Source organism: Anabrus simplex, chromosome 14 (genome assembly GCF_040414725.1).
Source record: "Anabrus simplex isolate iqAnaSimp1 chromosome 14, ASM4041472v1, whole genome shotgun sequence".
In the NCBI taxonomy this organism is placed as follows: domain Eukaryota; kingdom Metazoa; phylum Arthropoda; class Insecta; order Orthoptera; family Tettigoniidae; genus Anabrus; species Anabrus simplex.
In genome coordinates, this window is record NC_090278.1 from 55,620,780 (window position 1) to 55,887,144 (window position 266,365).

The following is a 266,365-nucleotide window of genomic DNA, read 5'->3' on the forward strand; positions in this document are numbered from 1 at the left end:
ACAGCTGACAATTTCAAACAAGCATGCAGTAGACTCGGACTGCCTCAGGTAGCTGTCCGTTATTACACGTCTTATTCGCCAGGAGGGACAACCCGAGAATTAAAAATAAAATACAATCAGTTTTTAAAATCTACAAACTCATGACAGATAAAGAAAGCAAGGAGTGAAGAAATCTATCCTCTTTGAAAGAAACAAGAAAAGCTCTTGGTACTTATCAGAAGTGGAAACACTGGCATATTTCTCCTGAGGTTCAAAATATGGGACAATTGCCATCCTGGATAGGAACTGTCCAGAACGTGGGACATTTAACACGAATACAGTACTGTCTCGTAAATTCCAGGACACCTGGCAACCCTGCTCACATCTGATGAGGATATGGTAAAGAAGAATGAGAAGAAGAAGAAGAAGAACTTTCAGCTCTCTGCTCAAGGGACTGTCAACATGTTACCCCTTCATCTACCCATACATTCACACTGAGAAGATTTACATACTGTTCGCATAGAGCAATTAAATACTATTGTTTGAAATTTATCTAAAACTGGAAGGAATTCCACTGGTGCAAAGCCGTGAGTACATGCTAGCATGAAATAGAATGTTTATGTAAAATTACTTTTTATTTTTCCTCTCTTATGAATACATACACAAATATATTTACAAAATATATTACAGAAGAATGTTTACAAGATGGCGAGGTTTGGCAGGTGAATACTTGAAGCTTTGGCAGCACAACACATGGAGGAGATTCTACATGCAGCCCTGCAGGTATCAGCTGTGGAGATTTCTGTAGCTCTGAAAGCAGAAGCACAGGAAATAATCATTAATGAAACAAGATCTCATCTGGGAACTAACTTTTGTGACTATGTTTGGGGTATGCATAAGTATCAAGAGTGATACCATTCAGTGTTAAGGCTTTTCAAACTTAAGGGGGGACCAACACCTCTGACTGACCAAAAATGCAATTTTTTGATTTATTTTTTTTAAATTTTAAATTTGACTTCTCTCTTTATAACAGTGCAACCTTTTTAATATCTCCAATACTTCTGGAGTTATGACAAAAAATGTGAAGCCCTGTAACCCAAGCAAGCCCTTAATCAGTAAGTTTGTTGTTCGTTACCAGTGACTTTTGTTTTTCAGAACCGTTTCCCTGAAAACTCTGAAAGTTTTTAAGATATTAAGATGAAATTTTGCATGCATGTATATTTCATAGAGAAGAAGAAGGTACATTAGAATTATTGAGCTACCTGCATTGATTAAGTTTAAAACAAATATTTTCAAATGAAAATTAATGAGAAAATTGACGACTTGAAAATAACTTCATGAAAAAAATATTTATACCTGATGAACTCCACATTCTAGTACATGTTGTAGCTATAACATTAATAATCATAATTTTAAAAAATCATGGAAAAATATTCATGTGTTTGGAAATTATCAGGGAAACGGCAAAATAGTGGCCTGGATTCACCGCCTTTTTGAATAATTAATTATAGTGACACAGGTTTATATGATTTCGAAATATGTAGGCATATTGTTAAGGAATATTGTGTTTGTCATACTAAATTTCCTTTTAGTATTCATTTCCAATGCTGTGGGAAAAATGTTTTATATACCCCATTTTTCTATGTTCAAAGGTGTAGGTGCCTCCTTAAAAATAAAGATGGCAATAAAGGTGTGGGCATTCCAATTACTATAATGAGCTACTCCCACACTTAGGTGAAATGCTGACTTTTAAGACTGACTGACTGACTGACTGACTGACTGACTGACTGACTGACTGACTGATTGATTGATTCATTAATGATTTACTTATCCTGACAAGATTAAGGCCAAGTGCTCTTCTCTTAAGGCTGATTTACATGGGTAGACTAATGGGGCTAGTACTTGATAAAGTAACTACAGGGTCTCCCATATAAACCCAGACTGAACGTACAGTGTTTGTACTCTGCGCTCCGGCAGCTGCAGTATGGGAGGCGCGCGCATAGTTCTTGACCTTGCAAGCATGAGTCGCCAGTCTGAATTTCAGCTATTAACATGGTGAGACAGTATTCATTGTAACACCATATTTTCGTGTGTAGAAGTTCAGGTTTCATCTTAATGGTCGTGTGAACAGTCATAACTCTCCCTATTTTTTTTTTTTTGTTAGTTGTTTTACGTCGCACCGACACAGATAGGTCTTCACAATTAAGTATTTAATTTATTTTCTACTTAGTCGATACAATGATTGCTTAAGGCAATTTTTAATGGTCAAAAGTGGTACATGTTTCGTATATTATCAACATCTTCAGCCACATAACACTGTTTAGATGAAAAATATATAAAATTGACAAAGTAATGCTTTAGAGGAAGTGTCCTTAAAATTAACATAAGATTGACAAGATTAAAACAAACAAATAACTCAAGAGAAAATATATAAATTATTTCTACAATAGAAAGCAGTCGTCAAGGAAACACTTGTACAATATTCCATAGAGAAATTGTCCTAATAAATATTCTTTTCTTAATAATTCATGAAAAAAGATCAATTTATAAATTAAAAATTATACAATTTATAAGTAATTATCGAAACGAAGAAATCCTGATATCACAGTGCGGCTCTTATTATTAATGTAGATGAAAATATAACTAATTCCTAGTTGTCAAATCTTATTAAGCCTGCTTTCCTTTGGAACAGTAACTCCTGTCATTCTTTCACAGTTTTGCACCGGGTGTAATATTGATGATGCAATCTTCCTTGCTCTTGCACCTGAGGAGGTGGAGGAGCGGGGGATATAGGTGTGTCAAGAACTTCCTTGCTGTCACCTATAGCTTCAACTGAGGAGGAACAAGTTGTAGGGCTATCTGTAGGTGGAGAAATTCCAATTCTTTTTTCGTGATCCTTCTCAAGCATTTTCAAATATACTAGAATTTGATAATATAATGGATTCTTATATTCTACAGCCTCATTAAGGTTATCATTTTTCTTTACAAGTTGGTCTAGATGAATGTACAGGTCTTCATATGTGTTCATTAAGCTGCCCTTTTTTAACTTTTTTATGATGGTCAGGTCTTGTTCTATGTTGGTAAATTTATGACCTGTGGCAGTCATGTGTGATCCCATTGCTGAGAATCTTCTATGTTTTTCAGCATTCACATGTTCCAAATATCACGAAAAAAGAATTGGAATTTCTCCACCTACAGATAGCCCTACAACTTGTTCCTCCTCAGTTGAAGCTATAGGTGACAGCAAGGAAGTTCTTGACACACCTATATCCCCCACTCCTCCACCTCCTCAGGTGCAAGAGCAAGGAAGATTGCATCATCAATATTACACCCGGCGCAAAACTGTGAAAGAATGACAGGAGTTACTGTTCCAAAGGAAAGCAGGCTTAATAAGATTTGACAACTAGGAATTAGTTATATTTTCATCTACATTAATAATAAGAGCCGCACTGTGATATCAGGATTTCTTCGTTTCGATAATTACTTATAAATTGTATAATTTTTAATTTATAAATTGATCTTTTTTCATGAATTATTAAGAAAAGAATATTTATTAGGACAATTTCTCTATGGAATATTGTACAAGTGTTTCCTTGACGACTGCTTTCTATTGTAGAAATAATTTATATATTTTCTCTTGAGTTATTTGTTTGTTTTAATCTTGTCAATCTTATGTTAATTTTAAGGACACTTCCTCTAAAGCATTACTTTGTCAATTTTATATATTTTTCATCTAAACAGTGTTATGTGGCTGAAGATGTTGATAATATACGAAACATGTACCACTTTTGACCATTAAAAATTGCCTTAAGCAATCATTGTATCGACTAGGTGGAAAATAAATTAAATACTTAATTGTGAATCTATTGAAGTGCGATACGGACCATGAAGCTGATTTTATGTAAACAGATAGGTCTTACGGCGACGATGGGACGGGAAAGGGCTAGGAGTGGGAAGGAAGCGGCCGTGGCCTTAATTAAGGTACAGCCCCAGCATTTGCCTGGTGTGAAAATGGGAAACCACGGAAAACCATTTTCAGGGCTGCCGACAGTGGGGTTTGAACCTACTGCCTCCCGAATACTGGATACTGGCCGCACTTAAGCGACTGCAACTATCGAGCTCGGTACTCTCACTATTGATGTGCAGAAAATCCTAATGGTGTTTATGAAGTCGCTCATTCTTATGTTTGGTGTGCTGTTAGGGCAAGACAAATAATTGGGCCTATTTTTTTTTTCGAGATAGCAGTAAATGCAGAGAGGTACCAAAATTATATTTGATGCCGTTCTTCCATCAGATAACAGAAGAAGAAATATCGCATGGGTGGTTTCAACACAATTCAGCCCCTGCTCATACAGCAGTAGATTACCTTCTTACAATCTCGGAAGTGTTTGCAGACAGAGTGATCAGTGGTACTCTATTTCCCCTCGTTCTCCAGATCTAACAGTGTGTGGTTTTCACTTGTGGGGTAAACTGAAAGAAAAAGTGCATCAAAGAAATCCTCACACATTGGAGGAACTGAAAGAAAACATTATGAATGGGAACTGAAAGAAAATATTACGAATGAAATCGGAAACATTACAGTGGCAGAACTCACTCGAGTCGGCCAGAATGTGGTTACCAGCTACAATGCCTGTATAACCCAGGAAGCACGATACTTCCAGCATCTTCTATAATGTAAGGTTTCATATAAGATTGTAATGTATCCGCGCTTAAAGTAGGGCGGCCACGCATGACTTAAGTATAAACCCGAAAAAATACCAAGTAGAGAAGAGTATCAAGTAGATTGGACAGTAGCTAATAGAGTGGAGTCACTAGCAACATATGGCAAATTAGCCCTACTTTACTACTAGCACCCCTCACGTCAAATTCTCACTCACCTATGAACTCTACCTGTGTAAACAGGCTCGCTGGTCCGCTCTTTCATTAGAGTAGAGTAGGATGCTGTTTATAGTCTTAGATTAAGACATTCTGTCGTGTGCTGATTTATTTCCTTTTTGGAACTTCAAAATGAAGTTCAAGGAAGAGGAAACATTCTATCAATCAATATTTTCATTCCACACCCTGAAGGGGTGGGGCAGGCCACCTACAAGGCTATACCCTCTCTCTGGCCAGGAGATATGATGGAAGAAGGAGGTGGGTAAAGCATGTGAAGAAGAGGAAACGGGAGAGGGTCTGGCCTCTTAGCTAAGGGGTTGGCAACTTAATTTTATTTCATTATTAGTTACAAAGGTCTTTTTTTTTCTTCATGTACATTTATATAACTTTTAGTTTAACAGAACATCAATTAAATACAGTAAAACCTTGTTAAGACATTTCTGCAGGGGGCAAGGAAAAATAACATGTTAAGCGAGAGAACGTACTATTGAATACATGAATAAAAACTATTCAACAGGGATATGGAAACACGAGATATGATTTTTTCCTCTGACATAATGGGATTTTACATCGTATATTCGCGGATAGGCCTACAGTGAAAACTCTATGAGAAGAGAATATTAAAAGGTGTGAAAAACACGAGAGAACAAATATGAAAACTTATTCCGCTGGAGCTCATAAAATAATCGTGCACTGAAAAGTGTTAAAACACCAAACAACAAATATGAAAACATTTGAAAGGGGCCCATAAAAATATCAAAGTATTATTGCAGATCACACTCTATCTAAAACAAATGTTAGTAGAAGCCTTTTATTTCGGACCAGTTGGTTATTAACCTGCGAGTGGTCGTTATATGAGATTTTCTCTCACATTATTTTGTATTGTGAGTTTACTTCTCAGTGATGCAAGGGAGTTGATAACTGTCGTGAGTAAGGCGATTGACATTTGAAAGGTAAGCATCCTCTCCTCTAGTCGGAACAAAGATTCGTATGAGTTCGTGCGCCCTGTGTGAGAGGTTCTCTCATCACGCGACCAGTAGCGTTGGTGTTATATTGAAGTCGAGAGGGAAACGTTCTTCTGTTGTAGACGTTAGTAATTTGACTTAAGTCGCGTGCGAAACGTTTTCCATTTGCAATTACTGATAAATTAGACTTCAAAAACTGAGTAATAATAATAATAATAACTTAAATGTTTCCACCTTTTCAATACAATATATTCACAAGATTACAAAATTATACGGTACTAGTTTCGACCCATCTAGGGGTCATCATCAGCCGTATTGGAGCAAAGATCATTTGTGGCGAAATCCTAAGACAATATTTCGCCACAAATGATCTTTGCTCCAATACGGCTGATGATGACCCCTAGATGGGTCGAAACTAGTACCGTATAATTTTGTAATCTTGTGAATATATTGTATTGAAAAGGTGGAAACATTTAAGTTATTATTATTATTATTACTTATATATTGTTCAATACGGACCAAAAACATGAAATTCATAACCTTCAAAAACTGAGTCGAGGAAGAATGTTGGATAATAAGTGCTGTTACAAAATTCAGCTAACTCAAATGTCAGAGAGAAGATCTATTGTACTTTATTATTGCATTAGTATTGCGTCTGTCAGAAAGTTCTATATCAATAACAATGTTATTGGTTTTAGGTCCCAATAATTTACTTTTACAGTTTCTGCAGATGACGAGGTGCAGTAATTTTGTCCCCCAGGAGTTCTTTTACATACCAGTAAATCTATGGCTGACATATCTGAGTACCTTCAAATACCACCGGACTGAGCCAGGGTCGAACCTCTCACAACATACGGAAAATGTCAAGAGTGTTAGCACGACCAGGGATAAAATAAGTAAAGGACTACTTACGATTATCCCAATCAAAAGGCCGTCGCACACTGTGGAAGCTCTGGACACAAGAGGTCTAGCGAATCATCTTAAAATAAGTTTACTTAATTAATTGGCTGAAATAATAACTCAAAATAAATTGATCAAACCAAATTTAATTAGGAAAATAATTTTAAAAAAATTTTCGACCTCAAACAAAATAACAAATGAATTACCACCGCACAATGAACGTGCACACCATTCAGAAAAATTAATTAAGGATATTAATTGAAAATAAATTATTTTAACACTGACTCAAATTGTCAGGATGCAGTAAATGTTTTGAAAATAAACAAACGTAGGGCAATTGAAGATTTAAAATCTTAAGACAACTATTTTGAAAGAAGCTTGAAAACTTTCCTAATGAAATTCTCGGTCACTCCAGGCCTGCATTTAAAATTAATCAAATCGAAGAAAAGGCATGACTTCATTTAATACCAAGAAATTATTCGAAACATGGGCATAAATCCAAAATTAGGATTAATAACCCAAATACTCTCCAATGAACGGTAGCTTAAACCAAATGAATTAGTCAAACTCAACGAAAAACATTCCACACGCACAAGGATCTACACCAAAAATCAGCTGAAAAAATAAGTTACCAATAATACGACGATCCTCAAATGTCAATGTCAACACGGCATGGCCACGGTAAGTTTGCATTCTGTTACACAGATGTAACAGATGACGAGCACCGAAATCAAAGCAAGCACTTGAAGTACCGAGGAAGTCATTAGAAGTCCTACATTAAAGTCCCACAGATTCTCTTTTAGTAGCCCGACATTCGCTTGAAAATATGATAATTAAAAAAATAACTCGTTTTGGTGCACCAAACTAAAATTAATTGAAGTCAAGAAGGTAAACAAATGCCAACATGATTATTACAACACTGAAGCCTAAAACAAATATTATCTTGTTACAAGATTTTTGTGAAGACCTGTTTTAGGAAGTTAATTTCTTTTAAAAACACATGCCCAATTTCACATACGAATTTAAATATCTCCGCGTATTAACACAATTATCTAATCCATTCCTTGGTCGCTTAGTTCACTACAAGGATGGATGCACCTTACTTAGGAGGTCGAAGAAAACAAATATACAACTAAAAAATTCAGAAGGATAACCAAATATTCAGGCCTATCGCCCAGATGGACAATCCATCACCCATGGTCTAGTTTCTCCACCATCTCCTCTTCTTGCATCTTGATTTACTACTCTTCTTAAAGCACAATCAGTAGAGAATAGGTTCCTCCGTCTTCAAACTACAAATCCATAATCGGAACAACTGCTATCTGCATTGTCGACAGACGACAGAGAAAGCTTCACATCTAGCGCCCAGATAGCACCACAACTAGCTACCTCGCAGCTTAAATTCCAAGTCGACCGCTAGATAGCACACCATCATCAATTATAGAAGTCCATGGAATTCTGAAGTTTGAATACACGGTGGGCCAGACAAGAAAATAGACACATAACCAAATGCATCGTACCATCGCGAAGAATAATTTTAAATCCATTACAGCCTCCCCCCCGAAACCATCAACTTGGGGTGGGGTATAACAAGCAGTCATAGATAAAAACCATCTGTTGTCTCAAGAATATATGTAAGAAAAGTTCCATCTAGAATAATTTAACATAAACACTTCTCCAGGAGAGCAGAGGTATACTTGGGTGAGGTATAACAGGGATACATACCACACGCAGTTGTTTAGTGTTCAATTAAGTCCAGTTTTCACGCGCAATATCATCAGCACGCCAGTTTTCCTTGAAATGTGCAGATAATACCGAGGTTTCTAAGGTAATCGAACTTCGCATAATCACAATAAATTTTCAGAGGTACAACCTACACAATAAGACAGGTCTTACAATGTTTTAAACATAACAAAATTCTCTTTTGAAATTGATTCCGGGCTACAATAATAGGGGAAGACAAGACTTCATGAGTGATAACCAAATTACCACATAAATACCTCCCAAAAGAAAACACAAGAAGAAGAAAGAAAATAGAAAAATAATTAGGAAAACATAAGCCTCCACGAGAAGCAAGTCAGTGCAACAAACATTAGATAATTCTTTAAGTAACTTATCGCACTAATCACTTTATCATCAGTTTCCTCCAATCAGTACAGAATACAACTGCAAGAGGCATAAACAGAGTATCAAATCACTCACGCTAAATTACCACATCAAGCTAATAGTAGCGAATAAATCAATACATGAATAAAGATAAAATTTTAACAGTCATATCTGTGAAATCATAACCCCCAAATCAATAGATGATAAAGCCTTTCTTTTTAAATTTTCAAATCATCTCTTGGCTTAAATTAATATTCCATTCTCACAGCTTCAACTTCCATAGGCTTACTACACATATACTCGTTCCAAGCAGAAGGTGAAACAAGAAACAATAAATAGAAGAATCTGAATAACACTTTTGGAACAATAAGCAAAGCTAGCGTAGAAGATATGAATGTTTAGGGCCAAGGGTAAAAGGTTAATTACAGTTGGAGACATATGTACAATTCAGATGTAGGGTACGCGTAAGGTGGGTCATCAACAACCGAACTATCAGCAATTACCAGGCAATCACACACAATATCAACACTTACACCGGGATAGAAAATGACCAGGAGAAACACCGGAGACCAACTAGCCTGAAATCACATAGTCCTACTACAAGCTCCCATATGCAGGTAGAGGATCGATGACTGCAATACCGACTGTACAAGGAGAATAATCCCATACTTATTCTTCTACATCACAGAACGATAAGTTACGATACCAACGACACTAATTCAGGAAAGGCTCCATTTTAAAAAAAATGCGCTAGACAGGCAGGTTAATCGAAATGAAAGTTAAGATCGTAGGATTAACAAGATGACTTCAGAAGAACGGGTTATGGCAGAGAATATAAGAAGATGAACCAAGAACCAGACGACAATCACCAAGGTACCAATTAGCTAATAATCATTCCCAAAAGAGTTGTAGATGCATAGATTAGTTCTATTTAAATCCCACTCGACACCAAGAAATCACCTCAAAGGTCATGTCCAACCTTCTCTTGATGTCCATCGAAAACTCCTCCAAACTAGATTACCACAACAACAATTCAACACCACTCTAATGATTACCAGTGCCGATGTATCAGCCACAAGGGTAAAGGACATACAAATCCTCGACAGCATCCCACCAATCACAGAGTGCCCACCCAATATCATCACAACAACCGCAATGACACCATCATGACTTCAGAGGAACACAGTCACCTCTCAATGAAACCATAATGCCACCCCAACATAATTCCCAAAATCAAACCCATAAATCCAAACTTCTCCGATACACAAGGATCAGAAACCATACCATAAGGTCATAAATCCTATATTACCCAAACCAAAATCTCACAATAATCCATAAGCCGACGAATGCCAAACCACTAACATGACTCTACAACTCTACACCGAATCAGTACAGCAAAATAGGTTTAAATTTCCCTAAAACCCTCAGCAGAAAGAAAACAGTGATGTACAGACAGGATACTCGACTGCAATTCAAAATAAGACCTCCCGATTACAACTTGCATAGGCTCAGAAATAACGCTACAAGATTTAACGGACCACCTACCTTAGTAATTCACATGCCAAACCAAATTAAAGAACAGCAACAAGAGTTTCATGAAATAAACGCGATGTATACAGAGAACCAAATTACTTCAAAGATAAACATGAAGTTCAATACCCCCAAAAAAAAAAATCCATATTTTTTTTTCCAGAAACCAAGAATTAAGATACCGTAAGAGCACAAGGCTCATGCACACAGCAACCAGTAACTCTTCTCCAGCTCCGGACGACAGGATTTCACCCAATTAACTTCACTCGGATAAAGGCAGAGTACCCAATATCCTCAACACCTTTCCTCAAGTTCTCATAACGAAACCTTTAAGACTCATAGCTCCAGAGAAACACCTTTTTCTTATTATCACCCCAAGTAAGTACCCAGACAAGAAAAAAAAACTCGAGATTACAAGATACATCACAATTTTTACTGTACTACATTATTGAACGCAAACACTCAACATAGGTAATTAAAATCATAGAATTTTTTTAATAGACACTATATCAATACCAATATCACCCCAAAAAAAAATTTTTTTAAACACAAAGGTTCTCTTATAGACATCCATCCTGCACACCGCTGAATCATACTACCAAGGCCACATTACCAAAACAGGGAACCACCTCAATTCTCAAATTTCAATCTCCCACCACAACAGGTTCCAATTAAATTCACTCGATAATACTTAACAATGATAATAATAACATTATTTTAAACTTCCATCCATTGATCACTGAGTATAAATTTCACAGATACTCCCTACTTAAACATGATGAAACATCAAATACAGTCTTTCTTACATTTGTCCATATGGACAGCACAATTTCCGCACTTCCATTACCCATTTTAATCAAACAATAACCCGATCGATTATTACCAACCACAAATAAGATTTTGAACTCAACCAACCCCCCATCATATATCAAGTCGCTTTCACTTGGGATAAATGAACTCTCCGAATCCTTTTTGCCACAGGATCACTGACAAGCATAGATACAGGACTCAAAAACTGCAATATCGTACAAGGTCCCTGAAATCTAGGAGCTAATTTTGAAGTAAATTTATTTATAGCCTTGCTGACAGGATAACATTTTACGAAGACTTGGTCTCCAACACTTAGCTTGGTGGGTTTTCGGCCTTTGTCATAGTTCTTACGTACCTTTTCATACGACACAGCCAACCTAGTTTTGGCCTCATCCCACACCTTTCGCACATCGCGAGGAGTAGAGACTTCAGGAAGCAGTTCCTCAATTCGAAGGAGATTAGATAGCGGAGAAAATGGAACAAAACTCAACATTAATTCCATAGGAGTTTTGCCATGAGACTCATGAACGGCAGTATTAAATGCATATGACAACCAATGAAGACAGGTGTCCCACTTGGTATGATTCGAGTGGTGGTAAGCTATGAGAGCAGATTTTAAATTTCTATTCATTCTCTCGGAATATGAGGGATTGGGATAATATGGAGTAGTGGTCACATGGGAGATGCACAAGTCAAACAAGTACTTCCTGAATAAATGACTAGTAAACCCAGCAGCATTGTCAGATACAAGAAACTTAGGGGTTCCAAAGGAGGCAAAAATAGAATTTAAACAAGAAATAGTGGACTGTGAATTGGTCGATCTAGTCGGAAAGATCCAGCAAAACCTGGTAAACCCATCAATGCACACCAATGCATGAGTATTTCCTCGACTGGAACGTGGAAAGGGTCCAACATGATCGATAAACAATCGCTCCATAGCTCTGGAAGCTTGAGTCGACGACAACAACCCCGTACGTTTGTTTAGATTAGGTTTACTAATGGCGCAACTTTTACAAGACTTAACCATGGATGTGATATCCCGATCCATGCTTTTCCAAATAAAGAACTCCCTTATTTTTGACCTAGTTTTGAAGTTTCCCAAGTGTCCGCCAACAGGACTATCATGGTAATACTGAAATATGACTGGAATTAAAACCTTGGGGACAACAATCTTTATCCTTTTATCATAACGAGATTGACAACAGAGTACCCCTTTCACCAAGGAATAGGGTTTCATAATTTTACCAGAATTAATCTTCCCCAGAATTTCCTTTAACTGAGGATCATCGTTTTGATGCAGAGCAATATCTTGATACAACATTGGAAGATTAGTCAAGATAGAATTCACATTTACCGAACCAATTTGAGGTACACTCTTCGCTTCCAAGTTTCAAAACCATCCTCCTCATCAAACATACGACTAAGCCCATCAGCGATTACATTTTCCGTTCCACGAATGTGCCGAACATTAAATTTAAAAGCAGAAATTCTCAGCGCCCACCTAGTTAGTCTTCCAGTTCTTTTGGGTCTTTTCAGAACCCAGGAAAGAGCTTCATTGTCTGTCTCTAAATCAAAATTAACGTGCTCCACATAAACACGGAATTTCTCCAACGAAAATAGTACCGCTAAACACTCTAATTCATAAACAGAATATTTACTTTCCAGAGGGGAGAGAGCTCTAGATGCGTAAGCGATAGGACGTCTACCCATTTCTGACTCTTGCAATAAGACTCCAGCAATAGCCTTGCCTGAGGCATCAGTCTGGATAATGAATCTTTTATTAAAATCAGGAATAGCAAGTATAGGGGCATTACTGAGAGCTCTCTTCAAGGTTTCAAAGGCTTTTTGTTGAGGGTCTTCCCAGACAAATTTGACATTCTTTCTACGTAAGGAATTCAAAGGGGCAGCAATTTCAGCATAATTCGGAACGAATTTTCTAAAGAAATTAGTCATACCAATGAATCTGGCAATCCCTTTCACATCTTTAGGTGGTTTAAAATCGTGAATAGCTTGAGTACGGGCATGATCAATTGAAATACCCTGTGACGATACTATATGTCCCAAGAAGGAGATCTGAGATTTGGCAAAATTGGTCTTGGAAAGTTTGACAGTTAAACCTGCTTTCTTCAATCTTTCAACTACCTCCTGTACATGCTTGAGATGATCTTCAAAATTTGCAGAATACACAACAAGATCATCCAAATAATGAATAACGTACTTAAATTTCACATCCCCAAACACAGAATCCAGTAATCGAGTTAACACAGCCGCTCCCGTCGATAGCCCAAAAGGTATAACCGTGTATTCATACAGATTCCAGTCAGTGGCAAAAGCAGTGAGAGGAATAGATTCCTCATCAAGAGGTATTTGGTTGTATGCCTGATTCAAATCAAAGGTCGAAAAATAATTAGCACCGTGGAACCAGGAGAAGCACGTATGCAAATCCGGTAGAGGCACAGACTGCATGACAATCTTACGATTTAACTCTCTATAATCCGTCACTGGCCTGAAACCTCCAGATGACTTGGGCACCAGAAACATCGGAGACGAGTACGGAGAAATAGAAGGTCGAATAACACCATCCTGAAGCATCTTATCGATGATTTTCTTTAATTCAACCATCTTAGGTGGTGATAACCTATAGGGCGGAGATCTAACAGGAATCTTGTCCGTAATATCGATGTGGTATTTAAGCACATTAGTCAATCCCAATTTATCAGTGAAAACTTCAGGATACCTAGCACAAAGATCACGAATTTTACGAGCTTGATCGAGAGGCAGGTGATCAAGATCTAATTTATTACCTTCGCTTTCCTCAACATCCTCATCCAATGCACAGGTAGAATACCTTTGAAACACTACATCTTCATGAAATTTGAAAACTCTATTAGGACAAAATTTGAAACTAAGGTTCCTATCTTGTAAATTCAAAATCATTCCAACCTTGCCCATAAAATCCGTCCCTAAAATTACTTGATAAGATAAATCAGAAGCCACCAAACAATCTGTTTTCCAAGTAAACTCGGCAATTCTAATTTTGACAGATATACAACCTAGAATTCTTAATCTGCCTCCATTAGCAGTCACACAATTAAGTTTCGAAGTCCTAATTTCAGGTAATTTGCAACAAACCTTCATCCTCGAATACCAAGTCTCACTCATAAGTGACACAGTACTACCGGAATCTATCAATCCCAATGCAGGTTCGTTATTCACTTCAATACAAATGGTCGAGGTTTTAGAAACAACATTACTAGAAATACCTAACATTCCCGGAAAAGAACACTCATTCACATGACCTTCAACCGACCAGCTCTCATTATCTGCATTGGGCATACCACACGGTCATTGAAAATTACTATTGTTTACCTTAGGGCACTGCCTTTTCATATGTGACTTAGATCCGCAAACATAACAACTACCATTTTGTTTACGACTCAATGTATCTTTTCTTCTCTCAGAAGGGCAATTATTCCTCAGGTGATCTCTAGATCCACAAGCGTAACATTTTTTGAAGGAAGAAGAAGGCACAGCATGAGCGGAGACATTGTTAGAGCGAAATGAAACACAGGGAGGGGAATACCTAGTGTGCCGGGACTCATCTCCATGTTTTACATCCTCGGCAAATGTACAAGCTTCCTCGAGCTCTGCAAAACTACTCGGGCACTTAGTCAAGGATAAAAAGGACCGATATTGAGGAGTAATGCCTTTGATTATACGACCTACCATCTCTTCTTCCGGTACCATGATTTTAAAAACCTCGCAATAAAATTTCAAATCCAAGACATAGGCCAATAGATTTTCATGCAAGAACTGCGTCCTATAACAATGTTTTGGAACCAGACTTTGCAACGCAAGGGACGGAATAAATCTTGCCAAGATCAACTCGTGAAATTCATTTACACTTAAATTACTGCTAATAGCCTTAGAAATTTCTCTTTTAAGAACACCTTGACAGTTGGGAAATAACACTCTAAAAATTCCCAGGGCATCCATGCAATACACATTAGCCGACTCAGATAACTCTACTAGAAACCGCAGGAATCTGATGGTTTCGTCAATGGAATCTACAGAAAAGGTCATTACATTTTTGAAAAGATCCTTAATAGAATTAGGAGCCGAACATGACCTAATCAACAAATTCTCAACCGCAGGACTAAGTCCGCAGCAATGAGATAAGGATGGATTATTGACGGTCTGAGAAGTAATTAACTCATTAGTGGCACCAAGGTTGTTACCTTCATTAGTTTCAATCTCATCACTTAATGATAACTGACCAACCTTCTTCATATTAATCATAAAATCGAGTTCAACCGAAACATTAATTACTGAAGTTAATAACGAAGTACATTGAGACATCAATTCACCTTCAGGTCCAAGAGAAATCAAATCTTGCACCCTGTTAATAAAGTGATTGGTACGAGCTTTTAATCTTCTCAATTGGTAATCTGATGGATTACACTCTTTTAACTGTTTTACAAACACTAATAATTCGTTAATAGAACTGGACATTGCCTGCACTGACTTACCCAAGTCGATGCTCATGTTACCTGGATCTACAGGGGAATCAAGGCAGGCCAGAAGCAAGTTAACATCGCCTTCCATAGAACCAGTGGACACCAAACCCCGAATATCGAGCTCGTACAACAGCTCACCCTTCCTCAGCATTCTTGGCAACAACACGGCACGTGCACTCATTTTGATATGAAACAGAAAACGCCAAGGTTAGCACTCCACACAAGCCTGTCTTTCCCTTCACAAGTTTAGTTAACTAGTCTCAATTGATTTATTATTTCAGCCAAGGTGATATCAACGGCCTGACAACATAGCCAACGGTTACAATAAACAAGAAAGAAAAATATGCTTCCACAAGATATCAGAACGTAGCTGTACAGAAAACTACACAATCTGATACCAACACAAATAATGAGAATAACAGAACGTAGTTGCAAAGGCAACCACGCTCTGCTACCAAACACACTCTCACAACATAAGGAAAATGTCAAGAGTGTTAGCACGACCAGGGATAAAATAAGTAAAGGACTACTTACGATTATCCCAATCAAAAGGCCGTCGCACACTGTGGAAGCTCTGGACACAAGAGGTCTAGCGAATCATCTTAAAATAAGTTTACTTAATTAATTGGCTGAAATAATAACTCAAAATAAATTGATCAAACCAAATTTAATTAGGAAAATAATTTAAAAAAAATTTTCGACCTCAAACAAAATAACAAATGAATTACCACCGCACAATGAACGTGCACACCATTCAGAAAAATTAATTAAGGATATTAATTGAAAATAAATTATTTTAACACTGACTCAAATTGTCAGGATGCAGTAAATGTTTTGAAAATAAACAAACGTAGGGCAATTGAAGATTTAAAATCTTAAGACAACTATTTTGAAAGAAGCTTGAAAACTTTCCTAATGAAATTCTCGGTCACTCCAGGCCTGCATTTAAAATTAATCAAATCGAAGAAAAGGCATGACTTCATTTAATACCAAGAAATTATTCGAAACATGGGCATAAATCCAAAATTAGGATTAATAACCCAAATACTCTCCAATGAACGGTAGCTTAAACCAAATGAATTAATCAAACTCAACGAAAAACATTCCACACGCACAAGGATCTACACCAAAAATCAGCTGAAAAAATAAGTTACCAATAATACGACGATCCTCAAATGTCAATGTCAACACGGCATGGCCACGGTAAGTTTGCATTCTGTTACACAGATGTAACAGATGACGAGCACCGAAATCAAAGCAAGCACTTGAAGTACCGAGGAAGTCATTAGAAGTCCTACATTAAAGTCCCACAGATTCTCTTTTAGTAGCCCGACATTCGCTTGAAAATATGATAATTAAAAAAATAACTCGTTTTGGTGCACCAAACTAAAATTAATTGAAGTCAAGAAGGTAAACAAATGCCAACATGATTATTACAACACTGAAGCCTAAAACAAATATTATCTTGTTACAAGATTTTTGTGAAGACCTGTTTTAGGAAGTTAATTTCTTTTAAAAACACATGCCCAATTTCACATACGAATTTAAATATCTCCGCGTATTAACACAATTATCTAATCCATTCCTTGGTCGCTTAGTTCACTACAAGGATGGATGCACCTTACTTAGGAGGTCGAAGAAAACAAATATACAACTAAAAAATTCAGAAGGATAACCAAATATTCAGGCCTATCGCCCAGATGGACAATCCATCACCCATGGTCTAGTTTCTCCACCATCTCCTCTTCTTGCATCTTGATTTACTACTCTTCTTAAAGCACAATCAGTAGAGAATAGGTTCCTCCGTCTTCAAACTACAAATCCATAATCGGAACAACTGCTATCTGCATTGTCGACAGACTACGACAGAGAAAGCTTCACATCTAGCGCCCAGATAGCACCACAACTAGCTACCTCGCAGCTTAAATTCCAAGTCGACCGCTAGATAGCACACCATCATCAATTATAGAAGTCCATGGAAATCTGAAGTTTGAATACACGGTGGGCCAGACAAGAAAATAGACACATAACCAAATGCATCGTACCATCGCGAAGAATAATTTTAAATCCATTACAGAACCTGCCAACTTCGGCTCAGAGAACCAATGCCTTAACCGTTTGAGACATTCAGCCCGGCACTCTTGTGAATATTATGTACTGACAAGTGACTGCACTAATGACTAATTTCCATTAAGTGGTAATTTTTTTCTGTAATATACAGCTAATCATTTAAATATTTTTAAAAATCTGTATAACGCTGATTTTTGCATCTTATTTCAGTAATTAATTTTTTCACTCTTACTCCCTGCAAAACTGAGGAGGATACATTTATTTTCAATGAAGTTTAATGTGAGAGAAAGTCTCACGTGCGACCACTTGTGTTACAATTCTCCTAGCAACCACTCGTGGGTTAAATATTATTTTTCCGCTCACACACTTCGACAATGAATTGGATGTTATACACAGCCATGTATGACTGCAACAGAATGACGTTGGCAGTCGTTTTGAATGAAACGAAACTTCAACCGACCAAGAACGATTCGAGTGATCAAGTTGAAGCTGGAAGGTGGGAGTTTCAATATTCATGCCAATTCTGAGCACTTGAAGATGTGGATGCCAGTCAACAGACTTTAATTTTGTCTTCATTTGTAAGAAATTTCACGACTTTTCCTGTATCCATAATTAGGCTATCATGCGACAAATATTCACAACCCTTCACTGTATAACTAAACATGAAATACATTTCTAACTTCAGAATGGAATGTGAAATAGAAGCACAAACAAGCTCATTGTGGTGTTCTGTAGTTTCACTGCTAACCTGCAAGCAGAACTGAGCATTTCTGAGACTAATGGTTTGCTCCCTGAAGGTGCAATTTATCTCGTGAAATTCAAGAATTCAAGGCCTTTTCCAGTTATCAGACAACTGCAGCGAGGGCTCTTACCCGAGTTGGAAATCAAGTTCCTTCCACAATGAACGACAAATAACATTTTCAGGGCTAGGAAAAATGTGATCGTATTAAGCGGTAATAGAGAAAATTCATGACGGGATAAGTGAGGAATTTTTATATAGATTTAATACGATGAGAATCGGGACTTCAAATTTACGACATGCTAAGCGGGAAAATGAGTTAATGAGGAAGGCACGAACAAGGTTTCACTGTATATATATTTCACATTTGTTCCTTTGCCGAGGTGCTCTATTTTGAAGACAGGGTAGCATATATGTGAAGAATGGCATTTCATTTCTCTAGTTCACTCACAAGCCTATGGTGAATAGAATGTAAGTTCAGTCATGCGATTCTATGGCGTAGTTGCTTGGGCTGATCGGGCTGTGAATATATTCAAACAAGGGTTTCCGATAGTGTAAAGCTGAAGTGCAAAATTAGGCTGGAAGGGTGGTTAGAAATTGAAGATAATATGTGTAATTGCTGCAGCTTGTGAGTGAGAACTAAGGGTGTGCTGTAGGGCTGTAGGGGGGGGGGGGGGGATATTTAGCAAATAAATGGTGACAAAGCAAATTAGATCCTCGACTGTACGGGATGGTAAAAAGGCAACAGCTAGGCGATGTAGGTGGATTGATGGTTCTGATAGGGGCTATAAGTTCAAGTTGATTTTGAAGAGGTGCAGGACGGCGACGGCAGTGGCGAGAATACACTGCGTGATTACCTCCACAGATATGAGCAAACATTGTGATTAAATTCTGGCACCTTGGAGTCTCCTAAAATCGTAAAAGTAGTTAGAGGGATGTAAAGTAAATATTATTATTATTATTATTATTATTATTATTATTATTATTATTATTATTATTATTTTAAATCACCATAACATTGATTTATTATTAAACAGTGTCCTCCTTACTCAATACATTATAGCATAATGTGAATTTTAAAAACTTCAATTTCACATTTGTCACATCTATAATGTTTTGATCCTAATTGGATAATCTTCAATAGATTGCAAAAAATTGACATATACCTACCCTAGATAAAAACATTTAAAATGTAAACAAGAATGATGTTATGAATGTTTGAAAATGAAAATGAAAATCCGCAGCCTGTTTCCAGTCATTTGACCGGGTCAAGAATGGAATGAAAGAAGCCCCCTTATAGCGGCGAGGATGGGAATTGTGCCGGCTGCCGAGGCCTGTCGCACTCCTCTGGGGCAATGATTAATGAATGATCAATGAAATGAAATGAGATTGGAGAGTGTTGCTGGAATGAAAGATGACAAGGAAAACCGGAGTGCCCGGATAAAAACCTGCCCTGCCTTTGCTTTGTCCAGCACAAATCTCACATGGTGACCGGGTTTTGAACAACGGAACCTAGCGCTAAGAGGCTGGCGTGCTGCCACCTGAGCTATGGAGGCTTCGTTGTGAATGTTTAAATGTACTTATTAAGAAAATGTCATGTTAAAATCTTCAGTGCGCGCTGTTATCCACTTGTCGTAAAATCCTCTTGATGTTTCATTAGTTAAAAGTCTGCTAATTGGACTAGGCGATATCTGATTATTAATTGATGTTTCGTGATTTAGTTTGCTGCCAATAACGATTAACATAATAGCATATGTCTTGGTGGTATAATTGCCTGTAATTAGAAAGTTAAAGTTAATTGAATGCCACAGAAACACAAAAAGTGTAGTCTGATGTGTTTGTGAGTAATAAAGTTGTGACTAACCTCCTTTTCCCAGTTGAACGATATATTTACGTGCATGGTTTTGTGACGCTAACCCTGTTTATCATATGCTGTACTCTCAAGGTCTTGAGGAGGAATGGCAGGAGGGGAGGGGACTGAACTTAACATGATTGGTAAAGGAACTGTAGGAGGAGCAGGTGAAGTTACCATTGGTTGAGGATGGGACCTATCATTATCTACAAAGCAGCGCAATAAAAGTTTCAGATAGAGAATCTAATTTTTCATTAATTTAATTTAAATTGTATTCAGGGTTAATATATTGATCACTGTGAATATATATAGTATGTTCTCTAAGATATCAAGTAAGGAACCTCTTTGTGCCAAATTAATAACCATTAAATCTCCTTAATTCTCTACTAGCATAACTAATCTACCTGTGTAAACCAGCCTTTACAGTTTAACACAGAATTTATAAGAAGTTCTTCAAGAATTAATAATTTCTCTGTTAATGCGTTGTTGTAGTTGACACACTATAATAGGTCTACATGATACAGGTTTGGCTTGCCATACCGTAGTCCTTAAAAAAGGAACTTATTCACGTTTACTGTATATCCTACCTGGTAATGCACGGGGCTTCAATATATAACGCAACACATTTTATTTCTCGGCCAATTTCGGTTTTAAAAAATTGAAATTTTGTTTGGGACATCTTTGAATATTCTCACTTTGTCTCACAGAGTTTCATTAATTCCCAATAGGTGGCAGCGCTAGCCTTCAAAATGACGTCTGTAACGGAGGTGCGTACCAAACGGAGAGCAGTTATTGAGTTTCTTTTGGCAGAAAACCAGGGCATCACAGATAATCATAGGCACTTGCAGAATGTCTATGGAGACCTGGCAGTGGACAACCGCACGGTGAGCCTAATCCACAACAACGTAAGACCTCACACAAGTCTGCGCACCGGACAGGAGCTCACAAAACTTCAGTGGATTGTTCTTCCTCATCCATCCTACAGCCCAGATCTCACACCTTCTGACTTCCATCTGTTTGGCCCAAGGAAGGATGCACTTTGCGGGAAGCACTGCACGGATAATGGGGAAGTAATTCTATGTACCCGATTCTCAACCAACAACGTTTGAAGATTTATTTTTCGATATCTTAATTAATCCAGCATTGTTTTCCCTAGACTAGATTTTTATGACTTATCTTGTATTAAAGCATGTATTATACTTTAATGAGTAACCCAGTTCAGGGCCCTGACTTACAGTAGCTTTAGATTAAGTATGGCTGAAGATGCTTACAAAGCCTAAGTGAAACATGTCCCATGTTGACATATATGTAATATTTGTATCTTAAAGATTGTAAAGTATAGGAATGGTGGTTTTTTAATAAATTTGTTTGAAACTTTTACATTCTGTACTCCAATACGGCTATCATAATGAGACTCATAACATGTAATAATGGGGAAGTTAGCGATGCAGCGTGACGTTGGCTCCGACATCGACCAGTTGAGTGGTATTATGCAGACATACAGGCCCTCACATCGCAGTGGCGTAAGGCCGTAACATTGAAAAATAGGGTATTGTAGCAAAAGGATTTGGGAATAACATGGTGTATTTGAATTCTCAATAAAACCAACCTGCTTTTAGAAAAAAAGTTACATTATATATTGAACCCCCTTCATATTTAAGATTTCACTTACCTCCTCAGCAATCTTTGCCAACTGTTCAGCCATGGCCTTCCCTGTCTGCTGAACCATCCCATAGAAATACCCATTACTGTCCTTCAGTAAGATATGAGGATGATCAAACTCCTGCAAGACAGACAAAAATACACTTCAGATATTCAATCAATCACCACTGATCCGCATGTAGAATCATCAGCCAAGTTGGAGATTCCGTATCACTCTTTTAACCAGTTCCTTACTAAGTGATTTCAAAGAACTTTGAAATTTATTGAACATTACTCTTGATAACTTATCCCAACCCCTAATTTCTCTACCCATAAACAAGGAAAATTAGAGAAGGAAAAAAATGAAAGTGATGATGTTTGCAGATGACCTGTTAGTCTGGGGGGAAAAAAAGGAAGAGGATATCCAGGAAAGTTACATGCATGGGAAAAGGAGCTGAAACAATATGGAATGAAATTTAATGCCAAAAAGAGAGAGAGAGTGATCACAACTAGAAAGAAGGAGAGACCTACAAGAGGGATAATGCTTGGAGGAAGCTTAGGAAGGTAGAGAGTTTCAAGTACCTGGGAAGTACAAGAGAGGAAAGTGGAAGAAATGATAAGAAAATAATCGAGCCTGGAAGACGAGCAGGAGCATTCCTGGAAAGTGTCAGAAGCCTGGTTTGGAGCAAGGATAACCCTCAGAGAAGCAAAAGAGTGATATGCAGGACTTACTATGTACTTATTCTGATGTCATCATCATCATCATCCTAAACCATCTCCAGTTTCCCGGGTGTGGTATATGAGCCTCCTCCATCTCATCCTGTCCTTGTACCATTCTTCCTCCACCAACTTGTCCCAATCATCACCTCTCAGCAGTACATCGCTCTTAACTAAATCTATCCATTTCCTTCGTGGCCTTCCCACGGGTCGTCTTCCTTCTACCTTTCTGTCAAATTCCTTCCTTGCAGTTCTGTTTACTGGCATCCTCTTCATGTGACCAAACCACTTCAGTCTTGATATCTGAATCTTATTGAGGAGAGAATCATCTATTCCTACTTCTTCTCTAATTTTCTCATTCCTAATCTTGTCTTTCCTGGTTTTCTGGATCATAGTGCGTAGGAATTTCATTTCAGCTGCCTGAAGTTTGGAATTATCTCTATTGGTCAGTGTTGTGGTTTCGAGACTGTATGTAAGAATTGGTGTATAATAGGACTTGTACAATGTCATTTTTGTTTTCATGGGTATTTGCTCATCCCACAGCAGGTGTCTTACCTGGTGGTAAAATTGTGTTGCCTTATTGATTCGATTGTTCACCTCATGTTTTGCTAGGTTGTCATTTGATATAACGCTACCCAAGTATTTGAAAACTGGAACGCTGTCCAGTTGAGCTTCATTTAACATGACTATTGGTTCTGCTCCTTCCCCATACACTTTCATCACCACCGTCTTGGTCTTGCTGATGTTTAAACCATATTTCTTAAACTCCTCATTCCAGCTTTGCATTCTCTCTCCCAATTCCTCTTCTGAGTCATTCCAGATTGCAACATCTGCAAATGTGAAGGCTTTGATATCTCCATGTTCTTTCCTTTTAACAGATTTCATTACTACATCCATTACAATAATAAATAGAAGTGGTGACAATGAGCTGCCCTGCTGCACTCCTCTCTTTGTTTCAAACCAGTCTGACAAACCACATCCTACTTGAATACAGCTTCTGTTTCCACTATACAACATTTTCACTTTGTCTATAAGGCTGTCTCGCACTTGAAGTTCTTTCTGATGTATGGAGCAGAAACTTGGGTAATGAGGCAGAGAGCCATAACCAGGATACAGGCAAGTGAAATGAAATTTCTGAGAAACAGGATAGGAGAGACAAGAATGGATAAGATGAAAAATGAGAAGATTAGAGATATAGTAAAATATAGTACAACAGGAACCGTGCAATACATCATTTGTGGTTTGTGAGGAACAGTTAACAAGTAAAGAAAGGGTTACAGTGATATTAGGAACTAATATGACGGGAACCAAAAATCTAAAACTTCTATTGGTCAGAAAATCGGTGAAGCCTCGCTGTTTCTTGGGTGTAAATTAATTACTGGTCACTTCGAAATCAACCCCTATAGTCGCGGATGACAAGCTCCATTTATGATTCTCGGCTGCATGGTATTGACAAGAAGTTTCAGTGTGAAGGAAGGAAAATCCTCTTTTTTGTAGACAACTGTCCTGCTCATCCTAAGGTGTTCATTCAGGAGTTAAAGGCAGTGTGCATGGTCTTCTTGCCACCAAACTTAACATCTAAACTAGAGCCCATGGACCAAGCTTGAAGCATTTCAATGGGAAGAAGGCTGTTCAGAGAATACTGAGAGAAATTGAATCCGAGGAGTCGTTAACCAACATTTATCTACTACAGCCAATAACAATGCCAAGTAAAGGAGGAAATAATTGTAGACTGCTTCCGCAAAGCAGGATTCTTTTGAAAGGTGACTCAAGAGCATTAGAACACAAAGAGGAAGAGGTCACTCTTGTTCATTAAGAAAAGGGGGGTGTATCAGCAGCTTGCTAACTGCGAAGCTGATTTTGAGGCTTACATAAATCTGGACTCTGACATTATAGTGGTCGAGCCTTCTATAGATACCATCAACGCTGCTGCCGAGCAAGAAGAAGGAGGAGAAGAAGAAGACCATTCCCAAAAAGAAGAGTTGGAGCTGCCTTCTCTTGTACCATACAGAGTCAGGCGAATGTAAATTACAGTGTTTTCACAGCAATAAATGTTGTTGAAAAGTATGTGGAAGAAAAGAAGGTTAACAGTAAAAAACAAAAGAGACTAAAAAATTCTTTTCAAAGGTGTTAACGGAGGTATGTTTCTTGTTTCACTACTGTTTGTACTGTATCCTGTCCTCTAAAAAGTTACTATAATAAGTGTTATAATTAAAGTGATGCCATAAAATAAAGTTTGTCTGTATAATTTTAAATACTGTTAAAATTAATATATTCATTATAAGACAACAGATACATATGATACAATTATGTGATATACATTCTCAAAAAATTTCAATACCTCAAAATAAAAATTTAGCTCCCGAGGTGATTTGAGATATCGAGGTTCCACTGTATTTCCTTGATGTTATTTGAAAGTCACAATAAACAAAGTAGAAGGACAGTTAATTTAAAAATTAAACACATGGACAGGTTTAAAACATCTTTAAACATTTCTTGCTTAATAGTGTCTAAGAAGAGAATAAAAATTAATGCCCATGGTGTTCAAATCAGTCAAAACAGAGGTGAAGAGATTGAAGCTAAAATGTTCCTTTGTTATGGCTAGATGTAACCGTCATTATGTAAAACTCTTGCTGGTTCTTCAATATGGAACATTTGAGATGATCGTTGTTTGAAATCCAATGTTTACGTCAACAACACTTGAGTGTTGTGTTCAGGCAGGAGGAAAATTCAAATGCTTTTGTAAATGTGTTGTAACCTATGGCTTTATTGGGAAGTAACTCCAATACAAAATTGATATCTCTAGACAACAATAATATACAAATAACATTAATAAAGTACAGATGTATTAGGGTGGGGTCTTGTTTCATCTTGTTCCTGGCTGTCCAGTATAGGGCTGGTAAATTGCCTTATTTTCTAAGGTTGGGTTGAGTTCTGTGCACTGAAGTAGTAGGTGTTTTGCGTCCATCACTGATCCAGTAATTTTGCAGATGGTACACTTTTCCATCAGGCATATTTTGATTCTAGCTAGATGTGCAGCTAAGCAGTCATGTCCTGTTTCCAATCTGAAGATCTTCACTCTTATCTTTCCTTGGCTTGCCTTTATTTTTGTCCTGTAGGTCATTTATTTTTTTCCATTTCTTCATTGTAGTAAGTTGGGTAGTTTCTTTCTTCCATTTTTCAGGGTTTATATTTGTGATTATCTTCTTGAAAGAGTTAGCTGCCAGAGGTTTGGTTCTCATGTAGGTACTAGTGCTTTTTTTGCTAGTTTATCTGCCAGTTCGTTGCCTCCTACTCCTACATGTGCAGGGATCCATTGTAAAGTGATGTTTCCCTCTAAGTTTTTAATTTTGTTAGTAGATGTGTAATGTCATGAATTCTTGATGAATGGGGCTTGGTGTTTGAGAGTACTGCTTGTATGGCAGCTAGTGAATCTGTGAGCAGGACTGCTTTTTCAAATGAACTGACTCTACAAACTAGATTTTGTAGGGCAAGATAGATCGCTTCTATTTCTCCACCAAATTTATTATGTACCTACTGGAGCATACTGTGAGAATAATTGGCAGAAAACTCCAGCGCCTGCTCCTCTCATGTATTTCTGAGCCGTCTGTGAAGACTCTTAACCAATGATCTACAGGATATTCTTCGTTTAGTATACTAAGCGCTGACCTTCTCAGCATTACTGGGAAACCATCCCTTTTGTTCGAGATTATCTGGGAGTGATACGTTGGTTTGTACTGAGGGGTAGTCCAATGGGCTTACTGGTTCAGGGGTGTTTTAATTTTGGATGGTATACTTAGCGCTTTTAAAATATTTTTACTAGCGGTTATAGTTTTTCTTGGGTTTTTAGTCGTTCAATATTATTATTATTATTATTATTATTATTATTATTATTATTATTATTATTATTATTATAGTACTTACAACCATCCTTCCTCTCTCCATGACGAGGACCTTGTCAGAATCCATGATGGTGTTCAATCTATGAGCCACTGTCAGCACCGTGCAGTCTTTGAATTTCCTCCTTATGGTGCTTTGAATCAGTCCATCCGTCCTGCAATTGAATTATGATACCTTTTAATATTGTCATAGGAAAAAGGTAAAGGAAACACAGATATGTGACAGTTTCTAAGGTAAAACATTATTATCATGACATTAAACCATATACAGTTAGTGTGGAAGACAATCATGGGAACTAGTGAAAGCGATATACAGTGGAACCTTGATTCTCCGTTTTTGGAGGGACCACCGAAAAAAAACGTACAACACGGGAAAACGGACAATCCAGGAATGAATGATCCATGAACAATTTGGCTAAACATCACAAAAAAGAAATATGTATACTTAAAATCTTACAAACACCCCTAAACCGAACCAAACTACAGACCCAATGGGCCTTCTGCCTAACAAGCGACCGCTGCTCGGTCTGAACGCTTGCAGATTACGAGGTAATTACGAGGTCAGTGTGACGAATTCTATCGGCCGTTATTCCTGGCTCTCTAGACCGGGGTCGCCATCTCACCATTAAATAGCGCCTCAATTAAAGGTAATCGTATAATGAGTGAACCTGGAACCAGCCCTCATAACCAGGTAAAAATGCCTGACCTGGCCAGGAATCGAACCTGGGTCCTATGGGTGAGAGGCAGGCAAGTTCGATCGCGGGGCCGGCTTCAAACATTAATTACTGGTACGCGACTTAAGAGTCTCGAAACTTTACATTCAGTTTTACCGGGGAAACTTCGTCGGTTTCCGCTGAAAACTTCTTTCAGTTCAGCAAGTTTGATCGGTCAAACTTTTCGAAAAACCTAATAACATCAAGCCAAACAAAATTCTCTAATCTAATAAAATAAAGCACATTGGATACAAAAGCGCCCAACATGATGGCGAAATCCCTTTTTCTTTAAATCTTCCATTGTAATTTGGTCACCTGTATACTGTTCATAGTCAGTTTGTGGAAATCTTGTACCGCGCAAATTAGGCCTACGGCCTACATTGAATTTTAAAGGTTATGTTGAACTCGAGAATATTGTTGCGAATGTAAGTATCGATTCCTCAAGTTTTCGAATGCATTATATTCAATTATGTCCGTCACTAATCACGATTAAATTGGAAAGAGAAAAAATATCATCAAAACGTCCGAATTTACGGTTATTCGCGACCTTGACCTCAGCTGGAAATCATGCTCGCTGTCTAATTACATAAAATCAGCTTCATGGTCCGTATCGCACTTCAATAGATTCACAATTAAGTATTTATTTTCCCATCTAGTCGATACAATGATTGCTTAAGGCAATTTTTAATGGTTAAAAGTGGTACATGTTTCGTATATTATCAACATCTTCAGCCACATAACACTGTTTAGATGAAAAATATATAAATTGACAAAGTAATGCTTTAGAGGAAGTGTCCTTAAAATTAACATAAGATTGACAACATTAAAACAAACAAATAACTCTAGAGAAATGATGCAAAGGTTTTTACATGTAACGTGCACAAATAAAACGACTGCGGTTTTAAAATTTTAACACAATAACGTGAAATTCCTAGTCTTACATTAGGACCAAAACAGTAATAGGCAATCCCAAAACCTCCCATGGCTTTACGTATGTAAGAAGGTGCAACATCTGTTCTGGTCTCGATAACGTAATCGTATGCGATAATATTAAAATACTAAATTTGTGTTACTTAAGGAGCAGTTTACATTCCTGCCTGAAAGCTCAGTGACTATACAGTGCTCTGAGGGAAGTGCTGAAAACCTGTTCGGCTATACACTCGCAAAAAAAAGAAAAAGAACAAAGTAAACATCTAACCCTGGACATAATGTAGACGCTTTGCAAGTACAAACATTTGACGAAACTCGTTCCGTCTTCAAGTAGAGCTTTCGAAATGTGCTCTGTTCCCTTCCAATTGTTGTGGACACTCTCTGCTTTGTGGTTTCGATTCTCTAAACAATGCCACCCGAATGCGATGCTAAGATGGTCCCTTATGCAAGTTCACCGTCGATCGCTTTTCCGCTTCCTCAAATTACCGCAATGACTGGACGTTCACACCAAGATCTGCAAGTATGCGTTGCCGTCCTTTCGTGGGATACAGTTTCTTGAAAACCGCGTGATCGAGGATTTAGCGTTGATGGGACTGAAATTTTTGAACGCTTGATACGGGAAATCGTTTCTTTGATGAACGGATAATGCAGGATTTTTACAACATGATTTAATTAGGATGCTCGCGGGACCATGTAATTTGAATGGATAATACGGGAAAATGTAGCTTCCGGGAACGTATAATCGAGGTTCTACTGTATAAGAATTGTTTCAGTTGTGTCCAGATTCCAGTGGGGAGAACAGATAGGTTTAGACAGGGGAATGTATTGTCTCCACTTGTGTTTAGAATGGTTATAGATGAAATTATAAAGGAAACAAAAGCAACACATGGAGGGGATATGAAAATATTGTAGTCTGCAGATGACATACAGTGATCTGGGGAGTCAACAATACAGAGGTGCAAATCCAACTAGAGGCTTTAAATGACAATATTGAGAAATATGGTATGAAAATCAGTGTCGAGAAGAGCAAAACAGTGATGAAGATAAAAGGAGAAAGAGAAGGAAAAGGAATCGTTAGTATCAGGGGACAAAACCTTGAGATTACTGAATACTTCAAATATTTGGGAAGTGAAATAATGCAAGACAAAAGGCTGGGTAAGGAGATCCGCAGAAGGGTACAAGCGGGAAATATGTTCTACAGTAGAACCTCGATTATACGTTCCCGGAAACTACGTTTTCCCGCATTCTTAGTTCAAATTACATGGTCCCGCAAGCATCCTAATTAAATCACATTGTAAAAATCCCGTATTATCCGTTCCTCGAAGAAACGATTTCATAGATCAACTGTCCAGAAATTTCAGTCCCATCAACGCTAAATCCTCGATCATGTTTTTCAAGAAACTGTATCTAACAAAAGGACGGCTATGGCATACTTACGGATCTTGGTGTTAACGTCCAGTCATTGCGATAATTAGAGGAAGTACTGTACTGGAAAAGCGATTGGCGGTGAACTTGCATAAGGGACCATCTTAGCATCGCATTCAGGTGGTATTGTTTAGAGAATCCTCAGCAATCATAAAGCAGAGAGTGGCCAACACAATTGGAAGAAGACAGAGCGCATTTCGACAGCTCTACTTGAAGACGGAATGAGTTTTGTCAAATGTTCGACTTGCAAAACGTCTACATTATGTCCAAGGTTAGATGTTTATATTTTTTACTTTTTTCAATTTTATCGCGGGACAGGTTTCCGATATTTCCCTCAGGGCATTGTATAGTCACTGGGCTTTCAGGCAGAAATCAAAACTGCTCCTTCTTAACACAAATTTATTTAATATCATCGTATATGATTATGTTTTCAAGACCAGACCAGATGTTGCACCTTATATACATACAGCCATGGCAGGTTTTGGGATTGCCTATTACTGTTCAGGTCCTAATATAAGACTGGGAATTTCACGTTTGTGTGTTAAAATGTCATCAAATCCACAGTCGTTTTATTTGCGCATGTTACATTTAAAAAGTTTGTAGCATTTCGAACTCGTACCGATTTGTACAGCGAGCGCACTTTCTAGCTGAGCTGAAGGTCATGAATAACCGTAATTTCTGAAGTTTTGATGATATTTTTTCTCTTTCCAATTTGACTGTGATTAGTGACGGGCGGAAATGAATATAATGCACTCGAGAACTTTCGAGAATCAATATTTACATTCGAAACCATATTCTTGAAACCATATTACGCGATACACGATTTCATCAACTGAATACAAACTGTATACTGGTGACCAAATTAAACTGGAAGATTAAAAAGAGGGATTTTGCCATCATGTTGAGCGCTTTTGTATCTAATGTGCTTTATTTTATTAGATTAGAGAATTGAAAATTACTTGCGGTCGATTGTTGTTTGACTTGGCACTACTGGTATTAGATTTTTCGAAGTTTGGCTGATCAAAGCTGCTGAACTAAAAGAAGTTTTCACGGGAAACTTACGAAGTTTCCCAAGTTTCCCTGGTAGAACTGAATGTTAAGTTTCGAGATTTTTAAGTCACGTACCGGTAATTAATGTTTGAAGCTGGCCCCGCGATCTAACTTGTCTGCCTCTCACCCGGAGGGCACGGGTTCGATTCCCGGCCAGGTCACGCATTTTTACCTGTATATGAGGGCTGACTCCAGGCTCACTCATTCTACGATTACCTTTCATTGAGGAACTATCGATTGGTAGCTGGGGACCTCGGTCTAGAGAGCCAGGAATAACGGCCGAGAGGATTAGTCACACTGACCATGGGTAACCTTGTAATCTGCAGGCTTTCAGGATAAGCAACGGTCGCTTGGTAGGCGGAAGGTCCACTGGAACTGTAGTTTGGTTTGGTTTGGTTTAGGAGTGTTTATAAGATTATAATAATACATATTTCATTTTTGTGACATTTCGTCAAATTCTTGATGGTTCATTTGTTCCCGGATTTTCCATTTTCCCATGTTTTACGTCCCCCCAAAAATGGAGAATCGAGGTTCCACTGTACCAGATTGTAAGGAACCTGGTGTGGAACAGAGAAGTTCCTATGAAATTTAAAAAGATAACGTACAAGATGTACTATACCCCTATACTAACGTATGCATCAGAGACTTAGATTTTGACAGCAAGAAATGAGAGTAAAATTCAGGCCAGTGAGACGAAGTTCCTGAGGAGTGTGGTAGGGAAAACTAGGAGAGACAGAGTAAGAAATGTCGAGGTCAGAAAAGAGATAGGGGTAGAAAAATTTTTTTTTTTGCTAGTTGCTTTACGTCGCACCGACACAGATAGGTCTTATGGCGACGATGGGACAGGAAAGGTCTAGGAGTGGAAAGGAAGCGGCCATGGCCTTAATTAAGGTACAGCCCCAGCATTTGCCTGGTGCAAAAATGGGAAACCATGGAAAACCATTTTCAGGGCTGCCGACAGTGGGGTTCGAACCTACTACAGTGAAACCTCGATTCTCCATTTTTTGAGGGACCATGAGAATAAAACGTACAATACGGGAAAATGGAAAATCCAGGAATGAATGAAAACCATCAACAATTTGGCTAAACATCACAAAAATGAAATATGTATAATTATAATCTTACAAAACTCCTAAACCAAACCAAACTACAGCCCCAGTGGGACTTTGCTTGCCAAGCGACCGCTGCTCAGCCCGAAGGACTCCAGATTACGAGGTGCGCATGGTCAGTGCGACGAATCCTCTCGGCCGATATTCCTGGCTCTGTAGATCGGGGTCGCCATCTCACCATTAGATAGCTCCACAATTAAAGGTAATCACGTAGGCTGAGTGGACCTGGAATCAGACTTATATCCAGGTAAAATTGTCTGACCTGGTCGCAATCGAACCCGGGCCTCTGGATGAGAGGCGGGCATGTTAGACCACGAAACCGCATTAATTACCGGTATGCGAGTTCAAAATCTCGATACTTTATATTCAGTTTTACAGGGGAATCTTCGTCAGTTTCCCGTGGAAATTTCTTTCAGTTCAGCGACTTTGATTAAGCTAGCCAAACTCTTTGAAAAATCTAATAACGCCAAGCCAAACGACAATCGACCACAAGTAGTTTTTAATTCTCTCATCTAATAAAATAAAGCACATTAGATACGAAAGCACCCAAAATGAATGCGAAATCCGTTCATTTCTTAATCTTTCATTGAAATTTGGTCTCCGGTATACTGTTCGTAGTCAGTTTCTGGAAATCTCGTACCGCGTAAATTAGGCCTACGTCGACTTTTAAAGGTTATGTTGAACTCGAAAACATGGTTTTGAATGTAAGTATCGATTCTTAAAAGTTCTCGAATGCATTATATTCAATTCTGCGCATCACAAATCCAATCAAATTGGAAAGATAAAAGAAATATCAAAACTTCAGAAACTACGGTTATTCGTGACCTTGAGGTCATCTGGAAAGCGCGCTCGCTGCACATGTCAGTACGAGTTTGAAATTATGCCAACCATTTAAAATGTAACGTGCGCAAATAAAAGGACTGCAGTTTTTGGTATTTTAACACGAAAACGTAAAATTCCCAGTCTTACATTAGGACCTAAACAGTAATAGGCAATTCCAAGACCTCACATGGCTTTCTTTCTTTTTAATGTAAGGTGCAACATCTGTTTTGGTCTCGCTAACATAATCATGTACGATAATATCAAAAATACTAAATTTGTGTTAAGAAGCAGTTTCGATTCCTGCCTGAAAGCCCAGTTACTCTGCAGTGCCCTGAGCAAAGTGCCAAAAACCTCTTCGGCAGTACGATCGAAAAAAGTAAAAATATAAACATTGAACCCTGGACATAATATGGACGTTTTATAAGTGTGAACATTTGACGAAACTCGTTCCGTCTTCAAGCAGAGCTGTCGAAATGCGCAGTGTCTCCTTGCAATTGTTGTCGCCACTCTCTGCTTTATGATTTTCCGAGATTCTCCAAACAATACCACCCGAATGCGATGCTAAGATGGTCCCTTATGCAAGTTCACCGCCGATCGCTTTTCCAGTACCGGTACAGTACTTGCTTTAATTATCGCAGTGACGAGGCGTTAACGCCAAGATCCATAAATATGCCATAGCCGTCCTTTTGTGAGATACAGTTTATTAAAAAACGATTGATCGAGGATTTAGCGTTGATGGGACTGGAATTTCTGGACGGTTGATCCGGGAAATCGTTTCTTCGAGGAACGGATAATGCGGGACTTTTACAACGTGATTTAATTACGATGCTCGCGGGACCACGTAATTTGAACGCATATTCCTGGAAAACGTATTTTCCGGGAATGGATAATCAAGGTTCCACTGTATCTCCCGAATACTGGACACTGGCCGCACTTAAGCGACTGCAGCTATCGAGCTCGATGGTAGAAAAACTGAGTGATAGGATGGAGAAGAATAAATTGAGATGGTTTGGACATGTTATGAGGATGGAAGGAGGAAGGATACCAAAACAAGTATTGGAGACTAAGATAGAAGGAAAGAGGGCAAATGGGAGGCCCAGAGCAAGATGGATGGATTCTGTCAAGAACAGTATAATAAAAAGAAGACTGGACTGGAATACAATTACTGAAGAGTAGTGGTGGAAGGAGCTGGACAAGGGGAAATGAAAATGATCATCATGATGGCCACGGCCACAACCAGAATGTGCTGCGGTCTAACAAGAAAAGCAGAATTCTATAGGACAGTTCCTATGGCTGAGTTAATTTAATTATGTCAGGTGACATTGAGTGTGATGCCAGAGATCTTTAACCTACCAACAAGATTTTTTACTACCCTTCAAATCTCTACTACCTCAACTAGGATCGAACCAGCAAGCTCCGGATTGTGAGATGGACAACTGTTAAATCCACCAACGCAGCTAATGGTAAACATGAAGTCTTCATAAAACATTAATACTTACTGAGGATCTACATTAGCTGTTGCCTCGTCGAGCATCAAGATTTTGTTGTTCCTGAGGATAGCCCGAGCCAGACAAACCAGTTGTCGCTGGCCCACACTGAAATTGGAGCCACCTTCAGCAACTCTGGATTCGAGACCATGGGATTCGTGTAGAGCATCCTTCAGTTCCACCTAAAAACAAAGGAAATCTTAGCATCCACAGAGCCCAGCAATTAATAAATGAAGGGTGTAGAAAAATGTTTGTAATGGCTGGCATCACAATTATTAGCATATATATCCAACAACTGAAACTTGTAACTAGATTAAATAATTATATGTCTATATTGTCGTTGTTGTTTCAGTCAACAGTCCATAGACTGGTTTGATGAAACTCTCCATATCACCCTATCCTGTACCAACTTTTTTATTTTTACATAACGACCACATCTTCATCTACTCTAATCTCATATATTCATATATTCATACCTTCGTCTACCCCTACTGTTCTTACCACCTACACTTCCCTCAAAAACCAACTGAACAAGTCCTGGGTGTCTTAAGAAATGTCCTACAATTCACTCTCTTTCATCTTGTCAAATGTTACCAAACTGTTCTCCTCTCTCCAATTCAGTATCTCTTCATTCGTGATTCGATCTAGCCACCTCACGCCAGCATTCTTCTGTAACACCACATTTCAAAAGCTCCCATTTTCTTTCTTTCTGAGCTACTTATCATCCATGCCTCACGTCCATACAATGGCATGGTTCAGACGAAAGTCTTCAAAAACATCTTTCTAATTCCTATATCAAAGTTCGAAGTACCGAGCAAGTGCTGTACGGTTAGGGTCACACAGCTGTGGGCTTGCATTCAGGAGATAGTGGGTTCAAGCCCCACTGTTGGCAGCCCTGAAGATGGTTTTCTGTGCTTTCCCATTTTCACACCAGGCAAATGCTGGAGCTGTACCTTAATTAAGGCCACAGCCACTTCCTTCCCACTCCTAGGCCTTTCCTATACCATCGTTGCCATAAGACCTATCTGTGTCGGTGCGACTTAAAGCAAATTGCAAAAAAGTAGATATCTGAAGGGAGCAAATTTCTTTTCTTAAGAAAGACCTTCCTTGCTTATGCTAGTCTGCATTTTATGTCCTGATTACTTCTACCATTATTAGTTATTTTAAACTAAATAACAATATTCATCTATTTCCTTTAAGACTTCACTTCCTAATCTAATATTTCCTGTGCATCACCTGACTTTGATTGCACTCCATTACTTTTCTTTTGGACTTATTTATTTTCAACTTGTACTCATTCCCCAAGTTCAGCAATTTCTCCAGATCTTTTGCAGACTTAGATAAAATAACAATATCATTGACAAATTGCAGAGTTTTCATTTCCTCTTTCGACTGAGATTACCTTTCCCTTTGATTTTCTTTACTGCCTGTTCAATGTAAACCTTAAAATTGAAAGGGGGGAGGGGGCAAAGTGCAGCCTTCCCTCACTCCTTTGTGAACTCCTACCACTTTTTCAAGTAAATATAGATACATATTTTCAGTGTATGACATTTCGTGTGCCAAACTGTACCTTGGGTCGCTAGTCAGAAATAAAAGTGGCATTCTCAATGGATATCCACAACAGAATTGATGATGCTGCTTGTTATTTAAAGGGGCATAACATCTAGGTCATCAGCCCCTAATGGTACGAAAAGTAATGACGATTTAAAAGTCCAAAATCATCTACTGACCAGAATTCAAAACATGATGATGAAGAATGAACGGATGAATATAAATTTAAAACAATCGGTGGATCCGACCTGCAATGCCCCATCTTCCCAGAAACTATCATAAACAATTGTATTACTGACCAAGGGACTGCTTCTAAAGCACAATCCTGAATCTATGATGCTTGTTGTCTAAAGGGGTCCAAAATAAAGGTCAGTGGCCCCTCAGAATGGTACTTATCGCTAATACAGTAAAACCATGGTATTTGTCATGCTGCGTTACTAATCAAAAGTAGCGTAGACTCACGGTGTTCCACACATTATGGTACTACTCACAAATATTGTATGTTGCACAGGTAACGCAGACCTATGGTGTTACATAACAGCGCCACTCATTGGCAACGCAAACCCATGGTATTTCTCACCTAGGTGTACTAATCATGGACGCCGGTATTCCGGTGGTGTTCCTCGTAGGTACTAATCACAGACAACGCAGACCCATGGTGTCGTTCATATAGTGCATCTTATCACAACCAATGTCCAGACCCATGGTGTTTCTCACATAATGGTACTAATCACAGGCAACGTAAGTCTGTGGTGTTCCTCACATAGTAGTTCTACTCACAAGTAAAGGCAACCCATGGTGTTCCCCGTGTGATGACGCTAATCACAAGCAGTTTCATGGTTCTTGATACAATCATCCTTTGGTCGCTCCTTTTAGTTGCCTCTTACGACAGGCAGGGGTTACCATCTGTATCCCCCACCCACAGGGTTCAACAGAATTAGACACACAACTTTAGCATTTGTCTCACTTAAATTATGCCTCCGGAGAAAGAAGAACATTGCAATGAAAACTGAAGTCCACCTCATTCTGATACTTATCCTCACAATACTACTGTATGGGTCCAAAATGTGGACACGCCACACAGATGACTGCTAGCCATCGTGAGATATTCTAAAATGCAGAACTTACTGGAGATTTCTACACATTGAAACTAAGTCATTCGTGAATAACGAGACTGCCAGCGACATTCAAAAGCAGTGCCTGGAATGGTTCTGAATGTTTGTCTAATGATCACTATTCAACTATCGCACCAAATATATTTCATAATTTTTGTCACATACAGAACAAACATACAAACTAGTTCAAAGTAGAAACTGGACTTTGGCAAGGAAGTGAATTATCCCCTCTACTCTTCATCACAGTCACAGATGAAATCCACAAGATCGTTCCACAAAAAAAATGAATGTATCAAATCGACCTTTTAAGAGTGACGATTGTCATGTTAATTTCCATAAAACAATTTTCCGCCTTGTCAATACTTTATACACTTTATTCTATTTAATTACCAATTTAATTAAATAGAATAAATAGAATAGAAAAATAGAAAATAAAAAATAGAAAAAATAGAAAAAATAGAATAAAGTGTATAAAGTATTGACAAGGCGGAAAATTGTTTTATGGAAATTTGTATATAAGTCAATACGGACCAAAATGGTGAAAATAATCAATTCTGTCATGTTAATGTAAATGGGAGCTTAATCCACTGACAATTGTACCTGTAAAGAGCTAATACCTTCATGTTGTACCAGTGTCAGAGCTTCTTAGTTCTTCCTTACATCATCATCATCATCATCATCATCATTGCTATTATTATAAATGAAAATGATCTATAATACCTCTTCTATAGCTTTCCATAGAATGTAGTCTGGAAACTCCTCGAAGGGATCTAGATTCTTCCTCATTGTCCCCGAAAAGAGGACTGGATCCTGGGGAATGATGGATATTCTAGACCTTAGTTCTTGTAGAGCGATGTCTTTAGTGTCCAATTCATCTATCAACACCTTGCCTTCCACCCAGGCAAGGCGGAACAGTGCGGAGATGAGCGAAGACTTGCCTGCCCCAGTACGTCCAACGATACCAACCTGGAACAAGAAAACATGAAAATCACAACATGTGTTCAACACCAAATCACATCAAAGTGCAATATTTGCAACAGATTATGGACTCACCACAAGGTGACTCAGGCACTGTAAGTCAATCGTAAAATCGAAAAAGTAAAGGTGAGTGTAGGAAGAGACAGCAACAGACAGAGCTAGGTGCAAACAGAGAATTGGGAATTTGCTAAGTAAATAGTGACCCAAAAGTCCATTAACATTTGGCGAGGCAATACTTCACGAAATATTGGAGGCAGAGAGGTAATAATTGATACACATGATTGACATTGCATAGGGCTGATTGCAGAAACCATGACTAGTTTAAAGCCTTACACAATGTCAACCTAAACAACATCTAATTCAATCATGATCTTCATTGCATAAACAATGTTCAACCGGTGTTTAACTAGACATTATTTAAAGTTTCAACATTGGTTCAAGAATGCAAATAGAAGTATCTTCCATGCAATTCTTTGCTTGTCACAACCAATGAAATTCGTCGGTGCATGCACCAAACATAAGTCAGTTGTCGTCTTCCTATACATTACTTAAATATGGCTAAGCATGAGCATGATTTGCCCACAGATAAGAAAAGATTATCGACACTAAAGTGACACGCTACCATACGAGGAAGTGTAGTTTTGATTATAGTGTTGTTACGGTGAGTGTAATTGAAATACCTCCTGGGAAGGGAAGATGAAACTATAGTACTATGTAACCCAATGAGTTGTACAGGCCATATAGATGTAGCTTGCATTTTAGATACTATACATTCGAAACGCACCATCGGAGCCCTGAAGACTGTTTTCTGTGTAGTTACCCCATGTTTATATCAGGCAAATACTGGGGCTGTTAATATGACCACAGCTCTCTTCCTTCCCAGTCCTTGCCTTTCCCTATTTCATAGTTTCTAAAAACTTACCTGAATTAGCATGGCAATTATCAGAAAAAAAAAATCTCACACAAATACACACAGAATCTACTTTTTAGTGTCACTATTATGTGTGCTTACTTGGCTGTAAAAGTACTAACTGAATCCCTCCTGGATGATGTATGTGTCACCCCTCTGATGATCGGGCAAGTTATTCCAATATGGACGTTGTGGCCTATAATTTCAGGGAAATTATCTGAAATATAATAAAATATATCAGCTGCTAAGAATTGTAGTCAAGATGACAGTTACCGGACTGTCCCTTGTGTCATATGTTTTATGGCACATTACCTCTAATTGTGATTCACTCCTAAAATTTGAGGTTAGACAGTATTCTTGGTAGTGTTTAAATATGGTCGGTTGAACATCGGTTTTAGACAGCGTCTAAGTGATAAATAACACCTTTGCAATGCAGCAGCCAAACTTGGACTTTGTTTAACAGTAAAAAAAAAAAAGCTCTCTCTCACGACAGCTCCTTTTATACCGTACACGGGTCTCATGTGGCATCATTGACGTGTTGGTATCCAGAGCCATCTGTTGGTCTGCTTGTACACTTGTCATTGGATCAATAAAACCCTATGTCATGTCTAGTATGTGTGCCCATTTGTACTTGACGTGGTGCTGTCCAGCGCCACCTGTTGGTCATTTTGTGTACTTTACTTTGGTGTCCAAAAAACTCTATGTCATACCAATCATGTGTGTGAATTATTACCTCTCTACCTCCAATATTCCATGAAGTATTGCCTCGTCAATTGTTAATGGACTTTAGGGTCACCTTGCAAATTCACAGAGGCTTGCAGACTGAACATTTGAAAGGCATAACAGTCTCTATGATGGTAAAATGGAAATGTACTGGTATGCATGTTATTAATTTTTTCCTACCCAAAAGACAATTTAAGGAACAAAGTGGTGGTGATTACTGTTTTAAGAGGAAGTACAACTAGGCAACCATCCTCTATTAACACTAATTAGAGAAAAAAATGGAAGAGATCCAACACTTCGAAAAATGAAGTTTTCGGCCAAAGAAAGACGAGGGTGACAAAGGGTGTGAAAGTGAAAGACTCCCTAGGCCTCGACTGCTCTGATAACAGGTGGAAACATTTACGTTATTATTATTATTATTATTATTACTTATATATTGTTTCTTGCATTACAAGGCGATGGCCAATGGCAGTGTTTTACTCACTGTTGAACATAGCTGGAATCAACACTCAAATTCTCTTCTGTTCAAATCCTGAAAATTCTAAGGTAACCAAAAGGAATTTCCTAAAAAGCTCGTCTTTATCTGCCATGAATCCACAGCTCACAAAACGAGCAACTTTAAAATCACTGCCGTGTAATATCGGAGCATTCCTCGGCATGTACCGTATACCTACAGTAGATGAAGTAAACCGTAATGGACCAGTGAAGAAACGTGAAAGGTGTTACTTATGTGGTCGAGCAAAAGACATTAGTACCACCATTCAGTGTACTTCCTGCAATCAGTTTGCTTGCAAGAAACATGTAAAAGTTACCTACACATGTGATTCTTGCAACAACGAAGAAGAACGTGAATACTTGTCCTAAAGTTAGTTTATGAACTTGTGATCGGAACAGAGTACATTAGAACTTGTGCAAAGCCTGTGTATTAGAATATGGTTGTGTAATAGGATGTAATTTCTGAAAAGTTTTCAAGCATGCAAATAACATTTATTGTGGAATTTTTACTTGCTACAGTGTATAATATGATATCACTTGTAATTATTAGTGATGTGAATAAATAAAATTTGATGAAAATGAGATATTTACCATTATTATGTGATGTTGAAGTGTGGGGTATAAAGAACACCTGGTCATGTATAATTTTTAGCAGTGCCTGCTGGAGAGTTAATAACATAAGCAAAATTTGCAAAATTTGCACTTGTAAGAGACTTGCAGTGCCATATGATACTAGGCTATTACTGACAACCCATAGAACCAATTTACATGAAAATGGCTTTTCTTGGCTTCCGTTCAATGAATATTTTCAGATTTGATCAAATGAACCAGTTAAGAGAAAATCTCCGTTCTTCCTTGGTCAACATCTTACAATTTCCATGCAGTGCTACACTCACCTTCTCTGTAGGCTTGATAAGGATGTTGAGATCTTTTAGTACAGGTTTCTCTGTAGGCATATATTTCAAGAGGACGTTCACAAACTCAATCTTGCCTGCTGAAGGCCAACCAGCAGGTGGTTTCTTGGCTGGCAAAGAAAAGAAAATCATTCATTTGTTATTACTCGGCTAAGAAAGCTGACAAGATGATGATGATGTTTATCATTTGGACTTTTATGGCCCATGTAACTATTCATGAAGTATATTTTGGGCTACACATAGCAATAGATACCTCTACGCAGATTCTCACCATCACCCTGCCCAGAAACATAGTATCCTTACAACTCTGAACTACCAGGGCCAGGAGGATTTGTGAAGTGTCAGTTCTACAAGAGGAAATTAACGCCTTGAGAACCACCTTTGAGAGCAACGGTTACAGAGAGCATTGATTTCAACGGTTCTGAAATTGATGCATAATCGGACATCTGTTAAAGAAAAAGATGTAAAAGGAACTGCTTACCTACCTTACATACATAACACGACGAATTGTATTGCTAAAATACCATGTATGAACTGTTTTTGAAACATCAATTAAGATTAGGCAACTCCTGCAACCAACTAAAGACAGTTTGCCTAAATTGCAACAACCTTGTACCTACAGAGTTCCTTGTACTTGTGGCAAGATTTATATTGGGCAGACTTCGAGAACGGTATGTACCCGCATCAAAGAACATACCAGGTGTAACAGACTCAATCAGCCGATAAATCAGCTGTTGCTGATCATGCCTTAACACCTGGTAATGATGTCATGTTCCAAGAAGTGGATGTTCCTGCCCATATAGAGCAATATCGCCCAAGAATCATCAGGGAGGCAGTTGAAATACATAAACATCCCGAAAATTTCAACCGCGATACAGGCTACAACCTCAGTGAATCATGGCTACCTATTAACAGAACCATTAGAGAAGGATGCTTTACTGTTGCCATTCATTATCTCTAGGATGGGGCTAAATTGGCGTCCCTTTTACATCTTAGGGCACCATTTAAAGTTCCTTGTTGATTTCTCCTAGCAACCTTTAATGTGTTGTTTCATTTCTCTGTTGTCTCCTGATGAAGAAAGGCAAGGTTCCTTTTGAAAAGCACAGAGTGTTTATATAGTTCATTACACGGCATAAGTCCAAAATATACTTCATGAATGATGTGTGTTGTTTTACCCTTTCCCACGGACTATCTATGACTCACTGTCTGGCGAAACCTAGAGTAATAATTTGCTTGTCAGGTATAGTTGCGGAGTACCTTCACTAAACTATTTGTTCCGTAAAAACCACTTAAGATATCAGTTTCAAATTTTGCAACAAGGGACAATACGCTATATATATTCTAAAATGATACAATGAGATCACCTAATTACACGCAGGAAGCCCCCAGTTCGGAACGATACATCAAGAAGCATCCAACATGGTACAAGTTAATGTTAAATTGCTAGGTCTTAAAGTCAGTCTGAATTGCTTGACCTGATGGGGCTCTTATTTTCTTTTTAATGGAGATAACACAGGACTTCACCCTGAATCTCCCAATTTATTTCATTTCCGGGATTTGTCGGATAAAGATATTTACATAGCAAATCATACTGCATCTCGGACATACAAATTACAAATTATTTTTCACTGAATGGGAATGGAAGATTATTTGACATCAGTTGGAATATTGTGTAATTACAAAGAGGCCCATAGTTCGAAACAGAATCAAGTGGATGATTAAAACTGATAATTATATTTTGTCCAAATAGGCCTAATATTTTTAACAGATGGTACCTGAATGAGCATTTCCTGTCCTGTGTAATATACCATATTTTGATTTCCCTCAGGTTCATCTTCTGTTCCAACTGCTTCTCATACCATTTTTATTATCATACCTACAACTTCAAACTCACTACCATTGCATTCGTCAACATATTAAATTAATTTGTAACAAATATCTTCTTCACTCAACTGGTTTTTGTGTAGCCATGTTGCTGCAATGTGTTTACATTCAGTCAGCTGTCTGTTCTATCTAAGAAAACATATAACAAAACACTTTAGTTTAGCATTCCGTGCATGTCAGTTGTATCTAGGAAGTGCAGGGAATTCTCTGGTTCCAAGAAGTTATATGTTTAGCAGACAGATGGCAGAGGAAATCGGTTTGAAAGTCGAGTACGCTCTACTACGCAACCCAAGGGAAAGAGTTAAAGGGGCCTAACAGCTAGGTCATTGGCCCCTGATGGCACGAGGTGCAATGAAATCCAAATTAAGACTTCAAAATGTATCCAGTGACTGCAATCTAAAACGAATGCTGATGTAACAAAAACAAGCAGTGGATCCAATTCACAACGTCTTAATTACTGGGATGATATGTATTGTTGGAAGGGGTCCAAAATTCATGTCACCGGGCCCTCATAATGGCACTAATCACTGGTAAAGCAGAACCATGGTGTTCCTCCTACAGTAGTACTAAGCATAGGTATCACAGATTCATAGCGTTTCTCTCATGGTGGTACTAATCACAGGTAATGTAGACACATGGTATGTCACACATAATGGCACCACTTGCAAGTAACACAAACTCATGGTATTCCTCACACAGTGGGACTAATCATGGGCGCTGGTATTCCCACGGTGTTCATCACTTGGTGGAAGTAATCACAGGCCATGCATACTCATGGTATTGCTCACACAGTTGTATTTGAGTGCAGCGCTCGGCACATACTCTCGCTAGATGCTAGTCTCTTATAACCGAGCACCCCGCCTCGGTAGAATACACACGATGACACTTATCACAAGCAACGCCCAGATCCGTAGTGTTCCTCACATAATGGTACTGCTCCTAGGTAACGTACACCCATGGTTTGTTCCACAAGGTGGTACTAGTTGCAAGTAACATCAACCCATGGTGTTCCGCACGTATTAATCACAAGTAGTCTCATGGTTCTAGTGTAGTCATCCCTTGGTCGCCCCTTTTAGTCACCTCTTATGACAGGCAGGGGATACTGTGAGTGTATTCTTGTCCTCCACCCACAGGGGGTAAGCTGACAAGAGGCAGATTACTCTACGGAATGAGATGCAAAGGAAACTTCCAGAGCTGAAATAATGGTGATACTTGGATGCCTGTACCTAATAGGCACTAAGAAATGATACCACACAAATGTTATTGAGCTATGGAATTCAGATGGAACTGGAATGCACATACTGAGAGCTTGTATGAGCTATAAACATTTTCTATTCTTGCTCCGTGCTCTGCGATTCGACAATCTAGAAAAAAGAGGAGACAGAAGAAAACATGATAAATTGGCGGCCATCTGTCCTTTTTTGGATGCTTTTGTAGTGAACTGTCAGAATAGTTACAGTGTTGGTGTCTACATCACAACTGATAAAAAAATTCAAATTGTTCTGTGGACAATGCAGTTTTTTGCAATTCATCCCAAATAAACCCACACAGTGTGGGATAAAAATGTTTCTAATGTGTGATTCTAAAACATTTTTTACCAACAACTTAGAATTGTATTGTGGTAAGCAAGAGGAAGGTCCATATTTTGTTTCCAACAAGCCAAGTGATATTGTTCACAGTCTGATTTTTTATATTGAAGGTACCAACAGGAACATTACTACTGAAAACTGGTACACCAGTGAAGTCCCTCTTAGATAAGAACCATACTCTAGCTGGGGTCTTACCAGAGACTTATAATGCTTTCTCCTTTACATCTTTACTACAACCCCCAAATACCCTCATAACCATGTGCAAAGGATCTGTACCCTTAATTTACAATCCTATTTATGTGATTACCCCAATAAAGATCTTTCCTTGTATTAACACCTAGGTACTTAAAATAATCCCCAAAAGGTACTTTCACCCCATTAACGCAGCAATTAAAACTGAGAGGACTTTTCCTATTTGTGAAAGTCACAACCTGACTTTTAACCCTATTTACCATCAAACTACTGCCTACCATCCATCTCACAACATTATTGAGGTCATTTTGCAGTTGCTCACAATCTTGTAACTTATTTATTACTCTATACAGAAAATCATCATCCGCAAAAAGCCTTATATCTGATTCCATTCTTTTACTCGCATCATTTATATTCATAAGGAAACATAAAGGTCCAATAATACTGCCTTGAGTAGTTCCCCTCTTAATTATTACAGGGTCAGATAAAGCTTCACCTACTCAAATTCTCTGAGATCTGTTTTCTAGAAATATAGCCACGCATTCAGTCACTCTTTTGTCTAGTCCAATTGCACTCATTTTTGCCAGTATCTGGAATCATTCATCCTCTTACACACCACTCTTCTTACACTTTGATGACATGCTTTATCAAGTCACACATAAACACTGTCAAGGAATTTTAAATATTGCTTGAAATTATCGATAGACAGAAAACAAAAGAATGTTGTCAGAACATGGTAACCTGAACTCTCTTTAATGGTCGTGCCAAGATTAGGTGCCATTTTCGGTCTGGAAGACTATCAAAGAATAAAGAAACAAACGGAAAAAAATGAAATGGCGTATGGATTTTAGTGCCAGAAGTGTCCGAGGACAAGTTCGGCTCACCAGATGCAGATCTTTTGATTTGACGCCCTTAGGCGACATGCATGTCGTGATGAGGATGAAATGATGACGACACACAGACCCAGCCGCATGCCAGCGGAATGAACCAATTATGGTTAAAATTCCCGACTCTGCCGGGAATCGTACCCGGAGCCCCTGTGACCAAATACCAGTTCAGAGCTACATGACCTGAACTGCACTGGCACCATCACCTAACCCTCTCACTGTTACGAAAGTATGGGCACCCTACCAGCCTGTGTCATTTTGGTCTTGACAAGGACTTATGAAGAGTAGTTGTTACGCTGATGTATTTAACTCTTTTGATTGTGGACAGAAAATATCAAGTGCCATCTGGATTGGCATCAAAATTTATTATTGCGTTTCATCTCTATCCTATTTTATCCTCTTTGGTCTGCACGCTGCTGACATAGTTGCTGTACACTGCTTGCACCACTTCTACACTTTGTGTACCCAATCTCGTTTTGACCACAACCTAATAGCCTGGTAAAGGCTACTGCCAATGGCCTTGTTAGCCTGCACTAGTACATAAGTAAATAATAATCTTAACACATGCAAGGTTAACATTTTTTAAGGTACTCACCAGGTGGGGATTCCAAATTAGGCTCAGCTTCAAGAGCAGCATATTCGAGGATCCTCTCGACAGCCATCATCTGGTTGGCTATCTCTGCTGACTGCCTCATCCCCCACTGGATCATGCCAGTAAGAGCCATAGACTGAGTGATGGCCAGTCCCACTTCACCACCAAGAGAACCTGGAATGGTTGAAACAAAGGATGCTAAAAACATTATAATTTGAGAAGAATCATATGACTATGATCATACTGCGTCATCCAATTATCTTGGAACTGCAGAGGTGCCTCGGTGTGACTAAACCAATGGCTGTGTACGAAGGAGAGTAGACTGCAAGACCGTGTACTGTACAGATAGGCCTTAAACCGGGTGATCCTGTGTGTATGATTAGATTCAGTAAATGAATTTTGAATAAAGTGCACAAAACAGAAATTGATCACAATCTCATTCTCTTCTCAGAAGAAGTATGGTTTCACTTATGTGGGTACATTAAAATATCAAAACAGCCGATACTGCGGCTGTCAAGTTTATTTCAATTAATAATTCAGAGGAGGGGATGTTCCACCTGATCAATACAATAATTTGAAGTTCAATTATATCTTATAATCATTCGTTTCTGTGTCTGATCAGCATTTCCAAAAAACTGCAGCTGTGATGGCCTTGTTGTTTCCTCTAAAAACATCTTGTGATGTGCACGGGTTGCCGAGGAGGGGACAGATAAGTAGGTGGCTTGGATCTTGTTCAGCAGCACATTAACACGAGGTGTCTGCGTTTGCTGAAAGGATCCCTCATTTCTTCAGGTTGGTCTTGCAGTTGAGGGACCTCCATACAAGGTAAGGCAGGTCGGCACCAGGAGCTAGTTCTTCTTTTGGTGACATGTCTGTGGGCAGTGAGCTCCTCCATCTCTTAAGACGAGTTGTCTCAGCGGCAGTGTCCTAGTAAGGAAGCTCTTGCGTGACCTCAGGCAAAACTTTGCAGCTTGGTGGCTATGGAGCGGATGTCGATGGTCATTCTCCTGCTTTATTTCTCGGCGTCTGCAGCAGTGGCCCTCCGGATGTTGGGTGGGGCTATTCCAACAATCGGGTACAGTTTCTGTGCTGGCGTTGGTTTTAGGCATCCCGAGACTATCCTTGCTGTTTCGTATATCTTATATTGAAACACTAGGGCTAGTTTAAAAAATAAAACTATTTTGCTTCATGTTGCACCAATACAGATAATTCTTATGGTGACGATAGGATAGGAAAGGCCTCAGAACGGGAAGGAAGCAGCCGTGGCTTTAATTAAGGTACAACCCTAGCATTTGCATGGTGTTGAAAATGGGGAAACCATGGAAAACCATTTTCAGGGTTGCCGACAATGGGATTCAAAGCCACTATCTTCCAGATGCAAGCTCACAGTTACATGCCCCTAAATGCATGGCCAACTTGCCCGGTACGACTAGTTTCAGCCCTTTGATTGGGCCATCATCAGCTAGATACACGCATAATCTTGAAAACTAAAATAATACACTTCCAAATAATTAAAAGATGTATCACAGTTATTGCTGTCCTTAAAATGCACACTTAGTAGTTAAAACTTGTTATGTACCAAATAATGTTTCTTCACAAATTATGAGACTATACAAGAGTAAGATATTGCCGTGCTGTAGAACTAGTAGGTGTTGTGACCTCAGGTCAGCTTTTGTATTATAATGCAGTAAACAACACTTGCCAATTGAATAGCTGGTTCTTGTTTTGTGTTGTTACCAGCATTTCACTCTTTTGTGCTGAGATCTTCATTCCATAAGATGGCACAACTTCCTCCCATACATTCAGCTGTTCCTGCGCTTCACTCTCACTGTTTCCCCATTTTAGTAGATCATCTAATAATAATGTTATTAGCTTTACGTCTCACTAACTACTTTTATGGTTTTTGGAGATGCCAAGGTGCCAGAATTTATTCCCACAGGAGTTCTTTAACGTGCCAGTGAAACTACCGACACAAGACTGACGTATTTGAACACCTTCAAATTCCACCGGACTGAGCCAGGTTCGAACCAGCCAAGTTGGGGTCAGAAGGCCAGCACCTTAACCGTCTGAGCCACTCAGCCCAGCAGTAGATCATCTGCAATGCTTTCATTCGTCTCTCCCCAATGGTCTGTGCTGTCCCTTCTGTATTATATCATCCATCACCACCATAAACAGTGGCCAAATCTTTAGGTTCCAAATTTAACACAGCTTTTGCTTCCATCATACATATTTTTCACCCTTGTCACTATCTGCTCATTTACTGCTTTTGCTCTCACCGATCTTGTTTCTACAGACACTCTCATATGCTTTCTCTATGTCCATGGAGGCCATCACCAAATCCTCCCCATACTCAATAGTGCTGCTCTTGTAGCTGCCTCGCTGTGAGTATGAGGTCAATAAATAGTTGACCTTCCTTGTCTAAAGCTACATATGCTGTGGAAATAATATTTTTTTTTTTGCTACAGGCTTTACGTCGCACCGACACAGATAGGTCTTATGGCGACGATGGGATAGGAAAGGCCTAGGAGTTGGAATGAAGCGGCCGTGGCCTTAATTACGGTACAGCCCCAGCATTTGCCTGGTGTGAAAATGGGAAACCACGGAAAATCATCTTCAGGGCTGCCGACAGTGGGATTCGAACCCACGATCTCCCGGATGCAAGCTCACAGCCGCGTGCCTCTACGCGCACGGCCAACTCGCCCGGTGAAATAATCATCATCCTTCACAGAACAAGTATTGTGTAATCAACACAAATGAGTCTCGAGCCATTAAGCTCCATTTACTAATTCTATAGCATACCCACTGTAAACTACAGTATCCGGCTTTAAGATTTTAGATATTACTAAGATAATGTTTGTTGGAAACTAAGTGGCCATTTTCTTTTTTTTTTTAACTTTAAGGGTGCGACCATTAACCTTAGAATTACTTCAGGTTTATCTGTCGAATGCTGCAGCAATTTCCACAAAATAGAAGAAAACAGTGTCTGAAATCACACTGTAATCATAACTTAATCTTATCATTAGAGCCCGGATTTCCATGCAAATGCATGTTCCTAAATAAGCTGGTTACACTTTTGAAACTTTGTAAATATTTGTTTTATGACTAATCAATTCCAAACAGTCGTACTTTTTCCATGCATGTTTGCATGTTTTGACCTTTTTGGGAGAAAATTCATGCATAATGCATATTTTGAAAATTCTGGATTTAATAGCAAATAATTACATATTTATATTGGATCATATATCTTTTCTTCAGGCTTAGACATATATTATGTTAATTTGCATGATAGTGCCTTTTTCAACATGGGTTTGCAGAATTTGGGACCATACATCCACATTATTTGTATATTATTGAGAGAGAAAGAAAATGTATTCCTGGTATACTACTTGACAAGCAAAGTTAGATGCACAGAGGTCCTATAATCCAGTTAACCAAGCACTTTCTTGTCTGGTGCTTGAGTAAACATTGACATAAGCAGGAAGACCCCTGTGGACCGCTCTAATCCTTAGAAATAAGGTGTCCCAGTAAAAACTGAACCTTAAATTTTGCATTACTAAATGCTATTTCTTTTTTTTTTTGGTCTATGTTAGACGAAGAAATCAAAACTTGAATTACACTACTGTGACGCCACTTTACTGAGATAGCAGCTTACGAACCTTGGTTTTGCACTGAATCCCATTTTGTTTTCCTGGAATTTCCTACCCGAACTCCGAAGTCTCACTGGTCACATGTCTGAGGCCAGAATAATTGAGAAAAGAAGGGAGTTAGAAAGCAGCACGCTTACGCACTTCAAACTGTAATTTAGTGTTCGACTGTGCTGTGAAGTGTTGGTGTCATGCCTTCTGTTAAAAGTCTATCAAGAGACCTTGTGTCTAAATGGATTGAGGAAAGGAATTTCTCAGTTAATTTTTGAAAAGAGATGACTTCAGGTATACTTCATTTTAAACGTCTTCATTTGAGTATGAACCTGTCACTTCTTGTGACGCAGAAAGATCATTTTCTGAGTTGAGGAATGTTCTGTCAGATAAACGAATGAACTTCAATGAAGAAAATGTGGAGAAATTAGTTGTTATACAATGTTTCAAAAGGAAGTGAAAATATAACAATGTTGAACTGAATTTTGATAGTGCATATTTTCCAGTTTATTGTGCATGTTCTATCAATTGATAGTGCATGGAAATCCAGGTTCTACTTAGCATACATGCATATAAAGCTAAATGACTGATCTACAACAGTCTCCGTGGCTCAGGTGGCAGCGCACCGGCCTCTCACTGCTGGATACCGCGGTTCAAATCCTGGTCACTCCATGTGAGATATATGCTGGACAAAGCGGAGGCAAGGCAGGTTTTTCTCCCGGTACTCCGGTTTTCCCTGTCACCTTTCATTCCCAGCAACACTATCCATTAACATTTAATAACAATAATGATATTTGTTTTACGTCCCACTAACTACTCTTTTACGGTTTTTGGAGACGCCGAGGTACCGGAATTTAGTCCCGCAGGACCATTAACATTTTATTTCATCTGTCAGTCATTTATCACTGCCCCAAAGGAGTGCGACAGGCTTTGGCAGCCGACACAATTCCTATCCTTGCCGCTAGATGGGGGCTTCATTCATTCCATTCCTGACCCGGTTGAATGACTGGAAACAGGCAGTGGATGTTCATTTTCACTGATCTACACAATTTTTATAGAAATAAGAAAGTCACTGTTATTATTTTGAATTAATGATGAAAAGGTTTTTTTTTGAATTTCTTTAATAAAAATTTACCAACTTTTTGCACTAAAAAAAAGAATATTTTCACACATAATTTGTGTCAAAAACATGATGCCTACATGATTCTTTCTCATTACTCAACAGCTAGTTTTCAATTATTTCTGTTAATTACAGAAAACAAAGTTGGCCAATTACTTCTTTTAATTACAGAAAGAAAAAAAGTTGGTTGTTGTTTTGCTCAATGCAACCTAAATGTCAACAATGAAAGTACTTCCACTTCTGCGTCCAAATAATAGCCTACAATAGTCGTTTGTTTACATTAAAGGTATAGACACTATAGTCCAGTGGTATTCAAACTTTTTGACTGGCATACCCCCAAAATCCAACTGGTTTACCTTCGTACCCCCGACGTATGAGTACATTGTGATAATACCAGAAATAACAAATAATTGTTGCTGGATGCCAAATAATATTAACTGTAATCATCAACATCAGCACCATCTTCCGCAGCTTATCTCACTTGCTCAGGGTCCCTCCATGCACTGAGGCATGAAAGAGCTGCAGCTGCAGATGTAAAGTTGCATGCCCTTCCTCATACCACAGAATTTTCAACAGAAAACCAGCAAAACCAGGAATCAGATCACAGTCGCCAGGATGAGAGGCAAGCAGCTATAGCCGCTACACCATCCTTTCATCCAATAACAACAATAATGTATTATTTATAATATCGTTGCTGGACAAAGGAAAACTTGTAACTCCTTCGCAGAAAAGTTTACAGAAGAAGCTCAAAACGGAACGGTGAGCAATGTGCGGAGGACTGTTCCTGGCATTTTCATTCTCAGTGCTTAATGATAGCCCAATTATTCGACCAATGGAGTCTTCTGTTCCCTTCTCAGGCAACGTGGCATGCCTTCACAAAACTAATGGAGAAACGTGATTTTCTCGTTGAGTGGAATTACGAAGTTTTCATAGCCTAGCAACAATAAACACGCACATGAGAATAATTACTACAGGGGATCAAATATAAACAGGATTTTATTTTTTATTTAAATTCATTTATTGCAAAACACAAATCAATTACAATTTATTTTTCCACATAGTTTCCTGCTTTGGAAAAGTATCTGTCGCAGCATATGGGCAGCTTTCTGATGCCCTCATTGTAAAAAGAACAGGGTCGTGTCACCAGCCAGTTGCACATGAAGTCTTCCACACTCTCGTCATCTTCAAATCGTTGCCCTCCTAGAGCTTCTTTAAGTGGTCCGAACAAATGGAAATCTCAGTGCGATAAGTCCGAGCTGTCAGGAGGATGATTATGTGTAGTCCAGTGCATTTCCTGTAGCTTGGATTGTCGTGGAGGAGGATGACCTGTCGAATCGGTCGGTCTCATCTTCTGCAGCGATATGCAACCTTCGCCTTGCTCAACAGCTCGCAGTAGTAATCAGCATTGATTGTGCGTCTTTCATCGCCCGTTGATTATCACCAATAATGTCTTTAACCGCATGAATGCTTTTGTCTGTAATGCTGATCCGAGGACGGCGATCATGTTGCTGATTTTCCACACGTTCTCACCCTTCCTCGAACTTTTTATGCCAGGCAAACATACGCATCCTTCACAATGTTTGATTGCCAAACTGTGCAGTCAATCTTTGGCAAATTTCCGCTGCTGCAACTCCTTCACGAGCCAGAAATTTTATAATTATGCGTTGCGCAGTGGAGGGCTGTACCTGTTGCTCCGACAATGTTAGCGTTAGAGATGAAATGGCGGGAAATATCTAACAGCACACTCTCCCCTCTCCTAACGGTCCCGCCTAAGCATAGCAGAAGCGCGGGGCCAGTGCTACCAATTGTTGATGTTCAGGAACAAAAATCCTGTTTATATTTGATCGATCTTCATATAAGAATTACCATTGTACTATGTACACTTCTACTGAACAAGACTTGAAGTGAATGAGTGGGCTTTACAACAAAAAATTTTGAAAAGAGCAATGCAGCATAAGTAAGCATTTTTTGGTTCATACCTGACACATACTTTAGAATGCACAATTCAGAAAGGAGTTTCTCTATAGTGATAGAAAAAAACACTAAATCAAAAGAAGATTTTTACTGAAAACATACCTGCCAACTTTTATGAATCAAAAATAAGATTTTTTAAATTCTTGGATTTCATCGTGTATACTGCGCCGGGGTCTTGATGAGAAAAGGACAACATAAAAGGCAACCACATCTACAGTTACAAGGCGAATTGGCCATCAAAAATTAAAATATTAAACTAAGAAAACATAAAAATAGTTACAAGAAAATGTAACAAACACTGAACAAAATGTACAATAGTTTCCTTTATTAGACTGTAACATGAACGGAAATTCAATTTTACAGATATCTCTGAACACTTGGGGATAGCGTTTGTTATGTTTTGTGGCCATAATGTGAAGATAAAATACCAGAAACTGTCACAGACACAGCTCTCTGAAATAAACTCAACTCATTAAAATTATGAACTAGTAATGAACACAAATGCACTTAAATACACGAAACTACCACAAACAAAACAAATCAATATGTCTCATACAATATTAACATATGACTTAAACAGAGGGAAAAGCATAGAACCGCAAGAAAAAGCATGTGGCCGACAAATCCAACAAAACTATGCACAGAAACGATGTTAACAGCGCACGAACCACACAATAAGAAACTCATTCTTTCGTCCCGATTAACGGGTTTTCTAGCGCGCGCTAGTCCCTCCTGTTTGTAGGAAGATTGCCGTCCCGAGCTGCCAGGATGCTGCAGTGAGTGGGAGACACGATACACGAAGGCGACGGACGATACACTCGCAAAATAAAGCATCAAATAAGTACGCTTGAAAATGAGGTTGCGTAAATTACACAAGCATACAATAATTTATCCTAGGGCAAGAGTATTGACTGTATTAGAGGTTATATTGGTCAAAAATAGGAAGAAGTAAAAATAAATACGAAAATAGGAAGACAAGTTAAAAAAACTGAAAGTTTCCAGGTAAATCGGAAGGGTTGGCAGGTATGTGAAAATGAGCTACCTCAATTCTTTTCTGAACTACTCAATGAAAATGGTTAGAAGCTACAATAATATTTTGCATACCCCTTGAGATGACTCTGTGTACCCTTAGTTGTACGTGTACCACACTTTGAATAACACTGCTATAGTCAATACGGAACTTGAAATAATGAATTTAATTTCTTGCGACATCATTTCTTTCTCAAAGGCTTTTGAAACTAAAGACAAAACTATCCGGAACCTGCATGACTTAACATTACTACCATCTGGCGATTTACAATAAACCTAAGTTTGAATTCGGAGACTGTCTCTCAGAGACACGATCTCACTTCATGAAACAGCATACCCTGGAGACGGTCCACATTTCTAGGGTTAAGCAGTGGAATCCAATTCAGAAAAACATTAAAAGTTAAGAAGCCAACAAGACGACAGATTCTCACCGAAACATGACGGTGGATGAGGAGCAGTGGAAAAATACACTGAAGAAAATGGAAATTGCAACACCCAGAAGGAGTGGTGCTACATTGCTGCAACTGAACATGCAGGACGAGTGTTCGGTTGTGATTCGATGATTACACTTTCAGGTCCCTCTGACCGCAAGTTTGGACAACAATCAATACAGGATGTGCCCACCACGAGCTGCAATACATTGATGAATTCGTCGAGGCATGGAGTCAATAAGGCCCTGGATTGCTTCCTGAGGAATTGTGGCCCACGCTTGCTGCACTGCATGGGTCAGTTGTTCCAGAGTTGTGGGTGGCTGAGGACGGTTGGCCAGTTGTCGACCCATCATGTCCCACACACGCTCAATAGGACTGAGGTCCGGGGATCTGGCAGGCCATTCTAAGGTTGTGATGTCATGGAGAGCTTCTCTGGAGATGCGTGCAGTGTGAACCCGGGCATTGTTCTGCTGAAACATCCCGTTAGCAATGTTCGCCATCATAGGGACAACCACTGGATTGAGTACCCTATCAACGTACTGTCGAGCAGTCATAATGCCCTCAACAAGCACTAATTGTGATTTCACATTAAAGCCAATAGCTCCCCAGACCATAATGCTTGGTATTGGCCCTGTGTGCCTCTCGACAATAAGATCGGGGCGGTCCCTCTCCCTGGTACGTCGGCACACACGATTCCGGCAATCACTGCGGGCAAGACAGAAGCACGATTCATCACTAAAGACGACCCTATGCCATTCGTCGACCCACGTCGATCTTTCTCGACACCAGGCCAGCCTTACACGTCACTTGTGGATCAATGGAACACCTTCTATAGGGACACGGGCTCGTATGCCAGCTGCACGCAGGCGATTACCAACTGTTTGTTGTATAACTTGGGGTGCCACAGCTGCTCGAATTTGCGCTGCTGTTGCATGGGGTTCCATCTGGGCCATCCAATGATGCGGCGATCCTCTCTCACAGTTGTCCGTTGCGCTGGGCCTGTGCCAGGTCTACGAGTGTGGGTACCTTCATTTGACCACTGCTGCCATACACATTGAACTGTAGATGCCTGTCGGCCAACACGTGCAGCGACAGCCCTTAGCGATAATCCAGCCTCACACAGCCCAATTATCCAAACCCTCTCAAACGGCGACAGTTGTTGATAGCGTGCTCTTCTCTGTCGTCGAGGCATGTTTGACGGGGAGCACTTCACTGCACAGACTGCAACTACGCTACACCAGAGTCCGTATACTGGAGTTGATTCCTCCGCGACCAATCACGTGGGGAGACCTGTAGCAACAATCCAATGGGTCTGAAACTTTGATCATTTACATACCTACATGGCATCGTTCCATATCTTGAAAATCAACACAAATGACCAATGCCTTCATGGTGTTGCAATTTCCATTTTCTTAAGTGTAGAATAAAATGGTGAGGAAGCGTATTTGTCCCAAATTGTTTGCATCTGAGGCCCGTATTCACCAACGTGAGTAAAAACTTTTATCTTGGTTTAAAGCTACGTAAACCGAGATAACAGTTAAGTTTATACTCACCAACAACATTATCTCGAATAACTGATATTATTTGGATCTAAAATTTTACCAGATATTGGTTGGCCAGTAAAATGTGAAATCTGAGATAATAACCTTCAAAGATAAGAGCTCACAGACGGGTGGAGTATCTAATTGAAAGAGAAAATCACAGTGACGAGGAACATGATCAAGATAATGCAATTAATAAATGTCATAGGCGGATAAAAGAACATGCGACATACTTCGAGGACAACGATAACACTGATTTTGAAGCACATTTTAGATTATCTAAAGCTTTGACACTGATCGAACTTAACCTGGAATTCCCAACAGATAGATAGGCCTAAGATGAATTCTTGATTATATGTTGTACAATATACAACTGAATTACTTTCTAATGAAGAATTAAGGCATACTGCATTATATTTTGAGTGAAATATACTGTACAAATGTATAGAATTGTTTTCTTATTCTCGATAATGTTAATGCTTTCTGCCGCCAAATTCAGTAACAATTTATTGTCAAGTTATATGAGGCTACTTCTTTGTTTCTGGTCAATAGCGGTTATAATTTATGATAAATTATTTGGAAACACCAAATGAAATCAAACCAGTCTAGAAAGCCAAGAATAACGGCCGAGAGGATCCATTGTGCTGACCACACACCACATCATAATCTGCAGGCCTTCGCGCTGAGCAGCGGTCGTTTGGTAGGCCATGGCCTTTTGAGGCTGTTCTGCCATGGGGGGGGGATGGAATTGAAATCAAAACTTGTTTACATCGCGATAGTGGCAGCAGCACATAGTCATTTGTTTCCTGTGTGTTAGTATGAAAAATTTAAGGTTGAAATTCATATTGAAACAAAAACTTAGTTTTTGTATACCGAGATAATAACCTCTGTGGTGAATACAGAAGTGAGCGTTATACGAGATAACAACATTACCCGAGTTTTGGAAATCTAAGATAACAACAAAAGTAACTGAATAAGATGATATGATGATGGTAATGTCAAATAACATTGATTTATTACGTACCTTCAAACAGAAGAAAGCTGAAAGTGACACATGCGATGTAAACCAGGGACAGGATATCTAGAGCGAAGCCAAATGCTGTAGCTGTTGTTATGAACATGTACCAAGCTGAAGAGTGGAGATCCTGTAGAGAAACAGAAATGGATTTGTATATTCAAGAGGTAAATCTGAGTCTGTTAAAAGTTCATTATGTTAGTGAATGGTTGTTCTGTATAAAATAAAGGTAATGTAATATAATATCAGATTAGGAGTCCGGCTTCATTGCTAAATGGTAGTGTGCTGACCTTTGTCCCAAAGGGCCCTTGGTTTAGTTCTCGGCCAGACATCTGAAATAGTGTCACACTTAGCGTTGATCAAAGAACCAAGGTACTTAAACTGTTTTACTTTACTGAGATAGTGGCCACCTATCTCCGCAACCTCGCTATGTGCACTTATTGTTCGTTTCCATCTGTATCATTTGTTTTCATTTCTTTTCTTCTTAGGTTAACACAGTTTTTAGATTCAATTACGTTTTGTAATAACCCCTGTTTTCACTGAATTTCATCACAGCGAGTAGTTTATAGCTCCATATGATGATGTAAATATTGTATACTGTGATGTTTGTATTTCCGTCAAGTCTCCCTTTTGTTTTTTCATTTGTTCCTTCATTATGTTTTTTGGTACATTTTTAGCTTGTATTATGTAAATAACTTCAACTCCCCCTTTTTCACTGAAGATGGCTCAAATGAGTCGAAATATCTTTGAATTTGATTACTCCATCTAATAATAATTTCATGTGGCTATTTCTAGCCGAGTGCAGCCCTTGTGAGGCAGACCCTCCGATGAGGGTGGGCGGCATCTGCCAGGTGTAGGTAACTGCGTGTTATTGTGGTGGAGGATAGTGTTGTGAGTGCTGTGTGAGTTGCAGGGATGTTGGGGACAGCACAAACACCCAGCCTCCGGGCCATTGGAATTAACCAATTAAGGTTAAAATCCCCGACCCGGTCGGGAATCGAACCCGAGACCCTCTGAACCGAATGCCAGTAAGCTGACCAATCAGCCAACAAGTCGGACACTCCCTCTAATGATGGAATTATATGATGTATTGAATTAGGAGGATACACTTAATTTTATCTTTGTAAAATTCGTAAATTACTTTATAACACTTCTTTCCATAGAACATTCTCTGTGCTTCGACCATTCGGCCGTATCTGGATCTTAACATTTTCAAACGATCTTGCCTGAGATGGTGCAACATACAATTGGCCGTGGTTGAATACTGGTTCAGGTAAGTAGACACCCACATTTTTTGTGCAGCTGGGGCTGGGAAGATATGATATTATGGTCGACATTGCAATTAGCTCAAGCAAATAGGCTTAATGTTTTGATGCCATTCTGCGAATTTGAGAAACGTTTTTGTAGAGGCTAGCAGAATGTCATTCCGTCTTCTCTATTTTCCGAGAACCAGTGACATTACACAGAGGCAATGTACAATTGACTGTAGTGGCTAACGTTGTACGCAGACGTTGAAGGTCATGTTTTATGCGCACGCGGGGGATGAAGGGAAGCAGCGTGGTTACCGTGGTAACTATCGGTGGTGTTCATTACTGTTAGGTCACGAATGCAAGACAACTCATGATTTTTCACATGAAATTCTGAGGGGGGGGGGGGGGGGGAATTGTCTTGGACTCGGAGAAATATGGTATTTTATATGCCATATCATGCAACATGAGTACTAAACACATCTTTCACTCCCCTTCAAACAACCGAAGACCTCTGCTGGGACTGTATCTACAATTATGGCATCCAAACTCAAGAAACTAGGACTATAAACTTATGATGATGTAGATGCTTGGTTCTGACACAATATAATTACCTGATGCTTGTCAAATTCATCTCGTAAGATGCCCTGTGCTCCATAAGCTCTGATGGTGGTGAGTCCCTGAAGTGTGGCATGGAGATGCGTGAATACTGGGCTCTTGGCTAGAAAAGAAATATCACACACATACATTACTTTTACAAATCTAGACACAAATTAAAGTACTTTAAAGTACCATCCCCGTGGTTAGCTAGTTTGAGTCCTGTTAACCTAAAATAATGTTCACCATAAGAATGTTGCCAGCAGGGTAGGAGAGGTGGTGGTACACAATTTCTAATCACTCGTTAATATCTTTGTTCGTGCAGCAATACAAAACTATACCAAACTGTCAGGCGCATGCACACATGTACTTCGCTGTATTTGAAGCGTTTGTGCAGCGAGAATGTGGTATTCTGACTGCTAGTCTGCTGTTCTTGCAGGCGTGGATTTCTGTTTCGTACAATTTGACAACAGTCAACAGAATTTGGGGATTGTTTCCAGATTTCAAAATGAGGCACGCACATCAGCCCCGTTACACGTAGTTCGTAAAGCACAGATCCGTGTTTTTCTTCAAAATAACATTCCTTCATGGCAGTATTCTTAATTAAATGTAGCAATCGCTCATTCTATTTAAACCTACATGAACAGTTAATTTGGATCTAGTACATATCCTTAATGAAAATCAGATAAAACAGATGTGAACTGTCAATGTAAGTAAGTCTAGGTATTGTAGATAAACTAGACACATTTTAATGATCTGTTAAGTCTATGCTTACAAGTGCAGGGGGGAACTAATCACAAATATCACAGATCATTGGTGATATAAAAACATCTATATTTTCAGATGTCAGACATTAGTTTTACAAGTGATTTCAGTGAATCTTCAACTTATGAAGACAATCTAGATTGAATGGATGATATTAATCTGAATAGAGCAATGCCGAAGAATATGAGAAGAAGAATAAAAATAATTGTATTGTATATCTGTAGCTGATGATGTTTATAATACAATTAAACATGTACTGCTACTAATCTGTGAACTTGCTTCGGGCACACAACATATTGTATCGATAAGGTGGAACAATAATTACTGTCAATTTGTTTTTTATTTAAAAAGCACATCTGTGGCCTGCTCCAGTACTTACTGATGCCTTCAACCCTTTTGATATTCTTGGAAGTCTTTAGGTAGACACGGCGAAGAAACCAGAATGCCACACTCAGTAAGAGTACGGGAAGTACAAAGAGGTAGTTGACGACCAGCGCCAGCACGAGGCAGCCCACCATCATCATGATAATCTGGAAAGGCAAAGAGTTAAACTTAATCGGCTGTTTTATAAAAGTCTGAATATCAGAGCTTAAAATTTGAAGCAGAAGTTCTCAAAGTTAGGATTGAGGATAGGGACGTACACAAAGGATATACAGTGAAACCTCGTTAATGCATTCCTCATTAACATGTTTTCCTGCTTAGCATGTCGTAAACTCGAAGTCCCGATTCTCAACATATTAAATCTATATAAAAATACCTCACTTACCGCATCACAAATTTTTGTTATTACCGCTTAGTACAATCACATTTTTCGTAGCCCTTATAATGTTATTTGTCATCCCTTGTGAAAGGAACATTATTTCCAACTCGAGTAACAGTTGCGTGATAATGGGAAAAGGCCTTGAATTCCTGAATTTCACAGGATACACTTCACCTTCGGGAAACAAGCCATTAGCCTTAGAAATGTTCAGATTTGCTCGCCATTTAGCAGCGAAATTGCTGAATAACACAGTGAGCCAGTTTGTGCTTGTATTTTGCATTCCATTCAGAAATTAGAGATTGATTTTGTGTTGAGTGGTACGGTGAAGGGTAGTGAAGGGGAGGCCCAGAACAAGATGGATGGACTCTGTCAAGAACCGTATAAGAAAAAAGAAGACTGCAATGGAATACAATCACTGAAGAGGAGTGTGGAAAGAGAGACAACAGTGGAGAAGTGCCATTAACACACCGACCTGGCAGGAGCTAGATAAGGGGAATTGAAAATGATGATGATGATGATGATTTTTTTTAATACAATTCCATATTTATGCATTCAGGATCAGTCCTCTGACAGAAAAAGATGGCTGTTCCATATCAACCACAGGAACAACAACAAAAATAACAAATTATGGGCATGTGTCAAGAACAAGTCAGCAAGTTTTATTCTTACCTGAGTAGCATCCAGCATGGCTTTAGGCAAGAGCTCATCAATGGAACCAATATCCTTGGAGAATCGGTTAAGGATACGTCCTGGAACAAAACCCATTTTATTAGTGAAGCCATGTCATTTCAGTACAACCTCGTTAATTCAAAGTCATTGGGATGCAAAAATTGGACTTTGAATTCTGTGATTTTTGAATTAACTGCCAATTCGTAATTCAGAAATGCCAACCCTTGCCACGTCACAAAATATTCTAAGACCCGTTACTGCATACAATTAATCTTGATCCACAGTTTAAACTTTTCAAATGCCATGGAAAAACCTATGTCCGAAATGTTTCCAACAAGGTCCATTTACATTATTCAAATAATGTACTTGGATAAATCACTGGGAAACATAACCTCACAGAACAAAACAAAAAGAAAATCATGATTCAAAGAAGAGGTTAAATTATGCTGGCTTCCCTGTGCAAATGCTTTATTTTTTGCATTACTGTACTGTTTGCATTTTTAGATGCCTTATACATGCACAGAAAGTGCCCGACGCCCTTAAAACATTGTGACTTACGAACTTTCCTATGACGAGGGGAGGAAGTCTCTCGCTTCCATGTGCATTGCAACACAGTACAAGACCCCTACCCTCGTACGATTTCCTACCTGGCACTTCTCTCCTTTAAAACCGTAAGTCCGTTTGGGCTCAGCATTAAAAGAAAGAATGCAGTTTCATCGGTGTTGACTATACTCTTTGGTGCATATGAATTGATTATATGAGCCACGCCTCTTCGCCAACTGTCGGCATCATCATTGTTCGAGGATTCTGCTTCTCCGCACACTGCCTGCTACGTGATATTGTGGTGTTCCTTAAAACGCTGAATACAAAAGAATTACTATTTTACTCAAACCTAGCAAACATGAAGCACACTGTAGATGCACCGAAGTGAGTGAAAGTGCAGAAAGCTACCCAGCACGTGTCGGAAGGCGCGTTCTATCATGACATGGATAAATTTTGAATTAAAGTAACTCTGTAAAATACTGTTTTTTTAAATGTAAATATAATTTCACGGAACGAAACAAAAAAACACACGATTCAAAGAGGAGATTAAATTATGTTGGCTTCCCTGTGCAACTGCTTTATTTTTTGCATTACTGTACTGTTTGCATTTTTAGATGCCTTGTACAAATAAAATTGGCCTCAAAATATCATTTGAAAAAAAAAAGAAATTATGCCCCAAAAACCAACGCAACTAAAAGAAATTACCATAAATGGTAATAAAATCAAAATAGTAACTCAATTTAAATATCTTGGAGAAGTAATAACACATAACCTATTGAAGAAATCTCAATCCAAACAAAGCATAAAAATTAACATGGGATATCTACAAAAAGAAATGCTTATCAATAAATGCAAAAATAAAACACTACAACACAGTTATTAAACCGGAAGCTACATATGCAGCAGAAACAGATTTTCACCTAAATAAACAATCAAAGACTGCCAGACTTCAGAAAACTGAAAGGAGGATTGAAAGAACAAAAAATACCAGAAAGATGGACAGTGGCAGATAATACCTAACAAAGTCATGTACAAAGAGCTAGAACCCATTACAGATACTTTGTGTAAAAGGTGACTGGGATTCTTTGGACATATCATGAGGACGCAGGATTCAAGACTTCTGAAACTACAACACAGTCTCGTCTCAAAAAATACCACAACAGGATGTAAATGGATCAGAGAAGTAAGAGAGGATCTGAAGGAAATAGGCCTTATAACAGAAGACACAACAAATAAGATAAAATTGAATGCAAACCTCCGCTTTACCGTTACATGAAACAAACCAACAACAAGCATATTTTCAACTGAGGAAAGGGCACATAGATCGGAGCGTCCGAAGAAGTACTGGGAGGACCGCAAAGCCCAAACAATCCCTTGAAAGAGACCTGGACAATGGACTGAATAAAGTGATCCTATGCGGTCATAAAAGAAGAGGAAGAAGAAAGGCAGTTTTGAATTAAAAGTCTGAATTTTGGTAATGGGACCGACATTTTTCTTTGAATTACAAATTATCCAGATTTCTAAATAAACAATTGAAATAACACGCAAAACAGTACCTCATGTTTCCGGGAATGAGAGCTTCTTCGAATTAGCCAGGATTTTGAATTATCAAGGTTCTACTGTTAAGAGCTTTATACACTAGATAATCTTCACAGCTTTCTCTTAAGCTTCATTTGACAGATCACATCTCCCTATGTCTCTGTACCAAATGGAGGAAGTTAGCGTTTTCTGTGTGCGATTGTAGTGCAGAGAGACAGACTATCACTCACACTGAGTGCTCATTGAGAGCTTACCATGGCAACTTCAGGAATTTTGTGCTTGTAACACCTGACTCACAGGCAGTGGTGGCTAGTGCTGAATTATGTTGGCGGTTCTGCACTGTGACACCCAAGGCATTGCAGTAGTGTCTCCTCCTTCTTCTTGTATTATGACCGCATAGGATCACTTTAGTCAGTCCATCATTCAGATCTCCTTGGAGGGATGGTTCGGGCTTTGCAGTCCTCCCAGTACTTCTTCAGACGCTCCAATCTTCGTGCCCTTCCCTCGATTGAAAATAAGCATGTTGTTGGTTTGTTTACAGTAAGGTTAAAGCGGAGGTTTGTATTCAATTTTATCTTATTTGTGCTGTCTTCTGTTGTAAGGCCTATTTCCTTCAGATCCTCTCTTACTTCTCTGATCCATTTACATCCTGTTGTGGTACTTTTTGAGACAAGATTGTGTTGTACTAGTTGTTTCAGAAGTCTTGAATTCTATATCCTCATGATATGTCCAAAGAATCCCAGTTTCCTCTTACGCATAGTATCTGTAACAGGTTCTAGCATTTTGTACACAACTTTGTTAGGTATTATCCAATTTTCTGGTATTTTTTGTTGATGCAGGTCCTTCCAATCCTCCTTTCAATTTTCTGAAGTCTGTCAGTCTTTGATTGTTTATTCAGGTGAAAAAGTGTTTCTGCTGCATATGTAGCTTCCGGTTTTATAACTATGTTGTAGTGTTTTATTTTTGCATTTAATTTGATAGACATTTCTTTTTGTAGATATTCCATGTTAATTTTTGTGCTTTAGCTAATCTGTTTGCTCTTGTTTGGATTGAGATTTATTCATTTAGGTTATGTTTTACTACTTCTCCAAGATATTTAAATTGAGTTACTATTTTGATTTTATTAACATTTATGGTAACTTCTTTTAGTGGTGTTGGTTTTTGGGAGATAATTTCTGTTTTTTCAAATGATATTTTGAGGCCAATTTTATGTTTTGAAGTTCTGATATCTGGGTTTTTGCTTCTTTTATGTCCACTACTACTAATGTTAAATCGTCGGCCAAACCCAGGCAATTTGTTTTGATTTTTCGGCCAATCTTTATTTTGGGGGGACATTTTCTAAACCATTCCCTCATTACCATTTCTTTCTTTTTTTTTTTTTTTTTTTTTTTTGCTAGTTGCTTTACGTCGCACCGACACAGATAGTTCTTATGGCGACGATGGAACAGGAAAGGTCTAGGAGTGGGAAGGAAGCGGCCGTGGCCTTAATTAAGGTACAGCCCCAGCATTTGCCTGGTGTGAAAGCGGAAAACTATTTTCAGGCCTGCCGACAGTGGGGTTCGAACCTACTATCTCCCGAATACTGGATACTGGCCGCACTTAAGCGACTGCACAATTAAATAATAGTGATAAGAACCCATTTCCTTGCCATAATCCTGTTTTAATTTCAAATGACTCTGATATTTCACCCCTACACTTCACTTTTGATCTGGTGTTAGTGAGAGTCAATTTCATCATGTTTATTAATTTAGGGTGTAGTCCAAGGTGTCTTAAAATTTTAAACAGAGATTCTCTATGGATGCAATCATAGGCTTTCTTGAAATCTAAAAATGTTATCACCATATCTCTGTTTCTTCTCCTGTTATAGTCCATTATCAACTCAAGACTCATGATCTGATCAGGACAGCTCCTCCAGGGTCTGAAACCTCCTTGATATTCACCTAGTTCTTTCTCAAGTTGTAAACTTATCCTAATATTTTCTAGAATATACCTCTCAGAGTAGTGAAACGTTTGTTAGTGCATTACAGATACATTATTGACAATCTGTATATCTCAATTTGTTTACATGTTCCAGTTTTGTGTACATATGATCAAATTTTTATTATTATTTTGGATTTAGGAATTACATTTTTTGAACAGTGAAAACATTTATGCAATTTTGTGTCACCATGACCGGAGTATTAGCTTTACATAGATATATAAAGCTTCATAGATTTATTTCGTATCTTGTGGATATTTTGTATTTAATTTATACAAGTAAAAGCTGCCAAATATGGCTGCCACTACAAGATTTAACATTGCCAGTTCTAGAGATAAAAACTTTGTCAAAACGAGGTCAATTTAAACCCTTCAAATAATTCTCCACCACAGTGTTATTTAATAGCACAGTGCTAACTTGGACAATTGACATTTCAACACAATCAAGCCAGGTCTAAAGGCCTTTCTTTCTTTTCATATCCTGCAAGATGAGATTGTCCCAAAGAGGGTGATAGTCCAGGAGAGGGGAGCGCATGATTTACAGCTGCGCTTGGGGAGGAAGTGTCAACAATTCCATGAATTGGGACGTCTTAGCGACACATTTTCTCCAATACACACGAATAGGCCAACCGTACTGCAAGGCGTGCAGATCATACAGAAGCTTACATGTAACTCTTAGCCACCTATCGAAGAAAGCTGTAGTTGTGTGTGCTCTCATGCTTTCAATCTAATTATAAGCTATAAATTTCATTTTTGTTCTGTACTGAAATGCAATTATAAGAATAAATAATTCAATACAACATATCAAGTAAATGATATTGCATAAGTCTTGGGACTACTTTCAGCCACTTAGTGGCCATCTTCAGCCAAATAAAATTAAACAGATTATGCGATAATTAAAACATGTGTATACCATACAAAGACAATGTTGTAGGAATAATTATAACATTAAAATAGGATTTCAGGCAAAGAAGTAAATCTCTAATGTCCTTTGTTTACATTGCCTGCTTCCTCCAGCAAGTCAGTGCTTGTTCTACATCAGACATTAGAGATTTACTTCTCTGCCTCAGTCAACTTAAAGACATCATATTATGACAAGAAGATCATAAACTTAATTTTTATTATTATGTATATTTTAATGCTATAATTATTCCTAAATAGCCTCCGTGGCTCAGACAGCAGCGTGCTGGCCTCTCACCGCTGGGTTCCATGGTTCAAAGTGGAAGGCAGGACAGGTTTTTCTATGGGTACTCCAGTTTTCCCTAATTCATTCCAGCAACACTCTCCAATAGCATTTCACTTCATCTGTCATTCATTAATCATTGCCCCAGAGGAGTGCGACAGGCTTCGGCAGCTGGCACGATTCCTATCCCTGCCGCTAGATGGGGCTTCATTCATTCCATTCCTGATCCGGTCGAATGACCGGAAACAGGCTGTGGATTTTCAATTATTCCTACAACATTGTCTTTTTATGGTAAACATACGTTTTAGTTATCACATAATCTGTTTAATTTTTATTTGGTTGAAGATGGCCACTAAGTGGCTGAAACTAATCCCAAGACTTGTGTACTATCATTTACTTGATAAACTGTATTGAAAAGGTCAATTTATTCTTTCAACCTAATGTGCTGTCATTCACAGATCCAAGAAGATAGAAAGGATATCCTGGGTGGAAAGGGTAAAGGAATGACCCAGTGTTGGAAAGAGTGGAAGAAAGAGGAAGTTATAACAAACCAGTCATACAAAGAAATTCACTGGGGACCTCTGAAACACCCTCCGTACAGTCCTGATTTATCGCCCTGCGACTACCATTTGTTTGGACCACTCAAACAAGACCTAGGAGGACAGCAGTTCGATGATAATGCAAGTGTAGAAGAGTTTGTGCGCAACTGGCTCCTCACACATCCATCTTCTTTCTATCAGGATGACATCAAAAACTTACCAATCCGATGGACAAAATATGTATCGAAGGCAGGACACTATGTAGAAAAGTGATCTCTATATGTGTATTTTTTTGGTTGATGCAATAAATTTTTAAAAAATAATTCCCATTTATATTTAATCCGCCCTCATTCTAATTTATGCTATGCTAAACTACACTATACTGAGGTCCTAAGTCAACTTAAAGACATCATATTATGACAAGAAGAGCATAACCTTAATTTTATTATTATTATTATTATTATGTGTGAATGGTCTCTTTTGGAACACATGAAGCTCTATTTGTGATTTCGTTTGTGGAAGATCCAGGATGCTTTCATCTGTTGACTAAAGATCCTCTTCCTTTCTTCCATCCACTTGGTACCTGCTCTTTTTGGTACTTCATTCTCTGGAGTAACTTCTTACTTGTCAATTTTCTTTCTATATAATATATTTCGATTCAAAATTTCTTCTGGTTGAATTTGTGCATTCTTCATGTCTGTTCTTGTTTGTTGTATCCAAGGGAAATTCTTCAGTTTATCAACTCTTTCAAGAACTTTGTGGGTTAGTCTGGTTTCTGGAAACCTCTAAACATCTCCATAAAATTTTAGCCTTCTTTTCCGTAGGTCTGCCACAATATTAGATAATTTTTCTGTGCATTTCCAGGTTTGGAGGCGGTACCCTTCTTCCGTGTGTCTTGGTCCTAAAATTTTCCTCATGATCTTTTGCTCTTCTTTAAGATATTTTCCAGCTCGCCCTTTTGATGAAGTGTTAAGAGTTTCCCCTGCATACAAAGCCTCATGTTTGATTACAGTATTGTAAAGTTTAATCTTAACGTGGAGAGACATACATTTTCTGTTGTAGATTTCTCTTGTTCTCTCATATGCTCTTCTGAGTTTTTGGACACGGTTGTTTTGGGCTATTTTTTTCTTGTCCAGTTGGTTGAGGATTCTGCCAAGGTATTTGAAGGAAGGGACTCTGTTGTTTGTCCGTATTTTGTACTGAGACTATGGATGTCTAGTTTTGAACATAAAAATTCAGTTTTCTAGAAGGAGATATGAAGTCTGACCTTTCTGGCACATTCTTGGAGAATTTCAACTTGCTTTATCACTGTGATTTCATCGCTGGACAAAAGGGCCAGGTCATCCGCAAAGGCCCAATGTTTACTGGGTTCTAGCTATTTTGTGCTTTCAGTTCTCTTTCCTATTCCCTCATCACCTTATCTAGGACGAGCTTGAAGAAGAGGGGTGACAATCCATCTCCTTGACGGACACCAGTTTTTGTCAGGAATTCGTCTGAGATTTCTCCTATGAATTTCACTCTTGACTTTGTGTCAGTGAGGGTCTGTTTGGTCAAGTTTAGCGTTTGGGAGTCTAGTCCCTGTTCTTTCAGGATGCTGAACAGAGATTGACGATCAATTGAATCATAAGCCTTCTTGAAATCTACGTAGGTACAGATGATGGGAAGGTTTCTGAGGGCCCTGAATTTTAGAGTGGTTTTGAGGTTAAACATCTGTTCAGGGCACGATCTGTGAGGACGGAACCCAGCTTGATATTCAACTATCTTATGCTCGAATTGTTCTTGTATTCTTTCCAATAGGCTTGCAGAGAAAATTTTGTAGCCGACTTCAAGGAGGGAGATTCCCCTATAGCTGCTGACATCAGTTTTGTCTCATTTTTTGTGAGGTGGGTGAATCAAGGCACATTTCCAGTGTTCGAGGAGTTTTTCATTTTTCCACATTTTCTGTATGATTTCTGTAAGTTCTTTGAGTGAATCTGGACCAAGATTCTTAAGGAATTCTGCAACAATCCCATTTCTTCCTGAGTTCCGTTGTTCTTTAGTCGTTTAATGTGGCTCTGAATTTCTTCCTGGTTTGGTGGAGGTGATTCTGGGTTAGTGAAACTGGATGCTTCTTCAAGAAATCTTTCGGTGGATTTGGGGCAGTTAAGAAGTTCAGAGAAGTATCGTGCAAGTTCTTAGCAGCTTTTTTTTTTTTATTAGTAAGCACCAATTTTTCGTCTTGTTTCCTGAAGCATAAGTTCTGTGGAATGTATCCTCGGATTTTTTCTGTGAACGTTCTGTAGAAATCCCTTGTATTGTGCTTTCTAAAGTTTTCTTCAATTGAAGTTGTTCTTTCATGTGCTTTCTTTTTTCTTGTTGGATGGTTTTTGCATACTTGTTTTCTGGTCTTAAAAAATTCTTGTTGAGTTTTCTCGGATTTTCTACTGTTGTTCTTCTGAAAAGCAGGTTTTCTTATCTCTAGGGCTGGGTTGCATGTTGAGTTCCACCAGGGGCGTTTTGTATTGCTTTTTAACGGTACCATTTCCCGTGCCTTCTGTATGATTTTCGAGTGGAATTCTTCCCATGTTTTCGCTGGTTGATTTTTCCATGCTTCTTTTAGATATGTAACAGGAATCCTTTTATGTCAAATTTCTGTTGTTGGATTTTCTTGGAGTAAATTTTACTTTAACTCTTGTCAGATAGTGATCAGAGTCTATGTTTGCTCCTCTTCTCACTTGTACATTGTGTTCCTCTTTTTGTAGTGGATATGAGATAGCTACGTGATCAATCTGAAATTCGTCAATGGATTCAATGGGGAACCTCCAGGTTTTTTGTTTCTTGGGATGCTTCCTGAGGGATGTGGACATGATTTTAAGGTTGCACTGTTGACATAGTTCAATGAGTCTTGAACCATTTTTGTTGGTAAATTTGCGCGCCGGGTAGAGTCCGACGGTTTTCCTGTGTTCCTTTGTTGTTATTGTATATATATGTTAATGTTATAATTATTCCTACTGTAAGCTGTAAACCTTAATTAGATAAAGACTAACATGAAAACTATTAATTACCGAAGAAAAATGCAAAAGATTGCGAACCGTTCTGGATACCATACACACTGAGCGAGATAGGTTAACCACATGGTGAATGTAAATATTAGAATTGGCAATTAGGTTTCGAGACACACTCTACCGATATAAGTCGATATGAATGGCAGGTTGGGATTGGTTGGATGTCTATGTTTCAGCGCATAACCACTAGACAGAGCCAAAATCAGCCAAAACAACAATTTAGATGTAAAGCAGTGCAGAGTATAAACCATACATGGAGGGGTTAATATATTTTAAGGGTGGAAATATTTGTATAAGTTACCTTAGTTTATTCCTTTAAGGAATTGTGTTCTGTTGCGAAAGCAGACACCAAACTCACCTGACGGATTTGTATCGAAGAACCTCATCCTGGTGCGGATAATGCTGTGGAACATGAGATGGTGGAGGCGTTCGGAACACTTCATGCACACCTTATAGAAGGTGAGGGAGCGCGTGATGGCGATGACGAACAGAGACACGATGATACCCGTATAGATGTAAATGTACGTGTACGTGCTGAACATATCGTGGTGCTTCACGTCGCTCATCAACGTCGGCACCACTGTGTCGTTTCTCTCATCGTCAAAAGGAACGACGGGAAATAGTAAGTCCTTGTCCATATTATCTTGTTTCCTCAGTTCTTCTATGTTAGTCCTGGAATTGTAAGAGCTTCAACTCAGTAGCAGTTCAGTTTGTTTATCCAGTAATTAGAACAACAGATACGTGAATAGGAAAGCATAACAGGATAAAATACAATGACAAATAAGTATTGGAAACATGTGTAGAGTATCATTATTTTATCTGATGCAAATAAATATCACACAAGATATGTTCACTTCCTAGCGTAAAACCATTTTATTGTCACTAACTCTATGGACTCGAAAAATGTAACCTGCATGACAAGGCAAATAGTAAAATCCAGTCAATAGAAATTAAATTCATCAGAACAATGAACCACAAGACCAGGATATCGCTCTCAAATGTGATTTTATTTGACGTAAATAAATATCACACGAGAACACGTTCACTTCCTTGTGTAAATTACTTTATTGTCACTGAAAGCCACAACACACAATTACACACATTAGCAAGTGACACTACAACACTTAATAGCGGAGTACCCTGAAGTCGATTCTGACAAGTACAGATATCAACAACACTGACTCGCGCACTATAACATACACTCTCTTGAACTGACCGACTCCACCTCGGAGCCCAACAGTCGCTCCGAGTCCAACACTTGCCTTCCTCACTGACTGACAGTTCGATATATATACTGTTCGATCAACCGTCTAGAATTATCAATTTCTGGAAGAGTTCTTACGACACTCTGATGGAACACACTCAAAACATCGATTGAACAGCTAGTCAAATGGAGTACTCCAGTAATGGATCCAGCTAGAACTTTCATTACTGTTTACCAATGAACATGGAAATCTCTCCAACATTTCTAATGTCTCTACATGTATCTGGATAATAAATCTTACAGTAAGTTTCCAGAACCCTTCATAAATACCAAATTATAGCAGAATACACCTAATATACGAACATTATAGAGTTACAGCTTTCAAATATATAGATTTTGCAGTTAAACTTATACACAATACGTATCTGAGGTTATACGAATTTCGTATTAGTCATATTTAACCATGTGTTAGTCATATTTAACATTTAGTAAAACATAATTTAGCATTTAATAAAATATATTAAACATAATTATTGAAGGTTTTACAACAGTTAGGATGTCGTACCTATGACAAGGAAGGACAAGATTAGAAATGAAAGAAACAGGAAGGAGGCTGGCATCAAAATACCTGTTATCAAACTTTTAGGAAGATGCACGCTACAATGATTTGGACATGTTATGAGAATGGACAGAACGAGAACAGCAACGAATTACTTTGACAGAGAAGTGAAAGGGGAGAGGCCAGTTCGGAGGCCAAGGAATAGATGGATAGACACAGTGAAACTGGAGGTCAGAAGAGGTATGTCAAGTGGGAGGACATTGAGGAACAGAAACTATACTCTGACACGAAGAAGTGGCGAGCACTGGTACACCACACCCGGGAAACTGGAGCTGGAAAATGATGATGATGATGATGACTACAACACTATTAACGGAAACACAATGGAGCAGTTTACTGCCAGTTCTGACAAGTACAGACATCAAAATGTCCTCACACAGATCATTCACTTCCTCATCACAAAGCTGATTCTGACAGTACAGATATCAACCAAATCCTCAGCTCACTATAACCCACACCCACGGCCTGTCAGCTTGGTATACATACTGTTCGACAACCAGTCTAGAAATATCGACTTCTGGAAATGTTCCTACAATGGAACACGCCCGAACAACTGTCGACTGGCCAGCCGAGTGGAATAGATAAAACTCAAATGTTCGATTACAGTTTACAAACACACATAGAAAGTCTGTAACATTCCTAAAGCTTATGTAATAAACCTATTCAATACCATTTGATTAAATACCAATTATCTTTAACCCTGTAAACTAGGTCATCTTCAGCCTTAATTACCAGTTAGAAAAACATATAAAATCTTATACAACACAATCACCAAGATTCCACTGAAATATATATGAAACTTATTGACAAATAGTGTTCATTAGCACTTATGTGTCATGGTTAAAATACAGTTATTTATACTTGTATCCTTGGTTGTATGAATAACTTGTCTTCTTTGGAAATGTAATCTTAAGGTAAAACTATATAAATGCACATTCACAATTTAAAAGAGAGAAATAAGTTAAAGTAACACATTAAAATCTTCTTCCAGTAATGAATTGCAACATCTGTTGGTATGGAGATGTTTGAGGACCAGGGCAGCACGGGAAAAGTTTGTGAGTATTATCCAGATATGTACGAGGGAGCTACAACGAGAGTAAGAAGCAGTGTAGGGTTGACTGAATGGATACTGGTTCGAGTTTGGTTGCATCAGGGGTCCAACATCGTGATGGCTGTCTTATCTGATGGTGTACAAACTAAAGCACCATGGTGCATGATGTTTGCTGATGTAGCACCAGTAGGACAGAATTGGAAGAGAGGCTGGGAAGCTTGAGAAAATCCTTGGAAGACAAAGGCCTAAATATTAATAGAAAGAAAACTGGAGGTGGATGGTACATGCTTAAAAACTGTGGATGGTTTCAAGTATTTAGGATCTTTGTGTCTAAGGATGGCAACCTAAACACGGAGATTAACCACAGAGTGCAGCCAACCTGGATGAACTGGAAAAGAATGTTTGGCATCCTGTGTGACAAAAGACTTGGCATAAGAGTTAAAGGAAAAGCCTACAAGACAGCAGTGAGGCCAATCATGTCGTATGGTGCAGAGACTTGGGTGACAACAAAGGCACAATGTAATAAATCAGATGTTGCAGAGATGAAGATGCTAAGATGGATGAGTGGTTTCACTAGAATGGACCGCATCAAAAATGAGAAAATCAGAGGAACAGTTAAAGTGACAGAAGTATCTAAGGAAATACAGGAGAGAAGGCTGCTATGATATGGACACATTATGCGAAGGGATGAAAGCTATGTAGGGAGGAGAGTGATGGGGGAGACCAAGAAGGAGGTGGACAGACAATGTACGAGAAGATCTGAAGGAGAAGAAGCGGGATAAGATGATGAAGAAGAAGTTGATATGGTAATATTTTCATCATGGTGTTGATATATGCTGTATAACCTTTCAAGTGGTACATTTCTTTTGAGTAGCTACTAACACAGTGGCCCATTTTCCATAAAGTACTGGAAGTAACGTACAGTGAGATACTCTTGTGTAGTACAGTATTTTTATCAGGTTCAAAAGGTACAGAACATGTATCAAGCTGACAAAAATGATCATAGTACGAAGGGCAAGGTGTCTGGCTCGCTGAGGAAAGCAACGGGAACTTAAGGTGAGATACTTTTAGTTGGTCAGGTATTTTCATCAGGTTTAAAAAAAACAAAGTCTCACATTCAAGCTATTAAAATCATTACAGTGCCAAGGGCAAAGAAATACAATCTGGCTCAGTGAGGAAAGCAACAGAAAACCTACAATAACATAAGAGACTCATCTACAGACACATCGCTTTTGGGTGTGTACACACTTCGGAATCTGCTATTCAAGTGGTCCAGAATAGGTTTCAATTTGTAGAGTTTCTTCGGACCACATGTGGCTTCATCATATGCTTCATTATCGATAAAGTGTAAGAATTTGAGGAGATGAAATCTTCTTTCAGAGAACAGCTCTAAAAATATTGGGGCCTCTAATATCTGTGAGAAAAGTAGCTCTTGTCGAGCTGAATATCACTGCTACTGCTATTGTCACGTTCACCTGAGTCGCTTTCACCATTGCACTTGTTGTCACCTGATATTTCAACATTAGTCTCACTATCAGATGACACTACACTCTCCGAATTCTCGCAGTGTAATAAATCAAACAGTTCTTCTTCTCGCAGATGTTTCAAAATTCCGCCTGCACCTGCCATAATGCACTATCTACCACTCCCAGCAGCCTGGCAGCCAGTACTAGCTAAATGCCAGCTGAGCACGGAACTAAAGAATTTCGTCCAATCACGTGGTTTTAGAAGAGTGCTGCTGTAGGCAAAGCTCAAAACTAACACAGCCGAAAAACGGAAAGTGATCTCAGATCCTATGACGGAATAAGTCGTCATACCCATAGCCGAAATACATTTACAATGTGATGACAGAATATTCCATCATGGCCACTTAGGAAGCCATGACGGCTATGACCGTTTGAAAGGATAACCTCTAAGTGGTGGTCTGTGTTTAACATAACAACTACACTGATAGTGTTATACCTAGCTACTTGACATAATTATAGACACATACCACATACTACTGCAGCAGAACCAGTAGCATCACCAGTTCTGGATAAGGTACTTTCTCACCTCTCCAGTACTTCTAACTTTCTCAACTCTCCAGTAGTTCCAAAGACATTCCAAGAAGAGCATAAAAAAAGAAGGCAGGAATGGAATACTATAACTGAAGTGGAGTGGTGGAAGGAGAGAAAACAGAGGAGGAGTACCATCAGCACCCCAACCTGGCAGGAGTTGGACAAGGCAAAGTGAGAATGATGATGATGAGATATGATTTGTATTGACCAACATGGATTTTTTTTAATTTTTCCTTTTTTTCAAGGGAATTTTTATATAACACAGCATTATAGTCAATACAGAACAATAAGAATGTGAGATTCATAAACTGTAGCAGTTTGACATGCATGATATAGCAACTCTGCTATGAGAGACAGCAGAAGGAGAAGAATATTGAACACAACTCACCAGTAAGACACAAAGTAGTCAACTCCGCTCGCACATCCCTGAGCCATTAAGAAGAGCAGGGCGACGAGGAACATCACAAAGTAGTTTGTTCCAGAATGGAAATATTCAACATACAGAGACTTGACCCCAGACTTTCCCTTTGAGGAAGCTTCAGCCAGGTTTGTTGTTGCAGCCTTCTCATTCTCTTTCTCGTTCGTCGTTTGGCCTTCACTGAGATCCTTTGAAGATGATCTGCTCTGTAGAAATGTAAGTTCAGTTATACTCGGGTTACAACCAATCAATCAATCAATCAATCAATCAATCAATCAATCAATCAATCAATCAATCAATCAATCAATCAATCAATGATCTGCATTTAGGGCTTTCGTCCAAGTGGCAGATTCCCTATCATTTATTTACCTAGCTTCTTCTTAAACATTTTGAAAGAACTTGTAAATTTATCAAAAATTTCCCTTGATAATTTATTCCAGTCCCTCACTCTTCGTCGCATAAACAAATCTCTGCCCCAATCTGTCCTGTTCAATTCCAACTTTATTTTCATATTATGAACATTCCTACTGTTAAAAGCTCCACAAAAGCTTATTCTTCTACTTAAGCCATATTTTATATACATATATCGTATGACTTTACAAGTACACAAAAAAATCTAATATCAAATGGAAATGTCCAAATTTGACAACCAGTCCAGAGCACGCCAACTCTCCATTGACAGCTCGAATCCAGGGTTGTCAGATACCTGAAATCAAACTACAGGACACATGTGCGATCGAGGAAATCAAGGGGCTCGTATTCCACAAGTTATAAACTTTGTTTCAAAATGATACACTTATTATTATTATTATTATTATTATTATTATTATTATTATTATTATGTTGACATCATAGTGCAGTTAATTAATGCATGCTTTAACATTTATACACAGACTGAAACTTACAGTACAGGGGAAGTTGGCTGCACTGTTTGGGTTATGTAGCTATGAGCTTGTATTCGGGAGACGATGGGTTTGAACCCTACTGTTGGCAACCCTAAAGATGTTTTCCGAGATTTCCCATTTTTCACCAAACAAATGCTGGGGCTGTAGTCTGTCTCAAGGCCACAATCGATTCCAATCTAGCCCTTTTCTATCCTGTCATCACCGTCCGGCTCCATGGCTAAATGGTTAGCGTGCTGGACTTTGGTCACAGGGGTCCTGGGTTCGATTCCCGGCAGGGTCGGGAATTTTAACCATCATTGGTTAACTTCCCTGGCACGGGGGCTGGGTGTATGTGTTGTCTTGCATCATCATTTCATTCTCATCACGACGTGCAGGTCTCCTACGGGCGTCAAATAACAAGACCTGTACCTGGCGGGCCAAACCCATCCTGGAATATCCCAGCACTAAAAGCCATACGACATTTCATTTCATACCGTAAGACCTGCCTCAGCTGGTGCGAAGTAAAACAAATTGGAAAAAAAAAAAGTTAGTTCATTTAATCATCCATACCAGTTCTTTCAATTTCAATATATTTTTCATTTCTCTGAAGTGCTGTTAACAGTTTTTTGTCATTCTTAGCAATTTCATAAAAATCTCTGTATGACATTGAATAAAAATTTACAGAAATGAACAGCTCAGACCAAATCAAGTCAACAGAACATAATATTCGTAACAGCTGACAATTTCACATGAACATGCGCTGGATTCGGACTACCTCAGGAAGCTGCCCACTATTACGCATCTTATTTGCTAGGATGGACAACCTGAGAACTGCAAACAATAAAATAAAAAACAATTTTAAAAATCTCACACACGATAAAGAAATCAAGAAGTGAAGAAATCTATCCTCTAAAACAGAAGAAAAGTTCTTTGTAATTGTGAGAGGTGGAAACACTGGTGTATTTCTCTAGAGGTCCAAAATACAGGACAATTGCTGTCCCGGACATTCAACACGAATACGGTACAGTCCTGTAAATCCAGGATGTCAGGCACCCCTGCTTGAAATACACCACATAATGACAAAGAAGAATTGAAAAGATAGTTCCTCCTGATCTTTATGTAAGTGTAAGTGATGCAATTGTGAGACACTTGGAATTGCTAGCATCCACACTCAGATCATATTTTCTGCCACTGGCTGAAAAAATTTCATAGATCAGAAATCCTTTCTTTGAAACTGGACATGAACTTGAGGAATAAACTGAAGTATGGTATGGGTGGACAATCAGATGGAGTGACATGATTAACTCCAGGAAGTAACATGAACGTATCACAACTCCACGTCTCTGATCAACTTTTGTGGCCATACCCTACAATTTCTAAAAAAACTGCATTTAATGCCTTTCATAACAAAATACTATTATCTTTATGAAAATTAATTTAAATTAACTCATTGCCATACTTTGACAGAACCTCTCGTCTTGTGACTGTAGGGCGGTAACATACTTTGCGGAGACTTCTGTCCTGGAGCACGGAACATTTATAAGTTAATTATCGTGGTTAGCTGGTCAGAGAGATTTATTCTGTTCGTTTTGCAGCCTACCTGATTGATGTCAGATGATACCTGAAGCTATTTTCTCTCTGTAAATAGTAACTCTGAGCTGAAATATGGAAAATACAAAGTACCTCAGTTTGTCGCTAGTTGTAAAACAATCATGGTGGCTTCCAAGCGCGGCATGGACGAGGCTCTTCGTAACTGGCTTGAGAATAGTGATGTTGAAAGTGGAAAAATAATTCTCTGGAGAGTGAAAATATTTCTTCTTCTTCTTCAACTGACAGTGATGAAAGTGATTCCGATTTCAGTTCCGAGATGATAGTGCCAATCGAAACTACGCAATAAAACGAGGATGCAACAAGAGCATGTGAGAACTTTAGTAATAATACTTGGAATTGGGATCTTGTTGACAATAAGCCTGTTTCTGTAACATGCAAACCAGTTTCTGAAATTCATTTTATAGTGAGGGGGAGGTTGGGCAATAATCCAAAAGAAATGGATGTAGTGAATGAATTTCTAAACCCACAGTTCTGGGATCACATTACAAAGAAAATGCCTCTAAATTTCTAATTTATCTGCTTCCCTTGAAACCAGTAATATTTACAAACAAAGCATTGGTTTCCTGTTACTATAGATGAGCTAAAAGCTCACTTTGCTCTGTGTGTTCTTATTCTGTGATGGGTCAAATTTAGGTTAAAGTGACTGAAAAATAAATGGTATGTAAGGGAATATTTCCTTTCACAAGTAATGGTAGGCCAAAGGGTTAACCTTTCAAAAGAAAGTAAATATTAGTCCAAAATTATATGAATAAAATCAAACACAGTATCGTTACAATATTCTGTTTTTCGTTTAACGAATGCAGTATTAGGTTCTGTGGCTAGGGGGTCTTTGGACATGCTCAGGGGGCCTGAGACACAAAAAGCTTGAGGATCCCTGGGATAGAGGCATCTAGAAATATGGTATGGACAAATGAAGAGAATGACATGAGAAAAGGATACCCAGGAAGATGCACAAAATGGAAATGACAGGAAAACGACCAAGAGGAAGACCAAAAGACAGGTGGCTAAAAGGAGTGGAGGAGTGTGTGCAGAGAAGAGCAGAGGACTGGACAAGATTGAAGAGGGAGAAAGTGGAGAGGCTTATGTTCCAGGCAGACCTGGCCAACAGCTGGAAAATGCATATTAATGATGATACTTGCAATCATTACTTTTTTACCAAATTTACTTCTTGAAATCAAATTGTAATCGTTACCAGTAAGGAGGGAAAACTCACCTTTACGGATATCTGTCTCAGCATGTTGTATATCGGCGTGCGTTGGCGATCTCCTTCCGTTTCCTCCTCCGGAGCCTCATCGGCGGATTCTGTTCCCTCCGAGAGTCCGACGAGTTCAGAATAATCCACCTTACCGGCCAGTTCTTGAAATGAGCCCTGCATTTCCACCACACCCTGCAAAGAGGAGATAACAACCTTTTTACTGTAATCATTTCCTATTTAGATGCGAGGTTTTTTTTAAAACTCACTGATGCCTACTTTTAGAATCCTTATGCATATATTTATCCTGAACTAGAAGCTGACATGCAGATCTGTTCTGAATGAGCTTTTAAATGTGTGAAGTACAGTAAGAGGAAAGTTCTTTTTTAAAAACATGGATATGTTTTTGTGCTTGGAGGTCTATCTGGAATTAGATCATCAATTTAGCGTAGACAATTTTGTGCAGACAGAAAACCGACACTGTGGTAACCAGGCAACCAGTGTTTGTCTTCTTCTTCTTCTTCTTCTTCTTCTTCTACTTGTTCTTCTTCACGAATGGGTCACTTAGGACAACGCGGAATCAACATTTGTTGAGCTTTCCGTCTTGCCCAATAGTTCTTAGTGGGTTTGAATCCCACTGTCAGCAGCCTTGAAGATGGTTTTCCGTGGTTTCCCATTTTCACACCAGGCAAATGCTGGGGCTGTACCTTAATTAAGGCCACGGCCGCTTCCTTCCAACTCCAAGGCCCTTCCTCTGCAGATTTAGGGCAGAACAACAACTTGAACCACAACTGAGGGAGTACCAAGCAGGGTTCAGGAAAGAGCGCTCATGTGCCAAGCAAATTATGAATCTGAAATCTATCCTCTCATATCTGAAACTAAGGAACAAGAAATTTGTTGTGACCTTCGTCGACTTCAAGAAGGCCTATGACTCTATTGATAGAATCACGCTTATTCAAGTCCTAAAAGAATTTGGCTTGGATAACAAAACTAGGGCAATCATCGAACAGACCCTAACTAACACACCTCCAGAGTTAAGTTCAGAGGAGAAATTTCACACACTTTCAAGATATTTTTTTGCTAGGGGCTTTACGTCGCACCGACACAGATAGGTCTTATGGCGACGATGGGATGGGAAAGGCCTAGGAGTTGGAAGGAAGCGGCCGTGGCCTTAATTAAGGTACAGCCCCAGCATTTGCCTGGTGTGAAAATGGGAAACACCGAGCTCGATAGCTGCAGTCGCTTAAGTGCGGCCAGTATCCAGTAATCGGGAGATCGTGGGTTCGAGCCCCACTGTCGGCAGCCCTGAAGATGGTTTTCCGTGGTTTCCCATTTTCACACCAGGCAAATGCCGGGGCTGTACCTTAATTAAGGCCACGGCCGCTTCTTTCCAATTCCTAGGCCTTTCCTATCCCATCGTCGCCTTAAGACATATCTGTGTCGGTGCGACGTAAAGCAAATAGCAAAAAAAAAAAAAAAAAAAATGGGAAACCACGGAAAACCATCTTCAGGGCTGCCGATAGTGGGATTCGAACCTACTATCTCCCGGATGCAAGCTCACAGCCGCGCGCCTCTACGCGCACGGTCAACTCGCCCGGTACTTTCAAGATAAAGACAGAAGTTAGGCAGGGAGATGGGCTCCCGCCCCGGCTCTTCAACTGCGTCCTTGAAAAAGTCATCCGTGACTGGCGCAATGAAATTAACAACGATGGGCTCCAAAATTGTGTGAGATTGGGTTACAAGAATATGAACCTTTTAACTAATTGCTTAGCTTTTGCAGATGATCTAGCAATTTCCTCTGATTCTTTGGACATGGCTACAAGGCAAATTAATCACCTCAAGACACAGGCGGAAAAAGCAGGCCGCCAGATATCTTTGGAGAAAATGCAATTCATAACTAACATCAAGCCACCACCAAGAGAGCTAAAAGTAAACCAGGGAGCAATCAAACAGACAGATAAGTTTAACTATCTTGGCGAGTGAATAGAAACAAACATCTCTGAAAAAGAAGCTTTCGCGTCACACATAAATAAAATGGAAATGATTTACCAACTGACCAAAGACGTTTATAACAAAAAGTTCATATCCTTGAACACAAAACTCAGACATTACTGCACTGTCATAAGACCAGAGGCTTTGTATGCAGTGGAATGCCTTGCTATGAACAAGAAAAGCCTGATAATAATATTGGCCATAATATATCATCTGATGGCCAAGCAGGCATCAATTTTTGGTAATGAGACAAAGTCTCAAATGCACTGGCACTGCCGGTGGCTCCAAGTAGCCTGCGCAGTGGCCTCCACGGTATGCACTAGCCATGAGTCTTGGTAGGTGTGCTAGGTACCAACTGATGAGCCCAACCTACCACACGGGGGCGAAACACTGGCAACCAGAAATGAGTTAGCTGGAAAATTTATAATGTCCAATAACGGACCATTTATATTGGTATTATAAATTTACTCATTCGGGGCAAATATTTCAGATTCCCTATGGCAATCAACATCTATATCAAACATTTTAATGTCTAGCCAATGTTTATTAAATGTACACTGCTTGTTAGTCATTGTTGTGAGTTTCAAAAAACATCCTACAACTGAAATAAAAAAAGAATAACATAAAAAAGGTTGAAAGAAATGACACAAGGGCACATTGTAGAATTGTTGTGCACTTCTTGTGGAAAAAGTACCTGAAAAAGGAATGCTACAGTAGCCTGGGCTGCAGCAGACTGGAGCCTAAAAATATCCTCTCAAATCCTTAATTGGCGAACATTTCCTTGACTTTCCAGTTTTTCTGTCTATTTCCCTGACTTTCCAGAATGTAGACACAATGCTCCACATATAAACAAACTCGCACACTTTCCGTCTAGTACAGACTACAGGAGACTTTCAGGAGAACTCACATTGTTTAAGATGACGATGTGGTCGGCTTCACTGAGGAACTGTAGCTGGTGGGTCACCAGTATCCTGGTCTTGTTGGCCAAGTACGTGTTGATACACTCTTCTAAAAGATGTTTGCCAACATGAGTGTCAACAGCTGACAGTGGATCATCCAACAGGTAGATATCAGCATCATTATACACCGCTCTGGAACAAAAATGAGAGAGAATTTTTACAAGACAAATATTAGGTTGATGTGTAAGTCCAGAAAGTTTTAGCAGTGACAACGTCTGTTAATATTACTTCATACTAGCAGTTTCCCACAGATTCCACCTGCAATGTATCATGTTGTTCATTAATATCCCCACGGATATAATTGCAAGGTTTCAAGGTAATGAATAGGGCTCTGAAATGTCTGAAGACCAGGCCCAACATAATATATGTTCTTTCTGAATGGGTCATTGTAGGCCAGGAAATTGCAGGTTTTATTTGTCCTTTTCTGCCTTTTTTGGCATTTTATGTTAAGTCTTAATAGCTATTTTTGCAACTTTACCCTCTTTTGACAGCAATTTTACAGCCCATTCTCAGTTCGAATTTTCATTAGTTCTCCACCACCTCTTACACATCTTTTTTTGTAGTAAGATAGAAAATGAAATGATATGAAGAAATGCTTGAAAAAACCAGCAGTATTGAATTATGTGCAAGATAAGTGAAATGCTGAATAAGAATATTAGGCCTTGAAGAAGCAGTTTTTGAGGATACTGAGAGATGGTGCAACAAAATACACAGTTGTTGAAGTCAGCCCCATGTCGCTATTGACCTATCCAAAGACTACTGGTAGGGTTGATCATGGGAGACTGCTGACAAAAATGAGGTCAATCAATCAAGCAATCAATCAAGCAATCAATCAATCAATCAATCAATCAATCAATCAATCAATCAATCAATCAATCAATCAATCAATCAATCAATCAATCAATACAGTGGTTGAATGGGTAGGTAAATTCCTAGAAAATTGAACTATGAGAATTAGAGTAGGTGAAGCATTATGTGATCCTGTAAAGATTAAGAGGGGCACCCAGGGCAGTATTATTGAACCTTTATGTTTTCTTATATATGGCAGGGATGGCAGGGGATGCCCAGCTCGTCAGCAGGTGTGTCCACCCACGGATCCTTATCTCCCGTATGATATGATATGAGTAAAAAGAACTGGAATCACACATAAGACTATTTGCAGATGATGTTATACTGTATAGAGTAATCCATAAGTTCCAGGATTGTGAGTAACTAGAAAAAGACCTCAACATTGTTGTGGGATGAACAGAAGACACGAGGCATTACTGGCGCTTTATGAGGCAGGTGCAACGGCAGCGGACGCAGGAAGCTGACGTCGGATGAGATATCTCTGATGTCGTCTGGGATGTCCTCTGGCTCTGGGCTGTCGTCAGAATGGCCGGGGATGCCCGGGGATGCCCGGCTCTTCTGTGGATGTGCCTACCTGCAGATCTTCATCTCCTGTAAGTTCATTCCTGATGTCCCAGTGAAGGCAAAACTTCTCCACAAAAGTCCATCTAGCAGCATCTGCACTCCATGTTAGGTGCGGCTGCAAAAGGCGTCTCTTTCCCCATGTTAAGGGCGGCCTCAAAAAATCCTGGCAGAAGGTATAACATGTCTTTGGGTGTGGCGAGCCCATTGTACTAATAGCCTATAAAATTATTGAAAGCGAGTCAAGGCCTCTGAATTGGTTAGGGCATCCCCCAAATGCGACGCGCAGTTCCTGATGTTCTCATTCTGTGGGAATTGTCAAAAATAGAAAACTGTGGAGGTCCATGATTCACAACCCGACCCAGAGGACTGAAAACGGGAATGAACACGTTTCAAATCAAGTTTCTTATACAGTATATATGTATCAATGAGCTAGAGTCCGGCTCCATGGCTAAATGGTTAGCGTGCTGGCCTTTGGTCGCAGGGGTCCCGGGTTCGATTCCCGGCAGGGTCGGGAATTTTAACCCTAATTGGTTAATTTCGCTGGCATGGGGGCTGGGTGTATGTGTAGTCTTCATCATCATTTCATCCTCATCATGTCGCGCAGGTCACCTACGGGTGTCAAATAAAAAGACCTGCACCTGGCGAACCGAACTTGTCCTCGGACACTCCCGGCACTAAAAGCCATATGCCATTTCAATGAGCTAGAATAACAAAGAGAGGCAGAAGCGCTAACTAGTTGAAGCTAATTGAACAAATGTCCAACATGTTTTCAGCGCTCACATAAGCAAGGGGTCGAGGCTCTCAAATGACAAAAAATATTGAAAATACGCATTACAGAATCACTGGTGAAAAATTATTGTTAGCTGAAAGGTTAGAGGATTAATAATCATAGAAGTGGGAACAGCGCCACTTTATCCAAGTTAATCACATATTCATTTATTTAAACATCTTTAAATGTGGTTCCACCCTGTCAATTATTATTATTATTAACTTGATTCGCCACACTGGACCACTTGAGTCTTCCATGTACACTTTTTCTTTGAAAGTTATACTGTTTGATTCTTCGTATCTGCCCAGTACTTCTTCATTCGTTCTGATCGCAGTGTTCTTACTTCGTCTTCTCCACAGGCCTTCTGTGCTTCATTTCAGTTGAAAATTTGTGATTCTTAAGAAGGGCGGAAATTTTATTCTTGTTCTCTGCATCTGTAATTTGGAGTCAAACTCTTTTGAGATCCTCTTGAATTTCTTTGATCCAATGCCCTCCTGTCTTCTTTCCAAGGTTTCTCATCACTAGTTGTCATAAAATCCTGTTTCTGGAAATCGTAAGATGTGAAGAAATAAGAGATTCTTTGCTTCTTCATCGTGCTCGGTCAACCTCTCGATAGACAGTTTCATTGGGGAGGATTCTCCAGACTCCTTCAACCTGGTACTTTTTATTTATGCAAGTTCTGATCATTCTTCTTTCAGTTTTGAGGAGCTGATCAGTTCTTCTTTCATTTTTAATTTGGAACAAGGTTTTGTAAGCGTAAGTGGCTTCAGGCAAAGTTACAGTTTTGTAGTGTTAGATCTTAATGTCTATTGACAAGCATTGTTTGTTATAAGTTGCCCAGATTAGAAATGTACTTTTTTGATTTTGTTGGTTCTATTTATCCATGTTGCTTTCTCACTTAAGTTGTGCATAATGATTTCTCCAAGGTATTTAAATCGTAAGACTATATTAATTTTTTTATCATTTATGATGGCATGATCTCAGTTTTCTCAAAGGTTATTTGTAATCCTATTTTTAATGCCATTTTCTGGCGACTGGTGATCTGAGCACAGACTTCTTCCATGTCAAGGGTTGAGAGAGCTAAAACATCTGCAAACACTAGGAAGTTTGTCCTTATTGAGGGTTTTGCTCCAATTTTGATTTTAGGTGGGTTTTCTTTTTGCCAAATTTCCATGATGTAATCTAGAGCCACATTGAAAAGCTGGGGTGATAATCCATCACCTGGTCTGAGGCCTGCATTATTGCAAAAGCATTCGACATTTCTCCCCTGTACTTTACCTTTGAAATTGTGTTGGTTAAAGTTAGTTCAATAATTTTTGTTAATTTAGGATGCAGGCCAAATGATCTGAGGATTTTTTAAAGAGTGGATCTGTGTATACTATCATACACCTTTTTGAAATCTATGAATGAAATAAACAGCTGTTTATTTCTGTATTTGTAATATTCCATTATTAGTTTCAGGCTGAGAATTTGGTCTGGGCAACTTCTGTATAGGCAAAATCCTCCTTGGTATTCTCCAAGTTGTAGTTCCAGAATGTTTTTTATCCTATTGTAAATTATGCAGGAGAAAATTTTGAAAGTGCAGTCCAAAAGAGTTATATCTCTGTAATTGTCTTGATTAGCTTTATCTCCTTTTTTGAATAATGGATGGATTATGCCTGAGGTCCAATGTTCTGAGATTTTCTCTGTGATCCACATTTTGACTAGATGCTGATGTAGCTTTATGATTGATGGTTTTCCTGCGTTTTTCCAGATTTTTGTAAAGACTAGGCCTTCACCACATGCCTTATAATTTTTTAGTTCCTTAATTGTGAATTCTACCTCATTGATAGTTGGAGGATCTATTAGATCTGGGGTAGTTAAAATTGGTGTGTCAGTATTTACTTTACTTCCGTTTCCAGTGGGTCATAGCAATTTAAACGTTTGTTGAATGTCTTTACGAGGATCTCTGCATTTTCTTGATTACTATGGGCTAACCTTCCTGATTTATCTCTCAGCATTAATAATGGGTGCTCATGGTTTTTAAGGTATTTGCCAATGGTTTTATAATAATCTCGTGATTGTTTTTTGTTAAAACTCTCTTCTGTCTTTTGTAAGGTATTTTTAAGATGTTTGCATTTGGTTTGTCTGATGATTTTTATGAGTTGACTTCCTTTGTTTTATTAGTTCTAAATTTGATTTGCCTGACTTTTGGCCTTGATGATTTATCCAATCTTGGTGTGTTCTCTCAATTGCCTGGTCACATTCTTCATTCCACCATTCATGTTCGTTCCTAGGATTTGTTGGAGCTAACTCTTCTGCTATTGGTTTTAGTTTGGTGGTCAGTTCTTCTAATGTATTAGTGTTGACAGATCCTTCTCCTGTTTTCCTATAGTACTCCCTATTATTTATTAAGGTGGTAGGGTCAATTTTTTTTTCTATTTTTATTTGGAGATCTTTTCTTAAGCCTTGGAGTTTATTTTATTTTGATCTTAACAACATAGTGATCTGACCCTGAGTTTCCAAGTTTTTAATTTGTGACGTTTCCTTCTAAAGTATGTTGATTTTGAGATAAGATTGTGGTTTCTGCATAATTCAACCAATCTTTGACTGTGTTTATTCGTCCTCTTATGTGGTGGTCATTTTCCAATGATATCTCACCACCCTGTCAAGACTATTAACATTCTTTATTATGTTACTAATGGCCACACATGTGTCGAGAATTTAGACTGTTCTCTTTTTCTGAGGTACAAAAATCACCAAACTTTCTCTTGGACTTGTTACATCATAAAAGCAGAATTCTTAATTCATGCTTGACACATTAAAATAATTATAAACATGTATAATGACTGCTGAAATATCCTTGGTTAAATGATTTTAAAAACATTAAATATATCACCCTATAAAATACAAACGTCTAATTCTAATCTTATAATATTGTTACAATACAAAAACACATACAGCCTCCGTGGCTCAGGCGGCAGTGCGCCGGCCTCTCACCGTGGGTTCCGTGGTTCAAATTCCGATCACTCCATGTGAGATTTGTGCTGGACAAAGCAGAGGTGGAGCAGGTTTTTCTCCGGGTACTCCAGTTTTCCCTGTCATAATTAATTCCAGTAACACTCTCCAATATAATTTCATTTCATCTGTCATTCATTAATCATTGCCCCAGAGGAGTGGGACAGGCTTAGGCAGCCGGCACGTCTCCTATCCTCGCCGCTAGATGGGGGCTTCATTCATTCCATTCCTGACCCAGTCGAATGACTGGAAACAGGCTGTGGATTTTCATTTTCACAAAAGCACATAATGACAAACTTGCAAAAAGAGTCTGTATCTGTATAAAAATTATAAATTGATGCATCAAAAGACGTTAAGTATCAGCAGCTCTTACTGTTGACCCTCATAATCATGAATTTCTTCATAGTCCTTTGCAATTTTTCTTTGGTTCTAAAACATATAAAGAAAGGAAACTATTGCTGATTTGTCCGGCTGGTTGAGACGATTAGCTGAGCATGCCCTATTGTCGGGTCATGATGTCGTGTTCCAAGATGTTCGAGCTCTTACCCACACCAGGCACTACAGGTCCAGGATTATACAGAAAGCTGTGAAAATACGTAGAAATCCTAACAATTTCAACACTGACAATGGCTACCAGTTAAGTAATACGTGGTTGCCAGTCATTAAGGATTTACGTAGGTAGTTACATTCCCTGTCCTTTCACTATCGTTATTTTGTTTCGGTGTTTTCCAAATTCACAAGTTCCACATCACCAGATGTTTCATTCCAGGCTTGTGTCAGAGTTATACTTTCATATGTACGTACACCAGTTATACACCCCCCCCCCACCACCTTCCACACCGATTCTGATGGTGCCGTCAGCTTCCACTTTGAATGCTAGCTCTGTACCGCATACGGTGAGCCATCTGGTGACGAATGAATGTACCACTTACACTTCTATTATTAACGTATAAATTCAAACCCTCATTATCGCAGAAGTCTTCCTCGTGAACAGTCGAGATTTTCTTCTAAAGACGCAGAGGAAAGTTCTGTGCGAAATGTAAAGATTTCCACCTTGTTTTCTCGACATGGCATAAGCTGAAAAGCCCAGATCATGTCTCCAAAGGAAACTAACTTAATTCCAATATTTAACTACTGAAAAATAATTAAATATTTAAAATTCAAATGCTGTTAGTAACTTACTGAAAAAGCTGCTTGTCAAATATTAAAAAATCAAAGCAGGACCTTGAACTTTATAAACAAGAAAACCAATTTCAATTAGAATAATCTTACGATAAAATGAAAAGACTACTTTGTTCTATTAGTTCAAATGTTACCTGGAAAGACCAAACTTGTCGCGTACAGTATCACCTGTAACCTGCTTCCAAACTAAAACAAGAATGACCTTGCTGCCAGGTGACCATTGGGAAAGGGGAATGAGAGCGTGGCAGGGAAGTTATCGCTACTAGTTACATAATTCGTACTGAGAGTGAAGGAAAAATGCGTCAAAGACCGTTGCTATGTTAATTGTTGCTTCTTTCTTCTCTTCTTCCTTATGTATTTATCGGGTAATTTAAACAATACGTTGTCCTCATTCATCAGCTATTTCAATTTAATTTGCTATTATTTTTTGGGCCAAATAGATCCATATTCTTTCAAAAATATCCATGAATTTTCCTTTCTGAATGATGTGTAATATTTTCAGAAGCCTTCATTTTCATATCTGTAAATTTATGACCATATTCTTTCATGTGCTCACCCACTGGCGAGAATCTCATATTTAATTTTTTTTTTTTACAATTTTGCTTTATGTCACACAGATAGGTTTCGTGGTGACGATGGGATCGGAAACGGCTAGGAGTGGGAAGGAGGCGGCCATGGCCTTAATTTTTAATTCCTAGCCTCCTGCCAGACTGTCCTACCTACTGTTTATTTGCAATTTTGGCATTTAATACAATACACTCCTGATTTATGAATGTTACTGTCAATTCTGACAAGTACAGATATCAACAGTCCACACACTGATAATTCACTTTACCATCACAAGACAACACTGACTATCCTCTCACTCAGATATCAACCAAATCCTCAACTCACTGTAACACTCACTTTTACTGGCCTCTCGGCTTGTCAGCTCAATTTCTCCGAATCCAAGACGATCCCCACTTTTTCCTTCAAAAAATTTAATCAGGCTTAAAAAGTGCTTTATAAAATCATATGAATACCTTTCTTGTACAGTTGGCATTTTTAGACTATCTTTGTATTCGTGCCAATGCTGAACATTGTCTTTAGCTATGCCATATTCTCTTGCGGCTGCACAATTATTTTTTATTTCCGCGAGTTTAATAACCATTAACTTAGCATTGGCATCATAATATCGAAGAGAATCCATTGAAAATTTGCCGGCAATACCTGTTCCATGTGTCTCTACAATACAACGATCCATCAGGAAAATGTTCACGCTGTTTAAGAAACTGGTACTTTTACTAAGTGTCACGTACAACCGGCTGCTGATCGACGCACATCTCGCTTGCTGGCTTTGGCCGACTTCAACAGCTAGCGATGTATAATAAAGGCGCGGGCTTTGAAGGCCAATGAGTTTACTGCAGCGTGATACGGCCATTCCACTCTTGCGCTTTTCACGCACATACCTCACAATTTCATTTTCGACTTATTTAAAGCATCCTTGTTGCAGGCCACTGAATGCATTTTATGTACAATACGCATGTTTTAAGCTTTGTCATCATGTTAACGCGGTACATTGGCTTTAGTTATGCCGTATTTTCTCAGGGCTGCACAATTATTCTTAATTTCCATGTGTTTAATAAGCATTAACTTAAAATTGGCATCATAATATTGACAAGAACAAGTTAAAAATTTGCCGGCAATACCTGTTCCACGACTGTCTAAGATACGACGATCCGTCATGAAAATATTCCCGCTATCTATAAAACTGTTAATTTTACTAAGTGTCAGATACAGTAGATGCGTTATAACTCGGCCACTGAGTAGCCGTAGCCTTTCTAAGAATTCAAAGGCTCGCATGTTTTGATGCCATTCTGTGGATTTGAGAAACGTTTTTGCAAAGGCTAATAGAATGTGATTCTCTCGTCAGTATTTCCTGAGAACGAGTGGCGTTACACAGAGACACTATACAACCGGTTGCCGCGGCTAACGATGTATAATAAATAAGTGGATGTTGATGGTCAATGAGTTTTGAGCGTGTGGATGGGGGGTGAAGGAAAGCAGCGTGGTTATTGTGGTAGCTGCCAGTGGTGTTCATTACTGTTAGGTCACAAATGCAAGACGACCCTTGATTTTTCACAAGACAATGTTAGGAAAAAAGTAGTCTTGGATTCGGAGAAATACGGTATGTACCATTCAACAAACAATCTAAAAATATCGACTTCGGGAAATGTTCTTACAATGGAACACACATGAACAACTGTCAACTGGCCAGTTGTGTGCAATACCTAAAACTCGAATGTTCGATTACAGTTTTAAAACACATGGAGAAATCTATAACATTCCTAAAGCTTCCACACGTATCTAAATAATGAAACATTACAGTAAGTTTCCAGAAACTTCCATATGATCGGAATGATAGTGGATTATACCCAATATACGAATATTACAGAGTTTTCTACAGTTTTCAACTACACAGATTTTGAGGTTAGATGTACACACAATATGTATTTGAGGTTATACAAATTTACAATACATATTCACAGGGTAAAGGGTAATTAAAATGTATTACCATAATAATTGAAGGTTTTACAAGAGTTACATTAGGTACAGCATGGCGTACACTTGACAGATATTGTGTGAATTAAACAAAAAAACAAAAAAATTATTATTATGATTATTATTGTTATTATTGTCTGTTTTATATGCAATTATGATACCATGTCTATTCATTCTGAGTTCTAGAAACATGTACGGCCTTTAGTAACATAATAAAGGATGTTAATAGTATTGACGAGGTGGAACAATATATTCAAAGGTGTTTAAATAAATGAACGTGTGATTAATTTTGAGTCAGTACAGACCTAAGACTATTGACCATTATGGTTAAAATAATTAATACTTCATCCATGTTGCAGCGCTAGGCCAGCATCATGATCATCTGAGATTCCTTACCTTGCCAAGTTTATCCTCGCCTTCTGTCCTCCCGACAGTGAAGAACCACGCTCCCCTACGACGGTCAGGTCCCCTCGGGGGAACTGCTCAAAATCTCTCTGTAGTGCACAGACCCGCACCACTTCGTTGTACCGGGACTTGTCGTACTCCCGACCGAAGGTGATATTCTGTCTCACGGTGGCAGCAAACACCCAGGGTTCCTGACAGGCATAAGACACCTTCCCTCGTACAGCTATGGAGCCTGAAGATACTGGGAGTTCTCCCAGGATAGCCTGAAGTAAGGAACTCTGCGGATAAGAGAAGACCACAATAACATCCAATCCCAGATATACAAGGATGGAAATTAACCTTCTGACTACCAACCTATAAGACCAACATCGGGTACCAAGTGTGTGTAAAAACCTCATCCTTGTTTCGTATTGACTCCGAAATGTAAAATTACAATGGTTTGGGAGATCCTCCAAATCATTACAGCCTTACAATCACTCTTAGTGATCAATTATGTTCACAAAAAACACAGTACGTGTTTCAGCTCCAAAGAGCCATCTTCAGCTGTTACAAAAAAAATCTAAATTAAATTAGCCACAAGTAAGACATTGTCTATACGTTGGTGTGCACAAACATAAATATTTAAAACATGGTCTAACACATTAAAAACACAGTATACACAGTATGTATCAAGTACAATCAACTTGAATCTTGAAATAAGTTCATAGTCCAAATTAAAATCTAAAATCAAAAGACAATATTTCTTAAAATTACAACAGTCCCAAAGTTAAAACATATGCATCTCCTGCGTTATTCGTTAAAAAACTTCTGTCATCAGCACGCGTTAATGGAGGAGGAAAATATTCCTCAAGGATGTATCCTATGGCTGTGTTGAATTGTGCGGAACTTTTTCATTGGTAATAATCTAGTACAAATATGTATCGTTAGTTTGTTCCTTTAAAGTTGACTCCCAGACAAAGAGCACCAACCACCAAACCTGGCCATGTTACTTACAAAGATCATCGCTGACCATCTCCAGATGCCCGGGTGTGGTGTACAAGCCCCCTCCATCTTTGCCTGTCCATGAACCATTGTTCTCTCATAATCTTCTCCCAATCTTGTCCTCTCTCTTTTGTATTCTCTTCTTGCAGTCCTGCTTGCACTCATCCTTCTTACATGGCCAAACCACTTCAGCCTTGCTTTCTGAATCCTCTGTAGTAAGGAGTCTCCTATTCCCACCTCTTCTTGGACTTTTTCATTCCTGAACTTGTCCTTCCTGGTGAGTAGGAACTTAATATTTGTGCAGCTTGGAGTTTTGAGTTGTCTTGTTTGGTTAACGTGGTAGTTTCCAAGCCATAAGTGAGGATTGATGTATAATATTATTTATATAATGTTATCTATGTCATCTTAGCTTTCAATGGTACTTGTTTATCCCACAGCAGTTGACTTACTTTGTAACAAAATTGAGTTGCCTTGCTAATTCGACTGTGCACCTCACATTTTGCACAGTTATCTTTTGATACTATACTACTCAAGTACTTAAACGTTGGATCACTGTCCAGTTTGGTGTAATTTATTCTGATTTGTGGTTTGTTATCTCCCCTCTGTAACTTCATCGCCGCTATCTTAGCCTTGCTGATATTTAAATCATACCTCTTAAACTCTTGACTCCTTTTCTGCAGTTTTTCCTCCACATCATTTTCAGTTTCACTCCAGATCACCACGTCATCTGCAAAGATGAAAGTTTGCAAGTCCTGCTGCTCTTTCCTTTTTAGTGCCTTTGTTATGGCGTCCATCACAATGATAAATAAGACGGGATAACAAAGCACTGCCTTGCTGGGTTTTTTTTTAAATGATATTTGTTCGTGGCATCGACCTCTGTAGATAACATGAAATGTTGTATGGCTTTTAGTGCCGGGATGTGTCCGAGGACTTTGGCTCGCCAGGTGTAGGTCTTTTGATTTGACTCCCGTAGGCGACCTGCGAGTCGCGATGAGGATGAAATGATGATGAAGACGACACATACACCCAGTCCCGGTGCCAGGTGAATTAACCAATCATAGTTAAAATTCCCGACCCCACCGGGAATCGAACCCGGGACCCCTGTGACCAAAGGCCAGCACGCTAACCATTTAGCCACGGAGCCAGACACCTCTGTAGATCTTCTGCCACTACTTGCACCACATGATACGAATCTGCGTGTAATTGTAATTGCGGAAGTGTAAAGTGTTGAATGTGAGGAAAGGAACATTAAGGACGACACAAACACCCAGTCTCCAGGCCAGGGATATTAATCATTTGCCATTAAAAATCCCTGACCCGGCCGGGAATCTAACCCGGGGCCGCCGGGTGACAGGTGGACGCGTTGCCCCCTACACCGCGGGGCCGGACCTGCCTTGCTGTACTCCTCTCTTTGTTTCAAACCATTTGGACAGCCTGCAACCCACATGCACACAACACCTGGGTCTTTTTTCATAGAGCATCTTCACTTTTGCAATAAGACTGTCACGAATTCCCAGCTCTTTTGGTCATTCCTAGATACACTCCCTTTGTACACTATCATAAGTCTTTTTGATGTCTAGGAATAGCAGAAAATGTAGTTTCCCTTTTTCCCAGTGCTTTTCCATTAACTTCCTGACAGCAAAGATAAGGTCTGTAGTTGTTCTTTCAAGCCTAAAACTATATTATTCCTCTTCCATTAAAGGTTCTACAGTTCCTGTTAATCTACTCTATGATTTTTTCCAGAAGTTTTAGACCATGAGGGAGCAGAGTAATTCCACGATAATTGATGCACTTCCGTCTACTACCCCTTGAAAAGAGGTACGGTTATACCTTTCTTCATAAAACATTGGTATATTGATCAGTTTTGTGGCTGTGGGTCGACATCTTTCCATCAGAATGTAAATTATTTCATGCATTTGCAACACTGTCCTGTAGAGTCCGACACGTTTAGTAACAGTTTCTTTGTGACTGAAACTAACAACATGCTGTTTATCAACAAGAAAGATCGATCGTTGGTTGAAATTGGGTAGTTTGAGTCAAAAAAGAAAATCTGAAAATGAAGATTGTGATACTAAGAAGAGTAAGCCATCCTATTGCAGGAAATGACTTGTATATGAAGCGCCAATCACTAATTTTGGAGACAGTAGCTATCTGAAAATTGGGATTAGTCATGGTCTAACTTTAGAGTACACCCTATAAAAATTATATAAACTGAATTATATAAACTATAAACTATAACTATTTTCCTTTGTTATCTAGGAGAGGTTTTAAGGGGCATTTACCTTTCCTGCTCCCACTTGTCCTATCACAATCACCAGTTTCCCTCTAAGTGCCTTCAGATCTACGCCTGTGAGTGTGTTGTCCGTGCTGTTATCTGTCCACTTGGCCGTCGCCTTTTCCAGCACCACCATCCCGTCATCATCGCCACTGCCTCTCTTCTCTAACTTGACCAAGGTGCCGTTAGACATATTCTTGTCTTCCATAGCGATGGTGGGAGGAGTCGATGGCCTCTTCTGAGCCTCCAGCGGAGAATCTACTATGCTGAACTCCTCATGTAGCATGAAGTCCTGGGAACAAAAACAAAAGAAAAGTTCTAAATACATGTATATACCAACTGATGTACCTGTCCTTCGCTATGGAATTCTATACTGTGTACAGAATTCTAATTTAAGTAGTGTACACGTTGTGAGTAATTTTGTATTAAATTGCATACCCCTTCCATTTTTTCTCTCTGATTAGTGTTATCTAGAGGATGGTTGCCTAGTTGTACTTTCTCTTAAAACAATAATCACTACCACCACCAATCTTATCATAGTCGGTACGGTAAAACTGTACGAGACATGAATGATCGGAAATTGTATTATCTATACCATTTGTTATGTAGTAATTTTCAATAGGACCAATAACATAGGGAATAAAAATTAAATTTTAGGCACCTTCCCCCAAACCACCATTTAAACCAGGGTGAATAAAATTATTTATAGCATAGACTGTATTCTCTGACCTTGAATACCAATTTTCATTAAATTCTGTTAACCCATTTTCTCATGACTCAGCATTGATATGGACTTACAACCAAAATTGAAATTCATGAATATCTCTATCATAGCCAGTACGGTAAAAATGTATAAGATATAAATGGTCGGAAATTATATAACTTTAATTATGTAGTATTTATTGATAGGACCACTAATAATATAAATATCTGAGAATTAAATTTTAGACCTTCCCCTAAACTACCAATTCACTCAGCATGAATAAAATTATTTATGGCCTAGTTTGTAGCGACTTATTCTCAGACTTTACATACCGATTTTCATTAAATTCTCTTTAGCTGTTTTCTTATGATGTGTGTATGTACAGACGATATTACGGAAAATTAAAAATTGTATTTCCTTGTTAGTGTAGACATGACTGATACAGAAGTACTATTCTTTTTAAATTCTGTGCAATGTACAGACAAAATTCTTATTGCTGGTATATCTTTATATAAATATTGAAATGTAAATGCAACCTGGTTGCAGTACAAAGAGGTCACCGATGTTCTATGTGATAACAAAATGCCACTTTGTCTCAAATCCAAGATATATCGGACAGTAGTGCGGCCAGTTGCACTACGGAATGTCAACCATCTGACAAAATTTCACAACATCAACTAGATGCCATGGAAATGAGAATGCTCCGTTGGACGACTAACCATGTCAGAAACGATACAATTCGAGAGCAAATGGGTGTTGCTCCAATTGTGGATAAAATTAGAGAAAAATGGCTCCGATGGTATGGCCATACTCCGTGTTCAGCACCTGGTACTGTTGCCAACTATGTCCTCCATTTTTATGTTGAAGGTCTATGCCCCAGAGGATGACTGAAGCAGTGTTGGCAAGACACAATAAATAGTGACTTAAAAATCATCGGTCTACAATCTGCCAACACACGAGACTTGACAAGATGGCATTAATTGACCAGGAAAGCAGACCATGCACCAGCGGGACAACACTAGGAAGAAGAAGAAGATATTAAAATGCGTTTTACAAGATGTCACCAGCACATCCGGTATACTTATCACATCAATGGTTCTGTCTTGAATGAAGTCAAGCTAAAAATGAATTTAGATACTGTATTTTGTTTAATACAGATGTTAAATTTGGAGATCATATTGAACATATAGTTAACCAGGCCTACAGGAATTTGGATTTCATATTTTAAAATTTATTAAATTTTCAACATACATTATATGCCTTATACAACTCATTAGTAAGACTGAAACTAGAATATGGTTCTGTTATTTGGAGTCCTTCTGATACTAAGTACATCAAATTAATTGACAGAGTACAAAAACAGTTCTCTATGTACTGGATATGTACTGAAGATCTAGTCTAGCCTGTACTTCTGCTTCCGTCTCATCCCATGTCATTAGATCATCAGCAAAAACTTTATAATAAATTAAAGACAACACCAGCTAACATGACTAAACTCCGTACAACTCTACTTCTAAATTGATGAGTTGCCATCTCTAATATTTACATTCGCCACGTGGTTAACCTATCTCGCTCAGCATGTATGGTATTCAGTACGGTTCGCGATCTTTTGCATTTTCCTTCAATATTTAGTGTGTTTTTCATATTGTTGGAGGGTTCCAGTGACTCTGAGATCAATGGAGTGTTCCTTTGTAGGCCATAACCTCCTTTCTGTGCCAGCCATTAGCCGTCAGTGATGTGTTATTTCCTCATTCTCTTTTATTGTTAATAATATATTCTCTTTTAGTGCCAGATATTGTTAGAAAGTGTAGTTCTTGTGAATTTGTTTTCAATCCATATTCATTCGTTTTTCTGAGTACTGTATTACAATTTAAAAGGGCTCTGTTTACCGCGGTCATATTGCATCAGCTGTTCTCGCAGGTGTAGCGGCGCTGGCAACAGAGGGAAGGCGATGCTCATTTGTTTTGCGAAACTTCAATTTAGAAGTAGGGCCGTGCGGGGTATAGAAGTGGAGTCTGAGCTGAAGAACATGAGAAATGATAAGCCCCCAGGGTTTGATGAACTCACTGATAACATGATAAAGGCATACAGTGGTTGTATAAAGTACTTTATGTCATCTGGAAAGAGAACAGTATACCAGAGGACTGGTGTCATTATCCCCCTGTATAAAACGGAAAACAGGAAGAAATATGCAAATTATATGGGCAACACTCTACATTCTCACTCAAACTTCTGGAGAAGATAACTGGATGAAGAATCAAGAATATAGTAGAACTGTTATTGAAGGAGGAACAACAAAGGTTTAGAAAGAGCCAAAGCATTAAAGACCTGATATTTGCCAACAGAGAAGCACCGGGAATATGGTAAGAACTTAGTGACGGTTTTTATGGACATCAAGAAGGCCTACTAAAGTGTGCCTAGGGAGATAATCTGGGAATGCCTAGAAGGTATAGGTGTGCCAATATTCCTGATTGATAAAGTAAAGACGTTCTATCAAAAATGCTTTAGCTGTCTCACTGTAGGGGACGGAAGATCAGATTGATTGAGGAGTTCAGCAGGAAAGTGCCTAGTGACCACTCCTGTTCATCACTGTTATGGATCGGACCATAAAATCTATTAAAGAACTTTGCAAAGAGCCAAACACTCTAATATTTGGAAATGATGTTCTGACTTCAGGAGAAAATGAAACAGAAGTGCAGGAGAAACTAAATCTTTGGAATGGCAAGCTGAAAGAATATGGACTATAGATAAGTTTAAAAAAAAAAAAAACTGTTGAAATGGCTAGCAACATGAAAAATACAGTTTCAAACATTTTCCTGGGGGGAACTCTGGTACAGTCTGTTTCTAACTTCAAATACCTTGTATCAATTCAAAAGATAACACAGTAAACCAAGAAATACTTACTAGGACTTTGAAAGCTTCTCAATTTTATTTGCAAGTGGGTAATCTACTCTGGGATAATAAAACACCCCAAAAAGCTAAACTGACCATGTTACATACCTACTTCATTCCAATTCTCAACTCATCATCATCATCGTTGGCCATCTCCAGCTGCCCGGGTGTGGTGTACAAGTCCCCTCCATCTTTGTCTGTCCATGAACCACTGTTCTCTCGTAATCCCAGTCTTGTCCTCTCTCCTCGACATCTTTCTTTTTCAGAGCGGTCCATTTTCCTCTGGGTCTGCCCACTGGTCTTTTTCTTTTTACTTCACTTTCATATTCTCTTCTTGCAGTCCTGCTTGCACTCATCCTTCTTACATGGCCAAATCACTTCAGTCTTGCTTTCTGGATCCTCTGTAGAAAGAAGTCTCCTATTCCCACTTCCACTCGGACTTTTTCATTCCTGAACTTGTTCTTCTGTATCATGGTGCGTAGGAACTTCATTTCTGCAGCTTGGAGTTTTCAGTTGTCTTGTGTCCTCAACATGGTAGTTTCCAAGCTATACATAAGTATAGGTGTATAATATGATTTATATAATGTCATCTTAGCTTTCAATGGTACTTGTTTATCCCACAGCAGTTGCCTTACTTGGTGGTAAAATTGAGTTGCCTTGCAATTCTCACCTATGGACTCGAAACATGTACCCTACATAACAGGGCTAATAGTAAAATCAAGTCAACAAAAATGAATTTCATGAGAACAATGAACTGAAAGACCAAAAAAGACAAGATCAGAAATAAAGCGAACAGAAAGGAGGCTGGCATCAAAACATTTTACCGAGCTTTGAGGAAGGCGCAGGCTACAATGGTTTGGACATGTTATGAGGATGGACAGAAGGAGAATACGTAGGAATTACTCTGACCAAGAAATGAAAGGGGAGAGGCCAGTAGGGAGGCCAAGAAATTGATGGATAGACAATATGGAATTGGAGGTCAGCAAGAGGAATGTCAAGAGGAACAGAAACCATACTTTGACAGGAAGAAGTGGTAGGCACTTGTACACCACACCCAGGAAAGTGGAGCTGATGATGATGTTGATGATGATGAGAAGTAGAGTCAGGAGTTGACTTACTTGAAGTCTTTTCACGGAAACTAAGGCCTCCGCAATCTCAGCAACTCCTCTGACAAACATCATGGACATAGTCTGGGAGAGAATGTTGAAATAGGACTGCACCACAAATACCTGTCAAGGAAGTTAAGTACTATGAAATATCATTTTACAACGAAATTAAATATTGCACATGATTATCTGTTACACTGACTGACAAAAAAATGGAAGCACCCAGAAGGGGAGAAGAAAACAAAATGAATTTTCATATGTTGAGATGTTATCTAATATTATTTCAGTGATTACAAAATCGAGTCACAGTTTACAAACAACTTGGCAGTACGAGACCACTTATCAGTATGACATTGCACGCCCCCCTGGCATGGACGTATGCATCGATTCGGTTGCAAATATGATGTTTTCACTAAAGTAACCATGTAGCTGAGGAGCAGCAGACTAGCATCAGATTGGTGATGTAGATGTAATTTATTTTCTTTCAACTTTGAATATTTTCGAAATTCTCTGTATAATTGTAGTTACCAATGTTATTTCTCTTTTCCTTTCTTCTTAAAATGTTTTGTTTAAATAATCATCAAACTGAATTAATGTCTCGTGAGAATATTGTCATAGGATGCATTTGCACATTCTTTATACATCTTGTTAACGGAAGTCATAATTTTGCCATCAGAGTTCCCTGAATCACTACCAGCCATAATGTGAAGTCATACCCGATGACTCCCTACACCACGATGCCAGGAGTAACAACACTGTGCCTCCCCAAAACATTGGGGCCATACTCCAGTCCAGAACTCTCATTAATCACTGAATATAATGCGACAACATTCATCGGCATTCAATGCTCCCAGTCATGGCACCACTCTAAATACAGCCATTTGTGTTGTGGTGTCAACGGCAGCCTACGCATGAGACAGTAGTTCCATAGTCGGCTGCTGCTAGTCTCCGACCAATGGCGCGGGATGACACAGAATGTTGCAAAGAGACTATTACTTTCTTATTCTCAGATGGTAGGCGCAGATGTGAAGGGGTTATGATGTGCTTAGTGCACAATACATACAACAATCTTCCCTTCTGGTGATCAGAACCTTGACGATGAGTATGCCTGCTTTCACGTTCCGATGCAGTCCAACATCAGGCCACTGTCACATCCGATGCCACATCAATCTGGATATTGTACAATTTGAGCAGCTGACCAAATGGACACCAACAGTGAGACCACTTTCGAACTCTGACAGGTGCTGATAACGCTGTCTCACATGAGTACACGGCATCTATCTATCCTTCACAGTGATCACTCAACATCTGACACCGTTCACATATATAACCTACCAGACCTAGTAACAACACTAATGCACTCTGTAGCCGTTCTGTCACAAAGAATTTCAACTCTAATGATTGACATACCTGCCGATGGTGTGTACGTGTAAAAGATGTAAAACAAAAGTTTAAAGGTTTCCACCTATTCAATGCCATTTATTGTAACCTAAAAAAAAAAGTTAGATATATATATATATTTGATGAAACTAGTTTCGGTCTTGCTAGGTCAACAACACACACTTGCTTCATAAATTTCATCTGTCTATAATTCATGTCTTGCCTTAACTTTAATAACTTTGACTGATGATGGTCTCTAGCAAGACTGAAATTAGTTTCATCAAATATATATGACTATTTTTAGGTTACAATAAATAGTATAAAATGGGTGGAAACTTTAAAATTTTGTTTTACATTATAATGCTATTCAATGCGGAATAATAAGAAATTTATTACGTATGGTGTGTACGTGTACCAAGCTGCATTGACATTTGACCATTTCTTCTGGGTGCTTCAGTTGTTCTTTTTTGTCAGGCGGTGTCGATATCAGAGCACCACCTAAGTTCTCTCCTTATTGTTATACATAGAGGCTCATTCGATATTATTCTATTTTCAGTTACCTACCTTATCAACTGCCAGCTCTTGTCCTGACATTACCATCGTTATCAGCGTACAGAACAGAGCTATTCTCGTCGTACACAGTCCAAATGTCATGAAGATTCCACGGATGTAGGATGTCTTTGTTACTACTTTGATCTCTGCCCTAGAGCATAAAGCATAACAAACAATATTGAATTCATTTCTGGAATTGACTCCTTCTCAGATAAGGAACTTTCTCGAGTTCCTCATAAACAGGTTTGCACACATAAACCTTATGATGATTATTCTGTATTGACTTACAAACACTCCTAAGAGGAAAATCATATTGTTCCTCGTTTCAATACACTTTTATAAATAACTTTACATTACTGATACATAATGGAAAGACATTTATTTTTAAATCCACAGCCTGTTTCCAGTCATTCAACCAGGTCAGGGATGGAATGAATGAAGCCCCCATCTAGCGGCAACGATAGGAATTGTGACGGCTGACAAAACCTGTCACACTCTTCTGGGCAATTAATGAATGACAGCTGAAATGAAAGAAGATAGGGAAAACAGGAGTACTCGAAGAAAATCGCTCCTCTGCTTTGTCCAGAACAAATCTCAATGGAGTGACCAGCATTTGAACCACAGAACCTAGAGGTGAGAGGCCGGCGCACTTCCGCCTGACCCACGGAGGCTCACATTTATTTCTCAAAACATACTGTGGTTCTATTGAACCATCACTCATTTACTTTTTCTTCAATAGTAGTATCTTTTTTTTTTTAATTTGAGGCACGAAATTGGGGTGCGGGTATTATTCGTGTAAATACATTTGGGTGGACTCAGGATATCTTATTCATAAGTTAGAAGTAACAGACATGAAAGCAGCAAGAATGACTGCTGGTACAAACAGGTGGGAACAATGGCAGGAGGGTACTTGGAATGAGGAGATAAAGGCTAATTTAGGAATGAACTCGATGGATGAAGGTGTACGCATAAACCGGCTTCGGTGGTGGGGTCACGTGAGGTGAATGGAGGTTACCTAGGAGAATAATGGACTCTGCTATGGAGGGTAAGAGAAGTAGAGGTAGACCAAGACGACGATGGTTAGACTCGGTTTCTAACGATTTAAAGATAAGAGGTATGGAACTAAATGAGGCCACAACACTAGTTGCAAATCGAGGATTGTGGCGACGTTTAGTAAATTCTCAGAGGCTTGCAGACTGAATGCTGAAAGGCATAACAGTCTATAATGATTATGTATGGATGTATGTATGCATTTTTTTTAAATTAAGGCACGAAATTGGGGTGCGTTTTTTTTTTTGCGTCAATGTGGCATTTTTTTTTTCAAAATCAGCCTTCCTAAAGTTAGGGTGCGAGGATTATTCGGTGGCAGAGATTATTCGCATAAATACGGTATATTTCCTGCCATGTAAACTTATACACTGAGGGTACAACCTTACTCTTTCTCCCCTGTTAATACTGAAGGTAGTGATTTATAGTTAATTGTCGAACTGCTGGGTTTGATTCAGTGTCACTAACCATACAGTTTTAGGGACCTACTTGCTAATACGTCTTACAAGTTACTGTGAATCTTGCACGTTGACAGTATGTAGTCGTATTTTTTAAAAAAAATTTTTTGTCTTACCAGACTTATGTACTGCCACTGCCGTACTGTGAAAATCACTAGTGTTACATTTGCGAGTATAAGTAAAGCATATTGTGGCATGTTCTAAAAATGCATTTAATAACGTAGTTGGTGTTAAAGGCGAACGCAGCATTTTTTTTTTCTTATGGCGACGATGGGACAGGAAGGAGCTAGAAGTGGGAAAGAAGCAGCCATGGCCTTAATTAAGGTACAGCCTGGTGTAAGAAAGGGGAAACCATGGAAAACCATCTTCAGGGCTGCCGACAGTGGGGTTCGAAACCACTATCTCCTGAATACTGGACACACTTAAGCGAACTGCAGCTATCGAGCTCGGTCAGCATTTTATTAATACGGACTTTATTTCATCTATTTCGTATGTACAGAATTCAATTAGGATGTATAACAAGCAAGAAAAATCTGCAAGAACTCATCCGAAAAGAAAAGCAATGTTACCTCTTCTATAAAGATCAGTTCAGTTGATATGGAAAGAAATTTTGTATCAACCTAATCTAACCTTGTCTTGTCAAGACTCTGGTAGGTTTGCAGACTTGGCCTTTGTGTATTCTTATTGACTTACGGCATAAGTAGATGTAATATATTTGCTTGTGTATATTATTACAGCATGGTTTCACTTCAGTCTGACAAGTAACAGCAAAATACAAGAAGGAAAATGAATTATTTACACCAGGCAAACACCGAGCCATACAATTATGGTAATGTATATATGAAAGGAACGGTAGAAATATATAACTTTAATCCGGGAGATAGTGGGTTCGAATCCCACTGTCGGCAGCCCTGAAGATGGTTTTCTGTGGTTTCCCATTTTCACACCAGACAAATGCTGGGGCTGTACCTTAATTAAGGCATGGCCGCTTCCTTCCCATTCCTAGGCCTTTCCTGTCCCATCATTGCCATAAGACCTATCTGTGTCGGTGCGATGTTAAACAAATAGCAAAAAAAAAATATATATATATAACTTTAAAATGATTGAGCTTGAAAACCGACTTGATTATGAATATCTTGATTGATCATTTACTTCGATAAGGGAACCCAATACTGATACATACACTGAGGTTAGTTTTTTTATGGTTATGTCTCGTGATTTCAATATGTAACTATTCAAGTTGGCAGCAATGATGAGCCATTAAAAAGAAGAGAACAGGGCAGCGATATTTGCTTTTTAGTGTATAGCCTTAAGTGCCGAGTACTATACAATAGCAACTGGTGCATTTATACTCGTGTATATATATATATATTTCGTTGCTAGGTAATGAACACCTCCTAATTACACTCATGAGAAAACAATGCTTCTCCATCTGGCCTGTGAGATGGTTGCCTGAAAAGGTAACAGAAGACTCCATTGGTCAAATAACTGGGCTGTCATTAAGAAGTGAAAATGCCAGGAACAGTTCTCCGGCCATTGCCAAATGCTCCGTTTTGGACTTCTTCCGTAAACTTTACTCAGAAAGAATTACGAGGTTTCTTTTGCCCAGCAATGATATATATATATATATATATATATATATATATATATATATAGTATATTTTTATTGCAGAACAGGGAGGTATAGTGACTTAGCTGCCTGGCTGTCATCCTGGCATCTGTGGTTTAATTCCTGGTACTGCTGGGATGGGATTTTGAATTGAAAATCTCATAGTGTCAGGAAGGGGATGCAACCTTAAATCCCCAGCCACAACCCTTTCATGCCTCAGTGCGTGCAGGGACCCTGAGCAAGCGGGATAAGCTGCCGAAGATGATGATGATGATTATAGTTAATATTATTTTGAATCCAGCAACAATCATTTGTTCTTTCTAGTATAATTGCAATATACTCATACTTTGGGGGTACAAAGGTAAAACAATTGGATTTTGGGTGTAAGCCAACCAAAAAGTTTGAATACCCCTGCTCTAAAGAACTTCATCTTCCTCCCACACTCTATCAGTTTCAAACCAGCAACACCCAGGAAATAATAATGCACACCTAATGATAGTCATCGACACAGATTAAATCAAATGGAATTGCTAGGCGGGCATTAATTCCATTGTGGAGTTTTATCTCCCGTATGCAGTTATCAGACTGTGCTTCATAAATAAGCTTCTGATAAGTTCACCTGCATACACCCCAGCGTCAGTGGGTAGGGTCTGACACATCCCACTCTGAAGAGTCTAGTGTCAGACCTAAGACGAAACGCTGGTTAATAGAGCAAACGCCGGAAAAGCCATCCATCTAATTTTTGATCTGACAGATTAAATCTGCAAGATGGGTAAAAACATAAAATGGTCAGAAAAATCTTTATAAATTAAATCCCTTGAAAAAAAAAAAGTACTCACCGTCTAGCTAATATAAGAAGTTTTGCAAAAGGTTTCTCCCATGCGTACATCTTGATAACTTGTATTCCTGAGAGAATCTCATCCATGAGACGTACTCTTTCGTCCGTTTTGAAAGCAGTTTTACGGCGGAAAATAGCAGATAGTTTCCCAGTGTAGGCTGGAATTAAAAAAAGAAAGATAATAAGTTCCAAACAATAACTGACTGTACAAATGAATGAATGGATGTCAAATGAAAACAGAATAAATGATAGAGAAATGCATGAGTGCTGATGAAGCTGAAATCTGAGAAGGTATTAGCATTAGGCCTATGGGAAGGAAAAATACCAGAGGGGAAGCAAAGTTGCAGTTGGATCAATATGATGATGATGATGATGATGATGATGATGATGCTTATTGTATAAAGGGGTCTAACATCTAGGCCATCGGTCCCTAATGGTACAAAATGACACAAAATGTAATGACAATTTAAAATGCTAAAATTCATCCACTGACCAGAATTCAAAACTTGATTATGAAGAATGAATGGATGAATACAAATGTAAATTAATCTCTGCAGATCCAACTCACAATATTAAAAGTTAAAAATAAATCCAAAATCAATCCACTGACTAGAATTTTAAAAAGACAACGATGAACAATGATTATGAACCTAAAACAATCGGTGGATTCAACCTGCAAAGCCCCACCTTCCCAGAAGCAAACTTAAAAGAATGGTATATACTGACTAAGGGGCTGCTTCCAAAGCACAATCCTGAATCGATGATGCTTGATGGCTAAAGGGGTCCAAAATCCAGGTCACCGGCCCCTCGTAATGGTAATTATTGCTAGTGTTCCTCACATTGTGGTTCTACTCACAAGTAACGCCGACCTATGGTGTTTCTTGCATAATGGCGCCACTCATAGGTAGTGCAAACCCATGGTGTTCCTCACATAGTGGTGTCAATCACAGGAACTCGTACTATCCCGCGGTGTTGCTCACATAGTGGATACTAATCACAGGCAACGCAGACCCATGATGTCGCTCATATAGTGGTAATAATTACAGGCAATGCCCAGACCCGTGGTAAACCTTGAAACGCAGACCCACAATGCTGAAACACCCCAACGAGGTCAGCCTACTTTTATCTCCTTGGGGTGTTCCAACCGTACCTGGACAGAGGGGAGCCTCTGTCAGAGAGGCAGATACTACACACAGGTACTGTAAACCTATAGTGACCCACCCACAGACCCATAGTATTCCTTACATAGTGCTACTAATTGCAAGAAAAGCCGACTCATGGTGTTCCTCACGTGATGGTACTAATGACAGCTAAGGTCATGGTTCAAAAGTCAGCATCCCATGGTTGCACCTTTTAGTCACCTCTTACAACAGGCAGGGGATAACATGGGTGTATTTTTCGTCTACGTCGCCCCACCACGGGGGTACAGTGGATCAAAAGTATGGTACAATCATAAGGGAGTTTATCATCTGTAATTCATCAGGCTTAATTACACAAATTCAGCAACAAAACATTACAGAGAGCAAACTTAAACTAATTACAAATTTAATTCTGTTGAACATATACCTACTCTTCAACAAATTTAATGTTCTTTCAAAACTATTTTCAATTTTCTCACATAAATCATACAGGAAATACATTACAGTACATTACTCAAAATTTTAAAAGAATGGTATTTCTGTATCGGGTGTGTCCACAGTAACAAGGAAATTCACTTTTTGATTTTTCGTCATGTCTGTTTGTATGTATGCACATCACGAGAAAATGGCTTAAGAGAATTTATTGAAATTGGTATGTAATGTCGGGGAATAAGCCACTAAAATCTAGGCTATAAATCATTTTATTCACGTAGAGTGAAATAGTAGAGGAACCCGGGGTAATTAGAACATGGAGTAATTAGGACATTATCATTATAAATAACATATGTAGGAAAATAAAATACAAAATTTATAGGGTAATTAGAAAAAACTCTTGCACAAATTGAGGAACACACTATAATGTATGGGAATGCAGAAATATCATTAGTTCATTTTTGGTATTTATATGATAGGCCTAATGTTCTAATTATCCTGGGTCCTAATTACCCCAGGTTCCCCTAGTGTAGGGGAAGGCCTAACATTTAATTCTCAAATATTTATGGTGTTAATGGTCCTATCGATAAATACTACAAAACTAAAGTTATATAGAATTAAATTTCTGATCATTTATTTCTTATACAGTTTTACCGTACCAACTATGATAATAGATTTCATGAATTTAGACTTTTGTTGCTTAGTGCATATCAACACTGAATAATGCTAACATGGAAATATTGTTCCATCGTGTTAACTGGCGATGGTTTTTGTCACGATTGTCTTAAGGAGTAAAACTGCATGGTCATCGGTCCATATCGGCAAGGAAAATTGTGAAGATGAGAAAAAGATCGTAAAGGAACAATCGCTTTAAGAATAAGAGGGAGTCATGGAAGAAGGAAGGACTCCCTTTACATTAGATGCCCTAATATCACAGAGTCAGAAGGAAACCAAATGTGAGGGCCTACAATATCAAAAGCACATTACATTGACCATTGTTGATATTTTATTTGTCTCTTCTGCTACCATTCATCTCTGATAGATGGGATTACTGCTGAGTCCCAAGTAAAACAGCCTGCCTGAATACTGGCGGGAAGTAGCTAGGGAGTTAGATAACCTTGCACATTCTATATGATTGTCTCATCAATGACTGATATTACAGCTAGTTAATAGAGTAAAGGGCATAATGGCCCAACCGAAAAAAATGTAAAATAATAAAGCCAATCTAGCAACTAGAACAAAGAAGCCCGCTTTGCTATGAGCCACACGTAGCACACACAGAATCACAAGCACTTACCATCAACATGCCCGATCATTGCCATAAACACCAAGCTTTCATTCAACATTCACTCAAAACTTTTGAGTAGCAGATAATATTTTGAGGTTATGTCTTGTTATGCGATTTTGAGATAAAAAGAGTCATGGAAAATACATCCGTGAAAAGTCTAATTGAATAGATGTACGCTGTCATTTTCTTAAATTGTAGGAAAGATGACTTTCGTACTGATGGAAAAAAAACAAACTTTTAGGGATAAATTTAACATATTTTCTGTTTTCATATGAAAGAAGCAGCTTTATTTTTAACATTGACATACAACTTGAACCGTTTTATTGATAATCACAACAGCAGTGGGCGGACAAATAATGTTCAGACGCATAATCCAGCCCACTGAAGAAAGGTTCCTTAAATGATACCTGGTTGTCGTCATGGGGTAGGTGCCGGGGGACTTGAAATAAGATAATGCCCTGGCATTTTCCTGGAGGGAATTTGGAGAAACCCCAGGGTAAAACCACACTCAGGATAGCTGCTGTCAGTACCGGGATTCAAACCTCGAATGTCCGAACGTCGCAGTCCTCTTGTGGAGCGTGAGTGAACACGCTCAACTATGGAGGTGAATGGAACGCAAAATACTGAACCAGAACATGAAAACAAAAGCTACTTTTGCAATTTTCCAGAAATAGTATTAACTTTTGCGCAAATTTACAGTCTCCAACTAAGCTTTACCTTTCCCTCAGTTCACATCTATAAGTACTATAAGAATCACCACTAACCTTTTTCCTTTTCTCATTTTCCCTTTCATAGTTTCTGACATTCTTTTTATGTCTTCTGTGACTTCCACTGGTAGAACTCCGATTATATTCACATAAATTATTATCGTCACGTTCAAAAGCAGAAGCCATCTTTACTTGGTTTGTAAACACACAATATGACCAATAAGAAACAATAAAATGTATGTAATATAACACTTCATAATTTAAATAAATTTATTGCATTGAATACTATTCTATTCAATTAAAAAATAACAACTGCATTTTTATTGCATTATGAATTAACTTCGCACCAAAACGGTCATGTATCAAGGACAACCAAATTCCGTAGCGTTTGCTATCCTGCCGATACTGTGGCGCCATCATAAATGAACTTTTCGTAACAATCTGTTAGCCCGTTTTTGCAATTCTGTCATGATTGTTTAGATAATCCAAGAACTTCCAAGTCTGTACCGGTATTTCTTGACAGGTAATTCCCTGATGGTAGCCCACTTTAGTAAATGTAGTTTATATAATTTACAACAAGTGCCAACAGTAGCGGCGATCACATTTTTATTCCATTTTAGCCGAATGAAACCGGAAGTTATTAAAACAAGCAATTTGTACAAGCCCTCGTACTTCTATTTAATTGTAATAGGTACAAGTGTTCCTTTGCTGAAAGTCTTATTGTACGATATGGTATTGAATCAAAATATCAAAAAAATTATAATACCGCACTTAAGTTTGTAGGACTGTCAATCTTTACCTCTCTGTCGAAATTCGCTCAGAGAGCATCAATAAACTTAACATTTTGTAGGTTTTTTTCTTTCTTTTCAGTTTTGACGTATTACTACTTCAACTTAAGCTATATCCCACAAATCCAACCCCCATTTTGTGTTGTCTGTACATTTCCCCCCCACCCCCACCCATTCTAATTCCCAATCGCCGTTACTGGGAGGCAGCATCAAACTCAATTTTCACAAATTTGATGGTTAGCTCATTTCTGCTGCATCCATCAATTGCAACATGCAATTATGAATTCAATAAAGTTGTATTTTATATTAAGGAAATGCATGTGTTGATTCACGACACCTAATAATCTGCAGGCCTTCGGGGCTGTTGCGCCATGGGGTTTTGTTTTATGTGTAGATAAAAAATACACTAGCTGCAGTACCCATCGTTGATGGGTTTATCGTATACCATGCGCAAAGTTACCTAACTCCCCAGCTACTTCCCGTCCAGACCGTTTTACTTGGGACACAGCAGTATGCCCATCTATCGGAGATAAGTGGCAGCAGAAGAGACAAATGACATCACGACAATGGTCAATGTGATGTTATTGTTGATTAGTTTTATGAGCTGTCGATATTGTTGACCTTCACATTTAGTTTTCTTCCGACTCTGTGATATTAGGGTGTAATAATAATAGTGTTAAAATCACAGCAATAGAACCCGCTTTTGGGTGGTTAGGCCGTGTGCATTATGCCGAGTTTCGTCCAGACGTGCCATTTGGACTCATCAGCTGGAATGGCACGCCCCTCCGGGACTCTGCTTAGCAGTAGCAGACCAAACTGTGTGGCCTCGCTGTGTTAGCAAATCAAGTTTGCTAACCTGCTAAAGGAGAAATCATTTCTCCGTTCAAAAAATTCTCCCCCATTGGAGATACAATATCAAAAAAATGCTTTCACAGCCGCAGATCTAAAATCACAGCAATAGAACCCGCTTTTGGGTGGTTAGGCCGTGTGCATTATGCAGAGTTTCGTCCAGACGTGCCATTTGGACTCATCAGCTGGAATGGCACGCCCCTCCGGGACTCTGCTTAGCAGTAGCAGACCAAACTGTGTGGCCTCGCTGTGTTAGCAAATCAAGTTTGCTAACCTGCTAAAGGAGAAATCATTTCTCCGTTCAAAAAATTCTCCCCCATTGGAGATACAATATCAAAAAAAATGCTTTCACAGCCGCAGATCTAAAATCACAGCAATAGAACCCGCTTTTGGGTGGTTAGGCCGTGTGCATTATGCAGAGTTTCGTCCAGACGTGCCATTTGGACTCATCAGCTGGAATGGCACGCCCCTCCGGGACTCTGCTTAGCAGTAGCAGACCAAACTGTGTGGCCTCGCTGTGTTAGCAAATCAAGTTTGCTAACCTGCTAAAGGAGAAATCATTTCTCCGTTCAAAAAATTCTCCCCCATTGGAGATACAATATCAAAAAAATGCTTTCACAGCCGCAGATCTAAAATCACAGCAATAGAACCCGCTTTTGGGTGGTTAGGCCGTGTGCATTATGCAGAGTTTCGTCCAGACGTGCCATTTGGACTCATCAGCTGGAAGGAGGGGCGTGCCATTCCAGCTGATCCAGCTGATGAGTCCAAATGGCACGTCTGGACGAAACTCTGCATAATGCACACGGCCTAACCACCCAAAAGCGGGTTCTATTGCTGTGATTTTAGATCTGCGGCTGTGAAAGCATTTTTTTGATATTGTATCTCCAATGGGGGAGAATTTTTTGAACGGAGAAATGATTTCTCCTTTAGCAGGTTAGCAAACTTGATTTGCTAACACAGCGAGGCCACACAGTTTGGTCTGCTACTGCTAAGCAGAGTCCCGGAGGGGCGTGCCATTCCAGCTGATGAGTCCAAATGGCACGTCTGGACGAAACTCTGCATAATGCACACGGCCTAACCACCCAAAAGCGGGTTCTATTGCTGTGATTTTAGATCTGCGGCTGTGAAAGCATTTTTTTGATATTGTATCTCCAATGGGGGAGAATTTTTTGAACGGAGAAATGATTTCTCCTTTAGCAGGTTAGCAAACTTGATTTGCTAACACAGCGAGGCCACACAGTTTGGTCTGCTACTGCTAAGCAGAGTCCCGGAGGGGCGTGCCATTCCAGCTGATGAGTCCAAATGGCACGTCTGGACGAAACTCTGCATAATGCACACGGCCTAACCACCCAAAAGCGGGTTGGTGCTGTGATTTTAGATCTGCGGCTGTGAAAGCATTTTTTTTGATATTGTATCTCCAATGGGGGAGAATTTTTTGAACGGAGAAATGATTTCTCCTTTAGCAGGTTAGCAAACTTGATTTGCTAACACAGCGAGGCCACACAGTTTGGTCTGCTACTGCTAAGCAGAGTCCCGGAGGGGCGTGCCATTCCAGCTGATGAGTCCAAATGGCACGTCTGGACGAAACTCTGCATAATGCACACGGCCTAACCACCCAAAAGCGGGTTCTATTGCTGTGATTTTAGATCTGCGGCTGTGAAAGCATTTTTTTGATATTGTATCTCCAATGGGGGAGAATTTTTTGAACGGAGAAATGATTTCTCCTTTAGCAGGTTAGCAAACTTGATTTGCTAACACAGCGAGGCCACACAGTTTGGTCTGCTACTGCTAAGCAGAGTCCCGGAGGGGCGTGCCATTCCAGCTGATGAGTCCAAATGGCACGTCTGGACGAAACTCTGCATAATGCACACGGCCTAACCACCCAAAAGCGGGTTCTATTGCTGTGATTTTAGATCTGCGGCTGTGAAAGCATTTTTTTGATAATAATAGTGTTATTTGCTTTACGTCCCACTAACTACATTTACGGTCTTCGGAGACGCCGAGGTGCCGGAATTTAGTCCCGCAGGAGTTCTTTTACGTGCCAGTAAATCTACCGACACGAGGCTGTCGTATTTGAGCACCTTCAAATACCACCGGACTGAGCCAGGATCGAACCTGCCAAGTTGGGGTTAGAAGGTCAGCGCCTCAACCGTCTGAGCCACTCAGCCCGGCAATATTAGGGTGTCATGACCCCTTCTTGTCTTATTCTTTAAGCGATCTTTTTTTACGAACATTTTTATAATCACAATTTTTCTTGGCGATATGGAGCGATGACCTTAAGGCAATCATGACAAAAACGATCACCAGTTAACACTATTAAACAATATTCCCATGTTAGCAATGCTCGCGTTGATATGGACTAAGAAACAACAAAAGTCTAAATTCATGAATCCTATTATAACAGTCGGTACGGTAAAACTGTATAAGACATAAATTATTAGAACTTATATTCTCTATAACTTGTGTTATGTAATACTTTTCGATACGACCAATAACACAGGTATTTATAAAAAAATAAATCTTAGGCACCTTCCCCCTAAACTACCATTTCATTCAGCGTGAATAAAAATTATTTATAGCCTATCCCTATTCCCAGACTTTACATACCTACCAATTTTCATCAAATTCTATTCACCCATTTCCTCGTGGTTCGGCATTGATACGCACTTACGTTAGCTACAAAAATCGAAATTCATGAATATCTCTGTTATCATAGCCGGTACGGTAAAAATGTATAGGCCAAGACAAAAAAATGATCGGAAATTTAATTCTATATAACTTTAGTTACCGGTACGTATGTTCAGTCTTCAGCCCTAAGGCTGGTTGAATCATCAACAGCTCCGCCATCGGCTGTCATAGATGGCCTAGGCATCACTGAAGAGGCGTACTAGGGAAATGTGGAGCAAGGTAGTTTCCCGTTCCTTTCCTCACTTTAGTTATGCAGTAGGAAAAATGAAATGGCATATGGCTTTTAGTGCCGCGAATGTCCGAGGACAAGTTCGGCTCGCCAGGTGCAGGTCTTTTGATTTGACGCCCGTAGGCGACCTGCGCGTCGTGATGAGGATGAAATTATGATGAAGACGACACAAACACCCCGTCCCAGCGAAATTAACAAATGATGGTTAAAATTCCTGACCCTGCCGGGAATCAAACCCGGGACCCCTGTGGCCAAATGCCAGCACGCTAACCATTTAGCCATGGAGCCGGACTACACAGTAGGACTATTTTGCGATAAGGCCACTAATAACATAAATATTTGAGAATTAAATCTTAGGCTTTCTCCTAAACTATCATTTCACTCAGCGTGAATAAAATTATTTATAGCCTAGAATCTAGATTGTAAAGGCTCATTCCCCGACTTTACATACCAGCTTTCATTCAATTCTCTTCAGCCATTTTCTCGTGATGCCCGTACAGACAGACAGACAGACAGACAGACAGACAGACAGACAGACAGACAGACAGACAGACAGACAGACAGACAGACAGACAGACAGACAGACAGACAGACAGACAGACAGACAATTAAAATGTGCATTTCCTTGATTCTGTGGACACAACCGATACAGAAATACCATTTTTTAAAATTCTGAGCAATGTACAGACAAAACTCTTATTTTACGTACGGTGCATAGATTGTTTTATTTATTTATTTATTTATTTATTTATTTATTTATTTATTTATTTATTTATTTATTTATTTATTTATTTATTTCACCTTGCAATGGCACCACTACGAAGACAGCCGCTATGCCTACGAAGCAGGACCAGCCGATCTGCACCCACATGAGGTAAGCGATGATAACAGCGACGATGGGCGAGGACCACATGTAGTGAAGGAAGATGGACACCAGATCAAATCTGCTGACATCATTGGACAGGAGATTCACCACTTGACCAGCAGCTGTCTCTCCAAGTGCGGTCCGACTGAGACGTAGGGACTGCAACAATGAGAATTCATTCATCAATGAATCAGTGAATCAATCAGTCACGACTGATATGCATTTAGGGTTGTGACAGATACCCTGTCGAATTTTTACTTAATGCTTTCTTAAATGATTTCAAATAACTTGGAAATTTATTGAGCATTTCCCTTGAAAAATATTTCTAATCCCTAAAATGTATTCTATAAATTGAATATTTGGCTCAAATTTGAACTCTTGAATTCCAATTTTATCTTCATATTATGATATTTCGCCTCTGTTAGTGAGATTAGCTGCCACCCTCAGAAGTCCGGGTTCAATTCTCGGCCCTGCCACTAACCCACTATCTCCCGCATGCAAGCTCACAGCTGTACGCCCCTAACCGCACGGCCAACTCATCCGGTAAGATAGGAAAGGATAGGCAAGGAAGAGGGAAGAAGGCTGTTGTGGCTTTAAGTTAGATACCATCCTGGCATTTGCCTAGAAGAAGAAATGAGAAACCACGGAAAACCACTTCGAGGGTGGCTGAAGTGGGAATCAAATCCCCCTCTGCTCAGAGGTCTTCCCGAGGCTGAGTGGACCCCATTTCAGTCCTCGTACCCTCGCACCCACGCTAACCACTACACCACAGTGTGTGCTGAACAGGGGCCTTGTGGGGGGGGGGGGAGTATGGAAGGGATAGACAAGGAAGAGGGAAGGAAGCTGCCGTGGCCTTAAGTTAGGTACCATCGCGGCATTTGCCTGAAGGAGAAGTGGGAAACCACGGAAAACCACTTCCAGGATGGCTGAGGAGGGAATCGAACCCACCTCTACTCAGTCGACCTCCCGAGGCTGAGTGGACCCCGTTCCAGCCCTCGTACCACTTTTCAAATTTCGTGGCAGAGCCGAGAATCGAACCCGGGCCTCTGGGGGTGGCAGCTAATCACACTAACCACTACACCACAGAGGCGGACATAACCAAAACGTACCACACGAAATACATAGTAATGCGATAGTCGAAACACGTACACTTTTATCACAGTGTGTTCAATATGTACCGCAAGTGAGCTGTACAGTAAAAGCTGTTTTAAAGGTACCGGTAACAATTCCATGTTGTTGGCTTCCAGGACATTAAAGAACTCCTGCGGGACAAAATTCCCACACCCCTGCGTCTATCAAGAACTAGCATTTAGGACGAACGTAAAACAAATAACATTATTATTATTATTATTATTATTATTATTATTATTATTATTATTATTATTATTATTATTATTATTATTATTATTATTATTATTGTCAGTGCAATACAGATACAAAGTTAACTGATCTGATGAAATGGCCACGAGGTAATCGGGCTTGTTTATATTATGATTGGTTTACACTGCATGTAGGATTATATTAAATAATGTTACAGTTACTTCTATTAGCGATTTGGTTGTTTCTGCACGAACAGGCGTGTTTGGTAGCCGAAACTCCGATTGCAAAACAAAAACAAACAAAAATAATTGAAGAGAAGATTCGAACCATCACCGAGCGGAGCGAAGGACAATACCCAACTGTGCTATTTAGCTAATTCAGTCACGTGACAGCACATGTTGAACGATTACTAATCGTTTCTGTTTCTACTAGTGATGTGCGCGAGTGATGCCTGGAATCGCGGTACTCGATTCTTTCGAGTCCAGGCTCGGACTCGCTTCGCTTGCGAAGGCTCGATGATAGCATGACGTCACACGTTCGCTCACTCGCCGGCTAGTAGATGGATGAAGCATGCGTACAAGCGATCGCTGAGGGTTTATGGGATTGCGACAGCGCGGTACGATATGAAAAAACTGAATGAATGCGCAAAAGGAATAACCTAAATTTGATAATTACTTGAGAACGATAATAATGCCATTTAATACGCATAATAAGATATGAAAATATCCGTTTACGGCGTCTCGCACACACTTCACTGAATATGCCATCTATTCTAATATTGATAATATAGCTTATCTGGCCTTCATAGCCCAACTTGGCCGGTTCGATACTGGTTTATTCCGGTAGTATTTGAAGGTGCTCAAATACGTCAACCTAGTGTCGGTAGAATTATTGGGACGTAAAAAATCTCCCGGGGGACTAAATGCGGTACCTCGGCATCCCCGAAAACCATACAAATGTACGTACTTGGACGTAAAAGTTATAACATTATTATTATTATTATTATTTCAAATCCCTGTCACGGTATGTAGTCTATGTTGTAATTAGTGTATTTTAAACATGTGCTATTTGTAGACTATAGACGGTATTTCTGCACACATTGTATTGCTTCGCTACTGGTAAATTATATCTCATGTAGCCATTATGCATATACACGGGCGTAGATGTGCTAATATGATCGGTAGTATGACAGATTTATTGTAACCATAGCCTATTGCTAACCGCGCCAAAGCCTACAATCGTCCGGGGGAACAGGTGAATTACAGCAGTTCATATGTACATCATACTTTCGGCAGATATAATGTCGGGTATTAAGATGAGGCGTCCAGAATGTGACGTACGTTCACGCAGCAAATCAGCGGACAGAACGTCATTCTGTTCTAGCTAAACAGCTGACAGTTTGTTAGTAAGTCACAACCTTTAGTGCCTATGATGATGATAATAATAATCATAAAAATCGAATTATTGACGACCGATGACTGAACAACATCAATCATCAGCAGCAAACATATTGCACTCCACACCACAAAAATATTCTGTGGGTGACCCTGAATGCCGTGCACTCCAGTACAGTAGATTTTAGTTCTAAGGCATGTCCACAGATAGCGACACCAGTATGCTTGGACTCGAGTCTGGAGTCGAGTAATACCGATTCTAAGAGCACATTACTCGATTCTACTCGATTCCGTCGCTAGCCCATCACTAGTTTCTACCATATTCGTCCTGGTTGAGGTCCAACTGAAGCTTGCATCGAGATGCATCGAGAATAGTGACGTCAGTCTCGAGTATCTCGAACGAAAGTTTTGCTTAACACTAGTACCAAATACAGTAGAGACAATACGTGACACTTCCGGATATAGCCTTGTTAAAATTGGAGACAAGTCGCTAGTGGCGTGACCTGAAAGTTCGCGCTAAATTCAAATATGAATCGAAATATATATACGGAAATGGATAAATAAATTACGTCTAGAAAGAAAGTGTTACTAAGATATTAACTTCAAAGTTGCTAAAACAATTCTGGATAAATGAATGAAGAATTATTTAACAGGTTACTATTTAAAGACTGAAATTAGACATATAATCAAGATGTGAAATGGATTGCTGTGAAAGGGCTTGATCTTTCATTAATGCATTGCTTTTTAGCTCTAACATTCCTGCCTGAACGTTCACGGCTAGATTTGTCTCTTTTCTCATTTAAAATGCCAACGGCCGTAGCCGTGTTGAAACACCGGAACCCGTGAAATCTCCGAAGTTAAGCAACATTGGGGTTGGATGGGTTGCCACGCGCTGTTGGTGGGGGGTAAGGGAATGGAGGAGCGGAAAGGAACTGGCCACCCTACCGCACGTAAACTCCGGCTCAGGAACACCTCTGCAGAGGCTCGGACCTGCCTTCGGATAGAATACACCTTTGCCTTACCTCTCATTTAAAAATATTGTATCATCACATTAAAACATTTGTCAACAAAAAAATCGGCACATACTTTACACACATGATTCAATGCATTTACATTTAAGAGCTTTTTCCTTTTTAACTTGAAGCCTACTAACAGAAATAAAAGCTATAAATTTAGCCTCAAAAACATTCAAACTTTTCCTATAAGCAATACTTGCCATAATGCCATTACATTAGGGTAAAGCAAATTTGCATAATCATCATCATCATCATCATCATCATCATCATCATATTGTTTCAACAAAATATGTACATTTCTTAAATCACCCTTATTTTCTTCAGTGCTTGACAACGCATTACGGCCTTTCAAATGGGGTAACTTGGAACACAACCAGCCACACACATACGCATGTGTATTTTCCTGAATTAAATCAAACCCACAGATCACACCTACAACAACATATCGGCATTGAAGGTTAACTGCTGCACTATGCAATAAAATAAGCTCATTATATTTTAAGCCAGTTAAATGTGGGTCGCGCAGGTAAGAAGTTTAGGAAGTACTATAAAAATCTCTTTACAACTGGAAGAATATACATGCAAACACAATATTTACTTACATTTTCTTGTCACGAGGAAAACGGAAGAAAGACTGCGAATCCTTCTGCACTTCATAGTTATTGCAGCCAAACACAGCACATATCTTTCCACTCATATTGAGAGGAGATATAAAGGAATGACAGACGCTACTATTTACTTATGTCAACTTAATGCAGACGCATAAATAATGCCATAAACTTCACAAACAAATACACGTGCTCTTATGACATAATCAGTAACTCTCAGGTCACTCCGCTAGAGAGAGAGAGAGAGAGCTCTAATCGCTGTCCCTCGATATCTCGTAGAGTGTCGCGTATTGTCTCTACTGTATTTGCTAGTACTAAGGAGACCTTCGGAATGGCGAAGATGGTGGATGAGGCAACCCATCTTCTCTGGGGAAAATTAGAAGAGGAAACCACTGCCTTGTGGAGAAGAGGGATTCTCAAAGGCTTTCAAAACACTTTGCCATCATCTTCTGAAAATCATTGCCTCCAGTGTTCGAATTATAAAAAATAAAGATGAAGTTTCTCATTTCAGATGAATGTTTTCATTCTGTGACTTGACAAGGAAACTCCACACAAATTCCCGAGTGCTGTGGCTGCTCGAACCAAGCCTTATCGCACTGATGAGAGAGAATCATTTCCGCTATTTTTATTATCTCTCGCTGTTACAAAACATACTCTGGGATAAGAGAAGTTTTTCTTTGCCTGGTTGGGAATTAGGAAATAAATCTTAAAATTGGAAAAAAATACATAGAAGGGGAGAAATTCTCCAGCTTCCCATTTCAAAATGAACGTTGTTTACCTCAAAGTTTCAGTTAGACGTTTTGCAGGTGAAACAATTTCTTGAAAGTTACTGTACCTACTTCTTTAACTGATATTGTACTTTTTGTAATAAGTATCGAAATGTTTAACATTTCATGCGAAAATAAACGAAGTACTGTCTGTGGTCCTTTTTCAAATCCGCCCACATACGAGAAAATTCACCAAACATTTGTATTTTCGATAAAATACAACTTAACCACTCCCGTCTCCTCTTTTGAGTTCTTCTCGCTAGCAGAGGTGTACCTAATATATAAAGATCACACAAATCTTCAGGAAGCGCCATTACTTCGCGCATATACCTACTAACAACTCGGTCGAATGCGCAACCAAAGAATGATAGCGTACGCACGATTTCGGACGAACTGACTTTGCACGGATTCGTTCGAACTCGCAGTTCACATGTTTGCACTTCCAGTGGACGAGAAGCCTGGGGTGAATGCCGGGCTAACAACCCTCTCACCTTCACCTCACATCTCTGTGACTCAGACAAAACCATCACATCCAGATTATTTTAAAACCTGATCTGCTCGGGAATCGAACACTTGGCAGACACGCTGCCCGTAGAACGCGGGGCCGGATAAAATACCGGTATATTTGTAATACCATCAGATCCCTCTTCTGCGAATATCCCTTACAAAGAAACATTTTGTAATTAGAATCCGTAACTTACTATTATGTTCGCCTCTGTGGTGTAGTGGTTAGTGTGCTTAGCTGCCACCCCGGAGGCCCGGGTTCGATTTCTGGCTCTGCCAAGAAATATTAAAAGTGGTACGAGGGATGGAACGGGGTCCACTCAGCCTTGGGAGGTCAACTGAGTAGAGGGGTGTTCGATTCCCTCCTCAGCCATCCTCGAAGTGGTTTTCCATGGTTTCCCACTTCTCCTCCAGGCAAATCCCACGATGGCAATTAAATTAAGGAAAACCGAGCTCGACAGCTGCAGTGGCTTATGTGAGGCCAGTATCCAGTATTCGGGAGATAGTAGGTTCGAACCCCACTCTCGGCAGCCCTGAAGATGGTTTTCCCATTTTCATACCATGAAAATGCTGGGGCTGTACCTTAATTAAGACCACGGACGCTCCCTTCCCACTCCTTGCCCTTTCCTGTATCGTCGTAGCCATCTATCTGTGTCGGTGCGACGTAAAACCAATTGTAAAAAAAGAAAAATTAAGGACACGGCCAATTCCTGCCCTCTTCCTTGTCCATCCCTTCCAATCTTCCCATCTCCGCCCCCCCCCCCACAAGGCCTTTGTTCAGCATAGCAGGTGAGGCCGCCTGGGCGAGGTACTGGTTTTCCTCCCCAGTTGTATTCCCCCACCCAAAGTCTCACCCTCCAGGACTCTGCCCTTGAGGCGATAGAGGTTGGGTCCCTCGCTGAGTCCGAGGGAAAAACCAACCCTGGAGAGTAAACGGATTAAAAGAGAAAGAAAGAAAGAAAGAAAGAAAGAAAGAAAGAAAGAAAGAAATAATTTACTATTACAGAAAACCTTCAGATAGTGACATTACTGGCAACCGCTAAATGACAGTACCAACAGTCTTCCAGTTTTATATTTTTTTATTTCTTTCTTAATCCGTTCACCCTCCATGATTGTATTTCCTTTGGACTCAGATCGGGATCCCCGCGCGCAGTGTCCTGGAGCGTGAGACTTTGGGTTCGGGTGATACAACTAGGCAGGATGACCAGTACTTCACCCAGGCGACCTCACCTGCCATGCTGAACAGGGTGAGGGTTTGGGAATATAGAAGGGATAGACAGGGAAGGAAGCGGCCGTAGCCTTAACTTAGGTACCATCTCAGCATTTGCCTGGAGGAGAATTGGAAAACCTCTTCATGGATGGCTGAGATGGGAATCGAACCTCCCCCCACCCCAATTCAGCTGACCTCCCGAGGTTGAGTGGACTCGTACCACTTTTCAAATTTCGTGGCAGAGTCGGGAATCGAACCCGGGCCTTCGGAGGTGGCAGCTAATCACACTAACCACTACACCACAGAGGCGGACTCCATTTTTATTACTGTGCTTTGACCGTAACTGCACCGTAATGGTTAGAGCAATTAGCTGCTTTCTCGGAGGCCCGGGTTCGATTCCCGGTACTACCAGAGATTTAAGAATGGCAGAAGGGCTGGTATGTGATTAAAATGATGCATGCAGCCGACCACCATTGTAGGGTGCCAGAAAGGAGCTGCACCACCTCGAGATGAGGAGATGAGTTTATTTTGCTTTAACATAAAAAAAAAAAAGTCCTGCCGTGCGGTTAGGGGTGCAGCTGTGAACTTCCATTCGGGAGACAGTAGGTTCGAACCCCACTGTCGGCAGCCTGCATAGCATTACTAGCGTTGGGATTGTTCGTACATATTCGCACGTGTTCGTACGACGTAATTTCGTACGAATACGGATCCTTTTTTTTTTTTTTTTACAAGTTGTTTTACGTCGTACGGACACAGATAGATCTTATGGCGATGATGGGACAGGAAAGGGCTAGGAGTGGGAAAAATGAAATGTACGGCTTTTAGTGCCGGGATATCCTAGGACGGGTTCGGCTCGCCAGGTGCAGGTGTTTCTATTTGACACCCGTAGGTGACCTGCGCGTCGTAATGAGGATGAAATGATGATAGAGACAACACATACACCCAGCTCCCGTGCCATTGGAATTAACTAATTAAGGTTAAAATCCCCGACCCGGCCGGGAATCGAACCTGGGACCCTCTGAACCGAAGGCCAGTACGCTGACCGTTCAGCCAACGAGTCAGGAGTGGGAAGTATGCGGCTGTGGCCTTAAAGTACAGTCCCACCATTTGCCTGGTGTGAAACGGAAAACCACAGAAAACCATTTTCAGGCCTGCCGACAGTGGGGTTGGAACCCACTATTTTAATAGTGAAGTAAAACTAATATTCTTTAAATCACTATAACAGTTTATTTATAACTGAACAGTATCCTCATTACCCAATACATTATGGTTAATGTGATTTTTTTGTCACATGTTTTGATCCTAATTGGATCATCTTCAGCAGATTGCTAAAAATTGACATATACCTACATATTATTGCAGTTAAAAACATTTTAAATTGAAGCAATTTTCTTTAACTTTCCAACTACAGGCAATCATACCAACGAGACATATGCAATTATGGTAACCCTTATTGGCAGCAAACCAAATTACGAAATATCAATTATTAATCAGATACCGTCCAGTCCAGTTAACAGACGTTTAACTAATTAAATATCAAGAGGATAACAATTCACACTGAAGATTTTAACACGATCTTATAAGAGCATGAAGTTTTTCTTAATAAGAACATTTTAACATTCATAGAATCACATTACTAAGGATGAAAATCACATATGACAGAATATTAAAGAAAGTGTTAATCGTACACGGATTTATTTACAATTATTTACAAATTAAACACGCATAACCTTAATCACTGTATTACAAACAAAACACTTCACTCCGAGAACATCAACAAGCCGCCATTTTAACAACTGACTATCACAGCACATAGAGGTTTTAACCTTAAAACACAGCTGAAACAGTTGACTACCGACTGCCTACATTGGCATGTCTGCCTAACCACAACACGTGTTCACTAATGAAACTCCTGTTAAACCATAACTCTACTGAACAATAACTCGTCTCTACCATCAAGACCACCTCTTTATATATATGCCTGGCCAGGCTTCTAGAAAGATATATTTTCTCGTAAATTCTAGAGTGCTTAAGGCCCAGATATAATGCATAGAACATTCTACCGAGATCTCATGTACCCGGTACCATTCTGGATGAACAGTGTGTTTCACAATTCTGTAGTGGATTACACGTAATTAATACAGGTATTAATAAATTATATACAGGTTCTTACATTAACTAAAATCACATAAATATCTATATACAAAAAATGTTTCATGACATAACCTCACAAATAATGCGATCGTAAACTAATAATGATACGAATAAGTGGACGCACATCACAAGTCATAATAATAATAATCATAATCGTAAAGTAATAGGCCCTAATAACAATAATTCGAGGTCGATACTTGCATTATTTACCCATGGGTGAGATAATATTGTTTTCAAATTATATCAGTTTATCACACTTGCGTCAAGTTTAGCTGTCAATGCGGAAACATGGAATTTATATTTTGTGGAGTGAAGTACATCTTTAAAATCATGTCATATGGAGAGTTTTACAATCATTTATTACACGAAAACAATTCATCTTCGCTGTCGACAGTAGGTGAAGAGCAGTATAGAGTCTGTCTTCCGTTTGAAAATTTAGAATTGATCTGATAAAATGTGGTTTTGGAGAGGAATTACAAAAACAAGTTGGATGGATACAAAAAACAAATGCCTTTGTTTTAAAGAACGTAAAAAAGGATCGATGTTTATTAAATACGATAAAGAAGAGAAAAACAAAGTTCCTTAGACACGTACTGAGACATGACTCTCTTCTCAAGTACCAGGGGACCACCAAGGATGTCATAGCAACATGAAGAGGCTAGTCAGAAGTGGCTACAGCGACAAGTAGATGATGATGATGAATCTACACTCACCTTCCTGTAGATGAGCGAGCAGCAGGCTGCTCGTATCCTCATCCCGGTGTGGAAAGCTCCCAGTACGTAATGGTTGTACGAGACGAGGTTGAGGACAGTGAAGAGTACGATACAGCCAGCGTACGTGTAGGCCTCATTCTTGTCACCTCTTGATGATGGTTTGAAATATGCCAGCAGCTGGCCAAGCAGTATAGGCTGCCCTAACCTAGAACACAAAGAGAACGTTATCTTCACGAAATATCTTCTAAACTATGGAAAATTAGCTGTTACCCCCCGGCTTCGCTCGCGTGACTTTCGTAATTCGATCAAAGTAAACGTTCCTCGGTACTGCTCTAAGACATTAACTGAAAAATCCCTGAAGCACAAGTATAAAATCTTACCGAAGAATTGAGTTTCATTTACCCCAGACACTCTCTGTAAACCACATTTGTGGTATTGCGTTTTGGAGCCAAGATGATCAGACTACTGGCAGAGCTAACTCTGGAACATAATGAAATATAGAACTGTACATGTGAGAAAGTCCTCCCTCAAGTTGAAAACAAACAAAAAAACTGTTTCTTTATTTTCAAGGACATTCTAAAGATCGATTTTCACGTCTGTAAATATCCAGTTTTTGAGATATAAGTATCCCCATCAAAGGATTCAACTCATTTTTCAGTCCTTTTCATCCACCTTTATAAGTGTTTTTCCCGAAAACAAGAAAATACGTGTTTCTTTGTTTTAAAAGGGATTCCAAATACCACTTTTTACGTCTGGAACACGTTAAGTTTTTGAGATATACTCATTATAAAATTTCACCCCATGTTCACATATTTTAACCTCCCTTAAGTGCAGTTTTCAAAAACAAAAAATTCATGATTCTTTATTTTTTAATTGAGATTCCAAATACCAATTTTTACGTCTGTTACATGTTAAGGTTTTGAGATAAACTAACTTTAAAAATTCACCTCATTTTTTATTGTTTTCTACTCCTTTACGTATTTTTTCCAAAAATAAATTGTTTCTTTATTTTTAGAGGAGATGCCATGTACTAATTTTCACGTCTGTAAACTTCAGTTTTTGAGATATAAGTATCGTCATAAAAGGAATTCAACTCCTTTTTCACTTATTTTACCCCCTTAAGTGGACTTTCAAAAAAGAAAAAAATACGTGTTTCTTTATTTTTAAAGGAGATTCCAAATACCAATTTTCGACCCTTCCCCCCTAGCGACAGATTATCCAAAAATCCTCCCTCAGTGCACACCTACACTGTAGGCCTAATATAAATGTATCCCCAAAGTTTCATTAATTTATGTCCAGTAGTTTTGGCTCGGCGGTGACGAATCAGTTTGTTAGGTCAAACAAAATATCACGAGATAAATTGAGGCTACCTAGGTATATGAAAATTTCCTTAGATGTGTAGATGCAGATGGAGGACATTTTCAACATCTTCTGTGACAAGGTGAGAAATGATTTCACTTTGATTATGCGTTGTTATGTGCAAGGGCGCCCATACCCGGGGGCAAGGTGGGGCCGCGCCCCCCCCCCCGCTCTAGCTCTCAGGGAAAGGCAAAAATCTAGTGTAGTCACGTGTTTTCCTTTCAAGGAAGTGACTTAAAAGTCAGTATTACGTAAAAGCGGTAGTGCCGTCCCTCACCAACAGGCAGGGGATACCGTGGGTTATTCTACCACAGAATAGAAATCACCATTTATCTTCCAAAATATTAAAATTGCTACGTACCCCCAGGTCTGGGGCCCCGCTCTAGAAGCAGTCATATGGTCGCCCATGATTATGTGTGCTTGTTATTTACATGCGATTCATACGGACGCTCTCCCGGCCACATGCTCAGCGAGTTGCCATGTGCCCGTCTACCCGCTGCGCTACGCCGGCCGGTCCCACCCCACTTTGAGTGGATGACCCTGTAGTTTTATCATTGTAGTAAGCCCATTTTGTCTACACTGTCTGACAAAAAAAATTAAGCACCCAGAAGGAGTGGTCCAATATTATCCCATTTCAGTATACATGCATACCATGAGTAAATGATTAGATTTACAAGGATCTGTAAAGTGTAGACCGCCCACCAGAGTGCACCGTCCTGTTGTTGATAAGCTGCTGTGAGTCAGACAGTTAAGCAAGACGTGCAGAGAGTACTACGCACAGTACGAAGCACCCGCGATGCCTCGCAGACGCGTTAGACAGTCTATCCATCAAATGACAGAGTGGGAGTGCATGAGGCTGGTTGGACATATCGTGCAACTGCCAGACATGTGAGCCATTCAGATGTCACAGTAGTCCGATGTCGGATTTAATGGGCACATGAGGGCACCCAATCACGTCGTGCAGGTTCGAATCGACCAAGAATCACCACCCTGAGGGAGGACCGTCGTATGGTGCGCCAAGCATTGCGGGATCTCATAACTTCGGCACCCGCCATCCGCGAACATGTACTGGAGACTCTACAACATCCTGCGAGTTCTCGCACAGTGTCTCGACGACTTGCAACCACCGAATTGGGATCCTACCGCCCCATACGTCGGTTGCCATTGACACCGGAAAACCAACGTCTGCGTTTAGAGTGGTGCCTTGCCCGGGAGGCATAGACAGAGGACGACTGGCCTGATGAGTCCAGCTTCTCCATAACTTCCGATGACCATCGTTTGCGGGTTTGGCGGCGTCGAGGGCAGAGGGCTCATATTGTTGAAAGACACAGAGGCGTAATCCCTGGTATCATAGTGTGGGGAGCCATAGAATATGCGTTCAGATCAGCTCTAATAGTGCTTTGGCAGACTTTGACGGCACACCGATACGTCATAGACATTCTGCGACCGCACGTCCTACCCCTTACGGCACAGCACCCCGGGACAGAGTTCCAAGAAGATAATGCACGTCCACACATAGCAACGTGTGTCTATGGATTGCCTAGAGCATGTTGAGGTCTTCCTGTGGCCAGCAAGATCCCAGGAATTCTCCATCATTGAATACGTGTGGGATGACATTGGAAGGAGACTCCGTCCCAGTACCAACTTGTGGGATCTGAAGGGACCGCTGCAACAACTGTGGACGAACTTGCCTCAGGGGAGGATCCAAAGGCTGTTTGACACCATTCCGAACCGCATAAGGGCATGCATTGCGGCCAGGCGGGGTGCGACTCCTTACTGACCTGGCGCTAACGTTCCACCAGTAACGGCCAACGGCGTTGTCTTTTTCATCCCTTATTGTAACCAGCTCAATAAAGGCACATGATCTTTCAGCATGTGTGGTTTCATTCAATTTCAACCACTCCTGGGTGCTTAACATTTTTGTCAGGCAATGTAGTTACATACATTAAGAGTTTTGTCTGTACATTGATTTAAAAAATGTATTTCTATATCGGTCGTGTCCACAGTAACTAGGAAATGCACTTTTTTCAATTTCCGTCATTTCTGTGTGTATGTATGTATGTATGCATGTATGTACAGTATGTATGTATGTATGTATGTATGTATGTATGTATGTATGTATGTATGTATGTATGTATGTATGTATGCGCATCACGAGAAAATGGAAGAACAAATTTAAAGAAAATCGGTATGTAAAGTCTGGGAATACCGGGCGAGCTGGCCGTGCGGTTAGGGGCGCGCAGCTGTGAGCTTGCATCCGGGAGATAGTGCGTTCGAACCCCACTGTCGGCAGCCCTAAATATGGTTTTCCGTGGTTTCCCATTGTCACACCAGGCAAATGCAGAGGCTGTACCTTAATTAAAGCCATGGCCGCTTCCTTCCCATTCCTAAGCCTTTCCTATTCCATCGTCGCCATAAGACCTATCTGTGTCGGTGCGACGTAAAGCAAATAGCAAAAAAAGAAATAATAATAACAATCTTAGGTTATAGATTATTTACGCTGAGTGAAACAGCAGTTTAGAGGAACGCCTAAAATTCAATTCTCAAACATTTATGTTATTAATGGCCCTGTCGATAAATTTTACACAACTAAAGTTATATAGAACTAGCAAGATACCAGTGCTTCGCTACGGTTTTAAACTGAAAGTTATTATTTCAAGTTTTACATTTTGGATAGTCCACTGTCAGCTGAACATCTAAAATACGTCCTCAATTCGTACGTCAATAGGTTTTGGTGGAATGATTATTTATTTCCTCATCTAACACTCATTTGAACCCCATGCGGAAGAATTTGATTGTAAACCCTATATTATTTAACATCTAGGATGTAAAAGCGACCAATCTGTGAAATTTTGATTTTGTACGCCGAACAATAATGGAGGAATAAATACTTTTTTAAGGGGTGAATGTTTTTAAACATTTATTAACATATAGGATTTAAAAGACCACCCTTCATAAAATTAAGTTCGTGCCTGAAACGGTTTCGAAAGAATGGATATTGCGTTTTTGAGAGTCAACCACCATCTAAACCCATTAGGAGGGAAAAACTTAGAAGTATACGATATTTTACAAAGAGGACATAAAAGAAAGTCTTTCTCGTAAAATTACAACTTTGTACGTCAAACGGCTTTGGAGGGATGACAAATTTCGTTTGCGAAGCTAACCTCATTTAACACTTTAGGGGTGGAACGTTAAAAAAAATCCTAATTCACACCTACGATTTAAAATACATACCGCTATTTGGAATTTTGTCTTCGTACGTTAAACCCTTTCGGAGGAGGGAATGAACATATTTGTTTTCGGATCTTAACTCCCGTTTAACTATTTGAGCGGTTAAATTTGTTTCAAACCTTCTGTTATTTAACACCCAGGATATCATTTGAAATTTTAACTTCATAATTCAAACGGTTTCATATAAATTGCATATGTTAGTCATCATTCCTCACCGCCCAGTCAAACCCCTCTTAGGGATGTATTGTTTATAGTCCATTTCTTATTTTAATGCTCATAAAAATAATTCAACTCCTTTTATGCCACTTTTGTTGATTCCATCCTCCCGCGCTACAAATGAAATGGCGTATGGCTTTTAGCGCCGAGAGTGTCCGAGGACATGTTCGGCTCGCCAGGTGCAGGTCTTTCGATTTGACACCCATAGGTGACCTGCGCGTCGTGATGAAGATGAAATGATGATGAAGACGACACATACACTCAGCCCTTGTGCCAGCGAAATTAACCAATGATGGTTAAAATTCCCGACCCCACCGGGAATCGAACCCAGGACCCCTGTGGCCAAAGGCCAGCACGCTAACCATTTAGCCATGGAGCCGGACCCCGCGCTACAAAATACGTGTCTTTATTTTTAAAGGAGATTCAAAAATACCAATTTTCTCGTTCGTAACACCCTTCATTTTCGAGATGTAAGTATCCTCAAACAAAGAATTCAACTCATTTTTCAATTTTTGTATCCCCTCTTAATTGTATTTTCCGAAAAAACAAAAGAATGCGTGTATCTTTATTTTTAAATGAGATACCAAATACCAGTTTTCACATCTGTAACATCTTCAGTTTTTGAGATATAAGTATCCTCATAAAGAGATATAAACCCCTTTTCTTGTCCTTTTTACAACCCCGCCCATAAGTGTTTTTTCCTAAACAAAAAATGCATGTCATTTCATTTTAAAAGAGATTAAAAATACCAAATTATGCGTGTTCCTGTACTTTTGCAGGAAATTCCAAATACAATTTTGATGTCTGTAACATGTTACATTTATGAGATATATTGTATATATTCTCATTGTAAAAATTCACCCCCTTTGTCACTCCTGTTTACCCCTCTCTCAAGTATATTTTCCAGAAACAAAAAATACGTATTCCTTTATTTTTTAATTTTTGTGATATACTGTAGATGTGCTCATTTTAAAAATTCACCCCCTTTTACACTTCCCCTTAAGTGGATTTTCCGAAAACAAGAAATACTTGTTTATTTTTAAAGAAGATTGCAACTTCATTAGTTCTTGAGATATTATCCTCATAAAATAATTCAATCCCATTCTTAATTACTTTTTACAACCCCCTTAAGTGAATTTTCCCAAAACAAAAAATTGACGTGTTCCTTCATTTTTAAAGAAGACCCAAAATGCCGATTTTAACGTTGTAATATCTTCATTTTTGGAGATACCAGTATCCTAATGAAAATAATTCAACCCCCTTTTTCAGTCATGTTTACGCTTCCTTAAGTGTTTCTTCCAAAAACAAAAAAATACGAGTTATTTCATTTTTAAAAGAGATTGAAAATCCCAAATTTCACGTCTGTAGTATGTTAGTTTTTAAAATATATTGTGGATTTTCTCATTTTAAAAATGCACCCCCTTTAACACTTCCCCTCAGGTGGATTTTCAGAAAAAAAAATATGAGTGTTCCTGTACTTTTACAGGAGATTCCAAATACAATTTTGATGTCTGTAACATGTTACATTTATGAGATATATTGTACATATTCTCATTTTAAAAATTCACCCCCTTTGTCACTCCTGTTTACCCCCCCCCCCTTAAGTATATTTTTCAGAAACAAAAAAAAAAACGTATTCCTTTATTTTTAAAGGAAATTCCAATTACCAATTGTAATGACTATAACATGTTCAGTTTTTGAGATATAAGTAGCCTCATAAAAGGTAATCAACCCTTTTTTTTTTTTACCTTTTTCACCCCCTTAAGAGAATGATCCGAAAACAAAAAATACATGTTTCCTTATTTTTAAAAGAGATCCCTAATACCAATTTTCACGTCTTTAAACTGTCGAGTTTTTGAGATATAGATACACTGATTTTAAAAATTCACCCCCCTTTTCTCCCGCTTAGCGATGGAATATCCAAAAATCCTTAGTGAGCACCTACATTGTAATATAAATGTGTCCTCAAAATTTCATTTCTTTATGTCCAATAGTTTTGGCTTGGCGATGATGAATTAGTCAGTCAGTCAGTCAGGACATGTTATTACATTTCCGATTCCCCCGCCCCTACCGTACCAGCTATGGTAACAGAGATGTTCATGAATTTCGATTTTTGTTGCCAAGTCCATGCCAAGAAAATGGGTGAACAGAATTTAATGAAAATGGGTATGTAAAGGCGGGGAATAAAACAATACAGTCTAGGCTATAAATAACTTTGGGGCCGATGACCTTTGATGTTAGGCCCCTTAAAACAACAAGCATCATCATCATCATCATCATCATAAATAACTTTATTCACACGCCTAAAATTTAGTTTTGAAAAACTTATGTGATTAAGCAATTTAATTACATTTTATTCACAAAGTGTACACGACTTCATCTAGAATTCTGTATATAATGAAGAATTCCGTAGCGAAGTACGGGAACACCATTTAGTTCTACCTATATTCAGAAAAAAATACTGAGACAGCCATGGTATATAGACGTTTGATTATAATAAAACTGCATTGCTTTTCTTACGACAGTCCTGAGTTCGTATTTCTCTATTTCTTACCTGATGATGATCTCGTTGATTACGACGATGAACGCCAGTTTCCCGTATTCTTTGGAAAAGGCCCTTAAAATAGCCGACATCAAACTGGGCTTCTTCCCTCTTTTCGCTCCCTCGACCTGCTTCTCCCATTGTCTGAAAAGAAAGTAATAATAATAATAATAATAATAATAATAATAATAATAATAATAATAATAATAATAATAATAATAATAATAATAATAATAATAATAATAATGAAAGAGAATATACTGGACTTGCTTTATATACAATGTTGTTGTTTGAGTCATCAGTCCACAGACGGGTTTTGATGCAGCTCTCCATGTCATCCTATCCTGTGCTAACCTTTTCATTTCTACGTAAATACTACATCCTACATCTGCTATAATCTGTTTGTCATATTCATACCTTGGTCTACCTCTACAGTTCTTACCGCCTACACTCCCCTAAAAACCAACTGAACAAGTCCTGGGTGTCTTAAGATGAGTCCTATCATTCTGTCTCTTCTTCTTGTCAAGTTTCGTCAAATTGATCTCGTCTCACCAATTCGATTCAGTATCTCTTCATTCGTGATTTGATCTGTCCGTCTCACCTTCAGCATTCTTCTGTAACACCACATTTCAAAAGCTTCTATTCTCTTTCTTTCTGAGCTAGTCCATGTTCCACTTCCATACAATTCCACGCACCAGGTGAAAGTTTTCAAAAGCATCTGTCTATTTCCTATATCAGTGTTGGAAGTGAGAAAATTTCTTGTTTCAAGAAAGGCCTTGCTTGCTTGTGCAAGTCTGCATTTTATGTCCTCCATTCTTCTGCCATCGTTAGTTACTTTACTACCCAAGTAACAATATTCATCTACTCCCTTTAAGACATCAATTTCTAATCTAATATTTCCTACAACACCTTACTTCGTACGACTTCACTCCATTACTTTTGTCTGGGAATTATTTATTTTCCGACCTTGTACTCCTTCTCCAAGACTTTGTCCATACTACTCAGCAATTTCTCCACATTATTTGAATGTAGATCAAACACGACGTTATCACATTGGCGAGACAGCCTTCCTCAAGCGGTCACTGATCATTAAATGGCTTGTTTTACAAACACTCCAGATGATATTCAGACGAAATGTCAGATAAGAAGCGAGGGTGTGTTCGTTTGTACAGCGATAAACACTGAACACTCAACATCGCCAATCTAATCAGTTACAACACCAAATGTAATAAGTCTGTCTATGACATAACAGTGATTCACGCATAGCTCACTGTAATCGACTCATACTTAGCAGATCTGTGTATATGAGCCGCTGAGAGCCAAACTGGTCTAAGTCAAGAAATGTCATTTTTTGAGTTATACCCCTCAGTGCATTTATAACGCATTGAAATTTGTTGTGAAGAAGCGGTATAATGATAACTCCCATGGGAGACGCTTGAGAGCGCTAGATGCATTCTTTCCATCACGCCAGAGTGGAGCGCATTTACAGGAATGGTGGTCTAAGTGAAGCGTCACGGCCACGTGGTTGTATTGTTCTGTGTTCATTATCGTTATTTCCTTTCTAAAATCAAAAAGTCCTTGTAACTGTGTTAGTAATTGTATTGTATTGTTACTTATATTTTTAATATTCAGGTTTTATTAAAGGAAAAAAATAGTCTTTATATGGGAAATTCGCTCATAGTCCATGCTATCAGGACACTCCTTTCTTCCGAACGATCGGGATTTCGGAGTTATCGAGAGGAAATCAAGAGCTGCTCAAATGTTCACTCCTAATGATTGATGTAATACCATTCAAAAGGCAAGGAGAAAACAACCCTTTGCCGTTTATAGAATGGCTCTGAATGACCTTGCCTCAACAAAAGATATAGAGAAAAGTGTACATTTAGAAAGATGAACACGGAAAATGAAAAGTTCAGTTGGCTTCATTTTCAGAAAGACTCTCCTCATCTATTTCTCTACAAGAAATCTCTCGTTGAAGGAATCCCTTTCAAAACTTTGGACATTACTCCTTCACATCGTGTTCGTAGCCGTGTTCAACTCATCCCTCTCAACAACGCCGTGCGACCTGTCACTGAGGCTAAGAATCCATCCATCCGTCCGTCCGTCCGTCCGTCCGTCCGTCCGTCCGTCCGTCCGTCCGTCCGTCCGTCCGTCCATCCATCCATCCATCCATCCATCCATCCATCCATCCATCCATCCATCCATCCATCCATCCATCCATCCATCCGGTACACCACACTTTCTTCAATCAATTGACCTGATTATGTCGACCCATTACAAGAGGAAGATGATGTAGATTGTGAAACTGAGTAAACTGGCATCTTCCATTATAAAGTCTGTATAAATTTCAGCATGATAATTTAATTTTTAGAAATTTTTACATTTGGGAAAAGCAATTTATTTAAAATTCATGAGTGTCCGTACTGATGAACTATTAGACCGGATTGCGTAGCTAGCATTTAACAACAGAGCAATTATTTTAACTCAGTCTGTGAGAGAAAATGTTGTCATGTAAGCCGTACGTGCAGTTTCACATCTACTGTAGAACATTATGTATCGTTAAGAATTATTTTATAAATACATTGCCATATTAGAGCTTAAAACACAACCTATACATGTTCCTTTTACTCAACTTCGCCAAAACATTTATCGGAAGAGTGGTACAACTCTTGATTTGTACCACTTTACCTTTCGCTATGAGTAAACTGCTGACAGGAAAAGGGGGTACTCTTTATTAAATATAATGTAAATATATCATCTGCATATTTCATCAAATGAGTCATGAATTCTTGCAAAGCCTGAATTTACATGAAACGAAACGCGAAACCTTTAATTTCCCAGAATGGGAAAAATGTTGACTTAGACCACTTTGGCTCTCAGCGGCTCATATACAGTCGATACCGGTTATAACAACTCGGAAAGAATGGCTAGTTAACAGTCGTTATAAGCAATAGTCGCATAAACCGATGTGTGTGATATTTTTTTTCTAAAAATGTTATATCTGTTTTATGGCTAAGTGCTTCAATCTTGTTTAAGATATGGCTAATCAGTGTGTACGTAAACTTGTTTTAAATATAAAGACTGGTTACGAGGAATCGTGGAGTACCATTCTTAACACTACATTAAGGCCCCCATACACGATCAAACAATTTGCGCAACAAAGGGTTTGTGCAACGTCCTGTTCGCGCAATCTTTGGTACATACACGTTGCAATGGTTTGTCCACTCAGCCTCGGGAGGTCAACCGAGTAGAGGTGGGTTCGATTCCCACCTCAGCCATCTTGGAAGTGGTTTTCCGTGGGTTCCCACTTCTCCTCCAGGCAAATGCCGGGATTGTACCTAACGTAAGGCCACGGCCGCTTCCTTCCCTCTTCCTTGTCTATCCCTCAAATCTTCCCATCTCCCACCAAGGCCCCTGTTCAGCATAGCAGGTGAGGCCGCCTGGGCGAGGTACTCGTCATCCTCCCCAGTTGTATCCCCCGACCCAGAGTCTGCCGCCCCAGGACACTGCCCTTGCGGCGGTAGAGGTGGGATCCCTCGCTGAGTCCGAGGGAAAAATCGACTCTGAAGGGTACACAGATAAAGAAGAAGAAGAGAAACCTTTCCAGGACGGCCAGCATGCATAGGATTCGAATCCACAACCTACCTAATCCAACGCACGCAAATAATAATCCAAACCTACCAGGTCACATCACAGCACTTATTCATTTCCTCACGATGTGTTCCTACGAAGAGTACATTCAATTGTTGCTAATTTCTTGAGAAAGTACGGTCGAATTAAAATGTATGCCACGTGCTCCGTAATGGTAAAAAGTTAAGTGAACACTGTAAAGTGGTCAATATTTCGAACACTTGTTACTCTGAATATGCATGGTACCCTATTTCCTACCTACAGACCACCACGTCGTAGTCCAACCTGCTTATGTAACATCGGATAAAAACGGTCCTTGCCTTCTTCTTCTTCTTCTTCTTCTTTTTCTTGAAATGCCTTGTAATGCACTCATGGAAACGGGCGGCATCCTAGTACACCATTCAGCCACTAGGATCGCGTTCTTGCCCCCTTGTGTTCGCATGGCCGTATATGTCAGTAAGCAAATTATATCCTACATAAACAGAGCTGAATGTTTTTGCGAGTTTTGACAGTATTTTATTTATCGAGCGGTGCTTCACTGGCTTGGATATGTCACTGAAGTTTCAAAACTTTCCTTTTGAGAGGCTTCTTATCAAGTTTCAAAACTTTCTCTCTTCTACTAGAGTGGCTCGGAGCAAAGTTGTCTAATAGAGGTCTCAAACATTTTTGGAGTGGAAAATGAGATAATTTATCGTCTTTACAATTCCTACACTTAATTTCACTGATGAACATGTCTTTCGAAAAAAACCCGTGGTTTTTAGTTACGCCTTTCGGGGCAAGTATTGCACAGCAGAGGTGATAAATTCCGTCGTGCACTGCTGAAGTGACACAGACGATGATTTTGGGTATCTGAGGGCTCCTCGGTCTTGAAAACGAATAAGACACAATGTTGGACTTTAAGTAGCTGGAGAAGAGATATGTTGTAAACAGCCTTCACAGTCCGTTTGTTCTTCTACCACACGCACTAACGATAAGTATAATTCTACCATAGCTACAGAAATACCAGATATTTTAGCTGCTGATCTTGAAAAAATTAATAATATTTATAAAATAGTAGCCAACTCTTTACAATCAAGTATTGTTCAAGTAGATTTGATGTAATTTACCTTGCAAGGGTTTTGTAATGATATACATTGTGTGCTCAGGAAGCTGCGGAATTTGCACATATTCGCGACTTTCATGCGTTCTATCTTTTTCATCCATCTGGGACTCTCTTGATTGTAGTAAACTGGTTCGTACAATGTGGGTCTTCTCTTCATCGCTCAGCTCAACATTGCCATGTTTTGATGCCTCATTAATCCTAGTATGGAGCGTTGTTTCGATTGCGTCTTAGGTAGCCAAAAAAGAGTTCGATGTCATACCTTGTTAGGTTCCTCGTCAACACATAATGCAAATTTATACTTACGAGGTATTTTACGCAGGCCACAGTGGATTGGGTAGTCAAGATCAATGCCTGATAAGTTCCCTGGTGAATCTTTTCACTTTCTCTGAATGCATTTGAAGTTTCTTAATATATGATAGGAAATCATTAATTAACCAACTAAGGCGTTCATCTTCAGTGCTAAAAAATGTTCGTTCGTTCTCATTCTTGGAATATATAGCAAGTGAGGTGCTGCAGGTCCACCTCTGTGGTGCAGTTGTTAGTGTGATTAGCTACCACCCCCGGAGGCCCGGGTTCAATTCCCGGCTCCACCACGAAATTTGAAAAGTGGTACGAGGGCTGGAACGGGGTCCACTCAGCCTCGGGAGGTCAACTGAGTAGAGGTGGGTTCGATTCCCACCTCAGCCATCCTGGAAGTGGTTTTCCGTGGTTTTCCACTTCTCCTCCAGGCAAATGCCGGGATGGTAACTAACTTAAAGCCACGGCCGCTTCCTTCCCTCTTCCTTGTCTATCCCTTCCAACCTTCCCATCCTCCCGCAAGGCCCCTGTTCAGCATTGCAGGTGAGCCTGGGCGAGGTACTGGTCATCCTCCCCAGTTGTATCCCCGACCTAGAGTCTGAAGCTCCAGGACACTGCCCTTGAGGCGGTAGAGGTGGGATCCCTCGCTGAGTCCGAGTGAAAAACCGACCCTGGAGGGTAAACAGATAAAGAAGAAGTAGAAGAGGTGCTGCAGACTTCATGCGCATCGAAACATTTCATAAAATGTTTCATAAAACAAATGGTTTATTTTAAATTGTCTCTGTATTTAATGCTCTCGGGACAAACCAGATCAATACTTCTCAAAACAGAGACTGTTTCAGGAGAAAATACAATATTTTTCGCTCTTGCTACATTAATTTACTCCAGATTTGTTGGGCAAATTACTTTTCAGGTTAGTTTCCTTACCGGTTTCATATTTGAAGATTTCTGAGCTTGAAGAGGCCTCTCAAATGATCGCCGGTCACGGTAGCATTATGTACAAAAAGAAAGTCCAGTGACAAATGTTGGGATGGCACGATTTTTTATGACGTAACTGGGATCAACACTTAGGAATAGAGGCCTAGATTCATCAGTTGGAATTCGTATCTCATGCGTAATGCTTCCTCAGTATAACGTTTCGAACAATGAACATTCACTGGAATCTTGTGAAACGAAATTCCACTGCCTTTAATTATTTCTTGTGAATAAACCATGACTGACGAATACACACATTCACAACCAACTCACTTAAAAATCACGTTTCAAGGCGCGAACCTGCTAGACGGGGGGCAAGAAAGCGATCCTAGCGGCCCGGCATTGAACTTCAGCGTGACCACTTCGATGGCGTCTTACGGGCTCTATTCCATGACCTTGTATTATAACGCAGGCAACGGATCTGACCTATCATAGACGTAGACAACGGTGCCATCTAGCGGCTGATGAGCACACAACGCCATAGAGACAATTAGAGCAAAATTGCAGGTACTAATTGAGTCGCCTACGTACATCCAACGACTGTTTTACACCTACACTCAACTATCGATTAACCGGGATAATGTAGGGTTAAGGGAACTTGGAGGTGAGAAGTGTGAAACCCCCAAACCCGCTCCTACCTACTTCAAGCACTACTCACATCCCTACTCAACTTCTCCATACTATATCAGCAAATCACCCAATTTCTTCTCCCTAACCTCCAACAATAAATGTAAATAACTGTATTGAACTCACTGTAAACCTATTTATGCAATGTAACTGTTGTAAACTGTAAAACCAATGTATGTAAAGCCAAATAAATAAAGAGCAAGAGCACAGATACTGCACCCCTTAGCCAAGAGGACATACCTTCACATCACATCACCAAATTAAACCTCCCTCCTTTTATCTTCCAACCCTACCAAACCCCCAAACCCCGCCAAATCTTATGGCCAGAGAGAAGGCGTAACCTTCTAGGTGGCCCGCCCCTCCCCTTCGGGGAGAGGAATGAAAACATTCCCCTTGGTCCTTGGAAGTGTGACATGATAGAAAAATGTAACTTCCGATGTTCAGTTATATATCTCAGAAACTAAGTTATTTCCTTGAATGTTCCTTTTATATATTCAGAATACATTCATAATTATTTGAGTAGAATATGAAGCTCCTATGTTTAATATTTTGTGCCAGAAATAACACTATTAAAATAATTTTTTTAAACAAATGTTGAAAAAATTTCCCTTAACTGATGTACCCTTTTCTGAGAAAATACTCAACCCAGACCCAAGGAACTTTGCATGCGTAATATTCGAAGCTTGTTTGAGCTATTAAAGTAAAATTATTTCCTATTATTTACAGTAGTTGAGAAATTATGATTTTTTTATAGCCTAGTTGAAAACTGAAATTTTCTGTAAAATTTTCAGTACTGTTCAAGCTGGCCTCCATGAACTAATCAAGATATCTGATTAAATTTACTTCCACAAGCAGAATGATATAGTGTCTAAGAGACTACTAAGTTTTAAATACACTGATGTGATAGTTTCTCAGAAAAAGGTACACGAAGTTTCAAAAAATATGACTTACGGAAAGTCTAAAAAGAATGACTGGTAGCTGGCATATAATGACATTCAGGGCGGAGAGTTGTGTTTAAACCTAATTTTATTGCCTGAAGTATAACTTCAGCACAATCATTCATACACCAAATTCTTCAGGAAAGATTGGAGACTTTTCAAACTCAAAAAAGAAAATTGACATTTGTGAGCCTGTCACACTTCCCGGTTCCCTTAAGGCTTCCCGGATAAGTATGATCGCGGTTAACCCGCAAAAAGTTAAAAATAGAACAGGCATACTGAAAGTACAGTTAAAATGATAATAAACAATACCACCGTGTTGTTTTGTATTAACTCACCCAAAACGTTGCAGTAAAAGTAACGCTTAGCACAATTAATAAATGAAAAAATAAACAGCACTTTTCGTTGAAACTAATAAGGCAAAGAAAAATGTTCAAACTACGTAACTTCATTTTTTCAGAAAATAATCAGTCATGGTTTTCTGCTTTTGTACCGAGAAACACGTTTTCTTTGTTATGCTTCCCAAGTTTCTCAAAACAAGCTTTTCGGTGTTGAGAGCATTATCCTAACAATATTATCCCGACACTTTGTAATTCTGTATTACTGTAACTCCCAACACTCGTGCATTTTTAGTGTTTTTGTTATCGCGGTTAAGCCGCAACGCGGTTGATCCGATTACGGTAAATCGAGAGTGGAGTGTAATTATTTATTTAAGAGCAACTGGCAAAGAACTAACTTCGTGATGATGCTGATGATGATGATGAGGTAAAATTAAGAAATTATGTGAAAAGAGTTCAGTGAAGACATCTTCAGTGGGCCTACTGACGGTAAAGCGCCAGTAAAGCGATTTAATGTGAATACATATTGAAAGTTTTAACGTACTGCAACTCTGCAGCTCTCATCGCTGGGTTCCGTACTTCAGATCCCGGTCACTCCATGTGAAAATTATGCTGGACAAAGCGGAGGCGGGGCAGGTTTTTCTCCGAGTACTGCGGTTTTCCCTGTCATATTTCATTCTAGCAACACTGTCCAATATAATTTCATTTCGTATGTCAGCGACAGGCTTCGGCACTCAGCACAATTCCTATCCTCGGCGCTAGATGGGGGATTCATTCCATTCCTGGCCTGATCAAATGACTGGAAACAGGCTGTGAGTTATTCAATCAGTCTGCTGTATTATCAACGATCACTTTTTGGTACATATGACGTGTCATGTTAGTAACACTCCCTCTACCTGTCAGTAAATTCCATAAGTTCATATTTACCTCATTTTAGGGCATATTTGCTTACATATTTTGTATTTCTTTAGGTCATAAACTTCCAAAAGTTATTGATAACTAGCAGGTGCCCGTGGCTTCGCCCGCGTTTATTAATTCAACCGTGTTAGATTTTCTAAACCGTTTAATTAAATGCAAAAGCTAAACTATATACTGTATATATACATATATGTTCATCCTTCTCACCCCCTATGCCGAACTACTCATCAGATTTCATTCAAACCACTTCCTACCCCCACCCCCACCCCCTCCCCTCAAGGATAATAAGACCAAATTGTGAAATTTTCAGGGAAATCGGTCCAGTAGTTTTTGAGTCCTTCGAGGCATACATAGCCTACATACAAACATTCATTTATATACGAGGGTCGCATCATCAAGTCATAACACTATTTTTTTTCTCGCGAACAGGAGATAGCATGGAAAATCTAAGATATGCATTTAGAAATATAGGGCATGTACTTATGCATAGTTCCTGAAGACAAATTCTGACTTCAGGAGATTCTCGTATGAAAGTGACAGAACACAGGCCATTGGTAAACATTGTTTTATTATGGTATAGACAGCAAATGAACAAGGCTACGTATAAAGGACAGGTCTCCAGTGGCTACAGACCTTCGAAATAATTACCCAAGGTTTCCACTGTGCGTTTCCAGTAGTACATCTTTGTCCATGGACACTGATCGGCCTGGGCGAGGCAAATCGGCAGTTGATACTGTATCCTGTTTGAACGTGTCCACCCATCTCACTAGTGTTCTATAGGGCATGGCATGCACACCTAATGCTTCCCGCAGCTCTGCATGGCATTGGCGTGCATTTCTGCCGCGGGGAACTGCTATTTTAATATACGATCGTTGCTCCTGCTTGCTGACTTCCATTTTGTGACGCTCTCACTCAACTTGGGGACATGCTTAGACTCACACTGTTGTTTACATACACCATCTAATGGCATAATATGCAAGTGCATACCGTACGTTTCCAAATGCATTTTCCATGTTGTCTCCTGTTCGCGAGAAAAAAAAACACTTGCCGTCACTTATGACTCGACCTACGTATATATATAGGTAGATAGATAAAGATAATAGCTGTAGAAGTTCATTGTCTTAATCATCTCTGTACCCTGCACAATTTCTTTTTTGTGACATTGCTATTTTTGGCTTGTGACAACATTGAGTTCATGTTCTCTTTTTTGAACCTTACGTGATTCACAAATGTTCAATAGCTTTTGTTCTTCTTCTTTCCGTTCGGGCCTACTTATGGCCACGGGGTTCGTTTTGGCTCTTTACCTGGGTCTTCTGTTTCTTCGTGGTCCAGAAACGTTTCATTTTCTGGCTGTGTACCAGCTTCCTCTTCTCTGTCCACCTCGCTCTGGTCGTCCCTGCGTTCTTCTTGCTGGTGAGGGACACTGAGAAAGACACCTGCATAGTGAATGGTTCTGTGCGGTGTTTGGTGGAATGTCTAACTGTTCAAGATCCTATTTCACTGCGCTAATCCATTTCTTCTTGGAGGCTTTCCCTCTTCCTACTGTGCTGAAGAACTTGTTGCCGAGCCTGCAGGTGCAGGAAATCAGTCGTATGCTGTAACCCCTCCCCTCCCCCCTCAAAAAATTAGAAATACATGCGGTTTTCAAAAGGCTCTCTACTGATTTTTCCATACTGAACAAACACGCAAACAACCCCTACACATATACACATTCCTCAAACAAAACTAATTAAACACACAATAGCACCTGCAATGTCAAAACATTCATGAACTCAGAAACACTTGATGTGTGCGCGCAAAAACAGATGTTCTCAGCGTTACCAAAATCACTGAAATAAAACCAGCAACGTCCTAAAGCAAAATTACATGTTATATTGTTATAGTGAAATTTATAAACTAGACATTTTGTAATTAAAGTAAATCACAATAGCATGTCTTTATTTTGACAAAATAAAAAGTGCAATTGTTATAGTTCATCGATTTACAAATGCGGCTATAGAATAGGCAAATTGGGACTATTAAAAGACCTGTCAGGAACAGCTGATGGCTTCCTGTACAGTGTTTTGGTTTCCCGTTTGCTTTGAGCGATTCCCTCTTTAATTATACCGCTGAGTGAAGAGGGTGCCACCTGCCACGTTCCTCATTTCGGTCGAAATGCAAGTGTGACCAGTGCTGCCTCTCTGTGGTATTTAAATTTATTAACATGATTTATCGTTCCAAAATTATTTGGACCCAGAAGCGTTGCAGTAGTTATATTCGGCCCTAGTCCTACCTCTTTAAGTTTTCGGTTCCTTGAGCTCTCTTTTCCTGAGTGGGCCCTTCCTGGTCATCAAGAGACATTCAGAGGCGTAGAGTACAGAGGGTTTTCTAGGCCGAGTTGTAATGTTTAAGTTTCTTGGAAATATATTTGGATGTGTAAATGCTCTTACCGGGCTGATAGACCCTTTCGAACTCGGCACATCTGGTGTCCATCGCCAATGTTTCACACTCCTTTCCCTTTATTGTTTAAATATTATGCGAAAATAACGAATGTGCTGGTCTAATTTCATTTACCATTTTTCATTGGGAATAAATCGCGAATGGGGAACTTTCATGTTTACGAAAAATTATATGAACAAATGAGGCAATTGGGTATAATAATTACCACTCATGCGCCACATTAGTTTCTGTTCAGTACTTCAGATGTAGTAATTCTCGCTCTTTCGTGAGAAAAGAACCTGTAATTACTCACTAACGAATAGAAAAAGACATTTACTGTTCTAGCACCACATAGTAGTAATGGAATATTCGATTCGTTTTCCTGAATCGATTCATTTGATTTTGTTCACGCTACTGAATTGATATAGTGATTCGATCTACGGTACATTAGAGTCACCACTCCTGTGACATCTGTGTCCACTGGTAGGAAGCAGTAACAACATTCAACGCTCACTACTGCCATCTGATCTTCATTCTATGAACTTATTTCTTGTCATGCCATCCAGATTTAGGCTTTTCCATCACATCAAGTTTTAATGTTACAAAGCATTTCCCCCACCGCAACAATTCTATTAAACAAGTTATTGTGTGCAGAATTAGATTTAAACAGTGGCGTGCACGGAACTCCAACTACCACAGCGCTTCTGAGGCAAAGAATTTTGCTTTCACATTTTCTTATTAATCCTTATAACACTTTTTATCAAGTTTAAAACTGCAAACAGCTAAGTGAAGCCAAGTACACCTGTCTCGACAATGCGCTCCTCTACAGCAGTTGAGCTCTCTCCAACGAGCTGGATTTCTTTCAAAGAGGATATGATATGATTTCTTAATCGGCGCGAAAGAGAGCTACCCCCGCGAAATTAAAGTCGCTGTGTTGACGCATGCGCTTGTAGCCTCCTTGTAGCTTCTGGGGGCGAGTGTGGGCCACGCTCGAGATTCACAGCGTCTTACGCCGACAGTCCAGCTAGCTTGGGTAAGGCACGGCCGACTGGATCCTTCGCTGCGCTCCTTATACCGGCCTTGACAATCGCTTGTGAAGCCCAGCATAAAGCTGTAATTGGAAAGTTTCTCCATAATGCCGCTAGAGCGCTGGCCACTTAAGGCACTGGCAGGAAGCTGTGTACCGCAAATTATCGTATTTCGAGTTTCATTTGTGTCGTTTTTCTGTCGTAAGTGTTGGTAATGGGTGCGTAATGAGATGTTTGTTTGTTTGTTTCTTTCTTTGTTTGATTGTTTGTTATTGAGAATTTATAGTTATGCGCTAATTAGTTATTTTTTGTGTGGTGCAGTGATTTGTTTTCTTTAAATTGTGTTTACAAAACTTGGAATATGTGATATTGTTGTGCGCCTTTCTGTACTTCGAGCAGACAATTCCTGCAAACAAGAACAAATGTAATGAGTGGCTCAAAGTAATTTCTCGCCGTAACTTCGCCCTAAACAAGAATTCTCCTCCATCCGCTAATTCGCTTTTTAAGAATTGTGTAGTATAGTGATTTGTTTTCCTTTAACTCTGTTTGCAAATATTCGAAATATCGTATTGCTGTTTGCCTTCTTGGACTTCATACAGGAAAAGGAGCATAGGCACACTACCATTTCACAAATCCCGTGTAGACCAGAATAAAACTAAGGAGTGACTCAAAGCCATTCTCGCGATAACTTTGTCCCTGACATTAATTCCGCGGATTTCAAGCAGCCTGTTATAATTCTATGTTGAATATTGACGATGAAAGAGAAGAAGAAGAAGAAGAAGAAGAAGAAGAAGAAGAAGAAGAAGAAGAAAGGTATATAATCCCATGCTCCGTGGAGTCCAAATTAATTGCATGAGACATGCTCCTAACTAACACAACCTCTGGACTTTTCCAGCCCACATCCTTGCATGTGCTATCAAAAGATGTCAGGTTTTACATGTAGGCTCTTTCTCTTTTCTGCCTATGTGGTTTTTCCCTGACCCTTCAATACTATACCTTAACACTATCCTACCAATACAAACTCGTCTGGTAACGTGTTTAACATGGAAACAGGCAGATACTTCTTGTATCATTTCCCACTCTTCTCAGCTACCTCTTTTCTACCTAGAAACTAAAAGCATGTCGGAGGCAATGTAGATTGAGTCGATTGCCACGACGGGGGAGCGGGCTACAGGGGCCTCCCCGTAAAGAAAGTCCAAATTAATAGTTTTACTGACTGAGGATGTAACACTACTCACCGCTCTAGTCTGTCTCCTAAGAGTTTGGATGTGTCCTCATTTAGAGGAGTGTAGAGGTCGTCCACGTCTAATTCCTTACTGTAACCTTCTCTGAAGAGATCAACAGTCCACCTGCAACAAACATAAGATCTATTAAATTTAGCAATCACCTGTTTGTGGTGAAAAGTTTTGCCTAAAGAAGTTGTTACTGTACGTGAGTATACAACTCATGGTTATGTTAACGTCTATATTCGTCTTTGTCTTTATTTCGACTAAAAATTTTCTTTCTAACAGGTCTCTCTTGTTCATATCAAAGGCATTCCATTGCATACAAAGCCTATGGTCTTATGAATGTGCAATAATGTTTGAGTTTTGCGTTGAAGGAAATGGACTTTTTGTTATAAACGTTTTTGGTCAGTTGATAAGCCATTTCCATTTTATTATTATTAGGCCTATAGCTCGGATGGTTAATACTTAACTGAATGATCATAGTTGAGACCTTTGGTCCAATTTTTATTTACTTATTGTCTTGTTTTATATGGCGGGACTCAGGCTATGAAGCCTGCTATTCTGTCCGACCATACATACACCTACATGAAGAGTTAAATATACACTAAATTATCCACAGTTTAATATATTAAGGTATCAATTAAATGTTTTAATTAACCTAATAACTCAGCTATGATCTAATCCTACTATGTTACAAGAAATTATTATTATTCATTAACCAGGTTTGACAGAGTTTCTTAAAGCGTAGGTGGTTTGACCAATGGGTCCCGAGTTTGATTCCCGGCCAGGCCGAGGATTTTAATCGCGAATTTAATTCTTCTGGCTCGGGGACTGAGTGTTTGTCTTTGTCCCAACAATTTCCTCTTCATTTTCAGGCACTATGCTACACTACTAACCACCACAGAAACACGCAGTAGTAATTACATCCCTCCACATACGGTTGGCTTCAGGAAGGGCATCCGGCCGTAAAACAGGGTCAAATCCACATGTGCAACACAGTTCGCACACGCGACCCCACAAGTGTGGGTAAACCGGAAGGAGAAGAAGAAGCAAAAGAAGGTGTTTAAGACCTAAACATCGTCCTAATATGACCTTAGAAACGACAAATAATGTTATTTGTTTTACGCCCCACTAACTATATTTTTAGGGTTTTCAGAGACGCCGAGGTGCCGGAATTCTGTCCCGTAGGAGTTCTTTTTGATGCCCAGACATTTCATACCACGGACATTCCGTAGCACTTGATTTTTTAATTTTTTTTCGCAAGTTGCTTTACGTCGCACCGACACAGAAACCCATGGCGACGATGGGACAGGAAAGTGCTAGGAGTGGGAAAGAAGTGGCCGTTGCCTTATTTAAGGTACAGCCCCAGCATTTGCCTGGTGTGAAAATGGGAAACCACGGGAAACCATCTTCAGGGCTGCCGACAGTGGGGCTCGACCCACTATCTTCCGAAAACTAGATACTGGCCGCACTTAAGCGACTGCAGCTATCGAGCTCGGTCCACTTGACTTTTGAGGACATTTCGTACCACTTAGGTCGTTATCTACGTGCGAACAGTTTTCCTGTAATCCTCAAATATTTACACCAGGACAATCCGTACCACTTGATGTCAAATTGGAAATCCAGTTCCACGCCAGCACACGTAATGAGCCTGACAGAAACGCTTTAGAAATCTGAAACAAAAATAATTTACAACATTTGCTGAAGGAAACTTTAATATTATTTTAATAATTGCCCTTTAAACTATACTTATCGCTTATGTTTACGTAAGTATTATCCTAAGAAGGTTGATTTTTAAGTATAAATCCTGAAACAAAACAATACAATAGAAATCACATCGTTTTCGGGAGCAATGTGCCTGGCAAGCATAAGAATGGATAATATTACTATTAATGTAAATATTTATATACTATTTTATTATCAAGTAAAATAAAAGATTCTGATGAACTGGCCGACATGGGCTTGAAGGTCACGCGGAAACAGGAAGCTACTGAAAGTTGGAAGTAGCTAGGTCCCCGCGAATGACGAATACCAGATAAGAATTAACACGTGTGCCAATCAGATCAGTTACCCCCGACGGAAGGTTAACATCAGCAGTGGTCACACCGTGCAGAGGCTTCTGCGCCAGTAGTGGACAATGGATATACAAATGAATACATGCAGTAGGATATCCTTTTTACTTCGCAATATTTCCCAGTCTTAACTGTCACTTCGCAGGTAATCAGCCGGTCAAGTGGTACGAAATGTCCTAGAATTGTTCTTTTTATGTGCGAGCAAATCTACCAACACGAGACTGATGTACTTGAGCACCTTCAAATACCATCGGACTGACCCGTCGCCAGTGTTGCCAACTCAGCGGATTTTCCGCCAAATTTGGCGGATTTTAAAATGGAACAGCGATAAATTTTCCATTTAGCGGACAGCGGATTTTTTGACGGATTTTCAAACTTCTTTTAGCGATTTTCAGCGGTAATAATATCACCTTTCATCACCAGGAGAGGAAAAAAATATAAGTACGGCATAATAGTCTACTTATTCCTGTTGTATTGAACTTGTGCTGCATACTACCACTCGTTTTCTAGACCAGCTCTGGTCCACAGCCTCAGTGTTATAATCTTTACTGTACTCTTGATGAGCCTGGTAGTGTCGTGTTTGATAACATGTTTCTTTTGACATCAGGTTCTTTTTGGTGCGTCGAAAATAAAGGTTAAAAACTAGTCAGATATTTCGTAAAGAGTAGTTGAATAATTAAACTTTAAAAGACTAGTTGTTTGAGCTTCCCAGTGATGTCAAATACGAAAGGTGCGTCTATTGGCAGTGCAATATAAATGCGAAATTGTTTGACATTCATTCTTCCCGCATTTTTCAAAAACAATGAAAACAGTAATCAAAGTGAAAACACATTCGAAATAGATTTAAAAATTTCCGTATGGTCTTTGCTGCTGTGAACTGCCAGCATATTATTTGAAAAAGAATAATACCATGTCGCTTCATATGAAACCACATGACCTCAACTCAGCACATCTACTTCAGAGCATATAGTGCACTGAGGAGAAGATGATGAACTCCTGTTCTGAAACTGGTGAATGTTGAGTTAATCTCCTTCATTTAAACAGCTGATATATGCTATTTTGTTTCAGTTCGAAATTTAGCGGAATTTAGCGGATTTTCAACTAAAATTTAGAGGAGAAGAGATTTATGGGTTGGCAACACTGCTCTCGGAAGGCCAGCGCTCTATCAGAAATAGAATTCCACGGAGTAGTAATATAGGCCATCTACTCAGAAGCTGGGAGCGGGACGTTTGTTTATTGCGGCCTTTCCTCGCGTTATTTGTAGCACTACTTTGTTATTACTCGATTAATCTTGCGTATGTCCTTTGCAATATACCAGGGAGAGCTGATGAGAATCAATCCATACAATACAGTTCGCACAATGATTGCTGGAAGCCTCCGTAAACAGTAACACTTTGAGATCTATGAAGAAGTAGGAAGTCTTTCAATAGCGTAGCAAGGATCGACCAATAGGGCGGGATATAGTTACAAAATAACGATAGAACATGATGAAGATGTTTGTGCGTGTGTGGTGCGCGCATGTGTGAGTGTGATGCAAGTGTAATGGACTAGTATAACTTGGAATCAATTCTCTAAACCCATGGGTAAATAGTGGAAATATCGAGCTCGATTAGTGGGTATTATTATTATTAATATTATTATTATTATAATTATTATTATTATTTATTATCGTTCCGGCCATCTATGGACCACGTTTTACAGTCTTTACGTTATTTTTCACCAGTCCTGACTTCACATTCTGCCAGTACTTCTTCATCCTTGCACTGACTTCTTTCTTCTGTTCTTCTGTGTAGGTTATCTTCTTCTTCTTCACAAGTTCTTCCCCAGTCTCCTGGAAACCCTTGAACTCTTTCACTTTTTGTCTAAATTTGTTTCTATCCAGTACGTCCTCTTTTTCTACTCCTATCCTGGCCAGGTCGGTCCTTACTTCCCGAAACCATTTTGGTTCCGTCTTCCTTAGGCTGAAGAAGCTGAAAATCCTTTTTGTCAGTCGGTTGGTGTCCATTCTCTGTAGATGTCCATAAAATTGAAGCCTTCGCTTTTTCATCAATACGACGACTTCCTCTGTCTTCTGGTATAGTTCTTTGTTGGGTCTAAGTCTCCTCTCCCTACCTTTCATTTTCGGGCCCAAGATCTTCCGGAGCATTTTCCTCTCTTTCTTTCTGATGTTCTCTAGATCTCCCTTTCCAATCATGTCCAATGTTTCTGCTGCGTATAAGCATTCAGGTCTGATGGATCACGCATTACATTTATTATTCGCCTTCCTAACAGACCATATTGCTTTCATTCTTTCACTGTGTGCCTGTTTCCTTTCCTCTGACCACTTAGTCCCCGATCTTTTAGGGACTTCATTCTCTGGCTTTACTACCCATCTGTTTATTTTGTGACGTAAGTGTTTCTGTCTAGTATTTCCGATGGTTCTATCTGGGCCTTTTCCAGATCATTTTTAACATCTTGTATCCATGGTACGTTCTTCAGTTTTTCGGCGTATGTCAAAATCTTGTGGGTTAGCCTTGAAGACGATAGTCTGTGAACGTGTCCATAGAATTTCAGTCTTCGTTTCCTGACGTCTGCGGCAAGGTTAGACAGTCTTTCCGTAGCTTTGCGTGATTCGAGCCTATACCCTTCCTCCTTTTTATCTGGGCCCAGAATTTTCCTCAAGATCTTCCTTTCCTCCTTCAAGATGTTTTCCAGATCACCTTTATTATTAATTACCAAGATTTCACTTGCATACAGCACTTCAGGTTTAATCACCGTTTTATAATGATTGATTTTTGTGTGTATGCACATGCATTTCTTGTTGTAGATGTCACGGGTTCTCCAATATGCTCTTTTGAGTTTTTGTAATCAAACTTTCTGTGCTTCCTTTTCCAACCCTGTTGGTTCTAGGATCTCACCGAGATATTTAAAGTATGGAACTCGTTTGATCTGCCCATATTTTGTTTGTAATTCCTGAATGTCGAATTTAGTGCAAATAAACTTGGCCTTCTCGAATGAGATTTGTAGTCCAGTTTTCTCAGCGCATTCCTTGAGGACTTTAATCTGTTTGATCGCTGAAATATCACTATCTGTTAGTATCGCTAGGTCGTCTGCGAAAGCTAAACAACTGACCTTTATGTCATCGTTCTTTCGGCCAAATTGAATGGGTTTCCAGTGCTTCTGAACTTTCAGTTCCTTCTCCCATTCTCGAATGACTTTGTCTAGAACAAGGTTGAAAAGCAGTGGTCTTAATGGCAAAGGGCTCCGATACTTCACCCATGAATTTCACTTTTGACTTCGAGTCCGTGAGTGTTTCTTTAATGGGTCTAAATGTCTTAGGGTCAAGTCCTTGTTCTTCTATGTTGTTAAAGAGAGACTGTCGATCGACCGAATCATACGCTTTCTTGAAGTCGACGAAACTACAAATAATCGGAGAGCTTCGGGTTGCTCTATATTTCAATATCGTCTTCAAGTTAAACATTTGTTCAGCTGGTATTATTATTATTGCTTACATCTATTATTATTATTATTTACGTAGTTGTGTACGGAATTTATTTGGTATAAATCGTGGTCGTATTATTTGTGTATTGTATGACCTGTATTGCGTAACAAAACATGTGAGGTTATGTCACGATACATCTGCTGAATGTATATTAATAAGAGTGTTTATTTAATGTAAGAACACAAAATTAATAATATATAATTTATTATTACCTGTAAATATGATGGATAACCCCAGTGTAATGTTATGCAACACACGGTAATAGTCCAGAACAACGCATCTTGTCACAAGAATTATATAGAAAATTCCATAAACAGTCAGTTTAATTTTCCCATAAATGAGAGGGCATACAAGTCTCTGGTAAGACCCCAACTACAGTATGGTTCCAGTGTATGGGACCCTCACCAGGATGACTTGTTTCAAGAGCTGGAAATAATCCAAAGAAAAGTAGCTCAATTTATTCTGAGTGATTTCCGACAAAAGAGTAACGTTACAAAAATTTTGCAAAGTTTGGGATGGGAAGACTTGGGAGAAAGGAGACAAGCTGCTTGACTAAGTGGTATGTCCCGAGCTGTCAGTGGAGAGATGGCGTGGAATGAAATTAGTAGACGAAAAAAGATTAAAAAATATGAATATAAAGTTGGAATTCAAGAGGACAAATAGGGGAAAATATTAGTTTATAGGAAGGGGAGTTAGGAATTGGAATAACATACCAAGGGAAATGTTCAATAAATTTACAATTTCATTGAAATCATTGAAAAATGGCTAGGACAACAACAGATAGGGAATCTGCCACCTGGGCGACTGCCCTAAACGCAGATCAGTAGCGATTGACAAGGAGTGGTTTTATTATTGGAATGGTGAAGGAAACCAACGAAGAATTCTGGGTGTGTCATTTGATTAATTTTAAGAATGAATAAGAATAAAAACGGGAAAGCTGGCAGAGTAGTGGTAGACTGGAAAAATACTGGCTAACTGTACGAAGCTGTGTGGACAGAACGGCTGCGATCGACGCGACATCTTGCGGTTAACTATTTTATCTTCAGCTGTGTAATGGTGGTAAGGGACGTGTCTTTGAACAGCTCTTTTCTATCCGTGTACTTATAAAAATTCCCGAGATAAGGACGTGTAATCACATATTTCCTTGATTTACATAACAAAATTGGTCGAAATTATCTACGGTAATCAAATTTTATAAAATTCGTGTTCGAAACACTTGATCGTACATAATATATTGTTTATATCCTCTTTTTAATTAGTTCACATATTTTTGTGAGAGGATGAGATTAGATAAATGTGATACAACTAATGTTACTTTCTTTGTACCACACATAACCATAAGCAGATACTCCAAGATTTAGATTATACGCTGCTACAACAAAATGGAAGAAATGCTAGACATTATGAACACAGTAGAAACTCATGAAGGTGTAGTACGAAGTAAGCTTCATTCTTACCAACCTTTTACGTTTGAATTGAATAACAATGATGAAATTCGTTTTATCATTAATCAGCAAGATGCATACACCCTACCACACGAAAGCTACCTCTATATTGAAGGACGACTAGATAAATCAGATGGAAGTGGACCAAGCACATCCCAACTAAACAACGATGGTCTAGTTTTTCTCTTTTCTGAAGCGTGACATGAAGTGAATAATGTGGAAATAGATAGATCAAAGAATTTTGGTATTACAAGTGCAATGAAACTCTACCCTTCCTTTTGTGATGAAGAAAGTGATATTTTACGGATGGCAGGATGGTGTCCAAAAGCTACTAACAACTGGATGATTAATGAGGACGGAACTTTTACAGGTATGTTATCATTGAAACATATTATTGGCTTCGCAGAAGACTTTAGACGTATTATAATCAACGCAATACAAGAAATAATTCTGATTCGTGATTGAAGTGATTACAATTCACTTAAAGCAGCAGAAACACCAGTAAACTCGAAAATTACACTTCATCGTATATTGTGGAGGATTCCATATGTAACATTATCTGTTCGAGAAAAACTTCGATTTCTCAAGACTGTAGAAAATGGTACACCATTATCTATACGTTTTTCGAAGTTGGGAGCTGCATGCATATGCTGTGTTACCACCTACAAACAAGCATAGCTGGGCTATTAAAACGTCACGTTTTATTGAAAAGCCTTTGTATATTATTTTTGGATTTCAGACGCATCGTAAATTCAACCATGAAAAAGATACCTCACAGTCTGACCGCTGTAAATTAAGAAATATTAGATTTTATCTCAAAGGAATTACGTATCCATACGAAAACAAGGACATTAATTTTGAGAAAAATAAATGTGGGTTGCTCTATGATATGTTTTGTAAATTCCAATCATCGTATTATCAGAAAGAAAATCATCCACTATTTTCACCTGAAAATTTTAAAAATAAAGCACCGTTTGTAGTTATAGACTGCTCTTATTATGAAGAATCTATAAAAGAATCTCCGTTGATATTCGTTTAGAATTTGAAACATCTGAAAACATTCCTGCTAACACAACAACCTATTGTTTTATTATTCATATGAGTGATGTTACTTACCATCCGCTAATGAATATTGTTACAAGACTATAAATAAGGATAGCCATTTATCATGAACATTAGTGTGTGCTTCTACATCGTGCACTATGGAACAGAAAGAAAAAAGGCTATAAGATTACAGACAATCTTCTTGATAACAAACAAAACTGTGAATGTGCATGCTGTTCGCATGCTAATACGCAACATCTTATTTATATCACACAAGTAAGTGGGCTATTAAGATGTTCTATAAACATAGAACCTTATTAACAACAAGGTAAGAACTGCATTAACTTCTTTGTAAAGCATAACATACATAGTATAATATATTTTTAAAAATAATTTCGTAAACAATAAATGTTTTGTAAAATTTGAATGTTGCAAGGGGCATTACAATTTTGGAAGCATGCTAAGGCTGTTGTATAACCGGTAGTAGTTTGTTTAGTGTTGTAAAAACTTATACAATAAGTATTTCATTAAATTCAAAATGTTATACTTTCGGCATTCCCCTTGCCTCCTTACACCTACCGAAAATATTCACGCTCATACCATCTATAAAGGCTTGAGTTTACTACAGAGTAACAATGATAACGATCAAGAAAAATACTTTAATATTGTATATCAATATTATAGGAGATTAGATAAAATTGTAGAATATAGTTTAGATATAAGTATCACCATGTTAATTGTAGATTATCTGACGTAGTTGACACTGTAATTGGGACACTAAGTCCTGCAGTGTGCAATAAATAAATAAATAAATAAATAAATAAATAAATAAATAAATAAATAAATAAATAAATAAATAAATAAATAAATAAATAAATAAATAAATAAATAAATAAATAAATAAATAAATAAATAAATAAACATGGATAGCCATGTCGACGTCATCGTTGCATATTAAAAACAGAATAAGCTTACTACCGCACGTGCTCAGTCCCGTCGGAGACAGTCTGTCGGATGGAGGCGTAAAGCCTTAAGCATAAGATCACGTCGTCATAGTTATACATGTTTAGATTTGTTCGTCACTGACGGATGGAGACATAAAGCGTTAAGCTGACCTCTTTTAAAGTCACAGATGGCGACTGTGTAGTTAGATCCTCCAAAATAGCAACGGGAGGGGATGTGAGCGTAAAACTGGGCCAAAAATAGCGAATGTGTAGTTAGGCCCCTCCAAGATGGCGTCGGGATGGGGGCATTTGTCCATAGAACCAGGTTAGGCCATATGTGCCTCGTTCTGTTCGAGGATCAAAATGGCGACGGGAAGGTCATCTGACCGCAAAACTGTGCCCTGTGTAGTTAGGCCCCTCCAAAATGGCGTCGGGAAGGGCATCTAACCTTAAAACTAAGCCCTGTGTAGTTAGGCCCCTCTACGAGGTTAGGCATGCTCTCTTATGCGAATCCGCCATTGCCCTACTACTCAAGATGGCGTCGCGAGAAGCCACATTGCCCTTCTGCTCAAGATCTCATCGGGAAGGGCATCATCCGATAAGGTGAGGTTAGGCCCCTCCAAGATGGCGACTGTTGCCGTCGAGAAGGTCATCTGCCTGTAAAAGTGAGGTTAGGCCCCACCAAATGGCGACTGTGAGGTCAGGCTTGCTCTCTTATGCAAAATCCGCGAATTGACATTGCACTACTACTGGGGTCAATGTCCTCGGGGTCAGAACCCGCATAGGTATACTACTAGGGGTCAATGACCTCGAGTGCTGACTCAGTACAAGGTGTTTTAGAACCCGCCCAGCCCCTCTACTAATAGGCGTTACTTCTAGTTCTATTCTTCTATTCTAGTTACTTGTCTTCTAATTTCATAAGTTTAAATTTTTCTCCGTAATATTTGTCTAAAATAAGTTGTTTTTAAAATATATTTACAGTTCTGGAAATAATAAACTCGACAAAACATACCAATAACCTCCATTTCTTACCATGCTAATAATCTGCTGGTTAAGCCTTACAAATCAAGGAACGTTGCCGATAATAATACAGTCGGTTACATTACACCTAGAATAATTATCTTCAAAGACAATTGGAAAGTAGAATACAGCTGATAGCTTCAAGGTTCTGCGTCTAGGTGAAACTCTCATCACCACTATCACACGTATTCGCAGACTTTCACAATTAGGTGATAGTTATGCATGTTGATAATTATTGTTTTACACGGTCTAACATCTAAGTTATCAGCCCCTATCATGCATGAAGGCGCACACAACAAAGTAACATATAGGTTATCAGCCACTATTATCTATATATATAAAATAAGAGTTTTGTCTGTACATTGCTCAGAATTTAAAAAGGATGGTATTTCTGTATTGGTCGTCCATAGTAGCAAGGAAATGTACTTTCTAATTTTCCGTAATGTCTGTCTGTCTGTCTGTCTGTCTGTCTGTCTGTCTGTCTGTCTGTCAGTCTGTCTGTCTGTCTACACGCATCACGAGAAAATGGCTGAAAAGTCTTTAATGAAAATTGGTATGTAAAGTCTGGAAATAAGTCGCTACAATCTAGGTCATAAATCATTTTATTCACGCTGAGTGGAATGGTAGTTTAGGGGAAGGCCTAAAATTTAATTATTAAATTTTTGTGTTATTAATGGTCCTATCGACATTGTTAAAGTTATATAGTATTAAATTTATGATCATTTATGTCTTATACATTTTTACCGAACTGGCTATATTAACAGATATATTCATGAATTTGGACTTTTGTTGCTAAGCCCATATACCGAGAGCGATAGCTGCAATCGCTTAAGTTCGGCCAGTATCCAGTAATAAGGAGATAGTGGGTTCGAACCCCACTGTCAGCAGCCCTGAAGATAGTTTTCCGTGGTTTACCATTTTCACACCAGACAAATGCTGGGTCTGTACCTTAATTAAGGTCACGGCCGCTTCCTTCCCATTCCTAAGGCCTATCCTATCCCATCGTCGCCATAAGAAATATCTGTGTCAGTGCGACGTAAAGCAAATAGCAAAAATTTAAAAAAAGCAAAGTCCATATCAGCGCCAACTCATGAGAAAATGGGTAGACAGAATTTAATGAAAATCGTTATGTAATGTAGGGGAATAAGGAACTACAGTCTACGCTATAAATAATTTCGTAAGACGCCCTAATATCACAGAGTCGAAAGAAAACTGAATGTGAAGGCCTACAATACAGAAAGCTCATAGCATTGAACAACAATAACATTACAGTAGACTGAGCATTGTTTGTTCAGATGTGCTTTGTGTCTTCTGTTGTCAGTCAAGTCCGATAGGTGGGGTTTCTGCTGTATACCGAGTATTTATTGTATTTGCTTTACGTCGCACCGACATAGATAGGTATTATGGCGACGATGGGATAGGAAAGGGCTAAGAGTGGAAAGGAAGCGGCCCTGGCATTAATTACGGTACAGCCCTAGCCTTTGCCTGGTGTGAAAATGGGAGACAACGGAAAACCATTTTCAGGGCTGTGAACAGTGGTTTTCGAACCCACCACCTCCCGAATGCAAACTCACAGCTGCGCGCCCCTAACATCATGGCCAACTTTCCCGGTCGTACCGAATATTGGCGGGAGGTAGTTGGGGAGTTAGATAAATTTCTTCTTAAGCATGCCATTCCTCTGAAGCATACATTTTCGGATACTACTGGTACGTAACTCACTTGTTCATCATAGCATTCGAGCTATTCGAATCCTACTCTGAGGCACTGATTGGAATGAGCAGTGTGTATATTTAACGGAACAATGGCAGAGGAGTGTTCACGGCTGTCTGCGGCCTGGTCATACCAGCACTGGAACTTGGGAATGATAGATCGGCACCGTAGTACTGTTCGTTAAAAGTGAGAAAATGTGCGGTTTTTCATTTCAGCGAGTATTTTATATGGTAACATTGCTTTTAATCCCTAAATTCCTACTGACGTTTTTGTAATGGCCTAAGTTAAGTAACTGTAATTAGGAAAACCAGAAAGACAGTTTTTCTTTAGAATCCCGTAGCGAAGCACGGGTACATCAGCTAGTATATGAACACACACACACACACACACACACACACACACACACACACACACACACACACACACACACACACACACACACACACACACCAAATTGTTCAACACTTCTAAATGCTCAAGCTATATCAAACTATAACTGACTTAATGAAGCCTAACGAGATGCACCATTCAGAAAACTATCCTTAAAAATGTAACATAATTTACCATAACATGATGAAAGGCAGGAAGTCATTTTTTCAAACTGGCGTACTTTACTTATCAGATTTACGAAAATACGTAATATATTACAATTATATATAGAAAAAGCCTCATATGCCGACAATGATTACTTGAAATCTCCGGTTTTTGCCGACAGCCCGAGTATGTTCACCGTAGGTGTCCAACATCAGAGCTGATCAAACAGGCAGGGGTTACCGTGGGTGTTATTCTATCACCCCCCCCCCCACAGAGGGCTCTCTCCTGAGGTTACTTTAACTGTGTTGATGCATAATTTGTCATAACTTACTTTGTTTAATTTTACTGCTTCCTTTGCTAGTTTATCAGCCAGCCCATTGCCTTGTACACCTATATGTGCCTTACCCCCTTTCAATTTCATGCTCCAATTATTTATTTTAAGTGCTGCTACAGTTTTCTTTATTATCTCAATTAGGTGGTTATGGTTTTTGTAAACCACTATGGAGTCAATTGTTATTCTACTGTCCATGTATATAGTTCCTTTTTTTTTATCTTCATCATCCTCTACCCAAATGGAATGGCGTATGGCTTTTAGTACCGGGAGTGTCCGAGGACAAGTTCGGCTCGCCAGATACAGGTCTTTAGATTTGACTCCCGTAGGCGACCTGCGCTGAGTGATGAGGATGAAATTATGATGAGGACGAGACATACACCCAGCCCCCGCGCCAGCAAAATTAACCAATTATGGTTAAAATTCTCGACCCTGTGGAACCAGACATCCTCTACCCTAACGATTCCAAAGCTTTTATTATGGCGAATTGCTCCGCCTGATTGTTCGAACATCTCTTGTGGAGTTTAAATTTGAGTTGGTATATCAACTGATTTGATCTGTATACAGCTACGCCTGCCCTCACCACTTCGTCGCTTTTTACTTCGAGTAACAGAGAAATAAATACACGTGAAAGATAGGACAAACCGCCGGGAAATTTAAGTTGCTGCACTACCGCGACCCTCTTTTTTTTTTTACAAGTGTCTGATAAAGTGTCATTGTTGGAGTTGTTTCCATTGCATGTTCCTCGCCGCAGTAACTTACTACGCAATGCGCCTAGGTGGTGGTGAAAAATGAAGATATCGGCCAAAGAAAGAGAAGGGCCACAAAGGGCGTGAAATGAGACTCCCTAGCCGTCGGAAACCTAATAGCGTCGGGGTCGGAAAATATCATGCAAGTGAGATCGGATAGGATTGGATAGGATAGGGCAGATGAAAGTGAGGAGCCTGGCACATGTAAGTGGAAGCAATGCCAGGCTCAGCTGAGGGCCACGTGGTCGCCAACCCTGGGGCTTCCATGTGCCTAAAGTGAGAACTGTGGTTCGGGCAAACTCATGGCTGCCGAGGGCACTAAAATCACTGGATGAGGCGGGTAAATCAGTAGACGTTTTTTCACTCTAAAATTAGACGTGCTCTAACGACGTCAAGAATGTAAAATAAGTGTATATAACCGTCTCTAGATTTACATTAAACTTGGCAATTATTTTAGGAGTCCGGCTCCATGGCTAAATGGTTAGCGTGCTGGCCTTTGGTTACAGGGATCCCGGGTTCGATTCCCAGCAAGGTCGGGAATTTTAATCATAATTGGTTAATTACCCTGACACGGGGACTGGGTGTATGTGTCGTCTTCATCATCATTTCATCCTCATCACGACGTGGAGGTCGCCTACGGCTGTCAAATCAAAAGACCTGCACCTGGGGAGCCGAAGTCTTCGGACACATCCCGGCACAAAAAGCCATACGCCATTTATTTATTTTAGGAAATTAGTTTTATTTATTTAAGGTGTATTTTTTGTATGTTATGTTTTATTTAATCATCTATATTTGGGTAAATAACCTGTTGATTATAAAAAAAAAATAGCTCTGCTTTACTTGTTCTATATCTTTAAGCGAAAAGGTTTTGGGAATTTCAAAACTGCTACACAATTCAACATGCAATGAACATTATATTCTTCCTTGTCCTGACCTTCAGCCTATTTTAACAACTGATATTTACACATCTAAATTTTTATCTCAACACACAATATTTCTTCCTTATCTCAGAACTAAAAATCCTTGAGAGAGAAGTACAGTACAATACGACTTAAGCGCAAGGTCAAATTTAATGATCATTCAGCTGGAGTATTATTAATGTACTGTTCTTGATAGTATTAAAAAAAAAAGTCCAAGTGGGCAGTAGATGCATTACCAGAATTGTGCAAGTTTCTGTTTCTGACATTAACCACTCTATTACGGGAGAAAACAACAATTAGTTTCAAACTTCAGAGGTTTGGGTCTGGTACGAGCGTCTTGGGAGATGGTACAAATCTGGTGTACTCACTCCAGCTTATAACACACAACTTCGCGAAGAAATATATATGAATTATACCTTAAAATCTATGTAGAAGAGAGATGTGTTCATTATCAATGCCAGGGACTCACCCAGAAAGGTATATTTACTTTTATAACCTAATGAAAGATTTCACGCGCCATTGACCATTACCTACGAGCACAGCCATTCGCCGACATGGCGTCATTCCCAGAATTCCTAACTCGCTGATTCCGTCACCAACCCGGGCAAAATTAAAACACGGCTAAAGGCTGTCTTAATAATGTAATTTAGTAGCCGTAACCTATCTTTGCAAATCCATGCCCAACTCTGTCATGAGAACAGTGGCCCCCTTTGGGGGAGAGGGGCGTATTACACTTCCTTCGAGAGGCTCTCAACTACCGCCGCGGCGCATACTGCCCGCACGGCAAGTAAAAAGTTAATTTAGTGGTTCTAACCTACCGTCACATTTCGTTAGATATTTCCATAACAGTTGGTTACAGTTCGCAGATCGTAAAGACGCTCCTATCGGCAATCCCGTGAACTAAAACTAAAAGAGCATCCATCACCTGCCGTGGAGCCTCCGTGTACAGCGAGCGGAGTGGGTACACTAGGCTTCTGCCTGGTAAACTTACCTTCAAATTATTATTCTTATTCTTATTCTTCTTCTTATTCTTCTTCTTCTTCTTCTTATTATTATTATTAGAGCCTCCGTGGCTCAGGTGGCAGCGCGCCGGCCCCTCACCGCTGGGTTCCGTGGTTCAAATCCCGGCCACTCCATGTGAGATTTGTGCTGGACAAAGCGGAGGCGGGACAGTCTTTTATCATCTCCACTTAGTCCGAAGCGGATCTCGCGTCATGACATTTGAGCTCAATGTTTTTCGAAAACGAAAGCGTATTGACCTAAACCCTTACGCACGTGGTTTCCCATTTTCACACCAGGCAAATGCTGGGGCTGTACCTTAATTAAGGCCACGGCCACTTCCTTCCAAATCCTAGGCCTTTCCTATCGCATCGCCGCCGCCATAAGACCTATCTGTGTCGGTGCGACGTAAAACAACTAGCAAGAAAAAAACAAACAAAAACAAAACAAAACAAAAACCACCCTTTTACACGAGTTACTGTTGAGTGTCCTCCAACAGGTACATCGAAACTCGTTGAAGTCGATTGGACGCAGGGTCTGGCCAAGACCGACTCCAATCCTCAGGCCTTAATGCTACTCTCGATCGTTCAAAGATGGCGAATTGAGTAGCCGGAATTGTTGGAAATCTGGGTTTGTTTTGGTTTGTTGTTATCGTATGTAGTCTGTGTAATTTTATGAAAGTTGACGATAAATATTAGTTACTTTGTAGAATATAAGTGTGGGAGTGTATTTATATGAGTCAGTGGACACATACGATCTGTAATTATACGCAGTGATGTGAGAATATGCTTGTTTTGATCGTGTTTTTACCCATTAAAGAACATGAGTGCACTAGGTGGACCAGGTTTTAATCTAACTATGGCAATGCCTCTCATACAACTATTCTTAAGTTTCCTGCGGAATAGAACATGCATGTGGTTAAATATCAATGTTTAGTCAATAGAGTTTTTGCACTCATGTTTTTTAATGAGTACAAACCTATTATATCTTTAGTGTCTGAACGTTTCATTACTAAGGTTACCATCATTGTGTGAAGTGCTGTTATGCCATATGTCAACATTATGCTAACATTACCAGGGCCGTTCATTGGGTAAACATAATCACTTCGGGTGTACTTGGGCTGAGTGACTCAGACGGTTAAGGCAAGTTGGCAGATTCGATCCTGGCTCAGTCCGGTGGTATTTGAAGGTGCTCAAATACGTCAGCCTCGTGTCGGTAGATTTACTGGCATGTAAAAGAACTACTGCAGGACTAAGTTTCGGCACTTCGACGTCTTCGAAAACCGTAATAAATGTAGTTAGTGAGACGTAAAGCCAATAACATTATTATTTCGAGTGTGCTTCCTATTCGTTGTGTGTTTCACAGTTCTCATGAGAGCGAATAAATCGAGGAATTTCGTACCTTAATTTATTTTGAAACATTCAAAATGATGTTAGAAGTATCATTTTAACAGTTTTATCATGTATTTTCATCTATCCAGCGAAGTAAAATCTAAGGAAAAGCGTTATTTGACGAATTGACATTTCTAAATAATCAGCTTGTTGATCTCTTTTCTAGTAGAATATATGTGATTCTTGTTGGCGAAGCGTTTTCATACGTGTGAAAGTGATTTTCTCTATGATGTTACATTTATCATGTTAATTTACCGCCGTTTATATAATATGTACGTGATATTTTTGTGTTAGCCAACACCAGCAATCCGGCTACTTCGGCCGCCATGTTTTTTTATATTATGGTCTAGGATTGGAGTCGGTTTTGGTCTGACCTCTCCTTGTAAGTGGTATATTCCGAGCTGTCAGTGGCGAGATTGCGTTGAATGACATTAGTGGACGAATTAGTTTGAGTGGTGTCTTTAAAAGTAGGAAAGATCATAAAATGAAGATAAGCTTGGAATTCAAGAGGACAAATTGGGGCAAATATTAATTTATACGACGAGGAGTTAAGGCTTGGAATAATTTATCGAGGGAATTGTTCGATAAATCTCAGTTCCTTGAAATCTTAAAAAAAAAAAAAAAATCAAGTAAACAACTGATCGGGAATCTGCTACCTGGGCGACAGTCCTAAATGAAAATTGATTGATTGATTGATTGATTGATTTATTGATTGATTGATTGACTGACTGATAACCTTTAGACGACATCACTGCTGCAATTATAAAAAGTAAATTGTCACCGCTCCACCTCTATATGTAGTGTTTACCGTGATTAGCTGCCACCCCAGGAGGCCCGAGTTCGATTCCAGGCTCTGCCAAGAAATTTGAAAAGGGGGGGGTTGGAACGGGGTTCACTCAGTCTTGTGAGGTCAGGTGAGTAGATGGGGGTTCGATAGCCACCTCAGCGATCCTCGAAGTGGTTTTCCGTTCTTTCCCACTACTCCTCCAAACAAATGCCGCGATAGTATCTTACTTAAGGCCACGGCAGCTTCCTTCCCTGGTGGTGGTGGTGGTGGTGGTGATTACTGTTTTAAGAGGAAGTACAACTGGGCAACCATCCTCTATATAACTCTAATCAAAGAATAAAAAGGGAAGGGATCCGACACTTCGAAAAATGAAGGTATCGGCCAAAGGAAGACAAGGGCCATGAAGGGCGTGAAATTGAAAGACTCCCTAGCCCTCGCAAACCTAATAGCGTCGGGGTCGGAAAAGAACAAGGGTTGAGCAAGTGAGGTCGGATAGGATAGATGAAAGTGAGGGGCCTGGCACAAGTAAGTGGAAGCAATTCGACTCAGCTAAGGTCTCTGTGGTCGCCAACCCACGCTCCAAAGTTCAGAGCCCCTGGGGAAACCTTTAGTCACCTCTTACGACAAGTAGGGAATACCGTGGGTGTTATTCTACCGCCCCCATCCACAGGGGGAGCTTCCTTCCCTCTTCCTTGTCTGTCCCTCCCACAAGGTCCCTGTTTAGCATAGCAGGTGAGGCCGGCAGGGTGAGGTACTGGTCATCCTCTCCTGTCGTATCCCCCGATCCAAGTCTCACACTCCAGGACACTGCCCTTGAGGCGGTGGAGGTGGTATCTCTCGCTGAGTCCGGGGGAAAAACCAACTCTGCGGGGTAAATGAATTAAGAAAGAAAGAAAGAAAGAAAGAAAGAAAGAAAGCTTGATGATGATGCTTGTTGTTTTAAGGGGCCTAACATCGAAGGTCATCGGCCCCAAGGAAAGAAAGAAAGAAAGAAAAAAGAAAGAAAGAAAGAAAGAAAGAAAGAAAGCTATTTGCTTTACGTCGCACCGATACAGATATGTCTTATGGCGACGATGGGATAGGAAAGGCCTAGGAATGGAAAGGAAGCGGCCGTGGCCTTAATTAAGGTACAGCCCCAGCATTTGCCTGGTGTGAAATGGGAAACCACGGAAAACCATCTTCAGGGCTGCCGACAGTGGGGCTCGAACCCACTATCTCCCGATTACTGAATACTGGAAGAAAGAAAGAAAGAAAGAAAGAAAGAAAGAAAGAAAGAAAGAAAGAAAGAAAGAAAGAAGGTGCACTACAGCTAGTTCTGAAATTAGTTACTCGCTCCGTTCTGGCGACTGAATTAACACATTCATATGATTCCCATGTTGAGAGCGAGGTTACAATACTTCCGCTATTCTCCCAGAACTGTATGAATGAATAATGTGTATTTATATAACCAACATGTAGCATGGTTAGTGACGTTATATGTTTCATAGGGCCATGAACCTCTCTCTCTTCCGTTATAAATATTGAAGCTAGGAGGCTTGTACATTTTTCCGTGCCTGTTGATATCAAGAGCATAGTCACAGAATCTGCAGTGCTACGTGGAAAACCAACCACAGTTTACTTCTGCGAGGACCATAAAGCGGATGAATGACGTAGTTAGTGTCCCTGAAAGTCAAGACACCACTTAATATGGAACAGGAGTGGACATCTTAGACATGAATACTATGTTTTGGGGCAGAGGCTCTATCAGAAATTAGCATCATCATTATTTCCCCGACACCACTAACCATAGAGTTCGACTCGTTGGCTGAATCGTCAGCGTACTGGCCTTCAGTTCAGAGGGTCCCGGGTTCGATTCCCGGCCGGGTCGGGGGTTTTAACCTTCATTAGTTAATTCCAATGGCCCGGGGGCTGGGTATTTGTGCTGTCCCCAACATCCCTGCAACTCACACACCACACATAACACTCCTCCACCACAATAACACGCAGTTGCCTATACATGGCAGATGCCGCCCACCCAGATCGGAGGGTCTGCCTTACAAGGGCTGCACTCGGCTAGAAATAGCCATACGAAATTATTATTATTACTAATCATAGAAACCAGTGTTCCTCTATGCACACTAGGTCAGTAGCGTCATGTTCTCACTGTGCACTAAAAGCTTCAGAAAATCTCGTACCAAGTTTAAAGTAAATCTAGAGACGTTTATATACATATATTTATAAATTTTACAGAGAGGGCCTTACATTCTTGAGGTCGTTAGGGCACGTCTAATTTTAGAGTGAAAGAACGTCTACTGATTTACCCACCTCATTCAGTGATATTAGCGCCCTCGGCAGCCATGAGTTAGCCCGAGCCACAGTTGTCACTTTAGGCACATGGAAGCCCCAGGGTTGGCGACCACGGGGCCCTCAGCTGAGCCTGGCATTGCTTCCGCTTACATGTGCCAGGCTCCTAACTTTCATCTATCCTATCTCTCTTGGACAACTCTTGTTCTTTTCAGACCCCGACGCTATTAGGTTTCCGACGGCTAGGGAGACTTTCATTTTTCACCCCCTTCGTGGCCCTTGTTCAAAGTGTCGGATCCATTCCATTTTTTCTCTCTGATTAGTGTTATATATTGCCTAGTTGTACTTCCTGTTAAAACAACAGTAATCACCACCACCTAGGCACATTGCGCAGTACTGCGGCGAGGAACATGTATTTGAAACAGCTCCAACAATGACACTTTTTCAGACACTTGTAAAGAAATGGGGCGACGCAACGGCAGTGTCCTCATGCTCATAGTCTCGCAAAAGGACTTGTAATTGGACGAAGAGAGAGAAATACCTAAACTTCTGTGAAAATGAAAACCTACAACCTGTTTTCCAGTCACTGACCGGGTAAGGAATGTAATGAATGAATCACGTATATTCTATTAGTACGATGGGGTCGCCACTCCCAATGTGATTTAGTAATGACTGATATATGCTATGAAATTCGTGAGAGTGTTGCTGGAATGAAAGATGACAGGGAAAACCGGAGTACCCGGAAAAAATATCTGCCCCGCCTCCGCTTTATCCATCACAAATCTCACATGGAGCGACCGGGATTTGAACCACGGTATCCAGCGGTGAAAGGCCGACGCGCTGCCGTCTGAGCCACGGAGGCTTTCCATACTTTTATAACTGATCCATTTCATGAACCTTATTTGGATTCTTTACAAGTCTCGTATTAAATACTACTGAGAAGGTAACCACACCTCGCAAGAGTATTCTAACGATGGCCTGATTAGAGGCCAAAACAAAGTAAATCGAAGTTCTAGAAGAAACAAATTCGGTGCAGTTTATTTTCAGAAAGTCAAGTAATTTCAACCCTTTCCTAGAAATCTTGTCTAACTCTAAATGGGTGAAGTTGTTCCTTTTGTGAAACAGATCCAGTTGCTTCTTCTTTTTCTTTCCTGACCGTATATGTTCCCATAAAACGGGCACTCCCGAGCTCACATCCTATTCCCCAGTCCAGAATTAACATCACTGAAATGACCAGAAAAGGAACCCAGGGCCTTAGAATAAGAGACAGGCACGCTACCTCTATACCACAGGGCTGGATAATAATAATAATAATAATAATAATAATAATAATAATAATAATAATAATAATAATAATAATAGCCGCCTCTGTGGTGTAGTGGTTAGCGTGATTAGCTGCCACCCCCGGAGGTCCGGGTTCGATTCCCGGCTCTGCCACGAAATTTGAAAAGTGGTACGAGGGCTGGAACGGGGTGCACTCAGCCTCGGGAGGTCAACTGAGTAGAGGTGGGTTCGATTCCCACCTCAGCCATCCTGGAAGTGGTTTTCCGTGGTTTCCCACTTCTCCTCCAGGCGAATGCCGGGATGGTACCTAACTTAAGGCCACGGCCGCTTCCTTCCCTCTTCCTTTCCTATCCCTTCCAATCTTCCCATCTCTCCACAAGGCCCCTGTTCAGCATAGCAGGTGAGGCCGCCTGGGCGAGGTACTGGTCATACTCCCCAGTTGTATCCCCCGACCAAGAGTCTGAAGCTCCAGGACACTGCCCTTGAGGCGGTAGAGGTGGGATCCCTCGCTTAGTCCGAGGGAAAAACCGAACCTGGAGGGTAAACAGATGATGATGATGATGATGATGATGATGATAATAATAATAATAATAATAATAATAATAAGGAGAAGAAGAAGAAGTATATACCGAGCAAGTGGATGTACGGTTTGGGTCACGTACGTAGCTATAAGCTTGCATTCGGGAGATACTGGGATCGAACTCCGATGTCGGTAGCCTTGAAGATGGTTTTCCGTGATTTCTCATTTTCACACCAGGCAAATGTAGGGGCTGTACCTTAATTAAGGCCACGGTCGCTTCCTTCCCACTGCTAGGCCTTTCCTGTCCCACCGTCGCCACAAGACCTATCAGTGTCGGTGCGACGGAAAGCAACTTGTATAATGCTTCAGATCTAATTACAGTTTGATAAGGTCTAATTTTTGCATTTCGAGAGATACTCTTTTTTGTTACGTATGTTTTGAGGGAGTCGGAAGGCTGTTTCAAAGACGGTGGACTTCTCAGAATTGTTGGATTGAACCCATTCCCCAAGGTATTGGAATCTTTTCACTTTCAAGGTTTTACCGTGGGTAGTTAGAAGATGTGGTGGAGCATGCATGATGTTAGAAATGAGGTGGTTTTGGTGTAGGAGAGTTTGAGACCAATCTTAACTACGCTTTCATGCAGATGATTAATTTGTTGAGTAGCTACTTCAGAAAAGGAAGTTAGGAGAGCGACGTCATTTGCAAAAGCAAGGCTATTATTATTATTATTATTATTATTATTATTTCAGACTATTACCGAAGTCTTTCCACCTCAAAAGGACTGTAGTTAATGGACTGACGCTCTTGCTGACGCCTTCCATACACAATATACGTCAGTGGCCTGTTCCGTTCCGGTGCCCGAGTGGGTGTAGCCGGTCGTTATGGTAACGCCACTTGTTAGAGCTAAAAGCCGCTGTGACAACAACCATCTCATGACAAGCCGATACCGAAACATTCTCTTCGTAGAGTTGTTGATTACAAAGTTGTTTCCTGGAGGTTCTACTACTAAAGCGACACGGTTTGGAGGAGAAGCAAGCGGTACTACCGTGTAGAAAATGATGACAATCCTCAGAATTAGAATGGTATTTTTGCATCTGTCGTATCCACAGTAAGAAGGAAATGTATTTCTTAATTCTCCGTCATGTCTTTCTGTATGTATGTATGTATGTATGTATGTATGTACGTACGCGCAGCACATGAAAATGGCTGAAGGGAATTTAATGAAAATCGATACGCAACATCGGGGAATAAGACACTACAATTCAGGCTATAAATAATTTTATTCACATTGAGTGAAATGGTAGTTTAGGGGAAAGCCTAAAATTCAATTCTCAAAAATCTCTGTTATTAGTGGTCCTACGGATAAATACGCTACAACATAACTTCAGTTATATAGCATTAAATCTCCAGTCCCGGTCTAGAAAGCCAAGAATAACGGCCGAGAGGATTCGTCGTGCTGACCACACGATACCTCGTAATCTGCAGGCCTTCGGGCTGAGCAGCGGTCGCTTGGTAGGCCAAGGCCCTTCAAGGGCTGTAGTGCCGTGGGGTTTGGTTTGGTTTTAAATCTCCAATCATTTATGTGTTATACATTTTTACCGTAAAGGTTATGATAATAGAGATATTCATGAATTTGTATTTTTGTTCCTAAGGCCTTATCAGTGCCAAGCCACGATAAAATGGATGAACAGAATTTAATGAAAATGTAAAGTTGGGGATTAAAACTCTACAGTCTACGCTATAAATAATTTTATTCACGCTAGATGAAATGGTACTTAGGGGAAGGCACCTAAAATTTAATTTTGAAGTGCCTATGTTATCATGTAGTTTAATAAAATCGTATTCACAACGTGTATACGACTTCATCTAGAATTTTGTATACAATGTAGAATTCCATAGCGAAGAATGGGTACTGAATTCCTTTTAGATACTCTCTTATTTACAATGAAATCAACTAAGGGCTGTAAACACTGTTAAAGGCATGAAATGCTTCCCCTTCCTTCGGAGACTCATCTGCGAAAATTAGTTGAAGATCTTAAGTGCCCTTACGTGGTGAACATCCATGCATTAGTGCTACTGAGAACTATTTCTGCGATGAGAAGAGCGAAAACAATCACACGGGAATTCTCATATTTGATGAAGTAAAACTAAGAGAAGAGGTTCAGTTTATAGATTGATGGATTCGTAAATTTAGGAGAACACACCCAAGAACACGGGAAAAATAAACTCTCAAATAATGCGCCTGTGTCCATTTCTGTGCTCCTATTGCATAATTGGATTCAACCGGTTGTGTATGCAAGCCGAAATTCGACACCTGGTGATATTTTGTCACGAATTTTAATCCAGGCGGTCTTTCAACTGGATCAAATTGGCACCAGAATTATTGGTTTCACCTCAGACGGAAGTCAGTCTAATAAAAAGGTGTCGAAATGTTTAAGAATAAATGGAAAGGAAGGGAAGGTCGTGTGTTCTATTTCTTATCTTTTTGATTCTAGTAGAAGACTTTGGGCCTTTTCAGATGCTGTACATATAATTAAGTGCATCAGAAATAATTTCCACGACAAAAGGCAAATCTATAGACAGGTTTTTGAAATGGATAACTTCCATAAATTTGCAGGTTTGAAAGTTTGCCACAAGCTAACGTCTGCAAATATATAGACCCCGCTTCAATTCAGAGCATGATCGTGAGACTAGCTTTTCAGTTATTTAGTAATTCTGTTTCAAAAGGCATAAAGTTTTTTACGCAGATAAACTCAGAGGGATTTGAAGACAGTGAACCGACAGAAACATTCACTAGGCAATTGAATATCCCAATAGATGTATTAAATACACTTCTACACCAGCAGGGGCTCTTTATAAAGATTCAATAGGGCATCAAACCTTAATAAAATGGAGAGATAACCTCAGTGGGAAGAAAAATACTTTTGCTTCAGAAAGAACTCTTGAATGCCTAGAGCAGGGCCTCTCAAACTCCCAAAATCTCACGCGTGCAAATGGAGGCGCAAGAGCTCCGTGCACTGTGTATCGCTCCCGCTCGGCTCGACTCGGACCAACGCTTCGTCTCTGGGCTACTCGGTTAAGCTCGGCTCAACTCGTCTCAACTCGGCTCGGATTTGGAACGCTACGGAGCAAGTGAGGAAGAGGGAGACAGGGAGAGCGAGCGATACAGGCGTGGGGAAAGAGAGAGATAGCGCTATTGCTCCAAATCGAGGAGTGGGGGTCTGCACTCTGGTCAACCAAGCGCAGTCGTCTTTTGCACCGTGCACAGTGCATGCACCAACCGCATGCACCCTGAGAGGCCCTGGCCTAGAGTAAAAATTGAAAGCACCATACATGCATCTGAGTATTTATGAAAAAATGGATATGTGCTCACAGCCAAATTTAATCAAGATTCACTAGAACGGCACTTTGATATACTGCGATCATTAAGTTGTGGCGACCACACTTCAACAATAGATTTTCTGAATTTACACATGTTACAGTCTATTTATATCCCAACAAAACTTGCCCTGTCATCGGGTAGTAATTGTGAGTCCAAATTAGAACTGACATTGACATCATTCATCAATCAAATGAGAACACTGCCTAAGAAGACAGAAGGCTGTAGCAGAAAAACCACAAAATAAAATAAGGCAAGCACTAGACTTCACTTCCTCTTAAAACAATAATCACCACCACCACCACCACCACCACCACCACCACCTCTTATCGGACTGTGAGAACAATTTAGGCCTACTTAACAGTGATAGCCACAGTCTTACTAAGGAGTATTTGATTTATTATCTAGGAGGATATATAGTACGTACGCAACGTATCCAAGGTCAAAAAATGGCATAAATGCGTTAGCCTGCTTTACGGTAAGCCTACAGAAGAAATACTTGCCGCAGCATTGGCAGCACTTTCCTCATATCTTAGATTTTCCGTGTTGTCTCCTGTTGGCGAGAAAAAAAGAATAGTTGCTATGACTTATGACTCGACCCTCGTATACAGATCTTTGTAATTCGTGTTGTGCTGTTGCTGATGCTAAATAAAAAAATAAAAAATGAAAATAAAATATTCCAAAGGGTAGTTTACCTTTCCACATGACACACTTATTGCGAGTCTGATAACACGTGGGCTAGATCAGTTTACACCGTAAAATAGTGTCCCCCTTTTTTATCATCTCAAGATTAAAACAAGCTCGAGAACACCTTATCTTGCTTGCTCTTGAGGTTTTGGCCTTGGTTAATTAAACAAACAAAAAGTATTTTCTACTCGAAAACTAATGCTCTACTGTAAATAACTTTTTTTTTCGCTACTGTTTTAATGTGGCGCCAACTCAGACTTTTTTTGGGCTCTGACGAGGGTAGTAGTAATAACAATAATTGCGTATCGCCATTGCTAGTCAGGTGCAGCCTTTGAAAGGCAGACCCTCCGAAGAGGGTGGATGGTATGTCTGAAGTATGGAAAACTATGTGTTGCGAGGATGGGAACAGTTAGGAATAATGCGATATTATCAATATAAGTGAATATCGATATATTTTCTATCGATATTCGATATTTCAATATCGTTACATTGTTTCGATATTTTAAAGGTATTTGTGGTGGTGGTGGTGGTGGTGGTGGTGGTGGTGGTGAATATTGGTCGGCCCCGTGGTGTAGAGGTAGTGTGCCTGCCTCTTACCCGGAGGACCCGGGTTCGATTCCCGGCCAGGTCAGGGATTTTTACCTGGACCTGAGGGCTGGTTCGAGGCCCACTCAGCCTGCGTTATTAGAATTGAGGAGCTATTGACGGTGAGATAGCGGCCCCGGTCTAGAAAGCTAAGAATAACGGCCGAGAGGATTCGTCGTGCTGACCACACGACACGTCGTAATCCGCAGGCCTTCGGGCTGAGCAGCGGTCGCTTGGTAGGCCAAGGCCCTACAAGGACTGTAGTGCCATGGGGTTTGAAGGAGGGATGAATATTGATTTAAGAAGAAGTACAACTAGGCAACCATCCTCCATACAAGAGAAAAATGGAAGAAATCCGCCACTTTGAGTTATGAAGGTATCGGCCAAAGAAAGACAAGGGCGACGAAGGGGGAGATTAAATGAAAGACTCCCCACGCCTTGAGTGTTCTAATACCGTCGGGGTCGGAAAAGAACAAGAGTTGACCAAGGGAGGTCGGACAGGATAGATGAAAGTGAGGAGCCTGGCACAAGTAAGTGGAAGCAATGCCAGGGCTCAGCTAAGAGCCCCGTCGACGCCAACCCACGCTCCCAAGTTGAAAGCCACTGGGGCTCCTTTTAGTCGCCCACCACAAGGGTATTAAACAATAGTGACATTACTCGAAGAATGGGTACAAAATTATAATTAAGAGTTTCCTTCACGAATCAGCCGTTACCCTTCGGACTCAGCGAGGGATCCCTCCTCTACCGCCTCAAGGGCAGTGTCCTGGAGCGTAAGACTTCGGGTCGGAGAATACAACTGGGAAGGATGACAAGTACCTCGCCCAGGCGGCCGCAACAGCTATGCTGAACAGGGGCCTTGTGTTAGGGGTGGGAAGATTGGATGGGACAGGCAAGGAAGGTGGAAGGAAGCGGCCGTGGCCTTAAGTTAGGTACCATCCCGGCATTTGCCTGGTGGAGAAGTGGAAAACCACGGAAAACCACTTACAGGATGGCTGAGATGGGAATCGAACCTACCTCTACTCATTTGACCTCCCGAGGCTGAGTGGACCCCGTTCCAGCTCTCATACCACTTTTCGAAATTCGTGGCAGAGCCGGGAATCGAACCCGGGCCTCCGGGCGTGGCAGATAATCACACTAACCACTACACCGCAGAGGCGGTACGTACAATCTACCGATTTTTTATTTGTGCACCTTGAAAAACTGCCCTTACCGCACGGCCAACTCGCGCGGTAACGGAAAATGTAAAAATATATTTAACATCATGTGACATACTGGTGGCAGGGCAATACGAACCGAATTTTGTATTTAAGAATAAAAACAAGGATAGTAATTTCGGCTAGGTGATGCTGCTATCATCGATATCTAACATTCTTCTTCTGTCCGACTTGTTGGCTGAATGGTCAGCGTACTGGCCTTCGGTTCAGAGGGTCCCGGGTTCGATTGGTTAATTCCAATGGCCCGGGGGCTGGGTGTTTGTGCTGTCCCCAACATCCCTGCAACTCACACACCACACATAACACTATCCTCCACCACAATAACACGCAGTTACCTACACATGGCAGATGCTGCCCGCCCTCATCGGAGGGTCTGCCTTACAAGGGCTGCACTCGGCTAGAAATAGCCACACGAAATTAATAATAATTCTTCTTCTACCGCTTTTTCCGCACCTGTGCGATCGCGGGTGCGAATTGTATCACACATATGTGGATATGGCCAGTTTTACGCCCGGATGCCCTTCCTGATTCCAATCCTATGTGGAAGGATGTAGGTATGCACTAATGCGTGTCCCTGCGGTGGAGTGTTGGGACAAACTCAAAACCCCTAGTCCCCAAGCCAGAAGAATTAATCAGACGCCACTAAAATCCCCGATCAGCCGGGAATTGAACCCGGGACCTTCTGAACGGAAGGCCTCAACGCTCGTAATTAGCCAAGGGGTCGGATCATCAATATCTAACATTATGTTTATCAAGTTCCTACAATGTCAACTTTCAACTCAATATACTCATTCTCGAGAAAGAAGATTAATGGAAATTAAAAACAAGTTCTACAAAAAAATCGCCCTATTGTTATTAAACTGTATCGAAATCGCTGAACAAGTCATCATCATCTTTTCCCAACTCCAATTTCTCGGGTATGGTGTACAAGCGATCGCCATCTCCTTCTGTCTTCATACATCTTCTGTTCCAGTACATCCTCCCATTCGTGTCCTCTCTCTTCCACAGTCTCTATCCAGAGTTTTCTTGGTCTTCCCTGATGTCTCCTTCCTATGAGATTAGGGTCAAAATATTTTCTGGCATTGAAGTCTGCGTTTCTTTATGACACTGATAATAGGAACCTCAATACCAGCTACTTTCCTATTCACTTCATTTCTGATCTTGTCCTTTCTGGTTGTCTGGTTCATGGTTCTAATGAATCTCATTTCAGTTGCTTGGATTCTACTGAAGTCTTTGTTTAGTAGGGTACATGTCTCTAAACCGTACGTGAGGATTGGTACGAAGAAAGTGTGGTACATGATTGTTTTTGCTTTTTGTGGTATTTTGCAGTCCCAGAGAAGATTTCTGACTTGACTGTAGAAGTTTGACGCTTTCTGTGTCCTGCTGAGTATTTCCTGCCTAACAGTGTTGGCTTTCGAGATTGTGCTTCCGAGGTACTTGAAGTGGGAAGCTGATTCGATTTTTACTCCTTCCAGAAATATATTTGAGCTTGTTCCTTCCCTATTGATGGCCATTTCCACTGTCTTTGTTTTGCTCATCTTCAGTCCAAAATTTTTGAATGTATTGTTCCATTCGTCAAGTTTCTTCTGAACTTCAGCTTCTGTCTATTACGCACTTATACGCCACACGAGAGCCCTATTTGTTGAATCTATTCATTCTACTGAGTACAATGCCCGACTCGTTGGCCGAATGGTCAGCGTTCTGGCCTTCGGTTCAGAGGGTACCGCGTTCAATTCCCGGCCGGGTCGGGGATTTTAACCTTAATTGGTTAATTCCAATGGCCCGGGGGCTGGGTGTTTGTGCTGTCCCCAACATCCCTGCAACTCACACACCACACATAACACTATCCTCCACCACAATAACATGCAGTTACCTACAAATGGCAGATGCCGCCCACCCTCATCATTATACTGAGTACAATGTGGGCATCAGTTCAACCAGTGGCAGATATACATAGTGAAAATGAAAACCTAGAACCTGTTTTCCAGTCAATGACCGGGTGAGGGATGGAATGAATGGAACCCCGTCTTGCGGCGAGGATAGGAATTGTGCCGGCTGCCGAAGCCTGTTGCACACCTCTGGGGCAATAATTAATGACTGACAGATGAAATGACATGATAGTGGAGAGTGTTGCTGGAATGTAAGATGACACCGGGAAACCGGAGTACCCAGCGAAAAACCTGTCCCGCCCCCACTTTGTCCAGCACAAGAGTGCCCGGGATTTGAACCACGGCATCCAACGATGAGGGGCCGACGCGCTGCCGCCTGAACCACGGAGACTTTCTTGAATCTATTCATTCTACTGAGTACAATGTTGGCAGCAGTTCAACAGTGGCAGATAGACATAGTGTCGCACCCGATTGCTGATCTGTTATTTAAATTTGTTCACTGCTGTTATGGTTGCTAGTATGAAGTGTTTAGTAGTCGTCTGGGAATTACTAAATTGACATGTCAATGGAGCATTTTTAATTTCTCACTTTAAAATCATAATAATCTCTTTCTTTTTTCTTTCTTTCATAATCTATTTACCCTCCAGGGTTGGTTTTTCCCTCGGACTCAGCGAGGGATCCCACCTCTACCGCCTCAAAGGCAGTGTCCTCGAGCTTCAGACTCTGGGTCGGGGATACAACTGGGGAGGATGACCATTACCTCGCCAGGCGGCCTCACCTGCTATGATGAACAGGGGTCTTGCGGGGGAATGGGAAGATTGGAAGGGATAGAGAAGGAAGAGGGAAAGAAACGGCCGTGGCCTTAAGTTAGGTACCATCCCGGCATTTGCCTGGAGGAGAAGTGCGAAACCATGGGAAACCACTTCCAGGATAGCTGAGGTGGGAATCAAACCCACCTCTACTCAGTTGACCTCCCGAGGCTGAGTGGACCCCGTTCCAGCCCTCGTACCACTTTTCAAATTTCGTGGCAGACCGGGAATCGAACCCGGGACCACTACACCACAGAGGCGGACGTAATAATCTCTGATCTTAAAAAAATCCGTAAAGACAGTTTCACAACTTGTACTTGTATCCGTAGATGATGAGAAAATTCCGTAGAGTTGGAAACGCTGATAAGTAATAGAATGCGTATCTAAATATGGCCTTTGGATGACAAGCTAATAAATAGTTGAATATAAATTTTATACATTAACACAATCATACCTTCTCTTTAACGTAAAACTTGATACTAGATAAATAAATGCGAGTTTATGTGGCCACAGTACCTAATCGTGACACTTTTTAAAACAACTGAAACCTGTAATGCAAAAATTCAGTATAATGATTGCCTAGCTTGTTTGTTCTTACAGCAACACTAAACGAAAGGAATATTCCTCGAAGTTGAAGTCGGAAGAGCATGGACTGATATGAATCAATACAAAATGCTGTACTCACCAGAAAAACAAAGTCGACAAAGGGTTCGCTGTCTGTCCAGGGTTGGGTCGACTCTCCCGCTTGCCGGCATCCATAACCTCTAATCTATTTTGGGATATTTGCACTAGTCAAGGCACACACGGTCAATGTCACACACACGCACACGCACAAAATAAAATATGAGTATTAAAAGCTGTTGCTAAGGCCGTTGTAGTTGCCTTCCTCACATATGCATGAGTCACTTAAAGAGTTAAATGTCTAAATTGTTTTGTTTTCTCACACAGTTGTACCGCACTTGACCGGAGCAGACTGCTGGCTGTTGTGCGGTTGTCTGCAGTCCATCGCATCTGGTGCCAGAGTGAAGCCTGGCTTCTTCATGCATGGTCTCTTATCAACACTGGATAGGAACGATCTACTTTTTTTTCTTCTTCCGTTTTTTGCGTTGTCATGGTATAACCATATAGTGACAAGAGATGTAAGAGCTAGATAAATCCCATAATAAACAAGACCATTTCAACATTCGAACATATCGTGGCTGTCACGAGCAGCAATTAGCGGCTTGTGGATTTGTTTTTACAGTAATTTCGTATAGCACAGTACCCAGTACCTGAAAAATTAAACTTATTCAGGGTTATTCAGTTAAGTTGGCCGCCGTAAGCAGTAGCGGCAATGGAAATTAGAAGTAGGGGGGCGGGGCAAAATGTACCTACAGAAAACAAAAAGTACCTGGGTTTGTAGAGATATAGTTTGTTTGTTTGGTTTTCTTTTTTTTTTCTTTTTTTTTGCTATTTGCTTTACGTCGCACCGACACATATATGCCTTATGGCGACGATGGAATAGGAAAGGCCTAGGAAGTGGAAGGAAGCGGCCTGGGCCTTAATTAAGGTACAGCCCCGGCATTTGCCTGGTGTGAAAATGGGAAACCACGGAAAACCGTCTTCACGGCTGCCGACAGTGGGGCTCGAACCCACTATCTCCCGATTACTGGATACTGGCCGCACTTAAGCGACTGCAGCTATCGAGCTCGGTGGAGATATAGTGGTGGCGCGGGTATGTACATGAAAACTTTTAAAAAAGCTACAAAATGGTAAATTTGTTGATACTCTCTTAGCGAATTTCGACAGAGAGGTAAAAGTTGACAGTTCACCAACTTAAGTGCAATAATAATTGTTCCGGGGTTACCCATGGAGCAGAAAGAGGTTAAAGAAGGTGACGGGGTGAATGGGTCTATCTACAATATCAAAGGTGAATTAAAACTTTCTTTTCCAAAAACAAACTTAACAATATTTTTCACTGAGTGAACACAACAACATATGAGGTACAAAAGCAATCTTGAAACAAGACTAGGAAAATCCAAGATTCGGAACTTTAATAACAATTTTGGGCTTCAAGCCCCTAGTTTACAATGTCAGAGGTACCGGATCCAGTTTACAAAAACCTTAATTCAAACTAAGGAATCATTTATCCAACTCCGACTCGTTGGCTGAACGGTCAGCGTACTGGCCTTCGGTTCAGAGGGTCCCGGGTTCGATTCCCGGCCGGGTCGGGGATTTTAACCTTAATTGGTTAACTCCAATGGCACGGAGGCTGGGTGTATGTGTTGTCTTCATCATCATTTCATCCTCATCACGACGCGCAGGTCGCCTACGGGAGTCAAATAGAAAGACCTGCACCTGGCGAGCCGAACCCGTCCTGGGATATCCCGGCACTAAAAGCCATACGACATTTCATTTCATTTATCCAAGGGCAAAAAATCCCCTTAACCCTCAACTGGTATCAAACGTCTGTGAGACGGCTGAAAAATTTCCAAAGGCCATCCCCTCTCCTATCCTCAGCCTACTGCTTTCTTCCCTTGTGTACCTCTCAGTTGGAGTGTTGTTTCTCTGCAGGGAAGGTGATGTAGCCCTTGCTTTGTTTGACCTTGAGTAAGTGCGTAGTAAACTGATCGCGCCGTCTGACAGACGTATGATACCAGTTCCGTGACTATTGTTCGCGAATGACGTTATTCAGTATTGAGTGTTTCTTGTGAGTTAGTATAACACTGTTGTTACTTACAGTGCGTTTAATTCCTATAAATAATAATGGAGCCACAATCTCGGCGAGTTTTACGACTTAATGAACCAAACTTTGAACTGACATTCTGCATGAAATGGCCGGAATTCTTCGAGGTTCGTAAAACGTGCTACTTTTGCTATCCTAAACTGAAAAGAACGAAATACCCGTGCCAGAAGTGCGGTAAACCGATCTGATCGGAGTGCGCCAAAAAATCTGCCGAGAGTGCTTTGCGGATAAATGAATGAACGTATGTGGGTGGGTGAAACATTTTTGAAGTCTAACATGTTTTTCTATATATTTTGAGAATCATAGCTATATCTGGACACAAAATGTTTTGTGTTGTAGTTATATACATGTAAAAATAAGGAAACATATCCTGTGATAAGGAAAATTGTGCTTTCTAACAAACAGTGACTTTGAACCTTAAAATTGAAATTTGTGTTTTGAGTCTTCCAGTAATTTTATGTTTTATTTGTTTGTATGGTCTTTGTATAATACTGACATATCAGCGAAATGATCGTAATAATCATATTGTCTAGATTTCTAAGAAAAACAAAACCGTCTATATTTTTGGAGCATCATTCTAATATTTTAGTATTTTTTTTCTGGATTTGTAATTTTTTTCTTTTACCTTTTGCACTGACATGTTTGAAAACATATATTTGAAGGAATTAAGTTGAATAAATAACAAAAAATTGAGAACACATTGTTTAATTTAAAAGTAAATATGTGGAGTCTGACAGACGTATGATACCAGTTACGTTACAAACATAGATGATACCAGTTGAGGGTTAATTCAGGAGCACTTGCTCCCTAAATACAATATCAAGCCTCCCAGAGGCACTCATTGCTCTTACAAAATTTTGGAAAAAGAGCTAACAGGCTCTCAGTTTCTCAAGCCTACTAGAAGCAATATTACATGAAAATCTGACGCTCTCTGACCTCTCAAGGCACTATTTACAAATTCAAATATCCTTACACAGGGGTATCTCGTACTCAACCTACAAGGCCTTTGCGAAAAAGAACAGGTGAAATAAACGGTCCGAACACAAACTGAATGGAGGCGTACACAGCACTCCCAGATAATGAAAATTTAAAATCTACAGGGCTCTCGGCCTATGGAACAGGGGCTAATCCCAAGCTACTTGAGGTGGCACGCATGGAAATAACTGTAATACATTACATTAAAAAAAAGGTTGCTAAATCGCAGGCACCTCAAACCAAGATGAAGGAGAGCTCGAGAGGGTAACTCATTCTCTATCCCCGATTTACAATTAAAGATTTTATGACATTTTTACATTAGCCAAAAGAAAAGTTACATTTTAGAAGAGTACTGTTTACATAATTAAAGAGTCGGACCTTTCCCTCGGATTAAACTGTGGAGGTAGCAATAAAGAATGATGTTATGTGGCCATTACCTTATAGATGTTCTGCTGACCGAAGAAAGAGGTGGCCCCGCCTCTTGCCTTAACACACACACTTATCAAGACGGTCATCAATTGACAAGGAAACATGCAAAGCCGCAGTTTATAAACCCTCAAGGAAGGTTCGAGATCATTGAAGACTAATTAGGACACACCCTCTTAATTTTTATTGGCTAACACAAAGTGTACAAGAAATGCGGGATTGGTTGAAAATTAATTACAAAATTTCATGATTGGCCAGATTCAAAACTGGTGGAAAGAAAAGGATGTATGGCCAACCCAAAAATAAATGAACATAGATCAGTTATGGAAAACCTAGGAATACAAAACTTCTTTCAGTTACAAGTTCTTCCAACTTGCACCAGGGTGCATGATCATAGGTTTTAGTAGTGTCATCTGTAGAAAAATTTCCGAACTTCTTGATGTATAGCAAACAAAAAGGGGAGAAATTCAGTCAGGTTAGGAAATTTCACAATGGCACAATTCCTCAGTATTTAAGTAGTGATATCTTGTGATTAAATTTCCAAGTTCGTGTAGTTTCAGTTTCACGTTTTGACCGATAGAGGAGTTCATAAGGCGCTTATTTTAAATGCGCGGCGTTGAGGTGTACCTCCCGGTACAATAATAATAATAATAGATTTTTGAGATTTTGATTCAATGCTATTACAATAAAACTTTCACGAAAGGAAAAGTATTACACAAATATTACAATTCAATACAGGTACGGAGTGATTGGGTATACAATTAAAAATCATTTAGTATTTGACCATACATTAAGAAACTAACAGACACTAAAGAGATCGCCAGACTGACGAGTGTCTATGTCCTTACCACTGTTACCCTTCCTCACAGGACATGCAAAGTCTCCACTATTTGTTTCGGCGCTATGCAAATGGCATCCGGACATTTCGTACCACCCAGGTCGTTATCTACCTGCGAACAGTTTTCCCGCAATCCCTAAATATTTACGTCAGGATAATCCGTACCACTTGATATCAAATTGGAATTAATTTTCCACAGACACTTCAGCAAAGAGAAATAAAAATAATTCACAACATTTGCTGAAGAAAACTTCCATATTATTTGAACAACTGACCTTTAAACTTTACTTATCACTTATGTTTACGTAAATATTTTCATAAGAAAGTCGATTTATTTCAAGTATAAATCCTGAAACAAAACAATACATCGTGTTTTGAGACATTGTACCTAACAAGCATAAAGATGCATAATATTAATATTACAGTGAATATTTATAAACTACTGCATTATTTCAGTAGGATAAATCTTCTTCTTCTTCTCCTCCTTTATCGGTTTACCCTCCAGGGTCGGTTTTCCCTCGGACTCAAGGAGGGATCCCACCTCTACCGCCTCAAAGGCAGTGTCCTCGAGCTTCAGACTCTGGGTCGGGGGATACAACTGGGGAGGATGACCATTACCTCGCCAGGCGGCCTCCCCTGCTATGATGAACAGGGGTCTTGCGGGGGGGATGAGAAGATTGGAAGGGATAGAGAAGGAAGAGGGAAGGAAACGGCCGTGGCCTTAAGTTAGGTACCATCCCAGCGTTTGCCTGGAGGAGAAATAGTCAACCACTTCGAGGATGGCTGAGGTGGGAATCGAACTCCCCTCTATTTAGCTGACCTAACGAGGCTGAGTGGAACCCGCTCCAGGCATCGTACCATTTTGCCTGGTGTGAAAATGGGAAACAACGGAAAACCATCTTCAGGGCTCCCGACAGTGGGATTCGAACCCACTATCTCTCTCGGACGCGAGCTCATAGCCGCGTGCCCCTAACCGCACAGCCAACTCGCCCGGTCAATTTTTTCACTAGCAATGTATAGCTGTACCTTAATTAAGACCACGGCCGCTTCCTTCCCACTCCAAGCCCTTTGCTGCCCCATCGTCGCCACCTACCTGTATCGGTGCGACCTAAAGCACAATTGTACAAAAAAGTAATTGTTTTATTAATAATACTCTCATAAATCGTTGCTAGGCAATGAAAACCTCGTAATTTCACTCACGAGAAAACCACGTTTCTCCATGTCTTGTGAAAGCTTGCCGCGTTGCCTTTAAGCAATGAAAATGCCAGGAACAGTTCTCCGGCCATTGCTGACTTCTTCTGTAAATTTTACTCCGAACGTTTTCTCTGCCGAGCGACGATTATACAGCGTGTCCCCTAAAAACACCGACAAGGATTACTATGTTGTGCGGGATGGCGGAATGATGGGTTTTCAAGAAGGAGCTCTGTCCGGAAATTTGTCCCGATTTGGTGTCTTAATACGGAAGGTAGGCAAACTTTTTGCCGTCTGTGTACTGCGGATGGATGCCTTGAGCCTAATAACATTGCGTTACTTGCGTAGGTCAGGTTTTCTAAACGGTCACATACCCCACAATTTAGGTTTTTACAGGCACATAAATAAATCTCTCTATAAATAGCAAAACACACTCATTGGACATTATATTCAAAAAATAGATAAAATAGAGATGAATGAAATGAAAAACAACAATATCACACGATTTGCCTGCTTAAAAGTTTTTTTGTGTGATATTCCTCAAAGCAAAGGGCTGGGTACTATCCAATATTCCTTTAAGTAACATCAGTCCATGTTGACGCTCGGAATGTGGAAGAAATGACCTAATTTTTCTCTACGTGTTGCGAGTGATACAAGTTCGTTTCTATGACTATTTTTTTCACTAAGGTATGCGGAAAAAAATTGAAAATGTATAGTTCTGGAGAGTTTTCAGTCAAATATTGGTCTTGGATTGCGGCAAGATCAGGCTTATAGCCAAAATCAGTAGGTAAAAATTCTATTATTACACGTTTCTTTTTCCCAGACCCGGTGATCATTTGATACATTTCGTTTCTGCCTCTTCGAGGTAGCTTGTTATAATTCTTCATAATTGTCACTTACACCTTCAACGTCAACAGTTGAAACTTCGGGTACAATACCGTCAACACATTCTAAATAATTTTAACACAAATCTGAACCCTCACTTTCATCATTCATTAATACACTGACTGACAGAGCAAATGCAACACCAAGAAGGAGTGGTTCGAAAGGGATGAAAGTTGGGGAAAAAACAGAGACGGCACGGACGAATAATTGATGTTTATTTCAAACCGATATGCAGGTTACACAATGCGCACGGCATCGACTCAGTAGGATGTAGGACCACCGCGAGCGGCGATGCACGCAGAAACACGTCGAGGTACAGAGTCAATAAGAGTGCGGATGGTGTCCTGAGGGATGGTTCTCCATTCTCTGTCAACCATTTGCCACAGTTGGTCGTCCGTACGAGGCTGGGGCAGAGTTTGCAAACGGCGTCCAATGAGATCCCACACGTGTTCGATTGGTGAGAGATCCGGAGAGTACGCTGGCCACGGAAGCATCTGTACACCTCGTAGAGCCTGTTGGGAGATGCGAGCAGTGTGTGGGCGGGCATTATCCTGCTGAAACAGAGCATTGGGCAGCCCCTGAAGGTACGGGAGTGCCACCGGCCGCAGCACATGCTGCACGTAGCGGTGGGCATTTAACGTGCCTTGAATACGCACTAGAGGTGACGTGGAATCATACGCAATAGCGCCCCAAACCATGACGCCGCGTTGTCTAGCGGTAGGGCGCTCCACAGTTACTGCCGGATTTGACCTTTCTCCACGCCGACGCCACACTCGTCTGCGGTGACTATCACTGACAGAACAGAAGCGTGACTCATCGGAGAACACGACGTTCCGCCATTCCCTCATCCAAGTCGCTCTAGCCCGGCACCATGCCAGGCGTGCACGTCTATGCTGTGGAGTCAATGGTAGTCTTCTGAGCGGACGTCGGGAGTGCAGGCCTCCTTCAACCAATCGACGGGAAATTGTTCTGGTCGATATTGGAACAGCCAGGGTGTCTTGCACATGCTGAAGAATGGCGGTTGACGTGGCGTGCGGGGCTACCACCGCTTGGCGGCGGATGCGCCGATCCTCGCGTGCTGACGTCACTCGGGCTGCGCCTGGACCCCTCGCACGTGCCACATGTCCCTGCGCCAACCATCTTCGCCACAGGCGCTGCACCGTGGACACATCCCTATGGGTATCGGCTGCGATTTGACGAAGCGACCAACCTGCCCTTCTCAGCCCGATCACCATACCCCCCGTAAAGTCGTCTGACTGCTGGAAATGCCTCCATTGACGGCGGCCTGGCATTCTTAGCTATATACGTGTCCTGTGGCACACGACAACACGTTGTACAATGACTGTCGGCTGAGAAATCACGGTACGAAGTGGGCCATTCGCCAACGCCGTGTCCCATTTATCGTTCGCTACGTGCGCAGCACAGCGGCGCATTTCACATCATGAGCATACCTCAGTGACGTCAGTCTACCCTGCAATTGGCATAAAGTTCTGACCACTCCTTCTTGGTGTTGCATTTGCTCTGTCAGTCAGTGTATTTCAAACACTTTTTCATCACCTTTCAAAACTTCCGCATGCCTGCGAGCAGCCATGTTTATCAGATCGCACTGACTAGCAAGTGAGATAGACATTCACATGAACATTTTTAGTTAACAGTGCTCCCAAAGAGAATATAAATTAGCGCAAGCTTCCGTAATGTAGCCGATAGATTGCAGATATGACAAATTCTTCAATCATTGCTGAAAGTCAATGAGAAGCGATGATATGATGCTCGGGAGTTCGACGCGCAATATATTGCGCCGTAACTGTTGGGGCACTTCCCGTGAGACGCAATATATTGCGCATGACCCGGAAAGGGGTAGTCTGCCAACAGCAGTGCGACATGTACCAATTCACAGCTGTGGAAATGACCGACATGTTGCTTGCATACGGCAAAGCGGATTGCAATGGTAGAGCTGCTACAAGATTGTATGCAGAACGTTTTCCAAACAGACGTACCCCACATCATTCCACGTTCGCGGCCATCGAGAGACGACTAAGAGAAGCCGGACAGTTCCACGTAGGTATGCTGTATGACACCCTTGTAACGTCAGCGGAGGACCTTATTGCTGGAGTCAACGGAGGGCCTGAAATGCTTCAAAGACAACCGCACGTATCGGGTCATGTGCGTGAGGCTCAGCATTGCCGGTGCAGGCTCTGCAATGACGTAGGACGCACAGAGTTCTAACCCCGTTTTTAATGAGCTCGATGTGATACGTTGGGTTCAGTGAGGACACGCGGAACGTACACCAATTTCACTTTTCGATGCACTACAGCGTCCAAGCCGTGCGTTTCAGTACATGGGTTCCTTCTTGAAAACGGATCAGTTTGCCTTTCCACACAACATACTAAGCCTGATCGGTGTATTTTTCGGGGAGGGGTGGGCATCTTGTATAGAATAAACTGTTGTTATTACTGGGGAAGAGGATAGTGTAACGGCTTAGCTGCTTGCTTCACATCCCGGCGACCGAGGATTGATTCTGGTGTTGCTGGGGTGGGATTTTCAGTTGAAAATCTCGCTGTGTCAGAAAGGGCATGCGACCTTAAATCCCCGGCCACAACACGCTCATGCCTCAGTACGTGCAGGGATCCTGAGCAAGCGGGATAAGCTACGGATGACGATGATGATGACTATTATGATGATGATGATGACGATGGTGACGGCGACGACGGTGATGACGACGACTACGATCGTGATGATCATATTGACGATGTTGACGAAAATGATAACGACTATGATGATGATTATGATAACCATGATGATAACGACGACGCTGATGATGATGATGATGACGATGATGATGCCGATGATGATAACGATGATTGTGATGACAACGATGATGATGACGATGATGATGATGACGATTATGGTGACGAAGATGACGATGCTGATAGCGATGATAACGATGATGGTAATGATGACGATAACGATGATGATAACGGCGATGATGATGATGACGATTGTGATTATAACAACGACAATGATGATGATAATGACGACTATGAAGATGATGGCGATGATGATGATGGTGATGATGATGATGACGATGATGATGTTGATGACGATGATGATGACGATGGTGATGATGATGATGACGATGATGATTATGATGATGACGATGGTGATGATGATGATGATGGTGATGATGATGATGATGATGATGACGACGATGATGATGATGACGACGATGATGGTGATGATGATTATGACGATGATGATGATGGTGACGAGGACGACGATGATGATGATTATGACGATGATGATGACGATGATGATGATGCTGATGATGATGGTGATGATGACGATGATGATGACGATGACGATGGTGATGATGATGGCGATGATGATGACGACGGCGATGATGATGATGATGACGACGATGATGACGATGGTGATGGTGATGATGATGACGATGATGATTATGATGATGACGACGACGACGACGATGATGATGATGATGATGATGATGATGGGTAATATTGTTTGCCATCCAGCAACAATCATTTGTTATTTCTGGTATCAGGGGGTACAAAGGTAAAACAACTGGACTTTGGGGGTACGCCAAACAAGAAGTTTGAATACCCCTGATGTAGACCACAGCAGACGGCGCATGTGTATAATGCAGATCACTTTAGCACCAATAAAGAAACGCATACCGGGCCTTCTCAATTATGCCAGTTATATCATGCATGGGACGTCTTCTTCCCTGTCTGCTTGTCGTGCTTCAGGAATCAAACTGTCCAGCAATGTATGTTTAAAGCACCTAATTTAATTGTGCAGTGGTCAAAATATGGGAAAACCGAGCTCGATAGCTGCAGTCGCTTAAGTGCGGCCAGTATCCAGTATTCGGGAGATAGTAGGTTCGAACCCCACTGTCGGCAGTCCTGAAAATTGTTTTCCGTGGTTTCCCATTTTCACACCAGGCAAATGCTGGGGCTGTACATTAATTAAGGCCACGGCGCTTCCTTCCCACTCCTAGCCCTTCCCTGTCCCATCGTCGCCATAAGACCTATCTGTGTCAGTGCGACGCAAAGCAACTAGCAAAAAAAAAAAAAAAAAAAAAAAAAAAAAATCTGGAAAAATGACAAAAGACCTTTTCCGTAGATTGCTGGATTTAACTTTTTTATCTCACACTGGTTCATCAAACTTTACTGTTTGATTCCTGGGCGCTTCACAAAAAACAATAATGCAAGTCCAAAACAACAGTAATGGAGTGCAGACGAACGAAGTTCTGTGATGCTGGAAATATTAGATTAGGAAGTAGATGAATATTGCTTCTTAGGTAGTGAAATAACTAACAATGGCAGAAGTAAAGAGGACATAAAATGCAGACTAGCCCAAGCAAAGAAGGCCTTTCTTAAGAAAAGAAATTTGCTCAGTTCGAACACTGATAGAGGAATTATAAATATGTTTTGGAAACTTTCGTCTGGAGTGTGGCAATTTATGAAAGTGAAAAAGGACAATAAATAACTCAGAAAGAAAGAGAATAGAAGCTTTTGAAATGTGGTGGTACAGAAGAATGCTGAAAGTGAGGTGGGTAGATCGACTCATGAATGAAGACATTGAATCGAATTGGTGAGGGGAGGCCGGTTTGGCTAAATTTAACCAGAAGATTAAATAGAATGATAGGACACATCTTAAGACAGCCAGGACATTTTACAGTTGGTTTTTTTAGATGGAAGTGCAGGCGGTAACAAGCAGATATAGGATGAAACAGTTACGTAGGAATGAAAATATTAGCACAGGATGGGGTGGAATGGAATGCTGCATCAAACCAGAGTATGGACTAATGACTCGAATAACAACAAACACATGAAATACATTCATAAAATAACTATGAAGCTGAAAAGTTAAAAGTGCAAATCATTCCAGCAAAAACAACTTCTGAATTACAACCATTAGACAGGCATTTTTCCGAATGTTCATAACAATGGACCGACATGTCTGTGATTTCGTTGTTGATGTGAACTTGTAATCGCAGAACAATATTCTCAAACGCATATCATTGATCTACAATCAAAAATGCTCACCGCCCTTCCGTCGTCACACAGACATGGGTAGAAATTAATGGGTCTGATTATCACGAATAAAACTTTTGAAAATAGAAGAAACAATTATTGCATCAGGAAAGGAACTAGTACTCGCTAATTCTTTATGGAGGACAATAATAATTGTGGTCAGTTTTCTTTACTCAAATGTAGCTGGTGTAAGAAGCTATTTTGCTTTCAACATTTTTTCTCAATTTCCATTGTCGTTCGGATGAGATTGAATATCTTGAAGGGGATTAAACAGTTCTGTCACGTTTTTGGTGGGTACATAACTGTCTAATCAATATATACTCACACATATAGTGTTTAAATGTTTAAGTATTTTTATCCCTCACGTAATTACAATACAACCGCGGGTTAGCATTTGTGTCTTTAAAACTTGTATACATTGATTACAAGTTTTGAGATTAGTGTTATGATTTAAAATAAATGAATACGTAGTTTAACAGACGTACAACGTTCACTGCACTCACCGTGCTCTCTCGCCCACTTTCCATTTCATCGCGCCAGTAGTTTAAAAGAACTTCACTCCGATTGGACACTGACTACCCCCTTCCGCACATATTTACCACTTTGTAACTCATAGATATATGCACGACAGGATGTAATATTCGAGGGTTCTACATACAGTACTTCAGTGTGCTCTTTCGGATGATAAATCGGTTTCAAGTTTTCTTAACATTGACTGATGGTCCCTTGTCAGTAATGGTCATCCGTCAATACCTCATATCACAGGCTGCAAGATCACATCGAACATCTGTAACCTAACACCCCTCTTTGATAATACAGGTATGTCTCACGACCATGGCCATCCACCAATACTTCACATCACAATCTGAAAGATTACATCGATCATCTGTACTCTTAACGCCTCTCGACCATGGCCATCCACCAATAATTCACATCACAACCTGCAATATTACATCGACCATCTGTACTCTTAACGCCTCTCTTTGATAACATGTCTCTCGACCATGGCCATCCACCAATACTTCACATCACAATCTGAAATATTACATCGACCATCTGTACTCTTAACGCCTCTCGACCATGGCCATCCACCAATACTTCACATCACAATCTGAAAGATTACATCGACCATCTGTACTCTTAACGCCTCTCGACCATGGCCATCCACCAATAATTCACATCACAACCTGCAAGATTACATCGACCATCTGTACTCTTAACGCCTCTCTTTGATAACATGTCTCTCGACCATGGCCATCCACCAATACTTCACATCACAATCTGCAAGATTACATCGACCATCTGTACTCTTAACGCCTCTCTTTGATAATATGTCTCTCAGTTATAGCCATCCACCAATACTTCACATCACAGCCTGCAAGATTACATCGACCATCTGTACTCTTAACGCCTCTCTTTGATAACATGTCTCTCGACCATGGCTATCCACCAATAATTCACATCACAACCTGCAAGATTACATCGACCATCTGTACTCTTAACGCCTCTCGACCATGGCCATCCACCAATAATTCACATCACAACCTGCAAGATTACATCGACCATCTGTACTCTTAACGCCTCTCTTTGATAATATGTCTCTCAGTTATAGCCATCCACCAATACTTCACATCACAGCCTGCAAGATTACATCGATCATCTGTACTCTTAACGCCTCTCTTTGATAACATGTCTCTCGACCATGGCCATCCACCAATACTTCACATCACAATCTGCAAGATTACATCGACCATCTGTACTCTTAACGCCTCTCTTTGATAATATGTCTCTCAGTTATAGCCATCCACCAATACTTCACATCACAGCCTGCAAGATTACATCGACCATCTGTACTCTTAACGCCTCTCTTTGATAACATGTCTCTCGACCATGGCTATCCACCAATAATTCACATCACAACCTGCAAGATTACATCGACCATCTGTACTCTTAACGCCTCTCGACCATGGCCATCCACCAATAATTCACATCACAACCTGCAATATTACATCGACCATCTGTACTCTTAACGCCTCTCTTTGATAACATGTCTCTCGACCATGGCCATCCACCAATACTTCACATCACAATCTGAAATATTACATCGACCATCTGTACTCTTAACGCCTCTCGACCATGGCCATCCACCAATAATTCACATCACAACCTGCAAGATTACATCGACCATCTGTACTCTTAACGCCCCTCTTTGATAATATGTCTCTGGGCCATGACCATCCATCAAGACATAGCCTGCACTGTTGCTACAGTCTGTTTCACCATGTCGGAGTATGCAATCTGTGCGAGTTTCGGTTTTAAGAACGCACCCCGTACATGAACATCTGAATAAAAATTAACGTTGCTCAACTTGCTTGCTTTGGAAACAAGCCTAACAAGATGCTTTTGCTCGTTATTAGCAATACAATTGGAGTATTCTTTACTCTTCCCATTCGTCATAAGACCTATCTGTGTCGGTGCGACGTAAAGCACATAGCAAAAAGAAAATTCTTCCCTAATATACTATCCGCGAAATTTTTAGTGCCACTTCGTTTTACGGTAGAGCGGGGCAAGGAGGGAACTCAACTCTTCCAATAGAACTGCCAACTGAATGGAACTGAAATCTGAATTCCATCGATAGTGTGATCGATACGAATTTTCCAAACCTATGCTGTGGAGTCAATGGTAGTCTTCTGAGCGGACGTCGGGAGTGCAGGCCTCCTTCAACCAATCGACGGGAAATTGTTCTGGTCGATATTGGAACAGCCAGGGTGTCTTGCACATGCTGAAGAATGGCGGTTGACGTGGCGTGCGGGGCTACCACCGCTTGGCGGCGGATGCGCCGATCCTCGCGTGCTGACGTCACTCGGGCTGCGCCTGGACCCCTCGCACGTGCCACATGTCCCTGCGCCAACCATCTTCGCCACAGGCGCTGCACCGTGGACACATCCCTATGGGTATCGGCTGCGATTTGACGAAGCGACCAACCTGCCCTTCTCAGCCCGATCACCATACCCCCCGTAAAGTCGTCTGACTGCTGGAAATGCCTCCATTGACGGCGGCCTGGCATTCTTAGCTATATACGTGTCCTGTGGCACACGACAACACGTTGTACAATGACTGTCGGCTGAGAAATCACGGTACGAAGTGGGCCATTCGCCAACGCCGTGTCCCATTTATCGTTCGCTACGTGCGCAGCACAGCGGCGCATTTCACATCATGAGCATACCTCAGTGACGTCAGTCTACCCTGCAATTGGCATAAAGTTCTGACCACTCCTTCTTGGTGTTGCATTTGCTCTGTCAGTCAGTGTATTTCAAACACTTTTTCATCACCTTTCAAAACTTCCGCATGCCTGCGAGCAGCCATGTTTATCAGATCGCACTGACTAGCAAGTGAGATAGACATTCACATGAACATTTTTAGTTAACAGTGCTCCCAAAGAGAATATAAATTAGCGCAAGCTTCCGTAATGTAGCCGATAGATTGCAGATATGACAAATTCTTCAATCATTGCTGAAAGTCAATGAGAAGCGATGATATGATGCTCGGGAGTTCGACGCGCAATATATTGCGCCGTAACTGTTGGGGCACTTCCCGTGAGACGCAATATATTGCGCATGACCCGGAAAGGGGTAGTCTGCCAACAGCAGTGCGACATGTACCAATTCACAGCTGTGGAAATGACCGACATGTTGCTTGCATACGGCAAAGCGGATTGCAATGGTAGAGCTGCTACAAGATTGTATGCAGAACGTTTTCCAAACAGACGTACCCCACATCATTCCACGTTCGCGGCCATCGAGAGACGACTAAGAGAAGCCGGACAGTTCCACGTAGGTATGCTGTATGACACCCTTGTAACGTCAGCGGAGGACCTTATTGCTGGAGTCAACGGAGGGCCTGAAATGCTTCAAAGACAACCGCACGTATCGGGTCATGTGCGTGAGGCTCAGCATTGCCGGTGCAGGCTCTGCAATGACGTAGGACGCACAGAGTTCTAACCCCGTTTTTAATGAGCTCGATGTGATACGTTGGGTTCAGTGAGGACACGCGGAACGTACACCAATTTCACTTTTCGATGCACTACAGCGTCCAAGCCGTGCGTTTCAGTACATGGGTTCCTTCTTGAAAACGGATCAGTTTGCCTTTCCACACAACATACTAAGCCTGATCGGTGTATTTTTCGGGGAGGGGTGGGCATCTTGTATAGAATAAACTGTTGTTATTACTGGGGAAGAGGATAGTGTAACGGCTTAGCTGCTTGCTTCACATCCCGGCGACCGAGGATTGATTCTGGTGTTGCTGGGGTGGGATTTTCAGTTGAAAATCTCGCTGTGTCAGAAAGGGCATGCGACCTTAAATCCCCGGCCACAACACGCTCATGCCTCAGTACGTGCAGGGATCCTGAGCAAGCGGGATAAGCTACGGATGACGATGATGATGACTATTATGATGATGATGATGACGATGGTGACGGCGACGACGGTGATGACGACGACTACGATCGTGATGATCATATTGACGATGTTGACGAAAATGATAACGACTATGATGATGATTATGATAACCATGATGATAACGACGACGCTGATGATGATGATGATGACGATGATGATGCCGATGATGATAACGATGATTGTGATGACAACGATGATGATGACGATGATGATGATGACGATTATGGTGACGAAGATGACGATGCTGATAGCGATGATAACGATGATGGTAATGATGACGATAACGATGATGATAACGGCGATGATGATGATGACGATTGTGATTATAACAACGACAATGATGATGATAATGACGACTATGAAGATGATGGCGATGATGATGATGGTGATGATGATGATGACGATGATGATGTTGATGACGATGATGATGACGATGGTGATGATGATGATGACGATGATGATTATGATGATGACGATGGTGATGATGATGATGATGGTGATGATGATGATGATGATGACGACGATGATGATGATGACGACGATGATGGTGATGATGATTATGACGATGATGATGATGGTGACGAGGACGACGATGATGATGATTATGACGATGATGATGACGATGATGATGGTGATGATGACGATGATGATGACGATGACGATGGTGATGACGATGGCGATGATGATGACGACGGCGATGATGATGATGATGACGACGATGATGACGATGGTGATGGTGATGATGATGACGATGATGATTATGATGATGACGACGACGACGATGATGATGATGATGATGATGATGATGATGATGGGTAATATTGTTTGCCATCCAGCAACAATCATTTGTTATTTCTGGTATCAGGGGGTACAAAGGTAAAACAACTGGACTTTGGGGGTACGCCAAACAAGAAGTTTGAATACCCCTGATGTAGACCACAGCAGACGGCGCATGTGTATAATGCAGATCACTTTAGCACCAATAAAGAAACGCATACCGGGCCTTCTCAATTATGCCAGTTATATCATGCATGGGACGTCTTCTTCCCTGTCTGCTTGTCGTGCTTCAGGAATCAAACTGTCCAGCAATGTATGTTTAAAGCACCTAATTTAATTGTGCAGTGGTCAAAATATGGGAAAACCGAGCTCGATAGCTGCAGTCGCTTAAGTGCGGCCAGTATCCAGTATTCGGGAGATAGTAGGTTCGAACCCCACTGTCGGCAGTCCTGAAAATTGTTTTCCGTGGTTTCCCATTTTCACACCAGGCAAATGCTGGGGCTGTACATTAATTAAGGCCACGGCGCTTCCTTCCCACTCCTAGCCCTTCCCTGTCCCATCGTCGCCATAAGACCTATCTGTGTCAGTGCGACGCAAAGCAACTAGCAAAAAAAAAAAAAAAAAAAAAAAAAAAAATCTGGAAAAATGACAAAAGACCTTTTCCGTAGATTGCTGGATTTAACTTTTTTATCTCACACTGGTTCATCAAACTTTACTGTTTGATTCCTGGGCGCTTCACAAAAAACAATAATGCAAGTCCAAAACAACAGTAATGGAGTGCAGACGAACGAAGTTCTGTGATGCTGGAAATATTAGATTAGGAAGTAGATGAATATTGCTTCTTAGGTAGTGAAATAACTAACAATGGCAGAAGTAAAGAGGACATAAAATGCAGACTAGCCCAAGCAAAGAAGGCCTTTCTTAAGAAAAGAAATTTGCTCAGTTCGAACACTGATAGAGGAATTATAAATATGTTTTGGAAACTTTCGTCTGGAGTGTGGCAATTTATGAAAGTGAAAAAGGACAATAAATAACTCAGAAAGAAAGAGAATAGAAGCTTTTGAAATGTGGTGGTACAGAAGAATGCTGAAAGTGAGGTGGGTAGATCGACTCATGAATGAAGACATTGAATCGAATTGGTGAGGGGAGGCCGGTTTGGCTAAATTTAACCAGAAGATTAAATAGAATGATAGGACACATCTTAAGACAGCCAGGACATTTTACAGTTGGTTTTTTTAGATGGAAGTGCAGGCGGTAACAAGCAGATATAGGATGAAACAGTTACGTAGGAATGAAAATATTAGCACAGGATGGGGTGGAATGGAATGCTGCATCAAACCAGAGTATGGACTAATGACTCGAATAACAACAAACACATGAAATACATTCATAAAATAACTATGAAGCTGAAAAGTTAAAAGTGCAAATCATTCCAGCAAAAACAACTTCTGAATTACAACCATTAGACAGGCATTTTTCCGAATGTTCATAACAATGGACCGACATGTCTGTGATTTCGTTGTTGATGTGAACTTGTAATCGCAGAACAATATTCTCAAACGCATATCATTGATCTACAATCAAAAATGCTCACCGCCCTTCCGTCGTCACACAGACATGGGTAGAAATTAATGGGTCTGATTAGCACGAATAAAACTTTTGAAAATAGAAGAAACAATTATTGCATCAGGAAAGGAACTAGTACTCGCTAATTCTTTATGGAGGACAATAATAATTGTGGTCAGTTTTCTTTACTCAAATGTAGCTGGTGCAAGAAGCTATTTTGCTTTCAAAATTTTTTCTTAATTTCCATTGTCGTTCGGAGGAGATTGAATATCTTGAAGGGGATTAAACAGTTCTGCCACGTTTTTGGTGGGTACATAACTGTCTAATCAATATATACTCACACATATAGTGTTTAAATGTTTACTTTAAGTATTTTTATCCCTCACGTAATTACAATACAACCGCGGGTTAGCATTTGTGTCTTTAAAACTTGTATACATTGATTACAAGTTTTTAGATTAGTGTTATGATTTAAAATAAATGAATACGTAGTTTAACAGACGTACAACGTTCACTGCACTCACCGTGCTCTCTCGCCCACTTTCCATTTCATCGCGCCAGTAGTTTAAAAGAACTTCACTCCGATTGGACACTGACTACCCCCTTCCGCACATATTTACCACTTTGTAACTCATAGATATATGCACGACAGGATGTAATATTCGAGGGTTCTACATACAGTACTTCAGTGTGCTCTTTCGGATGATAAATCGGTTTCAAGTTTTCTTAACATTGACTGATGGTCCCTTGTCAGTAATGGTCATCCGTCAATACCTCATATCACAGGCTGCAAGATCACATCGAACATCTGTAACCTAACACCCCTCTTTGATAATACAGGTATGTCTCACGACCATGGCCATCCACCAATACTTCACATCACAATCTGAAAGATTACATCGACCATCTGTACTCTTAACGCCTCTCGACCATGGCCATCCACCAATAATTCACATCACAACCTGCAAGATTACATCGACCATCTGTACTCTTAACGCCTCTCTTTGATAATATGTCTCTCAGTTATAGCCATCCACCAATACTTCACATCACAGCCTGCAAGATTACATCGACCATCTGTACTCTTAACGCCTCTCTTTGATAACATGTCTCTCGACCATGGTCATCCACCAATACATCACATCACAATCTGCAAGATTACATCGACCATCTGTACTCTTAACGCCTCTCTTTGATAATATGTCTCTCAGTTATAGCCATCCACCAATACTTCACATCACAGCCTGCAAGATTACATCGACCATCTGTACTCTTAACGCCTCTCTTTGATAACATGTCTCTCGACCATGGTCATCCACCAATACATCACATCACAATCTGCAAGATTACATCGACCATCTCTACTCTTAACGCCTCTCTTTGATAATATGTCTCTCAGTTATAGCCATCCACCAATACTTCACATCACAGCCTGCAAGATTACATCGACCATCTGTACTCTTAACGCCTCTCTTTGATAACATGTCTCTCGACCATGGCTATCCACCAATAATTCACATCACAACCTGCAAGATTACATCGACCATCTGTACTCTTAACGCCTCTCGACCATGGCCATCCACCAATAATTCACATCACAACCTGCAATATTACATCGACCATCTGTACTCTTAACGCCTCTCTTTGATAACATGTCTCTCGACCATGGCCATCCACCAATACTTCACATCACAATCTGAAAGATTACATCGACCATCTGTACTCTTAACGCCTCTCGACCATGGCCATCCACCAATAATTCACATCACAACCTGCAAGATTACATCGACCATCTGTACTCTTAACGCCTCTCTTTGATAATATGTCTCTCAGTTATAGCCATCCACCAATACTTTACATCACAGCCTGCAAGATTACATCGACCATCTGTACTCTTAACGCCTCTCTTTGATAACATGTCTCTCGACCATGGCCATCCACCAATACTTCACATCACAATCTGCAAGATTACATCGACCATCTGTACTCTTAACGCCTCTCTTTGATAATATGTCTCTCAGTTATAGCCATCCACCAATACTTCACATCACAGCCTGCAAGATTACATCGACCATCTGTACTCTTAACGCCTCTCTTTGATAACATGTCTCTCGACCATGGCTATCCACCAATACTTCACATCACAATCTGAAATATTACATCGACCATATGTACTCTTAACGCCTCTCGACCATGGCCATCCACCAATAATTCACATCACAACCTGCAATATTACATCGACCATCTGTACTCTTAACGCCTCTCTTTGATAACATGTCTCTCGACCATGGCCATCCACCAATACTTCACATCACAATCTGAAATATTACATCGACCATCTGTACTCTTAACGCCTCTCGACCATGGCCATCCACCAATAATTCACATCACAACCTGCAAGATTACATCGACCATCTGTACTCTTAACGCCCCTCTTTGATAATATGTCTCTGGGCCATGACCATCCATCAAGTCATAGCCTGCACTGTTGCTACAGTCTGTTTCACCATGTCGGAGTATGCAATCTGTGCGAGTTTCGGTTTTAAGAACGCACCCCGTACATGAACATCTGAATAAAAATTAACGTTGCTCAACTTGCTTGCTTTGGAAACAAGCCTAACAAGATGCTTTTGCTCGTTATTAGCAATACAATTGGAGTATTCTTTATTCTTCTCAATCGCCATAAGACCTATCTGTGTCGGTGCGATGTAAAGCATACAGCAAAAAGAAAATTCTTCCCAAATGTACAGTACTATCCGCGAAACTTTTAGTGCCACTTCGTTTTACGGTAGAGCGGGGCAAGGAGGGAACTCAACTCTTCCAATAGAACTGCCAACTGAATGGAACTGAAATCTGAATTCCATCGATAGTGTGATCGATACGAATTTTCCAAACCTTTATTATCTAATGCTCACATTTGCGTGACACACACACATAGGGTATATATATAGTCTTAATGTGACATTTTCCTTTATTATCCCTAATAATATCAATCATAATGTAATAGAGTGGCCTACCTACTTTTGCAAGGAGGGGTGGGGGAGTGCGGAGAAGCAGAGAATGTTTTAATTCTTTTAATTGTAGGCACAGATTTTCAAGTATATGCGGCAGATCGTTCAGTCGACTTATTGAGGAAGAAGAACAAGCGTTTATTTTATTTTTTCTGTATCACAGCAGTCTTTTATGTCACCTACTATTTTACTACTACTACTAAACGTTTTCATTCCTCCCCTGAAGGGGGAGGCGGGCCTCTTAAACGGTGACGCCGTCTCTCAGGCCGGGAGATTTGTTACGGTGAAGGAGATGCTCGGAGAAGGTGAGAGGGTTGGCGGCCGTGGCCTATACTAGGAACTGTCCCGGCATTCGCCTTGGTGCAGGAGAATGGAAAACCACGGAAAACCATTCTCAGGACAGCCGACGGTTGGGGCCAGTCATGAGGTTCAGCCCCGTCCCGTCTCCCGAATGCAGAGGCGTAGAGCCACGGTAGAGCCGTGGCCACCCCTCCTCTGCTCGGTTGACCGGTCAGAGTGCAGAGCTCTTGGACCACGGACCAGCCGTTGCCACTTGCGGACCGAGACCCATTCTGCATCTACCGACCGCCCTCACTGTGTATAGACTGCGCTCCGACTCATTGGCTGAATGGTCAGCGTTGAGCCCTTCGGTTCAGAGGCTCCTGGCTTCGATTCCTGGCCCCTCATTAATTCTTCTGGCCCGGGGACTGGGTATTTGTGTTTGTCCCAGCACTCTCCTCTTCATATTCAGACAACACACCACACTACCAACCACCATAGAAACACGCAATACTGATTACATCCCTCCATATAGGGTTGGCGTCAGGAAGGGCATCCGGCTGTAAAACGGGGCCAAATCCACAGTTCGCACCCGCGATCCCACACGTGTGGGGAAAAGCGGTAGTAAAATAAGAAGAAGAAGAAGAAGAAGAACAAGAAGACTGTGTGTATATACTGTGCTGTTTTAGGAGTTCTAAGATATGCACGCGATGTACTTGGATTTTCCTCAGCCATTGTAATAGATTTCAAAAGTTCATTTTTCACCTATACAGTGGAACCTCGATATCTCCAATCACTTCGATTGATCGAAATTTCGAGTTATAGTGAATGCCGTTTTTGAGCATGTATAGCACATAATTGTATCTACGGTCTTATATTGAATACATTATTTTTAACAGTTACGTTGGTCACTGGGTCTTACAAGAGTGGACCATGTCAGAAATGAAGACAACCGAAGGGAAAACGTGGTATGGTCATGTCGCCCGAAGGCCTGCAAACTCAGTGATACAGACAGCCCTCAAATTTGATCCTGAAGGTTCTCGATCCCAAGGTCGTCCCAAGAAGCGATGCTTCGACTGCATCAAGGAAGACATGCGTCTTGTAGGCTTCACTGAAGCTGACGCCCTTGGCCGCAGGAAATGGAGGATGGCATGTTTAAAAGTGATGATGATGATGATGATGATGTTTGTTGTTTAAGGGGGTCCAAAATCCAGGTCACCGGCCCCTCATAATAGTAATCACAGGTAAAGCAGAACCATGGTGTTCCTCCTATAGTGGTACTACTCACAGGTAATGTAAACTCATGGTGTTCCTCCTATAGTGGTACTAATCACAGGTAATGTAAACTCATGGTGTTCCTCCTATAATGGTACTAATCACGGGTAATGTAAACTCATGGTCTTCCTCCTATAGTGGTACTAATCAAGGTAATGTAGACTCATGGTGTTCCTCCTATAGTGGTACTAATCACAGGTAATGTAAACTCATGGTCTTCCTCCTATAGTGGTACTAATCACAGGTAATGTAGACTCATAGTGTTCCTCCTATAGTGGTACTAATCGGAGATAATGTAGACCCATGGTATGACACACAGTGGTACTACTCACAAGCAACGCAGACCCATGGTGTTTTCCACACAGTGGGACTAATCACGGACGTCGGTATTCCCGTGGTGTTCCTCACATAGCGGTACTAATCACAGCCGGTATATACTCATGGTGTTGTTCACATAGTGGTACTAGACCCACTGTGTATCACACATTGTGGTACCACCCACACGCAATGCAGACCCATGCTGTTTCTCACTCTGAGGCAACGCAGACCCATGGTTTTCCTCACATAGTTGTACTAATCATGGGCGCGCCAAACCCGTGGTGTTTTTCACATAATGGTACTACTCACAAGCAACGCAGCCCTATGGTTTTTCCTCACATAATGGTACTAATCACGGGCGCCAGCCAAACCCGTGGTGTTTCTCACATAGTGGTACTAATCACAGCCAACGCACACCCATTCTGAACACAAAGGAACTGACCGGAGGAATGCATATGATGACATTTATCATAAATAGGGCCCGGATGTTTATGCAGTAATAGGTTAGAATGCAAACTTACTGAAGCGAGTAACAAGTAGAGTCTACCTGCACGACGGTAATGTTGTGAGGATTGCATAAACATTAGGGAGTTCTAATGGGCCGAACCCCTAATGTTTATGCAAACCTCACAACATTACCGTCGTGCAGGTAGACTCTACTTGTTACTCGCTTCAGTAAGTTTGCATTCTAACCTAGTACTGCATAAACATCCGGGCCCTAATCATAAACAAAGCCCAGACCTGTAGTCTTCCTCGTATAATGGCACTGCTCCCATGCAACGTGGACCGATGGTTTTCCTCACAAGGTGGCACTAGTCGCAAGTAACGTCGACCCATGGTGTTCTGCACGTAATGGTACTGATTGCAAGCAATCTAATGGTTCTAGTGTCATCATCCCTTGGTCGCCCCTTTTAGTCGCCTCTTACGATAGGCAGCGGATACCGTGGGTGTATTCTTCGTCTGCGTTCCCCACCCACAGGGGATGTTTAAAAGCGGACCCTGCAACCAATGCAGGACTAAACGCTGGGAAGAAGAAGAAGATAATTTTTAATTTGGTCCCTGGCAGTCAACACATAGGTCATCTAGCCTTCTAGCTAATTCTTCACACTTTGTATTTTGGTAGGGACGTAAGTCCGTTCGCATTTTAATCCTTATAGCACGAATATTCAGCCTGGAGAGTCTACAACCCGCTCTGCAGCGGCGATAGAGCAGTTGCGGCATCACTCATTCACTCACAATCAGCTGTTCAGTATACGTGGCAGTCGGTGACGTCACTATCATCTGTGCTAGTATTTATTTACATAGAAAGTTTAAATAAGCATTTCAGATACCTTATGCTCTTTTATTAGCGTATGGGCAAGAAATACTTCACAAGCTTGATGGAAGAGTTGTGCTGAGGACAAACCTCGTACCAGAAAACCCATTGTTACAGACGAAGAAAGACTCAAGGAGTTAGTTGAAAGTTACCCAATGCTGACAGCGGGAGAAATAGTTCCAGTACTGAATATATCGTCCCGCAATATGATAAAATACCTCAAGATACTTGGTTACAAACTTCGTTGCGATGTTTGGGTGCCAATGAATTCAGTGAATGGAATTTCGTTCAGCACGTGACCTTTAGTGACGCCTCACTAAGGCACAATGAATAAGGTCTATTTCTGGAACGTCTGATGACGGGTAATAAGAGGTAGGTTGATATGTGACAACAATGAAAGGAAAATTTCATGGCGAAGTAAAGGTAAACCTGACTCACAGCTGATAAACCAAATATTCATTCCAGAAAGGTACTGCATTGCATTTTGTGGCGTTGGATGGGCATTCTCTATTTCCAATTGCTATCTACCGGGAAGATCATGAATTCAGTGAAATATAGGTCTCCGCTGGACCATCTGATAGAAGTCATTGAAGTGGAAATGGCCAGAATTATCAAGCAGTGAAGTGGTGTTTCCTCATTACAAAGCGAGATCACACGTGTTCTATTGCGACTCGTCAGAAGTTGCAGCCTTTTAGTTGGGAAATGTTGCCTCATCCACCCTACTCCCTGATAGCGCTACATCAGATTATTATATATTTATACCACTGCAGAATGTTCTGAATGGTTAAAGCCTTGCTTCGTTGGAGGACAGCCGAAGGACCATCGAACAGTTCATCCAACAAAATCCTGCAGCTTTTGAGAAACTGGTATTTTTAAGATAACCGACAAATGGGAAAAGGTAATTTATAATAATGGAGAGTAGTGAACAAAATAAAACGTGTGCGATTAAGCAAGCTAAACCACGCTATGCTACGCAACCCAACAAAAAAATATCGCTCCAGTTAAGTTACATGGAATGCACACACAGACTGCTATACTAAGCTACGCTAACCTGAGCAACGCCAAACTATTTTTTACAGATCGCTAAGGAAGCGCATGCGCACAGTCACTTTTTTCCTAGCGTTTACCAAACAGTCATTTTGTGTGAGTGCCTTTCGTGAATTACCTCAATATAGCAGCTATTACATTGCTTAATTGTTTCTGTGCTTCTTAATTATCACGGAATACAGAGCAAAGGATAAACGACTGATTGAAGAGATATAACAATTAAAAGCAACAATATAGTGGTTAAACCAGAAACACTCTACGCTGCGGAAACTCTCAACCTACAAGAAAAGGGATTAAAGGAATAATTAGAAATTTAAGAACGAAAAATCATGAGAAAAATCTTTTTTTGCTATTTGCTTTACGTCGCACCGACACAGATAGGTCTTATGACGACGATGGGATAGGAAAGGCCTAGGAATGGGAAGGAAGCCGCCGTGGCCTTAATTAAGGTACAGCCTAGTATGAAAACGGGAAACCACGGAAAACCATCTTCAGGGCTGCCGACAGTGGGTTTCGAACCCACTATCTCCCAATTACTGGATACTCGCCGCACTTAAGCGACTGCAGCTATAGAGCTCGGTGAGAAAAAATCTTAGAACCAAGAATCATAAACGGAACTCATTACCCTAAACCTAATAGTGAAATATACAAGCACATTTCCAAAATTACAGATGCAATTCGAATGCGACGAATCCACTTTGCAGGGCATTTGGAACGAATGAACCCTAACAGACTTTCACATCAAATTTACAAATCTCTACAAAACAAGGCCATTAGATCAAAGAGGTACAAATTATTAGAGAACGACCTCACTGAATTAGGATCGCCAAATCTAGAAGATCGAAAGGAAATACAAAACATCATTCAAACACGGGGATTTGAGGAACAAGAAAGGAAACCCACACGATCGGCTTGGTCGGAGGAGACTGGAGACGTGCACAATAATTGAAGATGAAGAACTACTGGGCAAAAAAGAAAGAAGGCCGAAAACTGTTGATTCCGCGTGGTCCAAGGTGACCCATCCGCGAAGAAGAAGAAAAAGAAGAAGAAGAGGAAGAAATGAAACAAATAAATGAAAGTCTGGAAATTGATTTTACGTACCATTTATTGATTTTACATTTTTACCCTGAATTAGAGTACTTCATATTATTTATATCATCCTCAGTAAAGGAGAGAAGTTCATGAAGGTGTTCCTGATTTAGATGAAAGTGATTTTTAATTCTTCATCGATGGAATTCACTATGCATTATTCTCCTTCCAATTTCACGCATTTTCTCCTCTTTCTGTTTCTTTCTCTGTTTTCGTCTTCTACGACAGCGGCCAATAAAAAAGCCTCCTCTTCAACTAATCCACCATTTTTAAACGGCTGCCTAGGATAGTTTAGCTTAGCTTTTTATTCGTAACACTGTGCAACATAGCTTCGCATTCTTTAGCATAGCATAGCTTAAGGTAGCTTATCTTAGCTTTCTGTGTGTGGCGGTCTTTAGAGAACTGTAAGTAATTTTGATTACACCCCGACGTAGATGTCAATAAATGCATTTATGTTTCCTTTTACCTGCTTCCCTGATTGAAATAAAGTTTCCTGTGGCAGATAATCAATGTTTCCCATTGCACCGATGGTGTTGCTCTACTGACCTACTTCCTTCTATTCTATTAACATGAAGAAAATGTGAACATTATCTCAAGTGTCCTTCACTGGAATGGCTAAGAGTTACGTCGGCAGCTTGTCCGTCCATACCGTTAAGCGGCCATGCATACACTCCAGGCGTTCTAAATGGCGATACGAAGTATTTTAGTTCCCATTAAATATGTTATTCTATTTTATTTTTATAGATTTGAGTATATTTGCTACCATGTCTGCCCCTTCCAAGCGATTCTTTTCTGAACTCAATTTAAAGTTGAAAAGACTGAGGGTGCCACTCAGTTCTTGCTTGTATTTCACTGATTAATTCTTGAAATATTGGAATTCTAGCTGCAGTACCCGTGGTTGAGGGAGAATCACATATCATGTGCACTCCCCAGCTACTTTCCGAGCATGTTCAGGCTTGCTGTTTTACTCGGGACGCAGCAGTAATCACATCTATCGGAGATGAGTGGCAGCAGAAAAGACAAATCACATCATAACAATGGTGAATGCAATGTTATTGTTGATAAGTTTTATGAGCTGTAGATATTGTAGGCCTTCACATTTAGTTTTCTTCCGACTCTGAGAGATTAGAGCATCTTTCATCAATCCCTCTTGTCTTATTCTTCAAGCGATCGTTCCTTTACGGTTTTTCTCAGTTTTTATAATCATCTCCACAATTTTCCTTGTCGGTACGGACCAATGACCACGCGATTTTACACCCTAAGACAATCATGACAAAAACCATCGCCAGTTAACACCATAAACAATACTTCCATGTTAACGTTCGGCGTTGATATGGACTATGCAACAAAAAATCGGAATTCACGAATATCTCTGTTATCATAGCCGGTCCAGTATAAATGTATAAGATATCAATGATCGGAAATTTAATTCTATATAACTTATGTAGTGTTTATCGATAGGAGAGTTCTCGAAGTTGGACCTTTGCTTAAGTTGAACGTCCTTCATATTTCGCTATGTGTTAGTAACTTAAACCTTCGAGTTGATTCTACTGGTGAGAAATGTTCCCAAGGACGCGTGACCCAGCGGTCTGTCGGCAGTAGTCTGTGACGCAGGAATAGTTACAATTATTGTCTTCTCTTTATTTATGTTATAAACGTTGTGCTGTATACAGTCCGACTAAGTATAACAATTATCTACATTATATTTTTAAGAGTCTTTCATTAGTTAATAACCGGATATCATTAAACTCGTGTTTTATTTTGTATGTTCTTGTAGCATCATATTTTCTTACGTGGCGTCCTGTTGCCAAAGTTGGCCCACTGCCTGTTTCCTAATTTATAGCGGTCCATTTTAGGAAAACGTTATAAAAATTTATATTTTATTGCAATTTTGCACTAAGTAATAGCTAGGGGTTATTTTTTCAGGTTTCTAAGATGGCAAAGAGGGGGATGTACGAGAAATGGACGGAAGATGAGTTGAGGTCGCCGTAGCAGCATACAGAAACGGTGGTTATGAACTTAACCCATTATCAGCCAATGTCCCATTTATGGGACGCAAGTATTTTATTATTTTTTAAACACTGCTTACAAAGTTAGGGGTATTTTTTCTGTCATATTTGTCAAACTGTTTGCTGTTGCACTAGGAAACAAAAGATCATTATGTTTAGTTTCATACTCTTCCACCACGAGTGTTCTATCTACATGTGTTCTTGTTAGGTTCTGCAACTGATCTTTGAAGCTGAGCATATTTCCTTGGACTGAATTTCTGAAGCTCATTCCGGTATCACCAATATAGTTCTAAGTTTCCAGAGTGAAAATGGTGCATCAGCTGCCCGTTATTATTATAGGTAAGAATCACATGCGTTTCTTCACACCGTCCCATTTTTGGGACATTGGTATAAAGCAGTAGCACTTACATTGGTTCATTGTTGAATGCTTCATCACCTACAAAGCTGCATTTCTCTGATTTTAGTACAATATATGAGCATAGTTAGAGAATATTTATTCAATAAATGTATTCTCGCTTTTGTAGTACAACACTTCGCGTTACTTCTTGTGTTCTAGGCAAATACAATATCATATGCTACACGCCTGACAGTTCAAGAGATAACAAGCTATCTCAAAGAGCTGGAAAATGATTCTCAGGAAGTGGATGATATCGAAGTAATAATTTTACCGCCTGATCCTGAAGAGGAAACTGATGAGGAGGATGTGCTAGAGAATGAACTTTTGGACACTGAAATACGTGATGAGGCAGGGAATACAAAGGAAACGGAAATACAGTTAGGGTATCTACCATCGCCTTCTGCAGCAAGAAAGCAGGCTAAATGGCAGAAAACATGCCGTTTAGCAGAGATTACACCCAGTTGGGAAATACTCTATAGAAACTTGCTCACCAAGAGCAGTTGGTCATATCATTGACAATTTACATGGGAAGTCCGTTGCTGATGTATTAAAAAAAATCTTTGATGCGTTTGGGTGTTTACAAACAAGAATTCGCTCCAAAAAGTGGTGGTGGCCACATTTTACCCAGATGTTGGATGTTACAGTAGTAAATACTTGGAAAGCATACCAAACTGCCAATGAAGAAGATAATGAATCTCTGCTAGATGTACGAAGGAAGATAGCGCTAGCGTATCCTTCTAAAACATCAGATTCAACAACCAAAAGCAGAGGCCATCAAAGCAGCAAACTCCTAGGAGGCAGAGTAAGCACTGAAGTCAGGTTCCATTCAGGAAATCATTTCATTATACTGATTGCAACTCAGAGGAGATGCGGACATTGCAAGAAGAAGACGACAAGGGTTTGTGTACGTTACAATGTGCCACTTTGTTCCATTCCACATCCGATGAACGTTAGCTGCCATAAATCTGAGTGCCTAAGTCCTGTTGCACATTTCATTGGAGACGAAGTTTTATTTCTTGTGGCAGAATTCCGCTTTGTGACCAATTTCTGCGATGCTGTGAAAATCCTATCTCAACTTTTTGTACATCCTATGGTTATAAAATTCGTCAGTGAATAGATTTAGAGTCATAAAATTTGTAAATATGCTGTGAAACAATAAATTAGTGCATATGAATGCACAGTAACTGTTATTTTACGTAAATAAAATAGTGTAACCTTCAGCTATCATAAGTTGCCAATGTCCCAAAATTGGGGCGTCCCTTAATTTCAGGATCCTGCATCAAACTATTATAAAATCCCATTTTCTCGCTTATTCTTGCGCCAGACATTTATATAAAGTCAATTATAAGGTAAAATTCAGTTTGAATTAATTTTGGTAGGTAATGGGTTAACGAGTGTCTCAAATGAAGTTAAGTCATTCGGAAGGCAATCAGTTTTTTTCGGATGAAATGGAAAAAGTTATCACTGACCACCTTCTCTTATTTGAACAGAGATTTTTCAGGTTTACTATCAAAGATGTTTGTAAACTTGCATTCGAATTAGCAGAGAAGAAAATGGCGGGGAGACAAAAGGAAAATTACAGTGTTGGTAGCCCTAATTCAAGCTGGTTTTGTGTTTCGTGTAAGAAGACAAAGGAAGATGATATGATTCATTGTATGGAATGTAGATTATGGGTTCACACACGGTGTGCCAATGTGAAACCGAGCATAAAGAAATATTTCTGTCAGACTGCAAATAGACTTTACGATAACTTGCCATTCTTACTCTCAGCCTTTCTCTTTTGTTTTTGTTTGTTTACTCACAGTTTTACCATGTGGTCCAACTTAAGCAACGGAAGGCCCAAACTAAGCGACCGGTTTCCTAATTAAGACCATTTACATATTTCTAAATTTTAAATTGTATGTCTTTGAAGTACGATATATATTTACTCAAAATATGACAACACCCTATGAAAGTGTACAACATGTAGATTAATATACATTATATTTTACTTTAATTAAATGCATAATAAAGAGGTAGGATAACAAAATTCAAAAAAGTGGAGCAATATAGGCAACCTTCCCCTACGTGGAGACGGATTGCTCACCCACTGAAGCAGCCATGCCATTTGCTGCAATAACAATGCCGTTACACTTTTCATCGGTATTTTATCTGATTATATTCTACCTTCCTATTACGGTGCCAGTGTAGAACAATCCAGTTGCTTCCAAACCAATGATAAATTCACTTCTTCTCAAAGTCCCGCCTAAGGCAACAGCTTTACTTAACCCTTTATAAGGCAGTACTCAATAAAACTTTATTTTCTAACTAACTTTATTTATAGGCTCTACTAGTACTAAATAATACAATTTGACAGAAAAAACAATCCAGTGCTCAGGAGGTCAGTAATAAGATAGGAATATACTTCCCACCGCCTGCTGTCTGCCATTCAGAAGTGGGAACATAATATTTCCCATGGCCCACCTACGGACACAATTTCACTTCAGTTCACTTTTTATTCAGCAAAAATATTTCGGACACCTATGTGGGCTATGGAAAGCATGTCACCACATACAATGTGAATGAAATTTATATCTCAGAACTCTTCAATTGGTAAAATGTAAATAATCTCAGAAAAATGAGAAAAATGCACAATAAACAAAGAAAATTAATGTAAATAGTATATAGACTTATACAATGTTGATTTCTTACCATATTCTCACTTCATAACTCTTGTTCACAACAGGCGTTGCGCTGGCACAATATCGCTCTTCAGATGTTTTCCAGAGAAGCTAATGATTCCTAGGAGATCTGAATAGTTCCACAGATATTCCCAAGAGTGCAGCACACATCAATACATACATGGGAAATAAACTCCCAGCGCCCAGAAATGACAAAAAGCGAGGTGGGAAAATAATTCCCACCGCCTTATAAAGGGTTAATGTCTCATTATCTGAATCTTCTTTTATTAATTCAAGGAGCCTTACAACATGTAATATTAGTTCCTGAAATACAATGACGCTATCATGTCTTTCTACCCAATGAGTACGACAAAATGTTTTTTACTTGGTCTTTTTTGACACACTGATATCAGGTTCACTAATAACACTCTTTGAAGAGCAGACAGTCCGCCTCTGTGGTGTAGTGGTTAGCGTGATTAGCTGCCACCCCCGGAGGCCCGGGTTCGATTCCCGGCTCTGCCACGAAAATTTGAAAAGTGGTATGAGGGCTGGAACGGGGTCCACTCAGCCTCGGGAGGTCAACTGAGTAGAGGTGGGTTCGATTCCCACCTCAGCCATCCTGGAAGTGGTTTTCCGTGGTTTCCCACTTCTCCTCCAGGCGAATGCCGGGATGGTACCTAACATAAGGCCACGGCCGCTTCCTTCCCTCTTCCTTGGCTATCCCTTCCAATCTTCCCATCCCTCCACAAGGCCCCTGTACAGCAGAGCAGGTGAGGCCGCCTGGGCGAGGTACTGGTCATTCTCCCCAGTTGTATCCCCGACCAAGAGTCCGAAGCTCCAGGACACTGCCCTTGAGGCGGTAGAGGTGGGATCCCTCGCTGTGTCCGAGGGAAAAGCCGACCCTGGAGGGTAAACAGATGATGATGATGATGATGAAGAGCAGACATGATGACATTGTTGGGAAAGTAAAAGAAGTAAAAGAGAAAAGTATGGTTCGTCCATTATTGGAATATGCAAACAGTGTTTGGGATCCTCACCAGGAATAACTAATAAAAGAAATAGGTGGCGTGCAGAGGAAAACAACAAGATTTGTAACAGGAGATTTCAGGAGAAAAAGTATTGCATCCGAAATGTTAGAGAAACTTGGGTGAGAAGCTTTAAGTAAGAGAAGGGAGAAAATTAGACTTATAGGATTGTATAGAGCCTATACAGGAGGGAAAGCATGGAGGGGGAAGGGGGGGATTCCGTGTGAGGCTTCAGTTGGAAAATAATTACATCGGCAGGTCTGAGCACAAATAGAAAATGAGAAGGGATTTTTGCAGAAGCGATTGGGGTAAATTTTCATTCATTGGGAAGGGCGTGAAGGAGTGGAACAGTTTGCCAGGGAAAGTCTTTGATCCTTTTCCAAAATCTGTACAGATATTCAAGAAAAGAATAAGCAGCGACAGAGAAAAGAGACGTTAGAGGGCATTCCACCTGTGCAGGTTATTGTAAATAAGGATTTCTTTTTGTAAATCATTTAATTCCATCCCCTGGTATATGGAGACTGGGTAGCCGAAGTAGGGGACTGCCTGTAGGGGTGAAGTACAGTGGGGACTTCGAGGGCCCTGGAACCGCTACGGTAGCTGTGAAAGCCCTTCAGGAACTCTGAAAAGCAATGGCAAAATAGGCTCTGGTTAAGACGCAGCAGGTCGTTATGGTACTTAGGTTCCAAAAGGGGTAAACAAATGTAAATAAATGAAATGTAAATTTTAATCTTATACCAGTTGTATAGTATTATTTGAAGTAATTCCACATACTGTATATGAGTTGACTATGTTTGTAAGTACAAAATATATTATGAGTAGAATTTTGTAAATAATATAAATTTATTAAGGATGAGCTGTGTGTTATTGTAAATTGTATAATGCTGTTTAGGAAAATGTCTTCTTCTCTTGTTAATTTAAAATTTACTGCTTGATAATTATGTATTTTTGTGTGCCATTTGCTACCAAGGTAGACACCCCATTTGCAAATAAAATGATTTTGATTTGAGATTCTTTTCGCATAAGCAGAGACAAACGTTGTCGCTGATGAGATAATCCCTAACATATTCTTAATTCGCCTAATATCACAGCTTCCTGTACTGGACAAGTTCAGTTGAAGGCTAAAACAGTGTGTGTAAAATGCCAGAAGTTGCTCATTTAAAATAAGTGGTTGTGTTCCAATAAATTTACCTGACATATTTGAGGCGAGCCTCCGTGACTCCGTCGGCAACGCGTCGGCTTCTCAACGCTGGATGCCGTGGTTCAAATCCCGGTCACTCCATGTGAGATTTGTTCTGGACAAAGCGGAGGCGGGACAGGTTTTTCTCCTGGTACTCCGGTTTTCCCTGTTATCTTTCATTCCAGCAACACTCTCCATTATCATTTCATAGCATTTATCACTCATTAATATATGCATTTTTTTTTGCTATTTGCTTTACGTCGCACCGACACAGATAGGTCTTATGGCGACGATGGGACAGGAAAGGCCTAGGAATGGGAAGGAAGCGGCCGTAGCCTTAATTGAGGTACTGCCCCAGCATTTGCCTGGTGTGAAAATGGGAAACCACGGAAAACCATCTTCAGGGCTGTCGACAGTGGAGTTCGAACCTACTATATCCTGGATGCTAGCTCACAGCTGCGCGACCCTAACCGCAAGGCCAACTCGCCCGGTCAGTCATATATAAATCACCTTGGGAGTGGCGACTCCATTGTAATAACAACCTATGTATGTTTCATTCATTACATCCCTGACCCGGTCAAAGACTGGAAAACAGGTTGTAGGTTTTCATTTTCATTTGATGCGACCCCCCAGCTCGAAAATCTTGAAATTTTAATAAAACTTTTAATGTAACAAAGATCCTGGATCCAACCCTGTTGGTCGGCCCTACATACTGTAGCTATATCATTATTGTCGTCTATTAGCTGGTATTAACATCAATGCGATATCATGGTCGTTAAAACATTTATAACAGTCTGCACATGTGGCTCCTCTCTCTCTTCCTGTGATATCCACGCGACCAAAGACAGTAGAAGCTTAATTTTGTCACTTAACCTAGATTGCCGGAGCCATACATGCAGCAGTAGGACATCCAAGGACAAGATTTAAGGTCTTATTTGCAGTACTCTGTTCTTGTTTGTTCTTCATGTTCATGCTGAGTCATGTTACGTCATTAACGCTAATAACGTTTGCGAGTTGCAGCAATTCGTTTAAGATGATAATGAAATAGCAGAGATGTTCTTATCTGTTTGATGATGGAACTCGCATCGTTTAAACGAGAAAAATATGAGGATCAAGTTCTCGAACAATGTAGCCTTCTAGTGATTAGATTGCGAAATCGTAACAGAAATTTGCAAAATAAAATTAAGTTCTATCGCGGCAAAAGGAAGCCTTAACTAGCACAGCCTGCATAAACTAATTCGTCGGGCACATCGCACTCCGAAGAGTCTAGTATCAGACCTAAGGCGAAACGCTGGTTAATAGAGCAAACGCCTGAAAAGCCTTACATCTGATATGTACTGTAATTCGCATTAACCTGTAACTGCTGTGATGAAGACAGATTTGACCTCCAGTTAACACAAATAGATAGAATTTTCAGTAGAGGGTCTGTCTATCTGGCTGTATGTATGTATGTATGTATGTATGTATGTATGTATGTATGTATGTATGTATGTATGTATGTAGGCTATGTATGTATGTACGCACATTACGAGAAAATGGCTGAACAGAATTTAACGAAAATCGGTACGTAAAGTTGGGGAATGAGCCACTACAATCTAGGCTATAAATAATTGTATTCATGCTGAGTAAAATGGTAGTTCAGGGGAAGGCCTAAAATGCAATTCTCAGATATTTATGTTATTAATGGGCCTATCGATAACTACTACATTACTAAAGTTACAAAGAATTAAATTTACGATCCTCACTCGATTTTCAACACGGACGGGATCATAAAGCTTTCAAAGATATAACCAGAAAGACGTGCGGTTTGAGTTGAAACTACAATTGGAGTGATGAATTTATATATACTAGCTGATGTAACCCTACTTCGCTACGGAATTCTATGTTGTATACAGAATTAATTCTAGGTTAAGTAGTGTTCACGTTATAAGACTGGCGCCTTCCCTTAACCTAACATTTCATCCAGGGTAAATAAAATTATTTATAGCCCAGGTTGTAGTTCGTTATTCCCCGACTTAACATAACAATTTTCATTAAAATCTGTTTACCCAATTTCTCGTGGCTCGGCGTGGATATGGACTTAGCACCAAAAATCCAAATTCATGAATATCTCTGTTATCATAGCCGGTACATTAAAAAATTATAATACGTAAATGATTGTAATTTTAATTCTGTGTAACTTTAGTTATGTAGTGTTTATCGATAGGACCACCAATAACATAAATATTTGAGAATTAAGTGTTAGGCCTTCCCCTAAACTACCACTTCACTTAGCATGAACAGAATTATTTATAGCCTAGATTGTAGTGCCTCATTGCTTGACTTTGCATACCGATTTTCACTAAATTCTGTTCAGCCATTTTCTCGTGATGCACGTACATACATACATACATACATACATACATACATACATACATACATACATACATACATACATACATACATACATACATACATACATACAATGAATTCAATAAGAAACAACTAGAAGCCTTACTTTGCAATTTTTAAACTTTTGATAATTCTTTTTTTTCCGGCATTCATCATATTTTCCAGTGTACTCGTTTGTTTTCTAAGTTTGGTTGTTTTTGTATTGTCTTTTGCTTTGTATTACCGTGTGATTTCCTAGTGCCTTTTTCATTTCTTTTAAATTGTAAATGGTATCATCATATTTAATGCAAATATTCATGTTGTTTTATTTTGTTTTTTGATGATTTTTAACCAATGATGGTTAAAATTACCGACCCTGCCGGGAATCGAATCCGGGACCCCTGTGACCAAAGGCCAGGAAGCTAACCATTTAGCCATGGAGCCGGCCATCCAGAGAGACAAAGATGTCGGAAAATTAAAAAGTGCATTTCCTTATAGACAGGCTATAGGCTTTTGGGCTTATGCCGTGTCAAGAAAATAAGGTGAAATTCTTCACGTTTCGCAGAGAACTTTACTGTGCGTCTTCAGAAGAAAATATCGACTATTCACGAGAAAGGCTTCCCAAAGAATGAGATTTGAATTTAGACGTTATAATAGAAGTGGAAGTGGTACGTTTATTCGTCACCAGATGGCTCACCAGACGCGGTACAGCGGAAGCGGAAACTGACGGAACCATTAGAATCAGTCTGAGAGGGAGTCACATAACCTAACAGGAGTATACACATATGAAAGTATGACATAGACACAATCCTGGATTGAAACATCTGGCGATGAGGAACGTACGAATTGGAAAACACCGAAACTAAATAACAATAATGAAGGGGCAGGGAAGGGAAATTTCTGCGTAAATCATTAATGGCTGGCAACCACGCATTACTTAGTTGATAGCCAGTGTCCCTGTTGAAATTGAAATTCATGTAGCAGTGTTGCGAGGGATGGCAAGGGCAGGCATTGTTTATGGCTGTGTTGGGTTACAAACGGTACAATAAATTGGTACTAGGCGCAACCAAGTGACAATTCTTCTGCGTACAATTTGAAGAGAAGGAGAAAGAAGAACTTTCGAGTGATTTTACAAAACCACCCTGAGCATTTCCGCATATTATTTTTATTGTTTTGTGAGGAGTTTGCGGGTCACCTTAAAGGTCCGGGCTTTCCTGCATTGCAGACTCTACACCCCCTACCGTTACTCCCTTGATTATAGCACCGAACGAGCTGGCTGTGCGGTTAGAGTCTCATAGGTGTGAGCTTAGATTCAGGAGATACTGGGTTCGAAACCGACTGTTGGCAATGCTGAAGATGGTTTCCCGTGGTTTCCCATTTTCACACCAGACAAATGCTGGGGCTGTATCTTAATTAGATCACGGTCGCTTCCTTCTCACTCCTAACCCTTTCATATTCCATCGTCGCCATAAGACATATCTGTGTCGGTGCGACGAAAACGAATTTAAAAAGCAGTGGTGGCTCATGACAAAATTGTCAGGGGGTTTACAGCAACATTTTTGTTCACGTCTTACATGTACAGTACAAAATAACTTACTTAAATAATTTCACTAAAAGTTCCTTGTACAGTTCCTTCTCCACTCATGATATGATAGAACCCCTACAACCGAGGATGCATTTTTCCCAGACTCATCAGTCTTATGCAGGGGCGTATTCTCCTTGAATGCAAGGCATTCACTGCATGCGTTATGATAACACAAAGAACTGTCTGATGTACGATTTTAGGTTGTTTTAAGTCAAATATTAACGATTTCATCTCTCAGAAGTTCAAAAGGTCCGCGCAACTGTACTGTGGTGTTGGTGTAGTCTCGCCGTCTACTCCTCTCTAGGAAGAAAGAGACAGCATGGCGGAGTTAAGGATGCAAGGCATTCAATCTTAAAATTGCATTCGGTGGCAGACGTAGTTCTGAAACCCTCCGAACGATGTCGCTGCAATTGAAACTTGGTCAGAATTTGTCACCCCATACCCGTGCTACCCTCTGCCATCTGTTAGCAAACTTGGAGAAAGTCGACATGTTTACAGCGAACGGGACCCACAGATTATCCCCCAGCGAGAACCCAACGTGACGAAACTGACCAATGCCACTGAGGTGACTTTCCTCCAGTGCTTCAGTTGTGGCTAACTAGTGAGTTAATTCATTGTCAATTCATTGTTTTGCTGATTAGTGAGTTCATTCTGTGTGTGCTGTTCCTGTGCTATTCGTCGTTTTCGGTCTGTTATTATATTTTGCGCTTATTGTGGTATTAACGATGGATGAGTCTAAAACGGATATAATTGTAAATCAGTTTACTGGCCGTTCGTTTGATGAAAAGATTCAAATAGTTCAAGCCGGGAGACCTCTACCTTCCCTCGTATATTTCTTCTTTACCGGGCGAGTTGGCCGTGCGTGTAGAGGCGCGCGGCTGTGAGCTTGCATCCGGGAGATAGTAGGTTCGAATACCACTATCGGCAGTCCTGAAGATGGTTTTCCGTGGTTTCCCATTTTCACACCAGGCAAATGCTTGGGCTGTACCTCAATTAAGGCCACGGCCGCTTCCTTCCAATTCCTAGGCCTTTCCTATCCCATCGTCGCCATAAGACCTATCTGTGTCGGTGCGACGTAAATAGCAAAAAAATTATTCTTCTTCTCCTTCTTCTTAATCTGCTTACCCTCCAGGGTTGGCTTTTCCCTCGGCTTTTCGGACTCAGTGAGGGATCCCACCTGTATCGCCTCAAGGGCAGTGTCCTGGAGCTTCAGACTCTGCGTCGGGGATAAAACTGGGGAGGATGACCAGTACCTCGCCCAGGCGGCCTCACCTGCTATGCTGAACAGGGGCCTTGCGGGGGATGGGAATATTGGAAGGGATAGACAAGGAAGAGGGAAGGAAGCGGCCGTGGCCTGAAGTTAGGTACCATCCCGGCATTTGCCTGGAGAAGTGGGAAACCACGGAAAACCACTTCCAGAATGGCTGAGGTGGGAATCGAACCCACCTCAGCTCACTTGACCTCCCGAGGCTGAGTGAACCCCGTTCCAGCCCTCGTACCACTTTTCAAATTTCGTGGCAGAGCCGGGAATCGAACCCGGACCTCCGGGGGTGGCAGCTAATCACACTAACCACTACACCACAGAGGCGGACTCTCGTAAATTTAAAAATAGAAAACAAGAATTGTGTACGCACGTTCAGTCCAGGAACTTACAGTAAAACTGTTTGGCTCGAGTTCACTTACATGTAATTAGGGTGAGTAGAATTGAAATTTACTTAATACATTGTGTTAACTGCATGGTTACTAGTTGCATGCCTCAGTGGAGATTCCAGGATACGCCACTGGTCTTATGTCTTCTACATGCCTCCATTTTGAAAGTTTAGCAGTTGTTAAGAGGTTTAACACAGGGGTGCTGCCAGGTTAATTTAACACAGGTATTAACAATTTGTTAGAGTTAACAATTCTTGATGAGACGACATCTGTTTGGCAGCCCAGTCTGGTGATTTTACTGGAGCAGAAACCACACTCACTAAAGATCTCTGCAGAATTGATAATTATTTTAAAACCTGGCGACTGAAACCAAACATAACAAAAACAGAGGTCAGCTGCTTTCATTTGAGCAACAGACAAGCCAATTATGTCCCTCAGGTTCAATTCAGAGGTCATATACTGAAGTTCAATCCTCATCCAAAATATCTAGGCGTTACCTTGGATCGATCTTTGACTTACAGCGAACATGTACGCAAAACATCTGCCAAGATCAAAACCCGCAATAACATCCTGCACAAACTCACAAGAAGAAGCTGGGACCCATCTGCATCCAGCCTCCGAACTACAGCACTTGCGTTAGTATACCCAGTAGCCGAATACTGCTGCCCAGTATGGCTCAACAGTGCCCATACAAAGAAGATAGACACTCAGTTAAACGATACAATGAGGACTGTATCAGGAACCATCCAATCCACACCTTTGGATTGGTTACCAGTTCTTTCAAATATTCCACCTCCTCATCTCCGAAGACAAATGGCACTGAAGAAAGAATGGGTTAAATGCTGTGACAATCCTCTTCTACGAATACATCAAGACTGCCTACGTGAAGATCTCAGGCTGAAATCTAGGAACTCTTCTTGGTTACTAGGAAAGAGGCTAGCCCAAGATGCAGTGGCGGCTGGTGCAGAAAATCAGCTGTGTGCTGTAACCCATCCGCACTCCAAAAAAATAAAAATATTTAGAAACATACCGGTATGAGGTTTTCAAGAGGCTCTCCACTTAGTTTTCCACACTGAACAAACACGCAAACAACCCCAACACATATACACATTCCTCATAGAAAAACTATAAAACTATATAATTAAACACACAATAACACCTGCAATGGCAAAATATTCACGAACTCAAACACTTGGTGTGAGTGCGGAAAAACAGAACTTCCCAGTGCCACCAACATCATTGAAATAAAACCAGCAACGGCGTAATGAAAAATGTTATGTTTTTATAGTGACATTTATAAACTAGATTAAAGAAATTAAAGAAAATCACAATATCATGTCCTTATTTTGACAACATAAAAAGTTCAATTTTTATAGGTCATCGATTTTCAAATGTGGCTATGGAAGAGGCAAGTTGGTGGTATTCTGTCCTCTTTGGTAATAAAAGACCTGGCGAGAGCAGCTCTACAGTATTTTGTTTTCCTATTTGCTTTGAGCAGTCCACTCATAAATAAAATGTCTGTGGTCGAACGAAAGAATCGCTGTGAAGTGATGTCTAGGCTGTTGTTTCCACAGTCTATCTCTCTGTATCGGAAACGTTGGGCACGCATGCGCAAAAGGCAGAGTTCCTGGTTTCTGGCTAAAAGCTTAGCTCTCGCTGAGCTGTGACCACACAGCACCCGGCGTGGAGCGCACCAGTAGTTACCTGATTGTGAGGGGAGTTGAATAAATTCTTATTCTTTGGCTGACGTCTTTTTCAATGCACTGTATTTGATTGTAGATATTTTAAAACTAATTTATTTTTCCAACAGACAGTGTGCTGCAGCACTTCAGCACATAAGGTAGCCCCTGCCAAGATGAATTTCATACTAACACTGCCTGGCGCGATGGGTGGGCAGCTTCAAACCCTGACAGACTAGGTATAATTTCGGATCCAGTTATGCAACCTCCTGGTTTCAACTTACCCAGAAACATCTGGTCATCACTTAATCGGATCAGAACTCAACATGGCAAATGCAACTTCTGGAAACACAAGTGGAAGATTACCAGCGATCCTTATTGCGACTACTCTGACGTGCCTCAGACCGTTCAACATATCGTCACAGAGTGCCCACTCCGAAGATTCAGTGGGACAATAAAGGATATCCACGAGGCCAGCGATGAAGCTGTGAGTTGGCTAACAAAACTGGACATTCAGCTTTAGCAGCAATGCAGATATTGATGAGCTCAAATGTATAAATATAGTTTGTTTATTACGTACTTGTTCTGTGTGTATAGATGAAACTGTTTTTCGTGTAATTGTACATATTTGTTAATAACCAAATTGTAACAATGTATCCTCATGCCATACGAAATATATATATAGTCTCCTTAACAGCAGAGTTAACAGTTAACATTCGTTGAAGAAACCGGGCCTGAGTGTACAACAAAACTAAAATTACGACCGTCGGGCTGAGTGACTCAGACGGTTGAAGCGCTGGCTTTCTGACCCCAACTTGGCAGGTTCGATACTGGCTCAATCCGGTGAAGATGCTAAAATACGTCAGCCTTGTTTGGTAGATTGGCACTGCGGGACTAAATTCCGACACCTCGGCGTCTCCGAAATCCGTAAAAGTGTTTACTGGACGTAAAAAACTATAACATTACTATTATTGTTATTAAAATTACGACGACAACTAAAATGTTTCCCTGATGGTGGTCCTCCTAGAGGGCGACGTGCTGCTGTGATCTGAGGTGAGGAGAACGTGAGTGAGGAGAATGGAATGGAAAACCATTCTCAGGACAGCAAACAGGAGACCAACCCCACCGCCTCCCGAATGCAGATCTGAAAAACCACAGTAAAGCCGTGGCCACTGTTAGCCGAAGTTACTCATCGCGGTGAAAGGAAAATACACAGCAACTTTGCTACAACGCTGTATTGTAGCGAATATCAAAAGATGTGAGCACTATTCTTGGTTTTAGATAGCATGAACTTTACCTACAGTAGGTATGACACCAAATACAGTAGAGACAATACACGGCACTGAGCGAGATATCGAGGGACAGCTATTGGAGCTCACTCTAGCGGATAGACCTGAACAGTACTGATTCTCTCATAAGAGCACGTGTATTTTTGTGTGAAGTTTTTGGTGTTATTTATGCGTTTTCAGTGAGTTGACATAATTAAATAGTAGCGTGTGTCATTCCTTGATATCTCCTCTCAACATGAGGGGAAAGGTATGTGCTGTGTTTGGCTGCAGTAATAACGAAGTAGAGAAAAATGCGCGCTCGTTCTTCAGGTTCCCTCGTGACAAGAACATGTAAGTAATATTGTGTTTGCATATAATTATATTCTTCCAGTGACAGAGATTTTTATAGTACTTCATAATCTTCTGACCTGCTCGATCCATGTTTTAACGGGCTTAAAATATAATACGCATATTTTATTGTATAGTGCAGCAGTTAACCTTCAATACCGATGTGTTGTTGTAGGTGTGATCTGTGGGTTTTGAAATGTCACAGAAGCGATTTGGATAACGTGTACAAGAAAGAAGGGACGTTACGCTTGTATAAGAATTATAAGATCTGTTCAGATCATTTCCAGGCCAGCGACTTTAAAAATCCTCGACTATACAGCCAAGGGTATGTTACATTTTTACTCTAATTGTACGTAAATATTCCTCAAAGCATCACTATCGACAACATTTTCAAACTGTTCTTTCTTTTATCCCTCTTCTCAGATTAAAGCCGGGATTTTATAGATTTTCTTTCTGTTAGTAGGCTTCATGTTAAGAGGAAAATTGTCCAGCTATTAAATGTTAATTCATTGCATCATATGTATAAGGAATGTGCCGATATTTTTATTGACAAATGTCTTAATGTGATGATACATTGTTTTTAAATGAGGAAAAAAGACAAATCCAACCGTAAGATTTCAGGCAGGTATGCTAAAGCTAAAAAAGTAATGCCTAAATGAAAGATCAAGCTATTTCACAGCAGTCCATTTCACACCTTGTTTATGTGTCTGATTTCAGTCTTTGAATAATAACCTTTTAAATAATTCTTCATTCATTTATCCAGAATTGCTTTAGCAACTTCGAAGTTAATATCTCAATACCACTGTCTTTCTAGACGTAATTTATTTATCCATTTCCGTATATACATTTCCATTGATATTTGAATTTAGCGCGATTTGTTCAGGTCAAGTCACTAGGAGCGCCACCGTCGAATTGTCTCCCATTTTAGCAAGGCGAAATCCGTAAGTGTCGTGTATTGTCTCTACTGTATTTGATGACACCAAGCACAAAAACAACGCGTACCGGTAAAATTAAAATTCAGGAAACTCAATCGTCAAAAAATTACCAATGTTTCGCCCAGAGTGCGGCATGGGCTCATCAGTTGGATACCGCACTTTTTCCAATTCACTGGCCGGCTAGCAACACCACTGCAAGCCATCCCCCTCCCCCTCCGCTTGCTATAGCAAGGTGGGGAATGAAAGCATTTGTAGTAGTAGCAGTGGTGTCTCTACCGGCGTGCTAGCCGGCCAGTGTCTTGTCCCACCCTGTTTAGATTCCCTCCGCTCCCAGTCACTTCTCCCTCCCTCTCTTTCTTCCTATCCACTACTCTATATTTTGCTTTCCTCTTGCCCCACCGCTCCTCTGTAAGACCTCCTTCTACTGATCTTCCTGCAGTGACTCGTACCAATCTCACCTGGGCCAACTCCCTAATGATAACCCTTACCTATTGTTGTCCTTGATCTTCAGATATTTGCCCACCTGTCCTCCCTTCCCTCTTGCCTACCTACCAGCTCTCTGAGTTTCCGTTGCGGGCACGTTAGTGGCCAGGAAACAAGAAAATGCAGAAGCAGAGTAAGAAGGTACCTACTCTATAGAGTAAGTGATTGAGGCCTGGATATTACCGACAATATGTAATTTCTTCAGTTTAACCCGGCTATAATTGTGGTCGCTGGACCTACTAAGTATCAACGGGGATTCGATCCTCAGCTTTCCAGGTGGGAAGTCAGCACCTAAGCCACTAAGGTATTCACACTCCCAATAATAATAATAATAATAATAATAATAATAATAATAATAATAATAATAATAATAATAATAATATGTAATTTCTATTATACGAAGAACTGGATCGTAAAGTTCAGTCAGTTGTCCCCTCCTTCCATGGCTGTCCACATACGTTACGACTTAAGGACCCGCTGTCGAATTATTTTTCTTCTCTGAAGCAACTGATGTCCAAAATGTGTATTCCCGTCCGTTCATACCCGTCGATATTTTCCGGAAGAGGGGGGGGGGGGTGCGGATGCAGCTCGCCCCGCGTGGCAATCAGCTCAATCTTCATTGTCTCCGACATGCTATTCATTTCTAAGAAGAAAAGAAATATTAGGGAAGAGTGGGAAGTGATACAAGAAGTATCTGCCGATTTCCGAGTTGGGCTCGCTACCACGGCGAGAGTTCGTGTTGGTAAGGTGTGGTCACGGCCGACTTGATGCGTCGCTCTAGCTAGCTCCTTACCGGCCTTAACAATCGGGTCCACGTACTGTAATCGGAGTAGTTACACAACTCGACACGTGGCGCTGGCGGCCGACCTATTTGCGGTAGAAATGCATACTTCTTTATGGAAAATATATTGACTTTGGTTGCCGATTTATCGTAATTTAGAGCTATGGAGAATATTACATGGGTTAATACTGTTAAAATGATTAATCTTAAAGGTTACTTTCGTTGATATTTGCCAAAATGATGTCGTGAAATGAAACTGCGGGGAGATGACTTAGTCCAGCTGACGTTCTGATATTGACTCTGATTGCCGATGTATCTTAATTTAGGGAATAAAATAGTATGTTACATTGACTAATATTGTTAAAATGATTAATCCTAAAGTCTACTTTCATTGATATGTGCCAAAACAACGTCGTGAAATGAAACTGCGGAGGATGGAGTAGTCCAACTGACGTTCCTTAATTGTGAGGAATAATAGTAATCGTTTTTATTATCATGGCATTTAGATACATAGCAGAACTTACCACAATGCTTTTGTCTTCTGATGTTAATATCGAGATTAAGAGTCATTGTTCAATTAGAGTTTTAAAATTCTTCAAGCGCTGCTCTCAGGAAGGGGGCTGGACAAAACATAAGAGTCTTACTTTTTCCATATTCGTTGTATGCAGAACATAAATATTTTGACTCAAACATGTTTAAATGTTAATTTCAATATATATAGTTTCAGATTATATTTCATTCATACCTTTCACTAGAATATTAAATACCGGGCAAGCTGGCCATGCTAAATTCAGAAAATAAATTTTACTTGAAATGCAGTAGGGTGGAACAAGTTAGGCGCGCGGCGTGGAGCTGTGAGCTTGCATCCGGGAGATAGTAGGTTCGAATCCCACTGTCGGCAGCTCTGGAGACGGTTTTCCGTGGTTTCCCATTTTCACATCAGGCTGTACCTCAATTAAGGCCACGGCCGATTCCTTCCCACAGCTAGCCCTTTCCTATTCCACCGGCGTCATAAGACCTATTTGTGTCGGTGCGACGTAAAACAAATAGCGAAAGAAGAAGAATTTAAAATAAAAATTCAGTGAGAGAAAAGTATTTTGAGTAAATAAAATGTAAACTGTTCTCTGCTCGATGATGATGATGATGATGCTTGTTGTCTAAAGGGGCCTAACATATAGGTCATCGGCCCCATTGCTCAGGTAACAACACTTCATACGCTGGCCTTACCGTCATAGCAGTAGTGATTCTTACTTGTCAATGTTTAAATGTTAAAGTTCAGATTATCTTGAACAAAAATGTGTTGTGTTGCTGTCATATGGCAAATACGACACCGCCTAAAGGATTATTCTATGAAAGAAAATTCATGGGTAAAAATGATTAGCGGCCACTCACGGAGGCCCGGGTTCGATTCCTGGCCCTGCCACGAAATTTCAAAAGTGGTACGAAGGCTGGAACGGGCTCCACTCAGCCTTGGGAGGTCAACTGTGTAGAGGGTGGTATCGATTCCCACCTCAGACATCCTCGAAGTGGTTTCCCATAGTTTCCCACTTCTCCTCCAAGCAAATGCCGCGATGGTAACTAACTTAAGGCCACGGCTGATGCCTTCCCTTTTCCTTGGATATGCCTTCCAATCTTCCCATCCCCGACACAAGGCCCCTGTTCAGCATAGAAGTTGCGGCCGCCTGGGCGAGGTACTGGTCATCCTTCCCAGTTGTATCCCCCGACCCGCAGTCTCACGCTCCACGATACTACCCTTGAGGTGGTAGAGGTGGGATCCCTCACTGAGTCCGAGAGAAAAGTCAACGCTGGAGGGGTAAACAGAGTAAGAAAAGAGAAAGAAAGAACGAAGGTAAATACCCGACATAGAAACGGAAAAGTAAAACGTAGTTTTGTCCTGGTCTACAGAGAATTCGTAAAATGATAGTGTCCCTTTGCTTTTTTTTTTCCTTTCGGAATACAAAAAAGGCACACAGCAATATATATTCGAATATTTCCTAACACAGTTAAAGAAAATCAAATCAACACACCATTAAAAAACGAATTAGCACAAAAATTAAAATCCTTGTTCAGGACGAAGTTACAGCGAGAAATCACTTTGTTCTTGTTTCCATAAAATTTCTGCTCGAAGTACGAAAAGGTGCACAAGAATGTCTCAAATTCTAAGATTTGTAAACACAATTTAAAAAAATATAATCACCACACTACACAATAAAAAATAAACTCACTAGCGCATAACTATCAGATTTCATTATCAAGCCAACAAGCACCTCATTGCGAACACATTGCTAACATTTACGACAGCAAAACCAAAAAATAAAACTGGAAATGCGGCAATTTGCGGTATACAGCATCCTGTCAATGGGTAGTAGGCCAGCGCTCCAGCGGCATTATGGTGAAACTTTCCAATTACAGCTTTATGCTGGGCTTCACAAGCGATTGTCAAGGCCGGTATAAGGAGCGCAGGGAGGTATCCAGTCGGCCGTGGTGTGGTATTAAGAGTCGGAGAAACCACATAGGCACAGGTTCCTTCTCTCTTACATTTCCTCTTTGGGCCTGACATAGCGGCACATTACACAGAGTGCTCTTTTCAAGTGTGGTATACTTCGGGGTGTTAAGTGATAATAAATAATTTTCTACATTCAGCCTGTGCTACGGAATGATAGAAATCTTCTACAAGCATTTGTTTTAAGTGCTCAAACTACATTAAAACATCCGGTTTTGTTTCGAAGTGTTGGGTTTGTTGTTATATGAGACGCGTATTAGCCAGTTGTACAGCTTAAACGTTAATTGTGTTACAGATTTTCTTCATTGAGGAATTGTGATTTCCATCATTGTACAGTGTGTTCACAACCTCTAACATATTGTAGGTAATGTTCAAGTTTCAATAATTTACTTTTGCCAAACTTATGGATCGTAATTGGGAACCGTATTTATTACTAACATAACACTAAGATTTCTCAGTTTCAGCATTCTAGCCTACATATTTTTTATATTTAATATTTTTAATTTGATAACATTTTATTTGTAGATGGTAGTTTCAGATAGAAGTTACAAAATGTAGTGAACAATTTTAATTATTGTGTCGATATGTTATTTATATCTGTGTGCGAATTAAAAGTGACGTTACCGAGCTCGATAGCTGCAGTCGCTTAAGTGCGGCCAGTATTCAGTATTCGGGAGATAGTAGGTTCGAACCCCACTGTCGGCAGCCCTGAAGATGGTTTTCCGTGGTTTCCCATTTTCACACCAGGCAAATGCTGGGGCTGTACCTTAATTAAGGCCACGGCCGCTTCCTTCCCACTCCTAGCCCTTCCCTCTCCCATCGTCGCCATAAGACCTATCTGTGTCGGTGCGACGTAAAGCAACTAGCAAAAAAAAGTGACGTTGTGAATGTTCAGTTTTTCTTTACACTGTAGGCTGCAGAAGAAGGATTCTAAATCTTGAGAGTTGTTCCGTTTAGGATATCTGTAATATTACCGTATCTGAATATGTAGAATTCTTGGTGTATAAGTGTTGTTATGGAGATTCCTCTGTATTATATCACTACACCACAACAGCTATATCCAGTATTTAGTCCTCATGTTTTACTTAACAGTAGGCTGCCTCTCTTTTGTAACATATTTCCGATAATTATTGGTGTGTAAAAGATCTTTTTCAGGGGCGAGTGGCGGTGAGTTTGCATGGGTTAGAATGCCACGATCGGCAGCCCTGCAAATCGTTACTGTGGTTTCCCCATTTTCTCATTAATTAACCATAATCTTCCTAATTCTAGCCCTTTCCCTTCAATGTATTAGTGCGATATTATACTCTTAGCAAGAAAGGGAGAAAAATCTTCAGGACTAAATTATGGATATGGAAACTGTAAAATGCAGTTACTTGAAAGTATATTAACAGGATGACCAGTGATGGCCAGAACAAGTAAATGTGGCACACTTAAGTAGTGTCCCCTATGTTGAAATATACAAAAGACAATTAACCATAGTGTCCTGAATAGATATGTTTTTACATAGAAATCGGTTTCCTGGCAATGAGTAAGAATCGATGCAATTGGCCACAGGAGCGAAGCTCGTATTACACGTGTAAGAAATTGTAGTATTCACTGTTAGTGCAGTAAGTTTACATTTACAGTAGAATATCATAAAGTGACTAACAAACACTGTTCTTGGCTGAAATGATTTCAGTGAGGCACCATTCACAGTATTCAAACAGACAAGTTACGTACCACCTGGGGAACAATAAAAACTGTTAAACATTTAAACCAATTGTTTGACACTGTACTCCTTTCAAGGGGCGCTCTGGTAAGCAACCCTTGGTTGTGTCATTAGTCATGACATGCACAGACAGATAAAGATAGGACACTTAAATAAAGGTTGATGGCATTGTTCAATGAAATGAGCTCATAGCAGTGTTGTATAAATTTTAGTCTTCAGTTCAACAGATTGTTCTTCTCATTTTCCATTTCCAGTCTTCTGGGTAGAGTTGTGAATCGAGGACCTCCTCATTTTTCTATCTCTCCTCCACTCCCTTCCTTCTTCCAATATATTTTCTACATTTACACCTATCTTCTCTATACTCTCTTACACTGTATCCATCCACATCCTCCTTGGCATTCCTTGATGTCTTTCTGCTATCAGTTTCTCTGTAAATACTCAATTTGGAACTCTATCCTCTTCCATTCTCATCATGTGTCCATACCATTTGAGCTTACTTGTCTCTATACTGTCTTGCAGTTTAGGGAATCCAATTATCTGCCTGATTTCTATGTTTCTGATTTTATCCCTTCATACCTTCCCTATTATTCCTTTAAGGAATTTTATCTTTGCCCCTTGGATTCTGCTCTCATCATGGTTTGTTGTTTTCCATGTGCCCACTGCATATGTCATAATTTGTGTGGAATACAGTGGGTGCAATATTTTCTTGCATTCCTGTGGGATGTCCCAGTTCCAGACTACACTTCTCACACATTGGTAAAACCCATTGTCTTGTTCAATTTTCCTTCCACTTTCTTAGTTTATTTTCTCATCTTCTGCAATTATTCTCCCCGAATACTTGAAGCTTTGCACAACTTCAAATTTTCTTCCCTTTACTTCAATATTCCCTCTTCCTTCTCTATTACCTCTTGTCACCACTGTAACCGAGGTTGCACTGTTGTTCCCTTCGTTAACATTTTTAGATATGGCATTCTGCTGTGGAAATTTGTGTTTCCGGGAATGCATGTCTGTATCTTGTGGGAATGATTTACGTATCATGGTATGGCTGTCCTATTAACTGTAAGTAACTGTAACTGTAAGCAATGCCTTGATTAAATATTGGTGTGTTTTGGCATTGAATTCGAAAATCCTTCTGGACAAAGACATCGGCTTCTCGTGGTCATTCTTTTTGAACAATGTCGCTGAGCTTGTGAATATCATGTCTACGTTGCGAATCTTTGAAAATGTTTTCTTCTTAAATTTATTTCTGGTGTAACTAAAACCTAAAATTTAAGCCTGCTAGCAAGTTATGTGATTTCCATTTGGGTCGAGTTAAACTGTCTCACTTGTGTGAAATTGATTAATTAAATTTTTTATTATTGTTATTATCATCGCAAGCAGGCTCCTCTTAAAATATTATGTAATGCATTATTAATTTCAAATTTATGTTAAAGGTGGTTTAACTACCATGTGAGTTTCTGCAAGAGTTTTAAACTATTATCTCATCCTGTTCTTGATATTAATGTTTTTTCGATTTTCTTTATTTTATATTAACATGTAATTCTTCAAGTTGTAGGATCTAACTGATTCGTTTTGTTTCATATCGTGTGTGCTTCTCATTGTTGCGCAGTTTTTTGGGGTTGGTCGTTGCTATGGTGATGGCAGCCGGCGTTGAAGTTTTGTCTGTGGATATACATAGTGTTAGTGGCGTATTTAATGTTAATTCTTCATTTCCAAGTGATGCTTGCGCTTTTCCTTTTGCTTCATCATGGAAATATTTTTCTGGTTTATTTACATTTTACACTCAAGGAAAAGGAAATTGCAACACCATGAAGGCATTGGTCGTTTGTGTTGATTTTCAAGATATGGAACGATGCCATATAGGTATGTAAACGATCAAAGTTTCAGACCCATTGGATTGTTGCTACAGGTCTCCCTACATGATTGGTCGCGGAGGAATCAACTCCACTATAAGGACTCTGGTGTAGCGTAGTTGACTTGGAGTCTGTGCAGTGAAGTGTTCCCTGTCAAATGCCTCAGCGACAGAGAAGAGCACGCTATCATCAACTGTCGCCGTTTGAGAGGGCTCGGATAATTGGGCTGTGTGAGGCTGGATTATTGCTAAGGACGGTCGCTGCACGTGTTGGCCGACAGGCATCTACAGTACGTGTATGGCAGCAGTGGTCAAATGAAGGTACCCACACGCGTAGACCTGGTACAGGCCCAGCGCGACAGACAACCGTGAGGGAGGATCGCCGCATCATTCGGATGGCCCGGATGGAACCCCATGCAACAGCAACGCAAATTCGAGTAGCTGTGGCACCCCATGTTACACAACAAACAGTTGGTAATCGCCTGCATTCAGCTGGTTTACGAGCCTGTGTCCCTGCAGAAGGTGTTCCATTGACCGCAAAACAGCGACGTGTAAGGCTGGCCTGGTGTCGAGAAAGATCAACGTGGGTCGACGAATGGCATAGGGTCGTCTTTAGTGATGAATCCCGCTTCTGTCTTGTCCGCAGTGATCGCCAGAATCGTGTTCGCCGACGTGCCGGGGAGAGGGGCCGCCCAGATCTTATTGTCAAGAGGCACACAGGACCAAAACCAAGCATTATGGTCTGGGGAGCTATTGGCTTTAATGTGAAATCACAATTAGTGCTTGTTGAGGGCACTATGACTGCTCGACAGTACGTTGATAGGATACTCAATCCAGTGGTTGTGCCTACGATGGCGAACAATGCTAATGGGATGTTTCAGCAGGACAATGCCCGGGTTCGCACCGCACGCATTTCCAGGGAAGCTCTCCACGACATCACAACCTTAGAATGGCCCGCCAGATCCCCGGACCTCAGTCCTTTTGAGCATGTGTGGGACATGATGGGTTGACAACTGGCCAACCATCCGCAGCCACCCACAATTCTGGAACAAATGACCCGTGCAGTGCAGCAAGCATGGGCCACAATTCCTCAGGAAGCGATCCAGGGCCTTATTGACTCCATGCCTCGACGAATTCATCAATGTATTGCAGCTCGTGGTGGGCACGAGGTCAGATGGACCTGAAAGTGTAATCATCGAATCACAACCGAACACTCGTCCTGCATGTTCAATTGCAGCAACATAGCACCACTCCTTCTGGGTGTTGCAATTTCCATTTTCTTCAGTGTAATATAACTGTAGTAAACTCAAACTAGTGGATTATTTTGATGATATGCCTCACGGAAACTCAGTAGGACGTCGTGTAACCAGCAGAACTTAACTAAGGCTGAGAATTAATTAAAAGAAAGATATTAAGATTGTACCTCAATTTATTTAATGTTAATTTGTGTTTCCGGGAATGCACGCCTGCATGTCTATATCTTGTGGAAGTGATTTGCGTATCATGGTATGACTGTACCATAAAATGTAAGTAATGCCTTGAATTAAACATTGGTATGTTTTGGCATTGAATTCAAAAATCCTTGTGGACCAAGACATCAGCTTCTCGTGGTCATCATTTTGAACTATGTGGCGGAGCTTGAGATTATCATATCTACTTTGCGAATCTTCAAAATTGTTTTCTTAAATTTCTGGTGTAACTTAAAATCTATAATTTAAGCTTGATACCATGTTATGTGATTTCCGTTTCAGCTATTTCCATTTTGTTTCAACTATTTTCCTTCTGCATTGGCCAATCATGTTTCAAGTAGGGTTAGTCTCCTAGTTGTTAATCTTGTTCTCATTTTCAAACTTGTTATTGATTATACCTTTTTTTTTTCATTTTTATTGAAGATGACCTTAATTTTTTTCCTAAATTAAATTTTGTTGTTCATTTTTAAGAGGTGTGTTCTTTTAATGGATATTAGACTGATGCTGTATAGGTAAGTTTCCTGATCCACTCCTTCCAGGTCTCTCTGTGGGTTTTAGAGTAAGTTTCCTTCCTTGTTTTTTATAGGCCTTCCATTTTATTTCTGTTTTTGATATCCTTCTGTGTTACTACTTGTGTCTGCTCATTTCAGTACCGTTGCAGCGCACCACTACTATCGTGCACTTCTGCACACTTATTTTGATTCCATATTCTTGTATTTCCTGATTCCATACAGTAATTTGTTCTTCTACTTCTATATCACCTTCTCCCCATATTACTGTGTTATCTTACTATGACTCCTTGGTTTCCATTTCCGTTGTATACTCTTGTGAATTTCATCTATGACTGTAATGAAGAGTAGAGGGGATAATGCACATCCTTGTGGAAGTCCTGTTTCTACTTTGAACCAGTTTGTTAGTTCTGTCGTAGTCTTCATACAACTTATTTTCGTTTTTGGCTTTCGTAATTGGTTCTTCTCCTCTCCCTGCTTTCTTTTTTATCTGTAGAGCAACCGACGCGAAATCGGGAGGTTGTGGGTTCGGATCCCACTGGTGTCCGGCTGGCCATTTTTGTTCTGTACTTAACATCTCTTCAACACGTACTACATGTACGTAACACGACCTAATACGTTGAAAGTCTGTTTCGATTACAATGCGGTCGTGAGAATTCAATATTCATTGTAGATAACTTATTTACTGTATATTTAACTCCTCATGTAGGTGTATGTATGATCCGACAGAATAGCAGGCTTCATAGCCTGAGTCCCGCCATATAAAACAAGACAATAAATAAATAAATAAATAAATAAAAATATAGATCTAGGAAGATTCTATCCAGTTGGAAGGAGACAAATAACTGCGCGAATGGAGTTTTCAGCTCACCCTCGCGATGGCTCTGACTGGGTTCTAGATAGTCATTGGCTTGCAGTTGGCTGTAAATAGATACAAGTCACTTAATGTGGCAACCTATATAGTATATAGAGTTGCCAGATGTAATTGAAAATAAACAAGCTCTAATTAATGTAGTCAATTATGATCAAACATATTTCGCATGGTGTTTGGCATCAGCGCTACAACCTGCAGAGCGTAACAAATGCAAAAATCCAAACAGACTCAGCTACTATAGAGTTAAAATGGAAGAAATTGATAAAAAAATTCAAGAGTTTGGTATCAACTATCCGATTACAATTGACTACATCCCCAAAATTGAACGCGAACTTGGTGTACGCTTACGATAATGATGATAAAGAGTGTACAATATATCCCTTAAATATTACAAAGAAAAAATTGAAGACTCACATTAACCTGCTCTACATGAAAAATAAAGTCAACTCGCACTTCTGTTGGATTGAGAATTTGTTTCGATTAGTTTCTGCTCAGAAAAATAACCATTAACACAAGATGTTTATATGCGATGTGTGCTTGCAGCATTTCAGTTCACAAGAAGAACTGAGCGCCCATGAAAATGACTGCTCAACCAATGAGCCAGTTAGAGTTGAAATTCCAAAGAAATGTGAAGAAATACAATTTAAAAATTACCAGCGCACCATGAAAGTTCCAGTCACCATCTATTCAGATTTTGAAACCTCGCTGAAGAAAATACCAGGCTGTCAACCAGACCCAAAATTTATAAACAAATATGAATTAATGAAAAAGTCTGGAGTACTAACGGAACAAGATGTAGATTCGGGTTTGTATAAAGAAATACTTCGAGAAAGATAGCAGCTAACAGATGAACAACTCAACAACGTTGAATTAAAATTAAAAAGCATGTCTTACACAATCAAGTACCAAAAACATGAGGCTTCCGGCTTTTGATACTATATCAAGTCTAGCTATGGCGATTACAAAGCACCCGTAGTTTACCGAGGTCCAAATCCCCATAAAAAGTTTGTACAATTAATTAAAAAGGAAGTTGAAACAATTGGTTTTCTGTAAACGCAAATAGAGCCAATGGAGCCTTTAACACCGCAAGAACAATCCTTGCATGCGAAATGTAAAAAGTGTACCTTATGTGAATCTCTGTACACAGACAAGAATAAAAAGAAAGTACCTCACCACTGTCACTCTAGCGGTCAATTTATAGCTCCTTCGTCGTAAACCTAAATTTGTACCCATTTACTTCCATAATCTAGCTGGAGCTCACTTATTCGTCAAGCAACTCGGTTACGATGACAAGAGAACTCATCTCATAGCGAACAATGAAGAGAAATACATCACCTTTGGAAAGCAAACAAACAAAAATGAGATTTATTGATACATTCAAATTTATGGCATGAAGCTTGGATAAAATTAGAATCGAATTTATCGAAAGATCAAATGTTTAACATTAAAATATTCTTTCCCATAGACCAAGTAGATTTGTTAGCTCGGAAGTGCGTTTACCCATACGATTACAAGGATAATTGGAGTAAATTTGAAGAAACTCAGCTACCGCCCGAAATAGAATTCTACGGTCGATTAATTGAAGAAGAAATAAGCGATGAAGATTATGAGCATACAAAACTTGGGTGAATATCATGACTTGTATCTTAAAACTGGTGTTTTGCTCGTACCTGATGTATATGAGAATTCTTGAGAAGACTGTATGAAGGCGTACGAATTCGATCCGGCGTGGTATTTTGCCGCACCAGGATTAGCATTGGATGCCATGTTAAAAGTGACCAGAATAAAATTAGACTTGCTGCACGACTACAAGATGATTCTCATGATTGAAAAAGGAATTCGACGTGGAATATCTGTTTGTAAAAGATATGTAAAGGCAAACAATAACTATCTTAAAGACTACAATCCCGATGAATCCAATTGTTTGATCTATTTGGATGCTAACAATCTCTACGGATGGGCTATGTCTCAGTTGTGGCCTACTGGAAAATTTGAGGGGGTAGATGTAAAAAGTATTGATGAAAAATACATAACCAGCTTACCCGACGATTCTAAATTCGGACTCGTTCCTGAAACGGATCTAGAATATCAAAAAGGACTACACGACCTGCACAAAGATATCCCACTAGCTCCAGAAAATAAAATTGTACCAGGTACTACGGAGTCAAAATTACTTGGAACATTGCATAACAAGGTAAAAAATACGTACTCCATTACAGAAACCTGAAACAGTATCTCGCTCTTGGTTTGAAACTAAAAACAATTCATCGAGCAATAGAATTCGAGCAATAGAATCTCGAGTCATGTATATATTTAGTTGAGGCGAGTGAAAATCATCTATGGATTGTTAGTATATTTAGAGCGCATAGAACATTGATATAAAGTAGCTAGACAGAAATATATTGTTTTGAATACAGAGATGAGAATGAAGGCAACTAACGATTTCGAAAAGAATTTCTACAAGTTAATGAACAACGGTGTTTGGAAAGACGATAGAAAATATTTGGGACAAGGTTGACATAAAACTAGTCACTAATTGAGAATAATGTTAAAAGTTGGTGGCAAAACCAAATTTCAAAAAGAGCACAATATTCAATAGAGAGCTGGTCCCCATCAATATGAACACGATAAGCCGATTTATGTAGGAATGATCGTTTTGGATATTTCAAAAACACTAATGTATGACTTCCATTACCATGTAATGAAACCAAAATACGGCGACATGTTAAAGTATGCTAAGGGGGGACGGACAGTCTCTTTTACAACATAATAACTCTAGATGTTTACAAAGGTATAAAAACTATGAGCAATTATTATGATACAAGCGACTATCATGAAAGTAACATTTATCAAATGCCTCGCGTAAATAAAAAAGTTTTAGGCAAAATGAAAGATGAAATTAGTGGGCAAATCATTGAGGAATTTGTTGGTTTGAGATCTAAGATGTATGGCTTCAAAGTCTCTGGAAAGAAGAGAAAAATCTACGGGAATAAAGAAATGTGTAGCTCAGAAAAGGATGACATTAGAAGATAACAAAAATTGTTTGTTCGGTAACAAAGAAGAATATCGGACCATGAATTCATTTAAAACCGAAAAACATGAGCTTTATACCGTCGAAGTAAATGAAATTGCCCTGAGTCCGCATAACGACAAAAGGAAAATTCTAGATTGTAAAATAGATACTCTTCCGTGGGTTCACTATATTATTAACTGAAGATGCACATTTTTATCTACGTAAATGGAACAGCAAGTCGACTTCACCAAACAACTTAAAGATGAACTTAATAAGTGGAATAGTTCTACTTGTTATCGCTATTTGCTGAGCACCTGGTGACGTAGAGTTCAAAAAGGACAAATCTTACAGTTTTTCATCCGCAGAAAATCTTGAAAGAGTTTACATTTCAAAACTAGTGGCTTTGGACAAAAAGCACAAAGTTATTCTCCCTGACCGGTATTCGAAGTTATTTCTAAACTGCACTGCCTTACTAGTTTAAAAATAATCTACAGAGGGAAAAGACAATGAGGAGATAACTTTTCTCAGTTTTGCCATGCGGTCATCTAGCCGCAGGGTAACTTTCACTTTATATCTTTCTCCATAGTATAGTGTGGCAGCTAGTTGAGAGCCAACTAGGTAGTAGTAAAAAAATGCAAAACCTCTTGAGGACCTCAGTCATCAATCCTACTATCTTTCAGCACTCACCCATGCAATGCTGCTTAATATCCAACGTTTATAGTCGGGAGCATTTTTCGGGTGAGATCCCAACACGACCTTGCCTGCTCAGTCATTACGCCAGGCTTAAGTCGGTGATGGAAAGAAGGAGACCTTATCCCTAAGAGAGGAAATAAACGGTGCATACCACAAAGCTCTTAAATACGTCTAAACCTGTGGTCACTCAGTCTTGGAAAAGTACGTCAGCAGTCTTTACGGCTTATTTCCAATAGATGTTGTCATCTCGAGTCATGTATATATTTAGTTGAGGCGAGTGAAAATCATCTATGGATTGTTAGTATATTTAGAGCGCATAGAACATTGATATAAAGTAGCTAGACAAAAATATTTATGATGGTTTGGTGAAAAAAATTCAACAATTACTATACGTAATTATAATCACAGTATTTTGGCATTTAAAACCTATAAAATAGTTTTGAAGAGCACTGTTTTTTAAAATGTTAAATTTCTCACGACCGCTTGAGTAGTGACTAATTCAGGGAAATATGGTCGCCGCCACTCTTTGCCAACGTCAATGCAAACATGATAAAATATTAATGATGGTTTTGCGCAAAATAATTTTAGCAATGACAATAACTATAATTACAGTATTTTGGTATCCATAGCATCTAAAATGGTTTTTAAAAGAGCAATTTTTAAAATACTAAATTTGTCAGCCACGACCACTTGATTACTTCAGGGAACCATGTTCGCAGCCATAATTTTTCCTGACGTCACGGGGACGTAGTATCTTGAAGAGAAGAAGTGACAGCACTTAGAAGTACTCATCGTAATTTATGAGCCGAGGTCATCGGAAAGACCTCAATATTGTCCCCAAAATGGTGGCATGCCGCTCTGAATTAAATAATTGCTAAATATTCCTCTTTGCGTTAAATAAGTCAACTAAAATATTGTGCATTCTGTTCTTTCGGTATGCAAAATTGTTGTGTTGATTATTGGCAGCTAGAGAACAAAAAAAAGCAACGGTAGCCAAGTATACTCCAAGTCGTTCAAGTCTCACATAATTCAGCTTCTTCTTCCAGTTCACCAAATATTTCGTTAGCGTAATGTAAAAGGGAAACTAGAATAGACGAAACTTGTTAATTTGGCCCGACTCATCTTTGTATAACCTTTTCATTGCCTCTTCTTAGCTATCTCTCTCAGCTCAACAGTTTTCATACTGTGCAGGTTCGCCATTTATTAAATATATAATTTTCAAGTATTTTTTCTCCTCTACTAGGAAAATAGTTTATTTAATTTGGGGGCTGGCCCCAATTTTGCAAAATATTTCAGGTAATAAAACACTGTTTTCCCAGGTTTGAAAAGTAATTGGGGTAAAAATTACTGTTTTTCTTAGGAAAACACCCAAATAAGCGCTCTTTCGTCTGCATGGGGTCTGTCCCAGATTTAACAATTATTTGAAATAAAATAAATAGTTTTTTTTAGGAAAAATGATACTTTAAAATTGTCGGTTTTTCAGTACAAAAATACACAGAAGGGCAGGCTAACCAATTCTTGGAAATGGAAAATAATGAAAAGCTGTGCGCATTCCCCCAACATGGGAGAAAAATATAGAAGCAAATACACTTCGATATTCCATGACAATATCGTTTTCCCATATAAAAACATAGGGGTTTCAAATTTGGGGCCGTATCGTCATTATACCTCTCCTCCAAGTGAATGTATTGGACAATCAAATGCCACTCTATAAATTATGCTGGTATGAGTTACGGATATAAGAAAGCGGTAACAGAAGAGAAATTTAGGCGTAGGGATTCTTAGGTAAACAGATAAGAAGATGACTAATGGTGCTGTTACTTAAGCTATTCGAGGACAATTGTAACCTGCTACGATATTCTTCCAATATCCCGCCTCTCTTGCTTTCTGCACAAGGAACAACCACGAATTTACAGGAATGATGACGGAAATGGCAATACGTTCGTTCCCTGCTGGCAAGCAGTGCAAGACTGTCTAGGATCGTTGTCGGCCTGCCGGTCACTCAATACAAAGCATGATATCCGAGGAAAATGGTAATTTTCTCTGTCATTTGAAGAGTAAGGTAAATTATGAACATAACGAAAGTTGTTTATAATTAGGAGACGTTTCACATACGGTCCACGGAGTTTACAGAAAATTAATAGTTTAAGAGAAAATGGAGGAAAACCGTTCTGCTTTACCTAAGAACCCCCGTCTATTCAAATATTTTAAAATGATATGCATATAAAAACCTTCCCCGGCATGAGTATACACCAAATACAAGGTGTCCGAGTTAAAGGTATAATAATATAAAATTGAATAACATAAGAAGTAGTGGAGATATTTACTTGCGGTTTGTTTCTACAAGTAGGGTAACTCAAAATGTTTGTTTACATATTTAATAAACCTCGATATGCACACCATTAGTGGCGCGACAGACATCTAATCTGTATTCCACTCCTCTCCAAGTGTTCTGCAGCATTGTAGGCGAAGCTGGACGAATGCGAGGGCACAGATCTGGTTGATCACGAACTGGTTTCTGGTACACTTGATTCTTGACAAAGCCCCACAGGAAAAAATCAAGTGGCGAAATGTCGGGGCTTCTAGGGGGCAAGTAATTGATGGACTACCTCCCCCAGTCTTGCGATCTGGGAACTCACGATTCATGATATCTCTCACAACTTCCCCATAAAGGCATGGTGCACCATCTTGCTGAAGGATCACGTCACGAGGAAGTTGCGGCACAACATACTGCTCCAACATGTCTAGGTCAGTTCCATTAACTGTAGGCTCCGCGAAGAAGAATGGGCTAATAACCCTGTTCTTGAACAATCCACACCACACATTCCCATTCAGAGAGTCCCGTTACAACTCTATCACTGTGGGGAGTTTCAGATCCCCTTATGTGGCAATTGTGCTTGTTTACCGTGCCCGAAGCATGGAATATAGCCTCGTCCAAGAAACAGACCTAATCGAGGAATGCCTCGTTTCATCAATTTTTGCCAGAATTGTCTCCACGAATGCCTTCCGTAGTGGCCTCTCCTGAGGTTTGGTTTTCTGACAGAGCTGCAGTTTGTACGCCCGTAGGCGTAACCTTTTGTGGACGACATCGTGTACTGTCGAACGAGGTAACTGTAACTACCTATTTGCTTGTCGAATTGACTTACGGGGACTCCGCTTGAAGGACTCACGGATTAAATCTGAAACTGCGTGCTTGGCATGGCGGCCCGACATCGACAGCAAGGTCCCAGATTATCGAAGGCGCCTGTCCCATTTCATGAATATTACGTAAGTGGGAACATCATCAGTTGGTAACAGCCCATACTCACGCCGAAATCTACGTTGTACTAGAGTAACAAATTTTATCTTCGCGAGCGAAAACACACAGAACACCTTCTGCTGTGGAGTCCACCTGGTTACTGGCGCGCTTCTCGTGAACAATGCAGTTACGCGCATGCGCATGTGGTACCACCGCCACCGCAAATGAACACAGAAAACGTTTTGAGTAACCCTAGTTGTAGAAGTAAACTGCCAATAAATATCTCCATTATTTCTCAATTCATTAAATCTTATATTATTATACCTTTAACCCGATCACCTTGTATAACATTTGGTCGAGATATATCCAGCCGTTTCGCCGTGATGGTGGGACAGACAAACAGACACGAAAAATGTAAACGAACGATTCGGTCTTGAGTTGGCCTAAAACGGATAAATATCTGAAAAATTGGCTAAACAAACGAAATCACAGGCAGGTGACCCCTAGAACTTTATATAGATATAGGTGCATGGGAAGTAACAAAGAGGTGACAAGGTAAGTCATGCATAGAATGATGGGAACAGGGGAATGCGAATTTAATAGGATAAGTATAATAGGTAGTCGGTGTGGATATAGGGATGAAAAGAAAGAGAAAGAGAAGCAAGGAGTTTTATTGAGTAAGGATTTGGAGATAGTATTTGTCCTTTCATATCGTTACCTTGTCTACTGCTATTCTGTTGTATATACATTTTCATGTTCTTATCTCTTTTATCACTTATCTGAAAAGCAGTGGAAAAAGGGGCTCTGGTTAAGACATAGCAGGTCATTATGCTAGTTAGGTTCCAAAAAGGGTAAAAATGAAAATAAATAAATAAATATATAAATAAATAAATGGAATGTAAATTTTAATCTTGTAGCAGTTGTGTAGTATTATTTAAAGTAATTCCACATACTGTACATGAGTTGATTGTATTTATAAATGCAGAAGATGTTATGAGCAGAATTTTGTAAGTAGTATACATTTATTAATTTTTTTGCTATTTGCTTTACGTCGCACAGACACGGATAGGTCTTATGGCGACGATGGGATGGGAAGGGTCTAGGAATGGGAAGGAGGCGGCCGTGGCCTTAATTAAAGTATAGGCTAGCATTTGCCTGGTGTGAAAATGGGAAACCACGGAAAACCATCTTCAGGGCTCCCGACAATGGGATGCAAACCCACTATCTCCCGATTACTGGATATTGGCCGCACTTAAGTGACTGCAGCTATCGAGCTCGGTATAAATTTATTAAAGTTGAGGTGTGTGATTAATAAAAAATTGTTAGTGTAAATTGTATAACACTATATTTTAGGAAAATATCTTCTTCTCTTGTCAATTTAAAGTTTAATGCTTGATAACATTGTGTTTTAATGTTCTATTTGCCACTGAGGTAGACAACTCTTTTGCAAATAAAGTGATTTTGATTTGATTCGATTTGATTTGATTGTTACTTTCCATCCTTAAATGTTTATATTTTTCATTGGGAGATAAATGAATTATACTTTTATTGTGCCAATATGAAATTTATTTTCTCAGCTGTTTCTTGTTTAGGCCTGTATACTCGCATTCCTTTACTAATTTATTCTACTCTTCTTATTTCTTACTTATAGCCTTCTGAAGACATCAAGAAGGAAATATTCATAGAACAAAATACTGAGTATCAGCTGCTGGCGTACATCAAAGAAGAAACAAAGTACGTACACCACAAACCCTATACGGTATGGAATATGTTGTACTTATTCACAGTTGTGTTCAGCAGTGGTTGTTTTATCTTTGAAACTTACCATTCTTATCAATTTATTACATTTAAACACTAATATCTTCAAATTCTATTGGTTAAAATTGTCTAAAATATTCAGGGAATTTAAGATCAAATTTAGTGTTCCTTCAAATAATTTTATTGAATATATATCTACAAAAAGTAATCTCTACAAGAATTAGATATTTCTGAAGTATATTTGTTTACAGTACCTTTGATCTTCGCCCTAAGACCTACCTGTGTCGATGCGATGTAAATCAACTAGCAAAATAAAACAATACCTCTAAGCAACCGTGAAAAATGTACTCATTCTTTCACTTGTCACTGCATCATTTGTCCATCAGTAGTGCTACATCTTGGATATCAAAATCTTCATATAAAACTTACACATTGCTGTAAGCATATAAGGATATCATTGTATTGAATTTATGCTTGTTCCAGTGTTGTCACACTTGCTGATTGTCGCCATTTCCCACTTTTCATTTTAGGGCTCATTTATTTTAATTTGTTAGGGGTTAGAGTCTTCTAATCTGTTATGTGATGCTTTGAATTATTCCTACTGTACATTCACAACTAGTGGCAAGAAATTTTCATTTCAGTCCTCAGAACTGCCCAGTATCAGCTTACACTCTCTTATTATACAGAGCAGAACCACACACACAACTGAAGAACGCCCAAATATGTAATCTCTTCGATGTTCAAATTCTGCTGCTTCTTTGTAATTCTTGTGTTACAGGACACAATAGGCTATGTTAGAGAACAATCTTGTAATATAACCACCAATAAAAATGTTGCTTATGAATACTTTTCACACACAAAATGACGATTACTATTTTTGGATGGAGTTTAATTTAGCTTTGTTCTCCCTAAACGTATCTTATGCAGAGGCACTCTCGAACCGGCAAAGTGACAAGCCTTTTGTGTATTATTTTATATCTCACCACTGGCGCTATGTTATCCTGACTCATTTCAGCAGTCTACAAATATCATGCAGCAAAGTAAATGACTTCTTTCAAAATTTCTAAGAGGTTTGTTGTGTCAGTTTGGTACTGAATTACATAAGAACAGGTTTTAATATTAATGGAATTTGCTAATTTCTGACTATGGAAAGACACGTATTCCTGAGCTTACCAATTAGTGATGAGGTTAACTTTCATCTGTGTAGAGACACGTGGCCCTGTGTTAACCAATTAGTGATGAGGTTACCTTCCATTTGTGGAGAGACACGCCGCCATGAAGTAAATAAATAGTGATGAGGTTAAGATCCGTTTCTGTAGGAATACATGGCCCTGAACTGACCACTTTGTGCCACTCCTCCATGGTCTTCATTTTTATTGACTTGATCAGGGTGAGAATAAATTGATTGATCTGATCATCTGCTATCTATGACGGATGTAAGCCGAAATATGAATTTCTAAATTCCATTCAGCCTAGAATACACTGATGACTCCCTCTTGTTGGTACCCATAGAATTTCACTGGATATACAAACTGTCACTCTCGATTAATACAGATAATCCTGAAATTTTCTTTCTTTGAGTTATATACTTTTCCACAAAATACGTTTAATGCAGTCACTTAAACACAAAATACAGAAGCGTTTTGTCATTCGAACACTATTTTGTGAAAGTAAGTCATTTATAGATATTGGCTTTAGGGGATAGAATTGGAATGTATTAAGTCGAATGCTGGGATGTGTAACATGTATCCCATTTTTACAATAGAATATCCATCAATCTGCTTCTTGTTATTCTGCTTCTTCAGTGTTAGTCAAGGATTTGTCGTAGGGTCCGATGTTGTGATACGTTGTGTGCAGGGACAATGTCTGTATGTAGTTTCACAGCTTTCGGGTCGCTGTGCACTGTATCTGTCTTTCGCTGTCTTGTTCGTCCCTTGTGCCTCTTTCTGATTCCTTTGTATGTGCTGACTTTCAAAATATATCATCCTCTGCACGCAACAATTGCGCAAACCAGTGCACACGGCTTTCCTCAATTTTCTTTTGGATCAGTGCAATGCCAAGACATTTCCTAATAACATCATTTGAAATGTGAGCCACTCTAGTTATGCCAGCCTTCCACCTAAGCATCTTCATATCCATGACGCTTAGTTGGCGTTCTAGCTCCTTTGTAGCAGGCCAGCATTCGTTGCCGTAGAAAGTGACAGGACAGATAACAGTTTGGTAGATAGTATATTTCAGGTTGTTCTTCATCCGATGGTCACAAGGTGCCGTTTTTCATTCTCCCCATCAGCCACGCTTTGTATATCCTTAAGTTGACTTCATCAGTAAGTCGGCCATCATCGGAGATTGTGGAGCCATAATACTTAAATTTCTCTACTCGTGCTATATCTTCACCGTCAGCATGCATGCTTCCAACTTCTCGACGACGTAATATCGTGTATTCTGTCTTCTTTTGTTTAGGCACGGGACATATTGCGCTATTCGATTGTTCCAATCTTTTGTTTGGCGCTGCAGACAAATATTATTCTCTGCAGCAAAATGACATCATTAGCATAGAAAAGTGTCCATGGTATTCGCTTGTGCAGGTCTGATATAATGTTGTCCATCACTGGAATGAACAGCAGTGGTGATACGGCAGGGCCTTGCTGGACTCCTACAGTTATGCGGAAGTCATCAGATGCTCCTGCGGCAGCTTGAACATAACTCCTTCATTCTACGTAGAGCAATTGTACCCTATCAACAAGGGGCTCTGGAATGCCACGTTCTTGTAGCGCTGACCAGATAAGGTCACGAGGTTCCCGATGTACGGCTTTCTCAAGGTCCAGAAAGTCGAGATGAAGCCTCTTATTCTCTTCACAGTGTCTCTCAACGAACAGCCGTGCGGTGTGAATTGCTCCGGTTGTGGCACAATTTTACACAAATCCAGGTTGGGTCGTTGTAATTTTGGCTAAATCGCTAATCCTGTTGTTGAGGATTTGTTCGAAAACTATCATTGCGTGACTCAGAAGTGTGATTTGGCGGTAATTATAAAAATTGGCAGGGCTTCCCTTATTTTTGAGCGGAGGTGATTGGGACTGATAGATACAGTAATTTTAAGATTGAAATTTTGTCAAAATAGTTCTGCCAGCATTCTCGCGCTTCGCGCCAGTTGGGTAGCAAATAGTCTGTTACCTTATTGATGCCGTAAAAACGTTGGATTTGTTCCATTTCATGATGCCTCGATTTGACTAGCTGTTAAAAATCCCGCTCGTATTCGTGCATGTCTAGTTTCACATATAGACCTGCATAGCTGTTTGGTTTTTGATTTTTGGCAATGACCTCCTTCTCTTTACTACTGGCTGCTTTGTAGGCATTCCAAAGAGCAAGAAACTTGTGGAACAGCTGTTCCGTCAACGTCACTGCATCCTGAATATTGTCATTTCGAAGCCACTTGTCATTGCCAATCCGTCGTCTTTGCCAACATTTAGTTTTTCCAAGAATAGGGCATGCGGCGTCTTACAGTTTAGTCCGGCTCATTTCAACTGCAGTGATTCGTGGCACTGTAATTTTAGCAAAAATGTCGGCCTCCTTCAGATACCACCATTTGAACCATTTTGTCCATTCCCTGTAAAGTTCCCTACAACATCTCTGAAATTCTGTCGTCTCACATGGACCTGCCCAGATGAGCATCACGCTTTTTGAACCGTTTGTTCGCGATGACCAGTTTTTGCATTATCGGGAGTTCGTTGGTCATCGTCATCGTTCTTCTGTCCATATCCATGACTGCAGTGCGCTGTGTGGCCTTCCTTTCTCCGTCTTACGTCCATTCAGATCACAGGCGACAATAAGATAGTCATTTAAAGATAAAAATTTCATTGTTCCGTATTGAAAATTATCACAGTTAAATTGAAATAATAAATATGGTAGTTCAACCTATTCAATACAAGTAAATAAGATATGTAGAGATTACATTCTTATTTAATTAAAAAATGGAAATGGTACCGGTTTCGACCCCAGTCTGGGGCATCATCAGCCGGTTATAACTCGAAAAACAATGCATAAGTAAGAAAGAAGTTAAAGGTCAAATCCACACAATATCAGTTAAAGAGGCGATATAAAAATTACGGGGGTAGGCATTGTTCAATTTAGACGGAGTGGAAAATGAGTTACTTAAAAGAAGAAATGCGTAATCTTCCGAGCGTCAGCACGGCACACGCAATGTTTGCCACTGTCTCACAATGTTCACGAAAAGCAGAGAACAGTTAAATGAGCCAGACTGCATACACCGTCAGGCACAAAATCGCAACACAATCCAAATATGAAGATCTAAAGTCATAAAGAAGCCGAAGACGAGCAGCTCAACCGAAGTAACTTGCAAGCTTCAGAAGATCGGCGCAGTGTTTACAACGTCAAGTGCTGTAGTTTCATGTACGGACAGAGATTGAAGGATAGATTATTGATCAAGTATTTGCTAAGTTCACGAAAATGTACCTATATATATATAATACGATTCAATGTAATTGAATACGTAATTATGATCTTGAAGATTTTTAGAACAGTTGACGTGAAAAGCAATAGTGAATAGAAAAAATTATAAAAAGCGCAATATTGGAAACAAATGAAAACGTGTATGCACAGTGCGCTATTTATTGAATATAAAATATTCAGGTCGTGATTGAAGTACCGATAGTCAAAATTGGCGGACGCAAGGCATGAAATTAAATTTGAAAGTGAGGGCCCAAAATGAAGGTGGCAATGCAGGTTTTTTTTTTCACCAGAGTGAAAGAGCACATCAGATCGGTAAAGAATGTCGCTCTTTCATCCTCCACGGAGAACGCTATAAGCCAGTCTGCCATAGCAGAACATTTCTACAGTACAGACCATGAAATCCTCTTTGACCAGGCGAAGATCATCGTGCCTGTAAAAGACTTCTATGCTCGTCTTGTGAGGGAAGTCATACAGATAGAGCTGCGCCCAAATAACATCAACAGGGAAGACGGCTTCAAGTTATCAAATACATGGAGATTTGTACTGCAGAAATATATGCCCGTACTATCCACGGCCTGCCCCACTAACTGGACTCAAGGATCGTGGCGCTGTGCTGTGGTGGTTGGGAGGGAAGTTACTGATACACCGCCCTCTGTCGACAGTTTGAGTGCGTCCCGCTGTGCCATGGTGGTGTTTTTCTGGTGTTAATCCTAGCCTCTTGAGAACTAGTTCTCAACACAAGACAATTAAGCAGCAGAAAGGAAAATACACCAACGAGCTTTTATGGAACATTCGAGAACATTTTGAATCCAATATCATATCAAAAAAGTGTTTTATCAACAAGTTTGTTCACGAACAATTTTACCCCATTGATAATCAAATTTAATACCAATAAATTTTATAAATGTTACTCCAGCAACGAGAACAAGTCTATTTTCAATAATGACAATTATCAACTGCAGAAGATATTCAATACTGTTATGAAGTTTTAAGCAACGGGATTCAACACAACTAGCCAGATTTCAAAGTTTTTTATTTTTATTTTATTCTCATTTTAAACAATTTAAAAGATGTTCACCGGATAAGTTTCGGCGATAAAATGTTTAGACTGAAGAAGATTTTAGACAAAAAGTTTTAACTTAAGACATAATTTTATTGTAGTGTGACTTTTGAAATATTATAAGATTGTCAATTAATTTTATAAGAGTAATTTTTGAACCAAAGGATTGTTTTATGATCTTACACAATCTTAGATTAATGATAGTTTGGCTGATGATGCTCACGAAAAGGAGCGAAACATGTACCATGTAAACATCATTATAAATATGTAAGTTTGTAATATATTTTTATTGTATTGAAAAGGTGGCAATTGGCAAAACTAAAGGAATTGTATCATACGTGGTATGTTCCGAACTGTCAGCGGAGAGATGGTGTGGAATGACATTAGTAGACGAATAAGTTTGAGTGGTGTCTTTAAAAGTAGGAAAGATCACAATATGAAGATAAAGCTGGTATCAAGAGGACAAATAGGGGCAAATATTCATTTATAGGAAGGGGAGTTATGGATTGGAATAACTTATCAAGGGAGATATTCAATAAATTTCCAATTTCTTTGAAATCATTTAAGAAAAGGCTAGGAAAACAACAGATAAGGAATCTGCCACCTGGGCGACTGCACTAAATGCAGATCAGTATTGATTGATTTAACAACTGTTAGTTTCACAAATCGCTCACCTGTTACTGATAAAAGCCCGTCTGTTTTATTTGCTCTAATTTATTTCAGGATAATGCACACTATCCAACCATGAAAGAGCACACTCTCTCACAGTCGGACTCCAGATGGACAGGATAACACACACCATTCAACCATGAATGAGCACAATCCAGATGGACAGGATAACACACACCATTCAACCATGAATGAGCACACTCCAGATGGACAGGATAACACACACCATTCAACCATGAATGAGCACAATCCAGATGGACAGGATAACACACACCATTCAACCATGAATGAGCACAATCCAGATGGACAGGATAACACACACCATTCAACCATGAATGAGCACACTCCAGATGGACAGGATAACACACACCATTCAACCATGAATGAGCACACTCCAGATGCTAGGGGCTTTACGTCGCACCGACTCAGATAGGTCTTATGGCGACGATGGGATAGGAAAGGCCTAGGAGTTGGAAGGAAGCGGCCGTGGCCTTAATTAAGGTACAGCCCCAGCATTTGCCTGGTGTGAAAATGGGAAATCATGACACTCCAGATGGACAGGATAACACACACCATTCAACCATGAATGAGCACACTCTAGATGGACAGGATAACACACACCATTGATCCATGAATGAGCATACTCCGGCTGGACAGGATAACACACACCATTGATCCATGAATGAGCACACTCCAGCTGGACAGGATAACACGCACCATTGATCCATGAATGAGCACACTCCAGCTGGACAGGATATCACACACCATTGATCCATGAGTGAGCACACTCCAGCTGGACAGGATAACACACACCATTGATCCATGAATGAGCACACTCTAGCTGGACAGGATATCGCACACCATTGATCCATGAATGAGCACACTCCAGCTGGACAGGATAACACACACCATTGATCCATGAATGAGCACACTCCAGCTGGACAGGATATCGCACACCATTGATCCATGAATGAGCACACTCCGGCTGGACAGGATATCGCACACCATTCAACCATGAATGAGCACACTCCGGCTGGACAGGATATCGCACACCATTCAACCATGAATGAGCACACTCCAGCTGGACAGGATATCGCACACCATTCAACCATGAATGAGCACACTCCAGCTGGACAGGATAACACACACCATTCAACCTTGAATGAGCACACTCCAGCTGGACAGGATAACACACACCATTCAACCTTGAATGAGCACACTCCGGCTGGACAGGATAACACACACCATTCAACCATGAGTGAGCACACTCCGGCTGGACAGGATAACACACACCATTCAACCATGAGTGAGCACACTCCGGCTGGACAGGATAACACACACCATTGATCCATGAGTGAGCACACTCCGGCTGGACAGGATAACACACACCATTCAACCATGAGTGAGCACACTCCAGCTGGACAGGATAACACACACCATTCAACCATGAGTGAGCACACTCCAGATGGACAGGATAACACACACCATTCAACCTTGAATGAGCACACTCCGGCTGGACAGGATAACACACACCATTCAACCTTGAATGAGCACACTCCAGCTGGACAGGATAACACACACCATTGATCCATGAATGAGCACACTCCAGCTGGACAGGATAACACACACCATTGATCCATGAATGAGCACACTCCAGCTGGACAGGATAACACACACCATTGATCCATGAATGAGCACACTCCGGCTGGACAGGATAACACACACCATTGATCCATGAATGAGCACACTCCGGCTGGACAGGATAACACACACCATTGATCCATGAGTGAGCACACTCCAGCTGGACAGGATAACACACACCATTGATCCATGAATGAGCACACTCCAGCTGGACAGGATAACACACACCATTCAACCTTGAATGAGCACACTCCAGCTGGACAGGATAACACACACCATTGATCCATGAATGAGCACACTCCGGCTGGACAGGATAACACACACCATTGATCCATGAATGAGCACACTCCAGCTGGACAGGATAACACACACCATTGATCCATGAGTGAGCACACTCCAGATGGACAGGATAACACACACCATTGATCCATGAGTGAGCACACTCCAGATGGACAGGATAACACACACCATTGATCCATGAATGAGCACACTCCAGCTGGACAGGATAACACACACCATTGATCCATGAGTGAGCACACTCCAGATGGACAGGATAACACACACCATTGATCCATGAATGAGCACACTCCAGATGGACAGGATAACACACACCATTCAACCATGAATGAGCACAATCCAGATGGACAGGATAACACACACCATTCAACCATGAATGAGCACACTCCAGATGGACAGGATAACACACACCATTCAACCATGAATGAGCACACTCCAGATGCTAGGGGCTTTACGTCGCACCGACTCAGATAGGTCTTATGGCGACGATGGGATAGGAAAGGCCTAGGAGTTGGAAGGAAGCGGCCGTGGCCTTAATTAAGGTACAGCCCCAGCATTTGCCTGGTGTGAAAATGGGAAATCATGACACTCCAGATGGACAGGATAACACACACCATTCAACCATGAATGAGCACACTCTAGATGGACAGGATAACACACACCATTGATCCATGAATGAGCACACTCCGGCTGGACAGGATAACACACACAATTGATCCATGAATGAGCACACTCCAGCTGGACAGGATAACACGCACCATTGATCCATGAATGAGCACACTCCAGCTGGACAGGATAACACACACCATTCAACCTTGAATGAGCACACTCCAGCTGGACAGGATAACACACACCATTGATCCATGAGTGAGCACACTCTAGATGGACAGGATAACACACGCCATTGAACCATGAGTGAGCACACTCTAGATGGACAGGATAACACACGCCATTCAACCATGAATGAGCACACTCCGGCTGGACAGGATAACACACACCATTCAACCTTGAATGAGCACACTCCGGCTGGACAGGATAACACACACCATTCAACCATGAATGAGCACAATCCAGCTGGACAGGATAACACACGCCATTCAACCATGAATGAGCTCACTCTCTCACAGGTGTACAGGATGCTCTCACCTCGCTCACCAGTTCGATGCCGATGGCTGGGTTTGAACGCAGCGCCGCGGGCTATAAACCACCAGTCCATTCCGGGAACATGAAATGTTGTTGACCTTTAAAACCTACCTTTGGTTTGGTTCGATTATCTTCAGTAGTTTTCAAGTTGTAAGAAATACGCTTTGCACGCACCCGCTCTTAAGTTAAGTCCGATGGGACGCTTCGTTGATGATATCTCCCTTATTAATCCTCGTATCGAAATGATGCATATGAGAAAAAATTTAGAAATTAATTTCCATTAAGGCAGGTAGAATTCAATTAAGTTCGGTTGTATATATTTTGTAGGAGTGCAAAATCACGGTTTCGGTATCGTATAAACCCCCAGTCAGTTCAGAGGTTTAGAAACAATATTTTCCCTAAAACCTACCCAAGGACAGGTGAATTCTAAATATGAAGTTTGGTAGAAATATGTCGAGTAGATTCTAGCATTCGCGTACATACGGAGTAATTAAGGAAGAAAATAATACAGTTAAAAAGTTGAAATAAATAGAAAATAGATTATAACTGAGGACAGGTGGATAACGACAAATATGTAAATGCCAAGTGAATGTACTGGAAAATCAAATGCCCCTAAATAAATTATGCTGGTGTAAGTTATGGATATAATAAAGCGGTAACAGAGGAGAAATTTAGGCGCAGTGATTCTTAGGTAAACAGATAAGAAGATGACTAATGGTGTTATTACATTCGAGGCCGGTTATAACCTCCAACGATATTCCGCCAATGTCCCGCAGATAGGCCGATTGACGCCTCTCTTGCCTTCTACCCAAGGAACAACCACGAAATTAAAAGCATGATGAGGAAAATGGCAACACGTTACTTCCCTGCTGGCAAGCAGTCAGAGACGTTGCCATGGTAACCTGTAGGTTCGTTGTCGGTCTGTCGGTCACTCAATGCAGAGCATGATATCCGCAGAAAATGGTAAATTTCTCCGTCATGTGAAGAGTAAGGTAAATTATGAACATAACGAAAGTTGTTTATAATGAAGAGACGTTTCACGTACGGTCCACGGAGTTTACAGAAAATCAATAGTATAAGAGGAAATGGAGGAAATCCGTTCTGGTTTTTCCTATAAACCCGTCTATTCAAAGATTTTAAAATGATATGCATATTAAAACCTTCTCCGGGATGAGTATACTCCAAATATGAAGTTTGGTTGAGATCTATCCAGCCGTTTCGACGTGATGGTAGAACAGACAAACAGACACGAAAAGTAAAAACCACAGATTCGGTCTTGAGTTGACTAAAAACGGTTAAATATCTGAAAAATTGGCAAAACAAAAGAAATTACAGACAGCGGAACCCCTACAACTTTATTTATATACTCCAAATATGAAGTTTGGTTGAGATCTATCAAGCCGTTTCGACGTGATGGTAGAACAGACAAACAGACACGAAAAGTAAAAACCACCGATTCGGTATTGAGTTGACCTAAAACGGATAAATATCTGAAAAATTGGCAAAACAAAAGAAATTACAGACAGCGGATCCCCTACAACTTTATTATTTATATAGATGAAATCAATGACAGGGTTTGTTCCAGGAGGATAGCGAAAGGCTAGCAGGGTTTTATAGTGGAGACAGATCCTAGAAGACGATAACAGTTGCTTCATAAATACTCCCTCGTGCCTCTCTTGTCTACCGTTCGGTACTGCGTAGTAGTCTTGTCGGAGGGCGACTCCCAACACAGAAGGCGCAGAAGGTCCCCTCGCCGAAGACTGAGATAGGCAAAACGCATGTCATCAAACTGGTCGACTGAGCTACTTCAGTGATATGTACTGACCGGCTTCCCTCTCCTCTTCCACATCATTTATCAGCTCGGACGGGGACACACACGATTGACATCTCCGTACAGGCCCCAGTCCGTAACCTCTGCACTTAGTGGTACAGAGTGGTCAGCTCTATGCCCGGCCACCTTCGTCCCCCAGGAATTAACCGGGGACTGATGTTTGGTGTAGACTGAGTGAACCTCGGGGCCAAGTGCACCTACGAAAAGGGATATCTATTTTCTGAAATTATTCGACTTTCTGACGAGCAATAGAACCGGCGTCCATCTGGGTGATCTTGAACAAGGCTGCCCCTATTGTTAAGCTGCTTACCAGTTAACATATTGCAGGTTTAATTGTTTTCTCGACTACTGAGAGGACTGTTAATGTAATACAATTTAATAATTTTCAGCCAAAATATGGAAAATATGTCCGTCCCTCTACGAAACAGATGTATAGTTTAATGTCCCCTGTGCATGATGGCGTACATCAAGATTCAGTCATGACCCCTACTATCGTTAACAGAGCAGCTGATGTCAGAACTACCATGGACAGGTTTGATGGCGTTGATGGCATAGTAAAGGACTAGGAGCGGAAACGGAGCGTCCTTGGCCTTTATTAAAGTACAGTCCCAGCATTTGTATATTGTGAAAATGGGAAACCACAGGAAACCATTTTCAGGGCTGCGGCTGTAGGCTTTGAACCCACTACCTCTAGAATACAAGCTGACAGCTATGCGACTCAAACGATGTAGCCATTCGCTCGGTACGCTGTATTTTTAATGTTTAACAGTCTTTCTAATGAACGGTGTATAACTTTTATAAAATGTTTAAGCACCGTTTATGTGCGATTTGTTATTAATAAGCCGTGTATAAGCTTCCTGTGTATGCATCTGTTATGGTTATTCACAGAATTACTTTTACACACCAGGACCCTTGAATAAGCGTTGTAGGCTATAGCAGCGAGTGACTAAAAGTGATGAGTTTATTTTAGTGGCATTTACTGTCTGCAGTAATATAATAGTGATGAAATATCCGACTTATCCGTTGAGCACACATTGAAAGAACGGAAGGTAACGTTGATGATCTCCACGATATTTTTAACGTACTGGGACAGTAGAAGACAGTATATTTTGAGGCTATGGAGGTTGGATATGTTCGTGAAATGAAACACTTTAAGAGGCGGAGTGACACATTTCTCTTAGATGATGCAAGATTTAAAATTAAGTATCGATTTACGAAGGAGTATGGTCGAATTGTCATTAACACAGTCGGAAATGACTTAATGAATGATCTTAGAAGTGGCTTTATATCTTGCGAACTTCGAGGTCTCACAGCACTACGGACATGATCGCGGAAAGAGGTTAGTAATTATTATCAGTGATAATTGTTATTATGGAACGTTAATTTGGGGATCCATTGAACCCACAATTCTACGATGAGAAAATTATATTTTTTTTCCCAAATATTTATTCCAGCCACAAACTACTTTTTGAGAGCAGCCATGTTTTTATTTCAAGAGCCTCTCTGTCTCGTGGGAACGAACTCCCCGCGACGAGCAATCCGGGAGCTCGTGAAATACCGGGACACTTCGGTGGACTTCGAATATTGAACAATTTATCAAATTCAAGAAATTCTTCATAACGAGAGAATTTGGCGACATGGTAAATCGAGGAGTAAAGAATCTAAATTATTCTTAAACCGTGTGTGAAGATAGAACCCCCAGGGTAAATATAATTGCAGTTAAGCCTGGAGAAAAGTTTGCCTCCTTCTCGCGGATCGGAGACACGAGGCAAGGTCATTTCCTGAAGAAGATGCCGCGAAACGCCAGGGTAGAAATAATTCATTTCGCCCGTTGCGAGAATGGGAAAAATATAAAATTAACACCGTAATGAATCGTAAGTCTGTCCGAAGTTGTGGAACAAATTTCAGGAAAATTGGTCTATTGGATGTGGAATTAGGATATTGCACCTCCAAGCTTCATGGCGTGTGTAGCGTCCTCTCAGAGGGTATAAAAGAAATCCCCCTCCGTTTGTTTCACACTCTCTGTCTGGTTGTTGGAAGGGCGAAGCTCATGTCACTTCTCAGCAGGAAAGTGTGGAGATTTGTTCTCCAAGTAACTTGTTACATATTCGTGTCTATGGTTCAAATATAATATTAAAGTAGAAGATGATAGAAATTTTTCTGAGCTGCCGCTGATGGAAACTTTGAAGTTTTAGAGACTTGGGTAAATAAGTAGTTGAGTTTCTTTCTGTATTCAGTGTGTGCGTCTAATACTTGTCAAAGAGATGTCTCTAGGTTAGCCACGAGGTCTGGTTTCTTATCTGTTTGGAACACTTGGCCCTTAGTAGGGTGAACGAAAGCAGAATCTTGGGAAAACAGTGGCCGTTGCCATTTGAGAAGAGTGCTCGTCGCCTATTAAACGTGTTGAAAGTGCGTTGTTTGCGCTGTCAATTGCCCCCGAGTCTAATTTGTTGTGTAATTTAAGTTATATATCTATAAGAAGATGATGTCGAATGTAACCATGGGAGACTAGGCACAAAGCCTGCCGCCTGAAATGCAGCCAGAATCCAGGATGATGTCTACGATTGCAGGTCTGTAAATATCTTTGTATCAATCTTGTAGTTAGAATATTGTTTGTCCCAACCAATTTTCATTGCGTGTGTCGGGTTGATAGTTGCCCAATGCTCTGTTTCAGCAGGATAATGCCCGCCCACACACTGCTCGCATCTCCCAACAGGCTCTACGAGGTGTACAGATGCTTCCGTGGCCAGCGTACTCTCCGGATCTCTCACCAATCGAACACGTGTGGGATCTCATTGGACGCCGTTTGCAAACTCTGCCCCAGCCTCGTACGGACGACCAACTGTGGCAAATGGTTGACAGAGAATGGAGAACCATCCCTCAGGACACCATCCGCACTCTTATTGACTCTGTACCTCGACGTGTTTCTGCGTGCATCGCCGCTCGCGGTGGTCCTACATCCTACTGAGTCGATGCCGTGCGCATTGTGTAACCTGCATATCGGTTTGAAATAAACATCAATTATTCGTCCGTGCCGTCTCTGTTTTTTCCCCAACTTTCATCCCTTTCGAACCACTCCTTCTTGGTGTTGCATTTGCTCTGGCAGTCAGTGTACATACATACATACATACATACATACATACATACATACATACATACATACATACAATGAATTCAATAAGAAACTAGAAGCCTTACTTTGCAATTTTTAAACTTTTGATAATTCTTTTTTTTTCCGGCATTCATCATATTTCCCAGTGCACTCGTTTGTTTTCTAAGTTTGGTTGTTTTTGTATTGTCTTTTGCTTTGTATTACCGTGTGATTTCCTAGTGCCTTTTTCATTTCTTTTAAATTGTAAATGGTATCATCATATTTAATGCAAATATTCATGTTGTTTTATTTTGTTTTTTGATGATTTTTAACCAATGATGGTTAAAATTCCCGACCCTGCCGGGAATCGAACCCGGGACCCCTGTGACCAAACTCCAGGAAGCTAACCATTTAGCCATGGAGCCGGCCATCCAGAGAGACAAAGATGTCGGAAAATTAAAAAGTGCATTTCCTTATAGACAGGCTATAGGCTTTTAGGCATATGCCGTGTCAAGAAAATAAGGTGAAATTCTTCACGTTTCGCAGAGAACTTTACTGTGCGTCTTCAGAAGAAAATATCGACTATTCACGAGAAAGGCTTCCCAAAGAATGAGATATGAATTTAGACGTTATAATAGAAGTGGAAGTGGTACGTTTATTCGTCACCAGATGGCTCACCAGACGCAGTACAGCGGAAGCGGAAACTGACGGAACCATTAGAATCAGTCTGAGAGGGAGTCACATAACCTAACAGGAGTATACACATATGAAAGTATGACATAGACACAATCCTGGATTGAAACGTCTGGCGATGAGGAACGTACGAATTGGAAAACACCGAAACTAAATAACAATAGTGAAGGGGCAGGGAAGGGAAATTTCTGCGTAAATCATTAATGGCTGGCAATCACGCATTACTTAGTTGATAGCCAGTGTCCCTGTTGAAATTGAAATTCGTGTAGCAGTGTTGCGAGGGATGGCAAGGGCAGGCATTGTTTATGGCTGTGCTGGGTTACAAACGGTACAATAAATTGGTACTAGGCGCAAGTGACAATTCTTCTGCGTACAGTTTGAAGAGAAGGAGAAAGAAGAACTTTCGAGTGATTTTACAAAACCACCCTGAGCATTTCCGCATATTATTTTTATTGTTTTGTGAGGAGTCTGCGGGTTCCCTTAAATGCCTTCCTGCATTGCAGACTCTACACCCCCTACCGTTACTCCCTTGATTATAGCACTGAACGAGCTGGCTGTGCGGTTAGAGTCTCATAGGTGTGAGCTTAGATTCAGGAGATACTGGGTTCGAAACCGACTGTTGGCAATGCTGAAGATGATTTCCCGTGGTTTCCCATTTTCACACCAGACAAATGCTGGGGCTGTACCTTAATTAGATCACGGTCGCTTCCTTCTCACTCCTAACCCTTTCATATCCCATCGTCGCCATAAGACATATCTGTGTCGGTGCGACGAAAACGAATTTAAAAAGCAGTGGTGGCTCATGACAAAATTGTCAGGGGGTTTACAGCAACATTTTTGTTCACGTCTTACATGTACAGTACAAAATAACTTACTTAAATAATTTCACTAAAAGTTCCTTGTACAGTTCCTTCTCCACTCATGATATGATAGAACCCCTACAACCGAGGATGCATTTTTCCCAGACTCATCAGTCTTATGCAGGGGCGTATTCTCCTTGAATGCAAGGCATTCACTGCATGCGTTATGATAACACAAAGAACTGTCTGATGTACGATTTTAGGTTGTTTTAAGTCAAATATTAACGATTTCATCTCTCAGAAGTTCAAAAGGTCCGCGCAACTGTACTGTGGTGTTGGTGTAGTCTCGCCGTCTACTCCTCTCTAGGAAGAAAGAGACAGCATGGCGGAGTTAAGGATGCAAGGCATTCAATCTTAAAATTGCATTCGGTGGCAGACGTAGTTCTGAAACCCTCCGAACGATGTCGCTGCAATTGAAACTTGGTCAGAATTTGTCACCCCATACCCGTGCTACCCTCTGCCATCTGTTAGCAAACTTGGAGAAAGTCGACATGTTTACAGCGAACGGGACCCACAGATTATCCCCCAGCGAGAACCCAACGTGACGAAACTGACCAATGCCACTGAGGTGACTTTCCTCCAGTGCTTCAGTTGTGGCTAACTAGTGAGTTAATTCATTGTGTGTTTTGCTGATTAGTGAGTTCATTCTGTGTGTGCTGTTCCTGTGCTATTCGTCGTTTTCGGTCTGTTATTATATTTTGCGCTTATTGTGGTATTAACGATGGATGAGTCTAAAACGGATATAATTGTAAATCAGTTTACTGGCCGTTCGTTTGATGAAAAGATTCAAATAGTTCAAGCCGGGAGACCTCTACCTTCCCTCGTATATTTCTTCTTTACCGGGCGAGTTGGCCGTGCGTGTAGAGGCGCGCGGCTGTGAGCTTGCATCCGGGAGATAGTAGGTTCGAATACCACTATCGGCAGCCCTGAAGATGGTTTTCCGTGGTTTCCCATTTTCACACCAGGCAAATGCTGGGGCTGTACCTTAATTAAGGCCACGGCCGCTTCCTTCCAATTCCTAGGCCTTTCCTATCCCATCGTCGCCATAAGACCTATCTGTGTCGGTGCGACGTAAATAGCAAAAAAATTATTCTTCTTCTCCTTCTTAATCTGCTTACCCTCCAGGGTTGGCTTTTCCCTCGGCTTTTCGGACTCAGCGAGGGATCCCACCTGTATCGCCTCAAGGGCAGTGTCCTGGAGCTTCAGACTCTGCGTCGGGGATAAAACTGGGGAGGATGACCAGTACCTCGCCCAGGCGGCCTCACCTGCTATGCTGAACAGGGGCCTTGCGGGGGATGGGAATATTGGAAGGGATAGACAAGGAAGAGGGAAGGAAGCGGCTGTGGCCTGAAGTTAGGTACCATCCCGGCATTTGCCTGGAGAAGTGGGAAACCACGGAAAACCACTTCCAGAATGGCTGAGGTGGGAATCGAACCCACCTCAGCTCACTTGACCTCCCGAGGCTGAGTGAACCCCGTTCCAGCCCTCGTACCACTTTTCAAATTTCGTGGCAGAGCCGGGAATCGAACCCGGACCTCCGGGGGTGGCAGCTAATCACACTAACCACTACACCACAGAGGCGGACTCTCGTAAATTTAAAAATAGAAAACAAGAATTGTGTACGCACGTTCAGTCCAGGAACTTACAGTAAAACTGTTTGGCTCGAGTTCACTTACATGTAATTAGGGTGAGTAGAATTGAAATTTACTTAATACATTGTGTTAACTGCATGGTTACTAGTTGCATGCCTCAGTGGAGATTCCAGGATACGCCACTGGTCTTATGTCTTCTACATGCCTCCATTTTGAAAGTTTAGCAGTTGTTAAGAGGTTTAACACAGGGGTGCTGCCAGGTTAATTTAACACAGGTATTAACAATTTGTTAGAGTTAACAATTCTTGATGAGACGACATCTGTTTGGCAGCCCAGTCTGGTGATTTTACTGGAGCAGAAACCACACTCACTAAAGATCTCTGCAGAATTGATAATTATTTTAAAACCTGGCGACTGAAACCAAACATAACAAAAACAGAGGTCAGCTGCTTTCATTTGAGCAACAGACAAGCCAATTATGTCCCTCAGGTTCAATTCAGAGGTCATATACTGAAGTTCAATCCTCATCCAAAATATCTAGGCGTTACCTTGGATCGATCTTTGACTTACAGCGAACATGTACGCAAAACATCTGCCAAGATTAAAACCCGCAATAACATCCTGCACAAACTCACAAGAAGAAGCTGGGGCCCATCTGCATCCAGCCTCCGAACTACAGCTCTTGCGTCAGTATACCCAGTAGCCGAATACTGCTGCCCAGTATGGCTCAACAGTGCTCATACAAAGAAGATAGACACTCAGTTAAACGATACAATGAGGACTGTATCAGGAACCATCCAATCCACACCTTTGGATTGGTTACCAGTTCTTTCAAATATTCCACCTCCTCATCTCCGAAGACAAATGGCACTGAAGAAAGAATGGGTTAAATGCTGTGACAATCCTCTTCTACGAATACATCAAGACTGCCTACGTGAAGATCTCAGGCTGAAATCTAGGAACCCTTCTTGGTTACTAGGAAAGAGGCTAGCCCAAGATGCAGTGGCGGCTGGTGCAGAAAATCAGCTGTGTGCTGTAACCCATCCGCACTCCAAAAAAATAAAAATATTTAGAAACATACCGGTATGAGGTTTTCAAGAGGCTCTCCACTTAGTTTTCCACACTGAACAAACACGCAAACAACCCCAACACATATACACATTCCTCATAGAAAAACTATAAAACTATATAATTAAACACACAATAACACCTGCAATGGCAAAATATTCACGAACTCAAACACTTGGTGTGAACGCGGAAAAACAGAACTTCCCAGTGCCACCAACATCATTGAAATAAAACCAGCAACGGCGTAATGAAAAATGTTATGTTTTTATAGTGACATTTATAAACTAGATTAAAGAAATTAAAGAAAATCACAATATCATGTCCTTATTTTGACAACATAAAAAGTTCAATTTTTATAGGTCATCGATTTTCAAATGTGGCTATGGAAGAGGCAAGTTGGTGGTATTCTGTCCTCTTTGGCAATAAAAGACCTGGCGAGAACAGCTCTACAGTATTTTGTTTTCCTATTTGCTTTGAGCAGTCCACTCATAAATACTATCGCTGAGTCAAGAGGGTGCCAGCTGCCACCTTCTCATAGTGCTAGTGCTAGTGCTGCCTGTCTGTGGTCGAACGAAAGAATCGCTGTGAAGTGATGTCTAGGCTGTTGTTTCCACAGCCTATCTCTCTGTATCGGAAACGTTGGGCACGCATGCGCAAAAGGCAGAGTTCCTGGTTTCTGGCTAAAAGCTTAGCTCTCGCTGAGCTGTGACCACACAGCACCCGGCATGGGTATGTCACCCGCATAGGTCCTACCCTTCCGAGGGCCCAGCTCAGACTGAATACTTTAGCCCTGCACTCGCGGGGGCGCGCTGTTGTACTCACGTCACTCACTGTAAGCCCACGTGACGAATACGGCAGCTCCTATTGGTAGAAATATCTCCCGATTGCTATTGGTCAATTTGAGTTTGACAACTTGGACCACGTGGGACGACCACGTTTGTGACACTTTGCTTCACTTTGATTTGTATGCATTTATCTGTTATCTTCGTTTTCGTGTTTGAAGAAAAAGTACAAGATATTTGAGGTAAGCATCCTTATGGTTCTTGTTTTACTAATCTCCTGAGGCCAGAACATGAAAATATACCACACCAAGGCAAATGACTTTCGGATAAATTGAATCATATTCGCCTAGTCCTAAATTTGCTATTTATTTTCTTTAACGTTTGAATATTGTTTGCGGGATATTCCATTCTATTTTTAAAACAAAATCCTATTAAAAGGATAGTAGGCCGCAGGAGGTTAAGTAGTTATTAAGTTGATGATTGATAGCTGCTCATGTTCCCAAAAATTTCTTTTTGGCTGTCGCTGTTTTATTTCCTTTTTGCATGGTGGTTACATAAGTCTACTTGAAACAGACACCTTAAAATTCTGTTGATGTAATGTTATATTATTTATGATAATCCACTATCATTTTGAGGGTATTGAAATTAGCAGTAAAAATATAAACTGATACAGTGTCCTTTATTACTTTCTTCTATTTCCTTTCATGTCTCAGACCATGCACGAAACGTGTCAGATCTGTGGCATTTACACAGATAGCAAAGAAGGCCAGCAACAGGGAATCTTATTTCATCATTTCCCTGTTGGTAGACCGGATATTTGCAGAGAGTGGTTGGACGTTGTGGGGGGTCGAATGCTTGCGGCAGCTTCCTCCGAAGCAGCTGAAGAACCGCACTGTGTGTTCTAGGCACTTTCGCCACTCGAGCTATCCAGGACCGCTATCAAGGTTGCTGTATAAAGATACTGTCCCGGAAAGAGGTAAGTAGTAGTAGTAGTCGTTGTTATTAATTTCACAGTACTGTGACCTATCAAATTTTCCTGGGTTTCATTTCAAATTGCTCTCCAGAGGTAATGATGATAAATTCATCAGTGCCAGATGAGGGGGAACCTCGCTTCTCATAATGAAATTTACTATAATGCCTGTCACACCTGGTCTTGCCGTACCTGTAAGTTGAAATTGGTACATCTCTTACAGGCCTAACATTTATTATTAACAGAATAGTGCAGAAATGTGCAAATTTTATAATTTTTATAATCCATCAGTGGCTTTACGTTAGCTGAATTGTGATGGTGAGGTATTTAATTGAGCTCGCTATATTAACTCCCTCTTTATCTGAAAACCATTTGCACTGTTTTGTCCAGGTTCATTTGAAGGGAACCTGGTACACATTTTTTTATTTTCCACAATTTTTGAGCAATCACAATGAAACTGTTGTGGAATATGTAGGACTATTATAGAAATAACATATCTTATTTTCAGCTAAATATCCTTATTAGTTTATGAGATATGATGTACTTTGTGTTTATGATGCTCGCAAAACAGGCAACTTTCAAAAAGTTCCCTGTGGGATGGATTTTTACCTGAGAGTTTGAAAACTTCTTCCTTATAACATAAAAAAACTCAAGGATGGAATTTTCAATTCACCCTATGTCGCTTAATTAACTCCTGTTTCAAGTTTGTAATTGTATTTTATATGTAATTTTCCACTAATTTTCTGTTCATTTTGCCTCATAAAATGAGTATATTGTAGAAGAATGAAAAATCTATCCTACAATTTTCTTGGTAGGTCACATAGAAGCTACATACCAACTTTGGCAAATATAGGTTTAGATTTGATCTGCATGGAACAGTGCAGGTTACAAAAAATGGTATTTTGAGTTAAATGAATTTTAGTTCTAAAACCATTAAAAGTTTTCATAATGGCCTTTCCAAATCTCTTAAAATTCACCAGCACTATAACTCCTACCCTCCTGCTTCTTCTTGGCTTCATCCCTGTGTACCTTTAGGAGTTTCAGTTTTTCCTGGCTGTTTTCTTTTGTTGGGTGACTGACTGCTGACTGTGAAATTTTCTTCTTTCATCTCTTTGTGTGGCAAGTTTGGTGGATGCTGGTGAAAGTTTATAATTCCTTACAGCCATTTTCATTTCTTGTGTTGCACTACATCTCATGTTGTATTCTGCAACTGCATTAGAAACAGCTATTCCAAGTCGTTTTGAGGACACAAAGGTCTCTTCTCATGGGCGCCCGGAGGATCTTTTCCAAGGGGGGGCACATCAACAATTTTCTTGAATATAAAAACCAATATAACGTCAGCAACATTAAATTGTTTACAGAAATTTCCGGTTATAACAGATGCTAGATGACTGTCAGTAATTTCAGTTTATGAAATAATCTGGTATGATATTAAACAATTGAACATCAACATTTTTAGAATTCCAGGGGAGGCAAATACCCCCCCTTACCCCCCCCCCTCCCTTGCTGGCGCCAATGGGCACTTTTTCCACATACATGCATGAAGACTTTCATTGGCAATTTGAGTATCCCCTTTACAACATCTAGACAGAAGTTCAGTTGATGCCAGCCTTTGGTATACAGAGAAAATTTTCAGCAGCATTGCAATTGTGAACTGAACTGACAATTTTTGTGACTTTGAGGGGTTTGTCCAGTTGCGATACTCTTATTGTAGAAGCACCATGATTCAGGTCTTTGGGGGCATTTCTTATGCTTAGGATCTTCTTCTGTGGAGGAGTAATAGTATAGTGTGGCACATATTGCAGATTTCATATTATCTACAGAGGGAATATTTGCACATATTGCCTGCCTATAATCATTTGTGAGCTTCGCAGTAGTTGCTTCCTTCAAACTTCCAGGTCCCCTTCCCCCAAGTGTAGTTCCTTCATGGTTGACTAAATTGTAGGATGAAGTAGTTCATAACATAGCTAACAGTTGGCAGTATATATTGCAATATTAAAAAATAGTATAATCTCAATGCTACTGTAAAGAGGGAATTAATGGTAACAGAAGGAACACGGATAGCCGAGCATACAGAGGAGAGGAGGCGTGGTTGATAATTAAATGACCGTGCAGAACCATTTAAAAACGACCGTAACTACGTCAAAAACAGTCACAGCGGCACAAAACCACATTTGTTATTTAGAGGATGGTTAATATAATTTATTTATGCCAGAATTCAAATTTCAACAATTTCATCCATTTAAAAAAATGTGTCCCAGGTTCCGCTAACTTTGTTGTCTTCAGAATATTTTTCAAGCCTGACCACAGTTGCTTAAAGATCATCTTTGTTCTGAGAACCTTTATGTAGGTCATCAGCATATACCGTTATACCGTTCTTAGTGTGTGTGTGTTTTTTTTTCATATAGGTGTGCCTCGACACAAGGCTGGTCCACGGCCAAGTCCTTCCGCTGCTATGACTGCTGCTGCTCACACCACCTGCACCACCGGCACTCCTACTGCTTCTGCTACTACTACCTACTACCACCGGTGCTGTTGCTGCCACCACCATCTCCATGCCTGCCGCTGCTACTACTGCTACTGCTATGGGTAATGGTGCTGCTGCTATTACTACCATGACCTCCACTCCTGCTGCTCCTGCTTTCACATATAAATACTATAAAACTGTGAATTTAAATGATAAATCATTAGCACAATTTCATCAATTACATCGGAGATCAAATGTTTAGCTTGACCACTACGTAGTCACGAGCTGGGGTCTGGATTAGCGTGGAATCACATGCGAGCCCTCTGTTCCGCATAACATCACAAACCTGTATGGCAGTCCACGTGCCCACAGCAACTGAGTGGGAGGCCTAACTCCACTGTTACATGATTTGGAAGGAGCTATAGAACACTAGAAGATCAAAGTAGGCCTACTCTGTTATATCTTGTTTGTGATGATAACATTCAAATAGTTCAATTGTGCAGTTAATGTTTACCTGTCTGATATTTTTGTTAACACCCTGAGGGGAACGAATTGAAATTTATTTTCATGTTGAAGTTTTACATAGTATTCCCCACCTGCCTACTCATTCTTGCCACCCGGCTGACAAACATTACTGGGGAGAACACTGGTGCTAATGTTATTAATGTTCATTTTACATTCAGATTAAACAATTTCAATTTGTGAATGCTAATGATTGTTTATCAATATATTTAATTTTGTTTTACAAAACACCCAGCAAGGAGGCTGTGCAGTGGGGTCATGCATCTATGAAATTGCGCTTGTGCAGTGGTGGGTTCGAACCCCACTGTCGGCAGCCCTGAAAATAGTTTTCTGTGGTTTCCCATTTTCACACCAGGCAAATGCTGGGGCTGTACCTTAATTAAGGCCATGGCTGCTTCCTTCCCGTTCCTAGGCCTTTCCTGTCCCATTGTCGCCATAAGACCTATCTGAGTTGGTCCAACCTAAAGCAACTAGCCTTATAATAGTTGTCCCCCTGTGGGTAGGGGCAGTAGACTAACAGCCACGACATCCTCTGCCTGCTGTAAGAGATGACTAAAAGGGATCCCATGTGCGCTCTGCACTTGGGATCTGGGGTAGGCGACCACGGAGCCCTTAATTGAATTTTGACATTGCTTCCGCTTACTTGTGCCAGGTACCGCACTTTCATCTATCCTATCTGATCTACCTTGATCACCACCTGTTCTTTTCTGCTCCCGATTGTATTATGTATGGAGGCTTAGGGAGATTTATTTTCAAACCCTCCATGGCCCTGGTCTTCCTTAGCCGATACCATCATTATTCCTAGTGTCGGCCCCCTTCTATTTCTTCTCTCCGATTACTAATATATATTGGGGGTGGTTGCCTAGTTGTACTTTCTCTTAAAACAATGGCCTAGATGTTAGGCCCTTTTAATCAACAAGCATCATCATCTTAAGCAAGGAGATTTGTGGTGAGGGCAAGATGTTTGGTGGCCATGGCATATACTAGGAACTGTCCCATCATTCGCCTTACTGCAGGTGAAAGGAAAACCATTCTCAGGACAGCCAGTGGTAGGGGAACAGCCCGTTTCTGTGTCCCAAATGCAGAGGTGTAGAAACATGGTGGAACCGTGGCCACCCCTCCTCTGCTTGGTTGGCCGGTTGGAGTGCATGTTATCATACCACAGATCAGCCTATCTGCAACCACCGACATAGATTTCTGCCTTCATTGTACAGTAGATACAAATGGCACTGTCTGAAGTGAGTTTCCACTGTCTTCAACTGGCATTTTGTGTAGGTCACAGCACAGTCCCTTGCACACCGTAATGTTGTGGAAGGTAGCAGCATATTGTTCATAATACTGTACTAAATTATCAAACAATTCCTTGGATGTAGCTCTTAATAGGTGGAGCTATGTTGTGACTTGGCATGGGTATGTTTTGTGCTGGATCAGCTGCCATATTATTGTACGTAGATCCTGATGCTACATATTTCTGTCAATTTATTGGAACTCCTCTCCTGCGGATGGACTGAAAGGAAGCATTATTTGTACCTCCTGCATGTTGTATGAGGGAACAATCACAGAATCTGTAAGCGCTCTCTTGTCTTTTCAACTCACAAATGTATTCATGATTCCATCCTTTTCCATGTACCAGAAAAATTTAGATATATCCTACTGTCACACAAAATAGAACATTTCTAACTATTGTAAATAGTGCAGATCAATGAATACAAGGGATGCACACAATTTTGTAGCTTGACATTGGTTGTCATCTAAATGCAGATGACTGATTGAATGATATGTTGTGTTTTGATGCAATATGTAGGAACAGGGTATGTGCTATCATGTCTTGGTTTCTTCAAACACTACTCTGCCAGAGATTTGCCATCCTCTAGTAGATGCAAAAGAAGTAAAAATCTCAATATTTCTCAGTGTGTGGCCCTAGGTGCCTCATTTGACAGACTGAAAGATGTATCATATAGTAAGTTCCTTGGGAAAATAGGCTACAAATGGTGTTGCTGAAAACTTTTGACATGTCAATGCAACGTTAGACTGCAATAAGAGAGAAAAGTATTATGTTGTAACTTGTCAGTTCCAGTCGTTCTTTCATAAATGAATGATTTTGTATTTGTGTTGTATTGAATAGTTTTCTGGCTGATGAATATTAATTGATGATTAACACTGCTGCATGTAATGTCAAGAGATTATGATATACTATGATCACTAAAACTTTTGTGCAAATTTCTACACCATTTTATACCTGTAACACTGTGGATAGTAGGTAGAATATAGCTCCATAAATCAAAAGATCATGTTTCATTTCAATTTACCTTTGAATCCTACAAACTCCCTCCTTATCATATGAGTTTGCTTTAATCATTTTGGTTCCTGTGTATGGTTTTCTTTCTTACATTGTATTTATATTTTATTTTCTGCATAAGTAGCATATCTTGATACTATTGATTGTTACGGTTGGCTTAAGTAGTGTTAAAGAGGACTGATGTACGAGGGGATGTTAGTGTCTATTTCTGTTGTAGGTCTTAATCTGAGATAAGGATTGCCAATCCCACTCACCTTCTGGACACTTCCTTCCTCCCTTTGTGAGTTAGCTTCCTTTTCCCTCAGCAGAAACAAACAAAAAAGCAGCATAGGCAAGGCCAGTCACTCCCATCCTTCGTGGCTTTGTGAATTAGTAAAAATAAAATATAGCTCCATAAATCAAATAATTATAATAAGCAGCACAATCTGGTAAGCTTCTTTTCTCCAGCAAAAAAATTATTATTAATAACAATAAAGCACAGGCCAACCTCCAGGTGTATCACTGTTCAGAATGCAGAATTTCAGAAAAAGGTAACAGAACGAAGGAAAGAAAGAAAAGGAAATGAAAGAAAAACATAAAAGAAATAAAAAAACGAAAACATAGATTTAATATAATATTTAAGAGGGGGGGAGGGGGGCGAGAACCTGGGTACCCTCCGCGCGCTAAACGATTTAAATCGCCCGCCCGGTAATTTTAGTTCAGCCCTGCTCTCGTCAGGGGCGCTAGCGTGCGATTCCTGGCGATCTTTGCGCAGCCGTTGCGTACAGAAGTGAAAAATAACGTTGAGAGTCATCTCTTACTCATTCTCTTTGGCACCCGGCGTGGAGCGCACTAGTAGTTACCTGATTGTGAGGGGAGTTGAATAAATTCTTATTCTTTGGCTGACGTCTTTTTCAATGCACTGTATTTGATTGTAGATATTTTAAAACTAATTTATTTTTCCAACAGACAGTGTGCTGCAGCACTTCAGCACATAAGGTAGCCCCTGCCAAGATGAATTTCATACTAACACTGCCTGGCGCGATGGGTGGGCAGCTTCAAACCCTGACAGACTAGGTATAATTTCGGATCCAGTTATGCAACCTCCTGGTTTCAACTTACCCAGAAACATCTGGTCATCACTTAATCGGATCAGAACTCAACATGGCAAATGCAACTTCTGGAAACACAAGTGGAAGATTACCAGCGATCCTTATTGCGACTACTCTGACGTGCCTCAGACCGTTCAACATATCGTCACAGAGTGCCCACTCCGAAGATTCAGTGGGACAATAAAGGATATCCACGAGGCCAGCGATGAAGCTGTGAGTTGGCTAACAAAACTGGACATTCAGCTTTAGCAGCAATGCAGATATTGATGAGCTCAAATGTATAAATATAGTTTGTTTATTACGTACTTGTTCTGTGTGTATAGATGAAACTGTTTTTCGTGTAATTGTACATATTTGTTAATAACCAAATTGTAACAATGTATCCTCATGCCATACGAAATATATATATATAGTCTCCTTAACAGCAGAGTTAACAGTTAACATTCGTTGAAGAAACCGGGCCTGAGTGTACAACAAAACTAAAATTACGACCGCCGGGCTGAGTGACTCAGACGGTTGAAGCGCTGGCTTTCTGACCCCAACTTGGCAGGTTCGATACTGGCTCAATTCGGTGAAGATGCTAAAATACGTCAGCCTTGTTTGGTAGATTGGCACTGCGGGACTAAATTCCGACACCTCGGCGTCTCCGAAATCCGTAAAAGTGTTTACTGGACGTAAAAAACTATAACATTACTATTATTGTTATTAAAATTACGACGACAACTAAAATGTTTCCCTGATGGTGGTCCCCGCCTCCCGAATGCAGATCTGAAAAACCACAGTAAAGCCGTGGCCACTGTTAGCCGAAGTTACTCATCGCGGTGAAAGGAAAATACACAGCAACTTTGCTACAACGCTGTATTGTAGCGAATATCAAAAGATGTGAGCACTATTCTTGGTTTTAGATAGCATGAACTTTACCTACAGTAGGTATGACACCAAATACAGTAGAGACAATACACGACACTGAGCGAGATATCGAGGGACAGCTATTGGAGCTCACTCTAGCGGATAGACCTGAACAGTACTGATTCTCTCATAAGAGCACGTGTATTTTTGTGTGAAGTTTTTGGTGTTATTTATGCGTTTTCAGTGAGTTGACATAATTAAATAGTAGCGTGTGTCATTCCTTGATATCTCCTCTCAACATGAGGGGAAAGGTATGTGCTGTGTTTGGCTGCAGTAATAACGAAGTAGAGAAAAATGCGCGCTCGTTCTTCAGGTTCCCTCGTGACAAGAACATGTAAGTAATATTGTGTTTGCATATAATTATATTCTTCCAGTGACAGAGATTTTTATAGTACTTCATAATCTTCTGACCTGCTCGACCCATGTTTTAACGGGCTTAAAATATAATACGCATATTTTATTGTATAGTGCAGCAGTTAACCTTCAATACCGATGTGTTGTTGTAGGTGTGATCTGTGGGTTTTGAAATGTCACAGAAGCGATTTGGATAAGGTGTACAAGAAAGAAGGGACGTTACGCTTGTATAAGAATTATAAGATCTGTTCAGATCATTTCCAGGCCAGCGACTTTAAAAATCCTCGACTATACAGCCAAGGGTATGTTACATTTTTACTCTAATTGTACGTAAATATTCCTCAAAGCATCACTATCGACAACATTTTCAAACTGTTCTTTCTTTTATCCCTCTTCTCAGATTAAAGCCGGGATTTTATAGATTTTCTTTCTGTTAGTAGGATTCATGTTAAGAGGAAAATTGTCCAGCTATTAAATGTTAATTCATTGCATCATATGTGTAAGGAATGTGCCGATATTTTTATTGACAAATGTCTTAATGTGATGATACATTGTTTTTAAATGAGGAAAAAAAGACAAATCCAACCGTAAGATTTCAGGCAGGTATGCTAAAGCTAAAAAAGTAATGCCTAAATGAAAGATCAAGCTATTTCACAGCAGTCCATTTCACACCTTGTTTATGTGTCTGATTTCAGTCTTTGAATAATAACCTTTTAAATAATTCTTCATTCATTTATCCAGAATTGCTTTAGCAACTTCGAAGTTAATATCTCAATACCACTGTCTTTCTAGACGTAATTTATTTATCCATTTCCGTATATACATTTCCATTGATATTTGAATTTAGCGCGATTTGTTCAGGTCAAGTCACTAGGAGCGCCACCGTCGAATTGTCTCCCATTTTAGCAAGGCGAAATCCGTAAGTGTCGTGTATTGTCTCTACTGTATTTGATGACACCAAGCACAAAAACAACGCGTACCGGTAAAATAAAAATTCAGGAAACTCAATCGTCAAAAAATTACCAGTGTTTCGCCCAGA

The 266,365-nt window shown here is 40.2% G+C and overlaps 1 protein-coding gene and 1 long non-coding RNA gene across 2 annotated transcripts; one reads left to right on the top strand and one right to left on the bottom strand.

Annotated features, from left to right (window-relative positions):
* Positions 1-604: 604 nt before the first annotated feature.
* Positions 605-175,338, bottom strand: LOC136885586 (ATP-binding cassette subfamily C member 4). Its single transcript, XM_068230337.1, has 25 exons — positions 174,988-175,338; positions 144,238-144,348; positions 130,741-130,872; positions 123,381-123,585; positions 113,631-113,853; positions 104,711-104,867; positions 100,770-100,908; positions 98,838-98,948; positions 94,132-94,416; positions 90,860-91,146; positions 81,510-81,693; positions 78,632-78,805; positions 74,894-75,129; positions 69,933-70,246; positions 60,750-60,829; positions 59,700-59,850; positions 58,573-58,679; positions 56,721-56,841; positions 45,970-46,140; positions 40,805-40,932; positions 37,523-37,768; positions 34,149-34,318; positions 26,626-26,755; positions 22,016-22,126; positions 605-789 (listed from the first exon to the last, which is right to left on the bottom strand). The coding sequence occupies exons 1-25, from the start codon at positions 175,059-175,061 to the stop codon at positions 766-768; spliced, it is 4,071 nt and encodes a 1,356-aa protein (XP_068086438.1). The 5' UTR covers positions 175,062-175,338; the 3' UTR covers positions 605-765.
* An 81,439-nt stretch (positions 175,339-256,777) lies between these two features.
* Positions 256,778-260,706, top strand: LOC137502971 (uncharacterized). Its single transcript, XR_011018973.1, has 3 exons — positions 256,778-256,956; positions 257,428-257,690; positions 260,093-260,706. It is a non-coding gene; the product is annotated as an uncharacterized lncRNA (long non-coding RNA).
* The last annotated feature ends 5,659 nt before the right edge of the window (positions 260,707-266,365 follow it).

Excerpts from the sequence above, each read along its gene's own strand:
- LOC136885586 (XM_068230337.1), bottom strand. The coding sequence starts at position 175,061 with ATGGATGCCGGCAAGCGGGAGAGTCGACCCAACCCTGGACAGACAGCG. Across the intron at positions 98,949-100,769 it reads AAGAGCTGGCAGTTGATAAG|GTATTTGTGGTGCAGTCCTA; the intron begins GTAGGTAACTGA and ends CTTCCTTGACAG. Across the intron at positions 37,769-40,804 it reads TTATCAAGCCTACAGAGAAG|GTTGGTATCGTTGGACGTAC; the intron begins GTGAGTGTAGCA and ends TTCTTGTTCCAG.